Genomic DNA, 243,793 nt, shown 5'->3' with positions numbered 1-243,793 from the left:
ATACATTTTCTTTACAGATAAGGGAATATAAAAAGCATTTTTGCTTCTCTCATCTGGTCAATATATATATGTTTGTTTCTGGGAAAAATACCCGGGTAACGGATGGCAGTGCTGTAGCCAATAAAGTTTTAACTGAGGCTCGGCTATTGCCGTTACCCAGCCATGACTAGAGCTTTTAGCTCAATAACACCCCATCCACACATTTTCTTCAATGAGATGAAGGGATAAAGAGTCAAGGACTCAGTCCCCCCCCCCAAAAAAAAATGTTTTTTTTTTTTAAATAAATTTATATTTATTTATGTTCGGTATCCACATTGGTTTTTTTATTTAATTTATATCCTGTTTATTTATTTATTATTTATATCATGTGTATTTGTGATGGTGTTCTGAAAAAAAATTATCTCAGCTTTGTTTGCAAATGCATTGAGATATTATTAGAAGGATAATGAAACCAAGTAGTGTGGACGTGAAATGGGTCAGAATGAGACTACATTTCTAAATGTCTGCCTGATGAAGAAGCTAAAAGAATTGAAATTGATACGAAATCTTACGAAGACATTAAAATTATAGACCATCAAAATCATTAAAGCACAGAGTATTTATGAAGATTTATTAACTTGTTTACTAAAAACATCAAAAACGAACGCGTTTATTCTTCATAATTATTGCAATATCATGGGAAGTTTCCCGTTATAATAGTTAACGATATAAACAGTCTTTTCATTAATTGGTAGCATGCCTGAATAAAATATTAGCCAGACCTGAGTTATTATATTCTGTCTAATAATTTAGATGTGGCTAGTGTTACGAAGCATACTCAGATTGCTATTCTACCACTGCCTATTGGTAATCTAATTGCATTGATATTGCTAACTTACCGCCAGTTTGAAAACTTTTTAATCACAACTCATGTACATATTTTGTTAGTTACCAAATCTTGTTACTTTAATAATGGTAAAAAAAAAAAGTCTTTGTCTATGTACGTGTATGCGTGTATTTCTGGAAAATAAATAAGCAAATTGAAATTACCACAGGATCTACATTACCAAGTGGATCTTTAATTACTGTAGGGGTGTGCATGGTTGAGATTCTCGACCATTACAGGGTGTCTGACAAACACAACTAGAAATACATCCGGTAAATCGGATGGCGGAAAAAGAAAGGAATGAAAGCTAGAGACAGAAAGAGAGAAAGATAGATAGATAGAGAAAGAGAGAGCGAAGAAATAGAGAGAGAGAGAGAGAGAGAGAGAGAGAGAGCTTAGCTTAGTCGCGGTACATGGAATAAACTGAACACATAATTGCTGGTATGTAGGTGTGTTCCAAGGCTTGATGAGGATGTGTGAGTCACAACGTGTCAAAATGACACACAATGTACAACATACGCGTGTTGGTGGGCATGTCAGTATGTGTGTTATTGCTGCCAGATGCAATGTACACGTCTACGGTTCACTGCAGCTTACCGACTTCGGGAAGGTTCCTTGACGACGCGCGGAGAGGTCAGAGTTCGTGGTCCGCAGAGGAAACAAACCAAAAAAAAAAAAAAAAATGCATTGTCTCTCATATTAGACAGTCGGTATGAACAAAGGGCGTATTCGTACCAAGCAGACGCACATACACTGTGCGACACACACACACATACACAGAAAATGTTCCTTCCAGGTAAGAATCACAATTCATAAAAGTGACATTTGATTGATGGCCACGGTCAGCGATATGTGTGATTTTTAGAGGGGGTTTTCAAAACTGTTTCCCCTTCCCCTAATGAGCAGTTTATTTATTTATTTATTTTTAGGTCTGTCTTCGTTCTTGTATTTATATCACTCCTTGTTCACTGAACCGCTGTTTTTACAAAAAAAAAAAAAAAAAAAAGAACGCGTTCGGTCCTCAATATGCAGTTTTCACTGATTCACACTTTGATGGCTGAGTTGACCCTCATCTTGGTCTTCCTCACTCCGGCGGGGCTGACGGTTCCTTTGAGCATCTTGATACAGTCCTGCTCGCACAGCACACTTCCGTTAACCAGGTTGTAGCGATCTCCCGGGACGAGCTGATTGTGACATTTAACACAGGCAAAACACTTGAGGTGATAGACGTTGCCTTGCGCCCGCATGACAAACTCACTGGCTGGTATCATCTGTCCGCACGCACTGCAGGCTCCACTGTTCCCGAACAACCTACAGATGGGGAAAAAAGAAAGAAAGGCAAAGAGTTAGTTTCCTGTGGATAGACAGAAGAGTGCAGGAAATTAAAGGCCTAGCATCAATAGATCGATGGGTCCCATTAGTGATACAGACCTATTAGTTGGCCACCGAGGAAATTAATGTAATTAGATAATGGCTTTATGGAGCTTCGGGGACGGTTGATGACGGTAACATGATTTGTAGCCCCGCCAATAATTCACGGCCAACTCACTCCCGTAGCGAACACTCGCGCGCTGTCTATTAACTCTATTTACACTGCCCAGAGAGGTACAATCCAGCTTACCAATCCTCGGAGAGAAAGGGGTCGTCAACTCCTTCCCCACTTACAGTAACGATAGAACTAGTTAAATTTGATTATTTATTATTATACGATTAGGTAGGGAGAGATATAGAAGTATTGAATATTTGGTGTTCCATGAAAATTTTTTTTCTCCATTCTGCACCTCTCCTATTGGGTGAATAAATGCAGGAAATGGATTTATAAATGCGAATGTGCGAATTGATCTCGCTCTGAATCGAAGAACGAACTCATAGGAATACATATCCGAAACAGTTAAGTGATGCTTCTGATCAGATTGTTCAAGGAACATTAAGCTTAACCATCGCTCAATACCCAATTGTCATGAATTAACTTAGTCGTCGACTGAAAGGTAAGGGAAACTACATCGCTTGCCTCATATTTTAGATTCATCTACTAAATAAAATATACCGAAATTACCCATATTTTATTTTATAGATATTTTCAGCTCCTATATGAAAGGAACAATCTACCTAAAATCGAACAACGTATTTGTATTAACGTTTAGTAGGATGATGGTAAATAACACACACACAACAGTAGTAAAGTTCAGGAAATAAGCAAAAGGTGTTTGTAGCTGTGTCAAGGTCTTGTGTTCACACTTACATAATAGTTTCACAGTGGATGGACGAATGATGAAGAAATTTGCGAAATTTATTCAACATTGCCGGTGTTAGTTTTGATCCCCATTAAACAACTCAACAGTTATAATGAAAATAACTTATTTTTTAATCTTTAGATCATTTCTCTGTTGCGTTAATGAAGTTGGTTAGACATTTATCATAAAGCAATTCCTTGATATCTGTGGTATGGTCAGAAGAAAGAATTCTTTGGTTAAAAAGACGAATTCAAGCTCCATCTGCAAGGTATTTTTTAGTCGAAGCTCACTTAACTTGTCTAAGAAAGAAGTACAACGAAATCTCCTCTCAAGCATCCTAAATTTATGTCTGATGAGCACACGCACGTGATGGACTGATTGTTTCTAAAAGAAGTCGTCATTAAGAGCAATTTCGAGCTAATCCCTAAGTGTTTTTCTTATTTTTCTGCATAATCTGAAATTCATACAATTTTTTCCGACGAATTGTGTTTCCTCATTTGTGTGTACACACGTATAAAATAAGTCCACTCGGGACAGATTTTATTCAAACAGATTATTTTTATTGGATTTTAAAATCCAATAAAATCTCGGTGTTCCTGTGCTCTGGTAATTAATGACGCCATACAAATAAAAATATTGTTCAATACGTCCTTTTTTTATGATTATCGAAATCAGTGGTTCAAACTGCGCGCAGCAAAATATTCCAATAATTTTTTTCCGCTGAAATGACACTTAGCCCACGTGGTTTCAGAACCGGACCATCGATGTGTTGATGTATCGTGCGAAAATCAACATGGAACAGGAAATGAGGGTGGCTGTATCTAGTTGGATTCAAAGATTTGAGATGTTCAGCGAACAACAGACTCGTTCGTCCCATTAATTACGATTTTTTTATTCACTGATTTGATTATTCAAAATATGTACTTATTTGATTTTTTACATAAATTGTTTGCGAATTTGAAATACGTGTTTCATTTATTTTTTTTAACTTAACCTAACCGTACCAACTTCGCATTGCAACAGGTAGGCCTTGGGCGTCGTGAACCGAAAAAGTTTGGGAACCACTGATTTAAATGATCTAAATGAATACTATGAAAGCGATTTTCCAGTCATATATTTTACGTTCCAACCGTAACACTGCATTTTTGTTTATGTTGTTTAGAGTTACGTCCATGGGGCAAAGGTTACAAGCCACATGTCTATAACGCATGTTCTCTTATGTCTATTCCACTTCCTCATCTTCAGTTCAAAGCCCTAAACAGTAGACAGGGGATACTTCCAACTGAAAGACAGTAGCACACCTTGTCCGAATGTATTATGGAGAGATGGATACAACAAATAGCTACGATACAGCAATGTCCATACGAATTTTATATTTTTAACTCCTTAATTTGTTTGATTGACTTGAAATAATAATCTGAGTTACTCTCCAAGAATTGCAATGCCATTTTTCATTACTGAGCACTTTCTCGCAGTAATAGGAAGCTATACTATTTTTATAATTTAGCTTTTAGTGCTGTTGGTAGCAGACGGACATTTACTGAGTAGCCTACAAAGTAATTTCAATGTCCTGCGCAGTTCAAGGCATTTTAAATTGCGCCTAAAAAAAAAGAGTTGTAAAACTACCTACGTGTTGAACCAAACTTTAAAAAAATAAATAAAAAATAAGCCATTCAATATCAGTATAAACAAATATGAGTTGAGTTATTCTTCAAAATGATACATTTCTCAGAATGATGACGTCACGTTTTAATATGTTGATATTATATTATAATTACGTATATGCAGACGAATTTTTGAATAAGTATGGTTCCTAGATTTTTAGTTTAAATTCAATTGATAACATAAAAATTAGTTGCAGGTCCAAAGAAATATTAATGTTAGTATAATTTTTTTTTTTACCGAAACTTTTATTTCCATTAGTTTGAGCTATGAAATTAGAAATAATTACATTAAAAAAAATTAACACCTAATAATTAACTATATATATATATAATATAAGCTTACAAATAAATAAATTACTCTGTCACCTCATGCGTAATAATATAATATAGTTGATCATTAGAAGTTATTATAAAGCCAGTAAAAGGTTACCGTACGGGATCTGAACATCTACCAAAAGAGAGTATTTGAAGGAATAACTTTTCAGTTTTAAATTAAAATATATTTTATTTTAAAAATTATAACTAAAACGTTTAACCCTTTTTTCTATAACGTGGCAAGTAACAATGTGTGTTTCTCAAATATAAATTTGAATTCAACATCTAAACTTTAAATATACATGAAACCTTATTGCAAAAATGTAAAGTGCTCTTGCAAAAAAATGAATTTTTCTTAGATGCTGAAAATTTACTTTAAAGTATTTCTTGAATTTCTTCCCTATATTTTAATATTTTGCCTTGCGAAGTTCCGATGTTTCGGTCACCATTAACTTCATTACTTTTCTTGTTCGACTCGTCCTTGCGATGCAGCTAATTAATTTTTCTCTATTTGTCTCTCTTCTTTCTGCATTCTTTCCTAAATTAGATTAAATTTTCATTATATATCTCTCTCTATATAAAAAATATAAATATTTCCTTATTACATATTATTTGACTTGCTGATGGCAGCTCTGTTTTCGTGTAACAGCTCTTTAAGGACTATCTACAGCCATGGGGGAACGAGTTGCGGAAATTCAACACAATCGATAGGTAATCTAAGGTGGAAACAACCTGCAGTCAATTAGTTCCATTCCCCCACTTTTGGGAACATTTAGAGATATCCCATTGCAGTAATCAATGCAAAAGTTGGATCGACGAAGGGATGGGGGAAACCAAAGCAGGTAACGAGATGAAAACTAAGGGGGGTAAGAAAAAAAAAAGGGTGACAGCGAAGCGGGATAATGGGATTAAAAGATTAGATTTTAATTAAGTTTTATGATGACAAGAACTACTTTTATTAAGATGATACATAGCACTAATTTTTATAAACGCCTTTTTGAAAGGATAAAACTAATTGAGCGAAGGATCAACGCACAACACTTGCGTTTACTTATAAAACTATTCCAGAAATTGAAGCAAAGAAAGTTGTTAATTTATTATATATGTATGAACTGATCAGACAAACTACCAATAAATCTCGCCTGCGGTATTAAATGCTAAAAACTCGTTTTCGAACAAAATTTACAATTTTCACTTAACCTGCAAAAGAAAAAATGAAAAAAAAAAAACGGAAATTAACTGTCTATTTCGTCTTGTCAGAGAAAATTCAGTCTTTAAAATAAACGGATGAAGGAAATTAAAACCTGTATCAATACTTCAATATAATTCGTGACAATTATATAATTTATTCCTCTAAAGTTTAAATATATATACATTTTTTGTTAACTAAAATATTTTCAATCTAAAGTTACATTCTTTTTTAAATATAAAATCTTCATATGGATAAAATATTTTTCATAATTTAAATTTTTTTGTGAAGACACCTTTTAATTTATTAAAGTAATTTTACTTAAATTGTTTAACGAGAATGTTTCATTTTATAATAATCAATCGACCGTGAGATGCGGTGATTAATTCATTGAATCCAATACCCTTGGAGGGTAATGGATGGCAATGCTGTAGCCAATAAAGTTCTGAGGCTCGGCTATTGCTGTTACCCTCCTGCTATGATCAGAGCTTTAATAGCTCAATAACACCTTATCCCTACACTCTCCTCTACAGATAACGGGGAATATGAAAAGCATTCTTGCTTCGCCCCTTTAAGCCAGTCCTTATATAAGGACTTCATTTTATATAATGGATCGAATATCTTCCGATTTGACAGGTTAAGATGGTATTTGAAGATGTATGAAACCCGGAGAGTGTAATAATGGATGGCAATGCTGTTCCAATGAAGTTTAACTGAGGTTTGGCTGTTGCTGTTACCCCCTGGGGGCGCAGATATTCGAGAGTTTGAGTTCGCTCTCTTAAGGTTTTTGCCTTAAGGGAGCAATTTTAATCTCCGGGGAAGTGTTCTCCGGCACGGCCCACTGAGGGGCTTTGTCGGTGAATGCTTTTCTTCGGAATATATATATATATATATATATATGTATATGAGCGGTTCTGCTCGGTAGTGGTGTGTGGGTGGAAGGCCAACGCTGAAATGGACGGTCTTTCGGTGACGATTGAGTGGCCTAGGGATCGTCCGAATTTTTAGAGACACCTTTACATATATATATATATAGCTTAAATGGTGTTGTTTGTATGCATGACTTACTGGAGAAAATTTTGCAAGAAAAAGCTCTTACAAACACTTGTTCTTTTTTTTTTTTTTTGTACAAATACTACTATAAGTGGTGAGAATTTCTTCAGACAGACGAGTTACATACGTGTGTCCTTGAACCGTCTAGTTTAATAGACTAAGAAAAATCATGCAACTATTTCAGCACTAGAATAATAAGTTCGATAAACGTATATCTACAAGGTGTATCGAATTGAACAAGAATAGATTTTTATTTTATTTTTTTTTTTATAATTCGCTACGACTGTTGTAACAAAACAAAAAGTGGCGAAATGGAGTATTAATCAGTTCAAGATGTAATAGAAACAGATACTGCAGCTTCCAGACCTAGTATTAAATTTGGCACATCTTTCGACATGTTAAATATATCTTTTTTTTATTATTATTTATCATTACTAAGTAAAAGACCAGGAAAAAAAAGTGGTTTTCGAATATTAACCAGAAAAGGGTTTCTACTAATTAAACATACTTCCTCTTATTATCTAAGACTGAAACCTACCAGTCTTGGAAATGAAGAGGTTAACATCGCGTCGAGCCACAAATTTCATCTTTTCTGAGAGTGGCTTGGTAAGGAATGACCCAAAGCCTGCCGCACAACCCTGGACCAAGATGTAAGAGGAATGTTTGTGTGTGTAATATCGCCCTTCCCCACAACTAATACGTAATGCCCACTTCAATGTATTTTAAAATAGAATTTGCTTAAATTTTTCGTCCCCTGTATATATGTATGGAAAAAATGATTTTCCATACATATACACAGGGGACGAATATTCGTTTTTTTCACAATATTAAAGTTTCGAATAAAATTTATCTCGTTAAAGGGATATAAGAAACTACTGTATTACATATTGAGGAAAGGCAGTCATAACTAAACGAATCCAATTAAGTATTATTACAATAAAATAAAAAATATGATCAATCACAAAAAGTTGAGGACCATAAATTACAAGCTGAAGAAACACGTTCCCCACGAAATCTCGACTACTAGCGCGTAGTAAGCATACCCCTAGTTACATGATACGCAACGTAATGGGGGGAATTGCTGTTTCTAGTCAAAAAGTCCGCGTTGCGTGTCCTTAGTGTAAAAACTCGCACAATTTACAGCAGCGAACAAGACGATTGAGTTGCAAAGACAACAGAATATTTTTAGACAATGTGCTTAGTTTGAAATTATGTAGGATTTTTGATTAAAAATGGTTTATAATATAAAACAGATAACATTACTTCCGAAAAATGCAAACAGTGAAATTCTAAATGTATCACAACCAATGCTTCCAACAGTTCTCTGTAGACTGTTGAAAAAGAAACTGTCGATAATTCTTGAATTAAAATAGCTTGGAACTAAGACAAAGCCTATATGAATTTGAGTGGAGAGGTTTGTTTTTATGTATATTATTTCTGGGAAAACTCCCAACTGAAGCAGGCAAAATAGCTGTAATTATAATGGTTTGTTTTTATATTTATTTTGTTTTTTGTATTTATATTAATTAAAAACAAAATATTTAAAACGATAAACCATTCAAGTTTTTAAATATATAAAAAAACAAACTTGATGACCACATTCGCTCCCAAAGCAATTACCTATCGAGTTCGCATCTTTCGACGACCTATTAATCGATAGGAATCACACCATGGACTCATCCTCTGTGAGGGGAGCAAAAGATTGTCGAAAAACCAGGACGCACGACGACAACCAACTAACAAAGTTCGTAACAAGTAAAGCTTTTACATAAACCAAAACCATGAGAGGCAAAGTATAGTTCGATTGTTTCCTGGCATCCCGTGGAGTAATAAACTGTCGAAACCTTACCAACTCCGTAACTAAAAGGTCACTACCCTTTCCATGTGTATTTTCAATTTTTCGTTCGATTTTAACTATTTCTCTTTCAATTTCACTGGTGGTAGAGAGATCGCAACGTTTACGGAGCAATATTTTAGTGACATGGGTTAAGCTTTTAAAAGCGTCTCTATAGTAACGAGATGTCGCTGTCACCACGCAGGACAAAGTCACAGAGTAAACACATTTAACTCAATAAGCAAGTCTTAATTGGTTCCATATCGACCGGCTACTGAGGCAGCACACTGGATCCCCAGTAGATGCTTGCTGCTAACAGCAAACCAGAGTAAGGGATGTCTATTTCGAGGGGAGGTAAACGTGTCGGAATTGTTCTACTACAAAAGGAAACGTCAACATCACTACAAGGGGGGGGGGGGGACTTTTATCAAATTATAATATGTAGTGCGAAGATACAAGTCTTAATTCACTCATCTTTTCCCCATAAAAAGGTCTGTTGGGAGGCGTTATTGTCGCGTACTATGTACACAACTTCATATTTTAATATTAATGAACTAATTTCATTATAGGATTTCCGCTGGGGTGGCTTTAGATGTAAACTACGACGATCGTAATGTCATTTTGAAAAGGCAGGACACTTTTGCAATTATCAAAAACACTTATTGTACTGTAATTTCCGAGCAATGCTAAACTGTTTTAATTTGTAGTGCATTCTGAGAATGTGTTAAAAAGAAATGCAAATTTAGTAGCTTGAGGGATATTTATATTTAAACAGAACATGTAGGTTCTGTTTAGTCGATCTACTTGCAACGAACCAGTTTTCTCCTTATTGGCGGCTATTTTTGTAAATGCAAATACTGTACAATTTCTCTCTTCCCCTTTACCAACTGTGTTCGTAATTGCTATTAAAATAATTGCTATTAAAATTTCTGAAAGAATGATTAATATAAAACCTTGAGGATTGGAATTCTAAGGACGTTAACTACACTGCTTATTACAGAGTTGAATTGTTTAGAGAAAAGTTCAAATGTTTGATCTCTAGAATAGGGGTTGAGTTAATCCACTCACAGATACTAATCTGTGCATTGCATAACTGACTCATGTCAGAGTAAATCTAGGATTTAAGTTTCAGAACGTTGATGTACACACCATATCAGAATTCTTAACATGTCTGAGAGTATGAAGTTCACGAAAACAGCGACTAAAACAGGATTTTAATGTTTATAGCCAAAATATCGCCTAGCTAATAAGCTTCTTTCTTCCTCGGACTATGGACAAGACTTGGGAGACAGACTATTGTTAATTATTCAGTCAGGTTTTACTAACACCAGTCCCTGATGGATTTCGTCATTAGGTGGTGTATTGATGAGGCAGCGCGCATTCAGGACCACAAGGAAGAAGTTTCACACGAGATTAAGTTGTATTAGCTATGTAATGTTTTGTTATAACACCAATATTCAAGTAATCTTGAATACTGGCACCCAGCAGAAAAAGATAAGTCTGGTCCCGACCCTTTGTGTACGTACAATCCGTAACAATCCAACACTTAAAACCTAATAGCTTATTACGATATGCAGTTTGTTTTGTAACAGCTTCGTAAGTTTGAATTTTAAAACTAAGATTATCCCTATAAATAACGATACAGACTACCAGTAAATCAATAACCGAATATCTAAAGTTTATATCTGCAGATATTTCTATATGGGGATAAGGAACAATCGCACAACAGTATACGTAAGAAGGTGCTCGAAATATTGTGGAGAGTAGTTTATTAGCAATAAGGCATCTCAAAAAGATTAATGTATTTAGGAGTAAACTTGCAAAACAGGCGAAAAATAAGCTGAAGGTAGAAATTGCACTTAAGTTATCGAAGTTAGCATTTTTCTGTGCACTAAAATTCTAGAGCAAGTACGGTTCCATACTTAATTTTAACCAAAATATGCGAGGACTAGAATGTGATCAATTACTTCAATATCAATACGAAGTCGAACTGAATGTGCGTGGATACAAAATTAGCAGAAATACGACCAAGTTCTATAGCAATTCATAACATACCTTTAATCCATTCAGTTTAAAATATTAAAGACAAATAGGGGCTAAAAATAACTTTACATTTATATAAAATTAACAAAAAAAAAAAAAGGGAGGGCTTTATACATCCTTCCACTTAAAAAGATGGAAATAAAAATCAACGTGGTAAAATAATACAGCTATACAATATTTACAACCTTGGCTGACAATTTTTCATTTAAATTTGTGAATAGTTCACTGTTGAAATGTCATCTAAGCTGACCTCTGTTTAAGCACACACATGGCACAAACCCCATAAGGATAAACACTTCCACTCCAACAACTAGCAGTTGGCCCTACCACTTGAAACAGTTTGTTAACAGGAAAATAAAACGGATTTCCATATACTGGAGTAAGCATCGCTGAACGATATGGTCTTTCAGAGTCCTGTGCTACCCCTGCTGCATTACCGGGTCCTTCTGGTGCTTGCACTGCTCCTGCAGCATTCTGTTGTCCCTGGGATGCTTGTATTGCCCCTGCAGCACTATAATGTCCTTCTGGCATATTCATTGTCACTGCAGCATTGTATTGTCCTTCAGGTGCCTGCATTATCCCTGCTGCACTGGGTCCTGGCATATGCATTACTCTTGGTGCATTATGTTGCCCTTGGGATGCTTGTACTGTCCCTGTTGTACTATAATGTCCTTCTAGCACATTCATTGCTCCTGCAGCATTGTATTGTACTTCGGGTGCTTGCATCACCCCTGCCGCATGCATCCAATCTGCAGCCGTATAGTGTCCTTCAGGCACTTGCATCGCCCCTGCTAAATTATACTGTCTTTGTAAAGTATGCCGTGTTCCTGCTGCACAATAGTATCCTTCAGGATACTGTGTTGTCCCTACTGGCTGATAAATCCCTTCTGAAATTGGGGGAAGGGTGTTTTGAACAGGAGTTATCAGAGGAACGATTGGCGTGATATTGCTATTCTGACCATACTGCAAAGGATTTTGATACAAAATCTGGGGGATTGTTTGGGGATGATTTACGTTATATCCTGACACAAAGCTACCTGCAGGATACACAGATTCTTCATAATTAGCGCCTAAGTGCATATTTACCGCATTATTGGCAATCACTTCTGAATATTGCTGATTGGAATGAGGAGATTGCCTACTGTTGGCTTGCACATAACTTCCCATTTGAGAAACAGGATTGCTCCTTACCTGTTCTCCGAACATCTGCATAGGTGTAAATAACCAACTTCGATTCATTTTTCCTCTTAAACAAACTCACTGAATACAACGGGTAACCACTGGAAATCCACTGACAGCTATGACTTCGACACGTCTGTAATTCTAACTTTAAAAGGTCTCAGTATGCTAATTACAAACGTTAACATAGAGGGCGCCTCTGGAACTATAGTAATCTAGTCTGGTTAAAGAGAAAGGGGTTAACCATTAATGAGTTTGATAGATGATAATTTAAAAAAAAAATCGGCTTGAAAGTCGCAATAGAGCATATTTATATTCGTAGACTGTTTGTCTTTTTCATTTACTTGAATATGCGTATTGTAATGAAGAAGAAAGTGAAAGTACCAGCTGAGGGACATCATTCAATGATGTTACATTTGAGGATGGGGGGGGGGGGAGAGCAAGCGATTGGGGAGAGACGATAATTATTTATCTTACGATTTTGCGATATGACAGGCTGTATATTATTATACATGATTAGTGAAGCTACAACAAAACTAGGGGAAACATTTATTTGAGAACTGCAAAGGTGAAAAGTATATGTACACACACACACATTTATTTAAATTTGTGACATGACATGGAAGATGGGAAGGATCACAGTCTCTTCCCCCCTCCCCCCCCAAAAAAGCATGATATCTTTTTAAGGATGATTACTAAGGGCTCCTCCATAAATTTAACTAACTCAATTTGTCGGATTTTGAGACTTTTCCCCGTTTATCACAAAATGATAAATTTGAAACAATAGACTGTCTCCTATTACAAAAGTTGATCTCATCTCCTGTCTAAAGGCGTGACTATTAATCAGAGACAAAATTTCGTACGACAAAAAAAATTACAAGACGTAGGCGAAAACGTAGTTGTTCTTTTTACTGCCAGGTGGCGCATGGCATGCCTAATTTATGTTGCCTGAATAACTAAACCTAGTTATCCGCATCTAGTTGTATATCTGAAAGAATGTTTCGTGACCCGTAAAAAAACGAGGGTAGGAGAGAGAGAAGATAGAAAAAAACTGAAGAAACTAAACGTTACCTAACGGGCCCTAGGGGGCCCATCGAATGTGTGGCTACTTGGAGTCCGGCGGGCGATCTACAGTTCGATCGCTACTATTACGTACCCAGAGGCACTTGAACATTTGTGGCGTTCACAGCACGCACAGGAAACGATTCTGTGGCCAAGAATTCGTGAGAAGGGAAGTTCCCTGGTGACCAGGGCCAGAAATAGTTTCCAGGGGCCACAGCCTTCTCCAGAAAATGAACATGAATTTGTTTTAATAAACGCCAGTAACAGAAGCTAAAGTTTCGGTGAAGAGGCGGTGCGAGGAATGGGCGCGCGCGTTCCCTAGGGTCCGGGTTGGCCATGCCGAACACGCACTGATCAATGGGAAGAGAGCTCGTGCAGGCTACTTTAAGTGTCAGTCCAGGCAATTTAATTTCCTTGGCCAGCCACAAGGAGAAGTAGATTACCTGATGGCCATGGGGGCGCAGCAGCGGAAAATTGGTTCAACAGAGGCGTGAGGTGGACTGAAGGAATGACAAGTAGGTCTACTTAAGAGTGTGCCGGTAGAGGGCGTACCATCAGCGTCATTTATTTTCTTTGTTCATTGCGTAACGAGTCTTATGGGGCCAATTTACGGAAGGTTGGTCAATTTACTACTGACCAAGTTCACACGAAAAATTTTCCACCCCCGTCCCCTAAAGCAGGAATGCACCCACTGTTGGGGAATCGTGGTTTCCTCCCACTCCGCACGGGTCGCTAATAGATAAAATGCCAATGTACAAGATTCCTGCTTACTCTTCTCCTCATCCTTCTTGTTTTTACGCAAAGGTAGATTAGGTTAAGGACGGTGGAGCAGGAAAACTTGTCCATTGTTCCATCAACACCCACTACGAATCAATTGCCAACAAGAGGCCTGTGTGATAGAAAACTATTCTTCATAATCTAGTGGAAATACTAAATGAAATATTTGTTAAAATGACAACAGTCTATTCCAGAACCACTTAATGCCATCTTGTTGCTTTCGAGATCAAATTCTCAGCCTTTTCTTTCTTGCAAAGAATTTAAAAATGATTTGCATACACACGATAAATGTCGTATTTGGATTCTATCTCAATGTTGCTGTCAAATGCTTTTTCCCCAACTAAGATTAATGTTTCCCGGGAATATTTGTCAACTTATTTGCTAAGTTATCAGAATATGTGCCAATTAATTGTTGAAGCTCAACACTTCTCTCACTGCTGTTATTTTTATTTATTTTTTTACTCGTTGCTAAAGTAGCTGTGGGACTTAGCAATCGCACACACGCACGCACACATAGTTTATGAAGACCAACGGAACATTAAATGAAAAACAGGTGCATTTACAATAGCTTCAAAGACTAAAGTATTTCTTCCTTCCCCTTCGTCGTTGCCCCCCCCCCCTCATGTCATTTGGGGTTGTACGGTTCTCAGAGGGAGGAAAGTCTACAACAAAAGCAGAACCACAATGAACATTAAAATGCACTTATAATTTGACAGCTGAATGACGTGAATTAGCGAATACATCGAAGACAGCTCGTTGTAGAGGAGAGAGAAACGATTCGCAGCTGCACAATTAATACGCTTCTACCTCTTTAGAATCTGACAGCTGTTCACTTTCCTACCACAAATGGTGCAAAGTTAAGAGGCTTGATGAAAATATAACATTTGTGAATTCACAGCGGAGAAAAGAGAATTTTAACTTGGTTAGAAAAAAAGGAAATAAAATCAACACATATCTATTTGAAACAGGTGGTAACATCTTTCCCGTTCGATGTACATTCTTCGGTCTTGATTAGTTTTTCTTTATTTTGCAACATGATGCGTTTTTTTTAGGCATTTCTGCCTACGTTTATTAGCATTAGGCCTTAATGCTTGTTTTCCATTAGCAAGCCATTATGTCCATTTCACATCAAATCACATTCTCGTGTTGGCGCGAGCTAACTTAGAAACAAGCAAGAGCGTGCGTTGCCATAGTAATCAAAATGGCTGACTAAACACCGAAGTCGGAAGAAATGGACTAAAACTATATTTAAACCCATCTCGTTATCGTTATGTCCATTTCGTAACAAATCACATTCCTACGATAGCTCGCGCGTTTCCATAGTTATCCAAAATGGCTGCCTAAATAGGGACTGCAAAAGAAATTGAGTAAAACTGTATTCGCATTAAAATAAATTTATTTCTTCGACACTTTTTATTTTCTCCCATTTGACAAGTTTCCGTTTCACTTCAGTAATAACTAGGAAAAGAGGTTGCCCCATCACGATACTTGATCTATCTATATTTTTTTTGAGCTTATGGCGTTGTGAATGTGTATATGCGTGCGTGTATGTTTGTGTTTGAGTGCATTTCTCGACTCGCTATAACTAACAGTGAAAATGCATTTCGACCGGGGGGTATCTGTCGACCCACAATGGTAGCTAAAGCTCAGCAAGAACCAATATTTAAAGCCATCATCTCCAATAGGCAACATCTGCTGCCCTTCACTGCATTGGGGGCCTCTGCTCGCACACGACGTCCTAGATTAATATTGGACGACTGCTTACCTACACGGAATTGCAATTTCCTTTCTAATTACTTGTGCCTCTGTACAGCTGTTTAACGCTAATCCTACAAGGCCGTATTTTATTAGCTTTCAATTTGTTGCCGGCTCACAACGCGAGGAAAATGCTTTCCCTCGCCACTTACACAGACCGCCGCTTTCATCAGCTAGCGTAGATATTGTCCGCTGCATTCGCTGAGGCGCTCTTTAATTTAGCCGGGCGCCGGTGATTGAAAGCTCCTGTGAAAGACTCGCCACCGGAAGGCGTAATAACGACTTGCTCCAGTCGGGGCTTAGATCAGTGAGCTGGCGTTTCACGTGTAAAACTGCGTACATGTTCCCTACAGATGGCGGAGGTGTAGTGTGTGACCCCCAGCGAACTTGTACTCTCTCTCTCTTCATACTAAAACATCACTAAAAACATCCCCGCAGACGACGGTTGTTTGGACAAAGTAGAAGAGGTTAGTTGGTGAGCAGCACCTGAGGTCATAGGGCATGGGCGGTTAATGAAAATGCTAGCAACAAGCAGTTTGTCAACACTCCTACTGTAATAATCACGAGGGTGATACCTTAAGTCCCTCCTTTACATTGTTTTTCTTTCTTTTCAATGTTTTCTTCTTTTTTTTCCCCTTAAAGCACGATTTTTCACGTTCGCAGAAGCGCCACCTAGTGATAGGAACATCGATTGGGTTGAGAGAGAAGCCTTAGATGTTTAATAAAAATTAAATCACTCCATTTTATCTCTGTCAAAGAGTACGGATATTGACATAGTAGAATGGTTTTATTCTGAGGATTGGTAAATAAAGAACGAACGTGCAGTTGAGGAAAGGAGGCGGTCAGTAGTGTTCATTATATTTAGGAGTTATAATGTCACTGTGTGACAGAGAGGAGGGATTCTATAAGTGCAATAAATTGTCACGCAATTTATGGACGAGTCTTGACTCTTAAACAATGAATCACCAAGATATACCTAGCAGGTTTTTTTCTTCCGGAAACTAAGGTTTTTCATCCCGCGTACAGACAAATCGGCCCTTTAGAACACACGCAATTTACAGACAAAAAAATACTTGTTGTGGTAGTGGTGGGCGGTAGATGGCGCTGATGTAGTTGAGATTCAGTGTAGTGGTGGAGACGGAGAGTGGTACAATAGGTTTCCTCCCGCGATGAGTCTTCGGACTCCTTGGAGTTGTCACGAATAATAATAATAATAATAATAAGAATAATAATATACTTTTGAACTGAAGGCGAAGACAGACTGTAAATCAGCGTTTCTCTCGAGATGCATTCTTGGCGGAATGGTTTCGTTCGGCGTCACTTGCTATTGGACAAATATTGGATTCAGATTCGGTCATTGATGAGAAGAAGTGTTTCAGTCTGTTTTCAGACACGCTCATGTTGAAATGACAAGTGTTCGCCAGTACAGTGGTGCGCACAGTCAACCACTCCGATCTTGCATGATTTCCCTGTATCAGACTTAAAAACAAAGTAATTTTATCCTTATTTCCCTACCAAAATCAGGCCTACGAGTATTTGTATACCTACATCTTCTCTGACAAATTTTGAAAATCTGAACCGATCTACACAAAAACTGTATATCGATATTTACCACACGACATCCTAATCAGGCAAACTCAACAAATGTCTCCGTCCAACAAAATCGACACAGAGCATCTGAATGCTCATCATTTGAGAATATCTCAAATCTAACATAATATATAAATTCGTCTGTTGATAGATCTTTAAAAAAAATCAAATCAAATCACATTATGGACAGCTCTGTGCAAAGAATTACACATATTACATACTATTACACCGAAGTTAGCATGGAAAGTAGGCATTATGGCATATCCATTTGCTAACTAATCAACTGAATGTCCCATAATTAGGAGTAGGATTTGTGGATCGGATTATGTCAAAGAATAGAAGGATACCCGTCTCCACTAATATATATATATACTTGTACCATTAAACCAGTGATAAAACCACAGCGTCCACAGTTCACAGACTATTTTCGCTATTTCCTGTTAACCGACCAAGGAAACTAGGTAAAGGGCACGTAATAGCCGTCTAGGGACTCTTATACACACAGGATCAATTACTAACATTTTAAACCAGTCAATATACAGGGTGTCCCAAAATTCACGCAAGATTTAAATTTAGCGCCATTTGTGCTGTAAAGTGTTGCCAACGAGAAAAAAAAGACAGCGTGACAGCTGACAGTTCAGGGTTATTAAAAATGACCACACACAGCGAAGAGAGTTCGTTGAATGGATTATGGAACAACAAGTGGATGCTTATTTTTCGAACAAAATCATCTTCAGCGATGAGGCTCATTTTCATCTTGATGGCTTCGTTAATCGACAAAATTGTCGCATTTGGGGTTCAGAAAATCCACGAGTGATTGTTGAGAAACAAATGCATCCACAACGTGTCACTGTTTGGTGCGGATTTTGGACTGGAGGCATCATCGGTCCATTCTTCTTCGAAAATGCAGCTGGTAAGGCAATAACAGTTAATGGTGATCGCTATCGCGACATGATAATCCAATTTTTTGTGCCTAAATTGCAAGATATGGATGTGGACGACACGTGGTTTCAACAAGACGGTGCCACATACCATACAGCCCGAGAAACAATTCAATTACTGCATGAGTCATTTCCTGGTCGTGTAATTTCCCGTTTTGGTGATCAGAATTGGCCGCTCAGATCATGTGACTTAACACCGTTGGACAAGGTTTATGCCAACAAGCCCACGACCACCACGCCTTGAAGGAGGAAATTGAGCGCTGTATCAACGAAATTCAGTCACATTTATGCAAAACGGTCATGGAAAATTTCGACAAAAGAGTGTGTATGTGCCAGCAAAGCCGTGGAGGCCATTTACCCGAAATGCTATTCCATGCATAACCCTATTCTGTATACTTTATGAATCAATAAGAAATTACAATTTTTAATTAAAAACCTGTGTTTTCTATCAAAATTACTTCTTGCGTAAATTTTGGGACACCCTGTGTGTGTGTGTGTATATATATATATATATATATATATATATATATATATATATATATATATATATATATATATATATATATATATATATATATATATATATATATATATACAGGGTGTCCTAATACACACACACGTTGTAAGGTTTAGTGATTTTCATACAAGAGTTAAAGAATAGAGGACAGATATTTCTCTCTCGGTATAGATTGACTATTTTTAATTAGCAAAACGACTCGAAATAATGACAATTCCCCCCTGTAATACAGAATTTTACGTAATTTGGTATTTAGAATCTATTAAAATATGGAGTCATTTCAGTTTTGATTTCTTTCTGACCAGTTTAATGAAAAAATAACGCCGTGTTTATAGTACATCAGTTCTTAGCATACTACTTCTAACGTCCGCGAGGTTAGCCTAGTGGTTTTATGCTTCCCAATCACATGCCTGGGAAAGGAGTGTCCTAGGTTCGATTCCCGTCGACGACGTGAGGAGCTTAAGGATCTTCCTCAGCCATAGCCAAGTTAGCCGATCTTGGGCGTGAACAGCAGGGTTTTTTTCCCCAGTTTACTGGGGATTTTCACCTCGCAAGCAGGCAAAACCGGCACCGTGAACACACACACGGATACAGTCAGGAATAAGTAAGACAATTCCTCCAGCCATAGGTCTGAATTGTCAGCTATGCCGGTCCCGAGCCCGGATAAAAATAGGGGGTGGAGGAATTGAGGTGGTGCCATACCTCCCCGTAAAAGGGGCTCACAGCCATTGAATCACCATACGAAATGAAATTAAATCCTACTTCTGCCATTTATCAGTTATTTATGGCAGCATGCTCGGCGTTGAGTGGATGCTTTATGTTTATCACACCACTTTCGGCATGACACTATTTTAGGGAACGGTTGCCCTTTTTTCTAAGCAGTGCACTACTGAAGACATACTGCCATATCTCAGTAAGAAAAATGAATCATCCTTAGGTTAAAGAGAGGATTCACACCCGTGTTGGACTTTTCAAATGAAAGTGAGTTAGCCGTTTTCACATAAAGATGGCAGGTCTCTTCTTCCCTCTGCCTCTCTCAGAAAACAAACTAGCCCTTAAACGCACCCAATTAACAGACATTATAATGACTGTTCATGTCTGTCGATTTGAAGTCATAAACATCATCCAACCCATAGCATTGTCAGAACTTGTTCTGTATGCTGTAGCCATCAATTTAGAAATTTTAATTTTTCTAGCGCAGACACTAGGTCTTCTGCTTGGTTTTTTTAAAAAAACATAAATATTTGAATCTTCTTGATGGTTCAACTATCATATTTATTAATTATTTAAGGATTTATTCCATCGCTAAAAAATATCAAGGTCCATCTTTATGAATAGGTAGAAGTCTCAGGGAGAAAGCATGTTTGGATACAAACCATTTGCCTAAACAAGAAAAATAAAGTGTTTTTTTTTTTTTTGAAAAGTGCGCCATAATTATAAATTGGGTTTTACGATTATAAAAGCGACGAAACATATTAAATTACAGAACGTATAGAAGATTGAGGAATATGCAAATGAAGCGGGCTTTTAGAAGTCATGCGATAGCACGTTTGGCACAGAATCGTACCCTAACCACTCTCACCACTATCTTCTATTTTGAGATGGTGGACACTTGGGACCAGCTGACCACGGCATTAGAAGAAAGTGGTCATCGTGCAACATCTATCACGTCGATAAACGTCTCCCTTACTAAGTGGCTCAGAGGGTTGTTATGGCAGCAGCACGCTTTGGCAGCTAGCATCACCCGCCGACCGCGTACGTTAACAGTGTCTTCACTTTGCCGCTGTAACTTGGCAGATTTAATTACATCAAGCCATTAGTCTGCAGGCTGACTCACTGCGAATCTAGAGGGCGCTTCAATATGAAGTTGGTATGATAAACAAAAATGGCTTAATGATAGGCGAGCGATGTCCAATAATGATGGAAATGTAGGAGGGGGAAAAAAAGTTAGTGGATACATAACCGACCGTTTGTATATGAGAAGTGGCCTTAGACTTGGTGAATTGTTCTATAAATTCATACGAGAAATAATGATAAAGAACAAATAATACTTTGTAGTAATATATCGAAGTGATTTGTGCTTTGAGAATTTATTACAGATCAGTATTATATTAACAAACAAATTCAGAAAGTTATTTAAAAAAAAATCAGTCTTAATGATAGATTTCCTAGTAGCAAACTATACTATTCATGAGTTAACAGTAATCACACACGTCACAAATGGTGATTTTGCTCTATGTAACACTGGGAGAATTGTTGTGAACATCGGTTACCATAGCAACGCTGGTCAATTTCGTGTACCTATCGAATTAAAATCGGAACTTATGTCATTATTATTAGAGGCGACCATCGATGTTAGCCGAAATGAGCAGTTTATAAACAACTACACTGAAGACGGAACGCCACCTGGAGTATTTTTTTTTCAGCAACAGTTAATTTTTTATTTGCGCCACCTATGAAATTTTTCCATGTAATTTTTCTTTTCATAATTATGCTAAAAAATAATAAAATAAATCATGACATTTAAAGAGGCTCTACATACAGCGCCATCTATCGGAATTTTCTAAATTACAGACATAAATATTTGGACTCATTTAAACATTTCTTTACATACTAATTAGATATTACTAACCTATTTCACACCTGTTACGACCTCATTCCGACTGAGTTTAATAGTCACTTTTGATTTATATGAAAATTATTTTCACCCGAAAGTCGGTTTCCCAGAGAAATGACAGTTAACACTACACATTCTATAATTATTTGATCGTATTAATGATCTAGTTTATCTGGCTCAAAATAACGCGTTTGAAAACCAGTTCATAACAGATCAGAATTGCAAACTGTCAGTTTAATAATAGTGCCAGAGGTTCTACTGGCTAATATGCACTTACCTACCAGAAATAATAGGATTTGGAGGGGAGGGAGGAGATGATTAGAAACCGGTCGTACGTTGCAAAAATACAAATATAATTTACAGAACTCTTCGAGATAGGGATCAGCGACAATGCATGACTTTAATAGAGTGAATTCCTATATTAATTAATATCTGCCAGTACCGCATAACGTATTTCTGACCGGATATATAATTGGGTAAAAATTCTTGAATAAAAACTAAATAGAAAACAATTCTTATAATTAACAGAGGTGGTACCAGTAACCTAAAGTTTTTTGATCCAGTTTTACAATGTTTTCGGGATGTAAGATAGGTATTTCTTGAAGATGAGGATATGACTGTATAGCCGAAATTTTTCACATTCTATGATTACTAACAAGAAGTCTTTATTATTATCATTTTTCGGAGGTGTCAAAGTTCACGGTTCAGTGGGTAATGAAACATTCCTACGGTGCGGTAGGGAGTTAGATTTTGGCAAATACAGCTTCAAATAAATTGAACTCTAAATAATGTTTATTCTCTTTTCTTTTTTCTTTTTTGTTTGTAAACTGATATCGGGAAGGATTTGACAAGCGACATACAGCTATTTGCTGATGTGCAAAGATAGGTAGGGTAATCAGGAATGCTGTTGATATGCAGTACTTGCAGAATGATTTGAATAGGCTGGAACTGTGGGCATGGGAAAATGGATCTCAGTTCAATGTCAGTAAATGTAAAGTCATTCACTTCGGCGTGATTAGATATCCAATATCGTATTATATTAGGTGGGATTAGGCTAGAAGAAACTGATGAGGCTAGGGATTCTGGAATGTTAATAGATAGGAGGTTGAAGTTCAGGGGCCATGTGGTAAAGATTGCGAACACAACTCCAAAGATAATTGCAATGCTGAAACGCATTGCAATATATCAGGATTGTGGAATACTGATTATAAAGACAGATTGAGAAATTGTAGACTGCAAACTTTAGCAAACAGGAGAAAGAGGGGTGATATGATTGAGACTTACAAACTTCTGAAAGGATCATTTTTCCTGAGGAAGATCCTTGAGCTCCTCATGTCGTCGACGGGAATCGAACCTAGGACACTCTTTCATCAGGCATATGGTTGCAAAGTGCATAGCCACTAGGCTAATCGCGCGGACGAAAGGGTCATACAAGATTTCAATTGATGGAGAGTGGGGAAATAACGAGAGGGCATCCTTGGAAGCTGAGAATGAAGTCCGCCAAGAAGGGTGTAAGGGCTAGATTTTTCTCTCAGAGGGTGGTGCATGATTGGAATGGATTGCCATTGGATGTTGTGAGTGCAAGCAGTGTGAATGAATTCAAGAATAAGTATGATAGCTGGTGTGTGTAATATGTGGCTTCCCTCGATGAGTCTCTGACTCCCTGGAGGTCTCTCTTAATAATAATAATATGATTGACATGTCTAATACATATATTGTGACACCCACCCAGGTTGTAAAGAGTGGGTGTCGCAATATATGTTGTATTTTTTTATTTACATAATTCTGAGGATCTGCTTTATAGGCCAAATATTTTCCAAGTCGCTTCCGACTTCCCCCTAGATCCTATAAGATCACCATCCAGGGGTGGGAGGGTCTTAAAAGCGATGAAATTAATCTCCCTTTCTGAAGACATTCACAAATATCCATTCGAACCTACGACCTATAGGTTGGAGAACAGACTACACTGTTGGCCAACCAGACTGCCACCATAATCGCTAACTCGAAAATAGATAACCTTGCTACAATATTTATTACCAGGTCCCTCGTGTTAGTTTTTTCTCTTGTATGGCATACATAAGTAGAGTAGTTTTCCTCCTAAAATAATTTTGCTTTTTCATTCCACATAATATGCAAATCGGCCAAAGAACACACCTACGTAACAAACATAATACAATGGCTTCATAATCTGGGTTATTTTGGGGGTAATCTAACCAACTAGGCAATCATTTTGTAGACGTTCTATCTATTCTGAAAGAAGCCTGGCAACTTCCATAAGAAACATTCAACAATAATGGTTTCGTTATTCCAGTTTTGCTTCGGGACGAGAAAGCCTTTTCTTATCCTGATATTAAAGCTTTTCATGCCTTCTTTAAAACGCTTAAACCACTTGAAAGAGAGCACAATCTAGAGTGGCATCCCCGTATGCCCTTTTCATTATCTCCAGCATTCCACTGATTTCCCAAGTTGGTGATTTGACATAAAATTGGACGTTCGCACGCAGTTCAACATCGGTCATTGGGATGACGTTATAAGATACCAAAAGGTGTATTAAAAGCATAAAATGGCGAATGTCGAACACGTGGTTATTTCTTAAGTATGAACAAATGTTCAACTAACAAAGTGGAGTGATAGGGAACCGAGTTGTTCAGCATTTATTTAAAGAAAGAAACCATGCTACTAAGTTTTTGATGTGATTTCCCTATTGGGGATATATTCACGTATCTTATATGTAAATAATATTTATTTAGAAAAATTATTTTATGCAGTCACACAATGTCCGTTTTGTTCCCATACACCTTTGTAAGAAGATTATAGGATCGCTTCACTTGGTTGTTTGATTTCCCGCTTGGGCATATTTATTATTGCATTTCCAGTCTAGCACTCACATATTTTAAATCTAAAAAATATCTCGTACGATTCCCTCTGATCCTTAACACATAAATTTATTTCAGGATTTTTCTTTAATTTTAATAATATATTAGTTTCGGCTCGAATAGCCCAGGAATATATTATCTGCTACGTTAGTTTTTCATTTCCATTTTTAATTCATAAGAATTTAATTTCAAAGGGGGAGGGTATTCTTTCGGTTTTTATTCTCCCAACTTCCCACTCACTGTTACAATGCTCCCCGGGTTTTAGCTAGAAGGCAAAGGGTTTGGAAATAAGTAAGTATTTTATTAATCAACAGTGAGGGATCGCCTATTTCGTTCTTGACCACGCAACAGGTGGAAGCAAACATAATCTATTGTTACCATGGAAATGTTTGTCACATTTGTCTCAGTTAACAACAAACGACCGAAACTATCATAATATATAGAGGATGGCTACCGTCTTCAATACATTATAAAATTATAAGACAATCACAAATGAAGATCGCAGGAATTACACTGGAACTCATCCCTTAAATGCTACCCATTCCATTAATTTAATGGAAAGGACTGCTGAATTCCTTAGACAACTTGTTCAACTAATTATGCGCTGCATGCTCAACTTCAATGTGCAACTGAAAATATTATCATTGAAGGGCCAAAAAGAAGGAAGTTACAGAATATGTAAGGACTATCCAAAGGAAGTTGCATGGAACTGCTATAATGTTCCATCCAACTGATTTAATGACTTATTTTCTTGGACAATTGCATTGTCACAGGAAAGAATAACACCCCCCCCCCCCTTGATGATGCTTATAAACGCAGTTCGAGGATTTTCTTGTACTGGAAAGTTTAACGGAAGCCACAACTTGCTCGTAATCCAGGAGTAGATTCTTGGTATATAACTCTCTCTCTCTCTCTCTCTCTCTGCATATTCTTTTGCTTGCGAAAGTCTCAGAAAATTGCCTTAAATGGTTCAAGAAAAGCCATACATGGGAATCCTATCAACCGCTAATCTTAAAATGAGTATCGCAGAAATATTTCAGTTTCCAGAGTAATCAAGGATACTCTCATCATGTCATTTAGTGAATGATGTCATAGTAACCGCTCAGTTACCATGACGTCATCACTGAAGAGTTAGATGCGTGATTGTTTCAATCTTCAGATTTTGCACAAAGGAGCATTTTAGCCTCACAAAACTACTATACGAGGAGCTTCAGGAGAAGTATAAGGAACGATTTATCACTGCGTAAAAAACTCATTAAGAGGTAAGAAACAGAGAGAGAGAAAGAGATTTTATTTCGTTTTATTTGTATTTCATCGTAATGAGCACAATCGTTCTAAATCATGAACAAAGCAGTTCAGTAATACTTATACAAATATCAGCATTTAACACTACATTATTATATTTAAAATGTCAAGCAGAGATCTCAAGAAAGATAAAAAGTTTGAATAAGAACTTTTAGAGGACAAATTTAAAGAAATACATGCTAGTAAATAATTTTAGAAATGGAAGAAATCATCCATGCGACTATTGAATGACATTGCCACTTAAATATACAAAAGCTTTCTTATTATTTGTAAAAATCTAATTAAAATATTAAAGCCTTCACTTTCAACTTTAAATCTTTCACTGTTTCCGGTTTGGTTTCAGGATTTTTACTGCTTTAAATATCATCAACGATGTCAATGTCGGGTGTTATAAGTTCGCAGATGAGACCGAAACTGATAGATTAACAAAACGAAGAAGTTATTTTGCTAATGTACTTGGATAGGCTGGATGAGTTATATTTTAATACAGCACTTCGAATTGTAAATAGACTTGCATACAGTTTATTTTGATGAAAAGATTCTATATGAAATATGTCATGAAATACTAAAATTGATTCATTTGGTATCAAGAAGAATCTGCTACTAAGGTGACCTTTGATACACAGTACAAGAAATCTCCAAGAAACGCCGGTATTTTATAAATAAATAAATATATAGAGAAAATTAAACATAAAATATGTTTTGTTTTCTAAATAGAAAATAAATAGAAATGTAAACATTTAGTTAAGTAATTAATTATTAAATAACATGCGAGAGAATTAGCTTTAAGACATTACTACAAGGAACGAAGCCTCTCAGGCCAGTATCTTATGCCTGTGTTCTTCGGTTGGTTTGTTAGTTTTGTAGAGAAAGCAACCCGGATTTGAGAAACTCCGGTCTTTGGAACTTAGGCCTTTCCGACAGTAGAGCCCATGTGTTACTATAATAACATTTAATGTTTCAAAAATTCATAATTCAAGAAAAGATACACGAGTATAAGTTCGTCCTATTGTTTTTGTATTTTTTTATTGCTTTTACAGTCTGAAAACCCTGCTTAAGAGATCAAACATGGAGCGTTTTCAAGATAATTCACGCCTCGAATAACCGGGACGGTGGTCTCACTGCGAGTTCGAACCTACAGTCTGCTGGTTGGAGAGCTAACCACTCAACCAACCAAGCTGTCATATCACTATCTCTCCTTTTACCTCTGTCTGTACTACTTTAAGCTAAAATAATAATAATATAATCTCATTTATTAAATAAATTTAAATGCCACGCAAATAATAACAACCAATACGAAACTTTATGCATATAATGCGTGTTCAGATACTTTTGCCATGTCAGTGCACGTAAATCTGCGCTGTTTAAGTCGTAGCAAAACAAGATAGAAATTTGACATTTTTCCACCAGAAATCCTTTTTTTTTCTTTCCTTTTTTAGCCTTTCGTTCGTTGTCGCTACCCATCTAAAAATAAAACCGTTGCCAACATCGTTTCGACCCTCTCATCTGTGGTCAGACTTAATTTTTCTAATTGCAAAGTTCGGTCATTCCACAATTTCCGATAGATGGTGCTGTACACGATTCACATCTGACTATTTTTACCAATTAAGGCATTAGATGCGAGTTTCTTCGCTAAAACCTTTTCTTCTGCGAACAACTGTGCAGGAACCAATCTCTTGAGGTATTTGAGCTTGTAAATGTTGTCTCTTATCTCCGGGAAAAACTCATAAAAGCAGCTAAATTAACAAATTAAGCCTGCAGAAGTTTTTAAATTAAGCCTAGAGTACGTTATAGTGTGAAAAACAAAACACAGTGTTCCACAAAAATGATCTCTAGTGTCGGTTGTTATATCTTGATAAGTATCGAACTTATTACAAGCACTTGCACGCTATTTAACCACACATAATTAGAAGCAATTTTCTTGTGCCAACTTTTAATCTAATCAGCAGAGAAAGTTAGAGTTATCTTGAGGAAGAAGAAGAAGAAAAAGAAAAAAAAAAGTGGAGAAAAGAAGAAAAACTAACTGTCAAGCTAGGGTGGTGTAGTAGTAACAAGTTCCTCTCCCCGAATTGCATGGCAATAATTGGAGATTGTAATTAATTAGTCTGGTTCCCCGAACCACATTCATTAATAATTATGACTTCAATTAATTTTAGCCGTGTCGTCTAATTGGTCGGATTAGCTTGGTATTGTTCTCTCGTCTTCAGCAATTTCATGCTTCTCTTTTTGCGTCCTTATGTGCAAGCGGAATTCCATGGCGAACTTTGCTGCAAACTCCAAAAGAAAAGAAAAAGAATTAAAAAAAAAAGAAGTTTCCTATCAGGATTTTAAGTCTTATTCTTACGATGTGTTAGAATTTTAATGTACTTAAAGCATCCTAGTCTACTCATTTAGCCTTTACTTCTAAAATATCAGTTAAAACTGAAGAAGTGATTGCTTTTTCTATTTTTTTTTATATTTTTAATTATATATTTAAACATTTTGTTATAAATTATTCAAATACTTAGTAGGAAAAATGAACAGTTCATTTGTTCCAAATCAGCTTCTGTAGTATGAAGCTATTCACAAAACACAAGCGCGTGCCACCTTATATTGTTGATTTCATTTCAGTCTATATTACAGAAACGGTAACGTGCAAAAAGCCTCTAGGTCTAGTACTGAGTAGTCCATACTTGAGAGGGCGTTTAAGATTTTTTTATTTTTTATTCTTCTGGGCGGGAGAGGGCGGTGCTGGACATCAAGAAGCTGCCAGTTGGGAATTTAAGAATCTGACGTTGTGTATCACAGTAAGGGAGAGTACTAATAGATTTACAGAAGCTCAAAATGGTGATAATCATAAAATAATTAGTACGGGCTACATTTTTTTAAAATCACACTGGGGATTGAAGTATGCATTTGCTGTGAACGGAAGGGAGTCGTTTTAAAAGTAATAAATCAGTACAATATTCTTTTGGTGAGTTAATATTTCGCAGACGTTTCAGATGCCCTTCTGCAGGTAGGGTATGATCTACCTGCATCGCTCTCTCTCCAAACCTGTTTACACTGTATAACAATGCATTTGATGTTCGGTGTTATAAACGTAATTATATTTGCAGTTCAAAAACTTACATAATTTAGACTTTTCTAATATAAAAACTAAAATACTTATATATAGAATAGCAAACTGTATGTGAAATTTGTCATTAAAACATAATTATTAAAAGTTTATTTAAATTATTTAAAACACCATTTTCTTTATTAAATATAAAATGATAAAAGAATCAGATATTGACAATAAAAATTTACTGTGAAGTATGTAGAAAATTTTATTTCGTATATGTATAGAGTGTTAAAAATTAATGATTATTTTTATGATAATTATATAACTGGAATAGGTAAATCAAGTTCCTTATTGCAATAATGAGTTCTTTTTGTTTATAAATTAATTTTAATTCACGTTTTTGGCTATTATAAATCACTTGATTATGATTATTAAAAAAAAAAGTGAATTTCTCTTCATCTTGAGTGTATTAGAACGTAAGAGCACGTATGATAGATTGTAAGTGAGCTGAAAAGGTCGTATTCCCTCATGCCCTTGGCGCTTTCAGCATCACTCCAAGTCTAGCCGAGAGTAAATACACTATCACTATACTGCAGGTTGTTTAACCATTTATGTTCATTTTCTTATTGCACTGTAGAGGGCGTGCCAACTTTATCTACTTCTGTCAACTGAAACTGACATAATCACGATGAAACGTGCTCGCGCTAGTAAAAGCAAGCGCTGACAGTCTGTCAAAGCAGTTAGGGTTGGGATTAAATGTATTTTTCTTTTGTATACACAGAAAAATTACGAGTATTTAATATATTTTGTTTGCAAAAGTACAATCAGTCCTCACTATAGATGGATGGATACCAACTCAAGTAGGATACATACGAACACACACACACACACACACACACAAATCAATCCCACGGATTGCAGAATCTTAGTTTAGGCACAAAATAATTACCAGCACTTCAACTCCACGAACAAAGGGGGGAAAATTAAGGGCGACACATTTCGCCACACGGTGCAAGCAAACGCTAGAGGAATTAACTTTTTCTTTGCGGTGACGGTAACACCCGCTGTCGAAGAACTTGTCTCAGCAAGCTATGAATCAAGGAGCTGAGCACTTCGCCAGGCTAGGAACAATCTAATAGCAGCTACACCCATTACTGTCGGAATGGGTTTGCTATATATTAGCTCCCACTATTGATCCCGGCCGGTGATTAAGTGCCTTTGGGATCATATAACCCAGTCAATACGAGGCGGCCTGTCTAGAAAAGGGGGTTGGTGTAAAAAGCGCACCACAAAAGCCTGAAATTTGCCACTGCTAGCTCGTTATTCATCACTTCAATTCCGTATCTCGCGATGCACATGCTTCATCATTTCCGAGGCCGCAAGCAGAGCGACCTGTCTTCTAGCCGCCCCATAAAATCTCATTACAAATTTCCCGTTGCCGTGGATGGTAAATAGAGGCTTTTGCTGTAGCACAGGCCGCGAACAGGTGTATAGCTCTCACGGTGCAAAAGCTCCGTGCTACTACTGTTCGATGTCGGGTAGGTAGGATGCATTTTCCATCCTACTGTTCGGGTGGTCGCCAGGTGGAGAGAGTTTTCCTCTTCAATATTGAGCTTCTTTATATCTTTAAGTGTTTAAAGGCATTGCGATGAAGTTGGGACGCTAGCTTCCAAAAACATCCAATAAAGACATGCACGTCTACAAACCGATAGTCAACCCCCCTTTCCTTTCCATACAAGCTTCTCTTGTACTTCCAATAGCACAAGAGGCGTGACTGCACACTGGGCCCCTTCTAACTGTGCTAGAGACACGATTACTAAAAAGCTTCTACAAAAGAACTTCGTTTTTAGAGGATTTTACGTTAAAGCGCCACCTGGTAACAGAATACGGTGCTTCGAGTAAGTGAAATGTACAAAACTTTAGCCTTTAAACTGCATTATACGTGAAAATCTACATGTTTTTTGAAATGCTCAAAAATGATCCATTTCACTGCCTATAAAAGGCAATCTACATGTTTTGAAATACTTAAAAATGATCCATTCACTGCCTATACAAGCAATCTACATGTTTTGAAATGCTTAAAAATGATCCATTTCCGCGTGCCGCTCGCGAAATAAACCCACGTGTTGTAATCTTCAAAGTCGTATTGTTGCCATGCATGTTAGCAACAATGCGAGTTTAAACAATACTTGCCGGTTGTTCCAGTGTCTCATTGTTTAAGGAACGAAACTTTCACAGTCCGTTGCTATACTTGGCCAATTAATAATTACAGTTATGCAGACAAATCCACGGTCGTTTTAACCGACAGAGAATCCACGCCACTCCTTTCCCCGTAAATGCCACGGTGTTATTTGTCGCACCGCGTTAAACGATGTCTCAGTTGAATGCGAAGTGGCGACAGAATATCCTAACGCTTCGATGCTATTTGGTTGCCCCCGCTTACGGCATGGCTGTGCTCAGCAGTAAACATCCTCTGGTGAACGCACACTTTAGCCGGAGCACGGCTATTTCTAGTTGGACAATGGTCATCCCATAGTGAGGAAACAGCTTTCCGCTTGCTGTCTATAATTAGACAGCAGGCCCGACTAATTAACGCTGGACATAATGGACAGTTCATTAACTGCGACGTTGCGTTGTGTGTGGCATACTAGCTAGTCGACTGATGTGCAATGGCGGGAGCTGAAAGTGGAGGAGGGAATAGAACGGGGAATGAAAACTTTGGTTAAAATATGCGATTTATGCACTGAAAAATATTATTAGGAAACAACCAAGTTGGTACTTCAAATATATATATATATATGTGCAATGACATTGCAAATCGCATGGTGTGTTTTAACATTAAAATTTATATAGACTTTTATTAGGATATTTTATGGTGTTGGAATATAATTTAGATTATTTAAATAATGACTTTAAATATAGAATATTTTAATTTCTTAAAAACAAAAGAATATTTCAAAATCAGAAGAATTATTTAAATATTAATTTTTATTTATTATTTTTAGAAAAAATTATATTTATTTCAGTATATGATAACGATTGAGAAATACAGCCAATAAGTGCCTTCTTTACGTTTGAATTTTAGTAATATTAATACGAGGTATCCATTACAAACTTTAGCATTATTTATTTATTTTAAATGAACATGTATTTGATAATCAGAAGAGGGGTTTAAAATTATGTAAACTAATTTGTACAATTTATATTTTCTAGAATAAAAATATATTTATTTCAGTACATAATAACTGTTGCAGAATCATTCCTTCCTGAGTTACGCTTTCGCACAGATCCACATTTCATCCTGCAGGTGTTCGAAATCAAATGCAACGGAATTCAGTGGTTAATCCTATTCTCGTAATTTCTCCTGTCTGTATATTGAGTGTGTTCTTTTGAAAAATACAGCTGGCAATAGTTATGTGCCTTCCTATTTCTGTATTATTATTCAAATTCAAATATTTAGATATTGTTAGTTCAGCTAATATTTTATGGTGCAGTACCACCTGGCGGAATTAGAAATAAATATGCATACAAGCACGAAAGACTTCTGGAAAGGAAATTGATCATTTTTTGGCATTTCACATCTAGTGTTCAATCAATTCCTGTGACGTGTAGTACTGTTGCATACATATCAACAATGACTATATAATACTTCAGCCATATCGCCATTTTAAGAAAGCCTATTATACGCAATCACATTTACTGTCGTATTCAGCAGTAGACTGCGATACATCCGGTAACAAACACTCAGTTTTTTTAATCTTTTCAGCCTAAACTGTCTCTATAATTATAACAAATTTCAGGCTCTTTGTAGACGATCCATTTAATCTTATCTAACTACATCCAATAGATTACTCATAGAGAACCAATTTCGTTTTTTGTCATACCCCTAAGCGCTCTTCAATGGTTATTCATTTAAAAGAGGGAGTGTGTGGGGGGAAAGATATCCCCCTATACGCTGACCAAGTATGAGTTGTAGGGAGTCATCTTTACTCAGCTTATGCAGATAACACGGCACTCGAGCCTTATTCATGCCAAACATATTACACGTTCTGTTCTATCCATCTAATGCAAGTTTATACGTAGGGTTCAGTGCTTTCCCCATCCTTTTTTTTTTTTTTTGGTAAATAATGTCACAAATGACTCACTTTTATTTAGGTTGCACACGTCATTGTTCACTGATTATAAGTCCGGAAGATGGCTAAATGTAGGGAGGAAAATCAGCACGCTAATATATGATCATTTTAAGAGGGGGGGGGGAGCCTCTTCGAAAGGCGGGTCGGTAATTTTTAATGAAATTTATATGCACGTGGGCCGCATCTGGCCCACGATACATTTCTCTCCGAACTGTAGAAAGATAAATGCATTTTTGTATAATTATGTTTTTGCTATATGTTTTTATACTTTTTTTATTGAAAGATTATCGAATAAATAAAACAGACAATTGGTAATTGATTAATATATGTGTTTTAGAAAAGGAAATATGTGCAAAAAATGCATTTCAAAACACCTTCACTACCTTTTTGATCATTGCATCTGGGTTTTCTATTTTCAAATCTTGTAATCATATGTCTGGCCTTAATCCATTTAAATGAAAAAAAAAAATGCTTCTGATTATACATAACTTGGCCATCGCTGGTTTTTTCCAACGATACGTTTTATAATTAGAGACAAGACCGTTCCCTGAGGCATAGCGAATTGAAAAGATTGCCCGATGTCGTGGCTTAGAGGTGGAGGGAAAGGACAGGTTTCAGATTACGACAAAAATCAATTTTTTTTTATTGCATTAAACTATAAAGGGACGGTGAATGCTGGTTCCTTCACGCTTTTCCCTTTTCAGACCCAATTCTGATTAGATGGAGAATCAGCACTCAGTTATTTTCAATAATATCTGTTTATTAGAACATATAATTAATGCTTTAGATAAAGTACACGAGTAATAATATTTAATCTGACGATTATGTAATTTTATCAATTATTTTGTCAGTTATGTTGATGATAAGAGTATATGCTTTAAAAATGTATAAATTCACATTGTTGCGATAGCACTGTTGCACAATGCTATAACAACAATGGCGCATTTTATACATGAACAGTAATAGGATTTGTATAATGAGCATGCATACGTGCTAAACATTATCCAATTTTTGATTCATTATTTTACGTAGGTAAAAGTTTATATATGCAGGGTTTGCATGAACATTAATATTTGTCTGTAAAAAAATAAGGAATCCATTGTAACATCTCGTGTGAGATGTTACTAATACCCAGTATTTTGTGAGTGACTGGATACCATAGTTTAGTAATTACAGCAGGGAAGCACTTATTTATTGCACATTTCTTTATTAGTGGTGAATGATATTTTGTTTGAATGCTGTTGAAGTACTTATTTATATGAAGGGAAATAAAACTGAATGTGAGAATTACAGAAGAATTTTCCTACTGAATGTTCCATGTTAGATGCAAGCCTACTTGAGAAGAGTCAAAGAAAAAATTAAGGAAGGGGAAATTTCGAGAACAAGCTGGGTTCAGGTCAAATGAGGGTTGCTGAGTTCAGATTTTAACCTTAAGACAGCTGAGAAATTATAGGAATATAACAAGAAGCAGATGTATTTACGTTCTGTATATTTTGGAAAGAAATATATAACAAGAGGCCAAGAGAAAAGCTGTTCAGAATGATATAGTTATATGGAGTAAATTAAATATTATACAGAATAATAATAATAAGCAAATTCCTGACATGTACCCCAAGGGGGTGTACAGGATATTACGATAGTACTACATGAAGAAGTTATATCATTAGTAAGTTCCTATCAACAATTTTCTTCCAAATCAATCTGTTACCTGTCAAGACTCCAACATTATCAGATCTTATATTTCTATCTTCTAAGGCACTTTTTACTGTATCAATCCATCTATATCTTAGTCTTCCTCTGGGTCTTTTTCGTGCCAACCTGGCAGAGAACACTTGTTCTGCTAATCTTTCCTCTTCCATTCTATTTAAGTGACCATACCACCTGAGATTAGCTCTGCTAACACATTCCTGGATGGTAATAATGTCTATACAGGATAACATATAGTCTATATTTAAGTTGTAAGTTAGCAGTTAGAATTAAAGATACAGGAAGGTGATGTAAAATCACGTATAAGACAAAAGTGCACTCTATTTCAACTCTTATCCATTATCTATATGGATCGCATTATGAAAGAAAGTGGCATCAGGCCTGATATTAGAATTGGAGATGTCAACCTTAGCTCTTTGCTGAGTTCAGATTTTAACCTTAAGACAGCTGAGAAATTATGGGAATATAACAAGAAGCAGATATATTTACGTTCTGTAGATACAACCTTGCTTTATGCAGATCATGTTGTTTTTCTAAACAAATTCAGTGAAAGTGTGCACATTACTCAACTAAACCGAATAACAGCTGTAACAAATTATGTATCATCAGCAATAAAAATACAAAGACGATGAAAATAGACAGGAACATTGAAAACATCAACTTCATCCTGAATAGGAAACTAGAACAAGCGAAATATTTTGACTATTTAGGCATAATTTTTAGCGAAGATGGTAAATTAAATATAGAAATAGATAACCAAATGATAAAATCAAGTTTTGTTCTGCTAAGAAGTGAACTAAATAAATTTATATGGAATAAGAGAAAACTTATCAAAATATTAAACTAGTTGTATACAAGATAATCTCAGAGCGTCATTTAAACAGAATGGGAGAGGAAGGGTTGACAAAGCAAGTATTTGTTGCCAGGATGGCAGAAAAAAAGACTGAGGAAGAGAAAATCTAGGTGAATTGATACAGAAGTGCCTTATAAGATCATAGGATCCGATGATTATTGGGGGTTTCAATAGCTAACAGATTAATTTGGAGGAAATTGGTAATGACGTAAACTTTTCATGCAGTAATACTCTTTATCCCCCCCTCCCCAGGTGTACATATCAGTAATTTAAGATGATGATGTAGCGTGCAGGTTTATCCTAAGATTTATTCTTGCACGATATCTTAATGCTTATGATTATTTTTTATTATTAATGCACAGTAATAAATATCTACATTTTGTTATACAAAATGTAAATATTTATTACTATTAATAGAAAACCATTAGTAGATTATATTTAAATAAGACTTTAACTATTCGATTTCATTGGACGTTTGCCAAATCTCCAAATTTTAAAACTTGTGATTTTTATATTTCTTTGAAAACACGAGAAAAGACACAATTTTGTCAGACGAATGACGATCCAATAAAATCAGAAAGAAACACATCCACGAAAATGAATTAGATTTACCATCACCGTTCACAAAACACTCTTCAACAGTTAAGAGACTCGAAAGCGAATTTTATTTTCGTGTAAGTGATGGATACTACTGAGTTTGACAGCAAAAGCGATGAACAGGAATCCAGCGAGGAAGAAATAAACAGTTGTGTTAGTTTTGCATTAAATATTCATTGGAAAGACAGTTTAATTTTCTGACAAAATGCTATTGTTTTCGAATATTACAAAATTAGCGCAGATTAGCGAATACCCCAGCAATGTCTCATAAAGTGCAATGGCTACGTCTACACAACTATTAAAAACTATTTCAGAATGGAGTGTTGTTGTTGCTATCTTTAATTGTATTATTAATTTTTTATTGTAAAACATAATAACTTAAAATTAGTTTTCAAATATTTTCATAAATATCAAATATATGAAAAATATTTTTAAAATTTTGAAAATAAAAATACACCTTTAATTTTTTTAGATGCTGTTAGTTTTATAAACTCTCATTGCAGAATTAATTGATCATGATTTTGTCATTTTCTCAATTAATGCATTGGTGTCAGTGTGCTGAATTCAACCTGTTTGATAGCAGACCTCGGAAAGGTGCATTCCTTACATCCGTTTGGATTTCGCATGATTTGAATTCAGCCAAATGAAATTTCTCATAGAATGGCGGAGAAAGATCTGATCTGATCCAATCGTTTGTCCGAGTATGATAACATCATGCTTTATTTTTTAAACTTATTCTGTTCTCAAAGGAAAGCTTTCTTGGTATCTTTTAAAAGTCGAACACCTTTTAACTTTTTGAATCATGTACGAAGGGAAATCCAAAAGTAAAGATTATTTAATTTATAAATAAAATAACATATCAGAATAAGGTGTATCATGTTATGAGATTCAAGTCAAGGTAACACTATGTCATCTCCAATTTTCGACTGTATTGTCAATTTTTTTATTTAATGAAGTTCTTCTTGACCCTCTCTACAGTCTCAAGTGATTACTATCTTTGAGTCCCATAAAAAAAAAAAAATTAAAAAAATGCAAGTGATTTGAAATCAAAGCAGTGCATATTTAAAAAAAAAAGTGCATACTTGATTATAGGAACAACCGGATTTTTTTTAGACATCACCTTATATAACAAGTGTTTGGAACAGCAAGAAAGCTACGTTGAAAATATACTCAGTCATCGACTTACGACCACTCGTAATTATGATAGCCATCCCATTAACACATTCAGCAAATACCGCCGCTCTCCTACAATCCATGGTCTAGGGCAGTGGTTGCTACCCTGTGCTCCGCTCCAGGAAAATAAAATAAATAAAAATTGAATGAAATTAAAGAATAAGAAACAAAAAGTCGAATCAATCACTTCACAGTGAATTTTCATAGCGATAACATTTGTGATTTCTTAGCGATTCTTCCACGAGTTTTCTGTGCGTTTGACCTCTTTGTGGGTGTTTAGATGTGTAGTTTGTAAGTGTTCATTAATAAGACATAGGGTAGGCCTAAGGGGCTCCGCCATAGAAATTGATTCTATAAAAGGCTCCGCGAGTCAAAAAGGTTGGGAACCGCTGGTTTAGGGTATCCATATTCGGGTATATCGTCGGAACAAAATTCCTTTCGTAAGATGAGGATTGACTATATCACTAAAAGTGTATACATGTTCTTTCCTTTTTTTTTTTTTTTTTTATTTACCCTAGTAGGGCTATAATTTGGGTCGCTAGAGAACATATTAAGGCTAGGGTAGATTATTAATTAGATGATCTTATAATGGCTAATATATAAAGGAAATTTAAGGAAAAAGAGATGTTATAAGTTTATTAAGCGGGTTGGAAAAGTGAAGTTGGATAAAAACGGACAATTGTTTTAAACTGTTGTCTTTGGATTGAATTATGAAATATTGTACTTATGTGAAGGCTTTGGTTTACAAGATGGTGACAGTTGTCGGCAATGCTAATATCTTCGTAAGGGTGGAGCTTCCACACCGCGATTTCCAAAAGTCGGTTAGGGCTAAAAAATAAATAAAAAGATTCGCGTTTTCATAATGTACACCCTCTGTCCAAAAAGAAACCGAACTTTTCGAGAATAGAAGAAACTAATGGAACTACCAGTTGTATTTTTTTGTTGTCACAAGCGGCGACCTTTGTTAGTGTTGTGTCAACTGTTTATGACATTTGTTTCATTAGAAGCCGAGTTATATTGCCAAGAGTGACGGTGTGTTTTGACGAACGGTCAGAAAATGAGTTTCAAACAGAGCTGCGATTGACTCTTGTGTTAAACTTGGTAAACGTTTTACGGAAACGCACTTCAAAAAGCATACGGTGATGAATGCTTATCCCGTACTCAAGTTTACGAGTAGTTTAAGAGATTTCAAAGTGGTCGTGAGATGTTTGAGGACGACGAAAAGCAGGGCTGTCCAAAAACTGGACTGAGTGAAGTTTACACCCAAAAAGGGCGTGATTTCATCAAAGAAAACCCGAAATCGTCCGTGAGATTGATTGAAAATGAATTGGGGATTCAAAAATTCCCAACTGTGCACAAAAAAAGTCGCTTGGAGAAGTCAAAAGTAAAGACAATGCTGATTTGTTTCTACGATTCCAGGGGCATTATCCACAAAGAATTCGTTCCGCCTGGCCAAACGGTCAATGGTGAGTTTTATCTCGAAGTTTTGAAGCGATTGATAGTGAGAATTCGTCGCGTACGGCTTGAATATCATGACAACCGACCGTTCGTCCAAACACACTGTCACTCTTGGCACTATAACTCGGCTTCTAATGAAACAAATGTCATAAACAGTTGACACAACACTAATGAAGGTTGCTGCTTTCGACAAGAAAAAGATACAACAGGTGGCGTCACTAGTTTCTTCTATTTTCAAAAAGTTCGGTTTCTTTTTGGACAGAGGGTGTACGAAGATGTAGAGCATTTGTTAGACGTTGTAGAAGAAATGCTTTGATGGAATAACGTAGCCAAAAATACAGTATATAAACTTTGACCTACGCATGCAATCGAACACCTACCATTGTATTACAATGAATGACGTAATAAATGTCCAAAATAATTTGATGATGATAATACGATTTTTATAAGCTGTTTGTCAAATGTTCAGCTAACCAAGAAACTGGCAAATAAGATAATTAATTATCTTATTTGCTAATTATCTTATTGGATAAATAATGTTCAGAGCAATGAAAAATGGAAAGTGTGTGTTCAGTAACAAACAAATAAATGAGACAGTAAAATTAGAAAGGTAGAAAATTAAACTCCCAACCTATGTTTATTTTCATTTCTATTATTCCCTTTTCTCTGGTGTAACGTTTTTTTTTTTTTTTTTTCCAGCTACACCTTTAGCAAGATGGTGTTTATTCACCCTAGAGTACAACGAATGATAAGATACATCGCACTGCAAATGAAACCTTCTCAACTAATCACACGAGGCCAAAAATACGTGCAAAGAATCGTTTTAAAAACAGACGCTATTTTCAAGCGTTTGCTTTTTGCAAAGTCAATACAATAAGAAAAATGGTCCTGCAAGCCTCACTCCTGCTGGCAGATTATGAATGATTCAGTGTCTTCTCAAATGGAGGGTTCATTGCCTGCTCGAGGTTTAACTCCCGCATACATTCGTCATGTTCGATACCGTCTGCATCGGTATTCATTTGGTTTACCAAACACTCTCAAAAGCGGGTATTACACATTGTGGACTTCAACTTAGAGTGTGTGTGTGTGTGTGTGCCAATAGACTGGAGCTCTGGCAAAATGAAATCAGTAACAAGTATCCTATTGTAACCTTCTACGCTAAGTATTCACCGCCTAACCAAAATAAAATGCACAAACTACTTTAGTAGAACGGGTTTGAAAAAAAAAAAAAAATATATATATATATATATATAATAATAAATAAATAAATATATATATATATAATAATAAATAAACAAAAATTAGTAAGAATAGACTGATTACTCCTCCTTATATGGACTGGCTTAAAGGGGCGAAGCAAGATTGCTTTTCATATTCCCCGTTGTCTGTAGAGGAACAGTGTAAGGATAAGGTATTATTGAGCTAGAAAGCTCTGATCATGGCAAGAGGGTAACAGCAATTGCCGAGCCTCAGTAAGAACTTCATTGGCTACGGCATTGCCATCCATTACCCTCCCTGGGTACCAATTTTAGTCGCCTCGTACGACATGCATTAGCTACATTGGTGCTATTCTTAACGCGGCAACCACACGGGGTATCACCGCATCTCATCACCCAGACTGATTACTAACTGTAGGCCATATCTTAATAGAAAGTACATGGAATTAATAAGGTGTTTCTAATAATGAAATAACCAGTTCAAGAAAATGGGGGCCTCCTCAATATATTTTCAGTATTTCTATATTTTAAAAAAGAAACACAAAGATTTTATAGGCTAATTTGAAAACTGTAACTATATGTAACGTAAACTATAATATAATATAATACAATACATAATAAATAATGAGCGCAAAGCTGTACTCTTTTTATTGTAATATCTGTAATAGACAATATAAAAACGAACTGTACTATAAAAAGTAACTGTACTACCATAAGACGTCAGTTATCATTAAGTTCTTAAGTTCTTAAAAGAACTGGGCGATGGACTGAGTCCTTGACTCTTTATCCCGTCATCTGAATGAAGAATATCTGTATGGATGGAGTGTTATCGAGCTAAAAAGCTCTAGTCATGGCTGGGTAACGGCAATAGCCGAGCCTCAGTTAAAACTTCATTGGCTACAGCATTGCCATTCGTTACCCTGGAAGTCCTAAAAAGGACTAAGATCTTCATTAAAAACAGTTATCATTAAAAAATCAAAAGCATTCAAAAATCTATTATTTATATATAATAAAAATTGGTGTATTAAGAAATTCTAAATTAAACTTTGAATTTTCAGAATAACATTTTTTAAAAAAATTATTTAAACAATTTTAGTAATTACTTTCTTGTTTTAGTTTTTTAAATATAAATAATAAATAAAAATAGTGAAAAGATGTAGATGATTAATTCTGTAAGAGCACACCTATCTCCGAAAAATCCGATGTTAGTTACGTCTAGAAAAGGAAACATGGCTACCTGTTAAAACAAACATTATTATGCACCTATTATATAAAACCTAATAACCCCATTAATTAAAACGTTCTAAGTTTATTACGGAAGACCCTTTTATATGTAGTTCATATGATCAGTACCTCAAATGCACTCATTACCTATCAATGCACCAATTTAGTCAAAAATAATCAGGACGCCTTTCATTTTTTTTTTTTTTTTCGATGGCAGTCAGAGACCTAAGAATTCACGCGTACTAAAGGGGGGATAGGAACAGGGGATGAAGATTGAGTGCGACGATGTTCTAAGGGAGTAAACATCACCCACGCCCCCCGAGACAACTGCACCACGACCTGCTTGCTACCTGCTACCGTCACCTACATCACGAACAAGTCTTGGCTCCGAGAAAGTAGGTCCAAAGCCAGGAAATCAGTTGTACGCTCTGTTTAGCATACCCGTCTAGGTCGTCTGAGGTAACATTCTTCTAGAGATGTGGGAGAAGAGACTCGAGAGAGCGAAAGAATAGTTACCTGGCCTTATGTGACCATAACCGATGGTCAAGGCAGGTAACAATATTGTCTTTATTGCGTTCAGCCATGAATTAACTCGCAGATCGCTAACATGAGAAACAACTAATACCTACCAATGTCATTACTAATGGATTTTAAAACCGGTAGCTTACGGAAGTGAGCAGAGAATTATAGTTAAAGGCCCCTAAGAGGTTATATATATGGACTCTTTGGATTGAACGCTATTTATCGAAATTTTAGAATATCCTTTATTACGTATTAATAATGAGGTACAATCCAGGGTTGCCGAGTAGATTTTTGCCAACAGTAGCTGTAAACTGGAACAAACAGAATATATTTTTTATTTAATAACAAATAACTTTTTAAATGAATTTTTTTAAAGGAAACACAGAAGCATATGTGTAATATAAAGGGTCATTCTAGTAACAAAAATGAATGTAATAAATTATATTTTCCACAATTCAGTGTCATTTTTACCATTCTTTTTATTGTTATATATGTTATATATATTATTATATTATTTGTTATTATACGGCACCACTAATCAGTTTATGAAACTACTATTGACTTACTAAGACATGTCATTAAAAAGAAATTTGGGATGGAGTGATGGTGGGAAGGGTGCTGGTCGAATACATTTTCCTTTTCGTGGAGATAAGAGGTTGCATAATTTGTTGATCCCTGCATGTGTATGTATATATATATATATATATACAGGGTGTCCCAAAATTCACGCAAGATTTAAATTTAGCGCCATTTGTGCTGTAAAGTGTTGCCAACGAGAAAAAAAGACAGTGTGACAGCTGACAGTTCAGGGTTATTAAAAATGACCACACACAGCGAAGAGAGTTCGTTGAATGGATTATGGAACAACAACAAGTGGATGCTTATTTTTCGAACAAAATCATCTTCAGCGATGAGGCTCATTTTCATCTTGATGGCTTCGTTAATCGACAAAATTGTCACATTTGGGGTTCAGAAAATCCACGAGTGATTGTTGAGAAATAAATGCATCCACAACGTGTCACTGTTTGGTGCGGATTTTGGGCTGGAGGCATCATCGGTCCATTCTTCTTCGAAAATGCGGCTGGTAAGGCAATAAAAGTTAATGGTGCTCGCTATCGCGACATGATAATCCAGTTTTTTGTGCCTAAATTGCAAGATATGGATGTGGACGACATGTGGTTTCAACAAGACGGTGCCACATGCCATACAGCCCGAGAAACAATTCAATTACTGCATGAGTCATTTCCTGGTCGTGTAATTTCCCGTTTTGGTAATCAGAATTGGCCGCCCAAATCATGTGACTTAACGCCGTTGGACTTTTTTCTTTGGGGTTTTTTGAAGTCTAAGGTTTATGCCAACAAGCCCACGACCATTGATGCCTTGAAGGGGGAAATTGAGCTCCGTATCAACGAAATTCAGCCACATTTATGCAAAACGGTCATGGAAAATTTCGACAAAAGAGTGCGTATGTGCCAGCAAAGCCGTGGAGGCCATTTATCCGATATGCTATTCCATGCATAACCCTATACTGTATACTTTATGAATCAATAAGAAATTACAATTTTTAATTAAAAACCTGTGTTTTCTATCAAAATTACTTCTTGTGTGAATTTTGGGACACCCTGTATATCAGTGGTGCACCCAGAGGGAGGAAGGGCCCTTCCCCCCAAGAAAAAAAAAAAAACACTAAAAAATTTTCCAAAAATCTTTTCCTGATTAAAATTCTTTTTTTTTTTTTTTTTTTTTTTATTTATGTTGTGTCGTGTCTTCGATTTCTATATTACGTATGAATTAGCGATCATTGCAGATGCTCAGTCATAGGTCGTATGCGATGCGTAGTGTATATTCTCAAATCGTCTACTCAACTTGCCCCCCCCCCCACCCCCAAGATTAAATCCTGAGTGTGCTACTGATATATATGTAATGTTATATTATATGTTATGCACCCGAAGTTTTGCAGTTTACTTAAATTAAAATAGTGTTTCTATTTTTTTTTATTAATTTAATCTATTTCAAAAAATTATACACACATTATGCACATATTCGGTGTGACACGGTGACACTGTATTAGAAAAATAATCTGCTATCTGTCATAATTTCTTATGCATGGATATATGGATATATGCAGGGCTCGACAAATTATGCAACTTCTTACTCGTCACGAAAAATACAATGCGTTGTCTGTTTATTGGAAACTTGGTTTCAATTTACAGCAGAAGTAACTCCGTAAGATCAGTATTTTATAATTCTTAAATGCATGTATGTTCTGTGACAGGTTTGGCTGTTTTGAGAGGGTGGAAAACTCGAGTTTCCGAGAGATAAAACCTCCATCCCCGCATGATACTAGCTAACTCACTTTCAACTGAAAAAGCTCTTACAAAGTTTCTTGCACAGAATTCGAATCCAGGCTTAAATAGTACACTGGTATCCAAAACCTAAGGACAAACACTATTTCTTAACATTACTGTGGCAATTTATATAACTGACAATTTCGAGTTAATGGTGCTCGCTATCGCGACATGATAATCCAGAAATTATCATGTCGCGATAGTGGGAAACCCTTCAAATCTCAGAATCACGGCAGCACTCAACAGGATAAAAGGCAAAAGGCTGTGCTAAGCGAATGGTGTTTGAAGGAAGTTCTTTTCGTCAAGGAATAAAGTTGCAAACTTGGATGTCTTGTAATGTCTCAAAGGCATCATCTAGATGATTTCACAAGAATTATTGATATGGAATCTCACACAGTGTTGTATCCAGGCTCTGAGTAGCATTTTAAACCAATGGAACGTATTCCAGACAATTGCTAAGAGGTCGTCCTCACTCTACCACAAAGCATGAAGACAAATGTTTAGTTATACCAGCAAAACGTAATCAACACACCACGACAGGTCAGCCCCATTCACGCACAGTTATGCGGATATCTCGACAAACCCGGGCGTGTAAGCCTACTGTATCTGCGACAAGTAAGCCTATATGCTGCGTCCCACAGCTCATCGTAGAGCACGTTTTCAGTGGTGTTGTAATTGTAACCATAAAAATTTCACAAAGACATAGCAGGCTAATGTACTCTTTTACAGATGAGTCGTTTTAGTCTTTCCTCCAATTCTAGACGAAAACTGATTTGGCTTGAAAGTGATCACTCCTTACCATTGCGAGAATGTTCTTGAAAGGGTAGAGACAGTGATTCTGGGGTTATAGTGGGGGAGGCATTATGCATAATGGATGCACTGAGCTACACACAAGTGCTGGAAAAAGAAAATATGACTGGTAAACGATATTGCAACGAAGTTCTTCAACGTCATGTTCTACTGTTCTGTGGTGCTGTAGGCAAAGAATTCATGTCTATGGATGACAATACCACACCACATCGTACACGAGCAGTGGAGAAACTTCTGGAGACTGAGAATGTTAATCGAATCGAGTGGACAGCACGCTCCCTAGATCTCAACCCGGTAGAACACGTTTGGGACGCAATAAAGAGATGCACTGCTGCTCGAAATTCCTTTATAGAAACCAAACAAGGCCTTATCCTTGCTCTAAAGGAGTGGGCAAGACGTTGTGAGAGCTGCATCGCAGTTCGGGGTGGACATATTCCATACTGAAATGTCTCTCCGTATAGTTTTCTGTAAGCATTAATTAATTCCTTTAATTTAATTCCTTAACTATCCTTAGGAAATTTGTAACTTTTGACAAAAACATATTGCAATTTCATTTGTAGGAAATTTATGACTTTTTTTGCGTAATATAATTTATTATTATGCTGGCAATAAACTTATGTCCATATTTGGCTATAGTCATGAAAATTTTTTCATATACAGGTAAAAATGTAGTTCGTCCCTAGCTTTTGTTTATTTTGTTGGGTGTTGGTGGGAATGTCATAAAAAATAAATGAGCAAACCACAACAACCACAATATTGGACAGTCCTGATTATGGTAGCCTATAATGAAGTTGAGCACATAAAAGCAACATGCGTAATCTTAATCCTCAACTGTTTATATGTTAAATCGATTGCTAGCCGTGGTCAGAATAGTAATTCATTTAACTGTGATTCGAAAGTTCGGACTCTCATCCTTTTAATATCTTACGGTGCCGACGTTTAAGGTAAGGCTCTGGCTAGCCAAGGGTGGTTAACAACTTCGACACTAGGTTCTCGTACGACTCCCTCATGATCCATTAAACCCTCCATTTATGTCACTGAGATTAGAACGTTTGCTTGACTATCTTTTTTTTTTCAAAGTATTTTCCACTCTCCACAACGGTATTCAGTTTTATCCTCTCTATTCCTAGTTTGTTTTACAAGCAGTTATTTATGCAAAGGCTACGTTGTCCAAACACAATTAGCCAGAATACAAAGAGAAGTATTCAGGAAATTCCCAAGATGGAAAACACGTATTGCACATCATTATACAAACGATAGACACGTGATAGGAGATTACAGATGAAGGATAAGTACGGATACTTCAGATTGGTTATTCCGACTGATGTAACAACCCCGTTAAACGAAATATAAATGGAAGGAAGTAATAAAACAACAGAGGGGAAAGAGTTGGTATATAGAATGAAGTAATTCAAATTCAAATAAAAATCTGAGAAACACATAAAGATTGTAGATGCAGATTATACAAGTAAATATTTAATTTTAATCATGGATTTAATATGTAAGTGTGTTTGGACGACGCAACCTTTGTATAATATCAGTAACACCTCTTGGGAAATGAATCTTCGAAGCATGTTGTGTAATGTTTTTGAGGAAAGGGCCCAACCTTATTTTGTGAGAGAATTCGAATATTTCATAAAATATATTATACATGAAACTTCGTGGTCAGTACTTGCGATGAGGACGGCTGGATTCAGATCTGGCGACTAGAGGAGTCAATGGAGAGAGAGAGAGAGAGAGAGAGAGAGAGAGAAAGAGAGAAATGAGTTCATTTTTATGTTCCAGATATCCCCAATAGGCATATATACATTTATCAGACCCTAGTTTTAATATCTTGCAAGATAACTGCTGCATCAAGAGAACAGAACATTGTTAAGGGCAATAATGCAGGGGGGGGTTGATTGCCCCGAACTTGCCTTCTAATGAAACGACTGAATGCAGTTTTTTCAGGAGGGAAAAAAGTATTTCACAGCATTATGGGATCATTGGAACCTTCGTTTTGAAATCTAAAAGTAATTTAGTCTACCCATACGAATATATTAATGTTTTCAGAATAAATGCAATTAATAGACAATAATATATTGTTCTCATAGCCTTAGTTGTATAGGCTGTACTTACAACTAATAATTAAATCTTGTTTGGGAGTAGATATTTGTAAATATATATTCCATTGGGTTGTAGGCATTCTTGCCTACATCACTGAAGCCTGGGATGGACACCTATGTAATTTGATCCGTTTGTAAAATTAAAAAGAGACGATTTTCAAAAAAATATCAAATCAAATTATTATTTATTTATTTTATGATTATTATTTTTTCATCCAGGAGGCAAAAACGATAATTTTGGCCTTGTTCATGCACGTGAAAAACTGTAAGACCACTTACAATACCGTCACAAAGACTGGTGAAGGTTAGTAGAGAACAATTGGACTAAGAAATTGTGCCTGTAAAGTTCCAAGAATGATGGGACTGCATATATGCAGGGAAAGAAGCCTACTGTAAAGGACAATTAACTCATAGACAACATAAGTAGCAGTTTAGTATTCTAAGCCTTGACCTCACTATTTTTAATTATCAACATGACAATTCTAATCAAAGTTGCAAAGCAATAACATATTGGTACTGTGGGTGGACAAGAATCAGATTCCTAAAATCTTGTTTTGGAAACCAAACATTACTTTTTTTAAGTCACTTCAGACCTCCCGTAAGCAAGGTCTTACAATGGACAAGGAAAACCATCCATCACCTAATTGCACAATTATTATACGCTTTTCATGTTTCTATTTTTGTAGCTGAATAGTTAGCATAGGCTTCTGTAGTACAATGGGTTTCGACGAATCCATTTGGTTTGGATAGACCTGGATTCTGATATACATCCTGTATCCGGGAACAAAGGTTTTTCATATTTTCATTTTATTTAGATATCACAATTCAAAAATAATCACATAATTAATGGGGGAGGAGGGGAACATCCAATATTTTACGTCGTCAAAAACTTCCTCTATTTTAATTACCGGAACCGGAAATGCCATGACAATAATTTATGTATCCAATAGTAAATACGTTGGCTGAACATCTTATACATGAACAAAAGCACGTGTGGAAATGAACATTACAGTTTCTATGGTAATTGCATTGTTGCTAGTTGGAGCACGTAATGGAATATCTCGCGCATTGAGGAAACTGCATTTAAAATAAAATTGTATGAAATGGACAGTTTTATCTCAAACATTTGGAACAGAAAGATGAAATTATTACAGGAAGTTATTATAGAGAAATAGGAAGTTATTATAATTTCCTATTTCTGTCTTAGGACAGTCACTTTAATTTGAATATTGGAAATAAAATGCAAAATTGAATTAGATAACAGAGTTGTTACGTTACACGTATTTTCCGCAAATGTCTGCGCATATTACGTAGTGATGTAAAAGGAAGACTGGTAACAAATAGAGCTAAAGGTTACAGGAAAAATCTAGAAAACAAGGAAGTTAAAGTAGTTTCTAGAAAACTCATCAAAAACCACAAAGTCCAAGTTTTGTTCCACAAGACTGACCAGCTGCTGAGGTGTCTCGTTCGTGTGGGAAGTCCTGGAGGCTGTTTGTGGTAAAATTCTCTCTTTGATGGGAAAAATTGTGGCCAGGTGTCGACACGCGCCAAGAAAGAGCATTGACCTATCATATGGCCTTCTTAAAAAAATAAATAAAATAAAAAATTACATTCTAAGCGCGAAACTGACTGTGAAAGCACAGGGTGATCTCGAGGTGAATGAAAAAAGAAAATTTAAAAAAAAGTTTCCCAAAACACATTCCAGTTCATTCAGGTATAAAATCAATTCAGATAAACAGAATACAAATTCTAAAAAGTAAAATTTGGCATTCTGCCCAGTTTATAGTTTTCATTGTCTAATTGGTACTGACTTTTTTCTAATATTATTGCTTTTGAACTAGTACTTATTTTTATCGAGATCACTATGGTAACCAACCATCATAATTTCGTAAAGTAATAATGTGATATATTGTATTTTGACCCAACTCGAATTAAATAAAACAGAAACGAATAATTAGTAAGAGAAAGTAAGACAGTTATGACTTGCACTATCCTCCCGCTAACATATTTTACCCATTTTATATAAAAGTAAAACAAATCCTAAAATAGTTAGATTCCAAAAATATTTAGGTGAGGATCAGGATGACCACCCAGCAAAAATATTTCGTATCAACTTATGCAGGAAAAGGTACTAAATCTGAAAAATAAAAATGTACTAAATTTTTATTTGCTTTCGTTTCACTCTATTTAGGGCATTTTACGATATTATCACCTTATTATCATAGATGAACTGTGTAAAGCAGCTAAATTAACACAGATACGACACATATGAAAAGAAAAAAAGTCACCTCACTGTAGTCATCTATGAGTCCAAGAGCTGCAATTGTCAATCATCGTAACAGAAGTCCCAATTGTAACTCTAGCACTTAATATGTGTATTAATTTACCGTATAATTTTTATTCTCATTTTAGTGTTTAAAATAATGTAACATTAAATTTTCAGTTAATTCATATGCTATTTACATGTATCGTCCGCGGGGTTGGCCTAGTGGCTATGCGCTTCGCAACCTTTGCCTGGGGAAGGAGTGTCCTAGGTTCAATTCCCGTCGACGACGTGAGGAGCTGAACCATAGCCAAGTTAGCCGGTCTTGGGCGTGGACAGCAAGGTTTTTTCCGACAGTATCTGGCGTTTTTCATCCCACAAAGCAGGCAAACCTGCCTTGAGAATTCAACACTACAGGACATAGGATGCACAGGGGCGTAGAACTGCCCACCTTTTGCTGTGAAATGTTGAGGTCCGATGATTAATAAACCGTCGACACCGCAAAGGTAAAAGGAAAATGAGATGAAATTTATATATATATACAGGGGCCCACTCACAAGAAAAAACACTGGAAGTAATTATTCATTATTTTTTAAATCAGATTTTGTTAAATTAATTAAAATTGAAGCATATTTCAATTTTTCTTTTGTCAAAAGATGTCCATTCATCAAGGGAGTTTGTAGTTGATTTCTTATTTTATTCTTATTCATCGTGACTGCTAAAAATATTCTTTCAGTTGCTGCTGATGATGAGGGAGGCACAGCACAGTTTTAACTAATGTTGTTAAATTAGGAAACATTTGTTCTCCTCGAGTATTTTTTATTTCAAAAACTTTATTCCAAAAAACCATGAATTCTTGAGCTTTTTTTTCAATGCTTCTACACTCTTCAATAGTTGCAATTTTCTATCAAGCTCTCAATAACTATTTTCTTCAATAACATTAAGAAAATTTACAGTGGCATTATACTTAAAAACAGTCCATATATGTACATATAAATACATAAACAGTTTAAATTTCCCTGAAATTTAGAATCAGATTTAAATTTAGAAAGTTTTCTTGCCACTTGTCCATGTTTAAAAGGAAAATCTAAATAATAATATTTTTGATGAAGAACTGAACAAGTTTTTGTTAATAAAATTAATTAAAAACACTGGACTTCAAACCCAGTACTAAACAGACACCTACTTCAAATCAAACTGCGAGCAATGAATTGAAATTCGTACAACATCGATTATATCTCATTGTTGGAGTTTGAAATGTGGAGCAAAATTTTTACACAATGGGGGGTCCAAATTATGCTGTGCATCAATAAAAGGTGGTTACTCATATTAAAATATTTAAATTTTCCACTTGTTTTCATTGTTGTAATGAAAACAAGTCTTATAACGCGTGAGAAGGGTTTGAATAGCGAAGAATATATTTTCATTAGCTAATGCCAGTCGGATTGGCATTAGCTAATGAAAGTATGGGATCAAAGGGGGGGGGGAGGGAGACAAGGTTAGCGAATAGTGGGAGGGGGATGAAAAAAAAAAGAGAAATCATGCTTGTGTCACTAAATGTGACATATGGGGAGGTGGGGGGAAGAGAAAAATATTAAACTCATATGTCTAACTTTCATGTTATTATAATCATTCGGAATAGTACCAAATCTGTTGGCGAACGTACTAGAACACTAAACATTTAAACGTACTAGATCTAGTACGAAATCACTAGTGATTTTTTCTTTTTTACATAGCAAAGTAAGTAGAATCATTATCCTTATAAGGACTGGCTTAAAGGGGCGAAGCAAGAATGCTTTTCATCTTCCCCGTTATCTGTAGAGGACAGTGTAGGGATAAGGTTATTGAGCTATGAAAGCTCTGATCATGGCAGGAGGGTAACAGCAATAGCCGAGCCTCAGTTAGAACTTCTCTGGCTACAGCATTGCCATCCACTACCCTCCAAGGGTTTATTCTATAAATAAAGAATAATACCCTGGCAATGTTGTAGCCTTTTATAGTCCTTATAAGGACTGGCTTAAAGGGGCGAAGCAATATTGCTTTTCATATTCCCCGTTGTCTGTAGAGGACAGTGTAAGGAGAAGGTGTTATTGAGCTATGAATAAAGCTCACTGAAGTTCTCATGAATCAAGAAATGTCATTAAAATAATTTAAAGGTGTATTTTTAATATTTTGAATATCAAAAGAAATTATTTAAAGGTAATTCTTTCAAATAAATATTGATTAAAATATTACATTTTACAAATTGTTGTTATAATTAAATTTATATATTCTGAAAATATTTACAACAAATAAAAATTTGTTTTAGAAGTTTACTTTTTAAACTAACTCATATATCTGTAACATAGAAACCAACATACTAAGGTAATGGTATCACGGCGGAACAGTCCACATACTAAACAATCCAGAATGACATTTATTATGAGAACGAATCCTTTCTTATACCTTTAGTTTTGTATGCGTATGTTTGGTCTTGAACATTTTATAGCTTCTCTGTAACGATGGCGTTTTTCATTCCCTGGAGAGGTTATTATAACCCAGTTTCCTTTTATATGACTACATAATCTTTAAAAGGAAAGATTCCCCCATGAAAGTTTTTTTTTTTTTTTGAAAATTCAGTGTTCCCATTTTAAAATGTTTGTTCCTATCTAGTTGGATATTTCGTTATGTTTTTTTAATCTGCGCAGATTTCCTCTTTCAAGTGGTGTCAATTAAACTGCAACGGTTTATAATAACAATGGCGTTTAGTGAGCCAAAGGTGCATGTAAAACAAAATACAGTACTAAATGCGTGGTTCGTCTTTTGATATATGCACTGATTCATTTGTTCCATTTCATCATCATTAATTTTATTATTTCTGGTTTCACATAACTATTGAATCTAATTTTTCTATTTCGTTAGCAATTTGGAATTCACAGATACGAGTTAGTAATTTGGACTTGAAGCAAGGATCGCCAAGTCAACTGCGAAGCGTAAGAAGCTTAAATATCTTCTGTTTCTCTTGACTTTTTTTCTTTTCAATCAGAAGTTTGAATATTTCTTCTAAACATGCTGTAAGTAGTTTTGGAGATGTGTCACTTTCTGTTATGCCTGTCTGTACTTCCACAGGGAAATGATTCCATTAAAATGAATTGTTGCTGTTGCCTTGGTGTACGTTGAATTGATGATCCTTCTTGGGTTCTTCTACTGTTGATATTATAGTGCTGTTAGTATTGCGAAAGTTTTACAGAATCAAAGGCTTTCTCACAATCAATAAAACCAAAACATAATGGAAGTGGGAGTTGGTACGCACTTCGCCGTTTAATAATCTGTTTTACAATGGCCTTCTACTTCACGTTGTACCGAATAACAGTAGCCTTTTTCCACTCTTGGTACATAATTTTTCTTCAGTCATAGGGTAAAAAGCTTGGCCATGATGTTGTAGATCACTTCGCCACCTGATTTTAGATGTTTCACTTGTGAATCCATCCTCTCAAGAAGATTTTTCATTTTGTATGCTTTGGATATACACCATAACTTCTACAGATAGAATTTCTGGCACTTCAGTTGTATGTAGTTGATCTCTTTTTCGTTAGATCATCCGGAACCCCTACGCTAAATACAGAAAGTTTTCAAGCTACTTCAGATCTCCATAAAGCAAAGTGGTTGGTCTCATACTGGGCACCAAAATAGACCTAATACCTAAAGTTAGGCACAAGCATCCATGCCCATGATAGAATTCGAAGACTGTTGGAAAGTGGACACACTATCCACTCCATCCAGACTTTTTCATAGATCTTTCGTTAATTTTATAAATTAATCTTGTCCAGTAAATATTTGGACAAGACAAATAAGGTCATCAAAACTTCAAACTGTATGAAAATGTTTTTTTTTATTTTGGGGGGGGGGGAGCAGTATCCCACAGTAATGGTTTTCCAGATTTCATGTCAATATTCTGCTCCACACAAAATACACCACAGTAAACCATGTAGGTTTACCGCGATGTATCATTTTTAAATAGAAATCATATTTAAATTGAAAAGCCACTACAATTCTTCCTATACATAAACCTTAGTCCTTAAAAGGAGTGGCTTAAAGGGGCGAAGCAAGAATGCTTTTCATATTCCCCGTTATCTGTAGAGGACAGTGTAGGGATAAGGTGTTATTGAGCTATTAAAGCTCTGATCATGGCAGGAAGGGTAACAGCAATAGCCGAGCCTCAGTTAAAACTTCATTGGCTACAGCATTGCCATCCATTACCCTCCAAGGGTATTAATCACTGCATCTCACGGTGGATCACTTGTCTCTGTACATAAACCATCTTTATGAAAATTAGATATATTAATTATTTAGAAATACCCTAAAGGTATATTAGCTTATTATGTGAAATGAAAAAAAAAAAATCTTAAATTTTAAAAAGATTTAAAATTTAGATTAAAAATATAAGTATAGTGCTGTCTGTAATAAATACCAACTAGAACACTAGAACTTTCTCCTTATCCTTTTACATTGAGGCAATCCATTATTTGTTGATCATGAATGAACGGTATATAATATTCCGGTTAGTGACACGGAGATAGAAACAATATGTTCGTAGTCATGCAAGTCTGTTTTCTTCCATTGGCTTATGAATTAAGCTTTGGGTCTCTAACATAAAGTTAACAACATGTAAAAATATTCTTTGATTCATGATTATAGCAGTATTTTATGTTTTAGTGTAACAAGGGCTGACTTTCATGAGAACGTCACTGAGACAACTGACCAGTGATTCCTAGCGATTATATTGCGTGCCCTTATAATGCAGATATACTGGGTGAAATTCATTGCACCTGGCTGGTGAAAAGTGAAAAAAAGGATTGCAGATATGTTAAAGATCAGACAGTGCAACAGGCCATAGACATCGTGTCTTTATATGCACCGATATTGCGTCCATGCTTTGTTGTGACTAGGTGGATATCTTGTGTAGAATATTTCCACACCCAAACCGCCTTCTATGAATTAGCTCAATAGGTTTTTATTAGAGAACAAAATAATACAAAACTCGAATATCTGTCTTATCTATCTCTTGATCACTGCTTCCAATAGGCAACCTTTTGCAGTCTTATTAGGAACCCTCCTTTCATCTTCGCTGTTATTATTATATCTTTTGTTGTAGCCTTTTGTGGCAACTACTCTATAGCATGGAGACAAATCTGTATACAGCCAATTCGAAAAAAAAAAATAAATAAATAAAATAAAATGTCCACCATGAAACTATCATCTATTGCTCTTAAGTAAATGTTGTCCAGACCTCCTTGCGTACATCAATGGTTGATGGATAAATCTGTGCTGTTGACGCTTGGCATTTCTAAGTTATGATAGAGTTTGACATCGAGGACTTCTTAGCAAATTGCCATCTTATGATCTGCCTTCCTTTGTAAATAGGTTGCTAGTTTTCTCTCAGATCTTCCACTATGTACAATGGTGGAGGATGCACTCTCTTCATGTTTTTCCTCTTAATGCAGGTGTTCCTAGGGGGGTCTGTTATAATGCCCACTCTCTTTATCCTAAACATATACGACCGTAACTTCAAACCCTATTCGTAATTTTGATGATAATAGCACACTCTACTCATACCGCAGACCTTACAAGTGTTTGAACAACACTTCCAATTTGAACTACAAATCCCAGTTTTAGAATCATCTGCAGTAAATGTTCTAGGCACTGATCAATAACTTAGTCACCTCCAACCTTCAAAATATAGTCTTATTTTTTTTTCTCAAAAAAAAAAAAACAACCCTTAGTTCTTGTTCCTTTACCTTTGATAATGCTTTAACGTGAGAATGCAGATCAGATCTCTCTTCTTGCACTGACTTTTTATTCGTAGTAGCCTTTCCTGGCGTAATGATATCACTTCTATAGCATCCTCAGCTTCAAAAATAAATCAGTAATAATAATAATAATAATAATAATAATAATAATAATAACTTGGCATTCTTTTTCGCACAAGACATTACTGCCAGTTACTTATTCTGCTATACAAATCCCAAATCTTTGGAATATTGTTCTCCCACTTTAATACTCTAAAAATTTTCGATACCCATAAAAGAGAGCGGTTGGTTGATTGTCTATTCCACTCTCACATCAACCACTGTCTCATAGAACTTCACATTGTATCTTCTACAGATATTTCCACAGGTGTCGTTCAGCAGAACAACCATCCATTATTCCCCCCATTTCTGCTAACCCTAAAGGAACATGCAACAGCTGTCCAACATCCCTTTTCAGTTGAACTGCTGACTCACCGAACCAACTACTACCATTCGTCTTTTATTTCATCTACCTTAATTCTATAGAACAACCTTCTCTATGAATTATTCCCCAAGGACTGCGACCTCCAGCATCTTCAAGAAGAATATCAACAGATTACTTTGCTCTTGACCCCAGCCTACAGACGGAATTTATTTGCTATAGGTCTTGCGGCCTCTCTTGTTTGGGAGTGACGTAACTGTTGTGAATGGCTTTGTTCTTAATCATTCTCTTGATAATCTGTCTGCATTCTAAGAACTGTAGACAACAATATGGTGTCATAGTCGTCACGTTCCTTTTTGCGAATGCGTGTTTATGATATGGAAAGACAAGTTTTTTTGAAGATATATCGCTGACCCTGACGTCTCTCCATCCCATTGTCCAACCATGAAGCCTCACTAGAAATTCAAATATCCCAGAAAGCTTACCTCGTGTGGCATAAACTAGTTTTGCACATGTATCTATTACGTAACCATCCTAATCGGAATGTTATTCACATTACCTGAACATTGACATTCACTTGCGAACATTTGTTTCGCATTTGACCAGACAGATGTAACTCGGAAATTAATATCTAATTAGTATTAAATTAATTAGGAAACTAAAAATTGCATTACAAAAAAAAAAGGTCAGCTTATAAAATAAAATATAAAAATGAAGTTTTCAAAAATTTGTGACAATGGTAATTTTATATCGATACGACACCATACCATCACAATAATTTAATTTGTTTTAAAAGAATAAAAAAAGCTATCTTAAAAACAATTTAAATTGAACTATTGGGAAAAAATCCTTAGCCCACCCACGGTGCAAATGTATTATAGGTTTACTAAAAACACCTTTCTTGGGTGGAAACTCTTGAAAAATAAAAATAAAAAAGAATGCATACATTTGCTTCAAATGCCGTTTTGTACTAGAACTTTTACAAGGTTTGCAACTGAAGGCATGAGTTCTCTCATACAGAGGTGGCAAGGTTTTTCTCCATCATGAAACTCGGGTTTTTTTTTTCATCCCGAAAAGTAGAAACTGATAAGAAGAAGAACGCATGCAATTAATGGGCATATAATACATTGGTCCAGCTACCTCTTCCTTACGACAACAACAGCGCTCACCAGAAAATATTAAAATCTGATTACATATTTCTAGTAGAAAAAAAAACAGCAACTTACACTCAACAATTCAGGATTAATAAGCACATGAAATGTGCAGAAAGATGGACGATAAATCATTAAACGCCTCCTTAACGCAATAGCGAGGAAAGATTTAGATCCCAATCCTGTCTAAGACTTATAAAGTCTTAAAAAAAAACGAGTTTATCATTCAGGCAAACAGGCTAGACAAAACACTCAATTAACAGATGTAATACAGTAGTCTTAGAGCGTTAGATACTACTTCTATAATTCCAACCAACACAACTCAACTCTAAGTTGTGTGCAAGTATGATCAGGACACCTCTTATGAAAATATTCAATAATACGATAGATCATGGCTTCCCTATCAGAACGCATTAATTCACTTAAATTTTTGTCTTTTGGGTTTTGTTCCGAGATATGGCCTGACAAATACACTGCTTGGAAAGAAGTCAACGGACATCATAATTTGAGGAACAAATATCCACACTACCTTAATAAGATGTAGGACCTCCTTTCGCTGCGATAACTGCAGCAATCTTACGCACATAGTGTCCATAAGCGCAGGATAATTATCAATGGGAATTTTGGACCATTCTTCCTGTCTTCATGTAATGAGGTCCTGGACTTTTGTGGGGCGGAAGTCCTTTGACCTCACCCGACGCTCCAGTTTTCATCCCACAGATGCTCAGAGGGACTGAGATCAGGGCTTTGTGGAGACTAGTTAAGTGTGGTGACATTCATGTCCACCAACCACGCAGTTACAGCAGCAGTAGCCTTATGATACAGTGCATTGTCTTGCTGAAAAAAGATAAGGGTCAGCTCCGTAGAAATGCCAAAGTAGGAAACATCGCACTGTCAAGAATGTTCAGCTACCTCTCGGAGTTCAATGTTCATGGCACCAACAGAGGTACAAGGCCAAACAACGAAAAACAGAACCATACCATAACACCGCGACATCCGAATTTCATAGTTGGAATTACGCACTCTGGTAAGAGACGTTCAACGGCAACCCTCACACCCGTCTATATCCTTGGTAGACGGCGTAGCGTGATTCGTCTCTCCTTAACACAGCTTTCCAAACTTCCACGTCCCACTGTACACACTCTTTGCACCACTGAAGATGCTGCATGTTGGTTAGGGTAAAGAAGGGCTTGCATATTGCCGTCCTGCCATGGAAACCCACACGAACCTAGGTTCCAAATGTTTTTGTTCAGATTCGTGTTCTAGTCGATGCACGGAATTCCACATTCAACGTGTCGGCAGACGAATTTATCCTTCATAGCACCCTACAGGGTCACGTTCGGTGAGTGTGGTGGGTCGTCCACTGCGGGGAGCATTTGCAGTTGACTCCCCGTGCTTCCATCTTAGCATGGTGTCGCTAATTCTTGATCTGGGAATGGCTCATTTGTCAACAATTTGCCGAACAGATAGGCCTGCAATATGGCATCTTAAATTCCATCAGTTCCCACCTCGCAGCCATTTCATCTGGACGCAGATTCACTGACTTAGGAGCATATTTTCCTCCAATTTATACCTACTACGACGTTAATTCCTTACATGCCATGATGCATCTTGTTCATCGGGATGAGCAAGAACATCGGGTTAACTTCTTTCCAAGCAGTGTACTTGGAAATAGCCGAACGAATTGGAGTGGTATTCTGTATCCCTCTTCATTGTTTCTTAACATGTTGATATCATTTTATTCATTTAAGACAACATTTTGTTGCAGTTGAAAATGAAAATAATCATTGAAATATTTATCAAGAAAAGTTTACATCTGCATGCATTTCAACATCTGTCATTACTAAGACATTGTAGACTTCATTCAGAAAATACAAAAATGGTGTCCGGGGATGATGCGATTTTTTAAGTATCGTAGGACGTTTAGCTACCACTAATAAGAAAGAGAGTAAGTTATTAACGTAATGTTTAATGAGGAAATAAAATCAGTGTGCGAATTGCCCTGTGAATAGCGCTCATATCTTTATTAATTGCATGTTAATTTTTTTTCCATCGAAATTTTATTTTTCTAAATAATGTATTTTTGTCTGAATAAACAAGCAAGAAGTTTGGAATGAAAAAAAAAAAACATTTTGTAAGTTCTATACAAATGAGAAACCCACAAGTCACTAAAACGTTTCATAATCCTCGCCTTTTCCCATTCACCTTTACTCTCCGATTGTAGCCTCCCCAACACAGCCAGTAAACTGCACAATACTCGACATTAGAACCGACTAAGCACTTAGTTGCTCAATGTAATTCCATCCATCTGGGAAGTGAGCACGTGTTTAATAGTTGGTTGCGAAGTTTGTAAAAACAGCTCAGAGGAACAAAGCTCTTAGAGACTGATGGTAGTTAAGGCAATCGTAGCTTTAATTTTAATTGCTCCAACATGCATAGGATAAGCACAGAAGGGAGGATGAATAGGGGGGGGGGGGCAATAAGGTGCAATTATCGTGGAAGGAATCCTGTTGAACATCGGATCACGTATATGTTGGAGTTTCCCCGGATGTGCTGGCCATTCCAGGAACTGGGAGGGGGGAAATGGAGGGGGGTTGGGGTGGGAAAGGAGCTCGAGACCGCAAAGGATGAGGAATATTCTCAGTGACACGAAGGCCAGTTTCTCAACGCTGCCGCACGTGCGGGCATCTCAGTCAGTTCCGTTATTCAACTAAAAGTAGACACTAAAACTTGCTAAAGACTCCAAACACGTGATTCTTAAACAGGGGTAAAAGACGAGCTTGAAGCGAAGGGGTTTCTGCAGTCACGCAGACCAACTTGCGCTAATTATCTTTGCGGGCAGGGCAGATCGTCTTACGTTGCCCGTAAAACGAAAATATTAAAGAATTAGTTGGTGTAATTAGCTCTGGCTGCTGCTGTGATTAAAGCCGCAAGTGTAACCCCCCCACTGAACTCTTCTCTCCCCCCCCCACTTCCCTTTTAGCATGTGGAGCAACCGAGGATACTCACGTGATCAGGCTAGCACTTTTAATTTGGGAAGTTGCAATCGCGTGACGGTTCAGATCGGCGAAGTGATGAGAACGCTGATTAAACACGGAAGCCTCTTCTTCATCCCCCTCTCTGCTGTTATAGTCGGATGTAATTGGTATTTCACGCGGAAAATGGAAAATGAAAAAGACACGCAGGGTGTGGTGAGGAGAAACAGTTCCACCCTATCTCCCCCCCCTGCTTTCCCCAACCCACCAGGCTTCATATCTACCTTCGTAACTATCCCTCTGTTGTAGCAGTCAATCTCTCTCTTTCTCTCTCTCTCTCTCTCTCTAGAAACTCTCCAGTTTGCACTTCAAACCTGCGTTCAGCATGCAATACAACACCACTCGAGAATAATTAGGAAACAATGATAGCAGCTTAGAAGCGATGATTAATAATCCATGGAACATTGGCACTGGAGGGGGGAAAAGGGGGCGCTGCAGTCGTACTTCGAAAGCGAGCTCTCTTTCATTTCTTGTTGCAGTTAGGGAAACGAGAGACGAACGCAGAACAGAGGCTTTTGATATAACCAATTCTGCTGGGAGAAGAAAGAGAATGTAGGGGGACAAGGGAAAGAATAGGGTGCAAAAGGAGTGTTTCGTCTTATAGGGTCGGTATGTGAGTATATGATTTAGAATAATCTGTAGTTGGTTTTTTTTTTGTAGTTTTTACTTTAGAGATCGGACACTAGGTGGCGTGGTGAACGCCATGCCAATTACTTTCTGCAAACAGCTGGGAGCTATCTGGAAATTATCTAAATAGCCAGCACGATATACAATTCACCCATTTCTTGGCGATGCAGCTGTCGCAAAATGCTAATAGCTAATTAGAGTTTTGTCCTAAAGGGACCAGTTGCCCTATTCACCTGTCTGTACCACCTGTCAGAGTAGCTGTGTACTGATATAACGAGATTGGATAATAGGATGTGGTACCGAATTGCAAATAAATCAGTTAAAATTTAATTCCGAGAGGAGAAAAAAAAAAGTTGAGAATTAGGCTACATCACGTGATATCACACTAGATAACTTATACTGAAATTATATTTAGCACGAAAAAAAAAAAAAATGAACAAATTCATCTCAACAAAGAAATACCCACTTCCATGCTATATCACCCTTCACTTAGCTATTTGGCGTATCTAATATTCTGTAGTTTAAACAACGACCAATCAGAGAACAGGAATCTTCTGCCTGCTTAGGAAACTAATCAATATATATGACGAACAACAGAAGACATAAAATGGTTAATTCTTCAGCCTGTATGATTTCATTTTTGTCCACAGAAAGAGAGCGAGAGATGTATATATATAAAAACCAGAGGGATCAGAGAAGCAGCAGTGTGCCCCATGATGGGGGCACCACCTCGCTGAGCCAGCAAACCCTCTGTTATTAGTTTCCGTTGCTACAGAGCTGAGTGACATGCCTCCAACTATGTAGCCACCAGCAGCGGTTCACTTCGGCTGACAGATAATAATAGGGCCCCCTCCCTTCAATTACGGCTCTGTGTATTGATACGTTACCATGACAACGCGAGCCAGCTGTCCAAGCACGCTGTATTTCCACGGTCGTCATTGACAATAGGCCTACTCCTTACTAATAGTGCCGTGTGTATATACCGATATGTTGCTGTGGCGATAGGCAACCGATTGTACTTGACCCATCCATCAGATAAACTGAAATCTAGCATCATCTTTGTTTGTCGTCGATGACCGAAAGATGGCGCTCCTAGTTTGCATTCGATAATATAAGGTTGGGGGGGGGGGAAGAAAAAAAAGAAATTTTCCATACACGTAATAGAAGCATTTTGAATAATTGAGTTTCGATTCGTTTTGATGGTGCTATTTACAAAGAAATGGACAGAAGAGCTTGCATGCATGCATGCCAATTTAGGGCTGAAATCATTACTACATCAACACACACACACACACACACTGAAATAAAAAAAGAAATACCAGGATTGGAAAGCAAATTGTACATACGGAGAATAGAGAAGTATTACAATTGCAAATATTATTGGGAAAACCCTATTTAATTTAGCTGAATGCATTAAGATACATTACGGTTGGATGTAAAAGACATTCGTTTGCCAGTACAAATGTTTCGTTGCAGACAAGAAAAGAAAAAATGGCACCATTGGATTATTCATTACGAGACTAAATTTTAAAAATATTTTTAGTTATCTTCAACGAAAGAAAACACACACACACATACACATGCATACGTTCATTGCCCCTTCCACTCCTTTCTCTCCAAAATAAGGGAAAAAACATTAAAATAAAAGGAAAGATAGACGCCAATTACTATAAAAGAAAACTGAGAAGTGTAATCAAATAGTAGCAAGACTACTAAAATCGTGAAACCCCAAACATTGTATATTTATTCCCTTTAAAGTAGATGCTTTACGAATGCATTTTCTGGTATCAGTAAAATATAAGACTTTCTAAGTCTCGTTAAATGCACGGACCACTCATAATGTGCAGATGCATTGTCATGGTGACGTCCCAATCTAGATGCCCGTATTTCGTTGGGGAGGTGCTTCAGAACTTCCAAATATCAATGTTAGTTTACTTCATCACATATTTCAGCCATTGATTATTCAGTTCTAGCAGTTGACGGACATCCTGAAGCTCGTCTTTTTTTAGACGGATGCTCTTCCGTCTTTATAACGATGAAACTCAATAAAAACCTTACGTGGTTCTTGTTAATATATGAATAGCTATTTGCGTCAATTCACTTGTTTTATTTGTAGATTTACTATTTTTATAGAAAACTTAATAGGACACAATTAATTAATCTTTTTATCATTTGCTTACATCAAAAAATGCAACTTGTCTTAAAAAGACATTTCAACTATTCACGGACAATTGCAGCGGTAAAAGGATGTATAATTTGTCTAGACATGACATACACTTCGTGCCACCGATCTGTGTGTATATAATACATTTCTTCGGAAACTGCTTACATACATATACTACCATTTTCAAAATATTAGCTACAATCATCTACCTTCCTTCTTAGCGAAGACTATATCGATTAAGCCTTTTGTTTGGAAGGATATCTAGGCCTAAATCCTCAAGTTTTTAAGTGGTGTTTCAGGCAGTTGAGTATACGAAGATGACGTAGTAAAAAATGTGAATTCACAAATGCACTTTTATTAAATAATTTTCGAAACTTTTAAATTTTTCTTAGAAATTATACTGCAACTTATTCATTACTTAAAAAAATTTAATGAAAAATTAAAAAATATTGTTAATTGTTTTAAAATGGGAAAAAATATAACATACTCCTTTAAACTTTTCATATCATAATATTTCATCATATAAAATTGCATTATTGTATTATTATCGATATAAGGTCGACCAGGGGTTAGAGTCCTTTTTAGTACTTCCAGGGCAATGCTGTAGCCAATGAAGTTTTAACTGAGGCTCGGCTATTGCCGTCACCCAGCCATGACTACAGATTTTAGCTCAATAACACCCTATCCACACGGATTCTCTTCATTCAGATGACGGGATAAAGAGTCAAGGACTCAGTCCGTCGCCCAGTTCTTTTAAGAACTGTATTATTATCTTATTAAATGAAATTGAATAAACTCTGGATGAGGAAATATGATTTTTTTAAATGAAAAGAGGCTGAAAACTATCATAGATGGTCATGGATTTGATAATCATATTCTCTTCCAGAGCACACACACAGAATCTCCAATAAGCAGGGTGGTGCTCTCATACCTGAAGATGAAAATTATCTATCACTTAAAGATGGCCAGAAATATCTGTGTCGCAGTGGGATACTCTCCGCTCCAACAACTAACCGACCACTCAGATAACCATGCCAATTGTTTCGGTAACATAGGCCTTTGATTAAAATGTGTAAACGAAGACAATATTTTGCGTATAAAGAGATTCACATACACATGGTTGATATAATATAGTTTTCTTGATATTTTTATGCAGTTTTCTGAATTTACAGAAATCCCAAATCATGATTGGATTGTCACCTCTTTTTACAAGCGAACAGCTTTAATGATTATCGACAGGGTTCAATCTCTCTCTCTTTTAAGAAGCTCGTTGACTTTTACTAGCGATACTCTGAAGCAATGCTCATCATTCAAATCAGGATTTGAAATATTCAGTTGTCAACTTGGATAAAGATTAAGATTTCAAATGTTAGTATTATGATTACTGACGTATAAACCTTCTTGATGTTCCTCTCTCCCTTGTGAGACACTATTACGTTGTTTATTGGAGGCCTGAACACACACACACACACACACACACACACACACACACACACACACACACACACACACACACACACACACACACACACAAAATGCAGCTGACTTGTTCGTAACACTGAAATCAGATGAAGCAGTATATCTAAATAGAACACAAAGAAAATCATAACTTCGTAAAAAAAAAAAAAAATCTAAATTTTGAACACGGAATTCCCAGAACAACTGAAATATCTTCGCCAATATTTGCTTACATTTCCACAATCATAGGCGTACGACGCGAATAATTTCAATAAGATCTAATCAATGGAACGTATATTATTATTAGACACCTCCAGGGAGCCCAAAGACTCATCGAGAGAGAGTGTACCAACAGCATCGAACGATGGACTCCCTTCCAACTACTAACCACGCTCAAACTTACTTAACTTTTTGCGAGCCATTAGTAGCAGAGGCTCTACCAATCGACCAACCATTATGAATGATACAATCAAAGAGACTTCGGGACTAGAACTACTGTTAAACAGTTATTGATGTTTATAATTATACAAAATTTACATATATTATACTACTAAATATACTGAAAAAAAAATAAAGTGAAATCATTCGATGTCTCGAAATGGACAATCAATTGTAGAGGGGGGGAAAAAGTATAGACACTGTTTTGATGACTATGCAGAAGTCAAGACCTAAAGGCACCCCGGACAAAATTTAAAAATGGCCTACTAGGAGCCTCTAGTTATTACGAATAATCATCATCATCACATGACCCCAAGCTGCATTGCTAGTTTTTCAGCATCTGCACAACTGATGCTACCGGTGTTACACCCGGCTTCTGAAAACCTCCCTCCAAGGTTCGAAACACGCGATGTGCTCCTAGCATTTAGAAGCCTCTGTGTGATTGGCAGTAGAGATCTGTGATTAGACATAAAGAAATAATAATAATAATAATAAAAAAGGAACCTTCAGTCTTAGGAAACAAATCACTGAAGCTTCACAAAAGTACATTCAGAATATAACTTGTTGGAGAAGGAAAAAAAAAAAGAAAAAAAAAAGTGGATCAAGTCTTATCAAATATCATGCAACCAGAACATTAACGCACAGTTCAAATTCACGAGTTAAATGAATATTTCTTCAGGTGTGAAGTCGTTTGCTTTCTTTTTTTTTAATAAATAATTTAAAAGGCAGACGATACAAAAGGAAAAAAAAAACAGTAATGATTACAAGCAGACGAGACGATTAAAAAAATGTAATGAATATAAGCAGACGATTCAAAAGGAAAAATACAATTAAAAGCAGATGATTCGAAGAAAAATCTTAATTAAAAGCAGACGATTCAAAGAAAAACCTTAACATTAAACAGCAGGATATTGAAAACAAAAATCATAATGAATGATCTTGTTATGGTAATAAAAATCACGTGTTGCACGGCTTGAAAGAAAGAAAAAAAAAGATTAAAAAAAAAAAAGAACAGCAACGAACCAAGGCTGCTGGAACACGTGACTACAAAGGTTTGCATACGCATATGCACACATATGAGAAGACCTTGAGATACACATGACGGTACAATCCAGCACACAAAATATCGATACTTCCTGCTCCAGCGCCAGGGAACAATAATACGTCAATTTCACGCTAACTTGACTGTGACGTAAGCTAGCAGATACCAAAATAAATTGCCTGTTCATAGTCAAAAGGAATACAGCCATAATGGCTAGAAATAACATGCTTCTCTTGCTAATAACGAAAAGCCTGTATTGCTACAGAAACGGATTCCTAGTTTTCTAGATAATACGTGACCTGCGCCTTTTTGTATGTGCATCGCAGTTTGTAAGTTGTGATCAATTTACCGATCTGTTATCCATCCTTCTAACAATACGATTTTCTAGTAGAAAAGCAAAAAAAAAAAAAAGAAGAAAAAAAAAAGTAACTACCTACGCAGTACTGATCAATTTTTGTCATCAGCAAACTTCTAACTGTTGCATTCTTTGAGTTCTAAATCATAGGAAAAAACTTCAAGAAATCTATTTGGACAATTGAAAGTCGAAAGACACGCATTTAGTGAAAGAAAAAGAAAAAGAAAGAAGTAGTGTAAACACGTAAATTCTCGATAATGCTTTTCCAGCAGAAAAAGTATATTATTGAAAAAATGTACCTAGTATCAATATCTTAAGAACTGCAAAAATATTTCCGTACGTTGCATATATATATATCAGATGACAGAAAGAGAGGGAAACACTGGGTAAGAGTTGGATTATTTAACCGACACTTAAACTTCTTCTTCAGGTGGAGTACCTCAATTAGGGGTTACGGCGAATTGATCCAGCTGGTATGCTACTCCATTTAGGCCTACAGATCTGGATGTTAATTCGCGGAGCCAGTTTAACTGTTTTTAGAGAAGAAAAACCCGAGTTTAAGGGAGAAGCCTCCACCTCCGTGTGAGACCGGATAATTCACCATTTGATTTCATCATTGCTTTCCTCAACCCCTCCATTTTATCCAGGCTCGGGACCGGCATATAGCTGACGAATCAGACCTGTGAATGGGACGCATTCATGACTGTAATCGATGTGTGTTCGCGGGGACGGTTTGCCTGTTCTAGGGGACAAAAAAAATCCCGAGTTTCCGGGTGAAAAAAACCTCCTACCTCCGTATGAGATCAGATAACTCACCTTTGGTCGAAAGAGACCATATAAAGGTTCCTTACGTCACTGACGCGAATCGAACCCAGGTCATTCCGACCAAAGGGCTTCGTCTATACTGATTGAGATGTGGAGGCTCGACACTCAAACTACGCTACTAATAATACACAGTCGACTCCTATGAGTTCCAACACGAAATATCATTGCTCATTCAGTTCTTTCTAAGAAGAATTTATCTTCAAAATCCAAATCCATAACGTCTCATCGAAGCTACACAATTCCCCCAAATCAAAATATTCATTTTCTCTTATACCATAGTACCCTCAACTGCTGTTAATTTTAATACGACATTGTCTTCTCAACCAAATAATACACACAAAGACAGCTCACATTAAGCAGATCCCAAGCTACCTTGATGAAACTTCCAGCCACAGCAATACCTACGAAAGAGTTGTCACGAAGGCTGTGACGCCATACATTGTTTCAACTTCAAGGGCATTCCTTTTCCGAGCTGTAGCATTTCGAGCTCTGAGACGACTCATTTCTCTACACGATCCTCCCCCCCCCCCCAAAGCATCAAAACAATATACATCGCAAAGTTCTCTCCTCATGTAATTGAAACTAAATACACTTCAAGCTGAAATGACTACCGCAATGGTCCTGTAGAACATACACAGTGAACAGAAAATCCCACAGTGTCTCGTGCAGTATAAAAAGAACCACAATAATTTAACTTCAAGCTCTCTCATAGTTTATCCTCCCGTTTAGAACATTAAAAATATAAGTTTCCAGCCTATCTTTAAAACTGCAGAATAATAACCTCATACACCCTGTTCTTGAATAATTTTTAACCCAAAACGCCCCTCTGTTTCTCCTCTATTACCAAAATTACAGAGACCACCTGACCCGACCCGTCTTCCATTTATTCCCAGTCTGACGACGCTAAGAATGGAAGGATGTAATCCTCTTTACCAATCTCGTCTTCTCCATTTTAGCATTTTAACATACATCTCCACCCCTTCTCTCTCTCTATTTTTACACTCCTCTATCTCTCTTTCCGAAATTTCTTTCCACTTAAACGTATAACCCGCTTGTTACCAGTGCCTCCTTTCGTCAATCAACGAGCCGTCCAATGAAGGATAAGACACCTTTTTTCTTTCTTCTTTCTGTTCTTTTTTCAATGGTTTAATTTAGCGTCTGGGCTTGGCACTACGAGGTAATAGCCACAACTAACCTTCAAATAATACCCTTTGAGCACCTGCAGATAATGTTCTAGAGTTCCATGCAAATACATTGCTACACGTAAATAGTTAAAAATATTCAGAACTACAGAAATCGCGATTATACAAATTCTTGCAATGGCTGCTCCTGCTTATTGTATATTAACCATATGCTAAATACTATTCTGGTGAAACTGATCGCTAGCTAGGATCTAAAATTTTTTAACTACTTATAATAAAAACACACCTTCCACTTAAATGGGTTCCTGATAATAAGTCTATATTATCAGGAACCCATATGCTGATAGATATAAAATACTCATCAGCTGCCAGTCTATTTGTACTCTGCTTTCTGACACAAATCTATAGACTAAAGAACGACGACATGGTTGAACTATTAAAGACTTTAAAAAAAGTTCTGATATTCTAATTACATGACGTAGTGTATACTAGTTACTCGTATTTTTCTATTTGCACATCATTCTTTAAGTAAATAATCGTTTTAGCTTAGAAACTAAATTGTAGATTAAACAGCTACAATATCTAATGCCCTGGTTCTCTAAAAATTGGACCTCTGCAGCGCATGATTAAAACGTATGTTCAATGGCTTAAATCAAAAACTCTACTTTCTCATTCCGCTTAGCCCGAAAAGGTGTCAAACGTTATCAACAATTCCAAAGCAGACTTCATAAGAATGAAATGCAATAATCTTGCCTCCTGCTCAAGTGACAGTCGAGCCTTCTCCTTCCTTATTAAGGCTGTTGGGCGTAACGTCTCACTTCCTTGCTCCCACTTCTCTCACGCCCTGATGGTACCATGGTAACTTCACTCAAGGATAAGGCAGACCCCCGCTTGGTATCAGTCTTTTCTTCCGTATTTTTTTTTTAGACGGCCAAGGCAAATCACCTCTTGCACTATCACAAACTGCCCATTGCATGCCTTCTTGTGATGAGTACAATCCCCAAGTACGTTAGAAAAATCGGATTAATCTTGATGCCAATAAGGTTCCTGGTTCAGATGGTATTCCTCCAGTTGTACTCAAAACTTGTGCCTCAGAATTAACACCCATCTTATGTCACCTCCATAAGCTGTCATATTCATCTGCCATCCTTGAAAGCAGAAAATCAAGCTTTTATCTGACCTGTACCTAAAAAAGAGCGAGATAAAAGTCAGTCATCAAATTATTGTTCCATTGCTCTCGATGTGATGGAGAAAGTCATCAACAACCAGCTTCTGATCGAAGACTCAAGATCTTCCGTAACCGATGACTTAAACACTAATCTCATGACCATTCTCAAGTAGGGTAAAGACAACTTAATGGACTTCAATTCTATAAAAACACAGTTCTGCCTTACCCGAAAAAGGTCTTACAACACTCCACACTTTTGATAATGTTCAGATATCCTTTCCAGATCAGAGTCCCTTCTTTTACCGACTATCGCATTCCGTTTATCCTGCCACAAATGTATTGCATCAATAGCTTTCCTCGTCTCTGAAAAACGTTTTTCTTTATTCGTTCAAAACACTACTCCTTTCTCCCCTGATCAGACCAATCCTGGAATTACTGTTCTCACGTTTGGGAGTAGTGTACCCAAAATAGACTCCCTTCAGTCACTTTCCCATAGGTGCTGTTTCTGCATCGTGCCTTTTCTTTAGGTACTTTCATGGGTAATGCTCTGCTGAACTGGCTGCTACCGTTTCTTCTAATTATGTAAAACTCAGAGCAGCAAGTGATCGACATCCATACACTATTCAACTCCAGAGATACTGAAACGAAATTCTCATTATCTTCTTTCAGTCCATCCACCTCTGTTCTTCTTTGGAACAGTCTCCCCATCCCCAACTTTTTGAGAAGCATATTAATAGATTACTTTTTTCTTGTTAACCACTTTCTCACTTAATAGATTTATTATCCCAGATTAATTATAATATCATTATATTAAAGATATAAAAGTGTACCTTAAATATTTTGAAATTTTTTTAATGTTTTAAATTTTTTTAAAAAAATCTTATTAAAAATTAAAAGTAAATTATAAATAAATATTATTTCTAATAAAAAAATAAAATTATTTAGAAAATTTATTTTCAAAGTAATATAAACGATTAAGTAGCTATCGCAAAGAGCTAAATTAACTATATAGATATAGAGAAAAGATACCTGATTATAATTAAATTGTGAATAGTATTTGAAATTACTCAAAATTTAATATTATTTTTAAAATTAAAATACATGTAAGTAGGCATGGTGGAGAGGCGGTGATCCCACACTATAATTAACCGATCGTGGGTTGGTTTTATCCACACATACATCGGCTGGAGACGACAGAAGGTCATGGCGATTGTATGAAAAGGTTAGCCGCCTACCAAGAATCAAGATTAACCCTAGGATACTAATAGGGGTTAAACAAATGGTGAAATAAGTTCTAGGATTTTTTTTATAATTTCAAACTAGTTTGAATGATGGTGGGTGGAGCAATCCCTTCAGCACTATATTCCCCAAACCATCAATCACATTACCATTGACCTCGAATGGCAAGAAAACGCAACCCGAACGGATGTCATCGGCTTTCTCGATGGGATTTTTTTGGCCATACCTCTTCTACTATTTCGGCATAGGTGACGCTAGGTTTGTTACACCTTACCATGCTATCTCACCAATTTTTTTGGTCTATCATCTGTGTTAACCGGATTTTGATTCTTATTTTAAACGACAGGTTGTACGCTGTTGTGTTTCAAATGACAGGTTGCATTTCCATCAAACTATCTAAGTTGCTATTGATGTCTCCTGCCTCATATTGAAATCTTCTTTTTATGTTTTTCCCTTAATCGTTCATATGTAAAGTAATCGTTTGTTGCAGTTGAAATGGCATATTTCATTACTAGGAGATATCCTATTCTACATGTTCCAGGTAGTCTACATATCGACCTGTTTTCCAAAATTCTGTTTGAAGTATATACATACAGAAATCAAAGTTATTTAATTCATCTGCAGTGTATATATATATATATATATATATATATAATTCATCATGGCAGGAGGGTAACAGCAATAGCCGAGCCTCAGTTAGAACTTCACTGGCTACAGCATTGCCATCCATTACCCTCCAAGGGTATTGGATTGAATGAATCAATCACCGCATTTCACGGTAAATTAAATAAATTAAATTAAATAATACTCACTGGCATTTATTTTATGTATTTTACACGTATTACCCTAAATGGTTTATTAATATATGTTAATATATAATACCGTATATTTAAAATCTCAAAATTTCAAAGATTTTTTTAGTTAACTTTATTTAAAATATTAAAAGTTATTTATGAATACTTAAAAATAAACATATATTGTAAAAGCTGTCTTTAGTTGAAAGTAAAATGCTTCCAATCATGCAGACTGTAATTGCCTAAAAAATGCTGCGATGTTAGCAAGGATTTTTTTTATCGAGATTTTTATGATTTTTATATGAACATCTTTCGAAATTATTTGTAGAATCTCTTTCAATCGGACGACTGCAATTTTTATTACTTCAGAAACTTAAAAATATTTAAAATATCTCGTTGGTAGATCGGATAGCACCGGTTTCCAGTCTATCTGCTCGGGTTCGAATCTCACTGTAGCAGGAATGATTTTCATCACCCGGTGTGAGATTATTACTCATTTATTGGAGACTTAAAAAGTTTTTAGAGTAGGATTTCGAGATTATCCTAAGTTCACCCACAGTGCTATAAGACTGACAAGTTTTTGTGGATGGGATTGTCGTAAAAAATAATATCCCGGACAAAGGGCATCAGTATAGACGATATGCTCTGGCTAGAAAGGCCTGGATTCGAATCCCATCCAGAACACGAAGAACTTCATACTGGCTTTTTCAAATCAAGATAACTCATCCGGTCTCATATGGATGTGGCGTGATTTTTTCCCTCCGGAAACTCAGGGTTTTTTAATCTGAAGAAAAACAAACCATCAGAAGAACATTGGCAATTGGCAGACGTACAGTGGTCTCATAAGCTTACGAGGGGTAGTTGTGTCCGCAGTAATTCACAGGCTACAATCTGCTGCCATTGACAAGAAATTTAAAAGCAACGTTAGTTTCTACCAGTCCTAAAAAAAAAGACAAACAAAGATTAATAACAGCTAAAAAGAATTTTATGAGAAAAAGTGCAAAGTATACTCTATTCGATCACGAAAGAAATGAAGAAATTATGAAAGAATTAAACCAGGAATCAGTAATTGAAAAAATTAAAAACTATATAAACATAGATGGATGGAACACGTTGAAAGAATGAAAAAAGAAAGATTACCAAAAGAAGCCTTAAAGTACAAGCCATTAGGAAAAAGAAACCCAGGACGTCCTCTTAAGAGATTCAAAGATGATTTCTAAGGCCAGAACAGACCACTCTAGGCCTAAATGATGAAGATGGTGGTTTCTATGGCGTTATCTGATTTTCTTATTCAAAATACATTACCATTTGTTTGTCAGCGATTGATTTATATGCGTTATAAAAAAGGGAATGAAAATATAATAAAAATCATCACACAGTCATCGTTGTTGTTTGGGATTACACCTGAAGCAATTAGCATTTCTGTGCGCGTAGCCTGGCGAAATATTTTCTGTATCGTAAATACCATTTATTGATGATATGCGGTACATAACATACTCTTCCAAATGGTACACGGAACTTATTGTTGTCATGGAGATATCAAAGCATCGCACCTCTCCTAATTAAACGAATCAAACTAGTGTTCATGAAAAGGAATTAGATATTTGGCACATGACACAAAGTGATGTTAAATTAGAGTTCTTAATGAAAGCAAATTAATAGTGAAGTAATTATGGGAAATGAGTGACGTGTAGTAGTAGGTAAAACTAGCTTAAAACTTAGAGTGAGATCTAGTTGATTTAATTTTCGAATTGTTTCTAACAAAAGAATCAATCATGTTCTAATATGTTCTAAAATTTTTGAATGGTAATAAATTAACCACTATTATTTATTTCGAAATTAATCGCATGCATATTGCCATACTTTCCCTATCATTATTTATCGTGAGATTAAAAAATCATATTTATTTTACACATTTCTGAATAAAACTGAAGTTCGGGAAACATACAGAGAGGCAGAACACTTAAAAGGGAATAGAAGAAGTCGCTACAGCATTTAACACTAAAAGCGAAGATAAAGTCTTTATCAGGAGTGTATATGGGAGATAAAAGACAAAATAATCATCGCCTATTGTTTAAAAATAATAAAAACAAGTATTCAGTGAACCGAGAGCCTTCGTAGCTCATACGCTTCTATAGACATAGGACACCTCCAGGAATAAGGAGTAACCAACCTATTCTGTAGGATTTCGGTTCCGAATGCTTACATGGTAAAAAAGTGTAGGTCTACGCGTGAGCGTAAAGTTGGAAATTCAGTGATGAACCAAAAAATGGATACCAAAGTTTTGAAAAAGAATCAAAGTCGCACAACTCGCAGATGTGAAGCAGATGTAAATATTCATACCTTATATAATGAATTTAAAAAACAAAGGTTTGCTTTTTAGAAATGACGTAATAATAATAATAATATTATTATTATTTGTTACCTCTAGGGAGTCCAAAGACTCATCGAGGGAGGGCATTACTCTACAGCTCTGCTTCCACCACTAACAATCCACCAATTGACCGAAACTACACCAACGCCATCTACCGCCGACCGCCACCACTAGTAATATGTGGCAGACACCTGATGGGAAATTTCATGAGGAATGCAATTAGAAGTTCATCTTAGTATTTAAGATAGAAAGAGCATCAGAAACTTGAAATTTGGAATTTTATGGAACCAAGCGCACCAACTGATAGAATATTCGATCAGAAATAAAAGTACTGATATACGGAGGTATAAAAGCTTTGCAGTGTTACACTACATAATCCAGAAAACTAGGTTCGGTTACAAGGTCGAATCCTAGATAACTGAAGGATAGTATCTGGCTATAAATAAATTATAGAATAGAATTATAGAGAAATTACATTAATAAATGCTTCAGGAAAGATTCATGACAGCGTAATTGAGAAAAAAAGACTAAAAAATGTTAAAGGGAAAATTTGTGAAGAACCAGCTGGATTTAAGCCAAATAGGGGATGATGCCAAGACGAGGTGTTTATCGTATGGCATTCAGTTGAGTAATTACGAATATGTAATAAAGACCCCATAGTGAAAGCGTTGTTACTAATGGTAAAATTGTTCAAAACACTAAATTTGTATGGTCTAAATAGAATCTCATAGAGGGGATACCTAACATACGCAAGTTGCTATTCGATAGTTAGAGTTCAACGACGTACAGCATCAATTTGGTGTTCTATCAGGTTGTATTTTATCTCTGCTGTTACTTTTAATATGTATGGAAAGGAGCATTAAACCTGATATTAAAACAGATGCTTTGAATTTTAGTTCTTTACTCGAAACAGACGGCATTATATTCGTAAAAAAATTATGATAAGTCTGGATGAGCTTTTATATAAATTAAATAACTGCGGTGAAAGATTTTATAAAAATGAGCAAAAAAAAAAAATACTTAGTCAATAAAATCAGACAAAAAGATTTAAAATTCAACTCAATTTCTCGTTAGCAAACCAATGAAAGAGGCAACACATTTATTTATTGAAGCATTTATTAGAGAAGAAGGCAAATTAAATAATGGAAATTGGTAACGGAATAAGTAAGGCTAGTACGATGGAAAGACAGTTGAATAAGTGTATATGGAATGAGCGAAAAATTAGCAGAAGATCCAACCATCAATCCAACGTGAATTGATGCAATTGTGATGATTTAAAAGATTGCAGTGTAAGATGTAATTAATTCAGAGACCTGCTATATAATATGCTAATTATTTGTAAGTCAGTACTATCTTTACAATACAATCAGTATCTTTGCAAATCTCAGATCACTTAAGGTGTTTGTAAATACAGCTGATAATATTTACCGTTTGTTGAATAGGAAAGCAATGAATTGACAACCTTTATCGCCACCAAATATCACGTGTCTGAGCACAATGCATGAGTTAATAAAGGAACTACTAGAACACAGATGGCATCTTTGGACCAATTGATGGTTTGTCGGATGTGTAGCGAAGCCAGCGGCAAAGTGGCTGACCTTGACCCACTTGCTTTTCGAGTCTTTGGCTGACCCTGTTGACAGGGCAGTCACGTGTGATGACAATCGAACACATTGGGTGGGATTATGTAGTCGACAGCTTGAGCTTCGGGAAACCAACTTGTCAGTACGGTAAGACCGACTGGGGAGGGGGGGGGGGTACTACACACGTTTTGAACTACTCCACCAGCAAAGAACTACTTCGTTCAGTTCTCTTTTCGAATAGCTCGATGACGTCGAACATACGTCATCACCTGTTCCACTATCGCACGGACGTAATCGTATACATGTAAAATTGTAAGGAAAAAAAAAAAAAACATATTCTTTCAAAATGCAGGTATGTCATTGACGCATTTATTCGTTGGTTGGCCATAAATTCGGATCCTTCTCCCATTTCAGTTTCCTTCAAATTAACGGCAAATGAAAGCATTCTTATTACAAGGTCGGTGTTGTAAATATGCCCAAAGTTTAAAGCTGCTAACATGTCATTACTCAAGTCGCACACAAGAAGGATGAGGACATCAGTATAATTGGTACTTAGATGCCAAGGTCGCTGAGGTTTGTGGCTTTATGAATCTGAAGGAAGCCATTTAATATCAAGTTTCTCGGATAATTTGAAATTCGTGCATAGCGACATCTGGTGCTAACAAGCATAATCTATACATCAAGTTGAATGTCTTTTCTCCCGGTCTTGGCTCAACGGGTACAGATCACATGTTAAGCTTAATGAAACAGTTCATTAAAGAATATATTATTCATAATTTTCACTTTTTCTTATAAATTTATTTTATCATTATTAAAATTAAAAATTAAAAATTTTTTAAATTAAAATTAAAAATTAAAAAGAATTTTTCTTAAATTTTGACAAATTTTTCCTTTTCTTTCTATAAAAACTAAATAGTCCAGACACCATTATGTAACTTCCTTATAAAGAATATATATTGAAAACAAACAAAACTTTAGTTTTAGTTTTATTATAAATAAAGTATAAGAACCATGTTTAGAATTTTTTCTTGAATTTCCTGAGGGTTGATAGCTTATAGATATAGTGATAGTTTTGGTGATAGTTGCCTCGGTATTGCCATATAAAGTATAGGAACCATTTTTAGAATTTTTCCTGAATTTCCCGAGGGTTGATAGCCTATAGAGTTGACAGCTTTGGTTATAGGAGTTGCCTCGATATTGCTATATCTTAAAGATAATACCACCTCCAAGGAAGACTATTTTTTTCTTCTTCTTTTTAAGATTAAAGGAGTTTTAAAAGATTAGACTTTTGAATTTTTGTATTTTTCATTCGTCTAGGCCAGGCGTTCTCATCCTTTTTCCAATTTGCGTACCACTATATTTAATTCAAGATATTAGATGTACCAGTAGGGCAGTGGCTCACGAACCACCAGTAGTACGCGTACCATAGGTTGAGAATCCCTGATCTAGGAGTTTATAAGTTTTTTTTTTTTTTGTATGCTTTATGCGATCAGTTATTTTTATTTATTTATTAATTACCATATGTAGGGAGCAAGGACTCCCTTCCGACCTTTCCCCCAGAAGAGTGGAACCTCAATTTTGCTTATCCCAAAATCCTGAAGAAGTTTACCATGAATATAGTGAAAAAAAAAAAAAAAACAGACTTTAGTTTTGCGAGTGGACAAATCACAAATATTGGAATCGATGATTTCTATGGGGGGGGGAGCAACTGAGAAAGACATTAGATTTTTTAATATTTTTTGTATTGTAATGCCATTTATTTTGATTTTAATTTGTGTTATAAATAAAAACAAAGATTCTTGTTTTGTTATTTAAAATAATATAGATACTATTTTGCTCTGATTTCTTACGAGGCAGCTGGATTACCCTCCTCCCATTGGGTTCTGTTATTATGGGTGATTTGTATACCCGCATGAACACAACGCTTCGCCAACATGTTTCTTAGATATTTAGTTAAATGTAGTACGGTAGTATGTATCTCTACGTAGGTGGATATTTCTAAACATCAATAGGTCCATTTTCATGCATAGAAGAAGATATATATATATATATATATATATATATATATATATATATATATATATATATATATATATATATATATATATATATATATATATATATATATATATATATATATATATATATATATATATACTATACGAGGTCTGGTCAAAAAATTCCGGAAATAATTTATTTAAACTACATACATAATTGTCCCCAGCCCAGGCGCACAAACTTAGCAGTAGTCCTCTTCACTTTCAAATCTTCCATCAGAATTATGGAACCCAGAAACTCGAGTTTCTATTTTTCTTTCTTCTTCCCCCCCCCCATCCCATAAAAACAGACAAAACCGGCAGAAGAATATACAAAATTAATTATTTATTAATTATTTCGATGAGCTTAGCAGCAAAGTTACTATGGTTATCTTCAAAATACTTTCTTCGCATTCACACTTTTTTTTTTCATTGCAATTAGCGTACATTAGAGAAACTTGTGGAATTTTTTTTCTTGTTTGTGATTTCATCAATGACATCTGTTTTAATCCTTGAGGCGAGATTTCATCTTCGGGAAAAGACAGAAGTTCCGTCGTAGGGGATGTGATTAAGTATGGAAGGTGTTGTCATCATATTTCTATGAATTTCTGATTCTTTTTTTTTTTTTTAAATTCTTTTAGGTAGAAATAAAAATGTCTGTTTTCTCGAAATATGACACTGAATGAAAGATTTACTATAGTAAGTGAAGCTTCTCCCAATAATTTCACAAACAGTACTTACTAATTGAATCTCCTCCCCCCCCTCCTCCTCTCTTTTGCTGTTATACACAACATCGTATTATTTGAAAACCAACATGATGTTGTGTTAGAGCCTCCGTAGCTCAGTCGGAATGACCTGGGTTTGATTCCCGTCCATGACGTGAGGACCCTTTATCTGATCTCTTTCGACTAAAGGTAGTTAGCCGGTCTCATACGTAGGTAGGGTTTTTAACCGGGAAACTCGGGTTTTTCGTCCCTCAGAACAGGCAACCGGTCTCGTAAACACAGACTTCTACAAACATAAAATCCCCCCCCCCCCCCAAACACACCCACAACGTGGCATCACGTCTGCATAAAGGACACCGGAGTAAATTCATGATCCATCTCTCACCAATTCTGCACGGAGGAGCACTTCGACTGAATGAGTCAAGGATTTTAGGAAGCTGTTAAGAGCATCATCCCAAAGGTGAGAATTCAATGGTTGAGTAGGTTTGTAAACTAAATGGAATGAAGTTGGGTACAATATTATGTGAAGGTAATTTGGAGTTGAAAAAACTTTCAACAAGTGTTACCATTGGTTGGTATATTAATCGTTACTCAGATCTGCAGCATAATTAGAGCATGGAAATCAATTGAAAAGAAACTAAAAAATAATCACTACCTAAACGGATAGAAACGAATTAAGAGAATGTTGAAATTGATTTTGTATGTATTCTATCTTGCCTCAGGCAATTCTCTCAGCCAGGTATTCAACACATTACATATTGAACTCCACGGTTTGGTTTTTCATGGAAGAGCCCGTATGTGCACAGTTCAAATATCTCTACCAAATAATGCACGAATTCGAATGATGTACTACAGAGTTCACTCTGATTGGAGAGTAGAACATTGGAAAGCTGTGGTACGGAGTAAGGAATCTTCATAAATGCTCTTCAGATCAGATGAAATATATGGATATGGCAGTCAACCAGGAGAATATTATGCCAAAGTGTTGCCCCATCTGTTAAGTGTGGTGTTATGATGTGGGGAGGTACTTTTCTCTTCTTAGGACTATGGTCTTTGGTAATACCAAGAAAAAAGATGGAATATCACATTGATTTCCTACACTATACTGTGTTTATGAAAACAATCCAGTTGTGTTGCTACTGCAAGGACTGTGGTGACATGCTTTTAAACCAAATGGAAATCGAAGGTTAGACTAGTCAGCAAAGAATCCCGATCTAAACCATACAGTGCACCTTTGAGAAGATTTTAGAATATCGGCTGAGGATAATATTAACATGTTCACTATAGAACAACAGGTGCAGTATAGAAAGTAAGTGACATTCTGGCAATGTAAAGGGTAAAAAAATACCCGTGTCTGTTTATTGATATTTAGGATAAAGTCTATTTCAGAGAGTGACATCAGTGCTTATGATCAGCGCGGGTCAACAGTCTTCAAAATCAAATATTTGATGAATGATTCGTGTGAATAATTTTTGTAACATTGTTCCTTATGGGAAATCTGCTTCTGGTCCAATTATGTAGATAACTCTTAATAATTTCGCTTAGTCATCTTAAAAAGAGTATCTGGAGCTCATTATAGTGATCAAGGAAGTTTATACTGTTCTGACGGGCATCTACGTAGCGCAGCCAGAAGAGAATGCCTTTGGCTGGATGGATACAAATTCCGTCCGGGATATCGGTAACATTGAAAAGCATCAGTGAAACAGGAGTTTTTCCCAGAAACCGTTTTGTTCACAGTGAAAATAAAGAGAGAGTTGACGTGAGAATGCAGCTTATGCTTTCACTTAAATCTAAACAAACTAATTTTCAGATGGGCTGTTCAGGGCAGTAGCAGTTATGGGGAAGAGTGATTGTTCCTGAACCATCAGTCTTGCTGTCGGTCTCATTGGAGGCCGAGTGGGGCACCTTCGGAATATGGAAGTCAGTTCTAGACTCTTCAATCAATCTATATACCTACAACTGTCACTTTAGTATAAAAAAAAAAAGAACAACAACAAGAACAAAAAAAGACTGAAATGAAATATTTTAAGTGTTCATAAATTTTGCATATTTTTTTTTTTTTCCTAAAAACTCTCATTAAAAACGTCTAGAAACGCTGAGCCCACTAGTAGGTGAATCGAATTGATACATGGAACTTTGTTTCAATGTTTGTTTCTTTGTTTGGTCGAAAATAATGCATTTTATTTAACTTCGTTTAAACAGATAAAGAGATAATAGCCAAGAATGCTTTCAAGGTTGTTTCATTTTTGAAACAAACGTATCTACAGTAATCCACCTTGAGTTACTCACCTGGCTAAATGACTCAATATCTTCTTTCATTATCCACAAACAGACAAGGATAAACCATCCTGATGTAAGTTATAATACTTGGAAAGGTTTCATTCTATTGCAAATAAATGAATAGCTATCAATTTCGTAGGAATGTTGCACGACCTTCTTCAAAGTTTCAAAATAAAAAGAAAGTCACCCCAATTCCCTCCCTGCCTACGAACACACATAACTACAGCAAATGAATAGCAAACAATTCATTTTGGGAGGATGGAAAGATTGAGCAGGCATAATGAGCGAACATCCCAATTAACAACTCCTTACATGTCAATAAAATGTGAAATGAATCGTAAAAGTAGCTGGACAGGGTGGATACGAACTAGACTTGACATACGGCACGTCGGTTTAGTTACGGAGGTCATAGATAACGACAACCACCTCCAGGTTCAGTGCACCATAAACGCTGTGAAGTCTCCCACTTCCTCCCACGTGGAACCCAAGTGTTCCCGACCATGACTGCAATGTTTACAACCCTATAATCAAGGGATATTATTAGGGGGGAAGGAAATGAAGTACCCGTAATTATGTTTATCGGGATGGTCGCGGTGTGTGCAGCTGACCTGGTACCTGTGTAGGTAATTTCCGGTGTGATTGCTGAAAATTTAGTAGACTGGTGTTTGGTCAATGTTGTCAGGGCACATTTGTTTGTGTGTAAGCAGTACCACAATTGGAAGAGTATGGAAAATGAGTTTGCTTCTCCTTTGTGCTGGTAAATGTCAATGGTTAACGTGAAAATAGCACAGAACTAGTCAGGTTACTAAAATAAAGTATTGTTAATCGAATGAAAATGAACTGGGATTACTAATTTAATTAACTTCGATTTGTTAATTAATCAAAGCTTCGAAACGCCAATGCATTCGCTCTATTTCTTTTTTACTATTTTTTCATCTATCCATGCGTTTAGTTTTTTAGACTGTGTATTCACGCCAAATTTCGAAGACGTTATTTTAATTTTCTTCTCTTTTGTAATAGTGATTCAAATCTTCCTTATATTTTCTATGAAACATTTCTTAAAATAATCTTCGTTATTTAATTTTATATAGAAAATGTCTAATTAAAGTTTAAATAAATAGATAACGGAAGTTATTTTTGGTATCTAATATAGCTACACCCTTTTAAATTTGCTATGTAATTACTTTAAAATGACTACGAAAAAGTGTTAATAATTTATCTTAATGGTTGTTTATGTGAAGCGTTAACTAAATCTTCAAATAAATATATATAAGGAAAGCAAAATAAGAATGGAATTGTTTTCATAATTTACTTGATATATAAAAAAGTATTAACTAAATATTAAACATCGCAACGAATTTCAGCTACTTACCGAATGTAGTCGTTTTTGCAGAGGATCATACCTGCCTTGGTAAAACATGAACTTCCAATATCTGCTAGCGTTGCTTGGCAACAAGAACACTTGAGGCAACCATTGTGCCAATAGCGGTCTAATGCATGCAGCAGGAAACGATCTAAGATCTTCACGCCACATCCGGCACAGCAGCGCACCCCTGCAGCACCCGGCGGAGAAAAGTGTTGTTGAGGATGCTGAGGTTGTTGGAGAGGCTGCATAGGTCCCATTGAAACTGTTCCGTGGTGGGGCATCATTGCCATCATGCCTGTGGTTGGGTCCCCGTGTGTAACGGGAGATTGTCCTGGTGGGTTCATCATCGTGGTGGCGTTGATTGGATTCACAAGTAGTGACGACAGCAGTCAGTTAAAATGAAGCAATCTTTTCGGAACAGTTTAACTCAACACAAGTATCTTCTCCTCCCCATGATGACTTGTAAGGGGAGGGGGGACAGGAGGACCACGCAGTAGTTTTTGCTGCATAAAACAAACGGTAAATTAATATCAAAACAATAATCATAGGTAGTATAACAATATCATTATCATATTCATGCTAACTCGAATTTAAACTTAGTCGCTGGTATAAACAGAACTCGTATTTATTACAAATTAAAATAAACAAAACAGTAAAATATAGTTAATAATTAATAACAATTATTTTGAAACTTTTATAAGTATATTAAATTATTCAAAAATTCTGAAAAGTTTCTTTTAAGTTTTTCTGAAAAGTAAAAATTTATTTGAGTTTTACAATAAACCAAATAATGATTTTCATCATATTATTCTTATAGAACATCAAAAATAGGACATTACTTCGCATTACATTACATCACATCAGTCCTTTTTAGGACTTCCAGGGTAACAATTAGCAATGCTGAACCGAGGAAGTAAACTGAGGTTCGGCTGTTGCTGTTATCCTGGGTGTGAGTTTTTGAGTACGCTCCCTTAGGGTTTTTGCCTTAAGGGAGCACCTTGAGTCTCCGGGGAAGGTGTTCTCCGGCAGGGCCTGCTGAGGGGTTCTTGTCGGTGAATTATTTTCCTCGGAAAATTTGAGCGGTTCTGCTCAGGAGTCGGGGAGCCCGTTGGGGTGCTTGAACGGGGCGGCCGACACTGAGTGGAACCAACGCTGAGCGGTTCTGCTTAAACGGGGAGCCCGTCGGGGTGCTTGGACGGGGCGGCCGTCAATGAGTGGAACCAACGCTGAGACATGGACGGTCTTTCGCCCACTATGGAGTGGCCTAGAGATCGTCCGATTTTTTGAGATTTTACCCTTTACTTACTAATCAGGACTTCCAGGGTAACAATTAGCAATGCTGAACCGAGGAAGTAAACTGAGGTTCGGCTGTTGCTGTTATCCTGGGTGTGAGTTTTTGAGTTCGCTCCCTTAGGGTTTTTGCCTTAAGGGGAGCACCTTGAGTCTCCGGGGAAGGTGTTCTCCGGCAGGGCCCGCTGAGGGGTTCTTGTCGGTGAATTATTTTCCTCGGAATTTGAGCGGTTCTGCTCAGGAGTCGGGGAGCCCGTTGGGGTGCTTGAACGGGGCGGCCGACACTGAGTGGAACCAACGCTGAGCGGTTCTGCTTAAACGGGGAGCCCGTCGGGGTGCTTGGACGGGGCGGCCGTCAATGAGCGGAACCAACGCTGAGACATGGACGGTCTTTCGCCCACTATGGAGTGGCCTAGAGATCGTCCGATTTTTTGAGATTTTACCCTTTACTTACTAATCAGGGTAACAAATAGCAATGCTGAACCGAGGAAGTAAACTGAGGTTCGGCTGTTGCTATTATCCTGGGTGTGAGTTTTTGAGTTCGCTCCCTTAGGGCTTTTGCCTTAAGGGAGCACCTTGAGTCTCTGGGGAAGGTGTTCTCCGGCAGGGCCCGCTGAGGGGTTCTTGTCGGTGAATTATTTTCCTCGGAATTTGAGCGGTTCTGCTCAGGAGTCGGGGAGCCCATCGGGGTGCTAGGATGGGGCGGCCGACACTGAGTGGAACCAACGCTGAGCGGTTCTGCTTAAACGGGGAGCCCGTCGGGGTGCTTGGACGGGGCGGCCGTCAATGAGTGGAACCAACGCTGAGATATGGACGGTCTTTCGCCCACTATGGAGTGGCCTAGAGATCGTCCGATTTTTTGAGATTTTACCCTTTACTTACTAATCAGGGTAACAAATAGCAATGCTGAACCGAGGAAGTAAACTGAGGTTCGGCTGTTGCTGTTATCCTGGGTGTGAGTTTTTGAGTTCGCTCCCTTATGGTTTTTGCCTTAAGGGAGCACCTTGAGTTTCCGGGGAAGGTGTTCTCCGGCAGGGCCCGCTGAGGGGTTCTTGTCGGTGAATTATTTTCCTCGGAATTTGAGCGGTTCTGCTCAGGAGTCGGGGAGCCCGTTGGGGTGCTTGAACGGGGCGGCCGACACTGAGTGGAACCAACGCTGAGCGGTTCTGCTTAAACGGGGAGCCCGTCGGGGTGCTTGGACGGGGCGGCCGTCAATGAGTGGAACCAACGCTGAGACATGGACGGTCTTTCGCCCACTATGGAGTGGCCTAGAGATCGTCCGATTTTTTGAGATTTTACCCTTTACTTACTAATCAGGGTAACAAATAGCAATGCTGAACCGAGGAAGTAAACTGAGGTTCGGCTGTTGCTGTTATCCTGGGTGTGAGTTTTTGAGTTCGCTCCCTTAGGGTTTTTGCCTTAAGGGAGCACCTTGAGTCTCCGGGGAAGGTGTTCTCCGGCAGGGCCCGCTGAGGAGTTCTTGTCGGTGAATTATTTTCCTCGGAATTTGAGCGGTTCTGCTCAGGAGTCGGGGAGCCCATCGGGGTGCTAGGATGGGGCGGCCGACACTGAGTGGAACCAACGCTGAGCGGTTCTGCTTAAACGGGGAGCCCGTCGGGGTGCTTAGACGGGGCGGCCGTCAATGAGTGGAACCAACGCTGAGACATGGACGGTCTTTCGCCCACTAAGAAGTGGCCTAGAGATCGTCCGATTTTTTGAGATTTTACACTTTACTTACTAATCAGGGTAACAATTAGCAATGCTGAACTGAGGAAGTAAACTGAGGTTCGGCTGTTGCTGTTATCCTGGGTGTGAGTTTTTGAGTTTGCTCCCTTGGGGTTTTTGCCTTAAGGGAGCACCTTGAGTCTCCGGGGAAGGTGTTCTCGGGCACGGCCCGCTGAGGGGTTCTTGTCGGTGAATTATTTTCCTCGGAATTTGAGCGGTTCTGCTCAGGAGTCGGGGAGCCCATCGGGGTGCTAGGATGGGGCGGCCGACACTGAGTGGAACCAACGCTGAGCGGTTCTGCTTAAACGGGGAGCCCGTCGGGGTGCTTGGACGGGGCGGCCGTCAATGAGTGGAACCAACGCTGAGACATGGACGGTCTTTCGCCCACTATGGAGTGGCCTAGAGATCGTCCGATTTTTTGAGATTTTACCCTTTACTTACTAATCAGGGTAACAATTAGCAATGCTGAACCGAGGAAGTAAACTGAGGTTCGGCTGTTGCTGTTATCCTGGGTGATGAGTTTTTGAGTTTGCTCCCTTAGGGTTTTTGCCTTAAGGGAGCACCTTGAGTCTCCGGGGAAGGTGTTCTCCGGCAGGGCCCGCTGAGGGGTTCTTGTCGGTGAATTATTTTCCTCGGAATTTGAGCGGTTCTGCTCAGGAGTCGGGGAGCCCATCGGGGTGCTAGGATGGGGCGGCCGACACTGAGTGGAACCAACGCTGAGCGGTTCTGCTTAAACGGGGAGCCCGTCGGGGTGCTTGGACGGGGCGGCCGTCAATGAGTGGAACCAACGCTGAGACATGGACGGTCTTTCGCCCACTATGGAGTGGCCTAGAGATCGTCCGATTTTTTGAGATTTTACCCTTTACTTACTAATCAGGACTTCCAGGGTAACAAATAGCAATGCTGAACCGAGGAAGTAAACTGAGGTTCGGCTGTTGCTGTTATCCTGGGTGTGAGTTTTTGAGTTTGCTCCCTTAGGGTTTTTGCCTTAAGGGAGCACCTTGAGTCTCCGGGGAAGGTGTTCTCCGGCAGGGCCCGCTGAGGGGTTCTTGTCGGTGAATTATTTTCCTCGGAATTTGAGCGGTTCTGCTCAGGAGTCGGGGAGCCCATCGGGGTGCTAGGATGGGGCGGCCGACACTGAGTGGAACCAATGCTGAGCGGTTCTGCTTAAACGGGGAGCCCGTCGGGGTGCTTGGACGGGGAGGCCGTCAATGAGTGGAACCAACGCTGAGACATGGACGGTCTTTCGCCCACTATGGAGTGGCCTAGAGATCGTCCGATTTTTTGAGATTTTACCCTTTACTTACTAATCAGGACTTCCAGGGTAACAAATAGCAATGCTGAACCAAGGAAGTTAACTGAGGTTCGGCTGTTGCTGTTATCCTGGGTGTGAGTTTTTGAGTTCGCTCCCTTAGGGTTTTTGCCTTAAGGGAGCACCTTGAGTCTCCGGGGAAGGTGTTCTCCGGCAGGGCCCGCTGAGGGGTTCTTGTCGGTGAATTATTTTCCTCGGAATTTGAGCGGTTCTGCTCAGGAGTCGGGGAGCCCATCGGGGTGCTAGGATGGGGCGGCCGACACTGAGTGGAACCAACGCTGAGCGGTTCTGCTTAAACGGGGAGCCCGTCGGGGTGCTTGGACGGGGCGGCCGTCAATGAGTGGAACCAACGCTGAGACATGGACGGTCTTTCGCCCACTATGGAGTGGCCTAGAGATCGTCCGATTTTTTGAGATTTTACCCTTTACTTACTAATCAGGACTTCCAGGGTAACAAATAGCAATGCTGAACCAAGGAAGTTAACTGAGGTTCGGCTGTTGCTGTTATCCTGGGTGTGAGTTTTTGAGTTCGCTCCCTTAGGGTTTTTGCCTTAAGGGAGCACCTTGAGTCTCCGGGGAAGGTGTTCTCCGGCAGGTCCCGCTGAGGGGTTCTTGTCGGTGAATTATTTTCCTCGGAATTTGAGCGGTTCTGCTCAGGAGTCGGGGAGCCCATCGGGGTGCTTGAACGGGGCGGCCGACACTGAGTGGAACCAACGCTGAGCGGTTCTGCTTAAACGGGGAGCCCGTCGGGGTGCTTGGATGGGGCGGCCGTCAATGAGTGGAACCAACGCTGAGACATGGACGGTCTTTCGCCCACTATGGAGTGGCCTAGAGATCGTCCGTTTTTTTGAGATTTTACCCTTTACTTACTAATCAGGGTAACAATTAGCAATGCTGAACCGAGGAAGTAAACTGAGGTTCGGCTGTTGCTGTTATCCTGGGTGTGAGTTTTTGAGTTTGCTCCCTTTGGGTTTTTGCCTTAAGGGAGCACCTTGAGTCTCCGGGGAAGGTGTTCTCCGGCAGGGCCCGCTGAGGGGTTCTTGTCGGTGAATTATTTTCCTCGGAATATGAGCGGTTCTGCTCAGGAGTCGGGGAGCCCGTTGGGGTGCTTGAACGGGGCGGCCGACACTGAGTGGAACCAACGCTGAGCGGTTCTGCTTAAACGGGGAGCCCGTCGGGGTGCTTGGACGGGGCGGCCGTCAATGAGTGGAACCAACGCTGAGACATGGACGGTCTTTCGCCCACTATGGAGTGGCCTAGAGATCGTCCGATTTTTTGAGATTTTACCCTTTACTTACTAATCAGGACTTCCAGGGTAACAATTAGCAATGCTGAACCGAGGAAGTAAACTGAGGTTCGGCTGTTGCTGTTGTCCTGGGTGATGAGTTTTTGAGTTTGCTCCCTTAGGGTTTTTGTCTTAAGGGAGCACTTTGAGTCTCCGGGGAAGGTGTTCTCCGGCACGGCCTGCTGAGGGGTTCTTGCCGGTGAATTATTTTCCTCGGAATTTGAGCGGTTCTGCTCAGTGGTCGGGGAGCCCGTCACTGAGTGGAACCAACGCTGAGATATGGACGGTCTTTCGCCAACTATGGAGTGGCCTAGAGATCGTCCGATTTTTTGAGATTTTACCCTTTACTTACTAATCAGGGTAACAATTAGCAATGCTGAACCGAGGAAGTAAACTGAGGTTCGGCTGTTGCTGTTATCCTGGGTGTGAGTTTTTGAGTTCGCTCCCTAAGGGTTTTTGCCTTATGGGAGCACTTTGAGTCTTCGGGGAAGGTGTTCTCCAGCACGGCCCGCTGAGGGGTTCTTGCCGGTGAATTATTTTCCTCGGAATTTGAGCGGTTCTGCTCAGTGGTCGGGGAGCCCGTCACTGAGTGGAACCAACGCTGAGATATGGACGGTCTTTCGCCAACTATGGAGTGGACTAGAGATCGTCCGATTTTTTGAGATTTTACCCTTTACTTACAAATGAGGGTAACAATTAGCAATGCTGAACCGAGGAAGTAAACTGAGGTTCGGCTGTTGCTGTTATCCTGGGTGATGAGTTTTTGAGTTCGCTCTCTTAAGGTTTTTGCCTTAAGGGAGCACTTTGAGTCTCCGGGGAAGTGTTCTCCGGCACGGGCCGCTGAGGGGGTTCTTGTCGGTGAATTATTTTCTTCGGAATGAGTGGTTCTACTCGGTGGTCGAGTTTCACTGAGTGGAACCAACGCGGAGATTTGGACTGTCTTTCGCCCACGAATGAGTGGCCTAGAGATCGTCTGATTTTTTGAGATTTTACCCTTTACTTAAAAATCCAGGATAACGAATAGCAATGCTGCAGCCAATGAAGTTTTAACTGAGGCTCGGCTATTGCCGTAACCCAGCCATGACTAGAGCGTTTAGCTCAATAACACCCCATTCACACAGATTTTCTTCATTCAGATGATGGGATAAAGAGTCAAGGACTTAGTCCATCTCCCAGTTTTTTAAGAACTTTAAGAAAAAGACATTACTTGAAATAATTGGTGATGTTTCCGTTAATAACTTTTGGTGTTTGGTTCTTTAGCTCTTGACCACACGACGTTTTATTTGTTAATAGATAATAGATTTTGCGGCCTCTCACAAGTAGGAGTGATTTCAAATAAGTATTGGTCTCACATAAACGTACTAAGTAACATCACTTCAATCAATTATTTCAATAAAAGCACCCTAATTTATACCTTTATTCTTTATCGATAAACATATTTCAGTAAGCATACTTGGATAATTTATATTAGTCTTTCTCAAAACCGAGGCTCATAATGTTTTTTCATCACTATGCGGAGTAACATCCACAAGTTTATCATCTTTCATAATATGCTCAGTAATTTGTCTTCTAAGGCCAATACTGTCATTCATTTCTTGAATTTTATGTAGCGATGAGAACTTCCTTTAGGAACATTATCACGATGTGACCCCCATTCTTTTCATTATAAGTATTACAGATAATTATCTCATTAACTATGTTATTTATTTAAAATTGATTAATATATTTTATTGGACACATCCAACACTATCCAAAACCTCAATGAATAGTTTTGGAATTAAGATTTTCGATTCTCGCTTGTATATTCTTTGACAAATGGAAATTTTAATTTAAACAACTGTTTTTTAAATGGTATTAAGGAATAACGTCAAAAAAGAAATTGCTAAGCGATGTACATCTTACTAGACTAGTGTATCTAATACTGCACTATAAATTGTGTTATTTAGACATTACTTCTCTTGATACATCACACCGCTCTCTCCAGAAAAGTATCTTAGAGTTTAAGAAACACTGTCTTAAATGGACATGGGAACGTACTCAATATACAGTTCACAACGTAATGGTGCCATCATTGTCATATTTACAGTGATATCACCTTCCTATAGATCTAAATGGAAAATGTGGAAGTATAATCTACTGTACTTTGGCGTTAGTACAACGGTGGGTTAAGAGTTATATAATCCTGAAAACTTACTCTAGAAACATGGAACTTGGCTTCAAATAAGCAAGATGGTGATCTGCACTGAGGATGAACTTCATCTAACAGCTTAAAAGGAAAAACAAATGCCAAAAGTAGTGTATCAAATGAAAGTAAAGAATCTCTTGATCGATGATTGTACCAGTTGGGCACCTGTGCTTTTAACATCCCGACTGCCTAGTTTAGTCCCACAGCCGGACCAGACCAAGTACCAAGTACAAAGGACTTGGTACTTGGTCTGGTCAGCATATTCAATGAAATACACCTACTGTTATTGCATCCTTAAGAGACCTAATCTTCAGTGAATGGGAGCAACTTCTACGGTTTGTATGTCTAACGTTCTATCCAAGGAACTAGTTTTGTCGGATCATCCACTCTTGCCGAAGTCCTCGGGCAGTTCTCTTCGAATGGTTATAGGATTAGTGATTTAGGAAAAGTCCATTCACAGCGAACATCGGTGATCTTATCCCGGAAGGTGAAAATTTTAGTGAAGGCACACGAGGAAAAAAGTGCCCGATTAAAGGAAGTGAACTTAAAAATGGCCAAGATTACTCAAAAACAGACAGAGAGCAGGTTACAGCGACTGTTCTGTCTTATGCTTAACTTAATGAGAACCAGACCAGACGTACAGGATTTACCAGTCAATCATTATTAACCTGTTAAAGAACGAAAAAAAGTATTAACCAGTTAAAGAATGCCTTCCTGCCGTATCTGGGATGCTGGATTTTTAAGGCTAGTATTTAAGAAGAAATAAAACAAGTAGCAAAAAAGTCAGGAACACCACCAAAATATTTCTCAAGAAACAACAGCAGCTTTCTTAAGAAAAAAAAAAAAAAGAAAAAGTAAGTATCGATCAGTCATCATTTGACTTTTATTAAACCCTACAAGTAAGTTGTGGGGGGAAATGCTGCTCTGAATTCAATGAAATTCCCAGAATAAAAACCGATGTTATTTCGACAGTTGTCCAGAGCTAAAAGTTAGATTTAAGAAAGAAAAGTACTAAGGCGAGAAAGTTCTGATAGCGTTCATCATCATCATCATCATCTAGTTTCTCAGGCTTCATTATTGAAATCAAAAATTGTTCATGATTCGCCAACTTAATAGCAGATCAGGGCACTGCTCGGAGTTAATGTGAATAACAGATTCTGGACTATTCAGAACTTGACAAAGTTTCTGATTTTTCCTTGGACAATGGGACAGAATATCACTTTCCACACTGAATTTTAATCCTATCTTATCCCTCTCATCCGTCTAATGGGGGGTTTACTGGCGTATTAATGCAGCCGGATCGCCACTCTTCTGCTGCATCTTCTAAGGGTGATCTTCATGACTGTATCCGTGTGTGTTCACGTGGCCAGCTTGCCTGCTTGCGGGATGAAAAACCCCCAGATAAACTGGAGGAAAAAACGCTGCTGTCCACGCCCAAGATCGGCAAACTTGACTATGGCTGAGGACGATCCTTAAGCTCCTCAACGTCGTCGACAGGAATCGACCTAGGACACTCCTTCCCCAGGTTGCGAAGCGCACTAGGCTAACCACGCGGACAAATTTTAGTAAGTGGACGTAATTTAAAGTCAAGTCAAATTGTGGATTTTTAAGAAAATGTAAATGGATGGATGGACTACATTCTTCTAGTCAAAAACACATGAAAAAAAAAAAAAAAACACGAACCACCGTTGCATAGGTTTTGCGACCTCTCGTGTGTGGGACTGATAAAAAAAAAAAATGTGGGAGCACAGATTCCATTGAAATCGAGTCTATTCTTAGCAGTAAGCGTTTTGATTGTCCAGTACAACTTCTATTACTATACAAAGCGTATTACTACTACTATTACTATATTAGTAATACTACTCTATTACTATATCAATCTCAAATGTCAAAAGGAAATTCGATTTTATCATGGAAATATCACGACAAACAAAATATGCATTTCTTGGCAATCAGTTGCTACTTAAAACAACTTTGGTTTTATACCAGTTATAGAGAATTCATTACAAACAGTGAATTTATAAAAGAGAAACACTCTATCCATGACGAGTATCAATAAATTTTTCTTTTTTTTTTTAAGGAATAAATTTTGTTTTTGACCGAATCTATAACGCGTTAAAAATGAACAAAGCGGTATCCATCTTTCCGTTACAGGTGGTCACTTCACAGCTTCCCCATTACATCCCATGGCGGAAGCGGCGTGCAGATAAATCACCCCGAGGGGCCCCAGTAGCAAAGGATGATTCATGTGTTTGGAGAACGAACACAACTCGTGCGGGAGGGCATACATTGTTTATCCTCTTGTCAGTGGAGAAGTGGCCGGATGCGAACGAAGTATCGGCCTTGCGGGCCACTTATGTTGTAATGATAGGAGACAATTTTATAGATGTTAATTGCCAGTCTTATGGTGGGGGAACACGTCCACTGATTTATTTAATCGACAAGGAGATGAGGCATCTAAAGTGCTTTGAAATGCTGAAAAGATTACCAATCACGGGGAATGAAACAGATATTAATCGATGTTGATTATTCCTCTTAAGTGGATACCTCACTCTGAATAGCGAAGACTTTTCCCGTTACATCACAAGATGTGCAGAGAATTTTTCATTTGGTTATATTTTTGGTTTTATCTCAACGTCTAATAATACGCCCAAATTGGAAAACAATATATTTTTTACATTTTTATTATTATAGTTCTTAATTATATAATTTATATTTAAAGTATTAATTTAATTTTTTAGTATTATGAAAAAAATATCCAATAATAAATTTAAAAATAAAGATTAATTTAAAACACCTAATTAATTTTATCTTCAGTTTTATTTATAAACATCTCAATATCAGTAAGCAATAATCGAAAATCGAAATCGAAAAGAGAATGAACAATCGACCGTGAGATGCGGTGATTGATTCATTCAATCCAAAATCCAACAATACCCTTGGAGGGTAATGGATGGCAATGCTGTAGCCAATGAAGTTCTAACTGAGGTTCGGCTATTGCTGTTACTCTCCTGCCATGATCAGAGCTTTAATTGCTCAATAACACCTTATCCCTACACTGTCCTCTACAGATAACGGGGAATATGAAAAGCATTCTTGCTTCGCCCCTTTAAGCCAGTCCTTATAAGGACTATTAGTGTAAATGCTTGTGGAAGATATTTGTTTTCGCAACTTCTAAATTGAATGGACAACAGCAGATTCAAAATACATCTAAAGATAGATATACTACTCTGAAAATGATGAGTTCAGTAATGGATCGACATCATAACAGGACTCTTGGTCTAAAACCTATAATATAACAGGAAGAAGTAGTTGAAAGTTTATTTTTCACTTGGTTAAACTATAATTAATTTAGTTTAATCCTTTATCCAAGTGTGAGCAAACAAAGTTCGCGCCTGAAAATATCTTCAGGATTGGGGTAAGGTAGTACAACACCGGGAAACTCGTAGCAAAGGTGGACCAAGCTAACATCACTCCTATCTCAGTATCTCCTATAATGCAAAACACATCTCCTTGCGGATATGTATAATGTTATGCAAAGGTGGCACACCTTTTGGTAACTCCTATAGGTAAAGATGACCTCGCCATTGCTTCTGCCTGTTATCTCCACTTTTGGGCCTGGCTCCCACTGAAGAGAACTCAATAAAGGTCGAAACTAGACCTGGGTAGTGGCCCGTCCCTTAATGCATAACATTATACATATCTGAAAGGAGATGTGCTTTGCATTATGGGAGATGCTGAGATAGGAGTGATGTTAGCTTGCTCCACCTTTGCTATGAGTTTCCCGGTGCTGTACTACCTTACCCCAGTCCTGAAGATATTTTCAGGCGCAAACTTTGTTTGCTCACACTTGAATAAAGGATTAAATTAAATTTATTATAGGAAGCAGTAGATTATACATAATTTACCAGTATTATATTAACCATCCAAAATTGCTTTTTATAGATTATTTTAAAAACACACCGTACTAATTTTGCTTCCATTTCATTTATAAAAATCTCTATATCACTAAAGCAATCCGTTTCAAAGTCCAAAGTAGTTTGAAAAAAGATCGACTTATTCTCTAGAGGTCTTTCCGGGTTATACAAAAATAAAATAAACAAAAATGCTAAAAATTATACAAAATTAATAAATTATAAAACTTTAGCCCACCCACATTGCTAAACGTACAAAATAAATAGTATGGTATAAAATAAAATAGTATATAATAAGTATAATATAATAACAGTATATAATAAATATAAAATAATAAATAACATAATAAAATTTAAATTAAATAATAATAAAATTTTCTAGTACTATATATAGAACACGTAATAAAATAATATATGTCTAATAAATAAATTTCTTTTATTTATAGCGTATATTTTTTGTATTAACATATTATGTGCAGTATACATAAAATAATATAAATATACACGATATAAAATATTACTATTTTGATTTTTCTCTTTAACAAAAGCTTGAAAGAGTTCTGTGTATTAAATGCCAACCAATTTGTTGGCTATATTTGAAGATATAGCTGGAATGAAGTCCATTACAAAATACCTCTTTGCATTGCATGACACTATCGAAAGCGAGTAACGATATAAAGTAGAGATTTAAGAGTCTATACTCCAGCGAACTCCGTTGTTAAATGGTAGTAACATGTATAAACATGTCAAATCATTTCGAGTATTTTATTTATTGTGTCTATATGAAGGAAAATATGAAAGATATCGCAAACACGTAATCTGTAATCTTCCAGTCATTTCTGTGTTTTCATCTTTCATTTTGGGGATGCTTAAGGTTCAAAGCTATATAACTGAGAGGAGACCTCCATATAGCCTTCAGAGGAATGCGGAGAACCGACCAGGGCTTTTGACCTAATGTCCAATCCTCACCTTATCGTGGTGCACCCTGTTAGGTGTCTACCTGGATACTGAACGAACGAGGATGGGCTGGCAATTTGGGATTTAGCCGACTAAATTGTATTCTTATCGGCTTAAACCAAAATTTCAAATGATGGTACAACATGACAGAATTTCATGCCTACTGGGGCGTCGCCCGGTTAAACAAGGGCCCCCGTTGTTTTTGCCAGGGAACCAGGACAAACAGCGAAAAGTCAGCTACTGGAACAAATCCAAAAACTTACCACAACTCACCATCACCAGAGTTCAAGATCGGTGCTATCAACATAAGAAGCCTGAATGGCAAAGAAATGGAGCTAGCTGAGGAATTAGTTAAGTACCAGATCGACATAATAGGGGTGAACTGAAACGAAAAAGACAAACATTGGTGAGATCTTTCTGAGCAATACATACAAAATGTTATATTCAGTCAATGACAATCAAGGAAAAGAAGGAGTAGCCATAACACCAAATACGAGGCTAATCTCCTTGAATGGCAGGCAGTCTCAAGTAGAGTAATGTGGGCAAATATCAGAATGGGGAACTGGACAATGAGCATTATTTGTGCCTATGGTCCCACTGAAGGTTCTACTAAGGTACTATACAAAAACTGGTGGAGGAATGTTTTGTCTTTAGAGAAAGCAACTGGCACAATGAAAAAGGAAAAGTTGGTCCTTGTTGGGGATCTAAATAACAGAGTAGGAAATGATCAGAATAAAAAAATAATTTGGGAAAATTTGGAGAAAAGAGCAAAGCTAATAATAATGGCAAATACCTGATGGATTTCTGCTCAGAACATGGACTGGTTATTACTAACACCATGTTCCAACATAAAAATGTGCACAAATTCACATGGAGAGAAGAGGCAAGGAATGAGAAAACTCTCATTAACTATGTTATTGTTGATAGTGATGTTTTCCCACTGGTATAAGACACCAGAGTGTACAGAGGATTTGAAATTGGAAGCGATCACCATTTAGTCTTGAGCAGGATAAATTGTAATTTCTTATTGAAAACAAGAACATGTAAGAAAGTTTTAAAGAGAACAAAAGTTGAGCAACTCTCAGATGTTAACTGTAGACTAAAATATACAAACACGATTGAAGAAAAAAATGAAAGAGTTTGAGAACAGGAATCAAACCATGGAGATTAAATGGCAAGTCCTGAAGAAAACACTGATTGATTCAGCCAGAGAGGCATGTGGTGAGGTTGTGTGCAAGGATAGAAAAATCAGAACTCCATGGTGGACACAGGAAGTAAAAAGTTCCTGGCAAATCAGTCAGTTTGTGCTCTTAGAGAATACAGAGACAAATGTAAGAAAGCTAAACACTGTGTAAAACTGGCCAAAACAGAAGTCATGGGAGGACTTTGGCAAGAACACAGAAACTAAATATCAAGAAAGTGGCAAGATATTAGAGATTCTGGAGGTTGTTGAAGAAGCTCAGAAATGGAGGAAAGAGTGCTGTAAAAAAATTAGAGATGATAAAGGTGAGATGAAAACAGGAGAAAAAGATATCCTTGAAGTATGGAGTAATTACTTTGAAAAATTGCTAAATGAAACAAGCAGTGATGACAGCACAGTGCTAAAAATAACACTGACCAGGCATGCAGTCAGGAATGCATATCCATACTTGAAGTAGAAAAAGCCATCAAAAGCCTGAAATGTGGAAAGGCGGCAGGAATAGATGAAATTCGACCAGAAATGCTCAAGCATGGAGGTATAAAAGTCGTACAGTGGCTGCACTGCATAGTTCAGAAAGCCTGGACAGAGGGACGAATTCTAGATGATTGGAGTAGAGCTCTCATTGTACCCATATATAAAAAAGGGAAATAAAACTGAATTTGAGAATTACAGAGGTATTTCTCTACTGAGTGTTCCTGGTAAGATATATGCAAGTATACTTGAGAAACGGTTGAGAACGATTGTGGAAGAAAAGCTTGGTGCAGAGCAAACAGGATTCAGGTCAAATAGAGGCTGTCAGGATCAGATTTTCACTTTACGACAAATAGTCGAGAAAGCATGGGAATATAACAAAGATCTGTATTTAAGTTTTGTCGAATTGGAAAAGGCATATGACAAGGTGCCAAGAGAAAAGCTATTCAATACGCTGCAGTTATATGGTGTCAATGGGGCATTATATCTAGCAATACTTAGTCTTTATTTGAGTTGTAAGTCAGCAGCTAGAATAGAAGGAAGTACAGGAAGATGGTTTAATATTAAATCTGGTGTCAGACAAGGATGTACATTGTCCCCTCTCTTATTCATTATCTATGTGGATCACATTATAAAGGAAAGACGTATTAAACCTGATATAAAAATTGGAGATGTTAATCTCAGATAATGCAGATGATGTTATACTTTTAAATAAATCCGCTACAAGTCTGCAAGATTCCCTGACTAAATTGAATAACTGTTTTAATAGATATGGTATGAAGGTCAGCAATAATAAGACAAACACATTGAAAATAGGCAGAAGCATTGAAAATATCAACTTCATTGTGTGAATGGGGAACCTACAGAATAAGTAAAACGTTTCCACTACTTAGACACGATTTTTAGTGAAGATGGTAAATTAAATATGGAAATAGACAACAGAATCATCAAAGCTGGTATGGTAGGAAGTCAATTGAATAAATTCATATGGAATAAGAGAGAAATTAGTCGGAACACTAAATTAGCTGTATACAAGACAGTGTTTAAACCAATTTTAACTTGTGGATCTGAGAGCTGGGTTAGAAGTAAAACACTTGACCAAAGACTAGAAGCCGCAGATATGAGAGTCCTGAGAAAGATTGGAGGCGTGAACAGACGGCATCAATGGCAATATCATATCATATCAATATCAACGAGGACATTAGGAAAGAACTTGATATTGTCAGCATCCAGGAATGCGTCAGCAAAGCTAATCTCAGGTGGTATGGTCACTTGGGCAGAATGGGAGAAGAAAGATGCAAAACAAGTGTTCTCTGCCAGGTTGGTAGGAAAAAGACCCAGAGGAAGACCGAGATATAGGTGGATTGATACAGAAAAAAGTCCTTAGAAGACAAAAATATAGGACCTGATAATATTGTAGTATTGATATTTAACAGACCAATTTGGAGGAAAATTGTAGATAGGAAGTTAGTAATGATGTAAATTTTTCATGTAGTACTATCATATCCTGTACACCCCTTTGAGGGTATATATATATATATATATATATCAGGAATTTGATGATGATCTTTCAGTTTTTGTTTTATTTGTAAGATGTTATAAATTGAGTTTGAGACTACATATTGACAATGCCACATGAATATTTTTGTTAACCATGTTATATTTCTAGTTATTTCTTTAAAAACAATTATGTGCTTAAAAAAAGTTTGTTTTTTATTTTGATAAACAAGGTTATGGAAATATTTAGAAATAATATTGAAAAAAAATTACATTTAACATAAAAGAACAATAGAAACCATTTTGAGAATATTATGTAAATATTATATCAACCGTGAGATGTGGTGATTAATATTCTTATATTCTTATACCCTTGGAGGGTAACGGATGGCAATGCTGTAGCCAATGAAGTTCTAACTGAAGCTCGGCTATTGCTGTTACCCTCCTGCCATGATCAGAGCTTTAATAGCTTAATAACACCTTATCCCTACACTGTCCTCTACAGATAACGGGGAAGATGAAAAGCATTATTGCTTCGCCCCTTTAAGCCAGTCCTTATAAGGACTATATAAGGATTAATATTCTTTCCCCAAAAGAGTACAGCGTTACTTTTCACCAGAAGGTTGGCAACTCCTAAGGGGGTCCTTTATCTATTTAACACCAAAATCCCCTGGCAAACAGAATCAAAATATCTTGGGGTAATTCTAGACAAAAGATTAACGTTTAACCCACACATCAAAGCCTTATGCGCGAAAACATCTAAAACCATTGCACAACTTTACCCTCCAATAAATAGAAGAAGCAAGCCAAATACCAGAATCAAAGTACTCCTCTACCTGCTGACGATCCGCCCCATAGTGACATATGCATCTCCAGCCTGGAGCCACACATCCAACACTAACATCCTCAGGCTGCAGAGAGTGCAAAATAAGTGTTTGCGCATGATCTTGGATGCACCGTGGTTCGTGAGGAACGTCCAACTGCATAGAGATACGAATATCCCTTATATCTACTCCTTCCTACTAACTACAGCGGAAGGAAAAATTCTTCTCAAAGATCTCTACACACCCCAACGATCTAGTTAAGCAGGCAGCAAATTATGATTAAACTGACCTCTTCAAATACAAGAGGCCAAAAGCCATCCTGAACACTTGCAACAATGACTAATCTCCGTGTCCCCCATCCCCAGGGCGAGCTCATAAATCTTTCCTTCAATTCATCCTCCCTATCAGACAACGGGGAATAAAAGCATCTTGCTTCACCCTTCTGGCTAATGATGTTATGTTATATTATGTATTAATACTCTTGGAGGGTAATGGATGGCAATGCTGTAGCCAATGAAGTTCTAACTGAGGCTCGGCTATTGCTGTTACCCTCCTGCCATGATCAGAGCTTTAATAGCTCAATAACACCTTATCCCTACACTGTCCTCTACAGATAACGGGGTAGATGAAAAGCATTCTTGCTTCGCCCCTTTAAGCCTGTCCTTATAAGGACTACAACGAATACTCTTATTATTCCATCTTCCATCCCTCTGTATTTAATTTAATTTTTTTAAATTTAATTTAGTATTAATTAATGCCATAAATCGTGTTTGTAATAATTATCAAAATCTTCAGAAGTTGAGTGCAGGCTCATTTTTTTTTAGATAATGAGACATCTGTTTGGGCATACAAATACTCATTTGGCTCCAATTCCAAGAAATATCTAATTCGCTACTTTGGTGGGCAAAGTCAGGAGGTTCAATTTTATAGGATAATAAAGATGCCGAGATGATAAAGGAACTACCATCACAAACAGCTACTGTACTGTTAATTAGAAAAGTGCTTAGACAACCAAGGACACGAAGTGTGCGAATTTGCAACTCCATATGCTGTTTCCAGACGACATGCCCATCCATAGTGACTATCATCAAATATACAATTCTAGATTACTTCTATATGTTCTTCAGACAATATTCCAGCGACCGGAGCACGATGATTGGTCAAAGAACCGAAGTAAAATAATAATAATCGGATTCGAGTTTTGGATCAAATATTTACACATATTTCAAAGGAATATGAATGAAATAAAAAAATTACCTACAAGTTTCAAAATGCTAACATTTTAATAAATCCATTGTGACTCAAATTCTAATGCTTTCGCTCCATTCTATGGTAAGAATAAATCAGTCCAGATAAATTGCTGAAGCATTTTATGGAACTCAAGTTTACTAATAAATACACATCGATATTTTCACTACTTGACATTTCACCTTTGCTATACTTCTGGATTTTTGCCAAAACAAAATATACGGTGAATCAATCAGGTAATCAAGTTGATGACGTAATGAAGCTATTTGTATAATCCCTTTACCGAAGAAAGTAAACTTAATGAGAAAACAACAAAACGTTGGCGATATAAGAGTAAACAAATATCTGGATGTTAAGAATAAATGAATTAGCAACCTAAAAAGAGAAATGTAACTGAAGATAAATTATAAAAGAAAAGAAATTAAAAATAGCACTTTTATTCAGTTTTTTAATCCGTTTTTAATAATTAACAAGTCACTAAAATAACCTAAACCTTTTTAAAAGCTATTGACAATAATCTGGAATGGACTGTTGTCAATTAATAGGTACATCCTTTTGTTCGTTGTGCCATTTACCATTCCAAGTCGTCTTTGGGGTCGTAATGGCTTGCCAAGAAAAATTCACCAAGGACGCGCTGTGGAGGTCGATGTCCTGTTCCATACCGACAGCGGGGGAGGCAGGGTGAAGGGGATCTAGACAATGTACGTGTCTCCAGAAAGCTGATAAACAGGTTCAGTTGACCGAAAAGGCTGATAGAACTTGCTGCGAATATTTCTTGCCTCATCTAACGGCTTGACGATCTACTAACCTAATATCATACCACTTCCGGATTAGCATATATCGGACGCACGTGCGATATCTCGCGTTTCGTCGTCGTCCAGTAAATTGTCAATGGTACCTCTTGGGGATGGATTAAGCAACAATGTTTAGACCTGATTAATTCAATCCTGGAAGGTACTTTTAGATTTCCCATTAGGTCAACGATGAGACTGCCTACTTAATTAAAGTGAATATTTAAATAACAAAAACAAGTTGTTATTTAAATACATCTGTTGCTTTTTTAATTATAACCGAATCAGTACAACACCGTTCCACATTTTTATCGATACCAGATGGCGCTATCTGATATCGATTTGACTTAAAATAGTGCACGTGAAGATTTTTTCGAAATAATTGAAAAATTTATTAAAAATAATTATATATATATATATATATATATATATATATATATATATATATATATATATATATATATATATATATATATAAATCAATTCGATTTACTTCAGAATGTAAAGGTTATTTAGTTAACATTTAAGTAATTTTATATTATATAAAATGTTTGGCTAATTTTTTTTTTTTCATTTAAATTTTCTGTTACAAATAAATATAAAATAAACTTCTACTAATACACCTTTCCAATATTTTTATTTTTATATTACAAGCAGAAATATAAGACGTCTTTCAATTTCAATTTTTACGACCATTATCGAAAGCAAAAATACCATCACTGAAATCACGAGCTATTTATTAAATGTAAACAAAACAAGATTTACTCAGATCACCACAACTAATTGCCTTCATCATTTTTTTTTCTCTTCCCTGTCTGTCTCTTATGTCGGTGTTTACTCTGAGGGAGTCCAATAGGCAGCTGAAAGGCTTCTTTTTGGTCTGATGCTCAAGACGTTATACTGCATGCTAACTTTTAGCATATTAAACATAAAAACAGAACTCCCCAGCTACTTATCGGTTATTATATCCTTGTAAAGAAGGCCTAATGAGGCAGGTATCACGGTCCGTGGGCTAGCAAACAAGCCATGCCCTCCAGACATACAGTAAAAGCCTGTTTTCAACTGACACCGCCGTAATACTTTATAACTATACAGTGTATTCAAAAGTACAGATGGGAGGAAATTAGGCCTAGCCGTCTGTATGACATAAAACAGTTTCTAACACGCAACCCAATACACAATTTACCAACAAATAACCTCAGCTGTTGGAAGGAATGGGGGGGGGGGATTTTTTTGAACTGGGAAAGCAGTACCACCTGGACTAGACCGCTTAACGAACTATTCATGTCAATCACTGAGCAAAACGTGTAGTGCGAAACTCTATTCATTGGTTAGATAACTTGCGTGTCTGGAGGCCTGGATTGATATTCTGCTGATTATCCTATTGAAGGAGAAAAGAAAGCCATGCGAGAAAGAAGGAATGAAAAAAGAAGAAGAAGAAGAAAAAAAAGAAATTAATGAGAAGTGAAATTAACAGCCAGTTTTACAAGAGAAGATAATTAAAAAACTAAAAACCTCTGGGAGCAATGTTTAAAACGGTTTCGTCCGTAGGGAGAATTAACTGACGTTTGATGAAAAATGATTCGTCAGTCCAATCGGAGAGATTAAAAACGGAATGCAGGCAACTATACACCTCCTGGTGCTTCCCTGAGGAAACAGATTGTGAATACTCTTTCACACTTCTGTTCTATACAATGAAATGTGCCCTCTTCTTGTCTCGCATTTATTTTTCGACTGTTATTATCTATAATTTTTTGTTGTTGTTGTTTGATTCTATTACTATCTCAATTTGACTGCCAGTTTTATCTATTTAGCGCTACATGTCGCTTTCTTTTTTCTTTTCTATTTGTCATTTTGTCATTGTCGTTTTTATCTATGTATACTATCAATCACAAGCTATCTAATGACACTAAATTTAGCTACCTGTTGAGCAAGTGGATGATGACTTCTCTTCCCAAGAAGCCAGTTGTAGATTCAGATCGCATTATAGGCATGGACGTTTGTAAATTTCTTTAAAATAAAAACGAATTTTGTAGCCCAGTCTGAGACCATACCTTGCTTTATTTTCTTTTTAGAACTAAAGGGCTTGACAAAATTTCATGTTTGATCTTTAAAGCAACGGTCCCAGATTACATAATTCTTATCCGATCCACGGTACTAATGTTTGTTTACAAATTAACCATTACTAACTATTATTTCATTGGACAAATGGATAGCGTCCCAGTTCTCCATTCCCCCGGATGTAGATTCGAATTCCATTGTATGCAGCTTGGATGTTTGCGAATGTCTTTAGGTAGTAAATAAATTTCATTGTCCGTTCTGAGACCACCAATACTTTGCTTATTGTAGGTTCATGTTTCAGATTACACGGTCCAACACAATTTTTGCTGACTTTTATATGAGACTTGTTTTTTACTGATTTGGGTGCGCTGATTTCAAATGTCAAACCCATTTTTCTCTATCACGTCAGGTTTTTCCTCTATGGCATTTTCTTTTTGCTAATTTGTAAGTTTTTGATATTTTTAAGGAGGCAGTACTATTTAGAGGATCAAAAAAATCGATTTTTTAAGATTATTTTCTGAAAGTATGTACTTTTAAAAATCTGTTCCTAACTTTTTATCAAGAAATTCGAAAAATTCCCGAAGATATAGCCTATTATTCAAAGCGGTGCGCAGATCAGAATCGGAGCGCTCACCGCTCTCGCTTGTTAGTAAACGAATAAATGCGTAAGAACCTGTAACGGTACGTACTGGCGCTTTGAATGCGAGAGAGGCCGATAATTAGATACATAACTACTTAACAATATTCATTAAAAATTACAAGAATATTTTTAAAAAAATAACAATTTTACTTACACATGAGTTTCAGGGAATAAATTTTTGTTTGTAGCAATTTCTGCTGTGTGTTCTGTTTTAGCAATCCCTTTGAATACTCCAACAGTAGTCGGCCATCATGTGAGAATCCCATCTTCCTTGGTACCGATCTTCCATAGTTTTTAAGTCTTGACAAGCGAGAGCGGTGAGCGCTCCGATTCTGATCTGCGCACCGCTTTGAATAATAGGCTATATCTTCGGGAATTTTTCGAATGTCTTGATAAAAAGTTAGGAACAGATTTTTAAAAGTACATACTTTTAGAAAATAATATTAAAAAAATCGATTTTTTTGATCCTCTAAATAGTACTGCCTCCTAAAAACTATCAAAAACTTACAAATTAGCAAAAAGAAAATGCCATATAGGAAAAACCTGATGCGATAGAGAAAAATGGGTTTGATATTTGAAATCAGCGCACCCAAATTAGTAAAAAAACAAGTGTCAGAACATAATCAGCAGAAATTTTTTTTTTTTTTTTTTTGTTGGCCAGTGTTACTACCTTATTCCACCAGGGTGCTAATTTCCGATAGACTTACACCTGTTGACATTAAAACATGCCATTACTAATCGTTTTAAGTGAAACACAAATTATAAATTCTCTTCAGATTTTGATAATGAGTTTGTAATTCAATAGTATAAGGCCGAAGAGTCGCATCAGCTTACGCACTGATATTATTTGCAGCACAATTACAGAAGCAATAATGTCACGATACAATCCTCAGTAACTGATGAGTTATTAAATAGTGTTTTTACAGATTTTGAATAGATGTTTGTTCAAAAAAAAAAAAATTGACTTCATCGTAAATAGAAATACAGCAATGAGGATGCATTGACATCGCTTTCTCGGAGTCAAAACCGACGAAATCTGCAAAACTGCATCATAAGCAGCAATTTTAGATTCAAATGGAACTGCTTCTTCGTAAGAAATTAAATGCTAGTACCAATTTTTAAACTTTTTTTTAAATATATTTACATAGTCCTAGAATACATAGAATTAATACGAGTCCGATGAATACGGATTCTAGTTATGCCAATGATAGAAGGTTCAGGAAGTGAAGAAAGCAAGATAAGTCTATGAATGATAGTGGATGATTGTGTAGGAGAGGGCATGAACACTGCAGGCTGCTGATGGCTCTAGTGTAATTGTCTAGGGCGTGCCTTCCTCGAGTACATTTAGTTACTTGATAACTCCACCAGAAATCAGCATTCTACATAAATATCGTTGTAGACCAGACTAGATTCAACTTGCCATTAAGTTGTTCTGTGATAGTTTTTCAAGATAGCATGATAGTACGCGACTCGAATGGTCTAAACATTTATGGGATGACCTAAAAAAAGCAGATAGAAACGGTTGCTATCTTATCGTATCATTTCGTAGAATCAATGCCAAGGAGAATCAGGACGAATTACAAATCTCAAGTCTGTTACACGAAAGCAGGCGGCTATTCCCAACAAAGTGGCCATTCAAGGTTTATTTTAACAAATGACAAACGTAGTGTGGAGAATGAAATGCGATATCATTTTATTTGTGGATTATTATTGAAAAAGCCAGTATATCGTTCCTATTCTTATTTTATTCTACTGTAATTAAATATATAATATTTTTATTATAAAAAAAAATTCCAATATTTTATATTTTTTATAGTATAATAAAATATATATACACACCTTTTTTTATTATATAGAAATATAATTTTTGCTATATTTCATAGCGAAGGAATAGATTCACACCCTTTCCAAAAAAGTGGCTTCACAGGTTTTATTAGACTTGAGTACTTTCAGAGGGATAAATGAATAAATAGTCAATGCAGACTCTAAGGAAAATCTGGATTAACTTCAATAAAATAATAGTAATGTTAATTCATTGATTTTCGATGAATGTTGTTTGGTTCAGATGTTTAAAATTAAGGTCGCGAAGAAGTTAGTATTGCGTTTATCTATCAATTTGCGTATGTTCCCTACCCTGTTTTTGGGGAAAGAAAAAAATCTTCTGTTTGAAACTGTTGACTTATAAAACGGGCCTCCTGTTCTTGATGGAATTTGGGCTCAGTTCTTTTCTCACAAAGCACGTGTGTGTGTGTGTGTGTGTGTGTGTGTGTGTGTGTGTGTGTGTGCTTTCGAGTACTCCAAAGAGACCTCGAATTATTTCACAAAGAATTCAGACATATACACAATATGTTGGTGAATGTTGCACACAAGTATTGAAAGACTACGCAGATTAAATTTTCTGCTCGAAAACTTCAAGAAGCCAATAAGACACTGACTATACGCAAGTTGTTTAGTAACAGCTGTAAAGTAGATAATAGGAAACAAAGCAATTATCAGTTAGTACACACACACGCACACTCTCTCCCTGGTACTCAGAGCTTGTAAATATTTAATTTCAACGTACACTTTGCAGCCAAAAGCCGTTAGCAGCAACAATTTCAATAAACGTTTGCTACTAACAGATCTAGTTTCATTTCCGCAATAGCCTTCAAGGATGGAAAGTAATTATAGCTTTTACTAGATAACGGACCGAAGTATTGGCCACGACAGATACAGATACCGACGGTTACGCCCTCTACATACAAGTTAAAACGATATTCTGTCACATACACATTCTTTTATGTCAATTCTGTTTACTCGAACACGGCAGCAGATAGACCTAATTAGCTCACTTTCACGCATGCGCGAAAAGTTGTAATACGAACCACAAATACAATCAATTTCGTGAATAGCATTTCACTGAGCATATTAAATTAACATTTTAATATGCTCAGTGATATTTTTATCAGTTTAGTTTTATAAATTTTCAATCAACAGTGCGCAAGTTATATAACGCTACAAAATGCACGAAAAAAAAAATAAAAACCGTATTTCAAGGATGCCACAGGAACACTTAAAATATGAGATCTGTCATAAGATGTAACGCTAGATCTAAGATCTGCAAAAAGAAACCTCACCGTCATAAACAAGAGCGCGCCGACATCACGCGTGCTTTACACTTCAAGAAAGACTGTTCAAGTAGATAAGGAGATTTTTTTTTTCTTTACCCAAAAGTGTTGAACTCACGACTGCCTTATCAGAAGGCGATGAAGCCGACATCGTCAGGTAGGGTAGCGAGAGAAATCCAAATCATGTGACATGTTTTAATGTCTCAAAGGGGATGACAAGATACTGATAAAGCTGTCATCGTATGACGGCCGGCTACTGTCGAGGTGTCACGGCAGTCCTCGAACAAGAGATCGTCTATCTCATCCACTTGACCCTGTTGTATCTCAAAGAAGTTGGTAAACGTGAATAGTCGAGGAAATAACGAACAGGAAAGTAAAAAAGAAGGAAATAATATCCCTGGAAGAGCTTAAATGCGTTTTTAATAACGCAGATTGTTTGCATTTAAGTCGAGTCTTAATACTAACTCCGTACACGCACCGCTCTTTAGGGCAAAGTTCCCGCTCTTTGCTTCGTATCAGCTGAGCATCCCACGGATAATTTCGTTGCGGTAGATGGATAGCATTTGTCACGATCTACACTTCTCCGACTGCATCTACGAATACCTTAATCATAGTTACATGAAAGAGCGTAAATAGTATACAACCCTGACCTCATACGGCGAAAAATAAAACTATCATTTAGCTTATATAAAATAATATAAAAAAATATTCAAGGACTTACATCCGGTTTAGGCAAGAAACAAATAAAGATGTTTTACTGTGTGTCGAGAAATCGCTGCCTCCTGTGGTAAGAATTTATATTTAAGAGAAAGAGAAGACGTAAGGAGGCGGGGGGGGGGGATCAAGGGGATTATGAATACGAAAGGGAAATTACCTGCAATACTGTTTGAACAAACACAATAACCACAGCTCACGCTCTGTGACTGGAATATTCAATTTTTTTTAAAAGTCCTTGACTGACCTGGCAACTTCCATATGAAGCATTCAACAGTGAAGATGATAGTTCGTAAATCATCATCACTTAACATCTTAAGTGAGTCACTATTAGCATTTTATTTAATTCTTTCTTCTACATTTGCATCATAATGTATTGAAGTAGATAGTTCGCAAATGCTAAGGATGGGCCAACTCTCCACGTTTTTTATATCGATTATTATCTTCAATTGAAGTATCCCATAACTTAACATATGTTATTGCGACACTGTGAGATACGACAGCGGAAAAACACGTGAAATAAAAGACAGAGTAGAGTCTGCTCATCAAAAAATCAGTCCACAAATTTTACAAACTGACTTTTTTTTTTTTTTTTTTTTTAATATATACATTCATTATACCGGTAGGAAAGTGGTTCCCAAATTGTGGACCGCGGCCGAATAGTGACCTTTTGACATATGAGATTCAGTTGGTTGGTTCGTTGTAGGATGGTGGTACTAATCCTACGTATGTAGTAAGGAGACAACACTGTCCATATTTTGCTTATGAACGTTTTAGATCACATATATAACTAGTCTCCCATATTCAGATTATTTAATGCTCATTCAATATATAACGCGATACCTGTGTTATCTTTTATCATCATAATGTAAAGGCGAGACTGCTTAACTCGCCTTCTGTTCAAAGGGGGGGGGGGGATCTAGGTATTAGAAAATACCTAGATTCGGATATCGACGTAAGAAATAGATTTTTCCTCCTTGAACAAAAGGTGAGTTAGCCATTATGAGATAGAACATAGGCTTCAATTTGGCATAAGTAAACCTAATAGAAGAGCTAATAAAAGGTGGACATACGGTAGACAATAGCACTATCCAATGAACATACGGGTTCATTGGATAGTGCTATTGTCTTTTAAGTAGTGCAAACCAAGGCAACTCTGATGAGGAACTTATATTCTCATAAGTTCTATGATAAATTTTTCAACACTTTTAAAATTTCTATATTTGTTTATAAAATATGGATGGATCCATAATATCCTACATGAAATATAAATAAAATTAATTAAAAAGATAAATTTTAACATGTGAGAGTTATTTTACACTTGTAACTAAGCTACTCTATATTCTTCGCATTGCTGCAACCATTTTTATTTTTTATTTTTTTAAGATTTCTTTCTTCATAAATTTTCATCTTCATCTACATCAGCATGTTTGTAAAAGTTCTATTTAGATTTTAACATGTAACACCCTTTTGACCGACCTCCGAACATAGTACATTGTAAGCATGATATTTGAATAAGCCTTGATCAGTAATTATGCGCAAAGTAAATAAAGGATATCTTGACCTAATTTTGAACAAAGAACATCACGTATTGGCCTATATTTTCATCATCGGATAGTATAATTTGCTTGGTATTATTTCCTTGCATTACCACTTAAAGAATATTTGGCCTACTTTAAAGGCCTTAACGACGTCATGAACAACGAACAAAATAAATAAAAAAAGCTGTGGAAGGGGGTAGATATTTGCATAATATACAGCAGCAATGGGGGGTGGTTGGGTTGCGTATCAACGTCATCTGACTCTTCACTATGTTTAGAAATTTATTTATCCTTACATATAATTTGTAAGGGTAAATAAGATAGTTACTAGCTAAATTATTAAAAATAAAGATATAGTATAAAATTTATTTAAAAATATAATATTTTACGTAATTTATTAAAAAATTTAGAAAAGGTTATTAATAACAGAATTTATTTGAATGTAATAAAGTACACCTTTATTTTTTATTTACTAAAGTAAATAAATGATATCATTTCAATTTCAATTTACCGAGATTCAGGATCAGCGATTAATAGCCTTGGACGGTAACAAATGGCAATGCTGTAGCCAATGAAGTTTTAACTGAGGCTCGGCTGTTACCCTCCTGCAATGATCAGAGCTTTAATAGCTCAATAACACTTTATTCCTACACTGTCCTCTACAAATAACGGGGAATATTAAAAGTATTCTTGAAGAAGAATACTTTTAATATTATTAATAATACAGAGCTTTAAAACCCCGTGTGGTGGCCGGGCTAAGAATAGCGCCACTGTAGCCAATTCATGTCGTAAGAGGTGACTAAAATGAGACGCAGAGTTTCGCTTTCTTAGGTTTCTTCCGGAATTTTGCTCCCGGTGAGTGGGGGGGGGAGGGCTTAGATTTCGGGGGATTTGCCCTGAGAGAGCATTTTGAGTCTCCGGGGAGGGTGTTTTTCGGTGTGGGGCCTTGTCAGTCGATTCCTTTCCCTGGAATATGAGCGGCTCTACTTGGTGGTAGGGTGAGCCTGTCACTGAATGACGATCTTTCGGCCACTATCGAGTGGTGTAGGGATCATTCTAATTTTTAAACAGGGCTTTATTTAAAAATCGCCGCTGTAACCATACATGTCGTACGAGGCGACTAAAATGGGTACCCAGGGAAGGTAATGGATGGAATGCTGTAGCCAATGAAGTTTTAACTGAGGCTCGGCTATTGCTGTGTTACCCTCCTGCCATGACCAGAGCTCACAGATTTATATTACCCTATACACGCATTTTCTTCTACAGATAACGGGGAATAAGAAAAGCATTCTTGCTTCACCCATCTAGCTAACAAAAAAAGCTTTAAAAAGTTTTATAGAGCCGGGATAATGGTAATTAAAATTAACATTAATAACATCTTTCAATTTAATAATTATCTAAATTTTAATTTAATAATATAATAAAGGGCTTGTTTTATTCAAAAGAGACAAGCCGTATATAAATTAAAGTAGCTAAAGAAACTCGTTCAGAGCAGGCTTTAACGAAGGGCTTTTCTCATTTGAGTTACCTAAGGAGGCGATAATCTTTTAATTTATTTAATAATGATTTTCTCCGTTAGAATATGGACGAATGAATCTACATCAGCAATAAATGTGTGGTCCGACTGGCATACTTAAGCTGTTCAGGAATCCCGTGTGTTCAAATAATTTCTCACCCATGAACTAATAGCGAAATGGACCATACATATCAAAGTTACAATGTCAACTACTAGATGGCACTGTTGTCACTGTCAGAGAATTTGAGAAAGATGTCGAGCTACTGTTTACCCATGCAACAGTTATCTGTACGAAAATTACATATACTTTCAACTTTCCACAGCCATGCTTTATGACAAACACATTCAGCAGATCATCTCCGGCTGTCATGACAACGTGATTTGTTCCCATGGCAACAATTTACATAAGTGTTCTCTGATAATGGTATGTCTTCAGTTGGTGCCATTTACTTCCTTAAAGCCCTATCAAAGCATGCACCAGAATCCTTTTATCGTTAACAAATTGGACTCACTAAAGAAATACAATACTGTCACATACATGCCTTCACTCCCACAAGCGCAAACAAACGTCACTAAGTGTAATGGATGAAGGTACTGCTGCTGTTGTATGTATCATTTGCCAAGTATTAGAAGGAATAAACATAATCACTTTCCCCTATATAGAAGACCTTTCTGATGTGTGTAGGTGTCTAACCATTGTTTTTTAACTGGCTCACTGCCAAATTACTCCACTTCGACCACCTTTAAGGTAAGAAATTAAATGAATCCTAAAACATGTAAATTTTATACGTCTATAAGACCAAGAACGTATGTCGAAATGAGTATGTTTACGTGAGTGAAGTAGTTATTTTTGTAAATTAAATTTGAAGAAACTAAGAAAAAAAAAAGCGGACTTATCTCCACTAATATTGTTCAAATCAGCAATGTAGTTTTTAGCGAAAGATAGGGCCTTTTTTTTTGAGCATTTTAAAAACTTTCTGTCTTGTTTATAAATTAAAAAAAGAATCACAAATGAAATGTTATCCATATTATAAAAAAAAAAAACTAATGCAATACTCTTACTGCAATGTTAATAATTATTGGTGTGATAATACACCATTTGACTTTTCGTATATAAATAATGAAAACATCTCAAAAATGTACATTACACATAAATGATCCAGGATCGACCGTGAGATGCAGTCGATTGGTTCATTAATGCCCTTGGGGGTGATGGATAGCAACGCAAAGCTGTACCAATGAAGTTTAACTGAAGTTCGGCTGTTGCTCTTATCCCCTTGGGCGACGAGTTTTTGAGTTCGCTCTCTTGGGGTTTTTGCCTTAAGGGAGCACTTTGAGTCTCCGGAGAAGGTGTTCTCCGGCACGGCCCGCTGAGGGGCTTTGTCGGTGAATTATTTTCCTCGGAATTTGAGCGGTTCTGCTCGGTAATCGAGTTTCACTGAGTAGAACCAACGCTGAGATTTGGACGGTCTTTCGCCCACGAATGAGTGGCCTAGAGATCGTCCATATTTTTGAGATTGAACCTTTACTTACATAGTCGATTGGTTCATTAATGCCCTTGGGGGTGATGGATAGCAACGCAAAGCTGTACCAATGAAGTTTAACTGAGGTTCGGCTGCTGCTCTTACCCCCTTGGGCGACGAGTTTTTGAGTTCGCTCTCTTAAGGTTTTTGCCTTAAGGGAGCACTTTGAGTCTCCGGGGAAGGTGTTCTCCGGCACGGCCCGCTGAGGGGCTTTGTCGGTGAATTATTTTCCTCGGAATTTGAGCGGTTCTGCTCGGTAATCGAGTTTCACTGAGTAGAACCAACGCTGAGATTTGGACGGTCTTTCGCCCACGAATGAGTGGCCTAGAGATCGTCCATATTTTTGAGATTGAACCTTTACTTACATAGTCGATTGGTTCATTAATGCCCTTGGGGGTGATGGATAGCAACGCAAAGCTGTACCAATGAAGTTTAACTGAGGTTCGGCTGTTGCTCTTACCCCCTTGGGCGACGAGTTTTTGAGTTCGCTCTCTTAAGGTTTTTGCCTTAAGGGAGCACTTTGAGTCTCCGGGGAAGGTGTTCTCCGGCACGGCCCGCTGAGGGGCTTTGTCGGTGAATTATTTTCCTCGGAATTTGAGCGGTTCTGCTCGGTAATCGAGTTTCACTGAGTAGAACCAACGCTGAGATTTGGACGGTCTTTCGCCCACGAATGAGTGGCCTAGAGATCGTCCATATTTTTGAGATAGAACCTTTACTTACATAGTCGATTGGTTCATTAATGCCCTTGGGGGTGATGGATAGCAACGCAAAGCTGTACCAATGAAGTTTAACTGAGGTTCGGCTGTTGCTCTTACCCACTTGGGCGATGAGTTTTTGAGTTCGCTCTCTTAAGGTTTTTGCCTTAAGGGAGCACTTTGAGTCTCAGGGGAAGGTGTTCTCCGGCACGGCCCGCTGAGGGGCTTTGTCGGTGAATTACTTTCCTCGGAATTTGAGCGGTTCTGCTCGGTAATCGAGTTTCACTGAGTAGAACCAACGCTGAGATTTGGACGGTCTTTCGCCCACGAATGAGTGGCCTAGAGATCGTCCGATATTTTTGAGATTGAACCTTTACTTACATAGTCGATTGGTTCATTAATGCCCTTGGGGGTGATGGATAGCAACGCAAAGCTGTACCAATGAAGTTTAACTGAGGTTCGGCTGTTGCTCTTATCCCCTTGGGCGACGAGTTTTTGAGTTCGCTCTCTTAGGGTTTTTGCCTTAAGGGAGCACTTTGAGTCTCCGGGGAAGGTGTTCTCTGGCACGGCCCGCTGAGGGGCTTTGTCGGTGAATTATTTTCCTCGGAATTTGAGCGGTTCTGCTCGGTAATCGAGTTTCACTGAGTAGAACCAACGCTGAGATTTGGACGGTCTTTCGCCCACGAATGAGTGGCCTAGAGATCGTCCGATATTTTTGAGATTGAACCTTTACTTACATAGTCGATTGGTTCATTAATGCCCTTGGGGGTGATGGATAGCAACGCAAAGCTGTACCAATGAAGTTTAACTGAGGTTCGGCTGTTGCTGCTACCCCTTTGGGCGAGGAGTTTTTGAGTCCGCTCTCTTAAGGTTTTTACCTTAAGGGAGCACTTTGAGTCTCCGGGGAAGGTGTTCTCCGGCACGGCCCGCTGAGGGGCTTTGTCGGTGAATTATTTTCCTCGGAATTTGAGCGGTTCTGCTCGGTAATCGAGTTTCACTGAGTAGAACCAACGCTGAGATTTGGACGGTCTTTCGCCCACGAATGAGTGGCCTAGAGATCGTCCATATTTTTGAGATAGAACCTTTACTTACATAGTCGATTGGTTCATTAATGCCCTTGGGGGTGATGGATAGCAACGCAAAGCTGTACCAATGAAGTTTAACTGAGGTTCGGCTGTTGCTCTTACCCACTTGGGCGATGAGTTTTTGAGTTCGCTCTCTTAAGGTTTTTGCCTTAAGGGAGCACTTTGAGTCTCCGGGGAAGGTGTTCTCCGGCACGGCCCGCTGAGGGGCTTTGTCGGTGAATTATTTTCCTCGGAATTTGAGCGGTTCTGCTCGGTAATCGAGTTTCACTGAGTAGAACCAACGCTGAGATTTGGACGGTCTTTCGCCCACGAATGAGTGGCCTAGAGATCGTCCGATATTTTTGAGATTGAACCTTTACTTACATAGTCGATTGGTTCATTAATGCCCTTGGGGGTGATGGATAGCAACGCAAAGCTGTACCAATGAAGTTTAACTGAGGTTCGGCTGTTGCTCTTACCCACTTGGGCGATGAGTTTTTGAGTTCGCTGTCTTAAGGTTTTTGCCTTAAGGGAGCACTTTGAGTCTCAGGGGAAGGTGTTCTCCGGCACGGCCCGCTGAGGGGCTTTGTCGGTGAATTACTTTCCTCGGAATTTGAGCGGTTCTGCTCGGTAATCGAGTTTCACTGAGTAGAACCAACGCTGAGATTTGGACGGTCTTTCGCCCACGAATGAGTGGCCTAGAGATCGTCCGATATTTTTGAGATTGAACCTTTACTTACATAGTCGATTGGTTCATTAATGCCCTTGGGGGTGATGGATAGCAACGCAAAGCTGTACCAATGAAGTTTAACTGAGGTTCGGCTGTTGCTCTTACCCACTTGGGCGATGAGTTTTTGAGTTCGCTCTCTTAAGGTTTTTGCCTTAAGGGAGCACTTTGAGTCTCCGGGGAAGGTGTTCTCCGGCACGGCCCGCTGAGGGGCTTTGTCGGTGAATTATTTTCCTCGGAATTTGAGCGGTTCTGCTCGGTAATCGAGTTTCACTGAGTAGAACCAACGCTGAGATTTGGACGGTCTTTCGCCCACGAATGAGTGGCCTAGAGATCGTCCGATATTTTTGAGATTGAACCTTTACTTACATAGTCGATTGGTTCATTAATGCCCTTGGGGGTGATGGATAGCAACGCAAAGCTGTACCAATGAAGTTTAACTGAGGTTCGGCTGTTGCTCTTACCCACTTGGGCGATGAGTTTTTGAGTTCGCTCTCTTAAGGTTTTTGCCTTAAGGGAGCACTTTGAGTCTCAGGGGAAGGTGTTCTCCGGCACGGCCCGCTGAGGGGCTTTGTCGGTGAATTACTTTCCTCGGAATTTGAGCGGTTCTGCTCGGTAATCGAGTTTCACTGAGTAGAACCAACGCTGAGATTTGGACGGTCTTTCGCCCACGAATGAGTGGCCTAGAGATCGTCCGATATTTTTGAGATTGAACCTTTACTTACATAGTCGATTGGTTCATTAATGCCCTTGGGGGTGATGGATAGCAACGCAAAGCTGTACCAATGAAGTTTAACTGAGGTTCGGCTGTTGCTGCTACCCCTTTGGGCGAGGAGTTTTTGAGTCCGCTCTCTTAAGGTTTTTACCTTAAGGGAGCACTTTGAGTCTCCGGGGAAGGTGTTCTCCGGCACGGCCCGCTGAGGGGCTTTGTCGGTGAATTATTTTCCTCGGAATTTGAGCGGTTCTGCTCGGTAATCGAGTTTCACTGAGTAGAACCAACGCTGAGATTTGGACGGTCTTTCGCCCACGAATGAGTGGCCTAGAGATCGTCCATATTTTTGAGATAGAACCTTTACTTACATAGTCGATTGGTTCATTAATGCCCTCGGGGGTAATGGATAGCAACGCAAAGCTGTACCAATGAAGTTTAACTGAGGTTCGGCTGTTGCTCTTACCCACTTGGGCGATGAGTTTTTGAGTTCGCTCTCTTAAGGTTTTTGCCTTAAGGGAGCACTTTGAGTCTCCGGGGAAGGTGTTCTCCGGCACGGCCCGCTGAGGGGCTTTGTCGGTGAATTATTTTCCTCGGAATTTGAGCGGTTCTGCTCGGTAATCGAGTTTCACTGAGTAGAACCAACGCTGAGATTTGGACGGTCTTTCGCCCACGAATGAGTGGCCTAGAGATCGTCCGATATTTTTGAGATTGAACCTTTACTTACATAGTCGATTGATTCATTAATGCCCTTGGAGGTAATGGATGGCAACAATGCAATGCTATACCAATGAAGTTTAACTGAGGTTCGGCTGTTGCTGTTACCTCCTTGGGCGATGAGTTTTTCAGTTCGCTCTCTTAAGGTTTTTGCCTTAAGGGAGCACCTTGAGTCTCAGGGGAAGGTGTTCTCCAGCACGGCCCGCTGAGGGGCTTTGTCGGTGAATTATTTTCTTCGGAATTTGAGCGGTTCTGCTCGGTGGTCGGGGAGCCCGTCAGTGAGTGGAACCAACGCTGAGATTAGGACGGTCTTTCGACCACTATAGAGTGGCCTAGAGATCGTCCGTATTTTTGAGATTTCACCTTTACGTATATAGTCGGTGATCAATATCCTTGGAGGGTAATGGATAGGAATGAAGTTCTAACTGAGGCTCGGCTATTGCTGTTACCCTCCTGCCATGATCAAAGCTTTAATAGCTCATAACACCTTATCCCCTACACTGTCCTCTACATATAACGGGGAAGATGAAAAGCATTCTTGCTTCGCTCCTTTAAGCCAATCCTTATAAGGACTATATAATTACACATAAAATAAATGTTGCTTTGTATCTGGAAATGTAAATATATAAGGACTATATAATTACACATAAAATAAATGTTGCTTTGTATCTGGAAATGTAAATACATATATATACAGTATATCTGTGTTTGGAAATGAAAATATATATGAATGGTGGAAAAGTATAGTGCAAAAAGTATAATTTCTTTTCAATGCAAAAAAAAGCACACACTCAATAGATTGACCAACTTCTGTAGAAATTGCAACTGCAACATCATTATGTTTCAAGAATCGCAAACGTCCTTATCCTTATAAGGACTGGCTTAAAGGGGCGAAGCAAGAATGCTTTTCATTTTCCCCGTTATTTGTAGAGGACTGTGTAGGGATAAGGTGTTATTGAGCTATTAAAGCTCTGATCATGGCAGGAGGGTAACAGCAATAGCCGAGCCTCAGTTAGAACTTCATTGGCTACAGCATCGCCATCCATTACCCTCCAAGGGTATTAATCACCGCATCTCAACTTCAGAATCACAAACGGATGGTCTCATTTCCTATTAATATTATAACAATAATATAAATAAAACAGGTGGTTTCTAAAAGAAACGCGTGATTATAAAAATATGAAATTAAAATATATTAATCTAATATTTTTATATAACTTCCGTTTACATTTTATAAGAAAAACTTATGGTTATCTAAGATTTTTTTAAAATAGTTTCTTCCATGTTAGAGCATCCTTTTACCGTATAGTAAGTCAGAGTTTGGATATGTACATAAAAAATCATAGTTTAGATTAATCATTTTGTATTATCAAGTATCACATGATGATGAGCCAGGTATTGTAGCGGGAAATGCATCCTGCAATTAATTCGAACCAAATTCAGTTGTTTCTTACATTCCTGAAGATCTGCCAGAAAAAAAAAAAAAAAAAAAAAGCTTAACTGGGCTAAAATGAAGGCGGGTGTTGGTGGGGACGTTTTCTTTTTCAGAGGCCGTTTTCATTTTCGACCAATGAAACATAATTTTGCACACTACCTGCAGTTATCCGAAAAATTCATCTCCATCGGAGTACATCTAGGGGGGGGGGGTATACTGTAAGGCAGGTTGGAGTACTGTATAGATAGACACCCTACCAGTCACATTGTTTTACCGATTTCAATGAAATTTGAACTATGATTGTTTCTGGTGCTCTTTCTGGTGCAGTCCGAAAAATTCGATCCAATTGGGCTAAAGTGAAAGGAGAGGGATTGAATTTAAGGGGGTGGTTCTGTTTCCTATATACATCCTTTAAACAGTTGAACTAAATTGGAAGAAGAAATTAAAAGAGGGAAAAGAAGTCCACCTCACGGTACAAACGTAAGTGGGTGGGAACCACATAGAAATTTTTCCCCTCTGAAATTTGAAGAGTACTGTAATAACAACAATAACAACATCACTATTTGTTTTGAAATTTGTTTGTTTTATATATATTTTTATTTTTTTAGATATTTTTAATTGCGTAGTATACATCTGGAAACTATCTTCACAATTTTCATTTTCAGCACTTTTATTTAAACAATATTCATTCTCTTCTGAACACTGACGTCCACATAGTTTAAAACGCAGAAAGGCATCAGACGATGTTTAATTAATTCCTAGTATTAGAATCCAGTTTTCTTTATCCAATTCAATCCTCTAATATTTCATCTTAATGCTGTCTTTGACCTAAAAACCAGTCATAATCTGTGTACACAGACTGGACATTATGTTTATAGACTCTAGATGATACTAGTATTGCCTAATACGCTTATGGAACTAGATGAGAAGCGAAATATGTAACTCATCACTAGAAATATTTTTCACACACCTGAACATAAACTAGTGAAAGAATTAATTTCATTGGTCCAAATCCACCGCCAAACTTCTGTAGATTCCTATGCTATCATCTGCTGTACCCTCGTTATAAACTGGGAGACCGCACAAAGAAAAAGAAAGAAAAAAAGCATTTTGACTTCGATCTGTGAAACGTTTGAAAAAATCAATGTTCAGACGCGACCTAGCATAATGAGCGAAACAGAATACGGACATCACAAGGCATCGCAACTATCTACAAACTGGTAGGACTAGCAATACGGCAATCACTTGTTCTAAGAAGTTGCAAACAACTAGCACAACTTGCAACTTTTCTTAACCCCTTTTAATTGCTTCCCCCTTCTCCTCCCCCTACTTCATGCTACTTTTATGGTAGTGTGGGTAAACTCAAGACAAAGGAAATAATTCATCTAATGAGCTTCAAAAAGGTGCCCATGCTTAAAGAATTTGCGACCTTCGAGTACAAACTGAAGAATCCTCTCACACGACGATACGACAAATAAATTAGATACTTATTTTCTCTCATCGAAGATGTGGTAATGAATCTTGATCATTTAAAATCTTTTATTCCATTACTCCTGGCTTTCCAAGCTATGCGGTCGCTTGTTTTTTTTACGGTAGATAATTAAGTTTTTTTTTCTACTACGCTAATAACAATTTCAAAAACAGACTTTTTAATTTGATCAGTGATTTATTATGGAGTTTAGAACCCTAATTAAACGCACAATGTTAATCAAGTGACCCCTAATAAAAAAAGAGGGGAAAAAAACACTGGAAACTAGAGATGCTGAATGCGAATAACAAGTCCCAATAGGTTCATAATTAGCACGACTTAACAAATCATGTTTTCGCTTAGATATCGCAAATAATCATTAAAAAACCGTAGCGTTAGTAGTACTATTAGAGTAGTAAGTACTCTCATATGATGCACCACATCAGGAACACCCAACGTTCTAATCGACACAGTGGCGCTCCACATGATAAATATCTACAACCAACCAATGTGTCACAACAAATTTACACAACAGTCCTCCTCTCTCCAATCACAGTACACAATGCCGATTATAGTGTTGTGTGCGGCTCACGTGGGCGACTATTCGGGTATACTTTAGCAGCGGTGGACAAGACTAATCTGACGCAGTTACCATAGAAACAATTGCAGTGGTGTTTACAAGCCGCCAGTTATCTGTAGACCTTAAGTCTCACTTGACAAACCAATACATCTCCGGCCGAGTCAGACCCCTACTCTTCAACCACGTGCCGACAAATCTTGATTTACTAAAAGGAGTCCAGCACACTGTACTTGTTAAGATCCCTAGCATCATCTCTGCCCGGAGACGGTTTTGTCATTAAAGTTGCATGAAGCGAGTAGGCTGGACGGAAGGCACTGCAGCTAATGCCACGCCATCTACAGGAAGATACAAGCCCATGACAGAGCGAACTAATCTTGTAGAAAACTGTGGTAAGAAAAACATTTATCTTGTCTGTACATCCACTGCTGAATATCTACGTAGATACTACAGCAGGACAAAGGGATCGAGGGGATGTCACGCTAGGGGATTTAGTTCACAAATGTAGAAAAATTCGTTCAAAAAATTGTACAGTAGTTGACCAAAAAGTTAAACTAAATTAAACTTATGCGAATGAGTAAAACCAACAGTTAGAAGGTGTTCAGAGCCTTGATGAATGCACTAGCTTGTTTCCATCTGGGTTTGTATTCGCTAATTCCACGCCTTCGAGAAGAAGAGTGCTAATTCCTCCCCCATTCCCACCAAGAACTTTTGTTGTTAGAAACACGTAAAATAGGTCATCCTCCCCGACTGTTGTAATATCGCACGAAAGTATTTTTATCTCCACCCCCATGTATTGCGACATTGCTGTCATCTCGCATAATTTCATCACACAACGAAAAGCGGAACTTCAACTAACTATCTCCGGCAGTCCGATTAATACTATAAATGTATCGGAGCGTCGCCTTCTTTCAATCATTTCAGACATCCCAACTTAATCTAACATCAAGTCTATTATTTTCGGCTAAATCTCTTTGTCGATCCGTAGTTCTTGGCGCTATTCTTCGTAAAAATCTCATTTCTTTCACTCCCATCAATATCCAGGCTTCACTTCAATAAATCGATATCAAAGTCCAAACTGTTTCAAACGTTTTCTTCAGTCTGCTTCTCATCCAGAATATTCTCTCTACCGTTTCTTAGCGTTGACGATGTCCAAGTGTTAAATTTATCTTTCATTTATCAGTTAAAAATTCTTATATTCGTTACTATTCATTCATTAACACACACACACACACACAAACAAATGCAGATAAAGAACTACACAGACGGTGTGTGTGTGTGTGTGTGTGTGTGTGTGTGTGTGTGTGTGTGTGTGTGTGTGTGAGAGAGAGAGAGAGAGAGAGAGAGAGAGAGAGAGAGGGAGAGAGACAGAACGCGTTAGCCATTAAGTGTTAGGCTTAATGATTTGTCATTAAGCCTACTATCGTCTTAGGCCTAACAAGGCCAAATAACTTGGCGTCTTATAAATCTACTTAATCCTTATAAGGCATCTAATCCTATCAAGCATCTCTGACCGGTTTGTTTGCCTGTTTAACGTGATGAAAAATTATATTTTTTCTGAGAGGAAAAACCTTCATTACTTTCGTAGGAAACAGGCTAGACGTTCATTTGAAAAATCCTTTCTTTGCGTCCTGGATAGGTTCCGAATCCAGGTACTTTCAACCACGAGAATTGTTATCACTGACTGAACTAACAAAAGCTCAGTAGAGAAAGAATGTTAGTAGACATCAGATAAACAGTAAAAGAGAGAGAGAGAGAGAGAGAAAGAATTCAGATTGACAAACAGGTAACCAAAGGCAGATAGACTCAAAATGTACGGTTATTATACAGTCTGCTTATTACTAAAGAGGGTTAAAGAAGAAAAAATAAAAAACTGAATCAGAATTTGAATGCGCATTGTTCATTCTTCCATGTATCTTCTAGTTCATTATGTATGTTCGCCCCTTCACCCCCAATAATGATGCTTAACCAGATTCCAAAGAGGATTGCATTGCTGGTTCCCTTCTGATTAAGGAATTGATCATTTTCATTTCAGTGACGATAGAAGAGGTCAAGGGTCATGTTCTCGCTACGTAACAGTCTTCTCACCCACTCTATGATGGCTAGAAGTAACTACCTCTCTTGGTAAAGGGATCGTGTTGTCTTTTCTACTGTACTACTAGTAAAATTGTAAATTGTTGCTTTCATGATAAAGAAACAGTTGCAAATAGAGTTGCTACTTGATCGCGAATGGATGACATTGAGGTATTCTTCTTCTAGGAGTGTACGAAGTAGTGACGAAAGTTTGTTTTGTTATTAATAGGATGCGCCAGGCAGTTATGGCGAAGAGTTTTGGTTCGGTCACAGGAGTAGCAATTCTCCGAGTCTGAATTAAATTTGTATTGTCTGGAGTGGAATGGAGAAGACATTGTTTGATGAGTTGGTGGATTCCCTTATGAAACTGCTCAATGATCCCTTTGGAGTAGGATTGTGCACATGCTTTAAAGGATTGAAAGATTTGAATGTAACCGAGGTATTAACGGATGAAAAGGAATATTATAAGCATTAGATTTTCTATTCTTGATTATTGTGGGCTCGCTTCAGCTGTGATCTGAGACATAGCACATGAAAGGTGGATTTGATAATACCTAGCGGTACAGGATGGTTCTCATATTCCAAGACTTCTAGGGACTGGGGATACCATGTCAGGGAGAGTATGGTTCTGACGACTCAGGCCACGTCAATTTCGTGAAAGAAAGAACCACTTTTCTTTGGGACTTGTGATAATACCGTAAAACAGAAGTCACACGAGTATTGAAGAAGTGAGACTGCCTCAACTGTTTTGCAGATCTAAGCTTTTTTTTTTTTTTTTTTCACCTTTGAAGAGTATCTCTGTAAGATAGTGGAGAAACTTTTAGAAAAATAACAAGGTATTAAATATTATGGTGTAGTCCAAGCTTAGACTTTCCCTCGGAAGAGCTTGTTGTATGATAGTCAGTTGTTGTTTTTTCACATAAATCGACAGTCTTCGACTGTATGTTTTTGATGGGTTGCACTGAAAGAGTTTGAATCTTTAATATATATTTCGTTGATTCTTCTTCTTCTAAATATACTCAGAAGCTCATACCGCAGTCCATTTGCCCAGTATTTGCTTGAAGCATTGAATTTGTGTGTCCCACTTCCTGTTGAAATAGGAATGTGTATTGGCTAGGTGGATTCCAAGAGGTTTGTTTCCCTTTGCTAGGCCGACCTTTCCCATTGTTACCCCACAATCCAGTGGGTTCTGAGTGGATTTAGTATGGTTCCTGGTGCATGATCCCCATCCTGATGAACTTCATTGGTGACATCACCAGAAGAAACTTTCAAAATCAGTGTTTGTAGGAAGTGCTTCACTGAGTAGAGTATCCCGATAGCAGCTGCCACCTTGATGATTCGAGTGATACTGGGGGAGAAATCATAGACCAGTAAACAGTTGAACAAATAAGGATACTTTATGCATCCAAAGACTTTCTAGCCGACTTTACAAGACATCCAATTTCTCATAAAATGCAGATTATCATGAATAAATTGTTTGGAATGGCATAGCTCTGGCATTTTTCTGCCTTTTAGTATAAGTTTAATCGTTTTAGCGATGACTTTGAATATTATTTTGCAGTCGGTATTGATGATGAATTACCAGTTTTCCGAATTGGTGAAAACGTCCTTTTTTTTTGGAGGGGGGGGGGGGGGGCAGACTAGTTGGATGAAGATGTCGTAATCCACGTGGGAAGCCATCAGTGCAATGCTTCACTGTATCCATTACTGAGAAGAGGTTCGGGCTATTCCCACTGGTAGAATTCATTGGTAAGTTATCTCTGCTTAAAGATTAATCTTTTGGAGGCTTTCTCAAGTCATGTAGTGTGGATTGTTCTCTTTTCTGTTGCATTTAAGCTGATTTGCTTCAATGAGAATGTTGTTGGTGACGTCGATGGTTAAATGTGTCTGTTTTTGTATGTTTTGATAATAATTCAAAGCATGCAGGAATCTATATGATGTTGCCAATGTATACTCTTGTAGCATCCAGGTTGACAGTGGATGATCGTTGACGTTTCTCTAATAAGAACTATTTTGAATGCATCTCTGAAGTTACGTGTATTTGCAACATAACATGCTTCTTGCAGAGTTTTCCAAACAAAACACGATTGTAGTTTCCAATGGCTGATATTTCTCTGAAGTGAGGTCTTATAGTAGACACGGAAAGAGAGTCATTATTGGTACAAATAAAAGAATTATAAATAGCTTTAAAAAAAAACTGTAGTTTACTAGATCCCCACATAAAACAGAAGAATGCAAACATTTATAAAAAAAAAGTTATGAAGCCTGCGCAAAAATATATCGTGGAAAACTCCGGTCTAGTTGGCCGCAAAAAGCACGATGAAATAATGTTTCGTCTATAGAATAATGAATAGAATAGATAAGTTTAAGTTCGAGATACCCATCCACACGACTTTCTCTTGGGCACACACAAGTTACTGTCATGATAAACTATTTATTGTCTTATCATATTATTTAATTGGTGTCTAAACAAAAAGCAATTTTAATGTCTACAAAAACATTACTTGTTTCAATTGAATTGCGCAAAATATGATATTTCAAATTATATATATATATATATATATATATATATATGTATGTATGTATGTATATGTAGAAAGATTTTTACCTTGGGTATAATATATGCTAAAGATGCCAAGCTATTTTAAACCTAGTTTTATTCCATTTCCCAAGTAAGCAAACAGACAAATAAGTCAAGTTTGCGCCTGCGCGTAATGTGAGTCTAACTGACCCACAAGGTAGTGCAAGTCTAGGCAACTCGTGGTATATTACTTAACCTTGGTATTTCTAAGCCTGGCTCCTACCGATGAGACCTCAATAAAGGTCGAAATTTAATTTATAAATTTAATTGTTATTCTAGTCTCGGTTATAGTCATATATATATATATATATATATGACTGTATATATATGTGTGTGTATATATATGTGTGTATGTATATATATGTGTGTATATATATATGTGTGTATGTATATATATATATATATATATATATATATATATATATATATATATATATATATATATATATATATATATATATATATATATATATACACACGTAATCCAATTATATGTGCTATAAACTATCCATTGTTTCTGGTTGAAATAATTAGGTTAATCATATCTAACTTCTCCTGAACTGATTGAATGAATGCTCAACACCACTTTATGCAATTAACGATCCTTAAATAAAACGGTTAATTGCCACTATGGGTACGCGTGTTGCATTCTTTAATTAGACTCCCAGGGAGACTTCAAGGTACAAGCACAAGACATCATCGAGACTTTGTTCACATTTCTTTAATAAAACATTTACCGAACAATACATAACGAATACTGTTTGAGATACATTGTCACCGTTTCGTCTGAAGGAGTCTTATATGTTCTAACACAGTATCACTTTAAGCGTGTCTCACTGTCCATTAATTACAAAGACCGACCTAAAAAAAAAAAAAAAGAAGGGAATAACAACCACAGTGGAATAAGAATTATATCATGATTCAAAGTATAATGCTTACTGCTGTCATATCTTGTTTTTCCACCTCCCTCTGTTTATTCAGGTGTTCCTAAACAAGATATGTTAACGAACATTCTGGATTTGATTTTATAAAACATTTTAAAATTTATCTAGAAACAGGATAGTATTCATTCATTTGGAAATCATTATTATTATGTGACATCTCAAAGGAATCAAGGACTCCATTCCACTCCACACAATCCACCGTCTACACAGAACGCCATCTATTGTCTACTAAGATTTATTTATATTTTTGTCTGTCAATTGTGCATGCTCTGGCTGATCGACCAGTATCCGGGATGAAAAACTCAAGTTTCAGGCAGAAGAAAAAATCCCACTGCCTCCCGTATGAGATCGGCTAACTCATCTTCCATTGAAAAAGCGCATAAAAAGATTTCTTTCATTACGACGAGAACTGAACTCAAGTCTTATCCAATGAAGGAATCACATCCCATCGTTCTTAGAACTGCGTTACGTCGGTGTGCTAAATACAAAGGATATGTGTTCACATTTCGTAAAGCTGAATATATGGATCCATATTTTGAAAATAATCACAGCATGAAAACCACGAAAGTTTTCCATTAAAAAAAAAGAAAGAAAAAAAAAACACGAATTATTTCGCTAGAAATCAACATTTTGTAATTTTAATATAGTATAGTTATGCATTTAATTATGTGGTATATCAACAAAAGTATTATTTTAATGTAATATCTTTTTTATGTCGTCTGTTGATACTTCGAAATATATTTTTATTTATTAATAAATAGTTTTCTTTAAAAATATTTCTATATAGTAACAAAACTAGATCCGTTATACTGGTATATTAAAAGAACTCTGAACTTGTATTACTCTCGTCAATGTGAATTTTGATACTCTGAAGTACACATCAAAAATATTCTTAAATGCTTACTCATCACATCATAATGACACTCCCCACCACCACCTGCAGAAATGGAAGGAGGAAAAAAACACATTCCAAGTACTGTACCATTAGACAATAAACGACATTTTGAATCAAGTGCGTTACTGACAACCGAATCCGTGTTATCTCTCGAGATTATAACTACTTCCGGTAGTTAAGAAACCTCGTTTCCGCTCTGTTTCCTGTATGTGTGTTCTTTGAAGTGAATACTCAACAAGACAGCCGACACAAGATATGTGACATTTCATGTGTCAAAAGGTAGACAATGAAAGCAACAAAAGTGGTTTTAATTTTGTTCCCTGGTACTCTTAAGATAGTTTCGTTATTTCCACTAAATACATTCGTATTTAGCTAATCACGGAATGAAAGATTTTTTTGCAATGGGCTATGTAGAAGACTTTCAAAAAAGAAATTCTAGAAGGTTGATTGTACCTACAAAAACATACATCATTTCATGTATCAAATAACATTCATGTTAAAGAAATAAGTATTTATATAGAACATGTATTTATTTTATGTAATAGACCATAACATTTAATTTATTACTTCAAATGATATTAATTTTTAAAACATAATTACATTTTATATAAAACATCTTATTATCTATAATTTATAATTCAATTTTTAAATATTTTTTAAAATAATTAGATTTTAATGAATTATTAATATTTTTATTTACATTGTATATTTTTTTATTCAATAATTAAATTATATAATCTTTGAATAAAATAAGCTGTGTAATGATATTATATGATAGATATTATATGATATATTAACATTAACATTTGTCTAATACATTTTATCATGTTACTGTAATATTTATAACCAACCAATTAAAAATTATTTTATTTTGATGTGAAGTAGAATTAAGTCATTACATAATACTTTTATTCAAATTCTTTTTCATATTTTCTATGGATACAAAAATGCTGTTTTGCTCGATACCAACCATATTATTCTGAAATAATTAATTATGAATAAATAATTACAGTGTTTAACGTTATTAATATTAATAACGTCATATTTATTGCCTTACTATTTGTTACAAAAATAACCCTGCTGTGTATAATAAAGTTCCACGAAATGAGAAAGATGATGTAGTTGCTGATTAATAATAATTGGGATAATATCCAGATAATAAACATAGTTCGATTTTGAATTTTTATTATATTAACGACTAATTTAATACTTAAAATAATAAAAAAATAGTATTTATAATAGAACAACATTGTTTTTTTATTTATTTTTTATTAACATATTACAAACATCACACGACTGTGTGGTGCGACAGATTTTTAGACGATATTTATTTCGTGCGTAGTGACAATTTCTGATGTCAGCTGATTAAGTGAAATGTTATTCAGATATGAAGCATCTCTTGCCTGCCTAAATCATGCAAAACAGATCCGGAATGTTAGATAATCAATGAAGTATACATCATCATGTATATCGTTTCTTATAACATAACCACACCCTTTGTTCTTTATGGTTTTCGTTGTTTTTACTTTTTTTTTTTTTTTGGTTCACGGAACTATTGCGGTTATTGATCACGAAGGCTACCCCCTCTGAGTACACGAGACGCCTACACTTCATTATTTATTAGTCGTTATATGTTCGCAGTTTCGACTTGCATCCAAATCGTCATTATTATACAAAGGATCCGCCGTACGCGGTGACCTGTCGGAACACAGAGCAGCCGTCCAAGAGCGCGAAGGTCATCCAGGTGTTGTAGGGATGTCACATATTTCAGTCCGGAGACGTGCAAAGTGGCGGCAGTTAGTGTCCCTAAGGGAAAAAAATGGCTTCATGCTAGCGGCGGACAGGACGCTCCGGGGTCAAATGACAAACGTTTAGCGCCGCTGTATAATTAAAGTGGCGGAGGTTAGAGTTACTACATACCAAAGGATATGGGGGGGGGGGCAATTGTGCCGGACGTAATCCTTTAGAGTTTGTCACACAGATGTTGCGTTAGCGGAAATAACTGTAATCAAAGCTTTCTGCACAAGTAGGAGTCCCCACTTAACCTTGGAGTCTGCTAGATAATAACCGATGAGCCTCTTTAAAATCCCTCCTTCACACTCGATCACGTGACTGTGTATAGAACGTTCGTATGTATCGCTATGCATCTGTCAACTTCCTAAGGGTGAAGAAGACGATACTTTATACATCATACTAGATCGAGTCGGCAAAGATGGATACAGATTGGCTGAATCCATCAAGTATGCCTGATATCGTAGAATTAAATACGCAAGATGACAGATCTTGACGGATGATTGTAGAATCGAATTCAGGGGCTTAAAAAAAAAGGGGGGGGGGGCACTTGGTTTTCCAGGTCCTACGAAACAGGTTTTAAGTAATGCTATGAAGACGGCATTATTTTGAATGGAAATCAATGCATTTCTGATAGATAGTGGCAAGAGAAGTGGAATTCACATTTTAATTTCTTAGGTTATAGCATGTAGAGCCACCGTAGTAGCTCAGCTGATATAGACGAAGCCCTCTGGTTCGAAAGAACTGGGTTCGAATCCGTTCTAGAACGCAAAGAAACTTTATTGTCTTTTCGACTGAAGGCGAGTTAGGCGTACAATACAAGTGGGTATTACATCCAGCATTATTTCAAAGCCGAATGTAGAAACTATGAAAGTTTCGTAAAAATAAGTTGACCAGAGAGCTTACGGGAATACACTCACCGGCATTCGCAAGTTGTCTTAACGCGGACTACTTAGAAGACATAGGCGCCGCCCAAGCGTCTACCTATTCTCCTTTTATTAGTCCATTTTGATAAGGTTTCACTGGCCTGACAGCTGTTTCGAACTGATTAGTTCTCCTCACAGACCAGACAAAAACATTAAGAAAGCAAAAACTCTCGGTCGGTGCGTAAAAGTATTTACTAAAATAAAGCCGAACGGAAGCCTTTTGGCTCTTTATTTTAGTACATGATATATACTGTACTTACTGAGTACTATATGTACTCGTGCTATACGTTTGCATACAGTAACAAGGCGTGATAACAATAATAATAATGCGTGTACATTGTCAAGTATCTATGGCTTTCGGAATCGTACACACACACACACACACACATAATTTTTCCGTATGAAAAGAAAAGGGCTTCAAATTACTCTATCATAAATTCAGAACTTAGCCACCACATTTGAATCTGAATTTTTTAGAGTAAGGTTGGGAATGTGGATGGAATGTGCTGGATATTACAATAATAATTTCTTTATAAAGAAATTCAATACAGAAAAAAATTAATTTAGAGTTTTCTTAAAATACATTGACACACCGTTATTTTTAATTAATATATTAAAATGATAGAATAAATGCGTATCTGGTTTTTAAAGTTTTTGAGTAAAAATTTTAAAATGTTCGAAGTTATTCTTTTTACAAAATGTAAACAATCAGAATTTAGGAACTGTTTATCTATTTTTGCTTAAAAAAAAAGAAAAAGGACGAATAGCTTTTTCAGATAATCTGGAAACGCTACAAGCCATGCCACTTCAGGCCTCCAGGAAGCATGGCGGTTTCTTCTTGGGCTAGGATATTCATCTAAACAGATTCACAGGTATTCATGTCATAATGGGACTCGAACCCAAAGTCTCTTGGTTACTGAGCGGAGATGTTCACTTAGCTGGTTTAAAATAATTTTTTTTTTTAGCTTTTAAATAGTTTCGTTATTTTGTTCTTTCATTTTATAATCTTCATGTTTTAATTAATTATATAAATCGCATTTATCTATTCAAACTGCCTTACTCTTTCATATCAATTCTAACAGAGATGTATCATTGCAAACACATTACGCAAGTAAAATTAAATCAATTGTTGAAACAGTGCCATCTAGATGTTTACATTACAGAAGTCAGTCCATTTCAGCTAGGCTTAATGATACTAGTAACGGTTGAATTGGTAATCATAAAAAAAAAAGTGCAACCGCAGAAGTAATATTAAAAGCCTTCAGGATGTATAAGGATGGCCTTATACGAATGTGTTATGTTGGCAACGTACCTCTCCACCCAGATCACGTGTTTCAGCAACCCAAACGAGAGGGAATAATAAAAACAACTCTAATTTCGTAGTTGTGGAAACCAATTGCTGCCACTGAATCTATAAATAGATGAGTTCCGTCGCATGTTCCCACAGGGAAATGTTAGCTTGATGACGTTGAGCAGTAAGTGTAGAGTACAAGGGGTCATTTAGTCCGTTTCTTCCCTCACATATTAATATCCGTGTAGCTTCATTCCCCAATTTCACGTTCTCTGTTAGAATGCCTTGGCAGTACTTACACTACAACACCATGTCTCTGCAACTTAACAAGGAGAAGCACTTGCGGAAGACATGAGTGCTATAAATGGAAAGTACCACACTTGCCTTCCTCTGTGGAATAAAACGAAATCGTCCCTAAACTTCTCAGCGAAACAAGGACAGCTGTCACCTGTCATCGAGTAAATAAAATTTAAAATCCTAATATTCCTTAAAATAACTGCCACAGTCTTCTACTTTTAAATATCGTGTGGTTGCTTACACTAAGTTCTCAAAATTATTAGACCGACAACAAGGAGTGACTGCTTGGATAGTCCAACTTAATGTCATTCCTGGATAGATTTTAGGATAGATAATTAACCTCTTACTTGGGAGTCCTAGTGCATAAAAGCCTGAAAACATTAATAAAATATAGTGAGCAGTCACTTTCCGGACACATTGCAAGGTGGCTCTGTAGGTCTACCTGAAAAGTAGATCCTAGTTTCATCCCTTGGAATAACTTATCGATATGGAAGTGTAAATAGCTGGATCCTGTTGGTATATGCCACGGAAAAAGCGATAGGAACCTCTTCGGAATATTAATGTACGATAGCTAATCCCTATGAGAATAGTACCTTCAGGTAGACGTAGATCTCCGAATCCAATCTTACTTCACGGGACCTCCTCCTCCTCTTGGTCTGTGAATGTGATAGTGTTTTTCATTCCTCAAAATAAGCAAACCAGTCAGAGGAATACAATTTACAAGCAACACATGCAGAACTCACAGCCTTAGTTCTATCGGCCATACCACCAAACAACAACAACAACCATGGTAGTTCCACCAAGAAAACATTGCGAAAATACAAGCCGGGGTATTGCATATGAAAATATCTCCGACTGACCTCAGTATTTGTAAAGACGTATTGTAAATTGCGTATATTCTCTGACGGATTGGTCTGTTTCCTGTTTTGTGGGATGAGAAAACATTCAGCTCCGTATGATTGGTTAATTCATCTGAAGATGAATTAACCACTCATGGCGTTACCAGTCACGACGTCATGTTTCATGACGTCGTTCTAGATGGGATTTAATCAGGTCTTATTCAACTTAAGATCATCGTCGATATCAATAAAAGTACAGAGGCTCTTTCTTATCTGTTTACTTTTAAAATCGTCTGTCCGATCAATCGCATTTGGTGATCCAAATATTTTAGCAATGCAGGGTATCTTAATCTCTTTCTCTCTCTCTCTCTCTCTGTTTATGAACGTAAATAGCAACCAATCTTCTATCGTACTTGGAAATTGTTCTACTAGAGCAGCGATTTTCAACCGGTGTGCTGCGAGAAGTCTTCAGGTGTGCCGCGAGATTTATGAAAACAAATTAATTGAAAGAAATAATGTCGTAATTTGCGCATTTATTTATTAGTGTCTGATCTTTCATCTTCTTGTGTGTGTAAATCAATCAAAATTATGCCTCTTTTTTGCCACATCATCAAAAAAATTAAAAGAATATATTTTTAGTGTGCCGCAGAATTTTAATAAATTACTCTAGGTGTGCCGTGTTATGAAAAAGGTTGAAAATCACTGGTCTAGAGTGATATTAGAACGTACTTGGACAAATTACATTTATAAGGTCTTTTTGAGTGAAGATTAGTTAGCTGATTTTATATGCAGGCGGCAGGGTTGTCCTGTTGCAGAATGGAAAAACCAGAAGAATACATTCAGTCACCAGGTAATTGCAGTTACTACACAGTAACAACCTACTCAATTACTAACATTCGATTAGCCACTCCAGAAATATTTTAGTGTTCCTTGATTTAAAAAATAAAATAAAATAAATAAATAAAAAATCTTAGAAATTCCCATGTTTGCCATATTGGCAGCAATTACATCGCACGTCTCATTTTGTGAATTACATTTCTGCCCTTTCAGAAAGGCGATCCGTGTGTGGTTGAGTATTGTAATAGCTCCACATTAAATGCACTATGTAATTTCCATCTTTTGGTTTATACAGAAATATTGTTTTAACTATTCGAAACCTAATTAGGGTTAACTGTGCCATACACATGCACGTGAAGACTAACATACAAGAAGCAGAATGCCTTCGATTTTCGCCGTTCTGATTTTAAGTCGGTCTGAAAACGTGTGTTCCAATGTTGACTTTGGTTTTTCAAAATCATTTTTCACAATCTTATTTTTACGCTGATGATGTAATAGACTTTTGCGTTGCCATGTGGATCAAAAACAAGATCGTTTTTCAGTAATTTAATATATAGGCGGAAACACACGCCGTCATTTTTATTTTTATTTATTTTATTTTTTTTACAAGAAAAACCACTTTAGTCCTAAAATGATTATTCAACCGAAGGACACCAACAATAGGCATCCACTTTCTTAATAAATGGAGGGTTCTAACAATAAATAAGATATCCAAATAAAACATAACGCAAGGCGACGAGCGATGGAACAATTAGCGAGATGCGTTTGCATCAATTTCTCCTTAGCGTCAATAAACGAGCCAAACCAGTCGGTCCACCCTCACCGAAAGTAGGACGTGACCTCAGGTTAATAGGAGCCATTTACCATTACCAGACCTCTTAATTGCTGTTTGTTAGAAGGCTGATTTCGAAACGAGACTTGCTTTTATACTTAGCAGATGCCCAAATGCTATCTTATAATCATTCGCTGAACTTTTGAAAATAAAATAACAGGCAGAGGTCATCACACCTCGTAGACCCACATACGACTCCGAGTTGTAGAACCAGCTTTTCTATCCAGACTGATAAACAGTATTTTTCTCTTTTTATTTTAGGGGTCGTATAAACAACACCATAATTTTTCTAAGAATTTCCTTTGCAAATAATTGGCTTCTCTAAAATGACTCATTCACCAACCCACCCGAAGATAATTATTCTTCGTTATTCAAAGAATAACGAAGAATAACTTTGTCTTAATCGTTTATAAAACTTACTTCTATCTATCTTTCAGTATATTCGATATACTCTATTCCTTAAGTGAATACGAAGCCAGATCCAGACAAATGGCTATATACCAGTGGCGTCCCGTGCCCATTTCGGTTGGGTGTGCTGTCGTGGCTTATGCATTCCGCGCTACAAAATTCACATCAGTTTGACCACATGATTGCATTTTTATTGATGTGGGAAAGTTTTAAGAATGTATAGCACATCAGTGCTCATCTTAATTGGTCTAATGTAATTAATTGTAGGATAACTTTGAATCTCTTCTTCTTCAACCTTTTGGTTCTGTCCACTGCTGGACGAAGGGCTCCCCCATGATTTTTCAGACCACTCGGTTTTCTGCCTCTCCCATCCATCTCACTCCTGCAATTTGTTCCAGTTCATCCCTTCACCTTCTTCTCGGTCTTCCTCTTTGTCTTGCTCCATCCAAGTTTGTCATGGATGGAGCAAGACAAACTTTGAATATTTTATCAATTAATTGTAACCAAACTTGCGCAGATTGGGGAACAATGTATTTGTTTCAAGATACTGTATATTAGATAACAATAATGGAGGAGATTTCTATATTTGGTTGGTTGGTAGGTTTGAATTACTCAGAGGTGTAATATTTGGAAGAGGAGGAAGAGGCTTACCCCCTTCGACCTATAATACTGTTTCCCATTGTAACTAAATGCAAAAAAATTATCGAAACTTATATATTAAAAACCTGTCTATATTATATATAAAAACTTGCCTACCACATCAGTTCACACTTCACGCACGCAAACCAGATGAAACTCAGAAAACCCAAACAGCAACTCATGACAAATGACGACGTCCAATTGGATTGATTGACACAATAAATCACAGCCTCTAGGTGCTATTGTCTCAGAGCAAACCCTGCCTCAATTTCTGAGCGGTTTAAAATTACTAGAACGCTAAGAATTTGGCCGGCTGAGCCATCTGTGAATCTTTTCAAAGGGCTGAGAGGTGTATGTATTTGAAACGCACACCCGGGCTATTAACGTGAATGTGATGCAATATTTACGCGTCGAAAAGCAGGAAACAATTAGGGAAGTCTTTAACGGGAATAAATGCAAAATATAATATCGGTGATATTGCTATTTGGTGAATAATCACTGAACCTTTAACGCACCCTGAATATTCGCCCCTGCTATATATATTTTTTTAATGTGAGATATGCCAAAGGTTGCTTCAGTTACCTTGGATATCAGAGGCTGTTTGGTTGGAAGTACGACCTAGGAAACTATGCCCGTAATGGGCTGTTTTTGGATTTACCATACAAGTAACTAAAGCCCTATGAGGTTAGCGTATTATGTCTGTAAATTGCGGATGTCTTTGCTAGTTTGTCCATTTTGATGGATGAGAAACCAAAGATTTTCTAGTGTAAGGAAAAACCCTTCCATCTCCACTTGAGACCGGCTAACTCACCTTCAGCTGAAAAGTCTAAATAATGTTCTTTGCGTCCTAGACAGGATTCGAACTTAGGTTTTTCCCAACCCCAATGGCAGCACCGATTGAGTTGCGGGGGGGGGGCACACTTGAGGCCACTACATTATGTCTGTTTATTGTTTGTGCCTTTTGATCAGCCAGCATTGGGATGCAGCATTCGATAATCTGTTTGTGTTTGGGTATATTCTCATAACGTTTGTCTGCATCAGAAAAAAAAAAAAAAACCTTTGTTAACAGGCTTATAAAAGCCTAGAAAAAGTTCCTTTGGTCAGTGATTAGTATAGTCGGAACCTGTAAGTCTTATCTGACGTTATAGAAGTAAAGTCAAAGTTATCCTGATAAAACGTTCATAAAGCTATGCGGTATACATTATGTATGATGATATATTCTATTATGCAATGACATAGTTCATGGTAAATAATGATGAATAAGTAATAAATTAATAGTGAAAAACAATATTTTTATCATAGAAAAACAAAATTAATAGCCGTCAAAAATCGAGCGTCATCTGTTTAACAATCTGCGAAGAGCATTGATTTGTTTTTAAAACATATGTGATATTAAGTTATTAAGATGTGACTTAAATTAAGTCACATCTTAATGTATTCGTTGCGGACCATCTTCCACCAATGAAAATGGGAGTATTTTATGGTGAGACCTTATTAATGAGAAGTAAAAGTGACAGGGAGAGTCTAATTATGAAAAAACTAGATTCTGCACAGTAATAGCTGAAAGTTTGGTATGCATATAACTAAGGTAAACAGAAATTTCCCTATTTCTAAATCAGTGATGAATGTAACTTGGCACTTACCATATGAAATATTCCAGAACTAATTCAAATATAATATATTCAAATTCATATGTAGATATTCAAACGATATTGAGGATATTGTACAATCTTTTGTTGGTGACATTTAAATTAATAAAAAAAAAAAGGAAAAAAAAATGCTGTTCTTTTGATAACTACTCACCACATTCTTCTACTTAAACCAGTCGAAATAAAAGTATAAGTGCATGTGTGACAGGTCAAAGAAGAGCGCTAATATTTCACGGACAAAATACTTAGGAGTTTATAAGAGATACTAAGAAATTTATCACATTCATAATCCCGAAAGGAGAGACAGAAAGAAAAATGCTTTGTTAAAACGAGAACTTTTCTTTGCTAGACATACAAAGCGGTACATCATTAAGCATTCCGAGACATGAATCTAAAATTAGTATTTTTATTTAATTCTGCAAATTTCCTCTTCATCACCCTAATGTTCTAAAAGGCTGGTAGAGATTTTATTTCCAGGAAGTTAAGCTGCAATTTCGAAAACCTTAATTAGAAGCAGATTTCGTAGCATCAGTGGAGAAAACTCGACATTGCTGACGCTTGCCTGAAACATCTGCAGATCCACAGAAACTTATAAAAATACAAGATTACCTTTTTACACCGACTTGAGTCTGAGTAGAAAATAGCGTGCTTTCCCTTCATAAACTTGGACTGCGTTTTGAGAAGTTAACTAACATCTAAACGATATTGCAGCAAAATAAACAAGTCTGCAAATCCGTGAGAGGACAACATAATGACTTCTAATTTTGTAACTGTCCAAATGCTCCGTAAAATTTATGAACGGATGCACGCATAAATATACGTACTCCAATGCTCAGCCAAGACCGGATCTCTATATTTGTAATTACTTCCGATAACGAATCCGGTGACATCCTCAGATATTTCAGAAGCATCTGTATTCCCAGATTCCGAGTTTATTTTGGCATGGATTTTTAGCATGTATTTTTTTTACTATCGAAGATTGTAAAGAATTATATTTAAAAACAAAAAAGGTGTATTTATTTAAAATTTTTCAAAGTAATTTTTAAAATAATTAAAGATTTTAAAAATTGAGATAAACACTAATTTTTAATTTACAAAAAAATTTTAAATAAAAATATAGAAATAACTGCTCCAAAAAAGTCTCATCTATGAAACGTGTATACGGTAAATGATTTTGGTAGCATGTTTGGATAATTTAGAAGCATCTATATTCCAAGATTTTATATTCTGAGATTATGAAAAAAATTATTTTTCTAAATAATATTCAAAGATTATAAAGAATCGAAAAAAATAAAGAAAAAGATGTCAAACTTTAAAATATCTAGAATTTAGTTAAATTGAAATAAAATATTATTTTTCTAAAGACTTTTTTATAAATTTATAGAAACAGTAATTTTTAATTTTCAAAACTTCCTTTATAACGGAAAGCTATCACATTATATTTGAAAGTTATCACATTATTTAGGTATCTGAGAATGACAATTCCACCCTGGGAGGGTAATGGATGGCAATGCTGTAGCCAATGAAGTTCTAACTGAGGCTCGGCTATTGCTGTTACTCCCTGCCACGATCAGAGCTTTAATAGCCCAATAACACCTTATCCTTACACTGTCTTCTACAGATAACGGGGAAGATGAAAAGCATTCTTGCTTCGCCCCTTTAAGCCAGTCCTGATAAGGACTATTTAGGTCTCTTTATTTATTTATCTATGTATTAATACATGGTATTCTTCAGAGTCTTTAGTTGTTAGTGATTAAGATACATATAAAATTACAAGAAAATATTTTTTTTTACCTAAAGAATTTTTTAAAATTTAAAGGGACACTAATTTTCACTTTTCAAAAACTTTATATATATATATAATATTCATCAAAGCTTGATTTGCTTCCTCAGTCTTAAGAAAAGGCTGGTTATATTCCACTAATTCGAGCCCTACCCAAGGGTCTATGAGTTGTGGAAATACTTTCTGAAAATGAAATCTGTGCCGAACAAAGCGGCCTTTTGCAGCTGCCCAATTTTTAATCCATGTAATTTGCAAAGCGCGATATTTCGTAATTTTTTCATTTTCTTATTATATATATATATATATATATATAAAAGCGACAATTAAAACAATCCCAGCAACGAAAGGTGAGTCGGCTGAATTATCCATTCTGGGATATTTCCAAAGCATATATATTCCGAGATTTGATTCTTGGAATATTTGAATTAACATATGTTGTTTTACTAGCAGTCATAAAGAATTATTTTTAAAAAAATTAAAGAAAAGGAATGCTAGTTTAAAAAGACATCCAAAAAACTCGTTTAATTACCAGAAATTACAAAACTTTTAAAGATTTTTTTAAAAATTTTAAACAGATACCAATTTATAAATAAAAAAATTATTTATAAATGAAAGCTACTTTGGTAACGTAATAACATTAACTAATAATAAATAATATATATAACATTTAATGGTTTTTAAAGTTTATTATTTATACGAGTAAATAGAGTGATGAAATATGTTGAATTAACAGCAGTAATTTATATTGATGAATTTTGAGTACAATGACTTCATTGGTTTTGTGGATTGTCATACTTCCTGGTAGTGCATTGTCTATGCTATTTTTATTTTTTAATATTCCTTAAGGTATATTTATGTAATCCGTGCCCATGAAAGGTTCTAAACATATGGTGCATTAGTTCCGTAGGTATACAAGGATTCTTCTCCCCCCCCCACACACACTCCCATTAATTTTATATATGTATTTACATAGTTCGGTAACCCACAAACGAAACAGAACTTTTTCAAACCAAATCAGGCTTCCAATAAGTGATCTTTCGCTACTCAGCGTAGCATGAACTCTATAAGATCTTAGAAAGTTGCAGGAGGTAAATCTGTACCACATTGTTAGGATTGATTCTTATAGATCTGCAGACACACACACTCACAATCAAGTATACTGGCTCCCACTTGGTGGGATAGAATGACCGATTATAAAATAACGGGAGTGGTCAAAATATTTTGACTGGACTGCGCATATTTTGAGTGGTTACCTTAACTGTCATGCTCTTTGTGGACCGTGGGCATGGCTGTTTCGCTATATCTTTAAGGAGGAAGAAAATAGTGCCATAACATGATTGGGTGAATGGCTACATCATCCTGAAAATGCGCTCCAGAAAAACAAAAAATAATTTTTTTTGTTACTTAAAATCACCACCGTACTGGACAATGAAATCATCGATCTGAAGTGTTCAGAACCATTCATTTTGTAGTGAGAGTTGAAATCTAAACTTCCTCACGCGGTAAAGTTAAATTCTTTTCCATTCGATCACCAGTTCTGGTAATAACAAGTAATTCTAAGTGCCATCATCTAGGAGGTTGACTACCACGATGGTTAACTAAGTTAACTACAGGCTTTACGACATGTGTTGAGAACCCTATTTCTTCCCCGTATTGTCGTAAGTATTCATGGCTGTAAATCCCTGTGTGTTCAAGGGGACGGTTTTCCTTTTTGAGGGGACGAACTCTCCCCCCACTCCGTATGAGATCGGCTAACTCACCTTTAGTCGAAAGAGACCAGATATAGTTCCTCACGTCATGGACGGGGATCGAACCCAGGTCTTTCCGACTAAAGGGCTTGATCTATACTGACTGAGCTACGGAAGCCTATAAAAACAACTCAGTGGCATCAATGTCATGATTTTCTAGTTACATCTCCTATGAATAAAGTTATTAATGAGGCATGTTGAACAAATCTGGTGATATATATCCGCAGATTTGGAGGTTTCTTCCCATTATTGTTATGGGAACACCCCTCCCATTTTTCTTTTCGATTGGCCCCATTGTTAAAAGCGCACGCAACCGTAACTGTCTTTCTATGGAAAGGAGATGCAGGTTGAGATATATTTCGAGTTAATTCCAAAATAGTTATTATTGAATCAGAATTGGCTTTATTCGAATTATAGCGGAAGCAACTAAGCCTGTAGTGCTAATGCATTATGTCTGTTCCTTCTACAAAAAGTTAATGTGTGGCATTAAGTCGTTTTGTAGATGAAAAACTGATTTCAGGAAGGGGGGAATTCTGCTGCCCGTTGAGACCTGATACTTTTACTTTTAGCTGAAAAGTCCTTATAAGGCTCCTCGCGACATAGATGCTTTTGTAATGGGATTCGAATGCATAGCGGAAAGGAGTGCGTGTCCAATAGTTATCGTAAAGATGACTTTTTATTTATTTTTAATAAGTTCATCCCATGAATGGATTACAAACTATCATCCATTTTAGTATCATGGGCAAGCTCAGATTTTTGATATACTGGTTCCTCTACCCTACAGCAAGCATCAGGTATCCATTAAGAAGGACGGTGATCTCACTGCGGACTATGAAAATCATCCACCTAAAAACACTTACAAAGCAACCATACCCACGATGATATTCTAACCCGCAGCCTGTTCGCTGGAAACAGACAATATTTACTCGGCCAACCAGGTTTATCATTAAAGTGTAAAGAACTAGCTAAGCATCTGATATCATGGATAATGTTTTTAACTGGACCTAATGAAGCTAAGATTGCAGTGTTCGTAATGATGTCGGAAGCTATTGCTTGACAATTTAGGGACTCAATGAAACCCAGAAAGGGCGAGAAATTATTATTCATTCACTAACTCCACAATTATTACACAGAAAGTTAAATTTAGATATTGAAATAGTAAACCTATTTAGGTAGAAAAATTTTAACATGAGAATAAGGTATGTGATATTGAAACGGAAAGTTGTATAAGATGCCGATAATTTTCGGTGATTTTTCTTGATCATCACCCCCCACCTTTATCTCCAAGCTTGGACTCTTCATAACTTTTAGCCCTTTCGAAAGCGCCTTTCAGTTTTTGAAAGAGTGAAGTTACGAGTGAAATAAGTTACTGCAATCTGCAGTCACTATCAGTGACTACAGATTGCAGTTACTGATCATTTTATAAAAACGAACCAGAACTTCGTTTTCATAAAATTTGTGCAAAAATGGATTCCATCGTATATGGGAAAACATAGACAAAATTGTTTGGATATCTATAATCTCGCTTTGAAGCGATACTGTGAGGAATACTATCTGAAGGAAGACTACATTACTAATAATGAACCTGAATATATTACTACAAGTAGCAGAGCAAACGAAAATCGAAATAAAAACAAAGAAAACCTTCATCAGAAAAAGACTCACTTGTTTTTCTGCAAATGACATAGACCGTTTCTTGAACAGTAGTAGAAAGTGAATAGGATGATAAAGATTACGTTTGCAGCGAAATGCTGAGCGAAAAACAGACTATAAATTTGGTGTCAAATTCGCGAAACTCATACAAACTGTTCGTTGATGCATAAGAACAACTCCCTCATAACATAGGGAAAAAAAAACAACAACTAAAAATACTAGGATGTAGTACATATATGACTGCACGCTGGGACTTCCTAATATATTCTAACATGCTTGTTATCCCATTAATTTATAACCATTTCCTATATACTGTATATGTCTGCGTGTTACGTTAGCATCCTGCATTTCCGTCAATAATTTATGTACAATTATTTTCGGAAATTATGGAAAGACACTTCAAACATGATGCATTAAACTTGTTATCTGTCTATCACAGCGACTGACCTTTGTGGCAAGGCTAAAACAGTTGCACTCAGACAGGTGTGGTCCTGGAATCAGTTTTTTTTTTTTTGGCTACTTTACTCTTAATAGACTACATCCTATAACATGTGTGCGTGTGTGTGAACGTGTTGTTCTTGTTATTTGGATTTACGGTAGAAGAAACTATGGGTGTGAAGTCAGTGTATTTTGCCTGTTAATTTGCGTGTGTTCTGACCGATTTGCCTGTTTTGCAGGATAAAAATCATGAGTTTTTCTGGGAGGAAAATCCGTCTTTCCGTATGGAGACTGGTAAACGCACCTTCAGTTTGTGTGTGTGTGTGTGTGATTAGAGCAGACGTTAGCAACATTCTTATTACAATTAGCTCTCTTTCTATAGCAATCGCTCGAGTTTACTTTAAATTAAGGAAGCAAACCAAGCTTCCTTGATTTAAAATTAACTTTTGTGGTGAACCAAAGTTAATTTTAAGAGAACTCTTCCCGACATTGCAGTGGTAATCTACCACACACACATACAAAGTCGAACATCGCAGTAAAGTGACATACAATCCGATGACTTCCGCTTGAGGACAACGACTAATACAGTCATTTAGCTTTCCATAATGCCTCATTTATTGCAGCCTTCTTGTCACGCTCATCCTTACACCAAAGCCCCCGCACACCTTAATAAATTACAATTGCCCTGATGGAATTAGGTCATGACCTCACACTATCAGGTCTAACGTCAATCTAATGCTTCAGATTGCAGTCACTGATCTCTTGATAAAATAATAAAAGAGAAGAAAAAAATTAAAAGAACACACACACACGTATACATTCATCCAGTATACATTTATAATGGTACGGCTGGCTGTCTCTATGACAACCTTTCTTAGTGGTAGAGTTAGCAAAACCTGTTCAATGACGTCACACACAGTGGAAATTAAAACTGGTTTCCTGCCATAGCACACAATAGTGATGGTGTTATTCATTTCGTAATAAGTAGGTGGCGCTATTATTATTCACCCAATTCAGTGGAATTTGTTCCGCTACAAGAAAATTTCCGTGTTCACTGGATTCCGTTTTAATTCCAAGCCACATTATAACAGCAAGGGATACAACAGATCTAGGAACATATTTCCCCGAGTCTCTTAAACGTTCTGCTATAAGTATGTTTTAACTGCACCTCATTTAACGAATCGCGGTGTTTTAGAAAGTGTGTTTATGAAAAGGAACCATTAAATCCACTGCTGGATGTTGTTATAGGAGATGCATTCGTTCTTTGAAATAACTGGCGCTTGACGAGATTCGGAAAAATTCCTTTCTTTTTAATCGAAAGGACTTTTCTTTTTTTTAAAAAAAACCGTTGTGTACACTGAAATGTCAAAAGTTATAGTTTTTACTGAAGTACGTGTATTAATTTTAAGACCGAAATTTCAACATGAAAAATGGGGATTGTTACGGCCCACCAAATGTTCTTCTTTTTTCTCTCAAGGGGAAACTGGTGTTTCTTTGTGCCCTTTTGTCGAACAATACGGTCAAAATATGTACAATACAGAACCCTATGACATTCCCTACATGTGTCCAGACAGTGTTTTGTTGTCGTGTCCCCTGTGCGATGAAGTACATTCAACATGATCATGCATGACAGTCCCCTTTTTCACGTGTACTAAGCCCTACCTCCATCAAAGTCATGACCTTCATTCTCTCCCCCCCCCACTCACACGACTTATTTTCTGTTCTTAGGGGTGGTCAAAGAAAGTGCACGTTTGAAATCCCAAGTCATTACCTGCCTTTGGTGTACTCCAATGGTTTATCCTACCACGGAAATTTTTTCCTATAGTCCATAAAGAGGATAAACAGTAAAAGACACTTTAGTGCAAGCTGAAAGGCATGCGAAATCGAAAGAAAAATTCTAAAATGGCAATCGAAAATTATTCATAGGAATAAAAAAATTCTTTACGGTTGTTTTTAATCTGAATACTGCCCTATGTTATCATAGGGCTATACTGTCTATTCATAGGCCACATGGAGCTCAATAGTTAATTTCATGTATCAAAATTCGAAATTTTAATAAATAAAAAGAATAGAAAAATAATTAATTTGTATAAGATATCATAAAAAAATAATTTTTTTGATTTTTCATTTCATTAAAATAGTAAAATCGGCAATATTACATCTACACCATTTAGCTACTATTATAGCATTTATCTTAAAATTCACGTAATAACACTACACTACTTTTATAACAGATGTTTCTAGTTTAGTATAGAAATAGGGCACACAACATAAAGAAATTAAAAAAAAACGAATTTTATTAATTAGGAAAAGATTTTTGGAAAATTTTGTAGTGCTTTTTCCCCCTTTTTCTTTGGGGGAAGCCCCCCCCCCCCTCTGAGTGCGCCACTGCTGACAGATAGATTTGCATCTCCAATGAGGAAGGTTAACTGATATTTATCTTAACCTTCTACTCATATATCAAAAGTGCAAATGCATCCTTTATATTTTCTTATATATTTTGTTTACCATCCCATTATTATGTTATCAGACACATATATCATGTTTGTCAATCAGGTTCGAGTTTCTAGCGTTGGTAGTTGTTTATCGGTTGTAAGTACAAACTTGATTGCCGGCCAACACCTGTCAAGCCACTGCAGTGTTTTTATCGTTAAATTAAAAAAAAATATTACTGTCATAGCTATTACGTTCTTGGGAAGGGAAGATATAGAAATCTAAAAAATTAAATTAAAAACTTTATGAATTTTAATTAATTAATCTAGCGTTCAACTTAAATAAAATTTATAATTCCTTCTATTGTTAATGATTTTTCAAGTATGAATAACAACTTTCTTCTAGTTGAAAATCATTTGGATTTCGATAACGCTACTGGTTTTGGTTTTTGCAACACACGCCAACCAATAAGCTGGTATGTGTATTGTACCGTAAGGGTTGGTTCGAGGGACGCGCTTTCTCTGACCAAGCAAATTATATCCATCTATTTCATTCAATCTCATTCACCCCCCCATTCTCAGAGTGGTTGCGGCCTACAGGCTTTCAAAGGAAGTGTGACATAGCAAAAGCAGGTTTCTGTAAAGGTCAAATCTCCAGGTGTGTGCAGGTTAAAGTGATATTTTTGCAGTCCAGGGGTAGACCACCGTCTGAAAGCCTGAACAATGACCCTCTTTAATTTTTATAACTGAGGGCTAATCCTTAACATTAAGTACACAATTGTGGCTCCCTCTATACTACGAGAAATGTTGTATATACGACTCCTTTTTACGAAATGAAAGGAACAAGAATTTTAATAGAAAAACAAGAAAGGAACTATAATAGTTCGAGAGAGAAAAAAGGCTATAATGAAATTAACTTTTACTGAAAATAAATAATCACAAAGGGCATTCTTGAGGCTGAAATATTTCCAGATCTTGAAGATTAGATATTTAAATTGATCTCAGAGATGTCGTGCTTATCTGAAATGAACTATTTATTCCATTTTGGAATCTTAAAACTAATTTAACCAATTTAGAACTCACACGTTTGAGAAATCAACATTCTACTATTTCCGTTGGTTGTTTATCTGCCTACTTATCTGTAAAAATGTTCAATTTAACTACGCACTGACATTTTTTATTCGTTTCATCATGAAAATAATCTCTTTTTCCTACATTATCATTCATTTGCATGCTAAGAAACTATTTTCTCCTTTCTGTTACTTTTGCTTATTTTTTGGCTACCTACCCACAAATTGGATATCTCTGCATAAACACAGATTTGCATATTTTACCTATTTCTTCAATTATTATTTAATACTCAAATTTACGTTTTAGTGAACAACTCTTCAGGGGGGGGGGGAAGTCGTAAACTAGCCTGGATGGAGCAAACAATAATGATTAGCTTGTCACTTTTTGGGTCTGATATCCAACAGATATCAGACCCAAATGTTTCTGACCATTGTAACTGATTGAATACACCGAAGTATAAAACATTCTTTATGGTTTTTTTTCTTTGTCTTATTTTATTTTATTTATTATACCTAATGTAGATTTCTGATAAGTGTCTATTCCTCAATACGTACATTCAAGAAAATTAAAAGATAGTGTGGAAATTAGTTTAGATCAGTTTACTCAAGTGCATATTGCTAATAACCACTTCACTCACACTCGATCATCAGTTCAAGTGGTGTACGGACAGACACTTTAAAATTATGTTTAAAAAAGAAGAATAGCCCTTATGAATTAAAAAAAAAAATCTAGGTTTGTAGAGAACGGAATGTTTGAGATTATGGGAAGCAAGTGGAAACTAAAGGTTGTCGTATCTGAAAGTAGGGATGTCCTCCTTTTCCAAATGAAGTTTGGCGGCATTATTCAATGGATAGTACGGAAACTGTCCACAGATAGCATTGCTATAATGCGCGACATTTTGAGAATGCTCAAATCGCTGAGCTTATTCGCAGTCATTTCCTCGTCAGTGATCACACGTATTCTGACCTCTCGCAACTAATTTCATCCATGAGCGTTGTTCCACTTTCGTAAAAAATAGCTTTGGTAGCTATTCAACACTCATCCAGTTCATTACTTTAAGTCTCATTGTATTGTCTGAAGAAGCATATATTTTACACGAGCACAGTTATCAGCACCACGCGGATTCAAATAACATTTTTTCCCAATGACGTCAGTGTTGCCCTTCCTTTCCAATCCTCGCATATTCTTTCTTTTATTTTTCTTTTGTCGGTTACAGTTTAACAGAATTCCTTTCTGGACACATGCAAGTGGATCAGCCAAGAATTTTGACTCTGTTATCTGCTAATCACAGTAACTTACAATATGAGCTGTACAGTTAGTATAATTTATGTTGTAATATATTGTGAGACGTATGGATGTCAATGTCTTCGTTTTTTTCCTGTAAAAAACCGATGTATTGGATCTATTAGGACTGGTAGCATTTATCTATATGAGAAAGGACTAAAGTTCACATAAATTAAGTTTTTTTTTTTTTTAATGGAATTCGTTTACAAAACAACACACACAGTTAAATTTGGAGTACTAAGTTGTGTGTATGAAAACGATCTCTAGACCTTAAGTTTTGGAATGAATTTACTTTGCTCAAAAAAAAAAAAAAGCAAAAATGTAAATAAGCAAGCAATCTGGTAAGCTAATAACATCATAATATGAAAATATTAGGGAAAAAATGTGCTTTTGGTGAATGTGACAGGCATTTAAATTGTTTAAAAGTAATTCCCGTTGCCTTCCCCGCCGCAAGTATTTATGACTGCAGCTGTGTATGTTCAGGGGACTGTTTTACCTATTTTTGAGGGATGAAAAACCCGAGTTAGCGGGAGGGGAAAAAAAAAACCTTCACGTCCGTATGAAACCGGTTATCTCACCTTTAGTCGAAAGAGACCAGATAAAGGTTCCTCACGTCGTAGACGGGAATCGAATCCTGGTGTTTCAGACCAAATAGTTTCGTCTATACCAACTGAGCTACGAGGCTGGGTATATGAGTTGAGACCCTTTAACGCCATCTTCTTATAAAATAATTGCAATATTATTAATTTGGTTATTAAATACTCCACATTTAACCTCGATTTCTTCGAATATCCCGCAAAATTAACCTGGTGGTATTTATTATAAAAAGCATTTTCCTTTTGATATTGTGATAACAATCTTCTTAATACATCGCATCAAAAAGATGTATTGCTTTCTCAAAAGTGATTTGTAGCATATTTATATTTTTTGGGTCGGGGAGAAGATGAACTGAGTCCTTGACTCTTCATCCCGTCATCTGAATGAAGAAAATCTGTGTGTGGATGGGGTGTTATTGACCTAAAAGCTCTAGTCATGGCGGGGTAACGACATTAGCCAAGCCTCAGTTAAAACTTCATTGGCTACAGCATTGCCATCCGTTATTACCCTGGCTAAGTCAGATCCAAAATCATACCCATATTTATATTTAGCTATGGTCATGGCTGGATAACGGCAAGAGCCGAGCCTCAGTTAAAACTTCATTGGCTACAGCAGTGCCGATGTTTAAGTAAAGGCAACTCTAAAAATTCGGACGATCCCTAGACCACTCCATAGTGGCCGAAAGACCGTCCAACTCAGTGACAGGCTCCCCCACCACCGAGCAGAACGGCTCATATTCCAGGGAAACGCATCCACCGACAAAGACCCTCACCGGAGAATACCCTCCCCCAGAGACTCAAATTTGCTCCCTCAAGGCAACAGCCTTAAGAGAGCGAAACTCAAACTCTCGAAACTCAGCGTCCCAGGGGTTAACAGCAACAGCCGAGCCTCAGTTAGATCTTCATTGGCTACAGCATTACCCTCCAAGGGTATTAATCATCACATCTCACCTCCAAGAGGCTACAGCATTGTCATCTGTTACCCTTTAATATTATTTAATAAGATATTTAATCAAATATTTAATATAATATTTGACAATTTATAATTGATATTAATGTCTTTAGGGGTGAAGCAAGATGCTTTTCATATTCCTTGCTATCTGTTGTAGTTACAGTGAGGGTAAAATTTATGAGCAATTTGCTCGCCCTGAATGGGCATGGAGATTATAAAGGAGGCTAATATAGCTTTTGGTCTTCTATATTTGAATATGTCCGTTGCCTCGCATGCTGCAGCTTGCTGAACCAGATCGTTGGGACGTGTGGACGTCTTGAGGAAAAACTTGGATGCTAAGGATTGTAAAAAAGAGAAAATATAGGGAATATTTATGTCTCTGTATAGTTGATTGTTTATAACATAGCACTGGGCGTTCAGAATCATTCTCAAGCACTTGTTCTGCGCTCGCTGTATCTTGATAATGTTGGTATTAGAGGCGTGGCTCCAGGCCGGAGAGGCATTGGTGATTATAGGACGAATCGTCAACTGGTATAGCTGCAATTTGATTCCGTTGCTGAGCTTGCTATTTCTATTAATTAGCGGATAGATCTGAGCTATGGCTTTAGATGCATTTGCGCACGCAGACTTGATGTGTTGGTTGAAAGATAGCTTTTTTGTCGAGAATTACACCCAGGTAATTTGTTTCTGTCTACCAGGGAAGTTTAGTATTGAATAGTAACACATCTCCTACAGGAGACATTGGCCTTTTTGAGAAAAGAACGGCTGATCTTTTCTGGGGGTTGACTTCCAATCTCCACTTAGAGAACCAACCCTCCAGCTTTAGAATGTTTTCTTGAAGCTTTCTGGTAATGAAAAGGGGTCTGAGAGATCTGGTTAGTATTGCCGTATCGTCCGTATATAGGGCCAAAATGGAAGTCATCGGATTGTGGGATGTCTGACATGTATACAGAAAACAGCAATGGAGCCAATAGAAATCCCTGCGGCACTCCAGCAAAGATATGGCGCTGGGACGATGTAGAACCGTCGATTTTCACTTGCATTGATCTATTCTGAAATATGAATGGATTAGATGAACCATTTTTAGAAAATGGTTGAGATAAGTTTGTGCAGAAGACCAAAATGCCAGATTTTGTCAAATGCTTTGGATAGGTCTAGGAAAACAGCTCCCGTACACTGGCGCCAGTTGTAGCTGGTGGTGATGAATATATAATATAATATAATATAATTGTTTAACGCTCTGATCATGGCAAGAGGGTAACAGCAATAGCCGAGCCTCAGTTAGAACTTCATTGGCTACAGCATTGCCATCCATTACCCTCCAAGGGTATTAATCACCGCATCTCACGGTCGATTAACTCTGTCCTTATAAGGACTGGCTTAAAGGGGCGAAGCAAGAATGCTTTTCATCTTCCCCGTTATCTGTAGAGAACAGAGTGTAGGGATAAGGTTATTGAGCTATTATTAAAGCTCTGATCATGGCAGGAGGGTAACAGCAATAGCCGAGCCTCAGTTAGAGCTTCATTAGCTACAGCATTGCTATCCATTACCCTCCAAAGGTATTGGATTGAATGAATCAATCACCGCATCTCACGGTCGATTGATTCTTCCCTTCGATTAACTCTGTCATCATCTTTTAAATGATTGTAAAACTATTATATAGAAAATTTAAAGGTGTATTTAAAGATCTAAAATTTTATAAAATATTTAAAAACATTTTAATTTTAATTTTTATAGAAGTTCATTATATTTCTATAAAAAATAAATATTTAAAAAAATTGTGAAATTACTTTGATTTACGTTACATGAACTCAAACTATGAAATATTTTTACACCCTTTTTATATACAGAGATATTTTCATCCTTAATAATGCTATCCAAACTGTACTGCGTATTACGAGAATACTTCTGATAACACAACTAGAGACCCTATACATCGAAACCAATAGTACAACCCATAACCATTTACCAATGGAGACATATCTCAGCATACACTAACACAGATAAACATTGTGTGTTCGAGGCAATGTATAAACACGTTTAGATAGGAAGCATTTGTGCCCGCTTGCACATTCCCATTACCACACATCCACATTACCTGGCAAACTTAAATATCACCTCTGTACATTAACAGACACAACTGTGGCCAAGTGGGACATCGGTGACCATGCAATTACTCCTCTAACTAGATGTTGCTCCAACTCATCAGGGACCACCAAAAGCTGAGTTTGACTAATGCACCCCTAGTCCATTACTACGATTGTCTGTCCACGTTTAGAAGCGATTTGACGAGATGTACACGAAATTAGGGGTGGGCCGGCTAAAACGGTTCCAGCTGGTGTTGTGCCTTGCAGAAAGCCCATCTGATTAAAGTCATCGTATCGATCATAATTTAATTTGCAAAATGGAAACTCATTACCGCTAATCATGGCTGAATAGTATACTGCGTTGCCATAACAACCATCTACAGCGGTACATTTGCTGATTGAATCTTTGGCCTTTTGTGATAGCGTACCACCTCGCCGCACAGCGGACAAGCTAGCGCAGTCAATGCGAGAGTGATGACGTTCGTGTAGTGTTGGCTACCCCGTAATGCTGAATCACCTTCTCACGTAGGAAGAAACATTGTCACAACACAGCTATGCTAGGCCCATTCTCGAAATGAACAGTGAACGACTGTTCTTTCAACAAATGATACATTACTTTGCTCCATCAATTACTAAATGGCTCCGAAATTTTTTTTTATTTATTTATTTTCACGGTAGAATTTAAGTAATTTGTTTTTCCTTTTTAGTTTTTTTTTTTCCTTCTTCACTCTTAGTAGAAATTCCGAGAAAGCCCATAATTATTATAAAGTTCTTAAAAATTGCAGCACATTTATTTCTTTTTATCCCTTTCTTCTTTCTTTATTATTATTATTTTTTTTTTTACTGTTAATAATATACATTGGATCGATTTGTCTTTTTAGGCTGCAGATCAATTTTCGAAATGAAAAGAAGGTTTAAAGCAAACTAAAGTATAAACTCATGAACAAAAAGAAAGTATTTAAGTGATTACTCCATAAGATTGGCGAAAAAAATCGATATAAAACCACAGAAGTAAAAAGAAAATAAAAAAAGAAGTGATAGCGCATTTTTTAGCTAAATTATTTTGTTCAAGTTTGCAAACACTTAAACTGAAGTTTTCGACTACGCATGTGTCAGATTAAAACTGACGATTATATTTATAAACATGAGCATCATTTTGATAAAATAATAAATTTATCATATATAACAATATTTATTTCGATAAATATTATTAATCTTTTCTTAAATTTTTTATAATATACAAACAAAAATAAATAAAAAAAGGGGACATTCCAACACTAAAACTAAAATGAACTCGGAATAATAAATAAATAAATAAATAAAAGATGAACTCCATCTTTTATCATATAACATTGCCATCCATTACCCTTGGAGGGTAATGGATGGCAATGCTGTAGTCAATGGTCCTAACTGAGGCTCGGATATTGCTCGAATCCTGCCATGATCAGAGCTTTAATAGCCCAATAACACCTTATCCCTACACTGTCCTCTCAGATAACGGGGAAGATGAAAAGCATTCTTGCTTCGCCCCTTTAAGCCAGTCCATAAGGATAAGGACTCCTGAAGGATCCGATCACAGAGTAGAGTAGAGGAAAATTAACACGAAAGAACATTTTCATTAATATTACATCTGAAAAAATATAGTAACAATGAGAAAAATTACAGTTATTTTTTCCAAAGGTAAGTCTGGAAAAAAATTCTGCACTACGTAATAAAGTTTACCGGTTTGGGATTGAAGCTTTTTCTTTTTTCTTTCTTTCTTTTTTTTTTTATTTTTATTTTTTTTATTTCAGCTTCGTAAACGTTACTTTGATGTGTATAGCTGATTTTCCTTTTAAATGCATATTTTATATATATATATATAAAAAAAAAATATATATATATATATATATGTATATATATAAAATATATATATATCTATATATATAGAAGAGTTCTGCTCATGTTAGAACACACACACGACTAAATTTGTTTTTCTCCCCAAGGAATGAAGAAAGGTGTATTATTTAGTGATTGGTTTACTTAAAAGTGTGCAATCGAAAAACTTAAAAGAGTGCATGATCCTTATTTTGATACCGTTATGTAATATGAATAAAAAACATAAAAAAGTATTGCATTTATTTGAAAAACTTCGAAATTGCATACTTCATTTAAAATGCAGAAATATAACCATTTTTTTATTACCTAGTCTTGCCATAAATATTGTTACAACTTCTGCACACTCCCGCGCTGCCCAAAGAATTGTGCGAAGGTTTCATTAGTGGCGCTGTGTGCCGTCAACATTCGTGTGTTGTTGTGCCAACATTCTCTCTCAGTAGCGAGAGAGAGAGAGAGAGTTGTCTAACTGTACGGGTTAACATCCAGAGATTCTGGGAACCGTGTAGTTTATGTTTGCGTATCGGTCCGTTACAACAATACAGAAGACGCATCTGACCACTAAAGAACAGGTCGACCAACAGCTTATGAGGATTGCGAAAGTACGCCTCCGCCGTAATCCTTTGAAAACGCAGAAAGTGATGTCGCGAGAGACGAACGCTTCGCAGAGACACGTGTACTAACTGATGACCTGGGAATGAGAGCCTATTGTCGTTCTACTGGAGACTTCCTAACACCACAACTTATGCGGCAGAGGGTGATAAAATCAAAGGTAATTCTCTGGCAGTACGCGAACAACAAACGCAGAGATATCCTCTTCATAGATGAGAAGATTTTCACCACTGAAGGGTCGCAAAATAATCGGGCATATGCCCAGGATGGTCGCACAGCACCAAAGATTCAGAGAGGTCATCACCCCGTGTCAGTAATAGTTTGGTGTGGTATGGCGTATCAAAGGATATCCAAGTTGCATTTCTGCGCGAAAATGGGTCCAAAATCTCCGCCAAAGTGTATCAAAACAACATGCTGGAACCTGTAGTAGCGGGCTCCCAGAACAACACCTTGTTTCATAGTAAGCAGTGGACCTTCTTACAGGACTCCCCCCCCCCCTGCAAGCAAGGCGAGGACCACACAACAGTGGTTGGAGGCGAATATCTTCGACCACATATCACCATCTGATTGGCTGATGCGAATCTCTTGGACTTCAATTTGTGGTCAGAGCTTGAGAGAGTAGCCTACAAGTACACCTCAGCATCGCCAGCCTGAAGTTGGATTTGTAGCCAGCAGTGGCAGCTTTTTCGTTAGATGTTGTGCGTGCACCAGCGATATGTAGCTTCACAAACTTCTGGCGTGGTTGAAATGGAAAAGGGAGGACATTTCGAACATTTGAGTGTTTGCTATATACACATTATATATATGGTATGCACGTGCTGAAAGGTGTAAATGATTTACTTATAAATTGAAGGTTTATGCGCTGTTCAAGTTGTAACAGTATTTATGGCTAAACTAAGTATATAATGATTAAAGTTAACTTTAACAACTTAATGTGTAATGTTTTAAAATTTAGAAACAAAATGTGAAATGGGGTTCTTATTAAATAAATATTTACATTTTAAATTTAAATATTTAAAACGTAATTTTTATTAAATAGAAATATAACTACATGTAATTTTTACATGTAGTTATATCTGTCCACCTATCACTTAATTAATATCGACAGTTTGAATCTAAATTGATTTTTATTCGGTATTCAATAACATATTATTAGCCTAATTACATTTATACTTGTTTGTAAAGGCTGGATTGAAAATCACAATAAACATTTCAAGTCATTTTACCATTCTGAAAGGAATTTGAGCCCAGGTTTTTTAAACACCGAAGGGTAACTATCCCTATTTTATAAAGGCAATCCCAGATGTGCAAAACCTTTATAATAGTTTTTCTTTTCAAATGAATATTAGCTGGTCTCATAACGGAGGTGGCAGGATCTTTTCATCCTTCAAAATAAGCAAACCAGCCATAGAACACAGTATATACTCACATCACTTCCCTTCATAGTCTTAGTTGCTTCGCTTTAACTGCAACTAGTCAACCAATCGTGGCTTTGGTTGCCTCGACGTTCGCTGAAAAGCAATTTAATCAATTTCACCCCACCCATGTCTCATTCTCGGCAGATGAAACCATTCAGCCAGAGAGTGTCCTAATTGATTATAAATCCGATTAAAGATTTTGTAATAAAAAAACAACAACGTAGTTTTGAAATCTTCATTTTAAATGACCTTTCGTATTTTTTTTTTTTTAATGCGGCATTACTAGATTAAATGAATCAATATACCGCACGCATTAAATATATATTAACAATTAAACCCCACTTATCATACAATCGTAAAAATTAGGCACAAAAAAACAAAGACAGAAAAAACGATCATAAAAGTAATGCTTTCAAGGGGAAAGACAACAGTTCTTTTGCATGACCAGCTACCAAATAATACACGAATAGGATGGAACTCTACAAATGAGATAAACAGACAAGTAAAGCTAAACACTACACTGCTTTTCTTTTTTTCTTTTTTTTTACCTGTAACCTAGATTAGTATTTTTAGTCTTTTGTAAAGTTGTTCTACTTTCTTCGGCCAGTGTGCCTTTTCAATAGGGCACTGTACGTTAATATCTTTTTTTTTATTATTAAATTTATTTAAATACACATTTCAGAAATTTGTAGTGTTTAGCAAGGAAACACACTATACTTCATGCGAAAGTGTACATTATTATATATTTTTTTTTTAAATCAATTTGGAGAGCACACAAACAGTTGATATCTGTCCACCTATCACTTGATGGGCGGCTAAGATATAAAGGATTGATTCTTTATATCTTAGACAAGCGTACGAACACCTACGCTATATTTACACAGCTGTAGACGCGAACTGCATCCTATGAGTGCTGCTCTAACTGCATTTATAAGCCTAATGATACGAATGGAACTCTAATCACATTACATGTGCGGAAAACATCTGAAGAGTTGAATGAACCCTGGGCGCTCTGGCTCTATTTTGTGATCAGTGTCAAGAGCTTTTCGTAGAGATGATAAACATTAATAGAATGTCTCTTTCAATTCCTCCTATCCTGTCCGTCCATTATACGGCCCAGACCAATAAGCTGTCTTACAGCATCAAGCAATTCCTGACAATCGCGAATGCCTGAGCCTTGACTGAATGCTTCCCACCATCTAAGAGAGGCAACGCCTGCGTCAAGTCAATATTAGGAGAGGAGAACGAGGGAAACAACAGACTGAGTGAGGGGAAATTTGTCTCTGTCACCGTGGACAACATTGAAGACTTAGTAGCCGTCTGTATCCCAGCGCCTATAGTGCATAGGATAAGCCATCAAGGTATTGCATCTTAGATATCTGTCGACCTTCTCTCAAAAATGATATAAGAAAGGGTTGTGGATGGATAATACTACTTCCCAATGAAGGCACAAGCAATCGAAGCTTTTGTCTGCTAGTGCCTCAACAAGCTGTTACTGTAGCGAAAACACATCCTTAAAATTTGGTCATTTTTTTTCTTTCTTTTTATTTCTGACTTAAAGATATAAATTTTACTGGCATATACGGTAAGACGTGCAATTTTTCTTAAATATGAATAAAATAATCTCAATGATGTCCCACTTCACATAAAGAAATTTTTAAAAAAATGTAATACACCATTTTGATTTTTACATAATGGAACTTAGTATAATGCTAATTTCAATGTAGTTAACGTAATATATACAAACTTGTTATACTCTTACACAGTAAAAAATAAATAAATATATATATATATATATAAATATATACAGGAATCCCTCGATGTACAAACTCACTCGATGTTACCGCGTATATCAAAATCGCGTTAATCAAATCTAATAATCAATTTTAAAAATTACAATTCGTCAATGATCGATTACTGTATTAATAATTCGTTTTATATATATGGTACTGTTTTAGGAAAGATAAAAAAATGAATGCAAAGTAAATGTTTAATAAATACTTGTACCTACATTATTTACTACATTTTTTTTTTATCAAAAGAAGTTATCAAGAGTCGTTTGAACAGTTTTAGTTTTTTTCTTATCGGCATCAATTCTACGATAACAAGCAAAATGACTCTCCAGACCTCGGCAAACAAGCAATAAAACATAAAGAAAAAACACTGCAAATATAATACATGATGGTACAAATTAAGTGGATATTGAATCCAACATTATTTCATAGCCGAATATAGAAACTACAAGAGTTTCGTGCCGAATACATAGAACTAAACGTTTCGGCGGATGCAAGCATAAGCACTATTATGGGCAACTCATAGTAAAAAGTGCACCAGATCGCTTTCTTTAGTATTTTCCATAATTTAAAGCACATCTCCAAGAGGACATGTATGGTTTATAAGCCTTTGGTTCTCTATTTCAGTAATACACGATGGTTTATTTATTTTCAGTTACAATCCACAAATTATTGAACAAAGAATTAAAAAAAAAAAAAAACATACTATACTGACATAGGGGTCGCGGTATCTCTCAGATACAATTTATTGTCAAATATCGCAAACCTTTACATAAGATGTGTTAAACCAAACTGACAGCAAATAACAGCGCGGCATATCACTCGTAACATATGAATGCACAGCTACTCATGACCTCCAAGCTATACACTGAATTGTGTAAGAATATTTATATTAAACATTTTGCATGTATCTGTCAGATCAGCCGCGAGCTCCCCAGGGTTAAAGGCGCGTTAATCAAAACTCTTGCCGCGTATATCAAGGGATTGTCGCAATTAATTTCACCGCGTTAATCAAAACCGCGTTAAGCAAGGGACCATATAGTTGTAAACGGAACAAATAAGTGCCTATAAAATAGAAATAAATACATATATAATTTTTTTTAATTTATTTAAAATATACATGAGAGAATTAAATTAAAGCAACATTTATTAAAATAACGATTGCATTAGAAATATAATTTATTACATTACAATGTTTATGTAAATTATTATTATTAAAGAGTTATATCTTACAGAGAAGAATGTGTGTGCGTGTGGGTGGGTGGGTGCGCGCGTGTGTGTGTGTGAAAGAGAGAGAGAGAGAGAGAGAGATATTTACACTCTGAATAATCTAATGCTGAAAAAAATCTATAAAAGGAATTACATTTTGATTACGCTTCTAATATTCATCTTGTTTATTTATAAACAATTTTAATGCAAATGAATAATAAATATTTTTGTTCCGATTTAATTAACGTGAACAAATATCTGATATTTTTTTAATCCTTCATTTATTCGAACTTTACGCTGTATCATTAATATATTTTGTTTGTTTTTATAAGCATCAAATATATTAAACAAATATTCAATAATCCAGATGAGACTGACACTAAGTATATTTCTATTTCGAAAACTTGTTTCGTTACAAACGTCAAATATTTCTGTTTTATATTTTGTAAAACCATTTGTACAAGTTCTTGAAGCCATCGACCAAGCAATCGATCCATCAGAGTCTGCCAACAAGTGTAGAAGTTGTAGTTCCACAGCTCTTCCTTCAAAATGAAGCAGGGGAAAGGAAGAAGGGATATACTACAAATTTCTCATATAAAATCTTTAAAGTTTAGAAGCATGTAGAGAAATGAAAACACAGGTCGATGTCAATTTAGTAAACTACAAACTTCAACTAGCGTTGACTAAGGATTAAGATGATATTTCGATAAATAAATATAGAAAGAATTCTCAGCATAAAAAAACAAGTGTTTATTCCTTTCATATTATATAATATATTTTTAAATTTTTTGCTTTTCTTAAAAAAGAACTTAATTTACATTGTGTAATATAAATACAAAACCCACATCATGTCTATTTTCAATATAATTATACGTCATTTAACTTATGATTAATTTCAACTATTTCGCTTGTTTCATATTTATAAAGAAAGTTATTCTTTCGATAGAGGGCGCCTAAATCAGTGCTGCGAAATTACATGTACGCATTATTAAAAATATTCCAATTCACTTTATTTTAAAAACACTTTAATTACATTTAATTTCTGGATTCCTTAAAAATAAAAACAAGTGGAATATTAGGTATTTCATTAAATGCATTTAATTTCCATATGACAACCTTCATTTTAATTTTCTTGAAAATTTGTTAATATGCTTACATGGCTATAAGAAAAATCAAGATCCGAAAGAGGGCGCATGCGACACTAAAATAAATAGTGTCCTACCATTGAAGCGTGGCTTTGTTATAACGCCACATAAATACTGTACATTTTCACTTCAGATGCCTGAGGGTAAGTTCCGGGTATCGTTTAATGCCGGCGCCCTTGTTCACACAGAGTACCACTGATAGCTTTTTATGGTAGTTTAATGTTTTTTTTTTCTTTTTTGTTTTTTTCTTACTTTATTTTTTTTTATGTAAAAACAAAACGACATTTAAACAGCAGGAAGTTACAATTAAAAGGGCAATTATTCGTTTGTTACAGGAGAAATGATGAAATAACATTGAAATAAATTCTAATATGAATGCTTTGTATTCGGCAACATTAATTAAATATATATATCATGCAATGAAAGTAAATTTAACGAACGATGAGAAAATAAAATTAAACTTCCAAAAGTCTGCAGAAAGATTAAAAATTAGCGTAATTTCTTTTCGTTTCTGTATTTTCCTGCACCAACATTGACGCCAGAACAGAGCCACTGACCTAACTGCAACGCCAGAAGCAAAAACCAGTTTCTGTTTGCTATTTTCTTACTGTTCTTGGACTTCAAATTAACTAACTTAAATTTTAACTTCCATAATTACAAATCTCTCGCTTAGTTTTTATTACACCATCAAAGGTATCCGCCCAGTAAAAAAAAAAAAAAAAAAAAAGTTTCGTAATTCTCATTTGTTCTTAGTTTAATAAGTATGGAAAGAAAGATTTAATTTTGACGTTTGTTTTCTGTGTCAGTTGCTGTGTGATTTACTTTGTTTATCTCCGAAAAAAAGATTCGACTATTACCACACTCTTTTCCCATTTTGGACTTCAGAAGAGAATTGATTTTTACCATTTTAGTTTAAAATTTTGCTTTGGATAATCAAACCCAGGTTACGCGGGTCAAATGAAGGATGAAACATTTGGGGGAGTTAAGCGTTCAATTAAAGGAACACTTAATTTCCGTGAAATTAAGAAAATAAATGAAATGAAGGCCCTCTCTATTTAGTGTCTTACGAAACTCACTTGCGGCAATGAGGCTAATCAATTTTCCTTAAAGAATTGTATTTAAGCATCCCCATCCCAACCCATCCTTGCGATTTTTCATAGATTAGACATTGAGGTATGTTACTCAGTTTCTTTATTGGTATTTTGCTGTATCTTCGACCTTGTGGTTTTCACATAATCATTTACTTGGACATTTCCAACTTGGCATTCTGCCCATTTGGGTTTTCTATCAGTTTCATTGCTGAAGGTAGTTGTTTATTGTAAATTGGTACTTGTTGGGAATGTAAGTAATGATGTCACTTTTTCTTTCTTTATATGTCCAAGGCTTCAGTTTTATGTTGAAGCACAATCCGCTGCAAGGCCTGTATTGTTTGTTTACAGACAAGTTAACCATCTCCTGTCAAGATTCTTTTACCAGATAATTGCAATAAAAAATAATAAAATTAAAATTGAAAGAAAATTTAGTGGGTTCATTTGTTCTTCCATGAAAACTAAAGAGGACCAGTGAGATATGAAGAGAGAGAGAATAAGGTTGTTGTTTTTTTCTCTCTTTCACTTCAACTTCCGTTAATATTATCTTTCTCCAAAACATAACTTGAATTTGGTGATGTGTTCATTTTTGAAAGAATGGTAGATTAAAAATATTGAACAGACTAAATTAATTTCTTTCATGGAATGAAAAATTGCGAAAGATAAACATATATAAGGACACTCATCATCATCATCATTATCAGTAATTCTAACAGGTACTTAAACGCCCACAACTATCCTAGTGTCCTTCGGTTTCGTAACTGTAATTCCAGGATCAGGTGCTCAGTCCTACGTCTATAAGTATTCTTTTGTCTGTAAATTAGTTTTTATGGTTGTGGAACGAAAAACCTGAGTTTCCGAGAAAAAAAAAATCCTTCTACCTCCGTATGAGACTGGCTTACTCACCTCCAGTTGAAAAGATATAAAATAATAATGGAAATAAATGTATTACAGTGATGAGGATGTGCAATACTTTGTTTGCACATTATCTCTCTCTGCAAAATAATTTTTTGGCCTATCGCTTCCAGGGTAGTTGTTTATTGTAAATAAACAACTACCCTGGATTTATTGTAAATAATGACAATGGCGACAGGTATTACAAGCCTGTCGCCATTGTCATTGCCCCTTATGCCCTCCTATTTTGGCATTAATTGTATATGAAAAAAAATAATAAAGTCAAAGTGTGGGTTACATCCAAGATGTTTAAAATCATCACGATTTTAAACATCTGGGCAGTGTGTGTCCAGATGTTTCAAAAATTAATGCAGTCCATTTCAAAAAATGGATTGCATTAATTTTGTACCAGGAATGATTTGTCAGGCCCAAAGTTTACATTTAGGAAATTTGCGGTATGTTAATGTGAAACTACAACTGTTCTGTTGGAATAGAATTTTTGTATGTTTTGTCGGATGGAGATTTACGTTTTCTCCTAATTGTTGTTTTCAATTAAGCCAACATCGTATTGTGACTGACGAGGTCTTAAACTGAGTTCGTATAACATCTTAGATGCTTCTCTAAGGTTCTCTGGACCATTTAGGAAGGATACTTTTCCATCATTGTTCAACAAGGTTCGACTTATCGGTGTCTTTTTCAACAGGCACAAAACACACGCTCTTAGGATCCCACGCAACAAGAACAATAAGATAATAATAAGATGACAATTATTTATTAAATTTTCCCTTTTCTTATGTTATTAATAAAAGAAATAGCGAAATATTTCATATACTGCGTATATATATGCACACTCACTCACACACATTGCAAGAAATATATATATATATATATAATTTCTGGCAATATATTCTTATGTAACTGACTCAACAATTCTTGTCTTAGCAGGGAGCCTAAGCTGATGTAGCTCAGCTGTTAAAGACGTTTGCCATTCTGTGAAAAGACCTGATTTGGTTCGAATTCCGTCGATGTTGCGAGGAATCAAGAGTTTTAGCTGACAGTGAGTTAGTCGGACTCATGCTGAAGGTTTCAGCTTTTTTTTTTTTTTTTTTTTTGTTACAAGATTTTTATTCCATATAACATAGAGACCAGCCTTGGAACGCATCCCATTAACAAACATTGCAGACTGTAGGGATGCTTTTAATGTTACCAGAGTAGTATCGATTTTCACATAAGCGTAAATTATGATAATGATACATGATTCCCCCCCCACTTTTTGTACCATTTTAAATAAGAAAAAACAAACAAACTTAAAAACAAGTCCGTTATTGATAATCGGTATATTAAATGTATTCTATTGCGTTTATTTACTGATCTTTCTATGAATGAACTATGCGCTCATCACAACAGACCTTGATGAACCTTGGTCTAGCGGAAGAAAATAGTTCTGGCATTCAAATATAGAAGAACACTCCATTATGCAAATAATAATGTCGCCAATTAAAAGAGCTTAAGAGCAAAAAAAAAAAAAAAAAAAAATCGTAGTAAGAATAATAGATAATTATTTTTACTGATGTTTAACAATTATTAAGAAATATAAATCTGCTAATCTTACTGCCTGAGCTGACTGCGTGACTACTGTCAAGTTTGATTACCATATTAGCTTAAAGCAAACTTATAATCTTTTCAATATGCCCTTAGCAATCATAAATATACCAGCATTTTTTTTTTTTTTTTTTTAATTATCGAAAAGTGGTCTCATTAGGTCCGGTTTACTCCGAGAATCTTATTAAATTTACTGAGATGCCTTTAGCTTTTGTAGCAGTCTGCTAGGTTCACTTTATGTAATGAAAATACAGAGGATTGAAATCTTTCCTTAGTTACAGGTATAAATTGGTAGGATATTTTGCAGCCATTATGCGATTTGGAGTAAGAGATGGAAGTTGATTTTACCAATTATTTTTTATAATATCTTCTTCTTCCTTCTACGTGTTAGGCCTACTAGCTTATTACAGAGCTATCTTAAGCCCTCCTAAGTCGTACCAGTCCCGAGGATGAGGTGACTATCCCTGTGCCTCCCGTTATATTCTATGGCTGTGGCTACGTGTGTTCACGGGGCTGGTTTGCCTGTTTGCGGGAGGAAAAACCCAAGATAAACAGGGGAAGAAAAACCCTGCTGTCCTCGCTCAAGACCGGCTAACTTGGCAATGACTGAGGAAGATCCTTAAGTTCCTCACGTCGGCGACATGAATCGAACCTAGGACACTCCATTTCCAGGCATATGGTTGCGAAGAGCATAGCCACTCGGCTAACCGCCTGACTTTTTTATAATATACCTAACTTCCGGATTTTTAGATTTCCTTCCACTGTTACACAGTCTTTTCTTTCAAAATATTATATGAACATTATCTAACTAACACATCCTACGTAGCTGAGTTGGTTTCGATGGCGTCCTTTAGTTAGAGATACCTAGGCTCCAATCCGTCTATGACGCGAAGAATCTTTATCAGGGCTTTCCATTCAAAGGTAAGTTAACTGGGAGTCATACAGAAGTGGAGACTTTTTTTTTTTTCTTCCGGAAACTCGTTTTTTTTTTTTTTTCTGCCTCTCTCAAACAGACAAACCGGCTTGGTGAATACACGTAGAATACTATAGAACAAGAGCAATGGGAAATCTCCGGGTTCTATAATAATTCCCCAATTAAGTGGTATTGCTACCTCACCAACTGCGACGTTGAGGGATAAGACAGATCTAACCAATCCTGTTTTAATCTCGCTCAATAGAACCGAAAAAAAAAAAAAAAACTGCCCTTTATTTCTTCGCTATATTGTTAATCTAGTCATTGATGAATGTGGTATCCTCGCAACTTTTCGGTTATCTTTTTTTTTTTTTTTTCGGTTTTCACACACAGTGGTTTGTTTCCACCGGGAATCCGACATCCCAAATTCATCCACAAATAAATAATTCTCTCACTCTTAAAATAATTTTCATGTGATCATATTTCGTCTTATGTCATTTCATTTTAATTTCTTAAACTAAGATCAAGTACCCTCTTACATATGCACAACACGCGTAATAACGACCATCAGTCGCTTGAAAGATATCCTCCAAGATTTCTTTACATTCAAGGAATGATTTAATTCCTTTACGTTCCTATCTCGTAAAAAAAAAAAAAAAAAAAAAAAAAAAAAAAGTAGGCAACTATTCTTTAAACACTTTCACATTAAAAAAAAAAAAAAAGCCAAAATCTTGATAAAAGATGTCGTAAAGTTTACAAAAGTAAAATAAATAAAATGTCCTGATATAGAAGCTCGAATATTTTTTATTCTTACATTTCAAAAATTCGTTCTAAGAAAGGAAAAAGAAAAAAAAAAGAAAACTACCTACATATACAGATGACCTTCACGAGTAACGACTAAGAATTGATGGATACCAAGTTCTTGGAATGAATCAACCCAAGTCCTTTTCAGAATTTTTAGCATGAAGGTCCCGCTCAAGGATGTTGGTAAAGACTAATGTGCACAAAAATAGGCAACAAAGTCAGCAAAAAAGTAAATCAAATTTGCTTTAATCCTATCGAAATATCAAGGGCATTCCAAAGTATATAAAAGGGCTACAAGCACCCACTTTTCTTTAAAAAGTTCTGGCAAAACTTGGTAGCAAAATGCATTGCGCATGTCAGATGCATACAAACATAAAAGTTACTACAGATTTTTTTACTGTTTCGGAACAACAAACTTATTTTCGGTATGCATCAGATTACAATTTTTGCCTCTCTGTCTTTCTTCGTTCTCTTTGGGAATGTAAGAAAGAAAACGAGGGGAAAGAAAAAGGGGGGTGGTTATGCGAACACGGCTACTAATGTTGCTGCTGCTGCCGCCGGTACGGTCAGCGTAGGATAAAACGCCGAAGAAATGCAGATGTATTTCCTGATGTGTTTTTAATGTCCAAAACAACACGTTTCCGGAGCATTTTAATACAGCTAGCCAATACTTTCTAATCTAGAAAAAGGGATAAGCATACAGATAGGAAAGGGAAAAAAAATATATAAAATACACTTAAGGTCTGAATTAAAGGGAATTCCTAACGCAAGCAATGGCACCTTACTCCGTTCAGTCCAATGTTTTCGATGAAGGTTACAACTTACGGTTATCGACGCCATTTTTGGCAGGCGAATATTTAGAGAAAAAAAAAGTAATTTTCGCCCAAATTTCCAAGTTTTCCTTTAATATTCTCAGTTTTTCGGGACATTGACAAATGCCAAAGATATAAAGTGTAATTAGAAATCCCTTTCCTTTTTTTCCCAGACAACTGTACTTCCAGAGTTACCTGAATGTTTGCTGATCGTATTTGCGTACTGACCAACTCCATAAATAATTAACGTTTGAACATTTAATAAAAGTACCAGTCTTTCCAGCAATTACTTTAGCGGTAGGTAAAATTATTGCCACCAGTCCATTTATCCGTTTGTTTTAAACGTAATTACCAGCTCCAATCTGATTGGATGAATTTGATGAAATGTATCACTTCGGATCTTTACTAAAATTCGTCCAGACATTTCAATTTGAATTTAAATCCGATCATTTTATTACTTAGAATTATGCCAATGATAAAAAATTATATGCTATATTTATCCAAGACTTCTAAGACATTTAATATGTAAATACGGTGATGATCATTACCAAGACGCAATTTTATTATAAAAAAGAATGTTCTTACGCCCTTTTTTAACACTGCATACTTGGGAATACTGACACTAATAACAATCTCTATTCTTTGTTGTTGACTGCAATCCCAGCCAGAGCAGCTAAGGCAATGAGGCTAGTGTATTTTGATGACGGCTTATGTGTTTTTCTGACAGGTTTTCTTTTTTTTTTGTGGGGTGGAAAAAAACCTTGCCTAACTCACCTTCGAATGAAGGAAGAAAGAAAAAGAAGAATCCTAAGATTTTCGTCCTAGATTCGATACAATCTCAGATTTTCCACTCCGAGTGAATCACCGCTACTGACCCTTACTATTTTTACTGATATTTTGCAGTAATATTTTAATTCTGGGCCATTAAAACAAGGACACGTAAAAGAAGGATGTGAGAAGCCTCAAAAACACTGGTTCAAAACACTTTTTTTTTTTTTTGCGGTAGTGTTTGCAGAGTAAAGCAAAATAGAAATTGGTAATCCAGCAATATATATATAATATATATATTTTTTTTTCATGTAGCATAATATGCATACTAGGTTTAAACAAACTCGGTTTTACAAACTTTACCAGCTTGCCTCATCGCCTTAGTTGCATTGGCGTCATCAAGACAATCGCGACCATTCTGCTGTATCCATTTATTATATCATTCGTTCTGCTTTAGTAACTAGCGCGATTCTTCCAATTTTTATTCTAAATCGAAACGCATCAATTGACTAAACCAGTCTCACCATCTTTTCATTTAGCGCTTTATTTAGTCTCAAAAACAGTAAAAATCAATAATTATCATTAGGATTTCGAATATTACAAGACAGTATCTAAAGCTATTATTATATACTACGGCAATATGTTCATTTCGCCCATGCCAGTGTAATGAATTAAAACAAATTGATTAACTGATATCAGCCCTCCTCTCTGGTAAATGAGATGGGAAAATACGAAAGATTCACTGCTATATTATTGTAATTTGTACGAAGCTTTTGAGCTGTTTCTTAATATCATTTGCATAACACGTTCGTGTCTTTTAGTTGGTAATTTGGAATATGTTAATTTTTTTTTAATTCAAAAATCCGGCATGCAGTTTTATTTTAAAATGTTAGATTTAATTCCCTAATAGGTATCTTACTCAAATGTAAATATGACTCAAATTTAAATGTAATGATGAAGTCTACCGATCATTCTTTTATGTGAAAACGTAACACTGAAATGCAAACTGACAAGGATAAAAAGACAAATGTTTATTTCTTTTATCGCAAAAATCAAGAATATCTCCCAATTGTAAATTACGTAATCTGACAATAACTTGTCTTAAATCTATTATTACATACTCGATATTTTTAGAGGTATTATTTCGAAGAATTTTAATTATCATTAGTTATTTTAAGACGATCATCATTACTATTAGCATTATCATTACGTGACACTTCTAAGCAATCCAAGGACTCCTCACCGAACACTCCACTTACAAAATCCACCGTCACAAAAGGTCATCTGCGGGCTGAGCAGTAGTATTTTTTATCTGTAAATTGCGTGTGTTCTCTGACCAATTTGCCTGTATGCTGGATAAAAACAACAACAACACCCGAATTTCCGTAGCAAGCAGCTGAAGACCATATCAGTTTATTATTGGAAGACCGTTTCGAAGTGCTTATTATTGTTACTGTTCTTCTTGTCGTTTAATTACCATGTCTATTAACTGCTTGTGTTTCTCAAGTCGGTTCGGATGCTTTTCCGGATGAAAAACCGGATTTCTTGAAATGAAAAATTCAAAGCTCATAAAGGTATTCAAAACCCATTCTTTCCAACGACTGCCGTAGCACGGCAAAGAGGTGATAAGTAATGCATTATCAGTCAATTTATTTATTAATTATTAATCGAAATAATTTCATTATTTATTAATTAAATTATTATTATGAAATTAAAATTATTTTACGTATTTTATTTCACAGAGACACCAATAATTTTTCCTAATTCAATTCCTATTTAATAATAAAAGTGTTCTGATTGAGTGGAGAATGAGAGTGGAGAAAGCTAAAACCCTTGGAGGGTAATGGATGGCAATGCTGTAGCCAATGAAGTTCTAACTGAGGCTCGACTATTGCTGTTACCCTCCTGTCATGATCAGAGCTTTAATAGCTCCATAACACCTTATCCCGACACTCTCCTCTACAGATAACGGAGAAGATGAAAAGCATGTTTGCTTCGCCCCTTTTAGCCAGTCCTTATAAAGACTATAAGGATTCAGTATATATTTCAGGAAGCCCAGCGTTGGCCGGGATAAGAATAGCCCCAACGTAACTTATGCGTGTCGTAAGAGGCGACTAAAATAGGCGCTGAGTTTCGAGAGTTTTGCTCTCTCAGGTTTCTTCCGGAATTTCGCTCCCGGTGAGGGCGGCTTGATTTCGGGGAGATTTGCCCTGGGAGAGCATTTTTAGTTTTCCGGGAGGGTGTTCTCCGGCGTGCCCGTGAGGGGCCTCGTCGGTGGATGCTTTTCCCTGGAATATGAGCGGTTCTGCTCAGTGGTGGTTGGGGGGGGGGGACATCACTGAGTGGAGCCAACGCTAAGTTGGACGGTCTTTCGGCCACTATGGAGTGGTCTAGGGATCGTCCTAATTTTTAGGGACGGTTTTACTTACATATAAGCCCCACTGTAGCCAATGCATGACGTACGAGGCGACTAAAATGGGTACCCAGGGAGGATAATGGATGGCAATGTTGTAGCCAATGAAGTTTTAACCGAGGCTCGGCAATTGCTGTTACGCTCTTGCCATGATCAGAGCTTATAGTTCTATATTACCCTATCCATACATTTTCTTTAGAGATAACGGGGAATATGAAAAGAATTTTGCTTCACCCATCTAGCTAAAAATAAATAAATAAAACACATCAGTATATTTACCCCGTGTGGTGGCCGGGATAAGAATAGTCTCACTGTAGTCCATGCATGTCGTACGAGGCGACTAAAGTGGGTACCCAGGGAGGGTAATGGATGGCAATGCTGTAGCCAATGAATTTTAACTGAGGCTCGGCTATTGCCGTTACCCAGCCATGACCAGAGCTTATAGTTAAATAACACCCCATCTACATATTTTCTTCGATCAGTGAAGAAATTCTGCCATGATCATAAAGAGTCAAGGACTCAGTCCATCTGCCCCCCTCCAAATTAAATTAAAAAAAAAAAAATCAGTATATTTACCCCGTGTAGTGACCGGGATAAGAATAGTCCCGCTGTAGTCAATGCATGTCGTATGAGGCGACTAAAGTGGGTACCCAGCGGTGGCGGCCCGTACATAAGCACTGCGACAACACTGCAGTGCCCCCAAGGAAAAATTTAAATTTTGTTTGTGTTTATAAATAATAACAATTCTTACAACATTATATAAATGCAGTACAACATGTTAAAGGTTACAGCTTATGTTTTGACATTGAATAGTTAATAATTGGAATTGTTCGATTAACGCTTTAGATTACGAAACAAATGCACTGCGATCTAACGCCGATATTCGTTTGCTCTTGTCATTGCACGTTACGTCATTTCCAGCTGTAACTGCTTAAACGGCAGTGTATTTTAGTAAGCTTACGCGCCTTATTTCTGTGAGATATGAAACGTTTATTATTGGTGCGTGTGCCTGGTGAACTATTTTTTATAAATCTTATTTTATTTTGTTAAAATAACATAATTATTTATTTATTATAGATACAAGACTGAAGTATGACGAGTGTCACTGTTGAAAATATGAAAAGAATTATATTTATTCAATTATCGTTACACGAAACAAATGCACTGCGATCTAACGACGATATTCGTTTGCACTTGTCATTGCTATTGATACAAAACTTTTATTATTGGTGTTTGTTCGTGGTGAGGATGAAATATTTTTATATTTTTAATAAAGCAATTTTTAATACGTAAATTTATTTATTAATAAATTCTTTACTGATTAGGAAAAAAAAAGGTGTTTTTTTTTTTTTTTTTTGTATATGCAGCACCCCCACTTAAAAATTTCATTGGCTGCCACTGGTACCCAGGGAGGGTAATGGATGGCAATGCTGTAGCCAATGAAGTTCTAACTGAGGCTCGGCTATTGTTGTTACCCTCATGCCATGATCAGATCTTATAGCTCTATATTACCGCATCCATACATTTTCTTCTACAGATAATGGGCAATATGAAAAGCATTCTTGCTTCACCCATCTAGCAAAAAAAAAAAAAAACTTCAGTATATTTGAACCAGTTAAAATTTCCAGGGTAACAGATGGCAATGCTGTAGCCAATGGAGTTTTAACTGAGGCTCGGCTATTGCCGTTACCCATTCATGACCAGAGCTTATAACTAAATAACACCCCATCCACACATTTTCTTCAATCAGATGAAGGGATAAAAAGTCAATGAATCAGTCCATCCCCCCCCCCCGAAAAAAAATTCAGTATATTGGTGTGCACATCATCTTCATTTAATACTATATTAATAAAATTACTATTTTATTAATATAGTATTAATAAAATTATTCTATAAAATTAATGAAATTATCAATACTAAGAAACAACAACAACAACAAAAAAAAAAGAAATATAATCTTTATGTTCATATTTATTCTGATGTATTTCTTATCATGAATCCATTTTACCCCAATAAAATTTTTTTTGATGTTCCACACGGTAAAATTTTTAAAGGTACCAATAAAGTTTCTAGTAGAACTTCCTACTTGCACTAACACACGAAGGGAGACTATTTTTATCAACCTCTGCAGATATTTCCAACCCACATATTTCGCCACATGTGGTGGCAAAACTACGAACCAGGATAGCGACATCGAATGTTGAATATATCGCTTTTTATTGGTATTGTTGAAAGTCGGCGTCAGAGATATATCGTCGACCAACTAGGTAAAAGAGTAAGGAGGGTTGCCACAATAACTACAAGTCAAAAACTCTTAAATGAAGCCTAAGAAGTACAAAAGAGTCTAATGATAGCATGAAAAAAAAGTAAAACTCAGTACACCATTGTGAAAAAGGCCGTGACAATGTGTGTGTGTGTGTGTGTGTGTGAGAGAGAGAGAGAGAGAGAGAGAGAGAGAGAGAGAGAGAGAGAGAGATGATTTAAAAAGGCCCTACCTACAAATTTTATGCATCTGATTTGAATAAATAGAGACCGCAATTAAAATAACAAGACACTCTTTCACAAACAATACTACTACTTGCTTAAATTGCCCGGGCTTTAGTTTCTTTCAGTGGAAGTTCAAGCAAGTTGAATTGCTGGATTTAAGTGACAATAATGCTTTGTTTTAGTGTCTCATTTCACTGATATGATAATAATAAGTAAGCAAAACATTCATCAGAAGCGAGATGTGGGTAATCAATGTTCTCTGGTGTTGTGGATTCGGAACATCAAATCAAACGCCAGCCCCTGAGGCACACTAAGAAGATGTTTTAAGGGAGGGAAATGTAAAGCACTTATAAAATTCTAATTTGTCATGCTTGTTCCCTATAGCGTTATTAGAGTCGGAGAACAGAGCCCCCTCATTACAGTACCGTTTAGGACACAGACAGAGTACATAATTATCCCCTCGTGATAAAAGAGCGAAACAACAAGATGGAAAATCAGGGAAATTCTGCACTATGACAACATAATTAATACAACCACCGCAGATGAAGTGGTAATTAGAGGTGTATGATATCGACACTGGATCTTTTTAAGTAACTAATATGCAATAAAAAAGTTGCAAGGACAACAATAAAAACGCGAAAAAGACACGAGTTTCAATGATGAGTTTAAAGAAAAAAAAAAAAAAGAATTCTATCCACATTCAGCGCATGGCAAGTGCAATAGATCTGTATTAAAGAGATGCGCGCGCATCTCCTGTTTTGAAATCAACGAATGGCATTAATTAAGAAAATGTGGTCGTTTCGAACGTAATAAAATATATTGATCCCTAATATCAATAAACGGTTCATTTATCACTAGAAATGCTACGTCACTTAAGTTTATCTAAATAAATACTCTAATAAAAGACAAAATACCGTTTCTGCTTCGGGATCGTATGTCTATTAAGTAGTACAATATCCAGACAACTCGTTGCAAAGGTGGAAAAAGCTCCCTTACTTTTAACAGATGCGTGCGCATCTCCTGTTTTGATTTCAACAAATGATATTAATGAGAAAACATGTTTGTTTACAACGTAATCCCTGATATCCATAAATGGTTGATTTATCACTAGAAAGGTTAGATGATTAAAATTTATCTAAAACAAAAAGTGGCAACCATAAAACTCACTTAAAATAAATAAATGTTATAATAATAATCAAAAAATTAACAATAACAACATTAATAAAAGATTAATGTTGTTATTTTTAATAAAATTACCATTTCCACTTCGGGACCGTGTCTTTTAAGTATAGCAATATCGAGAGAACTCGTACCAATGGAGGAGTAAATTCCCTACAGTTTTATAAATGTCACTTAAACCTTCGATTTTTTAGCGCATAAGTTAAAATTTTCCTTGAATCTCGAATCATTAATACCTGTGGATGGAAAACCCATTCTCCATTGCCACCACTTGTGTGCAGAAATAATGGATCCATGGCTTTGTCTAGAGATCTTTCTTTCCGCATATAAAATTACAGCAGTCACCGGGCTTCATGACGTCATTCAACCTTTCTTCAGTCATATGCATACAATCCTGATGTTTCTTAACTACTTGTTGGGTATCCTCAAAGGTATTTGCCGTCGTATCCTATTCGGGGAATTGTATATGAAGGGCACCATGCATCAGGTGATGCGTTCACACACTTCCTTTTAGTCCCCTGTACTCCCTCAGCAATCTAATCGATTGTAGAATGCCTTTTGCACTTTACGATCCTTCGTATACTTCTCACATTGATCAGTTGCTGTTTTCGGCCAGTGACCGATGTTTTCCCGCTTAGCGTACTATTCTCAGTATATTCAAGACACAGTCGCATGTGGCCATCCTAGTAGAGCAACGGTATGTAAGATGCTCTTAGTCCATGTGTTCCCACTATCACTCCCATTTTAAAGTCACTCAGGAGAACAGAGGTACTATCGGCCTCCAAACAATCCACCGCTTAGTTATATCCAGATCTGTCCGTTGTTAACAGATAGATCCCATTAAGCATGAAGGGGATTATTTCAAATATTTTGACCACAGAGTATATTGTGTGTGTGTGTGTTTTCTCCGTGGTTGGTAGGATAGCAGTTTTACTTCACCAGGGAATTATTATAGAACAAGGCTGTTTGTCGTTGCCTTTCTTGTCCAATAGAATTCAACGTGTGTAGATACGTGTACGTTTACAGAGTTGGTTTGGTTGTTTTGAGGAACGAAAAACCTGAGTTTCCAGAAAACTCCATCTTCGTACGAGACCGACAATCTCATCTTTACTTGAAAAGTCCTGATAAAGGTTTTTCGGATCATAGACGGAAGTCGAACCCAGATCTTTCCAACCCAAATGCTCCGTTGAAACTAGCTGAGCTACGACGACTTATATAATTATACATTATTTAAAATTCTGATTCGGAGCGAATTTAAAAGTAAATTCAACTCGATTAAAACCCAAGTAAAAGCAGAAAAGATACACTCCTCGGAAAAGTACTGGATTGTATGTTCATTTTATTTATTACTTTACATCGGTATTCAAAGGCAGTGCTTCTTTATTTGGAACATAAAATATCCGTTCACGTAACAGATAAATATAGAAGTCTCCTTCATTTGTCTACAGGCAACACACACTGAATTTCCAAGCTGCTCTTATTATTTCACAACACTCTTATATACTTTAAAGCACTAAAGATCTTTTGTTTAAGTTAATAACAAGTGAGATCAACTCCAAGACTTTAGATACGAATATGACTCAATTGGGTATAAACGTGCAAAGCAAACCCGAAGACAAAACCAAAAGAATGCAGAACTGCATTCTGCAATGTGTGTTGTAAAGCCCTAATTTTTGACCCAGAAATCGAACCGACTAATGAGAACATAGTTCTGTTTTACAATGACGATGCGAAACAATCCTTTTCTACATCACTTCCATCAGTTGTACGATTTTAATTAACACCACCAAGACAACCACGCTCATAACTTTATGCTCCTTTTCTACTCTGGTACAGACCATTCTATTAGTTCCTGTCCTATTCCACTCCATCTAATTGGCGTCACTAGCGTAAAATTGGAATTGTCACTTTCCTATTAATTTGTTCCTCGTGTGAAGACAGCTAATGAACAAACCCGGTAGGCCTGAGGGATAAAAGGGGGAAAAGACAGTCTTCTAACACCACAATAAGCTAAAAAATATTGACTAGTTACCTGGCTGTAATGATGCCAATTTACTCAGAATTCTCACTAGTCAGGCGTGGCCAGCTTTATTTCCTGTTATAACAAGGCCTAAGGACTTAGGTAACATCTGTACGTGCAGCGCAAACTCACAAACTCAAAACATATACCGATTTAACAAAATATTATATAATATATAATAACAAAAAAAAACACCATGTTCATTGTATTTGTTGCACATTTATATGAATATTTTTAGGGTGTATAACAAAACAAAATCCATAAATATAGGAATATTGCATTCATGGTCTGATATCTGGATGATCTAAATGCTAGCTAAGCATTTAGGAATGATTTCTCACAAGGGTACAGAATTGTTTTAACTCACGAGCTATCGTAACTTAAGTTATTCATACGGTTCTACCCCTGTGAATTATATGATTTAACCATGTGATCAAAATTACGTTTTCCGTTTGTACATTGAATTTTAGATATATAATTATCGTATTAGTTTAAAGCATCTATCGGAATGCGCACGTTATTTACACAAAAATATTAAAATCAAAATGATTTTTTTAAAAAGCGAAATGTTAAAAAAAATGCCTTTGCATTGTGCTTAGAGTTTGACTAAACGTCAAAGTATAATATCGTTTTTAAAAAATGTTTTACCCTCGATACACTAAATATTATAAGCACGCACGCGCACACACACACACACACACACACACACACACACACACACACACACACACACACACACACACACACACACACACACACACACACACACACACACACACACACAAAAAAAAAAAAACTATGTATGCAGAACCGAATTCTCAAGTGGTGTAATGTAAACATATTAACTCAATCAGATAACGCATGTTAGTTTTTTCAATATACAAATATTTCTAATTTTTATTTGTAAAAATAAAATGGTCTTTTAATAAATTAAAAAAAAAATAGAAATTTAGAAAAGAAATTGAGTTTTTTAAATTAAATTTTAATTAGAGTGAACTTAAAATTCCTTAGAAAAGGAATGCTTTATTAGAAAAGTATTCCTTACTTTTCTAATAAAGTCTAGATAAAAGCATTTCGACCTTAAGTTAAAAAAATTCCATAAAATTGAAGAAGAAGAAGAAAAAAAGCAAAGTCATTGATGCACGCGTTATAGGTTACATTAAAATACTTTTATTTAAAAAATACATTTTATAATTTATTTTATTATTATTTTTTCTAAATTCTTGACATGATAGGCGGTCGCAATTTGTCCGGTATTCGATCTATCCAGAATAGATCGAATTGTGGATAGATCGAAATGTTATAAATTATATTACAAATAAAAATATTATAATGTACAATATTTACACACATTTATCCGTGGGATTTACAGAACATGTAACATATAAACTCACCCTAAATATGACGATTTACTGAGCAAGTTACTAGCAAAACTGGTTTGTTATTGTAAGATCATAGCTACAGTAATAACTTCTTATTACTCCACTTAGAATGACGTAGGTATAGACTTCGGCTCGTTCAAATATGTTAAATAATATAATAACTTCAAATCGATAATATAATGTAATATCCTTATATAAAAAACTGGCTTAAAGGGGCGAAGCAAGAATGCTTTTCATCTTCCCCGTTATCTGTAGAGGACAGTGTAGGGATAAGGTGTTATTGGGCTATTAAAGCTCTGATCATGGAAAGAGGGTAGGAGCAATAGCCGAGCCTCAGTTAGAACTTCATTGGCGATGTTTAAGTAAAGCCATCTCTAAAAATTCGGACGATTCCTAGGCCACTCAATTGTGGGCAAAAGACCGTCCATCTCAGCGTTGACCCCACTCAGTGATAGTCCCTTCCACCAACTCCGAGCAGAACCGCTCAAATTCCGAAGAAAAGCATTCACCGACAAAACACCTCTCCGGGCCGTGCCGGAAAACTCTTTCCCCAGAGATTCAAATTTCTCCCTTAAGGTAAAAACCTTAAGAGAGCGAACTCAAAACTCTCGAATCTCTGCGCCCCAGGCGGCAACAGCAACAGCCAAGCCAGAACTTCTTTCGCTACAATGTTATTTGTTCATTACATTCTAACCACTAATAATGTAATATTCCTTATAAGGACTGGCTTAAAGGGGCTAAGCAAGAATGCTTTTCATCTTCCCCGTTATCTGTAGAGGACAGTGAAGGGATAAGGTGTTATGGAGCTATTAAAACTCTGATAATGGCAGGAGGGTAACAGCAATAGCCGAGACTCAGTTAGAACTTCATTGGCTACAGCATTGCCATTCATTACCCTCCCAGGGTTACGGCAGAAAAACCGCTTACTCTTTTCTACCCATCCAATGTAATATTATATTATAGTCTTTATAGTCCTTATATAAGGACTGGCTTAAAGGGGCGAAGCAAGAATGCTTTTCATATTCCCCGTTATCTGTAGTGGACAGTGTAGGGATAAGGATATTGAGCTATTATTAATTAAAGCTCCGATCATGGCAGAAGGGTAACAGCAATAGCCGAGCCTCAGTTAGAGCTTCATTAGCTACAGCATTGCTATCCATTACCCTCCAAGGGTATTGGATTGAATGAATCAATCCCACCAACCACCTTTTTTTCAATGTAATATTCCTAATATAACAACTTCATTAAGATCAGCCATATAAATAAAATAAAGGTGTTTTATAAATAATAAAAATTCAAAAGCTAACTGAAAATTATTTAAGAAATAAATAAAACTTTTTAGTATTATTACAGTTACAAAATATTTTTATAAGTAACTTTAAGTTTTTTTATATATGTTGACAGTATGTAAATGCAATTTTATAATCTAATTGTCATTAGAGTAACATTTTTTAAAAATATATTTTTGAATTTGAATATATATATATATATATATACACACAGGGTGTCCCAAAATTCACGCAAGATTTACATTTAGCGCCATTTGTGCGGTAAACTGTTGCCAACGAGAAAAAAAAAAGACAGCGTGACAGCTGACAGTTCAGGGTTATTAAAAATGACCACACACAGCGAAGAGAGTTCGTTGAATGGATTATGGAACAACAACAAGTGGATGCTTATTTTTCGAACAAAATCATCTTCAGCGATGAGGCTCATTTTCATCTTGATGGCTTCGTTAATCGACAAAATTGTCGCATTTCGGGTTCAGAAAATCCACGAGTGATTGTTGAGAAACAAATGCATCCACAACGTGTCACTGTTTGGTGCGGATTTTGGGCTGGAGGCATCATCGGTCCATTCTTCTTCGAAAATGCGCCTGGTAAGGCAATAACAGTTAATGGTGCTCGCTATCGCGACATGATAATCCAGTTTTTTGTGCCTAAATTGCAAGATATGGATGTGGACGACATGTGATTTCAACAAGACGGTGCCACATACCATACAGCCCGAGAAACAATTCAATTACTGCATGAGTCATTTCCTGGTCGTGTAATTTCCCGTTCTGGTGATCAGAATTGACCTCCCAGATCATGTGACTTAACGCCGTTGGACTTTTTTCTTTGGGGTTTTTTAAAGTCTAAGGTTTATGCCAACAAGCCCACGACCAACCACGCCTTGAAGGAGGAAATTGAGCGCTGTATCAACGAAATTCAGCCACATTTATGCAAAACGGTCATGGAAAATTTCGACAAAAGAGTGCGTATGTGCCAGCAAAGCCGTGGAGGCCATTTAACCGATATGCTATTCCATGCATAACCGTATACTGTATACTTTATGAATCAATAAGAAATTACAATTTTTAATTAAAATCCTGTGTTTTCTATCAAAATTACTTCTTGCGTGAATTTTGGGACACCTTGTATATATTGAAATCCTTAAAGTGCTTTTTACATTTTCCCGTCAGGTAGCGACATTGCGCTTGTTGTTATGGCATTCCAAAAAGGCTTCTCCCAGATGTGTCCTAGTCAGAGGAACTACGAATCATGTGACTCTTTCTCAGAATCTTCACGCTAACGGACATTATCGACAGATGGCCAACAAATGGGTCACGTGATGATAAATTAGTGGTGCCAGCAATTCAAAAACAGATCGATTGTCGCAATAAGGAAAGATATAGTTGCTTGAAAACTTGAGCCGCAACTACTCTCGATAATGCTGCCATTATACCATTATACGGAAGGAATTTTGGGACTGCGTCTTCACAGAAGATGAATGCTGAGTCTACGGCCACAATACAAAAAAGGAAGACCCCCCCCCCACAGTGTGGTATGAAGATGTCCTTCCTTCTTCTCTCTCGGTCTATAACATTTTGCACGAAGAGATTTGTTTGGCATGCTTTTGGGTAGTACAGTAAATAAATGTTTTTGGTGATTTGATGTCTGTTGGTCACTCTCGGTGATTACTTATAGTGAGTAATGTACAATTTTCTACATTTTAAAAATTTCCTCCTAGATTATGTTTATCGAAAGTTCTATTGTAATTCAGGTCTTATCTGAGAAACTCCAGCATCGATCTAAATCCTTTATCCCTTAGATTAATCTTAACCAACACTTTGCATTCGAGCCACCTACCTTCTTCTTCTTCATCCCATAGTCCACAAAGGACCACAGAATAGATATTGATAAATATTCTTCACAGAAAGCTCCCACTCAGTGCTTGATTGACACTTTGCTTTCAGCTGTGTAAGTGAAGCACCTGTCCAATTTTGTTTTTTTAATATTGTCTCTCCACTTTATTCTAGGTCTGCCTCTCTTTCAAGTCATCTGTACTTGACTATTTAAAAACCCCGATGGACTGTGTTCTGAATTCAGTTTGTAGAAAAAACTCTTCCACTTTGTATGAGACCAACGAACTCGCCTTTGGATAAAAATCTGCTTTTTCATCAGAAATTTTTCTCATAACAGCAAAAATTGCGACATTTCTGATAAAGGTCGTGTGTTGGGTCATCTATTCGACTGTGATATGAAGGAACTTCTAGAGTACATCTCCTCCATAAAAACGCTCAGCGATACACAAGACTGGTTGGCCTAATGACAGATGGATAATCATCCTTCTGCTTATTGGAGATATGAAGAAGCTTGAAAAGAACCATGTCTGATCTTTAAAGCAAGGTTTCTGGATTTATCTAACACTCAGCTCACCTACGGTACTAGGAGAGGAGATTTCGTTGAAAAAAATTCTTCCAACAACATCTCATTCAGTGAGTATGGGCTTCTGATCTAATAAAGGGCATCATAGACAACATTTGACGAGTTGAGAAATAAAATTAAACCTTGGAATGACCAGAGAAATATCTAACCAAAACTGGTATTATGTTGAAAAGTGTTTTAAGGATTGGTTCCTCTTTCATTTGCATATTCTGATGTTTAACCATACTATACGTTATATAAATATGTGAACATGCACTTTTTAATTTATTCTCTAAGTTTTTCCACCATCTTTTCTCATCGATTTAAGATGAAATATGTCCATATCACAAAATACGAAGTTTTTCCTATTAATCTCATTTTTATGTGATACATTTCAAAATATAAATCGCTCTATCTTTCTTTCTCTCTGCTTGTGTTATTGCATTGGATGTGGCAGATCCTTGTCGTGAAAAGGGTTCCATTCTCATCCCACAGATTCTCAGTTTGGTCGAGATCTTGTGGGATGAGAATGGAACCCTTTTCATTATCTTTCCAGTAATTACCAGATGGATAAACTATAAGTATAAAGGGATGTAGCTGGTTGGCAACAATGTTCAAATGGGGCTTTGGTATTCAGATTGTCTGCCTCTATCAGGCGACCTAATGTGCACAAGAAAACATCCCACATTATCACACACATTCTTTAGAAGATTTTTTTTTTACTCCTAAAATGTTTATTAGCAGTATTCTTGTCTACACGAATACTGCTAATAGCGAATCCAGTCAACTTCGCCTTCATCAACATCTCAAATTAATCTGTTAGCAAGATTTTTTTTCTTTCTTTCTTGGTCGTTTTACCATTCTGGTTAAAATTGCCAGGCATTCATGAGCTCAGCAGTTTTCGTGAGTTTGGCACTAACTATTCACATTGAGCTCAATGTGGATAATGGGGGATTACCTTATTAAAGGACAAACTAATGACTCCCCAAATGTTTGTGGTATTCGTTCATACTACCGCCCTTCATATTTTATGTATTTCCTAGAAATAATATAAATTTTATAATTTCCCTTTATAGTAATATAATATTAATAGAACAAAAATACTATTAGTATTCAATTATCACAAAAATATTTATTTAACTAAAGAATAGACACATAATACATAAATAAAAGGATGAGTGTGCGCAGAGGTCTGTTTTTGTCACTACCTAATTTTTTGTGTGTGTGGGGGGGGGGAGAATTTATTTATTTTTTCTTTCTGGATAATTTCCTCATGTAATTATCCCATATTTCACTTAAAAAAAAAAAAAAAAATAACATGGGCGTAACATCCGTCCAACACACATGAACAGTGCATTTACGAAATCACATTTGAGGCTTAGGGACTTCATTCTTGACTACATTATCCACATACAGTAGATTGCTAAGGGTGTACTCTATTCGCTTATGTTTTATCATTTCAGCTTTAATGTCAGATATTTGAACTATCTGCTCTGTTGCTGTCAGTCACTTTAATGCTATATAAAAAAAAAAATAAATAAAAAATAAAAAAGTGAAACCTAAAAGTTGAGAGGCAAATTTAGGACTTTGCAAGTTACGTAAAATCAGTGAAATTGATCTTAGCTGTAAATAATATGACTATTAATAAAAGTTATTAAAAAATAAAAGATAAAAAAAGTATTAAAAGTTATTAATACTTATCAATAGCATTGTCTCCTTAAATGCAATTGTGCCTGATATTTCATATTTTTGCTATTGCAGGAAAATATACATTGTGGGAAACATAAACAAATAAATTTGGCTCAGTATGCAATGTTGCCAGCAGTATTTTAATACTTCCCTTAAAATACATATATAAAAAATCAGTAAATTAGTTCTGTTAGATTTTTTAGCAAAAATTAGAATAAACTTATAAAGAGTAAAAAAAAATATATTAGACACCAATAAATTATTATTATAATATTTTTACTAAAATATTGCAAGTCGTTATTATGAAACTAATGTATAATATACATGATTTGTATACGGCTAGTGAAATTATTTAAGGAATATTCTCTGAAAACACTAAGAAAATGATATTTTATTAGCATCCCAATTAAAGAAAATACAAATGACTAGTTTGAGCCTTGCGAGATATCTGCCATTCATTACTCGTAAATACGACTTCTGAACAGATTGCACAAGTGTTTCGCATACCTAAAAGGATCATTTTGTTCGTTCTTTTACAAAAAATATACGGAATCAACAAAATAACGGTTGTTATGCTATAATTCATTTTCTCTTACATTTAATATAAAACATGCATAGACAAAATTATTAATGGAAAATCACTTACTAGATTTTCTGTTACCTTCTCATTTAACTTCCCAAAAGACATTAAAGAGTTATACGAATTCGCAGAAGTGATAATTCTATTTGCAAATATAAGAACACTTCATTACGTTAGCAATGTTTACAAATTACAGTTTTTTTGTCTTATACAGTATAAAAGATGTAGTGCTTTACATCAATTGCAGACGGCTGTATATGATATTTAGCATAGTTCTTTCTATACTAAATATCATCTGATGAAATCTTTCTTTGCTTTGTTTTCTGATGACAAATGCATTTACAAATTCTTAATTGAATTCAAATCTGGCAATTAGATACGCCATCTCATATGCTTGATACCTTTGGAGTTCCAACCCATCATCGCCATATCAAGAAAGTAATGCTCACTTACACCCAGTAGTGCAGTTACGAAAAACATTTTTCAAACTCATATTATTCTGTCTATTACACACACACACACACGAAAATCATCTACACTGGCATATGATCCCCCCCCCCCCCAAAAAAAAATATACATAGCTCTAATTCTTATCAGACGAACTTTTATTTCTTCGGTCATCTTTTCCGGTTGACACTACTACACCATTACAGTGATCTCTGCCACCTTCTCAGACACTCAAAACTGGTTGTTAAGAACTTTTCTGTTAGCAAAATCGTCGATGACATTTTCGAAGTCTATTTCATAGTAATGTAGGTAATTCATAATCAGTTTTAATTTAGAAAAACTCCTCTCACAATTAGCAACACTTACAGTAATTGTGAGGAAAATTCGCAGTAGTATTACAATATTTGGAAATGAGTTCTCGAGATTGTACTTTAGAATTAACTGCAAAAGTTCAAAACAGGTTCAAAGTGCCGCCCCCCCCCCTAGCTACGCCTCTGGTTACATCGCAATCAGCATTTTCATTTAAAACATAATTAGGTACTTCTTGTTCTACTTGGTCGAAAATACATAACACAGAAGCTGTTGCCGAGATGACATTGCAATTGCCTAGTGTGTGTGATTAACATAGCGAACCATTCTGACAGCGGTTTAGATAACTGGGAATGACTGTCAAACCACACTGTACTTAGAAGATTCTGGCACCAGTTTTACTACTTAAAATGAGCGAATGACGAACGCAAAAAATATTGCGATCAGTAGTTATCAATATGAATACGTTAATACTCTCTCTTTTGTCTAACTACGCCAGACTTCCAAGCAGTAGAAAAAACAATAGAGATACGAGCAACTTTATACGTTTATTAATTCTAAGGTTAAATAGAACACAAAATGCACTTCAAATAATGCATTTGAAAACGGTATATTCTGTTGTATAGATTTCTATGGTTTGCATCTTCTTTGTTTGCTCTTTAAAATGCTGAACGAATTTTTGTTCCAATGCCAGTGTATTTAAATAGAAGTTCAGTGAAGTATCGCAGACATGATATTAACTGTGTTCGGAAAACGAAGTATATTGGATAAATGTTATTATTCTTTTCAAATAGATTCCCGAATGTTCATCTATCCTCTAATAATCGAAGTACATTTGTTTTAACAAGCCATGCTTGCAATTGTTTCTTATTTGTATGTGTAGGTTGATCCGACAACGTATTCGTTGGCTGCAGTTTGTATGACGAGACTGACTCGACAAGTTTTTTGAAGGGCACTTAATAGTGTCTACTCCTATCTACGTGCACGCTATAGATCAACAAATGTTTATAGTGGTTTCAAACACATACCGGCAAACAGACAGTAAAAGAAAAATGCAAATAGAAATGGATTATTCTAAAAGATGGGATTATTCTGACAACAATACTTTCAAAATTTAAAATCTGACGAGCAACATTATTAAAATCAGAATTTGTGTTTATAATTATGCTTCTAAATTTAAATTAATTGACGTTATGTTTGAGGTTTAGATGTACAGATAACTAGGTTGTTATTCGAAAAGTGAAAAGGTGAAATATTTCATTCTTTTGAAGTATTTAAAAATCTTTGCATGTTTGTACTTAAAAATATTTATTATTTGTAACAGAATGTGTATGTACTAAGATACAGCTAATTGGCGAAGTCCATAGCGATGTTTTTTTTAAATTAATTATAACAATCAAGTCGGTGAGTTCTTAATTTTAAATTTGATGATGAAATTCGAAATTCAATTTCGAATTGAATGATCTAAAATTCAATAGTGCCATGAATGCTAAAAAAAAAAAAAAAAAAAAAAAAAGAGCTTAATAAAATAAAATAAAAACTACAATAAATGGCAATTGGCTGGTATTTATTGAGTAAATAACAGCCAAAAAAAGTACCCCATCATAGTCCCGTATCGCGCATAAAATGATTGAAATATAAATCTAGACAAAATTATTATTTTTTTCTTAAATATGAATCCGACCCAACAAAGATTTAAACTTATACGTTATCACCTTGGGTAAGCTGTGGGTTAGACCATTCGGGAACTCAGTTCTAGGGACCCATTAACTTTTTCAAACCTTGAATTAAGCAGAATAGCGTTATCATATAAGGCTATAAGTTTCTACCTCCTAAACCATTCACACACACGCACCCATGCCAATAACAGGATTTGAACGCATGACCCCGGTTAGAGAGCAGAATATTATCCATCAGTGATCCATGCCGTTCGTAGCTTAGTCGGTATAAACAAAGCGCTCTGGTCGGAAAGACCTGGGTTCGATCCAATAAGGGAATGAACTTTTATTGAGTCTTTTCAACCAAGGGTAAGTTAGTCGGTCTCATAAACATGATTATTTATTTATTTTTTCTCCTGGATACTCGGGTTTTTCATCCCTCAAAACAAGCAAATCGAACCCATGACCACACATCTACGGACATAGAACACTTTGGGAATGACGGTAGCCTGTTGGTAAAGAAGTGGTAACATTTGGCCAGTACCTTATCTCGGATCCAAAGGCCAATATTAGTATCCTGGATACTGCCATACTCTAACAAGAATGACAAGAATATAAAACTTGAAATGTATCAAGTATTTAGAGTGAGAGTTAAAAGTTCGGATTTGTCGTTTCCTTCAAGCTATCCGATTTCTGAAATAATTCTCACGTTGCTTTATTTTTATTTTATGTGCATCTCATACACACAAAAGGCAGTTAACCTATGGCACATTCGTATTATTACCGTGGGGAGCAGTAGGTGAACTGCAGGTTATATAATCGGGAACTTTTTCAAACCACTTCAAACTTATAATAAGTAGGATGGTAGTCTCACACGGGCGACGAAACCAGTTTAGTCTGGGTTTAAAGAGTGAAAAACAGGATTATATAAGAGCATATAGTTCAATTTTTCACCGAGAGGTAATGTGAAGTCATGACTCACTACATTTAGGATTTTATAACGGATTGCGAACTTTTTTGTGTGAGTAAAACAGAAGCTCAAATAGCCACGCACGGCTTTGTCTTTACTTTTACGTACCTAAAGGTTTATTATTATTATTATTATTATATTCTTAATTCACCGTTTCACGAATAAAGCTAATCATATATTACATGAATCAACCCAAGCAACTGTCGTGGCAACTTTATATATATAAAGGTTTTGCAATATTAGTGTGTTGACATCTCCGGCATGATGTATCCTCACAAAGGGTACGAGTATAAATTCCCTAGGGAATTTTCCATTAAATATGCTTGTGTTAGCAGATTAAGCATACAAAGAATCGAAGGCCATATAAACAATCATGGTGCAAACTTTGAACTTAGAAGAATTCACTCCAACTTCGAAGAAACCGAGATGGTGTAATCAAAGAATCAGTCAAGAAACTTAGTGTTTACAAAAAAAATTGGTTACGAGAAGTTTCTCACATATCAAATACGACAAATGAATATCAAGACAAAACATTTTAGCGCATAATCAAGTTTCTGACGCAATAAAAGCGAAAACACAACTTAAGCAGATATACATGAAACAGGAGTTCGACTTGAAAACATGTAAGTTTATTGTATGAGTTAATGCTAAGGGAAAGTAGTCAACAGAAAAAAAAAAAAAAATCTTCCAGGAAAATAATTATATCAAATAAAAGGACTGGCTAGATGGGCGAAGCAAGAATGCTTTTCATCTTCCCCGTTATCTGTAAAGGACAGTGTAGGGATAAGGTGTTATTGAGCTATTAAAGCTCTGATCATGGCAGGAGGGTAACAGCAACAGCCGAGCCTCAGTTAGAACTTCACTGGCTACAGCATTGCCATCCATTACCCTCCAAGGATACCCATTTTAGTCGCCTCGTACGAAATGCATTGAACTACATTGGAGCTATTATCTCAGCCACCTTATCCTTATAAGTACTGGCTTAAAGGGGGCGAAGCAAGAATGCTTTTCATCTTCCCCGTTATCTGTAGAGGACAGTGTAGGGATAAGGTGTTATTGAGCTATTAAAGCTCTGATCATGGCAGGAGGGTAACAGCAACAGCCGAGCCTCAGTTAGAACTTCACTGGCTACAGCATTGCCATCCATTACCCTAAAAGGGTATTTCTTATAAAATGTGGTTGATTAGAATATTATGGTGTTAAGAGTTTTAAATAAAAAAATAATTAGCTAATAAAAAAATTCTCATTATTACTAAAATTATATTTAAGAAAATGAATAACATAAGTTTCAATAGAAAAAAATGCAATAAACCAATTTTCAGTATAGAAATCCTTGCTTGTATTTTTCTGGTGCTGATTCTTCTCTTGTTTTTTCAGTTTAAATTTCAGTATTTATTGTAGGAGGGTGAAGCGATTGATGTTTCTAAACATGAAAATAATCTCCAGAAAAATATAACCCCATGTTATGTTTTATTAAATTATCTATTTTGACATTAAGTAAAAGAAATAAAATTTTATAAAAGCCTATGTTTGGAATGATATTTTATTAAATTTAGAAAAATGTTGAAATATTCATTTTTTTTTTTTTAAATTAGTTTGATTCAGACAATGTTAATATGTTTGCATTGTGAATCTATATGTGTATGTTTATGTACCGGCAATCTAAGGATTAATCTAAATATGTTCCGGTGTTGTAAAAATATTGTATTGTTCAAGTAATGATAAACCATAGACCCTTGTTTAACAACTGTAAATTTTATTTACAATCCATTTCTTATACTTTTGTATGAAAAGAAATAAAAGGTGTTTAAATTATGCTGTTTATTATTATAAGTTTGAAATTCTAGAATAGTTCTAGTTTATTTAAATAAAATAATATATTATATTAAAAATTATATTATTATAAATATATTTTAAAAGAATTAATCCATTGCCAACGGTATTATGTAAGTTACTTTGGCGATATAAATTATATAGAAATGGAAGATATTAAAGAACCAATCTTATTTTAGAGCCGAATATACTCATAAGCTTTCTGGTTAAATTAAATTACTCTATAGGTTTTATTTCATTATTTGAAGTTTTCTATATGCATTATAAATGTATTTAATGACTCTCTGAAAATCTAATAAGGTTTATAATATTGCACTGTTTTAGAACATAAAATATATTTTTTCTTAATAAAATTTTGTTCCTGATTGACAGTATTGAAAAACACAAAAGTCAATTTAAAGAAGATTTAAATTTAAAGATATTAAATCTGCCCATTCTTCATTCCCGGGAACACAGTTAAACAATGCAATGGGTACAAAGTCATGAGTTGCAGTGAAATATACATCAATAATGAAATATACATTTTTCCCTGCTGATCCATTGTCAATCAATTTCAATGCAGATGGCTGTAATGAATAAACACGTGTTCCTACACAACAATATGTAAGATCTGACAATGCGTGTTTTTGTATACTAGTACTATTTTTTGTTTATTTTTTGAAGGAAATTCAAATTAGAACGTAATTATTCTGTAAATTTCATTCATTAAGATTATATGGTGTTTCTACGCACTCTTTCATAAAACGTAGGCTATGATATAAATTTCATCCGAAAATTTGAAATAATTTTCGGATGCATGCCTTTGTCTACTACGTTCATTGAGATGATGCAAGTCAGATACGCCACGAACGCATTGATAACAGGTTCAGGGGCTCAGTACATGATTTGTCAGCAATTGTAGGAAATAACCTTCACACACACACACACACACACACACACACACACACACATACATGCTGATAAAACTGAGGACACTGACAGGTTAGATTTATTTTCCCTTCCATCCTTTCTAACTATAATAATAAGAGTATACGGAAAGGTAAAAAATATGCATTAAAAACACACACATAGATTTTCCTGTTATATGACTACCATTAACATGTGGATAAGCGTGTTAACAGATAATACGATGACAATAGATTACAAATGAATAAAATATCATCCATTAGTATCACGAATGAATTTAGATTTCAGCGTACATTTGATATGGGCGATATTTATGGAATTAGATATCCAAAAGCACCTGTCTACATCGTAAGCAGACTATACGATTACGGAGAACATTAAAAAAAAAACATCTACAGTGCTGTGTCATATGATACAAAATAATGTAGTTTATATCTGTATAATGGCACTTTAAAATTAAATATTTAAAATAAAAAACGAACTTTCACCGCTAATATTAGAGTATCACATTCATTAAATTACAACAGAGGCAGTGTATTTCATACGGTGCTCGTGTACGGCTGACACAGGATCTGAATCATTACATGTCCGCGAATGTAATTCTCCATGTGTGTGACGAAAAAATCTTCACTTCCCAGACAACCAGCTGAACTACTTCCGCTGTTTTCCCACAGTCTCGGGGCACCCCTCAAGCGAGATAACCATTCATGGTCTTCGGGGGTGAGGAATACTGTTTTTGTCTCAGCGTTACTCCACACACTGGTCGGCTTGTACGGAGGTCGACGAGGGTTCAGGATCTTCGCCGCTAATTCGTCGCCTTTCCTCCTCGAATTACGGACAGACGAAAGCTGCCAAAAGATTCGAAAATATCTCGCTAGAACGCTATATTGGGAGTTAAAAATATCGCCCGTTCGCAGATAAGACTAAAGATACTAACAACGCGCGGCTTCGCATTATCAGATTTTCTCCAATGTTGGTTATTGGATTTTTCGCCATTAGGCTTAACAATGGTGCTTGCAGCCTGCAGGCTTGTTCGTTACTGAACAAAGGAATCTCCACGTGCGGCATTCCTCGACCCTACTGGTACCCCGTTAACGGCAGTACTTAGTCTACTAGAATTTAGGAAGGTGAGCGCCCGAGGCTTGAGACCCTCCCTGACCCCTCCTTTTGCGAGGGACGCTTACACAAAGGAACGGTCGGCCAGCTTGAGCCTAGACCTAAGGCTCATTAAGCCATGAGTCACACGGCGATCGAAGGCAGAAAGTGCAATCAAACAGAGTGCTCCGTCTTGTCCCTTGATGCTGAAATGATTGCTTATGACAGACGCGGCGGTAGTGGTGCAGGATTTTTTTTTTCTTTTTTCCTTTGGTGTGTGTTGTTTAATACCAAGCCTTCTTACGGGCAGAGTACGATGGCTGAGTAAATATGGAAAAGGCGATGTAGACGACACAAAAAGGCAACACATATTTGATAGCTTTTGGCCAACGACCCTTGTTCTTCATAACCAGTGAAACAAAGCTAGCAGACGCCTAACTGATACGGAGAAATGTTCGCAAATATGCACACAGAAACGCAGTGTTTTCAATGCTAATAATCAGACGTATATAGACACTTATGGAAGGGGGGGAAAAGCTGATGAATCGTATTCTACCTCCAAAATTTCCCTTACACCGACGCGATCTCGTTATCCAAACGACAACACTACATACAACGAAAAATAAATCCCTCGCACACATAAACACGGTCTCTAGTCGACCCCTAGCGGCCACCGAAACCCTAACAAGCAAAGATTTTCCAAAGCAATTCCAATCTGTGGCAGTTCATAGATTTCCCACACGCTTACCACGCTACCTTTCGAAGAAAGCGTTAACTAAAAAAGAAATCTACATAATAACGCGTATTCGACTTACCTTTCGCTAACTTGATCACGGCAGGGCTTTGTTACTTTCTTGGCTGGCGTTGGTGGCGATGCTGCCAGTACTGAATACGGTGTAGTCCTACCGCAAGACAACACAGCGTCTCCTTGATCGCACTAGTTGTCTGGGAAGGCTGTGAAGATGTGTGTGCTGGACACAAGGAAACGTAATCACTAGACAGATGGGACTCAGACTCGACACGGACACGCTAGGGTGAAGAGAGCGACAAAGTGTACCGTAGTCGGCGCTCGTTACGATGAATAGACACGTAATGAACTACTCACTAGAGACGGCGCGTTCTAGTGAAAAGACAAGCTCTACACTGGGCGCGAAACCTGCGCACCGGAAGTGGCAACGGCGTCTCCGGAAAACGGTCTACCACTGCGGTCGTTTAGCGCCATCTATTAGAAAGTGAGTAAATCCGTTTCCAATTAAAGCGGTGAAATTAACAGATTTGCTTCAGATCTGCAACTTGGGTGCTTTAGTGGATAATGTTACTTCGTGTTGGCATCATAAAACCCCTTAAAGTAAAATCCTTTTTCAAAAATAATGCATTCAAATATTCGTTGACTTTTAAACAGTAGTGACAAGGTGAGAAATTGAATTCCATTGAGATTTCTTCCGTAGCTTTAAATAGCGTAAAGATTTTTTTAGTCACGAAAAAAAAAACGAAACAATAAAAAGCAAATAAAAAATTAAACTGCAATAGTTAAAAGTTACACGAATTATCAGTGCAATACAGGTAGTTACTGAGTTAACTTGATTCATTGTTTAAAAATATTTTGTTTCAATTAAAAACAATACATTTACTAAGTTTAAACAATGATAGTAAAATATCAAAAAAAAACCGTAATGAAATATATAAGTAATGCGCACGAAGAAAAAGCAAAAATAAAATAAAATAATAAAAAAATACCGCCTGCTGAAATATACAAAAAATGCGCACGAAGAAATACCAGAAGAGACCGCTGAAATACACAAGAAAATCACGTGCTGAAATATGCAAGAAAAAGCTCACGTGGTGAAATATACATCAAAAAAAAAAAAAAAAAAAATCCCACTGGTTAAACAAACTAAGTCAATATTAAAATAAAAATGAGCAAAGCTTTTGTAATTTAATTAATCTCGTAAACAATAAAAAAATAGCAGCTACGTTAGTACTAATAAGCAAAATGAAATAATTAATATCAGATCATTTTCTCCTTCACGTGCCGTATGAATTCGTGCATAAATATAATATAATATATATATATCTATATCTATATATATAATATATATAATCAGAAATATAATATATATATATTTCTGAAGCGTGTCTTGATGGATATTATTCAGCAATTACATGAAGAATTGCAATTTATCAACACTAAATCATATACGTCGGTGGGCCGCACCCATAATTCATCATCAAAATTTTGTTATTCATTCGACCTTCACATCCTGGCTTTTCAGACACTAAATGTCATTATTTCTAAATGGATGACAGTTGTTAGTGTGCGGATAATTTAAAATCTGAGAACATATGAATATGTAATATTTATGAGAAATTTCATATGTATGACAGGATGGCGTGAAAATTCCGTACAATATTTGTTAAAAAATGCTAATTGTTTTATGTAATTTATGATTAATATATGAGCATAATACTTGTAAATTAGTCATGAATTACAACTAAAAACCAGATATTTTAGTATAAACTAGGAATGTCTTCAACTTAGGGTTGCGGGCCGAATGCGGCCCTCTGAAGTCCATCTACATATTCACACACCCACAGCCATGAATTAAATCCAAGGTGTTGGATGCGACAGTGCTTGTTCAACCTGAGTTACATAGGCGCCTTGATCCTCAAAGCCCGTATGTAACTTTTTCTCACACAAAAAAAAAAATTAAAAAAATAAATAATAATAATAAATTCGTTCTCTCCTAATCCGCAAAAATGAACTAGAGGTTTTCTGAACTCTCGTGTATACGGGGAAGAAAACTTTCCGTTCTCTTTTCAGGAACTCTACCATGCTGCCACTGCTTCTTTGTTTTTCTAGAATCCTTTTCTCAATTCTGTTCGAATCATATGTTTCCAATCCTAAAACAGGTATATCTAAGTTTCCCTCTGCTTCTTTTGGTTAATTATTTTTAAAGTCACTTATTGTATATTTTCCCATGTATTCATTTGATTTGTCCATCCTATTGTGGCACGAATCCATCAGAGTAAATGTCTTTAGGTGGGAAATGAATTTCATTGTCCCCTGTATACCACTACCCAACTTTTTGGATACCGGAAATGGCCTAAAAAAATTCAAAATTTAGTCTCCAGATTAGGTTTTCTGGAGTAGTGAACTCTTAGTCCAGCCACGGTACCAAGTACACAGTAGGCATACAGTGCCTTTCAGGAGTGGGATACATATTATTTTAAAAAATATATATTAAAAAAAATTCCAAGGCTATTTCAATACTATTTCACGTTTGAAAAAGTATTGAAATAGTCGCAAAATTTCTCGAACCGGAAGCAGAGTTAAGTCTGTCCAAATTTCAGAGATGCCCAACAAGAATCATCGACGTTTCCAAGATCCATAGAAAGCTTGTTGTTTCATGGCTCTAAAATCTACGATTATCATGATCAATAAAACATTTTTTTCTCTTTCATTTCCAGACTTTTTTTATAGAATCATTTTTATCCTTTGTATTCATAATTTCCTTGTTAATCTATTCCAAATTCATTTCCACTTCAAGTAATCCATTTTTAAAATTTTTTAACGCTATTTTCCAAATCATATGACATTAGAAAGCAGTTTATTTCTGCTTCTTGTGGTACTTTTACTTCACTTTTCCATTCTCTAAGCAGGATGACCCACTACCCTCTCTCATAGCCCTCATGATGGTCACTCCATATGGTCTTTAGTCTTCTTCTTTTCCTCCTTCCAGGGGATAATCACTTCATAATTCTCAGTGTCCATTGTTTCTCTCATCCTCTGGACGTACCCATACCATTTCAAAACAAGTACGTCCATCCTATTGAAGACAGGCTGTCCAACTTCCATCACTGTTCGAATACATGAATTCCTAAGATGAGTCATAACGGTAGAGCTCATGTTTTGTATAAGTAATCCACTTTCCCAACTTCTACTTGTTTTGTTTGACTGTTATATCTCTATAATCATCTGATATCTTCTATATGATCATCTTTTTAGGGTTTTCCTTGAGAGTTCGATTTCATAAAAAAAGTTCATACTTCTAATAGCTACTCACTCCTGTTTTGTTCGAAATTCTGCGTCCACTTCCCATTGTCCGGACTTATTTAGCCGAGATACTTAAAGGCATCAGCTAATTTTATGGTTCCCACTTCTAACTCAAGTTCTGATGCACAATGACCTTCAACTAACCCGCACTTCGTTTTTAACAGATTGACTTTCACACTCCAACGTTTATATGAATCCCACAATGTTCTCATCTGGTATTCCACATCCTATTATCTTGTGTGAGGATCATAATTATCAGCAAAAAGAAGGTAAGACTTTCTATTACGGAAAAGTCCATTCCATGGTATTTTTATCTTCCAAGTCCGCATCTAATTACACAAAGTTGGTGACCTACAGCAACCCTGCTTGAGCTCCTTGATAATAGTATATTCTTATGAAAGTTTGTCACCAATCTTTATTAAGAGATCTAGATCCCTATTGCTCTACACCCTCTCTATTGTTTCTTCAACTACATCTGCTTTCTTCAATACCTGCCACATTCTTTTCCGTAGGAGAGTATCATAAGCTTTTCCAAGATTTACAAAATCGAATGGAACTTTTATTCTCAGCAGCTATTTTTGAGAAATTTCTCCTTTTCTGATATTATTGTGACATTTGAATTCAGTCCTCTCTCCTTCTCTCTCTTTTTTTTTTTTCCCACTGCGTTCTGTTTTACTTGTAGACTCATATCGTAACATGCAGGTATTCGAAACCATTCAGGATTCTCCAATGTCTGTCCATTGCCTATTCTTCTAGCCAGTTTGGCTGTTTCGGGGGAAGTAAAACTTTGCCACTCCCGTATGAGATAGGTTAATTCACCTTCAGTTACGAAATCGTTATATTTTTCACGTCCTAGACGGTATTCGAACCTATGTCAGTCAAAGGGCATCGTCGAAAATCGACTGAGCTACGAAGGCTCTTGTCCTCCTAATGCGACTAAATACCCTTCTTTCGAACACGTGACAATTATCTCTTTAAAATTCTTGGTCTTTCTTACTGTCCTTATAGATGGATGATATATAAACATTTTATAATTAATTTTTTGAGTTCTTTAAAAATTATATTAGGCATTTTTTATCAAATTAAATTTATTAATTATTATATAGGACATTATCAAACACTGTAACATGATCAGGCCATCAAAAAATGTTTATATAGCATCGTCCGTCGCGCGGGTTACCAAGGGACGCGTTTGGGTTTTAGGCAGAGGGACCCATTCGAAAAATATGTCACAGTCTCCCTTAGACACCACTCCTCAGCACTCTGCTAGAGGGAACTCCATCAACGGGCCCGCTACCCGTTTGGGGAAGTGTTTAGGGGCAGCGCAAAGAAATTGTTCTGCAAAAGGACGGAAATGGCAACGACAACGGCACCACAGACTATTTTAGCAACTGGAACATCTTCTCTCTGACAGGGAAGGAGTTGGAACTGGTTGAGGAAGCCAAGCGCTACCGGCTAGACTTAGTCGGGCGTTCTTCGACCAAGAGGAGAGGCTCTGGAACTGTCGACCTGGATAAGGGGTGGAAGCTCTACTACTCTGGTGTGAGCCCGACAATGTCTGCTCAGGCGGGTGTGGGGATACTCACAAGCCCCCAGCTGTCAGACTGTGTTGCTGAGTGGATCCCATTGTGGGGAGGGGGGGACGGATATGTGCGTTAAGGCTTCAGATGAAAAACTAAGATTTGGCTGTGGTGCAAGCCTATGCACCTAATCTGGAGTCAGAATACTCTGCCTTCCTAGAGGAAGTGGATGCTGCTTTTGACAGGATGGCATACATGGAATCAGTCTTGCTAATGGGTGACTTCAATGCACATGTTGGAACAGATGACCAGACATGGAGGGGTGTGGTTGGGAGGAACGGCACCCCTGACCTTAACGCGAATGGGTTGAAATTATTGAACTTCTGCTGTACTAACAGCTTGTCCATAATGAATACCTTCTTCCAGCACCGAGAAGTCCGTAAGTATACCTGGTACAGGGATACACTAGAACAAAGATCTCTGATTGACTTCTTTATAGTCAGCAGACCTATTTTCCTCAGTGTTGGACGTTCGTGTGAGAAGAGGGACAGAACTGTCAACTGATCAACACCTTGTTGTGTGCACTCTACAGCTTCAGAAAACAGATGCTACCACCAAAGCTGGTAGGCCTAAGCAGCTATATCGCGTGAAATGGGAGACATTGGAAAATGAGGCTATGAGGAAGAATTTTGCAGCATACTGCAGATGTTGGGGGGGGGGGGAGTGGAGGCTGTTCAGAACAGCTGTCACTCCCTCTGCACTCTCATGCTGTGGCAGAAAGCGGCTCGGCGTGGCAACAAGCAGTGAAAAAAGGACACCTTGGTGGAACCAAGAAGTCCAAAAAAACTGTCAGGGCAAAAAAGGAGTCCTACCCAACATGGTTTAGAGTCAGATCACCTGAGATGCGTTTGCGGTATGCTGAAGCACGAAAAGCTGCTGCTGAGTCAGTAAAGACAGCAAAGAAGGCTTGGGAATACTTTGGAGAAAGATTAGATTCATCCTATGCAAATGCAAACAAAGTATTCTGGCAGACCATTCGCCGCCTTCGAGGGAGGAAATCGTGCACCGCAAGGTTAATTAAGGCCTCTGATGGTGCACTTTTAACAACCGAAAAGGATATCCTCCACAGATGGAGGGAATACTTTGAGAGCCTTCTTAACCCGGGTGGCCCAGCAGTTGTGGGCATCCAAGAGATGCAGATCAGGGCAATGACTAGGTCTCACAGCAGAAGAAGTCCATTTAGCAATAAAATCGCTAAAATCAGTCAAGGCTGCTGGCGATGATGAAATTCGGCCCAAAATGCTAAAAGCCTTAAATCGAGACGGTGTTCTCTGGCTGACTAGAGTGTGTCAGGCTGCTTGGATATCTGGGCAGCACCAAAGCAATGGCAGACAGGCATAATAAGCATAATAATATCAGTCTTTAAGAAGGAAAACCAGAAGGAAAGGATTGCAGTAACTATCGTAGCATCTCTCTGTTCAGCCTGCCTGGGAAAGTGTATGCTAAGTGCTTGGAAAGATGGTGCAGGAGCATAGTTGAGTCAAAGTTCCAGGAAGAACAATGTGGCTTTCGTCCTGGTAGAAGCACAGCTGACCAAATCTTCACTTTAAGGCAAGTCTTTGAGAAATCATGGGAATATGCCAAGAATGTCTACACATGTTTTGTGGACTTGGAGAAGTCATATGACTGGGTTCCTTGGGATACGTTTTGGCAAGTAGTATACTGGAGTATGAAGTGGATGGCCAACAATTAGCTGCCATCAAGTCCCTGTATGAATGCCTAGAGTTTTGTGTCAGGGTAAACAGCACAAATTCTGAACCATTCACAGTCTCTGTTGGCCTCCGCCAAGAGTGTGTTCTGTCACCCATCCTTTTCATAATATTTATGGACTGGATTGATAGGCAAAGCCGAGGCAATGAGTGTGTCAGAATTGGAAGATGTAGCATTGGACGTCTGCTTTTTGCAGATGACCTAGTTCTGCTTAGCTCTTCCACAGATGACCTCCAGCGGACCATGGATAGGTTTGTAGCTGTTTGGTCAGACGCCGAAATGAAGATCAGTGTGGCCAAAACTGAAACATTTGTGATCTCAAGACAACCATCTCAGTGCACTTTAAATGTAAGTGGAGTCCCAAAGAGGCAGGTGGAGAAGTTGAAATACCTTGGGTCCATATTCTCGAATGATGGAAAATGGGACATAGAGCTAGATACTCGAATTGACTTAGCAAGCTCAATATTGCGGGAGCTTGGCTGTTCGGTAGTATTGAAGCGGGAGTTAAGCCAGAAGGCAAAGCTGGCTGTTTTCGATACAGTCTATGTCCCCATCCTCACCTATGGTAATGAGAGTTGGGTAATGACCGAAAGAATGCGGACACGAATCGAAGCGGCTGAAATGAGGTTCCTTCGAGGGGTTGCGGGGCAGATAAGACTAGACAGATTCAGAAGCTCTGCAATTCGGGAACCCTCAATACTCAACCGCTGCTTCTCCGTGTTGAGAGATCACCGTTACGTTGGTACGGGCACCTGGTCAGAATGCCACAAGAGAGGCTCCCTCAGCTGGACCTCTTTGCCAAGCCAGAGGATGGGAGGCCACGTGGAAGGCCAAGGACTCGCTGGATAGATTATATCCAAAACCTTGGGTGGACACTTCTGGGAATCCCACCAGAATACCCGAGTTTGGTGGCAGAGGATCGTGACCATTGGAAGTTCTTCTTGCAGCTGTTGCCCCCACAACCCAATTAGGAAAGGTGGGCCTTGAAGATGTATGTATGTATCATCATCATCATCATCAGTTGCATCAGTCATGGGACTGGTAGCTCAACAGCAATTTCCTCCATTCCGCTTTGTGATTGGCTTTGTTCTTAACCTCCTGGTAACTCCTCAAACCCGTGCTGTCTTTGACTTGTTCAAGAAAGCTTTTCCTTGGTCTGCCTCTTCTTCTTTTCCCCCCTCTATTTTGCCTTCAGTTATTCTTTTCACAAGCCTATCATGTCGAAGAATATGTCCAAACCACTTATCCTTTCTAATTTTGATCGATTTTATTAGAGTTCTTGTTTTGTTTATCTCTCTCAGGACATGTTGGTTTAATTTTTTTTTTCTGTCCATTTTATTTTGTTCATGCGACGCCAGCACCACATCTCAAAAGCCTCCAATCTTCTTACATCTTCTCTGCCTAGAATCCAGGTTTCACATCCATACAGTGCAATGCTCCATATCAATGTCTTTACTCATTTTTTTTTTCAATTGTAGGTTGAGGTTTCCTGTTAAAATGCTTTTCATCTTAGAGATTTGGGCTTTTGCGTTGTTTATTCTTGATCTTATGTCTTCTCTTGTTCTGCCATCTTCTGTTATTAGGCTACCTAAATATTTAAAGCTTTTCACTTGTTTTCTTTGTTCCCCGTTGATGTCTATATGCTCTGTATTGATAGGGATTTTGCCTGTAACAATTATTTTAGTCTTATCTGTGTTGATTTTCATTTTATATTTTTCAAGGTTATTATTTAATAATTCTAACATTGTTTTTAACGTTCTTCTGTTTTCTGCTAGAAGGGCTATGTCATCAGCAAATCTTATACACATGACTTGCTCACCATTTATCTTTATGCCGCTATATATTTTATCTTTAGTTTCCTGAATGGCCTTTTCAATATATAAATTAAATAAAAGTGATGAAAGTATACATCCTTGTCTCACTCCACTCCTGATATTTATTATTTTCTCCTTATCATTGATTTTATGCCGATATTAGTTAGACAATTTAGGAGTATTTGCTGGTTTACTTTATCAAACGCTTTCTCTAAATCAAGGAAGAAAATGTAAGTATTGTTCTTAAACAGAGTATTGCCTCTTTTGTTCCTTTATTCTTTCTTAATCCAAATTGATCTTCATCCAATAGACAATCTATTTTTGAATAAATTCTATTTTGAATAATTTTTAGCAGAATTTTGCAAACATGTGGGATTAAAGCTATTGTTCTAAATTAGCTGCATTTGTTTGCATTATTCTTTTTTGGTATTGGTATTATGGTTGATTTCATAAACTCCTTTAGTATTTCTCCTCTATCATAGATTTGAGCTATTAATCGATAGAGTAAGGTTTCTGTCTCATCACCTAGATTTTCTAGCAGTTCTATAGGAATATTGTCTACACCTGGACTTTTTCCATTACTCGTTTCGGACAGTGCTTTATCAAATTCTTCTCGCATTATTGGGGGTCCTAGATTATCTTCATTTTGATTTTCTATGCAGATATCAACATCAAGTTCGTCGCCATTATAGAGGTTTTTCAAGATAATTCTTCCATTCCATTAATATATCCTCAGATTCTATTAGTAATTTTCCATTTTCATCTTTGGTTGCTGTTCTTATTAAATTTGAAAGTCAGTTTGTTAATTTCTTTATAGGCTTCTTCTATGTTTTCTTTTTTAAATAATTCATCTATGTTATTACACTGTTCTTCCAGGTATTCTTTTTTGGCTTGTCTACATTTTCTTGTAATTTGATTTTTAAGATATTTGTATTTGGCCACATCTTCTTCTTTAACAGCATTTTTATATATTTTCTTCTTTCATCCATAAGGCCAAGTATTTCATCTGTTATCCAATGTTTTTTTTTTCTTTTTCTGCATTTTTCAATAATTGATTTGATGAATTTGTAATTAACTCTTTAATCATATTCCATTGGTTTTCAATATTATTCTGACTATTTATGTTTTCTGGAATGTTATGATCAGTTGCCTCTTGGTATCCTCTCTTTACTTCTTTACTCTTTAATTTTTCAAGGTTCCATCTTATTGGTTTGTATCTTTGGATTTGTTTCCTATGTTTCAGTTCTGTTTTCATTAAGACAAGGTTATGGTCACTACTAATGTCGGCACCTGGATAGCTTTTGCAATTTTTTATTTGGTTTCTGTATCTTTTCTTGACCAATATATAATCTATTTGATATCTATTTGAATTCCCACGCGCTTTTCAGGTGTATCTTCTTCTTTTTGGAACTTGAAATAGTGTATTTGCTATAAACTGTTTTTGTGTACAAAATTCTATTAATTGCTTTCCTCTTTCATTCCTACGTCCAAGGCCAAATCTTCCTGAAACATTATCATTGCTCTCTTCTCCCACTATAGCATTCCAATCGCCCATTATTATTGTATTGTCTCTGTCTTTAAAGCTGCTCCAGATTTCTTCTATTTGTTCATAAATTTCTTCTATTTCTTCATCGCTATGTTATGATGTTGGCATGTAGACCATTATAATATTGAGGTTTACTGGTTCATTTTGAATGCTTATCGCCATGATTCTGTCACTATAGTTAATTATTGTAGTGATTAGCTTTCCAACTTTTTTATGAAGCATTATTGCAACACCTGACTCGCCCTTCTTTTGTCCTGAATATATTATCCGAAATTCTCCACTCCAGAAATCACCCTGTCCCTCCCATCTCGTCTCATTAATGCCCAGAATGTCTATTTCAAGTCTTTCCATTTCTTTTTTCACATTTTCTATTTTACCTGGTTCTAGCAGTGTTCTTGCATTCCATGTTCCAATATTCAGCTTATTTCTTGTCTTCATTTTTGAATAAGTACCAGGATTTCGTTGACTGTCGACCTGAGAAGCCCGGTTACTTCTCCTGCCGGCCATGACTCCTTCAGTGAAGGCTCCATCGCCAATCTTGATTTCATTTTTAACTGCCATTGCTGCTTTTGCTTGGGAATGTAATGTGGTGGTTTCCCCTTGCCTTCCGCATCGCAGTATTGTAACATGTATGCTAGAGGAGGTTAATACAAGTAGCGCTGCTGCCCACTACTATAACTATTAGTGGATAGTTGAAAGAGGAGGAAACACCCCTAGCCCTCGAGTACTCTAATAGCTTCAGGGAGAATGGAGGACCTCCTCCTGAGGTTAGTAAGCAAGAAAAGAGACAGACAGAAAGTTTTAAGTAAAGAATCCTCATTAGGAAGAATGTTAGTATGAGGGTAGAAGCAGGAAGTGGAAGAGTTAGAGAAAAGTATCACCAAAAGCTTTGAAATCGATCATACTTAGCTCTGGGACCCCGGGTTAGCCATGCCCGTGCCTGCAAGTCGCAAGCCCCATGGGGATGTATGTATGTATGTATTAAATTTATTGTTCAGTTACAAATTAATATTATATATTATAAAAATGATCTATATAAAGTATGCTATATTAATAAATTGAGGTTTGCAAAATCACTTAGTACTATGTTATAAAATTCAATCCTTTAGAAAAGTAATCAATCTTTTTATATTTATTTATATATAAAAATAAATTAAATATTATAATATAAAATATATTTTCATAATGAAATATTTCCTTAAAACTTTTGAGAAATTTTCTGTAAATTAAATTGTTAACTTAATACACCTTTTATTTATTACTATTTTCTTATTATATCAAGTATGATTTTTTTTAATCATAGCGAATCGGTTTATTGATATTGATTTATTTATATTTTCTTTGTTGCATGGTCATTTTCGTTATTGAATGAAATCAGGTAGACATATTGGCATACACTAACGGAATCTACACATTTGCTTACTCCTGTCAGTTGCGCAGTTGACTCTATTAGGTATAACTATATTTCTATGTAAGGAAAACAGATATACCTAACAGAGTCAACTGTACATCCGAAAGAATGCGAAGAACGCGCCTTCTTCAAAAGAGGATATCATTAGATGCTATAGTAGGAGCTTACCTATTCGTTACGCTATTTAAAGGACTCCACTACTGCATAGGACATCATCAGCAGATGTTAATGCAAAGGTATACTATATTTTTCAAAAAAAAAAAAAAAAAAAAAGCTAAGAGCAAACAGTTAACATCAAGGGACGAAAGACTATTCAAAAGAGTGGTATGAAAATATCTTCACAGTCTGGCCGATGTGGAAATAACAATTAGAAATTCAGATTAGCCGCAGAGAGCTGTAGTCTTTACAGACAACCTTATAACAGGATATGAATGTGATGGAATGTTGCTGATGGAAGAATTCTTCTCATTCTTCCATCAGCAACTATACATGGTATACAGATGATTCTGAAGGAAGAATGAGTGGTTTAACATGCCTGAATCATCACAGACTGGTGGAGAATATGTATACAAAGGTGGAAAGCGGGAAACTATACAAGTATGTTTTCCTGAGTCGTAGTGCTGTCACACTACGTATTTAACGGTGTATATTTTGCATGACATGTCTATTTTGTGTAACGACTGGATGATTTATCTTTGGTCCAAAATTTTTATAAATACTTTTTGCATACCAAATAGCTTTCGAACTAGATGTTTTCAACCAAAAGACACAATCTTTTGGAATGAGCTTCCTTAATTGAAGTTGATGGGAATCACGAGATGTCTTACATATACTTCAATAATCAGAGCATTAACAAAACCATTCATCTGATCTTTGATTTCGAAAAAAATCAAAATTTAATTAACCACTAATGAATTTTAATCATTAGTGGATGCTCAAATCCGATGTTTTATTTATTTATTATTTAAGTAGACTTCCGGGCACTAAACATTTCTTTTCCATATAGTTGTTAATTCAGCGTGGGCTGAATACCATTAATAGAAAAGACAGTGTGCATTTCCCTTTGATTGCAAATTATTTGAATTCCAAATCTCAAGAAACGGAAATCATTAGATTCAAGAAATGTGACCAGAAACCACTAGAAGAGTTTTGTGAATATTCATGAGTTGCTTTAGCCCTCACCGTGCACAAACGTTTTTGTAGTCAAGGTGGCTATGAACGACGCTGGACACACTGTTCAGTGAGATAGTAATCTCTTAAGCAATACCTCCCAATTTGATGAATCTGTCTTCTTCTATGTCTTCTGTGACACGGTGTTTATTCCGGATAATTCTGACGCATTTCAGTCGTACCAGTTACCTAAACATGTAAAAATCTGATCACGCTTCACATCTCTACTCTGTCCATGTTTCCAGTCTTCCTGCCGTTTTGCAGTTGATGTTGCAGATGTACGAAGCCCATTTAACGCCCTCTTGTGGTCTTTCGCAAAACAGACGATTCAAACGCTTTCTTCACGTATTCCATCTCCCCACTTTCCCTTCCAGAATGAATTTTACCGTATGCAGTGCTGCTACCTTATTTATTTATTAGAAAAACCGTTGGACAAAGGAAAAGTTATTTTTTATAGATTTTTTTATTTTTTATTCAAATTTTTATATAACTCGTTTACCGCTACTAGCATTCTCAAGTTTCATTGTACGGTTTCCCTTTCTTTGACTTTATACATTTTTTTTTAATAAGCTAAAACACCGATTTCATTTTTCTTCTAATTTTGGTTGCATTCGTTATTCCTTTTTTAGTCAGTGGCTGAACAGGTTCTGGATGTTCAGATCGGAGCTACAGTTCATTTCTCAGAACATTCAATGTTGGAGAAATTTCCATCTAATATAAAATTATTCGTTACATCCACAACGCAATATTAATACATCTACATGCGGATATACCAAGCAATCTCCAATAAGAAAGATCAACCAAAAACGACCTCTTGTGTCCATTGTTCAGGTATACTTGAAATGTTATTATACCCGTGTTCATTTCGCAATCAGAGCTACAAAATAACACAATTAGCGCTGTTATCAATGTACTTATCAGAAAATTTAAAAGGATGACATCAGCACTTTTATCTTCTAATTACAACGAATCAATTAATACGCCGTGCATTATATTTTTTCCTAAGTCATGTTGCAATCTACTGTTTACATTCAAATCATCATCATCATTGTACTGACCAGCCTCTCTTACAAATCATATCGCTCTTCGTACAACCTAATGGATGCCAATAATGCGAAATGAAAATCCGACATTTCGAGATTTGGAAACTGTTCCACCATCAGCTTACGAATAGGTTAACTCGCATTCATTTGAAAGGTTGTTGTGAAGGTTCCTCGCAATGAGATCTGATTACAACTGAGGTCTTTTACCAGAAATATGGAAGAAGGTTTTTCTCTCCATCCCACTTGAACCCAAGTGGGAAATATCCATCTTATACTGTATATTAGAATGTATATTATGTACTTAAATGTACATAATATACATTTCATTCTCGAACCACCGTAATGGGTGATGCACCACCACTGCTACTGTTTAGTACAATACTAGTCAAGGAGTATCCGGATTTATTCATTCATTTATTATTTGAAGAGTGAATACCGAATCAATTATTGGATAGAGACTCTAATCGAACATTTTTTTAATAGCGATAATAATATGTATCTATCAAATGAAAACGCTGAACTCTGAGTAAAATGGTTTCCCTACATTGACCTCTCATGATTAGAACGCTTTCGATAGTTTTTGCTTGAGGATGAAGTACTAACATGCAGTTAGTACTTCATCCTTCATCTTCATCCTGCTGAAAAATTAAGTTCAGCGACGCCACAAAACAAACAGACTAAGCTTAACTAGGAATAAATTGGGCATTCTCTAATTGTGACTGTGGTAATCCCATAAATGAGATTGCCTTTGGATTTTTTTTTTTCCTGCAGTACCTTGAGTGGTGGGTGTTTAGCTCCACGAGCCTCTATAACTCGACAAGTATCAACAATGCCTTTTGGCTGGAAAGACCAAATTCGAATCCTGTCTAGCCAAGCGAAACACTTGCATATTTATTTTTGCTTTTATCTAAAGATGAGTTAGCCAGTCTCCTATAGAGGAGGCTGGGTCCTCCCCCCCTCCTCAAGGAAATCGAGTTTTAATATTTTAATCCCACATTACAGAAACACCGGGTCAAGAAGAGAATTATACCCACGAAAGGTTGTACTGGGTTAAATAATTTGATTCCCTATTTTTTTTTTTTCTTCCCCAACTTCCTCAGGCTTCCAAGAAGAAAGAGGTGTTGGACTCACACAAGACGATGAAATTCATCTATAACCTAAAGACATTCACAAACTTCTATGCTACAATAGGATTCAAATCTACTATTGATTGAATAACGGAGACGCTATCCATTAAGTTAAAAAACCAAAAAAAAAAAAAAAAACGAATAAAAGTAATATCTAATGATGGTAATTAGGTCATACTTAGGACTATTGGTTTCCAATCGCCACACTTGAGAAATAATGCGGTAAAAAGTACAAATCTCGTGTGATTTGAATCTAAAAATACATTTTTTTTCTGATCTGAAAAGGAACTGGCTGATATTTCACACACATTTTTTTTTTTGTTATAGTAAAGAGATTTTCTTGTCTCTCTCTCTCTCTCTCTCTCTCTCTCTCTCTCTTGTTTCTTGTTACATCTAACAAACATTAGCATTAGCATGTATACCAGTGGTGTTCAATCTTTTTTACTACGCGAGCTAATTTTCTATTAAAAGTTATTCGGCGATCTACTCTCTTATATAGATCACGTTCTCCCAACCTGATATCTGATTGCGCACAAATAAACAACTAAAAAACACACACAACTAAAAACTTTATTTGTGTATTTAAAAATTTATTTATCACTTTTAATTATTTTAATACAACAAATATTAAATTATCATCCAAATGATCATTTCTAATTTGGTTTCTTAATTGATTTTTTATGACGGTCCTATTTTGAAAAAGCGGATTCTGACAAGTATGTCGATCCGAAACACGAGAATTTTTCGCGCCATATCAGTTAATATTGGGAATTTTTCATGTGCATACTTCCAAACGACTTCATTGTTTATTGATTTCAAATGTAAACTATTCTGAATGTTTATTATCTCAAGTTCTACTTCAGCTTGGTTTATATCAAACAGCCCACTAATTTTATTTGAAATTTCTGTGATGTTCAAGTTTTCTTGAAATGGATTATTGATAAAAGATACAATCATTTCAGTTTTATTAAAATCTTTAAATCTTGAATTTATTTCTTCTTCAACTAATTCTATTTCACAAATAAATTCTTTTAAATCATAGCGAAGCATTTCTTGATTGTGTTCAAAAAATTTTCATAAATATGGGAGATGTCTAAATTCGCGGTCATTTATATTTTTCTTTAATAAAAGTAAGTATTGTTGGAAAGTTTTTATTGAACTTAACATGTCAATTAAATTTTTATCTCTACCTTGTAACTCCAAATTTAAATTGCTTAATTTCGTACAGAAATCTACTAAAACTGATAAGCGTAACAACCATCTTTTATCGCTCAATTGTGGATAAATATCTCCTTTTTCATCAAGAAAAATTTTATATCGTTAATTAATACAAGAAATCTTTCTAAAAATTGACGTCTGCTGAGCCAACGAACATTATTGTACAACAGAAGTTCCCTATCGTCATCTGCCTGTAATTTAAATAACCGCCGTTGCAGGGCGGTTATCCAAATATCCAAAACATCTTTTGTGTTTAATCTTTTACTACACAGCACTTGTTGGTGAATAATCCAGTGGTACGTTAAAAAATCTGCATATTTGTCATCGTTTTTACATAATGAAATGAAGCCTGATTTGTTACCTATCATTGCAGAAGCATCATCAGTAGTAATAGACACAAGTTTAAAAAGCAGAAGTTTGTGTTGTTTCACAAATTCATCAAATGCCGAAAAAATGTCTTCTCCCCTAGTCCTTCCCAATAATGGTATAATTTTCAAAAGTTCTTCTTTACTTGAATAATCATGAAATACCATGCGAATAAATACCGTTAACTGAGCAATATCAGTGAAGTCGTTTGATTCATCAAATTGTAATGAAAACGCAACACACTGGTGAATGTCTGACATTAACCTGGCCTGGAAACTTTTCTCCAGCAATTGTAACTCTTCCTTTCGGCAATTTGAAACCTTGTCTGCGGCCTAGAAGTAGCCTCACTCTCTAGCGACGTCTCGAACCGAGAAGCTCCTTTCTGGAAGCGGGAAACTCTTCTCTCAAGCAACGTGGATCAGGGCAGTCTATCTGACGGCGACTCAGGACCGAGCGGTCTCCTCTCTGACAGCAATTCTGGAACCGGGACCCCTTCTGCTTGCTTCAGTCCCTTTTTATTAGGCCTCCTCTGAGACCTCGCATGAAGTTTGGCAACCCCCAAAGAATCGGTATGAGTTTTTCATCTTACGTTTCAAGTTCGGCACGCCTTTTGCTCTCCTCCGCTTTCTTTTGATTGTAAGTCGCCAGCTATCGGAAAGTTGTTTGAACTCTTTCTGACTGACTTCGGAGATGTTTACACTTAGAGCCTGCAAGCCTTTCTCATACATACAAGTTTCAATAACAATCTTTCTAATGTCGCCAAGTACAGCTTCGGCGACAAAAACATTGCCTTTGTTTTTAACACTCTGACATGTTCTTATTAAAGCAGTATATACAGTTAGCTTCAAAAGAGTTATTTACAAAAACATCTAATACAAACTATACCGAGACAAACAAAGCTTATTTTTTTTTTTACAATATTCACATGGGACTTAACCTAAGTAAAAAATCGATGTAATGTGCTTTGGAATATTTAATATTTAAGCTACAATCGAGTTTTTACACTTTGCTTATAATCGTATTCACTCGGCTCGCTGTTTGACTTCCACTGATCCAAATTAATTCATTTACCCGGACTTATAAGAAAATTACTGATTTGACAATTTTAACGAAAAATAAATAAATAATAGCTTGGTTAGGTTAGGTTATTTTGTATTATTTTTCGAATTAAAAATAATACAAAATAATGATAAATAAAGTATTATATTTTCAGTTTTAATTAAATTTAATTAAATTTTTGTAAATAAAGCAGAAGTACACAACAGATCGACCAAAATCGCTCCACGATCGACGGGTTGAATACCCCTAATGTATACGAAAGTGTTGCGGAATTTTTGTTGGTGTACATTTTGCATCGCTTATAAATTTAAAATTTCCACACAAAATAAAATAAATATTAATGCATTCATAAATATTTTTTAATTATTATGTTTTATTAAAATGATAATAATTGAATTAAAGAAATAAAAAGGCAATCTCAAACGTCATTGTAAAAATGAATAATTTATAACTTGTACAGAAATGCATTTTTTAGATTTTACCTTTTATTAGAGTTTTGTGCCTTTTGCGTCGCTTATAAATTAAACATTTCCACAAGAAATAAGAACATTATTAATGTAATCATAAATATTTTAAATTATTTTTTATTAAAATGATACTAATTTAATTAAAGAAGTAAAAAAGCAATCTCAAACGTCATTGTAAAAATGAATTATTTGTAAATTGTATAGAAAAGCATTTTGTGGTTTTTACATTTTAGAGTTATTATTTTTTTTTTATTTATTTATTTTTTAAGCTATTAGTAGCAGAGAGTTGGGAAGGATTGAATTCAAAATTCGTGAGAGGTTATATATATTTACTAACTCGTTGCAATGTGGGATTACTAACCTGAACACACAGAGCGAGAGTTAATGAATCATAATCTGATCAATATACGTTGTGGGCAATCACCATAGAAATGGCACAAGCGAAGACAGTTGTTTATCTGCAGTCCACACCACTCACCATTATTCTACTTCTAAGGTACCACTTTTTTAAAAAAATTCTTATCCATTTTAATCATTTTCAACAGCGGAATATCATTCTTTGCAAAACATCGGCAATCACAGCACTACTATTGATCATAATTCCCACTAGATGTCAGTACCAGTCTTTTTGTTTATCCTTTTTACAAACCAACAAAGTATTGGAACACTTTATTATTCTATTCGATATGACTATTTTACTCGCGCCGAAAGCGTAAATATTTTCATTAAACTGTCGGATCTCTTGCATGTGTGACGTCACTAGGAATAGATACTGTAAATAGCAAAGGCGACCTAGAAGGATCGTTCTTATTTTGATCCTACAGAAATGCTTTTGGCTTGTACCCAAATACAAGATAGTCAAAAGTAAACTTGGATTGCGTTTTATTAATGTATACGGACTAGTCACATGATTATTAGAAATGTGGAAAATGAAATTTTTTTCATTTTTGACGGATAATAAACTGAATATTTTTATCAGGGAAATATATTTTTATTTAATTGTTATTCGCTTGTTTACTTCCCTGAACCCCCAATTTCGTCATCGTATGTTACTCGCAGGCCCACACATTTTACCGCGTAAACTTCCGTAACCAATAATCCCGCGGAATAAGTTGGTTGCTTCTTATTCCCGGTGGTATCCCATGTCTGTCGAAGCGTGTGTTCACCGGGAGGTTTGCTTGCTTTGCGGGAGGAAAACCCCCACCTAAACCGGGGAGAAAAACTCTGCTGTCCCCCCCAAGAGCGGTTAACTTGGCTATGGCTGAGCAAGATCCTTCAGCTTCTCACGTGTCCGACTAGAATCGAACCTAGGACAGTCCTTCCCAAGGCATATGGTTACAAAGCGCACAGCCATTAAGCTAACCGAGCGGACCCTAACTTCGTGCTGAACCCTAACTCCAGTTGTCTATAATAGTCTCGGTTCTCGTATTTTACTACTTGTGCCTTTTATAATACACACATAGAAAAATATAAGAAGTATTGGAAAAGTACGTGGGAAATATTAGTTACATGCATGATCTATAGTAGATTAATAACATGAGTGGTCTCAGGATTGTTTTTTTTTTCTATTATTCATTTATTTTTTATATAATCTTGAAACCCCTATTCTAGAGACCAAACAGGATTCTTAAAGCCACTTCACGCTTCCCAGTAAGCGCTGTAGTGGTCTCACACCGAGTGATGAAACTCATCTCCTACCTGAAGACAATCACAAACACCGATGATATATATTTAATATCAAAATTATACTTATTATGTATTTTATTCTTGTTTCATTTGATATTCATTTTGACATGATTTCCACTCATTAAGCGTCTTATAATATATTTGCATTCATACTGTGGGTGGAATTAAGGATTGAGCAATCTGCAAAAGTCATCTAATATGCTTTTTGCTCGCAGTCAGTGGTCATTTGTGTTACTGAAGTAGGAAATGACAGAGCGAATCAGTTGGCTGTGGAAGTTGCTAACGAACGAGCAGCTAAGTTACGAACAAATATTGAAAATCAGCTACAAAAACACACAAGAAATAAGCTTAAATCTGTGGAAAGTAAAAATAACAAATAAATTCTTACCGACTATCAAAGGCAAACTCCAGTTCAAATTAGATGCCATCTGCACAGATATTATTATTATTATTATCATTATTATTATTGTTATTATTTATTCACATAATTGATACACAGTCAAAACAAGATATATCATTCAAACAACAATTTGACTGGTGATACAGAACAATTCAGATTCTACCCAAGAATCTAAGAATAGTCCGCCAGGTAGCGTTGTAAAATATGGACTGTTCCAAGTAATGCTGATTTGTAGGTCATATGGGGTCACTTCGTTGATGTTTAATTGCTGTAAATAGTTGGATAGCTTCTTTGAAATTGCACCAAGTGCACCGATAACTATTGGAATGGTTTTCGTGTGTTTAAGCCGCAGCCGGCCAACTTCGATTGCCAGATCTCGGTATTTAGTAATTTTTTCCGGTTCTTTGTTGTTAATGTTGTTATCACTGGGTACTGCAATATCAATAATCCAAACCTGTCGATGTTCGATAATTGTGATGTCAGGTCTATTACGTTCCAAATGCCGATCAGTTTGTATTCTAAAGTCCCAGAGAATTTCTGCTGTTTCGTTTTCCAATACAGTCTCTATTTTATGCTGCCACCAGTTATCAGATGTAGGAAAACCATATTTTTTGCATACATGAAGATTAATCATTTTGGCCACTTGTTCATGGCGGTATTTGTAGTCAGTTTGAGCTATCTTGCTGCAGGCACTGATTAGATGTTCTACAATCTCATCTTTCTGATCACATTATCCAATGATTCCCAAACTTCTGGATGTCAGAGCTCCCTTTGGAAAAATTAAAATATTTCACGCCCCCCCCTCGAAAAATAATCGTAATATAGACATATATTATTATAACATTTATTGTATTTATATTCAATACAAAACATATACAGCGAATATTGCAAAAATCAAATGCAAATATTACATTTTTAGCATCTTACATACACATTTGACATGGCACATTACCTCATATTTTTATATAGATGGATATATTGTTAATGTACATTTGCAGTACAAGCACATGAAACGATTAGTAATAAAGAAATAATTAAAAACATAAAAGAAGTTTAATAACAATTTAATTTGATGGATGTGTTTCAATACTGCTACACAAAAAGTCAATATCAGGCGAAATATTTGAAACTGCAATTCTTAGATTTCTGCTTTGAAATGAAACTTATATGAATCAGCATATATTTAATAATATTCATTAAGCGCCGAAATACGCATGAAGCAAAATTTGTGAACCTGCATCGATGTGTGATTTTTTTTCCATTAAAATATAAAAAAATAAAATAAAATAAAATATAAATAATAAAAATTAAATACATTTCTTTTAAGATAAAAAATCTACTTAGTCTTAAAATATTTTAAATTTGTTTTCATTATTTCATGGCCCCCCTCAACTATGGCTCCCAAGGGGGCCGGGGCCCACAGTTTGGGAAGCGCTGGCATAATCTGCATTTGCTGTTCAAAATTTTTGCTTTCATTGCATTAACTTTCGAGTGGAGAATGTCACTGGCTTCTAATATTCCGAGGTATTTATAGTGTTCATCAGTTGAAATTGCTTTTATATATTTCACTTGATCAAAATTAAAATTTCTAGTGACATTAATTGTTCCTCGTTTAATAGATAAAATTGCGCATTTATCTAAACCAAATTCCATTTTGATGTCCTGACTGAAATTACGAACTGTGTTCAATAAAGAGTCTATTTACTGGGCCGATTTTCCATATAACTTCAAGTCATCCATATACAACACATGAGAAATTTTAATATTACATTTAGTAATTTCATATCCAAGTTTTGTTTTCTTCAGAATCATAGACAAAGGTATCAAAGAAATGTTGAAGAGCAATGTTGACAAGGAATCACCTTGGAAAATTCCATGTTTGATGCTAATATCTCCGAAATGTTCATTATTCACTATTAAAGTTGTTTTCATGATTTCATAGCAGCAGCAAGAAACGAACGTATGTTTTTACTAATTCCAATGATTTTTTGTGATTTTAGGCTCCAGGAATATCGGAGGCAATCGAATGCTTTTTTATAGTCTATCCATGCCATGTTTAAGTTAATGTTTCGTCTTTTTGAATTTCTGAGAATCATTTTATTAATAAGGATCTGGTCTTTTGTTCCTCTAGATTTTTGAAAATTGTCTTTTTGTTCAATCGGATAAATCTGATTATCTGATAAGTAGTGGTATATGGAAAATGCTATGATTGCAGTGAACACCTTAAGCATAGTTGGTCGGCATGTTATTGGGCGATAGTTACTTGGGACTGCACCCTTATCCTTATCTTGCATGAAAAGAAAAGTGCGCCCAGATATCATCCAGTCTTCCACTGTGCCTGACTGCAACAAATTATTAAATTGTTCTGCCTGCCATTCGATCATGTAGATTGGTTAGATGTTTTAACCAAAATCCATGCAGTTCGTCTTTGCCAGGTGCACTCCAGTGTTTTAATTTTCTAGCTTGTGCACTGATCATTTCTTCAGTGATAATGACATTTTGCATTTGTTTTTGTTTCATTTCTGATTCTATTTTCTTAATCCATGAGTCATCTTTATTGTGTCAATAGGATTATCCCAGGTTGACTTCCAAAATTTGAGTCGTTCTTCTTTTTCTAGTGAATGATTGTCTGCATTTGTATTTCTCTGGAGAGACTATAAGAACTGACGGTGGTTCTATCGAAATTGCATATTTTGTACACGTTGGTTTGTTCTTGCTTCATATCTTTTAATTTTCTGTGCAGTCGCTATAATTCTTTGTTTTAGCTCTTCAGTAACTTCAGCAATTGTTTTGTTGGCCAAATTATATGTGTTGATCAGTTTGTTTTTTATGTTATTATTTTTCAGCCCTCCTTCTTTAAAAATTTTTAAGTTGCTCAGATCAGCTCGAAGTTTGTTGACTTTTCGTTCCAACCGGATTTTCCATGGTGCAGATTGTTTCATCCTCGGGTTTTGTTCTTGCGGTTTGCAACCAAGCTTTACTGTAGTGATATAGGCTGTGCTGTATAGGAGCTGATGTGTTTCTTTTATACTGTTGGTTCTAATGATTTTAATTACAGCGTTTGCGTCTAAGAGGAGTTCTTTTAGCTTAGATTTATGTAAAGCTTTTAATGGTGGTAATGTATACAGTCGGTGATGAAGTAACCTTTTGTGTTTACATCAGTCTTAACTCATCAGAAAATAAGAACAGAACTTCAAAAATATGGCAACAACTTCAAGATGACACAAACATGATTTGTGCCATATTTTTCACCAAAACAGTTGCAGGGACTTCTAAGAAATGGCTGGAGCCTGCGATCCATTCCTCTCTCAGTTTAACTGGCATTATGGAGTTTTTAGTGACACTTTTAACAAGGATGATGAAGTTGATACACGTAACACAAGAATAGTTTTAATGATAATGGATCATTATCAAAATAAAAATAAAAAATTCGATCCGAAGCTAACATATGATTAATGGATTTTACTTTTGGGTGAGAACTGCGAGATACAAATAGCAATGGCTCCACTAATGATAGAAGTTTGTTAAAATAATAATAATGATAATAATAATAATAAAACATTTGAAGTTTTTGAGAATAAAATTTCTCAATCGTTCAGTAAATATATACACTTATTTTTTTTTAGGATAATTTGTGTATAAAATATCTTAACAGCAGAGCAGATTGCAGATTTTAGAGGAGGAGTTCGACCATCGTTATCCTTCCATATTTTATGTAAGGAAGGATAACGATGTCGAAATCGGTCATCATACCCTTGGAGGGTAATGGATGGCAATGCTGTAGCCAATGAAGTTCTAACTGAGGCTCGGCTATTGCTGTTACCCTTATGTCATGATCAGAGCTTTAATAGCTCAATAACACTTTATCCCTACACTGTCCTCTACAGATAACGGGGAAGATGAAAAGATAAAATCTGTAATGATTTTAGGAGTGTGGGAGGCAATCGAATACTTTCTTATAGTCTATTCATGCCATGTTTAAGTTATTGTTTTTTTCTTTTTGAATTTCTGAGAATCATTTTATTAATAAGGATCTGGTCTTTTGTTCCTCTAGATTTTTGAAAATTGTCTTTTTGTTCAATCGGATAAATCTGATTATCTGATAAGTAGTGGTATATGGAAAATGCTATGATTGCAGTGAACACCTTAAGCATAGTTGGTAGGCATGTTATTGGGCGATAGTTACTTGGGACTGCACCCTTATCCTTATTTTTCATGAAGAGAAAAGTGCTACCAGATATCATCCAGTATTCCACTGAGTCTGACTGCAACAAATTATTAAATTGTTCTGCTATTCGATCATGTAGACTGGTTAGATATTTTAACCAAACTCCATGTAGTTCGTCTTTACCAGATGAAAGCAGATTTTTTTTTTTTTTTTTTTAATTTTCAAGCTTGTGCACTGACCATTTCTTTAGTGATAATGACATCTTGCATTTGTTTTTGTTTCATTTCTGATTCTATTTCCTTAATCCATGATTTGAGATTATCCCAGATTGACTTCCAAAATTTGAGTGTTTCTTCTTTTTCTGGTAAATGATTGTTTGCATTTGTATTTTTCTGGAGAGACTAAAAGAACTGTCGTTGGTTCTGTCGAAATTGCATATTTGGTACATATGGCTTATTCTTGCTTCATATCTTTTAATTTTCTGTGCAGTCGCTATAATTCTTTTTTTTTTTTTTTTTTAGCTCTTCGGTAACTTCAGCAATTGTTTTGTTGGCCAAATTATATGTATTAATCAGTTTCTTTTTGATGTTCTTCTTTAAAACTCTTTAAGTTGCTCAGATCAACTCGAAGTTTGTTGACTTTTTGTTCCAACCAGATTTTCCATGATGCAGATTGTTTCATCCTCGGCTTTTGCATTTGCGGTCTGCAACCAAGCTTCACTGTAATGATATAGGCTGTGCTGTATAGGGGCTGATGTGTTTCCTTTATACTGTTGGTTGTGATGATATTAATGACAGCATTTGCGTCTGAGAGGAGCTGTTTTAACTTAGGTTTTTGTAAAGCTTTTAATGGTGATAGTCTTATAAGGTCATATATGGAGTTCATATGTTCCAATATCCCTTCATTTTACACCGCACTTCTGTCGAAACATTCTGAAGTATGTCGTCAGCATGACGCTTACGGAGTTGAATTCCAAAGTTTGATATAGCTACCTCCTGATGATTTGCTGTTACAGGAGTTGTTGGTTTATTATGTAACTCTTGCAGCTCAAGTTCAGTAAATATTTTGTTACGGAAAATGAAATTCTTTTGGTCCATAAGACTTTGTTCTGGTATTGCAGATTCTGTGAATTTTTGTTTCCAAATTAAATGCATACGCTTTCTGAAACCTCGTTTTTCTGGTCTTGATCTGTAAAAACATTTCATAACTTCTCTGTTTTCTTCTGAAGTCCATTTTTTACGTTTGGTTTCTTCCAGTCCTTTTTCAGCTTCCTGTCCTGATTGCCCAGCAAGGAAAGCTGGGTCCTGTAGCCCACTTGTCGCCTGATGCCAGGATCCCCAACATCTGACGCAGTCCTTAAGGACCGGGTGTCGACTGATCGGTATGGATCTCTTCTTACTTTTCACCACTAAGATGGGAGGGAGGATGGAATACTTAGTCTGTCTCCTCAGTTGAGACCTGTCTGATAAGGGTGGCCCTGCTGGCAGCTATGCTACTGCAAGAATAGTTCTCAACATCACTGAAGCACGCAAGCGCCCCACCGACACGACAAGGCCTTGTTCCTTCGGGAGGATGTTATTATTATTATTATTATTATTATTATTATTATTATTATTATTATTATTATTATTATTATTATTATTATTATGCATTTTAATATTACTTATTAATATGCTACATATTAATATGCAGCCTTGCTAAAACATTATTTCGATGCCAACTACAGGACAGTTAGAAATACATATCGTATAACAAGACCTCAGACAACTAATTATATCACATATAAATACAATAATCACTTCGGAAAGGCCACACGAAACTTCTACATCCCATAAACAAATTACCTTTTGAATACAGAAACCTTACAAACTACAATAGCCTGAAAAGAGCTCTAAGGACATACTATCAACAAGAAACATGCACCCCAAATACCATACAAACTTAATGAAACACAATATATTCGCTCAGGCTTCCGGTTCAGCGACACATCAATACATTACAAGTTTGTGTGTGTGTGTGTGTGTGTGTGTGTGTGTGTGTGTGTGTGTGTGTGTGTGTGTGTGTGTGTGTGTGTGTGTGTGTGTGTGTGTGTGTGTGTGTGTGTGTGTGTGTGTGTGTGTGTGTGTGTGTGTGTGTGTGTGTGTGTGTGTGTGTGTGTGTGTGTGTGTGTGTGTGTGTGTGTGTGTGTGTGTGTGTGTGTGTGCTTGTGAATGAATTTCTCATCCTGCAACAGTAGTGAATATCAGACCAAACATCAGCCTTATGTCCATCACAGCAATCAAGTAAAAAAACAATAACCAACTGTGTCATCTTCAGATAAGCTTACTAAAAAGATTCGAGGATGCAAGCTAAAACATTACATCGCAGCCGAGATTAACACAAAGGAAAAAAAAAAACATTTATTTCATTTAAGTGCTGTAGTTACAGGGCTAGGATATCGAAAATAGGATTGTGAAGACCAGTTCATTTTGCACTCATAATAAAGAATATTTTTATACTGAATTAGTTTTTTTTTATTTCAGGAACTTTATAAAAATCAAACATTATATTCAATTTCATACACGTACGCACATGCACACACATGGGAAATGATCTTTCTGAATTTCGCTTGTGGAAAATAGAACTGCGCGATCATTCGGATCAGCTTGCCAATTCATGTTAGGTTAAACAGAAGCAGAGATTAGCTATCTTACTGAGTTGATCGGATGATGGTCGTAAAGATTAACTGTTGAATAAATAACAAATATCCAATGATACAGTGGCGGTAGGATGGTAGCATGTCTTCATTAAATATGCATTTACAACCCTCTGACTCTTCTCTCACTATGAACCCTTTGCTAGCAATTAACACAGGATTTGGCTTTGCAAGGTTAGGGATATAAACTTGTATTTCACTGTAAACACACAAACGCACACACACACACACAATGGTTGCCTCTAATTCTACAATATAGAATCAGAAACCGCAAGAAGTTGGCATGTAATTCTCAAGCGTTCTTCATCCCTTTCGCTGCCATTTAAATCCTCCAAGTGCATGGCATCATCTTAACTAAATAGGATCACACACAAATGATGCTACACCTCTCTTGATTCCTTCATAACACCAAGATGTGCTCTCCATTAAGTGTTGCGTTGATACAATGCCACCATCTTTGTCCTTTTGTCCTCATGCAGATAGGATTAAGCTTTGTAGCAGCTTAGAACAAGTACAGGTAGGTTGGTTTCCCGGCTTCATCTCTTGCTATTGATGTTTGCGGTCCTCATTTGGAGAGATAAGATATGTCATTCATGATTTTCCGTTTCTTTGTTTCAGCTGTTGGACATCGGAAATCTTTTTATGCTCTCCTCATCGAAAGTCACCTGTATAAGATCATTTGTAAACAACAATAAAAAAAAGTGGTAAAAAAAACTTTAGAATTGAACCCCGACGGACTAAACTGGTAGTCTAAACTCATAAATAAAAATAATAAATGTAACAATTATGAGTTTAGAGTTAAAAGTAGAGATGCACAAAAACCACTAACCGGTGCCTGATCGTTACTTTACAAATTCCTTATACGAGACATACAAATCCACACGGAATCACTGCGATTGTCGGTAATTTTAACGAAATTTCTATTAGATTAGGATTACAAGATTCAAGAAAATTTGTTCAAATATCAGAAACAGTTATTTTATACAACCAATCCACAAGATCATCTAATTGAAAATCCACAGAATTATCAGCTGCAAGAGGCCATACAGGAACTGTATTGGATGCTGTCTCAATTGAACATTAAGATATATTCCATTGACGTAACAGGTAGTGAACATCTTGCTTAATTCCTTAAGCTTCTAAGCTACTTGCCCACTGTCTGCCCCTTTTCAATGTCCAACTAACAACTGCCTTTCTCAGTAAACTAAATATATGGGATCAGAATCTTATAACCACACAAGATTCTGGTTTTATAGTCGTCAAAATGCAATTCTAACATTATTCCAATAATGTTAGTATCAAACATTAGTACACAAGAACACAAGTCTTCTAATTTAGTGATTACAACTATTATAACTATAATGTAATTTCGTTGGATAAAATCTTTTGTCATGGTCTAAGTTAAAAACAAATTGACCATTGCATTTCCGATGCAGAAATTTTCGATCTTATCTATCCGAAATCTTTGAGGTTTTCTGGTCAGTATGTTGGTTGTGATGTTGTAAATGAAGATCAGTCCTCCTTTTCAACGAAATATTTTAGTTTGTCTTTCTTTCTAAGGTTCAACAGGAAGTGCGTCAACATGAGCCGTCCTCATTTCAAGCATAAAACAGCTTAATGTTAATTTTCTTAATATTAATTAACAAAATTAATTAAGAAAATTAGTTCTCTTAAACGATTCAACGATGACTTCTAAGGCCGGAACAGACAATGCTAGGCCTAAATCTCCTTGATACGCATGATAATGATGATGATAATGATGAGTTCATGTTAATGTTAAATTTAATGTTAAACATGTTAAGTTTCTGAGAACGCGCGCTTAACACTGATAGGATAGGTGGAGCATATGTTTTTCATATTCCCTTTTGTCTGTTGATAAGTTACTCGATTATGAGTGGTTTGTGAGGGCTTTAAGCTTCCCCTTTGGGGACCGTAAGATTAGGTGAAATCAATTGATACGAGAATGGCTTTTGGTTTGAGAAGGTACTTCACTGCTCTTGAGTGGAGAAAGGAAGATTTATGTGGGGTATCTCGGTGCATCTGTTCGTTACTGATTAACCATGGTATTATCAGATGGTAATAATTGGTCTGTTACCATCTAAGAGAGTAGTAATTTATTTCTTGCGTAGTTTACTATGTCAGTTGATCATAGGATATAATTAGGCGATTGTTTTTGTACAACGAGTTTAACGTCATGAGTGAAACGTAGCCCTCTATCCATATAGATGCCGATATATCTTGTTACTGTGTACCACAGAATTTCAGTATTAAACATCTGTGTGTGTTCTTTCTAGTGAAGGATATGGCTGAGCTTTTTTGAGTGTTTACTTCAAGTCTCAATTCAGTAAACCAATTTTCTAAGGTCGTGATACTATCATGGGATCTTTTAGTTGTCAGCCAAGGACTGCATCATCTATGTATAAGGGTACAATGATCGCAGGATTTTGAGGGGTGCCTGCCATATAGATGGAGAATAACAGTGGGGCCAGTAGGGAACCTTGGAGTACTCTAGAAAACAGCTCCTGCGCGCGCGTATGTGTGTGTGTGTGTGTGTGTTGTTTCCAGATGTATCCTGTAGTGATATATTCATCGAGTCGTTGAATTTGCTGAACTGTGCTCTGATTGCGACGAAATCCAAAATGTCCATCAGGAATGATATTTCCTTTATCTATTGTGTTTTGTAATCTGCTTAGGATAATTCTTCCTGCAATTTTCCCTAGGTTCGATAGGAGACCGACGGGCCTATAATTTTGAAGGAATTGTGTTGCTTTTCCTGGTTGATGTATCAGGATAATGTCTGCAATTTTCTAAGGTGGAGGAAAAGTACTAAAATCTTAGTACTGCAATTATGATCTTGACAAGGTGCATTACAGCTTTGAAAGGAAGAAGTTTGATGATTTTGTTTGCGATTCCATCAGGACTTGGTCCTTTCCTGTTTTTGAGACATTTAATAACACTAATGATTTCTACTGGGGAAGTGGACTGCACTGCTCTCGAGACTTTTGACCAGAACTTCCGATTTTTCAGCATCTGTTTATACGAAAGCCTGATTGTCTTGCATTGGGAAAAGTGTTTTGCTTTTGATGCCTTAGAAATTGAGGAATTTCCATATTGATCTGCAGGATTGAGCGATGTAAGTGTCTTTTCCCATTTCTGGTTCCTATGGTTTTTAAGAGCTTCTCCGAAATGGTTAGTAATGTTGTTCCGAATTTTTCGATCTTTTGAGGTCATGTGTTATGATATCTTTTCCAGGCTTTGTTCTTTTCTCTGATTAACTGCATGATATCATTTGGGACTCGATTTGGTTTGTAGTGAGTTGTAGTCATGGTAATTTCTACCAGGGAAGTGCTGATTTGATTTGTAAGATTTGATATTGCTTCATCAATAACTTCTTTTTTTTTCTTTTTTTTTTCTTTATTTTTACTTTTCATTTTCATTTATTCGTGGTTCTCAATAGCGAATCTATTTTTTTATATTGATTTCTTATCGTCCTCGTACGGTCTACAGGAATACTATTATTATATACGGTATGATGAAGTTTATATTACTATTAGCTTTCTATTAACAATTTTCTTCAAAATTATGTGTTATTCATCAGGTGTACAATATTTTCAGTTCTACATTTCGGTCTACAAGGACTGCATCCATATACCTACGTTTGTTTTTCTCTGGGTTCTTTCTCCTAACATCCTAGTAACAAGCGATTGTTTTGCTAACCTTTCCTCCCCCCGCCGACCCTTAGGCTTAAGTAACCATGCCACCTCAGATTAGCTCTGCCCACAAATTCATGAATGCGTACGATGTTGAGTTCCTTTTTATCTTCATTTATAATATGTTGATCCCATCTGGTCACTTCCCTAATTTCCCTGTGAACACCAATATATGTGGTCTCTAAAAATAAAACGTTTTCGTGTGCTATGTTATGATATGGCTCCACCACCAGCTTTGTTTAATCTATTATCTGTTTTCATATTCAATTTACTATCTGCACTAAAAATTTTACTTAAATAGCTAAAATGTTTTCATAGTTTCCCTCTTTTTATTCACGACTTTTATGTCAAATTTGTTACGCTAGTTATTAGTTATTTAATCTAGTTAAAAGACTTTTGAAGACTGACTGTGGATTTATTTAAGTGAATGGCATCATCTGCATAATGAGCTCAGTTTAATCTCTCCTCTTATGTTTAACGTCACCTTCTTTGATGATGGAAATCACCTGGATAATGAATAACAATGGCGATGATGTGCATCCTGTCTCATAAATCGCGTATTTGATAGAAAACCGTCCTTATATATTGTTCTGTATAATGTCCCATTTATAAGTGTAGCTTTTTTGAACACATTTTTTCTGAATATTTTCCCCCACTATTCTATCCCTGCTATTTCGTTCACTCGTTTTCAAGGTAATTACTTCAGACATCCACAACATTAATTTCAACAGAGCTTTATATCACATTGATAATCTCTTATCATTTTTCTTATTCTCTTTCCATCATTTCAATCTTTTTTCTTCAAAAGTCTCAAGAACACTATATAGCTTTATGATATGTACTTCTGTTTCCTCTTATGGTCTTACTTTATAAATCTTTTATTTAATAACTTTCAAAAATAATTTATTTTGTATATAAAATTATTTTTTATTTAATGTTTAATTTTATTCAATTGAAATTTTTTAAAATTTTTGATTATCGGTTTAATAATTAGATTTAACTGTAGACACCTATAAAAATTTACATTCTCTTTTTTATTAATAAAATGTAAAATAGAAATGTATAGTTTCCGAGATAGTTTCCGAGAGAGGAGGGAAGAAGAAGTCCTTTTTAGGACTTCCAGGGTAAGAAATGGCAATGCTACAGCCAATGAAGTTTTAACTGAGGCTCGGCTATTGCCTGTTACCCAGCCATGGCTTTTAGCTCAATTTAGCTCAATAAAACCCATCCACACAGATTTCCTTCATTCAGATGACAGGATAAAGAGTCAAGGACTCAGTCCATCGCCCAGTTCTTTTAAGAACTTTAAGAATGTATAGTTTCCGCGTTTTAAACGTGATAATTGATTAGCAAACAGGAACTTTCACCATACAGAAGTGCCAACAAACCTCTGATGATTTCACGATGCATTTCAAGTGTATTTTATTTAGATTCAGATAATTTTAAATATTAGTAGTATGTGATTAACTGAGTTAAAAATTAATGCATTTATATGAACTTTTAAAGACAAAACTCCATGTTAATTTTAAAAATTAAATTCTCCATAAAAATCATACCAATTTAAATGATTGCTGAAAAGTAACTCAGAAAACAGGAAGAATATACAGGTTGTCCGAAAAAGAACTCCCGGGATTTTTCAATGAAATTTCAATGTAGCATATATTATCAAAGTACAATGTTACACGTTTTATTACCAGTTAGTGGAACTCAATGTGTGCCCTGCAGACATCAAAGCAGAATTCCACCGCTGTGATTCTATGGCCCAAAAGAAGAAAGGCATTGGAGTCAAATCAGGACTGCGCTGTGGCCAAGCAATGAGACCTCCTCTGCCCCATTTCCCTTGGAACTGGTTGTTGAGCACAATCACTGCATAATGTAGCAGGGCTTCGTCCTGCGACATTATGAGGCCAATGTTTTTTTTTTTGTTTTTGTTTTTTTGTCTGCAGGGCTGTAAATGGTGCACACATTGAGTTCCACTAACAGGTAATTAAACTTGTAACATTGTACTTTGATAATATATGCTACATACATTTCTGCTACAAAATGTCATAAAATTACTTTCATTGAAAATCCTGGATTTCTTTTTCCGACAACCTGTATCAATAAAGGAATATCAATAAATGAATACTACCTTCCCATCCAATTATCTCAACATATCTACATATTGCTCTACACACATAAAGATATTAAGTGTATCTAAAAATACAATAATTACAAGCATAAAATTTATTCAATTTATATTATTTTTACTAATTTTACTAAATGTATTTATATTTCCTATTATTTTATAAGCAAGTAGCATAAAAAATGAAATATTATTTTTCTATCAATTTTTAACTTATGTTTCTTTATAGCCACCAATCAGGTGTAAAAAAAATCAAAATTTTATTTGATCCCTCACAAAAATTAGGTCTTCATTTCCATTCAAGATTATTTGAGACATACACATCCACTATTTGTATACATAAAACAAACAAAAAATCTGACTTGGGGATTCAGCTTTGAACTTGTACGATACGGTACAAAAATGTGGAAAGAGAAAATCTAAAGTAGGTCGTCGCCATCTTAAAAAATTAATTGGCAGAAAATACAAATAAGAAGTTGATGAAGTACGCACGTTAAACATTAAAATGGCAGTAAAAAATTACAAACTGGACAGTATGAAAATTGTTCATAGGATGTTAGGGAGTTAAAAAACGTCCATATATAGGGAAGGTGACAAATTAACTACTCTCTTATCAACAAAATCGAATATTATGCAGCTTCGTTCTCATTTATGATTTCACTTGGAAAGACCTGCACCAAAAACTGCATTCTATCGAACACATGAAATTAAGATGTAAAAAGTTCCATATGAATGAAATATCCGGTTTACAGTTCTTATAACAACAGTGCTCATTACGATTTTGGATTTGCAAGCTTTCTAAACTTTACAGATGTAAATCGTAACAACACTGTACATCTTAAGCCTATTATCATATATAACCTCACATCATCAATAGTTACACTAAGTAGTGTTATCTGTGCAAAATACATTGATTGAATTTTCCATCTTTCTGACTGGAAACAGAATGTGTTTATCAGAATACGTGGTTACTTTAACATCGACATTAAACCCTGGAGAAAATATCCATGAAAGCAACAGAAAATTTTTTAAAAATGCAAACAAACAAGCCAGAACATACTTTTCAATGAGCAAACACCGACATGATACAACTTGAAAGCTTAATACAAAAGAAAACAAAGAATCACCTTAAAACGCAGATATGAAAAAGGGAAAACAAAAAATAACTTCTCCAAAAACAAATAAAATTATTTCGTGAAACGATGTTAAACAAACATGGCATCTGATTAATAAAATATAGGACTGCATCTACGCAGCCACATCTTTGAAATCATAAAACACAGCTTCATGAAAGAAGCCAAATGTTTCAAACAACTAACAATGAGTATAATCAGTAATTTCTGCATACTTCCTTAGAATTACAGAAAAAGATCACTCGGTTTTCAAAGCGCAACCCTACGCTAGGATCATACATAATTCAGACACTATGGTCATCAAATTTGGTTGAGAAAAAACTAGTTTCTGCAGGCCACCCAATCAAAGATCCATGCCATCAGACCCAAAGATATTAAATGTCAGCAAGCATAGGTCCACAGCAACGTACCACTCATTAATCCACTTTTAGAGCAGATCGTACTTAACAAACTCACTCCATATACAGAAAATGTTCAAAAAACACAGCATGGCCTACTATCCCTAAAATGCATGTCTTTCCAATATAGACGATATAATCATGGTTTCGTTTATAATGATGTAAGCTTCGTCCAAGCGAACATGCAATACGACATTAATGTGGTCATCAGCTGGCTTACCATAAATTCCATCCACCTACAGTCCGAGAAGAGAAAGTTAATGATATCCAGAAACCCATTGAACCAGCCACTTGACACTAAGTAGCTAACAATTTGTTATCCGCACTCCTAATACCCAAGATACACACACACACATTAGTAAAACTACCATCATTAAGCTTAGAACAATATAATATATTGGAATTTACCTTGATGCAAATCTAAACTGGAATAGTCACATAAACTAACTACAAAGCGCATTCTGATAATAGTAAGCAAGGATCAAAAGATTTAGCTCCTATATAAAAGCACTAATCCAAAAGATATTATGTGGAAGCGTTATAAGATATGCTATAATGACGTATGAATTTTGTACACACTATAAATTAAATAAATTAATATTTTTATAATATAATATAATATAATATAAAATATAAAGATAGTTTAAATTAATTAAAATAATTAATATTTACAAAGTTTTACTAGAATATAAGATGATAATATCGAAACACCTAAATATTACTTCGATAAAAGGGAAATAACTTAAGTCATACATGACTCAATTATTTCATTTCACTTTGTTAATGTTAATTAATATTAACATTAAAGGAGATTGTGGTGTATTGTTGGTGCGAGATGCGGTGATTAATACCCTTGGAGGGTAATGGATGGCAATGCTGTACCAATTAAGTTTAACTGAGTCTCGGTTGTTGCTGTTACCCCCTTGGGGCGCAGAGATTCGAGAGTGTGAGTTCGCTCTCTTAAGGTTTTTGCCTTAAGGGAGAAATTTCAGTCTCTGGGGAAAGTGTTCTCCGGCCCGGCCCGGTAAGGGGCTTTGTCGGTGAATGCTTTGCTTCGGAATATGAGTGGTGGTGGATGGAAGGCCATCACTGAGTGGAGCTAATGCTGAGATGGACGGTCTTTCGCCCACGATTGAATGGCCTAGAGATCGTCCGAATTTTTAGAGACGGCTTTACCTTAACATATGATGTATGATAGGAAGGTTTTAAGCAAGTGTTATAATAATATAAGTGAGAAGTGTCAAGTTTTCCGAATACTTTATTATTGGTGGAATTTTACTTTTGTCTGGACAACCACAAGCAGCACTAAAAATCAGGCTAGTTTGCTTACTTATATTTATATAGAAGATGAAGGACGAAGAGATGAACAATTTACTTTAGGAACTGGACCGAAAGCAAGCAAGTGTTCACACTACTTGCTACAGGTTTGACGCTAAATTGCCAAAATATCTCATCCCTATATTACTCCACCAAATTTAGAAGGGAAAGAAAACTGCACAGATAATGAAAATATTAATCTAGAAATGTAAGCATAAAAAGAAACACGGAAGATATTTATATGGAGGAAGGAACCACTGTAGAAGATAATATACTAACTCTACCAACGGAAAAAATTCCTCCAATCATTATAAGAAATAAAAAAAAAAGTTAGATGTCAATTATACCCGTTATTGAACAACAAGATCAATTTCTCCTGGAAAAAACACTGATGAAAGTATCAGAATACAACCATGCACAGTTCTAGATTATTGTAATCTGACCAAGCTCTCCTAGACAATCTTAAACTCCAATGCCATACTTTCGCACTCAGAAGCAATTAAAACACAATACACAAATATAAAAAAAGCTGCTTCACTATGTTCAGTTATGTTAGATAACTTCAGCAAATCCAGTCAGATTCCTGAGTTCTACAAAAAAAAAAAAAAAAAAAAATCTCAAAGAGATTCACTCTCCATCCTGACTATACTTAGCGATTTATAGAAACACAATCACTGATGATCGCCTCTTGGAATACCAATGGCCTCGCTTACAAAATTTCTCCAACTATAAGATTCCGTCATTCGTTATAATCCAGAAATAGTTCGAATCAATGAAACACACCTCCGTCCTACAAATAAACTAAATCAAGAGGATACATTACCTACAGGAACGCTAGACTAGATGCCAGAGCTGGTGGTACTGGTATTTATACCAAAAACTACCTCAAACATAACATAATATCGAACCCCTTAACCAGAAAATTAGAAAATCACAGGAATTGAAGTTGAAACAATGCTGGGAAACGTAAATCCCACACAGCGTACAACTCGCCCAGCTAAACTCTCTTGAACAGTAATCTCGATGCCATCCTAAAGCACTAAAGACCACATTACCACAGTTGGTGATCTGAAAGCCAAACATCCAACTTGGAATAACGAAAAGATAAACAGAAACAGACGAATACCTAATCAGTATGTGAAAAACATAGATGTAACCCGGTCCGTCAGAACCCACTCATTTTGTTCTCCTTGGCAAACCAGATGTCTTGAATGCTGCTATCCTACAAAATATCAGATATCAGTACCAACTCCAAACGCTAAATAAAATGTTCTCAGATCACAATCCAATTCTATTCAAACCAGACATTCGAACAACTTACCCCACCTCAATCCTTCATATCATGGGAAAAATTCTCCAGAGTAATCCCCCAAACAAATCAGTCCTGTAGCACAGATGTGTTTCGTTGATGAGGAAAATATCAGCTTAGGTCTCTGCTGCGAATTTCTGTAGTTCTAGGATCTTGTTTGTTATTCCATTAGCGTTCCAGCTGACAATCTGTAGTGAGGTAGGTTTTTATTGTGTTTATCCATTGAGGATTGCTGAGAATAGTAACTGAGTATCCTAAAAATGATGTCCTTGGGGAAAAGGGGAGGGGTTGTCGAAGTTCTGAGAGCTTGTTAAATTTGACAGGTCAGGTTTACTGGAATGTTTGGGGGTAGTTTGATCGTGGTATAGGGTCTTGGGTGTAAGTTGGTTGAGATTTTGTTTTCGGTGGGAATGTCGTACAGCCCTGTGGTTTATGGGGGTGTGGGCCTCCGTAGTTTGCACATTTTGCAGGTTGTGTATGTGATTTTTAGCATTCAATCATTGCATGTTTGCCATCACATTTAACGCATCGTAATCTGCTTTACAGCAGCGTTGTGCATGGCCAAACTTTTGGCAGCGATAACATTGCGTCGTTATTGACTTGCATTTTAATGATGATTTAGTCTTTATGACTAAATCGCAGATAGTTTGGAGATCGTAGATGTGTTTCTGATTTTTGCTGATTTCTACCAGTACTAGGGGGTATGGTGTTTTGTTGTCACTGTGCATACGGCTGGCTTTAACAGGTCTGAAGCCTCTGTTTTGGAGGTCTGATATGATTTCATCTATTGTGATTGCGCAGTGAAGAACGTCAAAGCATAACTTTGAGGTTCTTCACTGCAATTAATCCTTTTTGCGAGCCTACCATGGCTGGAGCTACATCCGTAGTAAGGCCACTTAATTTTTCAAATGTTAGCTCAATTTTTTCATTGATAAAACAAGTCTCTCAAACAAATCCTAACCTCTTGTAGTGCCATGCATGGCTTCCAGTGACAGCAGTTCCTCTCGCGTGTCAAACTCTGCAGTTATCCCACGAACGAAAACGGTTTGTTGAGCAGTATTTGTTATGTCTGTTGTCTCGTCACAAGCAAAAGAGAAAAATTGCAAGGCTACAGAATCATTCGATGTTTTTTCAATATGCTAAGTCAGTAATCCGATCTGAGATGGCTCTCCGAGACAAACTAACACTCTGAAACTATTTTACTCTTTCACAAACTCTCCCTCTAAATGACGCCTCAGCTTCTTTGCGATTAGCTCGCTCACTACATAACTGGTCTGAATAACGTTGTCTCTGTCACAACGAGGCCTAGTGAAAGCAGCTCGTTGTGATTCCAAACTCCACTGAAGAGCATTAATTTTATCCAGACACATTTGGCCTCCCAATTCATTGAGTTTAGCATGTAATGACGTAATGATGTAAATTGAGTTTTGAGCTGTAATGACGCTCCAGATTGGCTTTTTTCATTACTGCTAACACATCGCCACAAACTAGACACAGAGTTTGCCTTTGACTTCAACAAAAAAACATAATTTGTCCATTTCTCTTGGAAAGATCGACACTCTGCATCAACGTTTCTTTTCTTACTAGTCGTTTATTTATTCGTATGATGATATAACGGCAGTGAGGCCCCTTTTACGTGGAAGTAGGGCACCATCTCAATCCCTCCAAATTTTATCCAGGCTCGGGCCCAGCATAGCTGACGAATCAGGCCTATGGCTGGGTCTTTAGTATTTCTGCTGTTTCCATAGCATACGTCATAGCTGGTCTCACTACTGTTCTGTAGATTTTGCCTTATAGATTGATCGGCACCCTCTTATCACATAGCACTCCAACCATCTCTTTCCAGTTCCTCCATCCTGCTTGCATCCTGCATCCTACTTCCTTCTCGGCCTCACCATCCTCTTTCATTGTTGAACCTAAGTATCTAAAGTCACTGACCTTCCTGATGACATTTCCTTCCAGCTCCAAATCTGTCTCCTGTCTGCCATCCACTTTGCAACACATATACTCGGTCTTACTTCTGCTCAGTCTCATACCTCTCTCTCTTCCAGTACTTTCCTCCAACTTTCCAGTTTAGCTGCCACATCTCTTGATTCTGTACACAGCACGATGTCATCTGCATACAACATAGTCCAAGGCTCGTCTTCTCTCACCTCCTCCGTCCACCTCTATCACAATATTAAACAGGAACGGACTTAATGCTGACCCTTGATGCAAGTCAACTGTCACTGGAAAACTTTCTGTCTCTTCCAGGCAGGTCCTAAATCTTGTCTTCACATTTCTGTACATCTACTGCACCGACCTGACATATTTCTCCGGTACCGTCTTCTCCTTCAGACACCTCCACACTTCATGCCTTGGCACTCTATCATACGCTTTCTCCAGATCAATAAATGCCAGATGTAGCTCCAGTTGCTTCTCTTGAAACTTCTTCATTTACTCTGTATATGTATTTACATATAATTACAAACTTGCTTTATTCCATTACCTTTCTTATTTATCCCTAACAATGAACATATTATAATATGGTAGTTATGAAGTTCCTTAATTTCAAAATGATCAGTTTCAATTTGACTAAATAAAACTTCAATTTTACTGACTCCAAGGGTGAAGCAAGATGCTTTTCATATTCCCCGCTGTCTGAATGGATACAGTGCAGGAAAAAGTTCATGAGCAATATGCTCGCCCTGAGAGGGCAAGGGGATTATATATCATTTCTTGAAATCAGGATGGCTTTAGGTCTTTTTTGTTTATACAGATCCGTTTCATCACAGCCAGCAGCTTGTTGCACCAGTGAATTGGGATGTGTAGACGTTTTTAGGAAATACTTTGCTACAAGATACTGAAGGAAAGAGTAGATATAAGGGATGTCGGTGTCCCGATGAAGTCGAACATCTCTGACAAACCATGGAGCGTTCAGAATCATACGAAGGCACTTGTTTTGCACTCGTGCAGTTTGAGGATATTAATATTAGTGGTGTGGCTCCATGATGGCGAAGTATATGTGATTATAGGACGAATCGTCCGTTTGTAGAAGAGCAGTTTAATTCTGGTGTGTAGTTTACTCTTTCTGTTTATTAGGGAATAGACCTAGCGATGGCTTTTGATGCCTTTGCACACGAGTCCTTGATGTGGTGGTTGAAGGTTAGTCTTTTGTCCAGCAGTACACCTAGGCATCTGACTTCTGTTTTCTAAGGAATTTTGGTGTTAAACAGGAAGATGTCCCCTGTAGGAGATAATGTTCTTCTGGAGAAGAGCACGGCTATGCTCTTCAAGGGGTTTACTTGTGATCTCCAATCGGAGAACCATTTTTCTAATATTTGTAGGTTTTCTTGGAGATTTTTGGTGACTAGGTGTGGGCGAAGAAATTTGGTTAGTATTGCTGTGTTATCTGCGTAGAAGGCCAAGATAGATGACATTGGGCTGTGTGGAATATCTGCCATAAATATCGAAAACAGAATTGGGGACAGTAAAGATCTTCGCGGAACACCAGCCAGAATGGGGCGTTTGGTAGATATAGTGTAGTTTATCGTGACCTGCATAAATTTGTTGGTGAGATATGATTGGATCAACTGTACCATCTGTAGCAGGATGTTGACGGAATCCAAATTGTTCATTTAGGAGGATATTCAGCTTATTTACTATGGATTGGAGTCTGGTGAGGATGACCCTTTCGTCAGTCTTTCCCAGGTTTGAAATCAGGCTAATGGGACGATAATTTTTGCGGTACATGTGGGTCTTTGCCTGGTTTATGAATAGGGGTTATATAACCAGTTTTCCACGGGGAAGGGAAATATCGGAATCGAATAATCGCGTTGATTATGTTGCTAAGTTGCACAATGGCTCTGCGGGGTAGTAGTTTAATAAGTTTAATGGTGATGCCATCTGCACCTGGATGTTTTTACTGTTAACATTTTTAATGATTTCGTGGATTTTTGCTGGTGAAGTAGGGACGATTTGATTAGTACAGACATCAGGAAGTTTTAGTACATGTCTCACATGACGATGAATTTTATACAAGTAGTTGAAATTGAAGTTTTAATAAGCAGGTCGACACTGCCCTTCTAAATGTTTTGCAATGATTTCTGCCTTCTCTGCATCCGTGTGCACAAGGCCCAGGTCCGATTTTAGAGGAGGGAAAGATATTTGTTTTTGTTTCTGAGATTCCTCAAGAGTCCCCAAATAGAGTGATCCGCAGGTGAGAAGGAAGCAAACTTATCCTCCCATAGTCGATCCCTGTGGGCTTTGAGGGCGTCTCTCACAGCTCCATTTAATCTGTTAAGAATTCTTTTGTCTTGAAGCGCGCGAGTATTGGGAAACCTTTTACTAGCTTTATTTTTATCTCTGATCAGGTTCATAATATCCTCCGATAACCGATTTGTTGTGGAGCGAGTTGTGTAAGAGGTAACTGTCGTTATGGCTGCATTGATTTGTTGAGTAAAATTTTGACTGCTGTTTCAATTTCTTGCTGTGACCTTATAGGAGGAACAGGGCCAATGAACTCTGGGAGTGCTTTTGCTAATTTTTCCCAGGATGTGAATGAATGTGAGGGGGAAGACAGGTTTTGTTGCATTCCCAGCTGTAATAGCACTGGATCATGGTCTGATGACAGCTCGTTTAATGTTCTTAAATTATATTGAAATTTAACATATTGCAGGACAGCTATATCCAAGATGGCGGCAGTGCCACTCGGGCTGTAATGAGTAGATTCACTGGGGCCTGCGACGACCGCGCAATTGAATCCTGTGCAGTTGGCGAGGATGCGTCCGTTGTTGTTTGTGGTTCTACAATTCCATGGCGGGTGTTTGGAGTTTAAGTCCCCAACAATAATGATAGGTTCTCTAGCATATAGGATGACATCCAGATCCGTGTGCAGTAATTGTCTGCTGCATAAATTTTCAGTCTGCCAGCCGAGCTAGTAAGAATCTCCACACCAGTAACGTAGAGGTTAGTGGTTGGGGGATTGTTCACTGTATGATGTTGGATATAATTTTTAATGAATATTGCAGTGCCACGACGACCTCTGTAATTTGGCTTGTCAGTTCTGTAGAGGTGATATCCCCTAATGTTGGGGCTGTGCGATGGCCTCAGATGTGTCTCACTTATCAAAACAACGTCTGGCTGAAGTCTCTGAGTGAACTCTTGGAGCTTCATCATCTTGTGTTTAAGGTCATTGGCATTCCACATCACAATCTATAAAGAGTCTGGAGTTAGTTTATTCATGTTCATCAATAAGTGCTGAGATGATCGATCGAGTTTCATATAGAAATCTTTTTTTTTTAACAGCTGGTGAAGGATTGGACCTGCTGAAATCCTGTAGCATATTTGCCAGCGAGGAAGTAAAGTTGTGAGGTTTCACTGCGCTGCTGATTGATTCTGATTCTGTTCCTTCGTTGTCCTTTTGGAACGGACCACATCCGCATAGGTTCTGGCCTGCCGTTGGTAGTTTGTTCTCTTAGGAGCCTCAATCTGCGGCGGTGGAACTTACTTCTGTCACATATTGTTAAACACTCTGGTGCCAGAAGTGTAGGTGTTCGTGAGCTGATAGAGGCAAGTGATTGTCTGTTTGTTTCGGACGGGCTGTTGTTCGGGTGTTGAACACATCCTTTATACTTAGCTGGGTGAGGGCCACCACAGTTTTCACAACTCGCCGGGGTGGTTTTTGGCTTTGTGCAGGTGTTAGCGGGGTGGCTCGTGGCTCTGCCTTGCAGAGTGTCTGAGCATGGCCATATCTTTGACATCTGTGGCACTATCCAGTTGAAGATTTCTTCCTAAGAGGCAATGGGGTGATCCGGTCCACAGATTGATCTTAGGTCATAAATATTTTTATAAGCTTTATGGATCTCCACTAAAACCAGAGGTATAGAGGCTTTGTCCCCTATACCTCTGGTTCTTATCCATGTTCTTAGCTGTGATATATTGTATTTGCAAGTTTGTCATAGTGGACCTTAAGTCTGTACATTTTTTCTTTTCCCGGAGGACGGTCGGTGGCACCCTCTCTCTCTCTCTCTTTGGGGGAGTCCGAGGGATCGGAACTGGGAGTGTCATCTTCCATACCGGAATCCATGGGAGGTTCTGAGTCGATGGTTTTGCGCGCATGGACCTCTTCAAAGTCTGGGGAAGTGAAAATCACCAAATCCAGCTTCTCCTCCATCTGGGCAGTGTCTTCTTCCTCCTCAACTTCTCCTGGCAAGGAGTAGAAAATAAGGATGCCGGGCCACTCGCGTTCGACTTTTCTTACAATCGTTTTGAGAATGCTGAGCGCCAGCGCTTTGTTGAGCGATTCGATATCAGCGTCATCTTCCTCCTCGCGCATGGTGATAATAGCACTACAGTAGTTAATAATCTGTTATTTCTAATATGTACGTGATAAGCCAACAATGGCGATTCTAAAGACGGTGTGTAAATGGAAGCAAAATTAGGCGCAAATCGTCTTCTTTGCAATTACAGTTTTCTGGAGTAAAGTACCTACCTAGAGTAACCAGAATTGCACATCAGATAACACCACTACCTCGATTATTCTATGCACCACACAAACTCGAAAGAAAGAAAAAAAAAAACGGAAGTAGACGAATACTGATCAAATTCACTCGCTTTTCATAATTGTCCAAACTCACACCCAGCTTAGAGAAAGAAATTATTTTTCGTCTATATGCGCCAAACAAACTCCAATTCTGACCAAAATTTCATTCATTTTTTTAAGGAATAAATATAAATAATGAAAAGGTGTACTTGTCATTCTATAATTAAAATAAAAATTAAAAATAACTGTTAAAATTAATATAAATTTTATGTTTATAATTCAATTTTTCAATATATTTCCAAAAATGTTTCTTTTAAAGTTTTTCCAATCTGCCAAAAAGTATTTTTCTTTCAAAAGGCTGACTGTTTAAACTGCCTCAAATAGAATACAGTTTGGATACTTTCAACCGATGTCAAACTATTATCAAAATTAAACAGTTGGCAATAAAATTTCATTTTGGTTTATTCAGATCATCATAAAAGCACTTGCCTTCTTCATTTCTTTATATTCTTCATTATCATTCAGATGCTATAAACAGTATTAATATAATTTATATTTTATAATATATAATTTATTTTTTGAATTATAGATTTTATTTATTTTATAATTACCTTTAAGTATATTTATAAAATTATTGATATTTATTATATTCATTTCTCATAGTAACTCGATAACATGACAGTAGAAAAGCTAAACGCTTGTGATAAAACTGTCTGGTTTTAAAAAAAAAAGAATCTTAGTGAGTATGACACTTTCTTTAAGTATAATTCTAAAAATTCACGAGGATTTCTCTTTAATTTCATTTTGAAATTCAAGAAATGAAAAAAAAAAAAGAAATTAAGTGGACATTTTAAAGAATTAGATTAAAAAATAAAATGCTGAATTAATTAATTAAAATTTTGAATTAAATTAAAATTTTAATTAATTAATTACTTTTATGAATTTCTAAATATATATTTATTTCACTTTTAAGTATTGAATTTTTTTTTTTAAATTAAATTAAAAATTAAAGAATGAACTGAAATTTTCACCCTTTCTATTCCTTTCCATTCACTCATTCGATCTGTCTCTTATTTTTTTATTTTTCTTATTTTTATTACGATATTACTTATTAGTTAAGAACATCAGCCACGTACACACTCATAAGCCAAACCGTTATGATTATCCGGTCTGTTTAGGAAAAGACTGCTCCGTTTTCAACTTAAAAAACAACTAAGGCTATGAGAAAAATGGAACTTTTTCTCCACAGCTTTTTTTTTTTTTTTTCAAAATATGAAGCCAAATTTATATTTGATAACCGCAACAGATGATCAATAATGTTCATCGATTAGTCAAGATTGGATCTAGTCTTTCATGAAGTTCAGTTTAACAGATGTCGACTAATATTCTGCATAAAAATGAAAATAATTTGGTATTATTTCAAAGAAATTTACATGTTCGCAGTACGCATGACTCATTTCGTCTATGACGTCAAGACAGTAGGTACACTGATTGACTTAAAATACAGAAACACTTTCTAACTATTATTGGACAAAATAAGACTTGCAGAAATATAAAACTAAAATAATCACTTTATATACAGGTTAGTGAGTTAGGCCAAAATCAACCGTTGTTCGCAAAAAAATCTTTGATATTCCGCAAGTGGTTAATATATTCCTATTTGCACACTTTTTATTTTCAAGTTGGTCTCAATAATTGTTTTTTATTGTGGCGTCCTACTTTACTTGATTGATCTGTATTTTTTTAAATGTTCAATATAACCAAACTCAACAATTACAATTAAGGCACTTTCATTGAAACTATTTTATATTTACACTTTATCAGAAAAAGGAAAAATTAATATAATGCATATTAATGTATATAATTTATTGACAACCTTAATATTACATATAAATTTAAAAATTTATAATATTATTTTAAAAAATATTTTCTTTAAATGATAGTTATTAAATAAGTCATTTTAATTTATTTATATTTGAACATTATTAAAAATTCGTCCAAAGCGATGCCCAGTAAGAGGAGGGTGACGGTGATTACTACCTTGGAGAGTAATGGATGGCAATACTGTAGCCAATGAAGTCCTAACTGAGGTTCGACTATTGCTGTTACTCTCCTGCCATGATCAGAGCTTTAATAGCTCAATAACATCTTATTCCTACAATGTCCGCTACAGATAACGGAGAAGATGAAAAGCATTTTTGCTTTGCCCCTTTAAGCCAGTCCTTATATTATCCTTATATTATATATATATATAAGGACTAAGATGTCCTGTAAAAAGTAACAGCTCAGTCCTTTTTAGGACTCCCAGAGTAATGAATGGTGCTGTAGCCAATGAAGTTTTAACTGAGGCTCGGCTATTGCCATTACCCAGCCATGACTAGAGCTTTTAGCTCAATAACACCCCATCCACACAGATTTTCTTCATTCAGATGACGGGATAAAGAGTCAAGGATTCAGTCCATCTCCCAGTTCTTTTAGAACTTAATATGTCCTGTAATCGACCGTGAGATGCGGTGATCAATACCCTTGGAAGGTAATGGATGGCAATGCTGTAGCCAATGAAGTTGTAACTGAGGCTCGGCTATTGCTGTTACCCTCTTGCCATGATCACAGCTTTAATAGCTCAATCACACCTTATCCCTTCACTGTCCTCTACAGATAACGGGGAAGATGAAAAGCATTCTTGCTTCGCCCCTTTAAGCCAGTCCTTATAAGGATAAGATGTACTGTGTGCATATGCATAATCATAACTAATCACTGTATGACAAGCGACTTGGTAACAGGATATCAATCAGTAAATTTCGTATTTCATATTCTGGCCTTATTTAAAGAGGCAGACACTTAATGTTTCAGACCACAACCTTTTTTAATCATAAAACTGTTTATCACCTTACTATACTTTATGGCAATAAATATCTCTGTCATTCTTGGCAAACATTTTAATCATAATATCCTCCACGTATACAACAGGCTCCGCACAATGAAAATAAGCAAGTGATTCCCTTTTAAGCGTATTTTAAGTTTCGAAATTGCAAATCAAATACACGTTAAGAGTGTTGAAATAGACATAAGGATGCTTTATATTGTGCTCGATATTTAAAGGTTAATCCGTTTACTCAAAGGAATAACATCTTCCCTTTTTTCAGCTCTGACACAACCAGAACTTCGTAAGGAATGGATATCAGGAGGTGAAAAGATTCTACAGAGTAGTCTGACTTATGCAGACTACTCGATGGCATCCTACAATCATCACATCTTGGACTGCTGATTCCTGTTGGGAAGACTACCTTTTTAATACAGATGCTCAAGTGTATCATGATTTGGTGTTGAATAAGCTACTGAACTAATGTAAAGTTTCATACTTGCCAACAAATTATATTATTGTTTAATCCTTTAACTTTTAGCAAAAAAGTTGACACTCCTGTTTACTACTTATATATATATATGGAAAGCATGACCTCGGCACTGATTCAACCTTTGTATCTATATGGGTCTAGCTCCCACTGATGAGACTTTCATAAAGGTCGAAACGGGTCTAGGTGGTGACCCTTCTCATAATGCATAGCAATATATATACATCCGAAAGGAAAGGTCCTTTGCATCACACACACACACACACACACACACACACACACACACACACACACACACACACACACACACACACACACACACACACACACACACACACACACACACACACACACACACACACACACACACACACACACACACACACACACACACACACACAAAATTGTTAAATCAATATGCCTGGGAATAGGATCACAAGCACACCACAGTTGTTTCTGCAATCTAGAACTTCATTGGCTACAGCATTGCCATCCATTACCCTCCCTGGGTACCCATTTTGGTCGCCTCGTACGACATGCATGGGCTGCAGTGGAGCTATTCTTATCCCAGCCACCACACGGGGAATGAAATTTACTGATCGATGTCTGGTTGCCAAGTCGCTTGTCGTAAAGTGATTGTTCATAATTATGCATACGCACACTTTCTGCAATCTAAACTTGAAACCTAAAAAGGACTGGGAGATGGACAGAGTCCTTCACTCTTTATCCGTTCATCTGAATGACGAAAATCTGCGTGGATGGGGTGTTATTGAGCTAAAGGTTCTAGTCATGGCTGAGTAACGGCAATAGCCGAGCCCCAGTTAAAACTTCGTTGGCTACAGCATTGCCATCCTTTACCCTGGAAGTCTAAATTGTGTGTCAGATCTTTCTGCAATCTATCCTTATAAGGACTGGCTTAAAGGGGCGAAGCAACAATGCTTTTCATCTTCCTCGTTATCTGTAGAGGACAGTGTAGGGATAAGGTGTTATTGAGCTATTAAAGCTCTGATCATGACATAAGGGTAACAGCAATAGCCGAGCCTCAGTTAGAACTTCATTGGCTACAGCATTGCCATCCATTACCTTCCAAGGGTATGATGACCGATTCGACATCGTTATCCTTCCTTATATAAAATATGTAAGGATAACGATGGTTGAAATCCTCCTCTAAAATCTGCAATCTACTCTGCTGTTAAGATATTTTATACACAAATTATCCTAAAAAAAAATAAGTGTATATCTTTACTGAACGATTGAGAAATTTTATTCTCAAAAACTTCAAATATTTTGTTATTATTATTATCATTATTATTATTTTAACAAACTTCTATCATTCGTGGAGCCATTGCTATTTGTATCTCGCAGTTCTCACCCAAAAGTAAAATCCATTAATCATATGTTAGCTTCGGATCGAATTTTTTATTTTTATTTTGATAATGATCCATTATCATTAAAACTAATCTTGTGTTACGTGTATCAACTTCATCATCCTTGTTAAAAGTGTCACTAAAAACTCCATAATGCCAGTTAAACTGAGAGAGGAATGGATCGCAGGCTCCAGCCATTTCTTAGAAGTCCCTGCAACTGTTTTTGGTGACAAATATGGCACAAATCCTGTTTGTGTGATCTTGAAGTTGTTGCCATATTTTTGAAGTTCTGTTCATTATTTTCTGATGAGTTAAGGCTGATGTAAACACAAAAGGTTACTTCATCACCGACTGTATACATTACCACCATTAAAAGGTTTACATAAATCTAAGCTAAAAGAGCTCCTCTTAGACGCAAATGCTGTAATTAAAATCATTAGAACCAACAGTATAAAAGAAACAAATCAGCTCCTATACAGCACAGCCTATATTACTACAGTAAAGCTTGGTTGCAAACCGCAAGAACAAAACCCGAGGATGAAACAATCTGCACCATGGAAAATCCGGTTGGAACGAAAAGTCAACAAACTTCGAGCTGATCTGAGCAACTTAAAAATGTTTAAAGAAGGAGGGCTGAAAAATAATAACATCAAAAACAAATTGATCAACACATATAATTTGGCCAACAAAACAATTGCTGAAGTTACTGAAGAGCTAAAACAAAGAATTATAGCGACTGCACAAAAAATTAAAAGATATGAAGCAAGAACAAACCAACGTGTACAAAATATGCAATTTCGACAGAACCACCGTCAGTTCTTATAGTCTCTCCAGAGAAATACAAATGCAAACAATCATTCACTAGAAAAAGAAGAAATACGACTCAAATTTTGGAAGTCAACCTGGGATAATCCTATTGACACAATAAAGATGACTCATGGATTAAGAAAATAGAATCAGAAATGAAACAAAAACAAATGCAAAATGTCATTATCACTGAAGAAATGATCAGTGCACAAGCTAGAAAATTAAAACACTGGAGTGCACCTGGCAAAGACGAACTGCATGGATTTTGGTTAAAATATCTAACCAATCTACATGATCGAATGGCAGAACAATTTAATAATTTGTTGCAGTCAGGCACAGTGGAAGACTGGATGATATCTGGGCGCACTTTTCTTTTCATGCAAGATAAGGATAAGGGTGCAAATCAAAGTAACTATCGCCCAGTAACATGCCTACCAACTATGCTTAAGGTGTTCACTGCAATCATAGCATTTTCCATATACCACTACTTATCAGATAATCAGATTTATCCGATTGAACAAAAAGACAATTTTCAAAAATCTAGAGGAACAAAAGACCAGATCCTTATTAATAAAATGATTCTCAGAAATTCAAAAAGACGAAACAATAACTTAAACATGGCATGAATAGACTATAAGAAAGTATTCGATTGCCTCCCACACTCCTAAAATCATTACAGATATTTCGAATTAGCAAAAACAATTGTTATTTTCTGGCTGATGCTATGAAATCATGGAAAACAATTTTAATAGTAAATAATGAACGATTCGGAGATATCAGCATTGAACGTGGAATTTTCCAAGGGAAATCTTTGAATGACTTGAAGTTATGTGGAAAATCGGCCCAGCAAATAGACTCTTTATTGAACTCAGTTCGTATTTTCAGCCACGACATCAAAATGGAATTGGGTTTAGATAAATGCGCAATTTTATCTATTAAACGAGAAAACATTAATGATACTAGCAATTTTAATTTTGATCAAGAGAAATATATAAAAGCAGTTTCAGCTGACGAACACTATAAATACCTCGGAATATTAGAAGCCAGTGACATTCTCCACTCGAAAGTTAAACAACAGGCAGCATCAGAATACATCAAAAGAGTTATAAATATTCTGAAAACAAACCTAAATGAATTAAACACAATTAGAGCAATGAATTCTTGGGCTACACCAGTGATCCGATACACAGCTGGCATAATAGATTGGACAAACGATCTGGACAAACTGGACCGCAAAACTAGAAATTTAATGACTATGCATCATGGATTATATCTACGAAGTGATGTTGACCTGTTGTACCTATCGAAGAGAATAGTTGGATGTGGTCTGCGCCAAGTGGGACAGACTGTGGAAGAAGAAGAAATTAGTTTAAGAAGTTACATAGACAAAAGCTCTGAGCCAGTGCTTCAAGAAATTACACAAGACGGCCTTCTAAAAGCAACAGGAAATAAATCCGATTACAAAAAGGAACAACAAAATAACCGATATGTACGCTGGAAAAATAAACACTTGCATGGCTAATTTCTTCGAGATACTGAGGAAAAAATTGAGGTGAACAAGACGTGCCAATGGCTAAGTTTTGGATACATTAAGAAAGAAACAGCAAGATTTATTCTAGCAGCTCAAGAACAGGCATTACAGACTAGTGGAATGAAAACAAATATTTTGAACATCAATAATAACATCAAGTGCAGATTATGCGATCAAAAAGATGAGACTGTAGAACATGTAATCAGTGCCTGCAGCAAGATAGCTCAAACTGATTATATATAGCGGCATGATCAAGTGGGCCAAAATAATTCATTTTCATGCATGCAAAAAATATGGCTTTCCCACTTCTCATAACTGGTAACAGCATAAAATAGAGACAGTTTTGGAAAACGAAACAGCAGAAATTCTATGGGACTTTCGAATACACGGAATTTGGAACACAATAGACCTAACATCACAATTGTCGAACATCGACAGGTCTGAATTATCGATGTCGCAGTACTGTATATGGATGTTTTGATATATCCAATGATAACAACATTAACAACAAAGAACTGGAAAAAATGACTAAATATCGAGATCTGGCAATCGAAGTTGGCCGACTGTGGCTTAAACACACCAAAAGTCATCCCAATAGTTATCAGTGCACTTGGTGCATCTTCAAAGGAGCTATGCAACTATTTACAGCAATTAAACATCCACGAAGTGACCCCATATGACCTACAAAAAACAGCATTACTTGGAACAGTCCATATTTTACGACGCTACCTGACAGACTGTTCTTAGATTCTTGGGTAGAATCTGAATTGTTCTGTTCACCAGTTAAATTGTTGTTTGAATGATTTCTTGTTTTGACTCAATATCAATTATGTGAATAAAATAATAATAATATTAATAATAATAATATAAAAGAATAAGATAGATAAAACATAAGCGATGGAACATATTATACTGTATAATATACGTGAATACTCCTCTTATACTGAATGGAAGAAGTCACAAAATCTGTAATCTCCTATCTGTTATTTTAAAAGGCACATTCGCTCGTTTTGTATGGCGGTGGAAAGAAGAAAGCACTCGAGCTTGCTTCTGAAAAGATCAGACTTGGTTTTGATTACTTATGAAAAAACTATGGTCATAGATCTTATCTACGAACTGTGTTATGTAGTGGGGAGAGGAATTTTCCAGCCTTTTTTTTATATGTGAGAAGATAGACCCATTCAAATCCAGGTTTTGGAACCAAAGAGCATTCCAAAGGTTAATCCTTGTAGCGAAGCACTTCCAACTGCACCTTCATGTAAATACCTCGTAGGTGTAAACTGCGTGCAGTTACAGTTATATGAAATAATCTATTTTCTATTTAATAATCCGTTGTTGTATACAAACATGTAGTACAATATGCAGTTCTGCTTGATAAAAACAAATTGTGTATAAACAATTTGAAAATTTCAGACCCTAGAACTCATTAGTAACCTATTATTGCTATTTAGTCTGCATTCATGATACTGCTTGTTTGAAAAGAGTGGTGATGATCCCATCTAGAATTCTAAGAAATTTTATGAAGGCTTAAATACCCAAGCATAGAGACGAAATGCTTGAATTTGGCATGTACAAGATATTATATTCCATAGCAAAAAAAATACTAAGCTGGATTTACGATAAGCTAGGGACTTCCCGTCAGTATATATTACTTAAAATTTACTAAGCTGAAGGCCTATTAAATAACTTACGAACCACAACAATAATCTTATATCTGGCCCTCGCTTCATGATTAACATTTGCTATGCAAATGTTAATCATGTGAGTAAAGATAAATGAAATGCAAATAATATAGGGAGAACAGGTGATTATTTTGAATATTTTGATATTCTGGGTTTGTTAATTAAGAAAGTCAAATTTAAAAATACAATCTAGTGACAAACATAGAAGACTATTGGAAATAAATACACCCACAACGTAAGATTTGAGTGACTTCTCAATTGTAATGGCTGTAATTTTTTTTTATGCATAAGCTTAAAAAATACAAATTATATTTAAAAATATTTAAAAAATGTTTCAACTTTTTAATTTTATCTAAATTCAAAAAATGACTATATTTTTGGAAAAATTGAAAAATATTGAAAAAATCCTTTATACACTAATAAAATATTTATATAAAATTGAATAATTTTTTCATCGAAGATTAATTCCTAATGTAGGGAAGAAGATGAGATTGGATAGAACGATTAATACCCTGGAGGGTAATGGATGGCAATGCTGTAGCCAATGAAGTTCTAACTGAGGCTCGGCTATTGCTGTTACCCTCCTGCCATGATCAGAGCTTTAATAGCTCAATAACACCTTATCCCTACACTGTCCTCTACAGATAACGGGGAAGATAAAAAGCATTCTTGCTTTGCCCCTTTAAGCCAGTCCTTATAAGGACTATAAAGACTAATTCCTAATGTAACAACTGTTCGAGAAAGTTACAATGAGCTTTTTTGTTTTGTTGCTTAATAGAGCCACCGATCAGAGTTCGATCAGCTCGGTAGGATTTTGGATCACTCAGAAAGATTTCGAGTGACCTTGTAGGTCATCCAGAGTTTTTGAAGATAGAACCCTTGCACTTTACCGCAAAAATGATAAGGAAATAAAAAATAAAGAATTAAGTATAAACAAAGATATAACAAAAATAGCGTATAATAAATACACCAAAAAGCCTCTGTAGGAATACCAGAAAGTTGATATAATTGCCTCGTTTGTTTACCTAGAACAAAAAAATCACAGTAGAGGAAGAAATCATCTATACGTAGAATTCAACTTGGATAAATTATAAAGATAGTAAAACATCCCAGTCTACCTTAAAAGAAAAATATTCGACAGTTGTATACTTCCGGATATGATATATGGAAGTGACGTGGACTTTGACTAAAAAAATTGACCAACAAGTTGAAGATTACGCTGTGGAAAATGGAAAGATTGGGTATTACCATTCTACATAGAAAGTGCAGTATTTGATTCAATGAGTGACATTATAACGGCTTTTAAAGGATCCAAATAGTAATGAGCAGGTCATAGTACAAGAAGTAACATCCTGAAATGGACAAAGTTGATATCTGAATGGTATCCCAGAGATGGAAAAAAATGTGATACTTTGAAGCGCGAACTAGTGATTGTGAAAACATTAATACTAAACAACAATAGATTTTAAGTTTCACATGAATGATTTCGAGCTTTGTTATTAACACTAATAACAAGTTAATATAAAGTTCATATTAACACGAGTCAGAATTCTAATCGATGTGGAGATACTTCTTGTAAGGAATTAAAAAATTAAAGTGCTGTGTTGAGCTCTCGTTTTTAGAAGTTACAAAATGCCTTAATTTCATATTAAAAGTTATTCTTCAGTTCGAAAACTAATTACTTTAAGATATCAATAAAGTTCTTATAATAGTTGATCAAATTGTTTGCCTTCTAATAGTGATATGGATCTCCTCGGGTCATAATAATGCTTGCTTTATTCTTCATCATTGGTTGGTCGTGTCATATGTAGTCTGCAGTGTCCAAAATTTAGCATCGATATAATGCTGGACACATAGTGCAAATGACAGACATGATGTCTATCACATCCCAACTCCAGAAGGATAAAATGTTTAATGAAAAAGAGAGCCAATCATTATTGTGAATAAAGGTTACGTTCTTGTTGCACTGCGTAGGTGAGTGAATGATTTTAGAAGTCTTCGTGAATTTCCGAAGAACTGTTGTATGCAGTAACTGGATTTGAATACATACCTTTCCCCGCTACATCTCCATAATTAATATATTAACGCATAATGGATTTTTTTCTGAGCCGAAATTTTGTCCGGCGTATCAAATATTACAGTTTCAGTAAATCTACAGTAAACCAGGTATTTTCAAGGGCGGATGTCGTGGCGGAGGAAATCGTAAAATTGTTCTCCATGGCTCTCTTCATGTTAATCTGATTTCTCTTCCATTTTTCTTGTGGATGGTGATAGGGTGATGGGAAGTATGATGTAGCATCTACTAATATATATCGACTTCCTGTTAGCAGCATATGTAAATTTACATTACCAGAGAGAGAGCGGAAACATGACCAGGAACTAGAGAGACCATATCTTCCAATTTAGTGTAAAACAGAAAGAAATGTAACGTGTTTAAGTAGGACGTGAGTTCTACCAGATGTTCTTTAGACCGTGGTCTTATGATGAACTGCGATGAACTATGGGAACTACGCTGAAATGGATGATTCTTTTTCCTACAGACTCTATTTGCATCGAATGACTGCTAATTTTGCTTATACCACATTAACTCACAGTAGTATGACGAAAACAGAGTTGGAGCTTCGGAACACTTCTCATCACCAGGACATCAGTGTTCTCAAAGTCGATACAGGTTACTCCATAGTGGTTCTTCCGGTACAATTGTGTATCATCAGCAGCAATTACATATCCTGTAATTGCTGCTGATGATACACACATTAAGACTAATAGTCATATCAAGGACTCTTTAATTGACCCAAGGAAAATAGAGTTCGACTGACTTCCAATCACCGACGCCTCCTATTCACAAGTCGGATGCATCGTTGCATATAATGGCCAATGCAAGAATCTTACTTAGAATCTGCCTATATTTATCCTAATTACCGATTTCATATTTGACAGAGTAAAAAGAGTAAAGAGCTTGGTAGTTTTACTGAAACTCGTCAATATCTTTATAGAATTCTTTGAAAGACTGCTTTAGAAGGTTACCCATAAAATTAAGAATATAGTTTTTTACGTGTAGATGATATTTTCATCATATGGCTATGGCCTAAGAAACAGCTGAAAATTGGCCTAAGAAACAGCTGAAAATTGACCTACTTAATAGCTGATATCTCGTATACGTTTTACATTTGAATAGAAGAGATCGAATCGTTCCTATTCTGCACATGTCTCTCCTTGGTAAACTTACTTATGATGTTTACAAAATATAATCACATACGTAAAGATATCTACGTATGATTTTCCATTACAAAAGCAGAGCATCATCAGAACCATGTGAGATAGAGTATAAATCATATGGAGTAATGAAGAAAAAAAGAACATGAAGTGGCATAGCTTAGAAAGATTCTAATATAAAATAATTGTTATCTTATAGGAGTAAACATCATGTTACAACAAACATCTATAGAGGTTTTCTGACAGTTAGGACAATGATAATTATAGAGGCGCCATAATGCTGGTATATATTAAGCACATGCGACTGACAGAATAACTATAGTTTTTGTATGTATAAGATTTACTGTGCTCTTGCTATTTATTACGCTGGACGGACTGGAAGCTCAGAAGAAATCCGTGTGGGAGAGTATATAAAGAGAACACAAATTATGTTCTCTGATAGCAGACCGAAAGGTCATACTTATTCTCGGCTATGTTTAGCTTCTTTTTTTTTTTTTTTAACTCATCAGACGACTGTACGATGGACGGTCTCTCATTCGAATAATTCACCTCTAATGCCTAATATTTGGTTGCATGTCGATTATATAAATGTTGCACGTTTTATTTCGAATGATCTAGATTTCCTTTATGTTAACTTATTATCTCATTCAAGAGTTCACACATATTACAAGAGATAACCGTAGTTTACCAATTTCGCAATAAATTTTCCCTAATATATTATTAAAAGTTATTTTAATAAATAAAAGGTGTTTTCGAAAATATAATTTTATATTAAGTAATTTCTTTTAATTTTAAAAACTTCTTGGGAATATTTTTAATATAAAGTTAAATTTCATATTTTATATAATATTTTGTATTATCTCAGGATTCTTGTAAGCCGTTTTACACCTCCAGTAAAGAAGGCAGTACACAATGAAAATGATCTGATACCTAAAGATGTCCGTAAAGGTTCATGGTACTGTGGAATTGAACCCTCAGTCTTTGGATCAAAAAGCAATTTGATAAGAAATTAGGAAATAACAGCAATGATAAAAAAAGATGAGTTTCGTAATAGTATTATTGTATCATAATGACGTCATCTATATCAAGTCGCGATACTTTTCTGTGATAATAGATGAGGTATGATACTTTTGTTTTATCCAGTTTTGCGATTCAAATACGACACAATTTAGTATTGATCCGAAAGTATCAAGTAATTTCAATTAATGTATTTCTCTCATTAGGAGGGCCCAACCCACGTCGCCAAAGGGATGAGGGAGGGGGTGAATGAGAGCCCCATATGAATAAATAAATAAATTTATTTAAATATATTCACATATTTTAATATTTTTAGATAGACAAAATATATTATTAATATATTATCTTTTACATATTTTTATTTTTAAATTTATTTTATTTATTACAATTACTATTATACTATTTACTCATTCTATCATATGCTTATGATATATGATAGAATGAGTAAATATGATATACGATATCATACATCATAACTAAAGTGGCGACGTTTTACTCCAGTTATTTCCAACTAGGGGGGGGGGAGATCATGCCTTGACTTAGGGAGGGTAGCAAAGCGTGAAAAATTTCAGTTATGAAGGGGGATTTGTGGCAGTACAAGGCAGGTGATTTTGACAAGCTTAGATATTAGCTTGAAATAGCGGCATGGCATAAATATCTGCAACAGAAGGATGTTCGCAATGC

At 36.2% G+C, this 243,793-nt stretch overlaps 1 protein-coding gene across 2 annotated transcripts; it reads right to left on the bottom strand.

Annotated features, from left to right (window-relative positions):
- Positions 1 to 1,038: 1,038 nt before the first annotated feature.
- LOC150103909 (LIM domain transcription factor LMO4-like) lies at positions 1,039 to 205,240 on the bottom strand. Of its 2 annotated transcripts, none has more exons than XM_090396589.1 (3): positions 205,034 to 205,240; positions 81,285 to 81,781; positions 1,039 to 2,176 (listed from the first exon to the last, which is right to left on the bottom strand). In XM_090396589.1, exons 2-3 carry the CDS (start codon positions 81,623 to 81,625, stop codon positions 1,909 to 1,911), a joined length of 609 nt encoding a protein of 202 aa, XP_090252715.1. In that variant the 5' UTR covers positions 81,626 to 81,781; positions 205,034 to 205,240; the 3' UTR covers positions 1,039 to 1,908. The 2 variants fall into 2 exon arrangements, with proteins under 2 accessions (XP_090252715.1, XP_090252716.1); XM_090396590.1 differs by lacking the exon at positions 205,034 to 205,240 and adding an exon at positions 186,923 to 187,248.
- Between the last annotated feature and the right edge of the window lie 38,553 nt (positions 205,241 to 243,793).

Source organism: Typopeltis vanoorti, chromosome 8 (genome assembly GCF_054136105.1).
Source record: "Typopeltis vanoorti isolate ZY-2024b chromosome 8, IOZ_Tvanoo_1.0, whole genome shotgun sequence".
Taxonomy (NCBI): domain Eukaryota; kingdom Metazoa; phylum Arthropoda; class Arachnida; order Uropygi; family Thelyphonidae; genus Typopeltis; species Typopeltis vanoorti.
This window is presented reverse-complemented; position numbering and strand designations above follow the sequence as displayed.

Excerpts from the sequence above, each read along its gene's own strand:
- LOC150103909 (XM_090396589.1), bottom strand. The coding sequence starts at position 81,625 with ATGATGAACCCACCAGGACAATCTCCCGTTACACACGGGGACCCAACC. Across the intron at positions 2,177-81,284 it reads TGCAAAAACGACTACATTCG|GTTGTTCGGGAACAGTGGAG; the intron begins GTAAGTAGCTGA and ends CCCCATCTGTAG.